A 223,806-nucleotide genomic window follows, 5' to 3' on the forward strand; every position below is an offset into this window, starting at 1 on the left:
CGCCAGTCTGTGTTAGCGATGTCGCCACACACAACAAACAGTACGGCAGTCGCCAAATTTTTTTAAGTACATTATGGTGTTTTTTCCCGCGCGATACTAGTTTTGCAAAGTAGGACATCTGGCATGCGCGGATCCAGGCGGGGGTCATGACCCCCCCCCCCCCCCCCCTGGAGCCTAAGTTGGCCATACAAATAGACCACGTGACCCCCCCCTGGGCACCCGGGCCTTTACCACGTGACCCCCCCCTGGGCACGAAGCTGGATCCGCGCATGATATCTGGGGAGTTACCATGACGTGCTAAAGCCTTTCAGTTTAGGTTGAGAGAGAGGGACGGAGCTATGTCACTGCTATAGCTGTGTCCCTTTCTCTCAACCTAAACTGAACGTCTTTAGTACGTCATGGTAACCCCCCTGATCTCTTGTCAGATTTCAGACGTAATTTGTGACGATACATGTGCACTTCCTTCAGTCGTGTTTTAATTTATCGCCACTTTTCAAATTTCCTATTTTAAGCACTTGTATAGTAATGTAATTACAGTGAGCAAGAGTGCCTGGCGATTTATTATCAATGAATTCATTCATAATTTCTCCATTCCATGCAATTTTGCAGCTCACTAAGTTGTACTATTCATTTCTAAAAATTTTTTGCCAGGCTGTAGGTACATACCTGGGTGAGGCCCGTGAGCCAAATAACCTGATGAAAATTTGAGTTTTTTCTTTTAAGACGCTACAGGAGCGAAAATGCTAAAACGGAAAGGAGCCCCCCTTTCCATTTGGGAATTTTAGTTAAATATACTAGTGTTATTAACTAGATTTATCAAAAAAAAATTGGCCTTTAAGAACAACTCGGTTAAAAGATATTGCGAAAAAAATCTTTAAAATCGAGGTTCCGCTCTCACTGTTTCTTCTTCAATTTAATCTGTGTCGGACCGTTTAGTTTTTAAGTTTTTTTGGCTAATTGTTACCGATCTTGAGTGTCACACCTTTTTTGGGCCATAAAAGGCCGTTTTTGGAAATTTTTGATTGGCTCTAGCGTCTTTAAAAATATCAAAAAAATTAAAACGGTCCGACACAGATAAAAATAATAATAATCTGTGTTTAAAAAATCATTGCTCTATCTTCAAAAACCAGGGAGGAAATAGTCGAGAGCGTTTGTATGGAGAATTGACCCCTCCTGTATCGTCTTAATCTTCTGTCTGGTAGAATTGAGTGCGTGTGCGTCTGCGTAGTGACGTTTTTGGTCTTAGCCGTCTTAGGGGTAACGTCCTCGTAACGTCGGAGGTAAAGTTCAAATATAATTTACGCATTTAAAATCCCTTGTTAACTACATGTTGTTTTTTTTTTGCATATTTTTTTTCATACTATACCACAGATATGATTAATTTTACTTACCTATTCAATAATCGGTTGAAGGTTGAAGGACATGGTGACTCACAGTTGTCTCAAAAGAAGTATAGGTACCTACTTAGAAAAAATAATTCAGCATAATCCTTTACAATGATACTACCTAAATTATACAACGTGTCTCTAGCCTCTGGATATAGATGAGTAGGATAGATAGATGGGGCGTGTCGATTATGGTATCTCTAGCTTAAGTTAAGTATCCTTCAAATCGGAGAAATTACTTCGGAACATCCTGTATGTAGGCGCACGATAATTAAACATATAAATGTCATTGTCTCTTGTGTCACTCTAATCTTTGTATCATTACTCATTGTGAACGACTGATAGCGTATTATCGTTATGCTCCTATTTTATTGATGATTTATTTGATTTTTTTTTCATTTATAAAATCACTGTACTCAGGATAGTCGGGATCTCGGTCAACGACGTCAAGGCCAGTATTTTTTTTTGGGCACAGCACGGCAACCCATAGTCCATTGACCATAAACAACATGTTTATTAGAGATGTGAGCTGTTCGTATTTTCCCTCCACTTTTTGGGGACGGCCAAAAGGAGTCTCTAAGATCGGTGATTGAATTCGAGATCAAAAACATAGACAGACACACACACGTCAGTGTAATACCTACTTAAAAACTTTAGATCTGATATTCGGCGGTTGCAACGGCCGAACCTCCGGTATCCGGCTAAAGCACTATCCGTTGCATCTCTACTCATAATATAGGTACACATTGTCACAAGTACAAGGTACAATTACACATTTTTCCACGTTCCAGTACAGACAACGGAATACAAAATTATTCAATCGTTTAAGGATAATTTTGTTCTCAAGTCCCCCCTCGCGAGACTAGGGTCAAATGATTCAGACACAGAGATAGATAAAAATGTGTATTAAAACAGTTCGTATTTACAAAGTACCTACGTTTCTGGACGTAGGCTTTCTTAGATGATTATTTACAATGTATTCGTATCTTAATCTAATCAAATCTTGAGTTGTATTCTGTATGGGACTGGCACTGTACAAAATATTGTTTGAAAAGTGTGAAATAATACTTTTTCTTTGTTACACGCTTCTTAGGGCCAGTTGCATCAACAACAGTTATAAATGTCACACAACAGAGGTGTATGGAACTTCCCATAACTACGAGTATACACATAACTACGAGTATACATATAAGACTCAGAATATCTAGAAAATAAACAAAATGACACCTTAGGTACACGAGGCATTAATACGCAATTAAAGTAGTTCCACGGGAGTTAGGTGCTTAATAGGTGAACGATTAGTTGATTAGGATTACGACCGACATAGCTACATCAAGTAGTGACTGAAAAAATAAATTAATGAATCGAGTGTAAATAAAAAAAGCTTGAGTACTTATACACCCTGTTTCTATTGAATTCCGTTAACTTTAAGGGAAGGTTCTTTAGATCAAATACAATTCATTTCTCTTAGAAACTAGCGTCTTAACTCTTACGGTTATCCAGTTATTTAAAAAATAAAGATAATTTCTGAACACGTGTGTGACAGCCTTTACCAATTCCTAATGTTATTTGTTTTGACATGTGCCGTCAATCACTTGACACTAACTTGACTGTTATTCTTAAAGGTCTCGCACACTAATAAATTCATTTATTATGTATGAAAATGATGGATTTTTTTAATGCGAATATAACTAAAAGTGATATACAGGGTGGTTCCTGATAATGAACCTAGCTACGTGCACAGAATATATAATAGTACAAGTACAGAAGGCCCACTGCTTTGATGTTCACGACATGCCGCCTTTTTAAATGCCTACAAAATTCTTACAAAGAAACGAGCCGCACGTGCGCGGCGTCCGGCGATAGGGTTCATTCTCATTGCCTATGGATTAAAATGAATTAATACTCAGATAAAATGTTTTACTATTATATTCAGGTCTTGGGTACTTTCTAGGTATATATATAGAATTTATATATTTTTGTTTAAGTTCTAACATCACAAGCCTTATTGAACCCTTCCGGGGGAATTAATCAATAGTAGATCTGTGTAAAAAGTCCTATGGTATTTATTTTATTCATGATATTTATTTAACTAAGTTTTATTGGCCATTCCACATGCGGACAGCGTATAATGAACCTTAAAAAAAACTCGCGACGCAAAGTAACAATAGAAAGTGCGAACGTGCGTTCCGTGAGAACGCGCGCCACCCCTGATTAGGCCGCGAACTCGCGGCCGCCAGCATGTACTTGTAGCGCGGCAATAGAATCGCAGAGTGAGCCGCCCCTGCTACGTGTCGAATTTAACGGAAAACAAAAAAAAACACGGTGTATTTTTTTCAGTATTGTTGTGTGCTTGGCCGACCCTCGTAGAACAACATCATATATAATTATATTATTATGTATGTTTTAGGAACTAAATAAGACAATTACGTTAGGGCTATTGCTTCTCTTAAGAGTAGTATTTCACTTCAGGAAATTCTAATGTAGTAGTGGTAAGAGTGTCAGATTCTGGCATAAGTATTTTATTATTTAACTATAGTTACTTATTCATAGAAAGATAAAGAACAACTTTTACACTTTGCCCTACATCATAGCATACAAATACCTACATTAATGTCACTGATAACTTACATTCTACTATGTATATATGTATTAATTACGACGTGCGAAGAGGAAATTCGCCTTCGTTTGTGTTTTAATTTATCGTCACATGTTTCCAACTTTTTCCGCACTTGTATCGTAATATACTATTATGAAACCAGCAACAATATAGCTTCAAGTCAGCAATAGAGTCGACATTCGAAAATTTCGTCACAAAGAAATAGCGAGTACATTAATTAATACGTCCACATTCATGTTTGCAGCTGGCTGTACAGACAATTTCAATTAATTGCTTACAGAGATAAACATTCTCATAAATAATAATCTTTGACATGGACAAGGACATAACAAACAAAGAATAAATTATAAGCGAAACACAGAACGTGGCCAAACAAATTGGCCACATTCGATTATTAACCTAAAGGTGATTTAGAATAATCGGTCTCTAAATCTTACAAATCGGTCCTATTTTAATAATAACCTGACTAGTGAATACATAGGCATAACATGAGTTGTTATTACATTGTTGGATCACGTATTAATTAATTAATCATAATCTATTTAATCGGTCGTTATCGTCGTATACGTATAATTATCACACATTTTGAGCACGTGGTGTCCATGTTCCAGTGTTTGATGCCAAGAGAGCCTTAAGACAATTCAAGGAAGCTAAAACAAGATTTGTACTAATTACGATTTATACGATATTTAATTCTTCATTATGTTTCTAGATCGTGTTGTTTTCCGTTCATTTCTACCTCTTCAGGCTCCTTTATATTTGATTTATGACCTGCCGGTCCTATCAACGACAGGACCACTGGCAAAAACACCAACCCATTGAACAACCCGAAAATTATTACGAGAAGGAAAATCTTGGCAAATGTCTGGAAAGTGTAAGCTTGAGACATGCTTAGAAGAGACAAGGACAGCAAGGTTGCTCCTCCGCCTAACATCACAGCACCGCCTATTGTCGCGATTGTTTTGAAAGCCCTTTCGGAGCGGGAGCCGTCGGGGATCGTGAGGAACGTGTGCCCGACGTGCGCCGCGTAATCCACGCACAAGCCTATCGCGAGCTCGAGCCCGATACAGCACACTATATCCACAGTCATCCCCCATCTTTGCATAAAACCTAAAACATTCACTATCGTCAAGAGAACACACATGAATATCCAAAAACACATCTGCAAGTTTGTTATCAAGACTGCAGTGCAAACCATGACGCACAGAAGAGCCAACTCTACGTTTCTCTCGAGCTCCACCGCTATGATTTCATCTGTGACCCAGTTGGCGAAGACTTTTGACCATACGCTGCGATATCCGTCACCGGATGATATGGAAGCGTTTTGAACTATATCAGCAACTTGATTCATTGCCGGTATGTATTCATCTGGTCCGTTGAATTTTGTAAATTTAAATGATAGATGAGATGCCTTTATCTTGGTTGCTGATTGACCACACTTAAATGGTTCGGAAAACCGCAAATCCATTTGATATTTTCCACCTATTGGACTAAATAAAAATTTAGATAAATACGAGTTGAATTGTTCCCCTGAAACGGCGGTTGAGTTGTATAGGTCTAAATGGAAGTTACTTTGCACATATCCGTGAAAAGTATGGAGCCAAGAATTTATATCCTTAATGTACGACTGCTTTTCTAAAGATTTCGTCAAGTTATGCAAATGTGATAGTTCTTGGCGATAATCCATTTCTCCGAGGAAAACCATTGCCATATGGCCTTCATCCGGGTAGTAGTAATCGTGAGCGTTTAGATATTGCTTGTAGTCCGAATACTCGGGAATAAACCATTTAGGATCAAACCTCTGTTCTAATTTAAGTATTGCTTCTATGCTAAACCCTGTTACAGCCAATGTAAATAATATAACTATTATTTTGCCCGGTGAAGTTAGAATTACGTTTTTATAAAACTTTTCAAACATTTTTTGAATAGTGGTTTTATCCTTAGACAGTGAGACTGGAGATTTGTGGCGATAACAAAATAGAATACCATTTCTATTCGCTTCTATTCTCTTTATATCCAGGGTAAACACTGCTACGTAGAAAGTGACAGAGTAACAAAAAATGAAAAAAACCCCAAATGCCGCGTACACGCAAAAAGATTTCAGTGATGGCAAAATTGTAATGGCGCCAATAAGTAGGGCGACAATATCGGTGAAGGAAGTGATGACGATGGACACACCTGCGTGTTTTAGCATCAGCCCCACTTTATAAGAGAGGCTCTTTCGGGAATCAGCTTCAGATAAATTTTCCCAACAAGCTTGCATCACAAACATGTCATCTACACCTAAACCCATTAAGAGAAATGGCAGAGAGGAATGGACGGGACCAAATGAGACACCAATGACGGAACACCAACTAACTGCTGAGATGTATGCCATTCCTACACACAGCAAACCCACGCTGCCTAAAGTCAATCTTACCTCCAACCAGTTAAATCTAGAAAGACCTATCTGTATGTACATGAACATTAAAAGAATGCCAAGAAATAGTTTACCAAGTTCTTGGATTATCGCATCTCCACTTACATCTGCGAAACTACGACCTGCTTCATAATACAGTGTAATTTTGTTCAGATCATTAGTTAATTTGACCATTAAATCAATATATTTTTGTTCCCATAAACCAAGAGGCACAGATACCCAGTCTTCAGTCCCTACTAAATTACCCACTTCATTCAAGTCAACGGCAGACATATTGACTTCTGTGAACCAAGTAAGTATAACAGACTTGGCTGCAACAATATCTCCGCTTTCGTCTCGGCTCACACCGCCCAGCAACTCTGTATAATCAAAATCATGACCTGACACAGGATTAGACTTAACACTATTTACTTTACTAACAATGTCATTTTTACTTGCACCTTTAATTAAATCTAAGTCATTTTTAAATAAGTCTACAATATTGTGCTGCAAACATGTCATCGGAAGATTTTCAATAAATCCACAGTAAAAATCTTCACCAATCCAAGACGTTGGGTCAGTAAATTCACTATCACTGTTTTTACTGTCCTTTGGAGAGCTAGTATTATCACTCACTTTTTTCACAGATTTGGTGTTGAAATTAAAAAAGTTTGTAATAGCAGGCACTTTGTAGCACAGATCATTAATAGAGTAATCAGTATGATTGTATTTAACTTGAAGTGTATTTACTTGGTCTGTGATGTTGTAGATGGCTTGAAGTACATCAGGCTGCAGTACATCCTCCGCTTCTACCAGCACTCTCTGCAGACGGAAGGCAGTTCCAAACTGGTTGATATACCAATATGTGTCACGGTAAAAATTAGACTCAGGTGGAACCCACAATTTCATAGGGTTCTTTTCTATATGGAATTTTAATAAACCAACTCCACTAAGTAGCACAAAGCTCCAACTTAATACGATAGTCCGCACTGGGTGTCTTCCAACGTGCACTCCGAGGATGAAAAATATTTGCTCCACAAAGTGGACAAATCTGGATGAAATATTTTCCCATAGTTGTTGTGGGGTTTTAATTTTCTCTTTTGATGGCATGCCTTAAATATGATGGGAGAATTTTCAGTTTTCCCTCCGTTTCAATAGATAAACAAAGTGGCGGCAATATCCAACTTCAAATATTTGTATAGTTAAAAAGTTACAATGTGTTTACTTTGGTCTATATTGAAAACAATGCACAGTCCGACATTGCTTTTTCTCGCTCAATTTACAGATAAGGGACATCGCCAATACAAAGTTGTCACTAACAGCCGCAACTACAATGACATAAAATTATCACTGTAACTTAAAAATCAAGGGAGACTATTCGTCCACCATTGAGCTCTCATGTTTATAAAGTTTACTCTGTAAGTACTAGACAACGAAGTTATCAGTTGAGAACTAACAGCGCCCGCACTTTTCGTTGATCGCACAACAATGCAATGAACGTATAAAACGTATTTCACGAGTTCGTAACGAATCAACACTAAATTTGTGTACTGTTTAAACTGACTGACACTAGTGACAGTACTGACAGTAGTGACACAACTGACAGAACAAAATTGACAGCAGAGATTGCTTTCGATAACGTTTCGTTTATCACGGATCGGAAAAGAATTAAATGATGATAAATGTCTATTCAAGATCCGTACCGAGAATTTGATACTGGCCGAATCAAAATCTCGACAAAAACTATCCAAAAAGATAAAATCCGTTTCCATCCTCAATAGTCTATGTTAAGTAGGTAACAAACGACCGTTCCGACCGCGACCTTAATTTTTTTCATGTGAGACCGAGAAAGAATATCCCTTTGTCGCTTTCACTCACGTGGAAAAAATCTAAGGTCCGGTACGGTGCGGTCGTATAATTCTGTCTTACACTTCTATAGAAAGAGAGCAAATTCCTTTTTCTACCATGGCATCACTAGACCATGGACTTTCAATAGGGACTGAGCTCACACTTTTTTTGCCATACTAAATTGAACTTTATCACCAGTGCAGAAAGGCTTTTTTCTTGTCAGACTAACAAGTGTGCTAATGTGGTAATAGCTCATGTGGACATGAGAGGGTCAAAGTTGGGGCTGGTGTCCCTCTCGCACGTGTGACCAGTGTTAAAGAGTAATTACTATAGTAGTAGTATTTTTACCTGTATGATAAGTGATAACTAAGTTTATAAACTTCTTAAATTATTTTTGTATTATATCGAAGCAAGGGTATTAATACCTTGTAACGAATTGGTAAGTCATTATTATGTAGCCATAAAACCAAAGATTTGCGCAATTACAAAAAACCTTTAATTGGGTATTAGTAGATTTGGTAGTAACTTTGAATATTGACCGGATGACAGTGATGACGTCATTCAAATGATTTTGATAGTGGCAATAAGTGCGAGAGGGACACCAGCCCCAACTTTACCCTCTCATGTCGGCACACTTTTTGGCCTAACTACTCAATCTAGCTTAATATATCCAAAGACCTTTACAGGGGACAGCGGAATCACATTTTTTGCCATACTAAATTGAACCTTATCACTGATACAGAAAGGTGATCGTATCGGACTAGCGAAAACGGTCCACATGAAAGGGCAATGTTTGGGCTGGTATGGTGTCCCTCTCGCACGTGTGGCCAGTGTTAATGAGGGTAACATAGTAGTATTATTTTTATCTGTATATTATCTGACTTTATAACTTCTTATATTATTTTAGTGTATATTCAAACTAGGGTTTGGATATATTTTAAAGAATTGGCAAATAATTATAATGTAATTATTTTGATGCCAATAAATCAAAGATTTGTATAATAAAAAAATACCTTCAATTGGGTATTAGTACTATTAGTAGATTTAGTAGTAACTTTGAAAATTGACTGGTATCCCCAATTTATGACAGTGATGACGTCACTGAATAATGTTGACATTATCAGTAAGTGCGAGAGGGACACCAGCCCAAACAATGCCCTCTCATGTGGACACACTTTTTGACCTAACTACTCATTCTGGTTTAACTATAATTCTGTTAATATATCTAAATCTATGCACTAGACTAGCATAAACGTCAGTATACATGATCATGAAAAAAATAAAAAAATAAATAGACGTCAGTGTCAGTAATGAGGCGGTATGGCCTATGGTCCTAGCCTGTCCAGAAGGACGAAGAAAAAAAAAAAAAAAAAAAAAGTGTCAGTAATGTCAGTGTCATTGTAATGTCATACCACACCATATTGTCATCATCGCAGACATCGCATTTTGTGTGTTTTGTGTGAAATGAAATACATAGTAGTGAAATTGCTTGAATATAACTGTTGTTTTATATGAATAATCTTATTTAAGGATCTGTACTCTTCACTTTGGATCAACATGTGGACCACAAAAACATTTTTAACTAAAACAAAACGCGGCAACATTCTGAAGGTAAGGTTATGTTTTTATTTAGCAAACTGATCTCTGGTCTCTATTTCTTTTACCAGGATTACGGTGAAGTTTGTTTGTAGATTGTGAGGGAGCATTATTTGCGAGACGATTTACTCTGCGGGTCTGAGGCATGCGTGATTTGTCCGCACAAGGACGATGAAATAGTGTTGGAGTCGACACCGAAATCAATTTGTGCGCTTTTCGAAGAGCCACATTACTTGGTCCTGGATACCAACGTGGTCCTGCACCAGATCGACGTACTGGAGGAAGACGCGCTAACGAACGTGATCGTATTGCAAACAGTACTGGATGAAGTGAAACATCAGAACACGGCCATATTTCAAAGATTGCTTGAGATTATAGGCAACAAGAAAAGGAAGTTTTACTCATTTGTAAATGAGCATCATAAGTAAGTGACATCTTTTCCTTAAAAATTACTTAATATCAGTTAGAGTCAATATTTATATCAATTCAATGTCTTTATTTGCTAGAATATGAGTAAATAAAAAAAATGTTCTTAATGTGGAATCTAGGTTTACTTATATGTATATATATTTTTACCTCAGAATTGATTTAAATCCTGTAAGTTGGATTGCCCTGTACCTTTTATTTGAAGATTCAAAGTTTGAACTTATTCTTTTAAACATTTTTCTATCATGCTTTGAAAGCTGACAAGGCACAGTCACATAACTTAACATTTAAATGGTTTCTCGTAACCTATTTTATTCAAAAGTTAAAATTGATATTTACTTTTTTTACAGAGACACATATGTAGAACGAAATCCAGGCGAGAAGCAAAATGACAGGAATGACAGAGCTATCCGTAAAGCAGTCTCGTGGTACGCCTCTCACCTGTCAACTAACAACACTGCTGGCTCATTCCCGGAGGTGGTTCTCCTTACTGACGATGAGAACAACAGGAAGTTGGCCCAGGAGGAAGGGATTAAATGCTGTTCTGGTAAGGAGGAAAAAAAAAATTCTATCAGTTCATGAAGGCAGTAAATTAAAAATATTTAAGCACAGACTCTTTGATTGAACTTAAAATGTGAAGTTGCCAGAGTAATTCGAGGCCACTTTTCTTCTATTAATATTCTATTAATAGTCAAATCAAGAACTTTTTAAGAACTGTCAAAAATAATTGGAATGATTTCCTAATATGGTATTTATGTAAAAATATGTTGAGTGACGTCTTGATCAACTCATTTACTTTACATTTCTATCCAACTTATTAAATACAAATCGAGACTAAAAATCATTACTGTCCCTTTTGTTCCTTATAATCTGATGATATGTATATTATGCATGTTATAAAATATTTTATTTTAAGTAAGGTACGGCAGGGCAAATCTCGACTGGGGTTCAAATGTAACTGGTCCATGTTTTACAATGTTTGCTACATTAAATAGAGCATCCAGCAGTTATATATGGTAGGCGCCTTCAGTGGATGCATGTAGAACTCAACATCATAGTGTAATAATGGAAAAAAATGGATCAGTTACAATTGCCCCCCAGTCGAGATTTGTCCTGCTGTAGCTTACATTACAGGCAAGTTGCCTATTGGTTTGTTCATTAAGAAATTCAAACAAATAAGAGCCACAACCTGTCATTCACAATCACAACTAAACATAATGTTATTTGTTATTTTTTTTTAATTTTAATGTTATTTTCAGTCAAAGACTACATTGAAAATGTCAATGGTTTCCCCGGATTGGTGGACAAATTGTCCAAGAATGTGATACCAGAAAGCTGCGCTAAGGATGCCTTGTATCCTGCTCACTTGACGTTGGGCCAGATCCGCACTGACGTCAAACACGGGAAACTGTACCAGGGTACTTTTCATGCTTCAAGAGATAATTTCTTAGAGGGTACTGCATCTGTCAGTGGATTTGATAAACCGGTAATTAAAAATGATATTTATTCTATGAAAGCTAAGTTTTGTCGTGGAGATTAAATTTTGTGCAATAAATAAGTGTATTAAAATTTGTAACGATATTTTAATGAATTTACTTGGAGAAACACTACCAAAGACGGAAATGTTATAATGTAGTGGTTAAAAATTGCTTTTCTTTAATTTAAATCTCCGAAAGCTCTATCAACATAACAAAATAGATATGACCCTTTAGCACAACTTAGGCTTGTGTCGTTTCGTTCGTTGATCGGAGTGCTCCGATCTCGTTCAATCGCTCCCACGAACTAGTTCGCTCTTTTAGGTCTTTTGCTCATTTAGTTCAGTCAGACCAGCGACCACTGCGGTTGGAAAGATCAGAACGAATGGGACCGAATAGTGTCAAAATGATACGAATAGTCCACAGATAGTAACATTCCGGGTCGAAAGCTTGTAAGTAAACGAAGTTCAATATGAAAACTTGACTTTTTTTGTTGCTCTGCTAAGTAGCTCTCGCTCTCGGTCGGCGCAGTCACACACTCGTTCTCGATCCAAACCGCTCGCGCTCGCCGATCCTATACTGAACTAAATGAGCAAAGACTGATTCTCAGAGCATGGAAAGATTCAGTTCATTTCGGTCATTGATGGGATTTTATTCCTAACAGTTCATAGTTCGTGAACGACACAAGCCTAGCACAACTTGCCTTGTCGCGCGCGAGTCCATACATCAAGCGCCACTTCAAGTATGGACTCGCGCGCGACAAGGCAAGTTATGCTAGGGGGGATGAGCTGCATATGAAAATTTTCTGGGTCAAGTCAAACCATTTAAACTTGATTATTTTTTTAAGTAAATGATTATTTTAGATTCTTCTCCAAGGCCACATAGGCATCAACAGGGCAGTAGACGGTGACTTGGTCGCCGTAGAAGTGTTCCCTAAAGAGGAATGGCGGAAACCAAGCGACATCGTTCTTGAGGACAAGGTAAGTAAACTTTTGGGCACTTATTACGTTGATATCCATATTAATATTATAAATGGGAAAGTTTGTTTGTCCGTCTTTCACGGCAAAACGGAGCGACGAATAGACGTGATTTTTTAAGTAGACATAGTTAAAGGAATGTAGAGTGACATAGGCTACTTTTTGTATTTTTGTGACCCCCCACTTCTCTAAAATGGGGGGTGGAAGTTTGTATGGAGCATTCCGCAATTTTTTAAATTTAACGCAAGCGAAGCTGCGGGAAAAAGCTAGTATTTTAAATAAGTTGCACCAACCTCTCATAACATAACGTGGAATAGGGGTAGAAGGAAAACCGTTTTATATGGCTTAGATTAATAACTTATAAAAGCTACCCCTCGAGCGTTGGAGGTGGCAAGATATTGGCAAAATATTATTTAGTTAAGAACTTATGATCCCTTCACACGATAAGAAGATTTTTTTTTTTTTTTTACGGAGTTGCACATGTATTTGGTGTTAAAATATTATAATAAAACATTAAGGACATAAAATTATCTTACAATAAAACTAAACTATTAAATCTAAAATTAAACTTAAAATAAAATAAAATAAAAATTAAATTAAACTAAATAAATCTAAAATTAAACTACAGTAAATCTAAAAACGGCCCCTGTGGCATAGTACCGAAAAATAATACCTAAGTCATATATGATATGTTTTATCTACTAGCGTTGTTTGCTTTAAGTATATGAGTGATGTCCAAATTGCATCCAATGCGACAAGCACACTAGGTCTTTAATTGCTGTTTCTTTATTTTATAGGCAGATGACCCAGGAGACCTGTTAGAAGAAGAGGCTGTGCTATTGAAGAACGCCAAGCCGACGAGCGATGATGAGATCACACCCACGGGCAAAGTTGTGGGCATCATCCGGAGAAAGTGGAGACAGTACTGTGGAATACTGATGCCTAGTAAATTCCCAGGTTTGTAGACTTTTATACGAGTAAAGAAATAGAATAGACCTGTGCAATTGTGCATAATAACCAGAGATCGGAAAAATTTGCGTCATTGCTCGGAATAATGTGGACATGTCTCCAAAATTAATCAAATAATTAATCATTTAATTAATTTCTTACTTGACATATAATTTGATTCCTAGTCAATAAATACAAAAGTTTGTTAAAGTGTAGATTTATTTAACTAGTTCGTCTAGTTCTCTAGATATAAAACCTCCGTGGATTCACTTTTTCTTAATATATATATTTTGACATTGATAGTATTCAAATTACAGTCGTATTTGCCGTACCTAAATTACGTACGTACCATACCTAATCGGCAGCAAATTAAAAAAATGGCTTTTTCTTTACTGAGTACCTAATATCGCCAGTTTAAAAACGAATTAGTGGTGAAAATTGAATTTAATAAATATAATACGACGTGAAAATGGTACGTATGCGTATTTACCTATACTTCATATATGGATGTAAATTCAAACAACTATGCAGATACTAAATCCCGATTTTGATTATCGCCCACAACTTATAACAGAAAATAACTCTGAATTATACTGGAATAATAATATTCCTATAAAAGTACTTAAGTTTGCCCCATTAACATCAGTGGATTGCGAGCGGAGTTTTTCAGCACTTAAGTACTGCTGACTGCTGAAATTTGGAAAAAATACTGATTATTTTCTTTAATAAATCTATACTTTTACAACAAACTTTTGTATTTATTGACTAGGAATCAAATTATATGTCAAGTAAGAAATTAATTAAATGATTAATTATTTGATTAATTTTGGAGACATGTCCACATTATTGCGAGCAATGACGCAAATTTTTCCGATCTCTGATAATAACTCCTGCTCTTTGTTAGTGTATATAATAGTACATTACGATACAAGTGCGGAAAAGAAAAAAGTTCGGCACATAATCACCCACTTCTCGCACTAGTGCGATAAAATAGAGATTTTTCGGTAAACCGTGTTTACCGAAAAATCTGTTATACATATAGGTATCAATGGCGTAGCGTCGATACAACTCTATTCCCAACGGGTTCCCTAAAATTCTGCAGTATCTGTAGGAGTCCATACAAAACAGATCCCAAAAAACCCCTCCGGCTTTACCAATGAAAATCTTCACGCCTCGCCACTGATTAGGCTTGTAGTCTTTGAATTCCTATGAAGTTTTTAATCTTAGTTTACTTGTATAAATATATATAATTAATAAAAAAAATAAAAAAATAATTGGGAAATATAATCCCTCTGCCTTATAAAGGCCTTTCCATGTACGTAATATAAATAACATGATAATAAATTGTCCACAGGTGCTACACGTCATCTTTTCACGCCGGCGGAGCGTCGCATCCCGCGCGTACGGATCGAGACGCGGCAGAGCGACGTACTAGCCTCGCAGCGAATTCTGGTTGCGCTGGACTCCTGGCCAAGGAACAGCCGCTACCCGCTAGGACACTTCGTGCGAGCACTTGGGCCTATAGGTAGGTCTATGGATTTTAATCGTGAGATTAGGATATGGTGTGACAGAGCGAAGTAGCGTCACAGCGAATTCTGGTTGCGCTCGACTCCTGGCCAAGGAATACCCGCTACCCGCTAGGACACTTCGTGCGAACACTTGGGCCTATAGGTAGATCTATGGATTTGAATTGTGAGGTTAGGATAAGGTGTGACAGAGCGAAGTAGCGTCACAGCGAATTCTGGTTGCGCTCGACTTCTGGCCAAGGAATACCCGCTAGGACACTTCGTGCGAACACTTGGGCCTATAGGTAGATCTATGGATTTGAATTGTGAGGCTAGGATAAGGTGTGACAGAGCGAAGTAGCGTCACAGCGAATTCTGGTTGCGCTCGACTTCTGGCCAAGGAATACCCGCTAGGACACTTCGTGCGAACACTTGGGCCTATAGGTAGGTCTATGGATTTTAATCGTGAGGTTAGGATAAGGTGTGACAGAGCGAAGTAGCGTCACAGCGAATTCTGGTTGCGCTGGACTCCTGGCCAAGGAACAGCCGCTACCCGCTAGGACACTTCGTACGAGCACTTGGGCCTATAGGTAGGTCTATGGATTTTAATTGTGAGGTTTGGATAAGGTGTGAGGGTGTGACAGAGCGAAGTATCGTCACAGCGAATTCTGGTTGCGCTCGACTCCTGGCCAAGGAATAGCCAGTCGGTGTTGTTAGTTCTCGGTATATTTAAAGAGGGCGCGACGAGTACTACAAGTACCTATTAAATTTTTAGTTTATTCACTGCTGGATATATCCATAGACTCCTCCATAGACCGCCGCAAGAAGCGGTTACTAACACACTGTTTACCGACTAACCCTGGCTTCTTGACTCTCAGGCAATGTGGCCTGCCCTTCAACCCAAAACTTGTTACTTCAGATAAATTAAATTCCGAAATTTTGTAAGGACTAAGAAGACGTGATTCTGGGCAGCTATCAAATGCACCCAGAGGATGTGAGGTATCTCGACTTCAAAAAGATACTACAAATCTTCGAATTTGTAGGACTTGATCGAGAGTTGTAGTAGGTGGCGATCACAATAGATCAGTAATGGTCGCAGTGACACATAAGGCGCTATGAAGCCTTACATAGCCCCTAACTAAGAAGAAGAAGAAGGAGACATGGAAAAGTCACAAATACACTTGTAACAATGAGAATTTGTTGTTTAATTTACCAGGGGACAAGGACGCTGAGAACGAAGTACTTCTCCTAGAGCATGACGTACCTCACGCGCGATTCAGTGAAGCTGTCCTTGCGTGTCTACCGCCTACTGACTGGACCATCACGGACGAGGTACGACTATTATAAATGTGTACTTCCAACTCTTACTTGTGGGGTCAAACATAAATCGCAAAAAGTCTGCAAAAAAAAGTTCAAATTTAAAAGTGGAAAATGTCTGCCTTGGGTGAGACTTGAACTCACGGCCTCTGGATCAAGAGTTCAAGTCTCACCCAAGGCAAGGCGAGCTAAATCTTAAACTGTCTTCAGTTTCCATCAGGTGTAACTAGGGTCTAATAAATTATCATCATCATCCTCCTTGCGTTCTCCCGGCATTTGCCACGGCTCATGGGAGCCTGGGGTCCGCTTTGACAACTAATCCCAGGATTTGGCATAGGCACTAGTTTTTACGAAAGCGACTGCCATCTGACCTTCCAACCCGAAGGGTAAACTAGACCTTATTGGAATTAGTCCGGTTTCCTCACGATGTTTTCCTTCACCGAAAAGCGACTGGCAAATATCAAATGACATTTCGCACATAAATTCCGAAAAACTCATTGGTGCGAGCCGGGGTTCGAACCCGCGACCTCCGGAAAGAAAGTCGCACGTACTTACCGCTAGGCTACCAGCTACTAGGGTCTAATAAATATAAATAAGTAAATATTATATAGGACATTCTTACAAATATTGACAGTCCCATGGTGAGCTCAAGTAGGCTTGTGTTGCAGGTACTCATACAACGATATATATAATATACAAATATTACAAACAAAATATTATACAGTATTATTATGCACAAATATTATACAGGAACAAAATATTTGTGATGACTTGATGAGCACAGATACCTGCACATATCTGTAGTCTGCAGATATCTGTGCTCATCACACAAATAAATGCCCTTACCGGGATTCGAACCCGGGACCCGCGGCTTAGCAGGCAGAGTCACTATCCGCTAGGCCAGACCGGTCGTCAAAATACCGATCAGTCTATAAAAAAATTGTTTAAACAGCAGTTTATTGACTTATACACTGTCAAAACTTCGAATATATACTTGTCATTTTATATGTTCGCAGGAAGTGAAGAAGCGTGTAGACCTCCGCGGCATCACGATCTGCTCCGTAGACCCGCCCGGCTGTACGGATATCGACGACGCTTTACACGCGCGATCCATTCCCGGTCTGACTGCCAATGGCCTTCAAAATACGAGGTGAGCATGCATGGTGAGGTGAGCAGGTGAGCGATTTGAACAGGTGTTAGAAGAGCGTTTTCAAATTATCGGATCCGATATCGGATTTAGGAAAGATGATGCCTTTAATGCCTATATTATACAATAGGGAACTTGACTATTCTTAGAATAAAGTATTTTATACCATGCACAAAATAAAGCATCAGATAATTATAAGAAAAACATGGACAGAAGTTATTTTTAAATCCAATTTCCATTTAATAAGTCAGGTAGAAATATATAAAGTAACTGAATTGACCGTGACGTCACTCAATTCGATTTCATATTAATTCCATATTAGCAAGTCGTTCAATTTCCTTTTGACAGTTCTTAAAAAGAAGCTGATTTGACTAGGAGGCAAGTAGCCTATTATAGAATGTCGATTATGTAATGTGAAAAATTCTCTTACACAACTTGACTCTTCCTGTTGAGACTTGCTTCTATAACGATAACATAGCTTATGCACCTATTTACCTTATTCAGAAATAAATAAACTTGCAAAACACTATCACTCAGTTGAGGACTGAAAAAAAATGAATTACTAAACTTCTATTGACCGGGATATAGACCGTGATTACCGTTTTACTTTTTGTGGAGCTCCCGATATTGACATTCAGCGTTACCCTTAGTTACCCATGATAATGGTGCATGTGTATATGTCGAAAAATCGTAAGTTCGACAAAAAACAATTAGGTAATCACGGTCTATGTCTCAGTCAATGTAAGTTTAGTGAAATTAACACTTTCGAAACCGGGCTCTACGCGGCGCTACGACATTTTCGCTACATACGGGGAAACCCATGTAATCGGCTACGCTTCTACGAGCGGTGTAACAGTCATGTTAACCATGAATCATCCAAACTTCTTATGAATAGACTATTTTATTGCTAACTAGCTTTTGCCCGCGGCTTCGCTCGCGTTAGAAAGAGACAAAAAGTATCCTATAACACTCTCCATCCCTTCAACTATCTCCACTTCAAAAATCACGTCAATTCGTCGCTCTGTTTTGCCGTGAAAGACGGACAAACAAACAGACACTTTCCCATAATTTATAATATTAGCATGAATTATTTGAACGGCAGGTTGGTGTCCACATTGCTGACGTGACTCACTTCGTGAGACCGAACACGGCGCTGGACAAGGAGGCAGCACTCAGATCTACCACGGTGTACTTGGTCGATAAGAGAATCGACATGGTCCCAGGTTCGTTAGTCCAATCAATCTTTCTTCTATTCGACTGCTTGTTTGGGTAGCCCTGTATTTTGTCTTGGTCAAAATTTTAAAACTTGGCGATATCTGTAATTTTGTTCCCTTCTGTATGTGATAGTTACTTACCGCCTCGTCTGTTTTTTTTTTTGTAATTATCCGCAAAATTATTTACCTAAATAAAAAAAACCGGCCAAGAGTGTGTCGGGCCACGCTCAGTGTAGGGTTCCGTATTTTTCTCAAAAACTACTGAACCTATCAAGTTGAAAATAATTTTCCTAGAAAGTCTTTATAAAGTTCTACTTTTGTGATTTTTTTCATATTTTTTAAACATATGGTTCAAAAGTTGGACGCACTTTTTTTTCCTTTAGGAGCGATTATTTCCGAAAATATTAATATTATTAAAAAACAATCTTAGTAAACCCTTATTCATTTTTAAATACCTATCCAACAATATATCACACATTGGGGTTGGAATGAAAAAAATATCAGCCCCCACTTTACATGTAGGGGGGGTACCCTAATAAAACATTTTTTTCCATTTTTTATTTTTGCACTTTGTTGGCGTGGTTGATATACATATTGGTACCAAATTTCAGCTTTCTAGTGCTAACGGTTAAGCCGGGTACTCACTAGCGAGCTGTAACTGTAACCGTTGCATGACCTGTTACCAAAAAACATAGTGTGTACGTGGTTCGCAAACCTCCTGCGAGCGGTACGCGTTGCTGCTCGCAGCGAGCCGATGTTTACAACGTACTCATTTCCGAACCTGTAACGTTACAGGTAACCGTAACCGTTATTGTAACCAAAACCATAGTGTGTACATGGTTCGCGAACCTCCTGCGAGCGGTGCGCGTTGCTGCTCGCAGCGAACCAATGTTTACAACGTACTCATTTCAGAACCTGTAACATTGCATGTAACCGTAACCGTTACTGTAACCAAAAACATAGTGTGTACGTGGTTCACGAGCCTGCAACGAACGCAACACGAGCGGCTCACAGCGAGCCGATAATTGTCGGTTTTTGCCGCGAATCAAAGGGCGCTCGCAGTGCGCTCGTGGACGTCGAGAAGAGAGGTTGTAACAATCCGCTGCGAACGTCAAACTTTTCATCATGAGTGAATGGTCAGAGGAGAAATTTAATAGCTTCTATTGATAGACTCCTACAGGGAGAAATGGAGAATAGTGTCCTGTAGACTCCTAAATTTATTAAATATTCGAAATCGGTTGCACTCATTCGATGATTTTTTATAATGGTTACAATTTTTTTTTTTTCATTATTTACAGTAGATCACTTCTTTTCCGGTACATTCTCTGAATCCACCTTCTTCGTGGCCGATAGGTATCATTAAATAATGCATCTATAAATATAAATATACATATATGCTGCACAAGCGAGAGACACCTTCGTCCGACATTGTGGAGTTACAATCCAAAAATGCAGATACATCCGGCTCGTCATTAATTTTAGTGATGTGGCCTTCTCGTACACACTAGAACCTGGTTACTGTATCTTTTTGATTACAGTTACTGCTCACAAATGAGTACGCTCCAGGAAATGGATCCGGCGACGTCACGAGCCTGAACTGTAACACGCGTACACACTAGACCTCATTACTGTATCTGTTCGGTTACAGTTACGGCTCGCTAAATGAGTACGCTCGGGGTACTGGATCCGGCGACGTCGCGAGCCCGAACTGTAACATGCGTACACACTAGAACCTCGTTACAGTATCTGTTCGGTAACAGTTACAGCTCGCTAGTGAGTACCCGGCTTTACTGAGATTATCCGCGGACGGACGGACGGACGGACGGACGGACGGACAGGCAGACATGGCGAAACTATAAGGGTTCCTAGTTGACTACGGAACCCTAAAAATGGAAAAAAATGTTTTATTAGGGTACCCCCCCTACAAGTAAAGTGGGAGCTGATATTTTTTTTCATTCCAACCCCAACGTGTGATATATTGTTGGATAAGTAACAAATTATGCGCCGCGCGGTTTGTCCTTGAGTAGCGCTCGCACGCAGCGAGGTGCAGCGAGTACATCGGAACCAGAGGATGCCGGTCGCGTCAGTACGGGCCGCGCTGCCGTGTCGCGCGCGGCGCGTGCGAGAGAGCCAAATACTGATCGAGTCGCCGCTGCTGGAGATTAACTACTGAGTAATCCTTGTACTGTGTTAACACACCTCGGACACTGGCGATTGAATATATGAAAAAGGCGCGTTCTTAGCACACAGTCTTAAGCTCGTGTAGGTGAACGCGTAGTATGCTTGTGAGTGAAATATGACAGATCGACTGTTCGCGTTTTTGACAGGCGGTAACTGTGAGGTAACCGAGAGCGGCACTTTCTGCGAGGAGCGGGAGTGGCCATACTGTACGATAGTACTCTTTGTATTATACTGTGGTGTTAATGTGGACGAAGTTTGTTTAGGACGCTGTTTTGGTACCTACACGTTTGTCGATGCCTGCGCTGTGTACGTAAATGATTCTTTGTATTTTTACCATGTCATTTATAAATGTTTGTATTGTATTGTATTCTGTTGCAGATCTGCTAAGTTCTAACTTGTGCTCTCTACGCGGCGGCGAAGAGCGATTGGCTTTCTCCTGCGTCTGGGAGATCGACGAGAATGCCAACATCCTCTCTACCAAGTTCCACAAGAGTGTCATCAAGGTACGCAATGGAAAGGACGTAACGTTATAATGACTTATTAAGCCCAAATCCAGTTCGACTCTTGACTTAGTAAATTTGAGCTGTAATTAAGTGGCTTTCTTTTCTGCATTTTGGATTAGAAAAGCTAAGTTAGAAATTACTAATAAATCTGTAAATTAATCTTTCTTAATCGCTATTTATGATCGACATTGTAATCGTTGTTTTTTAATTGGCTTGATGTAGACACAGGGTATCGTGTTAAATATTCATTTACATCCAGTGCCTTGAATTGTTTTGGGTTGTTTTACAAACATTAGATATACCAAAGAGGATTAAGTATTATAGAGTGTTACTGTCAAAGTAAAATATGTAATCACAGTGCATAGACTGCCATCTCTCGACACAAGCTTTAAACTTTTCAAGCTCAGTTTGGACAATTTGGCCCATATTCTTAGCTTGATATGTGTTAAAATGTCAAATATTAATATTAGCGCCATCTAACCGAGCGTCCCCAAAGGTGTAACGTCATCTAGGTCACCGTACCTTTTTCTGAGGTACGTTTTTTTCCTTAGACTGTAGCTATCTAATCTATCTATACGGAGTTACATGTGTCTTTGGATATACTTTGTTTTTATGTTGATTAAGACAAGAATTTGTTCCTTTCAGTCGGCAGCCGCGATGACGTACGAGGAGGCACAGCTGACGATCGACGACGCGAACCGACACGACGCCGTGGCGACGTCGTTACGGATACTGAACGCGCTCGCCAAGAAACTCAAGAAGAAGAGGATGGACAACGGCGCGCTCTTGCTCGCCTCGCCTGAGATACGCTTCCAGGTCAGTACTATCAGTGTAGTTCATTGCTTTCTGTAGCTATGACCTTTAGACTGATGCAAACCTACTATAACAAAATAAGTGACTAATTTGTTCCGTCTATTGTCATTTGAGTCGACGGCACCCCGAACCCTCCTTAGAAATAAACACATAGCAAAATGGAGTGTACAAGTTTCTAATGGGTCGGCAACGCGCATGTGACATCCGTTGAGTTGCAGGCGTCCATAGGTTACTGTGACCGCTTCCCACCAGGCGGGCCGTGTGCTTGTTTGCCACCGACGTAGTATTAACCACAAAATTAAAATTTTATAAAACCCCCGACTGCGACATAGTAAACCGATTTTCATGAATTATGATGGCTAAGAACACTCCCGACTAACTCAGTTTTTAGACAAAAAAAAAATAAATCTAAATTGGTTCATCCTTTCGGGAGCTACGATGCCGCAGACAGACAGACACGTCAAACTTATAACACCCAGTTGTTCTTGCGTCGGGAGTTAAAAAGTGATATGTCATAATCATGTCAATCATATAAATGCAGTCTAGTTTATGATGATTGTCCTTCAAAGACTTCTCCATTGATTGAAAAGCTGAGACTGTATCGATTGCAGATACACATTTCTTTAATGTCATTACAGGTGGACTCAGAAACGCACGACCCAATAGAAGTGCAAGCGAAGAAGATAGTGGACACAAACTCCATGGTGGAAGAGTTCATGTTGCTAGCCAACGTGAGCGTTGCAGAGAAGTTGGCCGCTGAGTTCCCACAGTGTGCACTGTTGCGGCGGCATCCTTCGCCGCCACCGGGCAATTTCACATCGTTCCTGAAGGCTGCGAGGCAACAGGTACTAATAGTTTCTTGTCGGTCCCATAGTGGATACCCCCCTCCCAACTGAGGGGGGACTGAAATCTTCTCGAGGCTGCATGAGGCGTAGGGTTAGAGCCGGCGTAGCTTTATTTGACGTTCATATGCGCATTGTAATATGCCTACTTGAAAAATAAATATTTCATTTTCTTTTCATTTTCATTTTCAATAGCTACATAATTGTACTATAGTGGTCCTAATACAAACCTAAAATAAACTGTTGCAAGCTGCAACTTTTGCTAATATTTTTAAATCAAATCAACTGACTTCACTTTCTTTCGTTGTTGAGAGTGTAAGAATTGTATTGTTGAACTTATTTTGTAAAATTATCACACAAGGCCGTGCACTGACTCCCCCAATTCCTCAGGGCTTCGAAATCGACGTAGCAACGAACAAATCCTTCTCAGCTTCACTCGACGCAGCGCGCATCCCGGACCGTCCGTTCTTCAATACTTTACTCCGAATCATGGCGACCCGGTGCATGCAGCAAGCAGTCTACTTCTCTAGTGGGTCTCTGGCGCAAGAGGAGTTCTACCACTACGGTCTGGCGTGTCCGATTTATACGCACTTCACGTCGCCTATACGAAGGTAAGTTTGTATAAATGACTGGCCGTTACTTTACATTGCTTCTAATCATGGCGACCCGGTGCATGCAGCAGCGGTGCCGGTGTTATCGCTACGGTTTGGCGTGTCGGATTTTATAAATGACCAGCCGTTATTTGAGATTGCTTTGAATCATGGCGAGGCAGTATACTCCTTCAGCGGGTCTCTGCTACAAGAGAAGTTCTACCACTACGGTCTGGCGTGTCTGATTTATACGTACTTCACGTCGTCCATCCGGAGGTGAGTTTGTATAAATGACTGGCCGTTACTTTTCATTGCCTCTAATCATGGCGACCCGGGGTATGCAGCAGGCGGTCTATTTCTCTAGCGGGTCTCTGGCGCAAGAGGAGTTCTACCACTATGGTCTGGCGTGTCCGATTTACACGCACTTTTCGTCGCCTATCCGAAGGTGAATTTCAAAACTATCAGTAAAGTAAGTTCACACTCGCGTTCCTTACAAAATATAATATTTAATTAGATAAATAACGTATCGATTAATTATAAATGGGAAAGGGTGTGGGTCTGTTTGTTTGTCCGTCTTTCACGGCAAAATGGAGCGACGCGTTGATGTGATTTTTTAAGTGGAGACAGTGGAAGGGATAGGTTACTTTTGTCTCTTTCTAACCCCCCCCCACTTCAAATGGGAGGTGGACGTTTGTATGGAGCATTCCGGATTCCTTTTCGAATTTAACGCGAGCGAAGCCGCGGGCAAATGCTAGTTTCAAATAATTCATGCATGTTTCTAATTCCAGATACGCCGACGTCATAGTCCACCGTCTACTAGCCGCGTGTATAGGCGCCGATGTCACCCACGCCACTCTCCTCGATACGAAAGAAGCGGGCGCCATTTGTGACAACCTCAACTACAGGCACAGACAAGCCCAGTACGCAGGTCGAGCGTCCGTAGCGCTTAATACACATGTAAGTGAAAGTTTTGGATCTTCTATTAGAGTTCATTATTGATTGACATGATATGATCTCTGTTATTGCCTTGACAAACTTCTGATGCCAGTAAAGCTAGAAACAAATTATGGGCGCGTCACACGGACGCGGCTGGCGGCCGCGACCGATAAGTGTGCACAGTCTTAAAACATTCAGCTAACCAGATGACGTCCGGACGTCCGTGCGCTCAAGGCCACGTCCACGGCTTACGTCCGATAGTTTGCACAGGTGTATAATTCATTATCTAGATCGCGGCAATGGACGCGCGTCCACGTCCGCGTCCCATAATTTGTTTCTAGCTTCAATCGATTGATAGCGCACATGGACACTATACAATACACTAGACTTTAAATAAGTGCGTAATACCATCATTAAGGTGTCAGCGAATCCAAATGAGTAATCATTAGCGGCACGCAATAAATAACGCTTCTATACTTACAAGCGGTCATTATACTACGGATTCATTGACTCGTCATTCGCTTGCCTTTATCCCATTTAGTTGGGGTGGCGCACCATGTCTTTTTCCTCTTTGATCTAAATATATAAAAGAAAAACTGACTGACTGACATATCAACGTGCAGCCGAAACCGCTGGTGCTAGAGATTCCAAATTTGCCACGTAGGTTCCTGATAAGGTGTAAAGGAGTACTAAGAAAGGATTTTTCAAAATTCACCCCCTAAGGGGGTGAAATGGAGATCAAAAGTTTGAACTATTTTAGTACGCTAGCGAAGCCGCGGGAAAAGGCTAGTTTTAGACATAATTCATTTGTTTTGTACTTTCATTTCATATTATCTCACAGACAGTCCGTCCAACTTTCCTTCGGTTTTCCTTCCCGCTGTCATTATCTATCTGTATTCTGTTCAAATAAATTCTTATAAATTTTTCCGCAGATCCTGTTCAAGAACCGCGTGGAGACAGAATCGGCGGTGGTCCTCGCTGTGAAGAGGAACGCGATACAAGTGCTCATCCCCAAATACGGGCTAGAGGGGCCCATCTACCTTCCTGAGGACAAGTTCACCTACAATGAGGAGGTAAATATGGGCCATTTTTTTTCAAAGTTGTCCACCCCACTTTTTTTGTAACATGGGTATTATTTACGCGATTCATACTCAGAATCGAGATCTCTTTCGATCCTGATAGGAGAAAAAAATGTCCCAAGGTTTCCATAAATTTTTACCACCATACAAAATGTATTAAAAAATGGTAACGAAATGCGAAAAAAACCTTGGGACACCTTTTTTCTCCTATTAGGATTGAAAGAGCTCGAGATTCTGAGTGGAAAACACATAAAAATATCCAAATACAAAAAAAAGTGGGGTGGTCAACTTTGAAAAAAAAAAATGGCCCAAATACTCCAACACTTATTTAAAACACGTAACATGCTATTTGTTAATTTCATGTTTTATCCATATCTTACTAAAATACTAATGAATTTACTTTAGTTATACACATTTGGTAACAAATTACGCAAATTAGATTCGTTTGTAGGGCTATTGTCTACATAAACATTGATTTAAATGTTACCTTGTTTCGATCTTTCAAGTTTCCTATGTTGCACGGTTGTTAATATTCTAAACTTCTTCCGCCGAGGTCCGCTTTGGCTACTATTTAATCCCAAAATTTCGCGTATACACTAGTTTTACGAAAGCGACTGCCACACTTAGCAAATATCAAATGACATATCGTACGTAATTTCCAAAAAACTCATTGGTACCTAGGGTTTGAACCTGGATTAAATTCGCACGCTTATACCGTTAGGATACCAGCGCTTTTCTACTATTAATAACTAAATCGATTTACAGGAGAACATCCAAATCTGTGGAGGAACAACCCTGAAGACATTCGACGAGCTAACAGTCCGCCTGAGCCTGGACAGCACCAACCCTCAGCACAGGAAGCTAGCCTTCCAGCTGGTACAGCCCCACATCCCAGGTATATACAATATATTTATTTGTCATTTTTTTTAATAATCTGTTTCTGTATTGCTAATGAGCTGTGCTCAAAATAATTGTTTGACACGAGGCATGGATTATTTATATGTATAGAATTGACAATCTTCATATTAAGAATCGTACCTCGATTTTTTAGCGCCACCTATTAAATACTATCATAACTACATTGATGATGCCTATAAATTTATTTTTTTCAAAATGTGTAATGACACGATATCATGATGTTAAAATAAAGAAATATGTCATTTGTTCTTTTAAAAAATAAAAACACGCAAAAATATTTTTGGAAAATATGATTTTGCCCACTTCCAGGCTGCGAAACAGCGCCATCTAGTTTTAAGCCTAAAAAGCCCATACATTTCAGAGGTACGCTTTTTTGTATGGGGTTTGTCAGTCCCGTATTATATCTTTCTTGACACGAGGCCATCGTCCACTTTCTGTCTCTGTTTTGACCACACCGCCTGCCGTTGGCCTAAATTTCGCTCTAAGCCTAAATGGTCGTGTACTTTGCTGTTCAACAATAACCTGCTTCATCGGTTAAGGTGGCTCGCCTAGGTTACCCGAAGCTCAGGCTGCGTTAGATGGCGTTAATCTGCAAATTACCAGTCTTATTTTTTTTGTGGAGTCGTACAGGCATTTATATACTTTCAATTATGCTTCGCGAACATTTAATATTAAAATTGACGTATTACAACAAACATTCAACTTCTCATTGTAACGTTAATCCCCTTAATGTAAATAAATTTACTATTTTACACTATTTTTAAGTACCACTCACACATACAAACAGTGTTTTTGTATTCCTTCTAGTCGATAATTTCACGCGGCGACAGCTTGTTTAAATAGCCTTGCGGTAAATACGTGCCATCGCATGATTTGCATGGAAGTACTGGGTTCGAATCCAGGACTTTTTCTCTTTTTTTTTTTTTTTTAATACTACGTCGGTGGCAAACAAGCATACGGTCCGCCTGATGGAAAGCGGTCACCGTAACCTATGGACGCCTGCAACTCAAAGAGTGTCGTATGCGCGTTGCCGCCCCATTAGAAACTTGTACACTCCCTTTGCTGCGTATGCACAGCAAAAAGGAGTGTACAAGTTCAAAGGAGGGTTTGGGTTGCCGACGACTCAAAGGACAATAGACGGAACAAATTAGTTCCGTAAGTCCTCCCGTCGTCAGCACCCCGCACCCTCGTTGAGCTCTGGCAGCCTTACTCACCGGCAGGAACACAACACTATGTGACACTATTTTTTGTTTTATTATTATACATAAATGTATATGTACTCGTACAGTAGTTACTGAGCGTTTTCCACAAAAAAGATTAAAAACCTATTATCTTACATGGTAATAATTTTTGGGTTCGTCGAACTCAGAATTTCTAACATAATTATCCTAATCTGATATTTTAAAAAATTCCAAAAAGTATAGATAAATTTTAGTTTCTAAACTACGATCCGAATGATTTTTTTTCTAATTGTTTATTTTGGATGGAGCAAGGGTATTCAAATCGCTTTTGAAATCTTAAATTAGTAAATGAAAATGCAATAGTTAACTGAGTAACGTAATGCTTTAAAAACTCAAGTGGACTTTTTTTATCTAAGGAGTGATTTCGATAAAATATTATATTTAGCGAGGGTATTAAAAGTTGTGTTTTATATCTCAACTTAATAAATAGAAAATCAAAATGACAATAAAAAAATCAATATGTTCTCTAAGATAAAATTGATACCTTCGGCTCTCCATTCTTGCTCGGTCAATAAAAAAAACGAAATTTATATCCAAAAAAATACAAAAAGTTTATAGAATCCTGGGAATCGAACGCACCTTCACGGCGTGACAGACGATTGTTCCCCAACGACGCCATTACATAACACGCTGTTACCGACGAAATTGGGCTATACATATATAATTATTTAAATATAAATAATAATGTCAAATCCATACTAATATTACAAATGGGAAAGGGTGTGTGTCTGTTTGTTTGTCCGTCTTTCACGGCAAAACCGGAGCGACGAATTGACGTGATTATTTAAGGGGATTTAGTTGAAGGGATGGAGAGTGACATAGGCTACTTTTTGTCTCTTTCTTACGCGAGCGAAGCCGCGGTCAAAAGCTAGTTTATTATAAATGGGAAAAGCTGGTTACTCTATAATCTGAAGTGGAAGAATTCGTTGTTTCACCAAAGATAATGTGTGTTTGTTTGTTTGTCCGTCTTTCACGGCCAAACGGAGCGACGGATTGACATGTTTTTTAAGTGGAGATAGTTGAAGGGATGGAGAGTGACATATGCTACTTTTGTCTCTTTCTAACGCAAGCGAAGCCGCGGGCTAAAGCTAGTACAGCACGGGTAGCATGGTCGCGCGATAGACGATAAAATATCAGGCCGTCCCTGTCGCACTATTAGTAAGTGCGATTATAGGGACGGCCAGATGTTTTATCATTTATCGCGTGACCATAATTGCCTGCCTGGACCAGATTATATTGATGATAATTTGATGATAATTATTATTTGTAACCATTTAGTTAATATTGTCTTCAGTTACCGCGATAGTTACTCATGAAATAAAAACTATGAAAACGGATTAAATCGCGTATAATGAGTTTAAAATTCATCCCGATGTTTCGAACACTTTTACAGCGTTCGTGGTCAACGGGTGACTGAGGAAAAATTACAATGTGCAAAAGCTACCCATATTCTTGTATATAACCATTTAGTTGTTGAAGAAAAACATTCACACAACAATAACATAGGTCAACCAGCTCAGTAAATGCAATACATTACTAATACTATGCCCACACTTTGACCTATGTATAATGTATTATACCAGACGTGTAATATTTTATTTTATCAACAAAGGCATAATAAAGGATTGTATTGTATTTTTGTATGAAAATAAAAAATAGGAAAGCAATATAGTAATAGTCAAATATTCCATTTAAAAAATATATAAAAAAAATCCAAAAAAAGTTCAAATGATTAAAAAAAACTGCGGGATGGAACTCAGAATCACCTGCTTCATAATCGGTGCATTTGACCAAGACGCCATTTCGATTTACATTAGCAGTGCCGAAATATACGATATGTATCTTTATTGACAAAATGCGTCATTATTTCTGAGTCTGCTTGAGTTAACTAAACCAATATCTTTAATAATTACTTGTCAAGAGCCAAGTGTCACTGATGACAATGTCAATTAAAAATGCGCGAAATATGACGGCTCTGTGTCTGTACACAAAATTTGGCACGCACATTTACGTAAAATTAATAAAAAATTCACATGGATTTGTCCATGATTTCTGTATGAAACAATGTATTTCATTCACTACCGCGACGACGGATAATGTATAGTAGATGTATGCGCATATTTTTATTTAGTTGTAGTGTGCGGTGACTAAATAAATGGTAGATGTTTTTTGTATGGAAAGCGAGCCACCTTAACTAAAACTGATTCAGTACTTTCCTTTTCTGTTCTTTGTCACAATTCTTAGTATGTCCTACGACTAGTCGTATATAAAATCTAATGGTGCGTCGTACGCCTGCGAATAGGTGGCGGACTAGCTACTTCCGTAGCCGGAGGTCTTAAAGAGCTAGTACTGGAAGAAGCTTCTAGAACGGAATCAGTGCTTTCCTCGACTTCTTCTGTTTCTTGCGGCGTCACTATTCGAGGTATGTCCTGCGATTGGGCGGAGATGCGCGCGATTTCGGCGTCGATCTTCGCGACCAGGTGCTCGACGACGGCCGGCCAGCGACTGGCGGGGATGGTGTGCGAGGGAGACAGCCGCGCGTCCGCCATTACTGAGAGCCGGACGGTGTCCGCGTATTGGATCACGGTGAGGGACATGCCTGGAAAAATATCAAGTATGAGTACTGATTCAACTGCAAACTTTTATGATGTTAAAAAATATGAAAAATGGATCGCCAGACGTGTAGACGGCTTGTGCCAGAGTTGTGACATATTATTGTCGCTAAATTTAAGGTTACATGTGATAAACTTACTAATGTTAGCTTGCGGCGGTCTCCAATACACCACGGCATCCACAGTATGCCCCCACAGAGTTGTCCTCGATCTCGCATCCACCGGCGCACTAATCTCCGCATAAGACACGGCATATTTCCTCGACAGCAGGTTCAAGGTCAGCCGTGCTAGCGGGGAAGGCACGGCGCGGGTCAGAGCGCCGTAGCGTGCTTGGGCGGCCCATGCGCCCGCCAACGCGCCTTGACGCTGGCATGCTTGCTCCACCACGGCTGCTATGCGGCGAGGAGTGGCGCCCACGGGCAGGGATAGGCAGATCATTCCTGAAAAATACAGTTGCGTAAGAAGTTGCAGTTTAAAGACAAGGCGCCGAATCTGAGTATTTCATTTTAAATATGCGCTAGACCTCTTTGCAAAGCTGGGGTGCTTCGGTTCGGTTTGTGTTCTTCCTTTGAACGTCAAAGCAGCTATGATGAATGCCAAACTGCTATAGCAGATGGCACCCGAAAAGTTTTTCCTAGAGGTAAGTATGAAAAACTTATAAGTTATGCAACCATTGCAGGTTCAGAGATAAACTGATACAGTATCAGCAATTGTTATGTCTAAACTGTAACGTCCTATAGATATCCGAAACGAAGTTCCTCACCTCTTCTGCGACTTCTTGTATCAGCAATTGTTAGGTCTAAACTGTAGTATCCTATAGGTAGATATCAGAGACAAAGTTGTTCCTCACCTCCTGTTTGTGACTTCTTATACTTCTTCCCATCTCCTTCAGCGAAGGTGAATAAGAAATCCTCCGATGCAGCCCTTGCTGTGGTAAGCACCGTATCGGGCGCCCGATTCTGGGAGAGGTCAAAGAAGGATCTCAGGGCTTCAGTAGCCGCGAAGAGAGCTACATCGGTTGAGGATACACCGAGGGCGCGAGCGGCGCGTTCCACGGCAGTTCGCGAGACTGGGCGTGACCAGGCTGCTACCTGAAACCAAAGACTGATCATTATGGGAATCTATGCCACTGACGCTTTGATACAGACACATATGTCATATTCCGTTGAAGATGATTAAGAGAGTTGGTTGGGTTTTTCTGCTATTTGATGTCGCTGTGATCATGATCATTGTCAATTGTGATGATCAATCCAAGATATCTCTTAATGATATTTTAAATATTCCTCCGTCACTATCAATGGCTTTGGGTTAGTCTTGCTTTTAGAGAACTTAGTTTAATTTTCACTTTTTCAGGCTACTTTAACCCTTCGAGTCCCAAGCATCTATATGTATTTACTTATATTTACTGACATCATATGATGTCGCTGGGACTCGAAGGGTTAAAAGCCTTGGACCAAGGGTAATGGATTCTCGCTTACCTTTCTCCCACACAAATTGACAGTCTGCAGCTGATGGCGTTGCCCATCATCAGCCCCAATAGTATCGGTCCATAGCGTAGCCGGGGCTTTATAGATCTCTGCCATAGCCTGCCACGCCTCTCCCAATGCCCGCACGGACAACTGCGCAAGCCCAGCGTACTTCCACGTCAACGTATTGGGGTAGACCACTTGACCAGTCTTCTTCAATTCGTTCAGAGCTAGGATTTCGTCCCGGATGCGGAAAGGAAGTCTTACGAACGTACGAGTTACGGATAAGAAAGTTCCGAAAGCACGCCGCGGCCATTTACGCGGATCTGCGGTTACGAGTGGAGATAGTATGACCTGAAATGAAATATTGAAGTTTTAAAATTAGCTTCCAGTAAACTTTAAAAAAATTCGAGACACATTTCACAGGCACATTTTACGAAAAACGTTTATTAAAGAAATTTTATGCCATACGAGTAAATAATAAATAATTCAAGAAATGTAAAAGGACATTGCTTGATCAAATTGCTGGAGTTATAACCCACCTTTGGTATTGTCAAATTTCGTCGTTTACACTCGCGTTGTACCGCAGCTATTAGCGTTGTAGCAGTGAGAGGAGCAACATTTCTGAATTCGTCAGTCGACCTCCTCTTAGTGAGTTCTCTCAACGCACTGGCGCCAGATATTAGTACTAAGCCGGCCACATGGAACGCACCAGGCAAGGTTTTATGAGCGCGTGGGCTTTCTACAGGATCGTATTCAGAGATGAATTCGTTCCAAGCGTTGGATAGGTTATCGCACAGCTTCTCAATCAGTTCTGGGATGGCTGAAGGGGCTGGCATCAGTTTATTTAAAGGGCTCTGTTGCGTGTACTCGGTGTGTGGCATTCTGCCGGTGACGTTCAACGGTTCCACCATGAGCATGTCACCGATGTTGAGGGATTTCTTGCCGGAGAGAAGTAAATGGTGCACGCGGACCAAGATGTGGTACTTCGGTTCCGGTGATGCGGTGGGGATGATGATGTACTGCCACGGCGACTGTTCATTTGGGAAGTATTTTGAGACTATTTCGCTGACGTATTCCTAAAGCAAAAAATACAATAAGTAGTAGATATAATGATGATTCAGTTTGGATTTAAAATTTTTGAAGAGTTATCAAGTGGAAGAGCCAAACGTTTGCTTTATATATGCATTCTATTTACACTGATGTACATCGGTTGCCTTCCGCCACCCGTCAGTATGAATATTGCGCAAAAATTGTGATGGTTTTCCTGTCAAAAAGGGATGTTGTTTCTAGCGTAGGTACTCCAGCAGTTCTAAACTAATGAGACCAACCTGAATATTACTGTCAGTAACCGGTCTCCCCCGATGCACGCCGCTGGCCACAATGATATGGTTCTCCAGCCTGAAGGCGACGTCCTTATTCCACGCGTAGTTCCCCCAACAGGACACCAGCTGGTGTCTCAGCCGCGGGAACGTGAGTTCGCCGTTCTTGTCCCGCCGCTCGATCACGTGGTGGCTGAGCTGTTGCTTGACTTTCTCGGCATCTAATGTACCTGTAAAGCCGAAGAACGTTCAAACTTGCGGGTCTAAACAGGTAATAAACTTTACGCCATTAATTAAAGACACGTCCAAATTTTTCAAGTCTGCGGTTACTTTGATGTCAGTAGATTGAAGGGACGGAAGAGATCCCTATCAGGGATAAGTTCGTTTTGTACTTCCTCCTTTATTTTTATATTTGATGTCTTTTATATTTTATGTTGGTGGTAGGTACAATAAAGAGTTTACTTACTTACTAGATTTGCATATTTTGTGCAATGTCATCATCTTCTTTGCATTATCCCAGCATTTGCTACGGCTCATGGGAGCTTGGGGTCCGCTTTGATAACTAATCCCAAGAGTTGGCGTAGGCACTAGTTTTTACGAAAGCGACTGCCATCTGACCTTCCAACCCGAAGGGTAAACTAGACCTTATTGGAATTAGTCCGGTTTCCTCACGATGTTTTCCTTCATATTTTGTGCAATGTATTTTTAGTATATTCAATTATTCAGGAATAGAGTTACTAGGCGTGCACACAGCAAAAATATGTGAGCAATTCGTTAGGTCTGGATGAATCTCTAGAAATGACAGACGATTGTACGTACGTTGACTCCCGCATTAACTAGGAATCTGACAGCTCTAGTAATAAGTTAAAAAAGTACATTAAGATTAATAGGTATATTAGGAGAACCCAAAAGCTGATCAAAGGCCAGGCATGTATTAAAAAATATAGTAAATTAAAACATACATTAACAGTTATGAAAAATAGGGTTCAAGACTGTCATTCAGAGCTGGAAGTCAAGGAATCAAATTTTCTGAAATTAAATGCCGACATTAACAGGCTGAAAGATGAGCTTTTGGCAGTATCCACCATGTATGAGACTACTAAAAAACAAGTTGAGGAGCACATACAGGCTTTTAATAAATTGCTGCTAGAAAATAGAGATTTGGAGGAGCGGTGTAAGGCATTATTAAATGGAAAACATTGTAATTGTGGCCAAATGCCACCAGCAAAGATTATTCAAGCCGATGTGGCCCACGACACAACTAGGCATGCGGCAGTAGTTAAACAGCCCCCTAGAGCAGTCAGTAAGACTGTTGTTTTTTCAGATCAGATTGGGTTAGGAATGGGCCCATTATTAAGCTACCAGTTAGAGCAACAAGTGACAAATTACTGTTATCAAAACATTACTTTGTCTCATTTATGTGACCTTATTTCAAAGGGATGTTATGATAGCAGTACTACATTAGTAATTTTATTAGGAAATAGTCTTAATGTAGATAAGCTTAGCATAGATAAATTGATGTCCACACTAAATGTTATTGAAAAATCTGGTGTGGGGAAAATTATATTATGTGCACTACCTTATGCAGAAAATGTATCATATGACTATAATTGTAAGATAGCTTACTATAATTCTTTAATGTACCATGCCATAGCTGTTAATAAAAAGTACCATTTCTTTGACTTAAATAAATTCATTGAGCGCTTCATGCTAGCTCCACGGAAGGTATTTTTGCCAAAGAAATTATTTGTATATTTAGTGGAGTTATTGGCCTTCAATATTGAGCCAAATAGATGTAATAGTGTTATATATAAGTCTCAGTCAGCTGACAAAGCCAAGGACCCCATGCCTCATTTAAACTAGATTGTAAGACAGCGGAAAAACACCTGAATATGAACGTTGTTCACCAGAATATTCAGGGTTTTTCCAGCAAAGAATTAGAAGTAGGATTATTTTTAGATAGTAATAATGTTGAAGTTATGTGTATTACTGAACATTGGTTGAAACAAGAACAGTTGATATTTGATTATGTTAATTTTAAATTAGCTAGTTTTTTTGCCAGAAAATCTGCTGCTCATGGTGGCTCCCTTTATTATTGTTAAAAATTGTATGAAGTGTAAAGAGCGCAAAGATGTTGTAAAATATTCCATAGAAAGAACTATAGAAATTTCATGTGTTGAATTAGACAGATATATTATTGTATGTGTTTATAGACCACCATCAGCTGACTTCAGCATATTTGAATCTACAATGGAAAATGTTCTGAATTTAGTATGCAAGGGCCAAAAACATGTTATTGTATGTGGAGATTTTAATGTTAACTTGCTCGAGTCATCTAGTAATACTGTTAAAATGTTCTGTTTGTTTAAATCATTTAATTTATTTAATTTATTTCTTGAACCTACCCGGGTAGGTGTGACTAGTGCAACATGCCTAGATAATATTTTTTGTAACTGTGAATGTATAGATAAGAAATTATTTAACTGTTTTCATTCCGATCACAGCGGCCAAAGGGCAGCTTTCTTAAACGTTATTCATGATACTCCACAAACAATAACATATAGACCCATTACTGGATCTCGCTTGGAATCATTCAAAAATGAAATTCTACATAGTTTGTCTATAATACCATTTTCGCATTATGACTGTAATCATTTGTATCAAGATGTTTTCAATGTAATTCTTAATCAATTTAATAACAATTTCAAAGTGAAATCTATTAGTGGGTCAAAAGTTAAAACAAAGTTTAGTGAATGGGCTACTGTAGGTATTCACAAAAGTAGAAAAAGACTTTATGAACTTTATGGTGAGAGAGAGCTGAACAAGAATTCAGAATTCCTGGACTATGTAAGAAACTACTCAAGAATCTTCAAGAAAGTGTGTTTAACTGCCAAGAAAAACTTTATTAGTTCTAAATTGAAAGTGTCGGACAACAAAGTGAAAACAACTTGGAGTATTATAAATAAAGAAGCTGGTAAATGTAAATCACGCGATTGTCAAGTCAACATTGTATCAGATAATCAACAAATAGTGTCGAACAGCGATGTTGCCTCGGCATTCGAAGATTATTTCTCAAATATAGCCGTTAACACCACAAAATGTTTACATTCTTCTGCGGCTCAAGCCCATTCATTACTTTGTGCTAATGTTAAGAAATGTAATAATTCATTTGAATTTAGTCAAGTAGACTCTGTAAATATTGTTAAAACATTCAAGTCACTCAATTTAAAGAAAACGGAAGACTTATGGGGAACATCAGTTAAAGTAATTAGTCATGTCATAGATATAATAGCACCTTACTTGGCCGTAATATATAATATTTCAATTTCACAAGGCACCTTTCCAGATCTTATGAAATGTAGCAAAGTCATACCGCTTTTTAAATCGGGTGATTCGAGTGATATAACCAATTTCCGTCCCATATCAATACTTCCTGTACTAAGTAAAGTCTTTGAGAAGCTAATGTTAAATGATCTACTGGGACACTTCAACAGACATAGATTACTTACAAGCAAACAGTTCGGTTTCACAAGGGGCCGTTCCACGACCGATGCTGCTTCGGTACTCATTAAACATATATATAATTTTTGGGAAAATTCTTGTGATGCAATTGGCATATTTTGTGATCTTTCAAAAGCCTTTGATTGTGTGGATCATGGAACGCTCATTTTGAAATTAGAACACTATGGTTTGTCTATAAATGCCCTAAACTTTATGTCTTCTTACCTTAGCAATAGAACACAAACAGTAGTTGTTAACAAAACTCGCTCTAGCGGGACTGTAGTCCAATTAGGAGTGCCACAAGGCTCAATTTTAGGTCCATTCCTGTTTTTGGTTTATATAAATGATTTGCCATGTATAGTGAAAAACTTTTGTGAAATAGTACTTTTTGCTGATGATACATCACTGCTTTTTAATGTTGACCGAAAATCTACGGATTACAATGTAATTAATAGCACGTTAGCTGATGTACTGCAGTGGTTTACTGTCAACAATTTACTTCTTAATTCTAAGAAAACCAAATGTATTCGATTTTCTCTGCCGAATGTTAAACCAATCGATACAAAAATACTTTTGAATGATGAATGCTTAGAGATGGTAGATACAACACTGTTTCTTGGTTTAACATTGGACAAAAATCTACAATGGAGTCCTCATATAAAGAAACTAGCAAGCAAATTAAGTTCAGCCGCATACGCCGTTAGGAGAATCAGGCAACTGACTAATGTTGAGACAGCTCGCCTAGTGTATCATAGTTATTTTCACAGTGTAATGTCATACGGTATTCTGGTTTGGGGCAAAGCAGCTGACATACAGACTATCTTTGTATTACAAAAGAGAGCCATTCGTTCTATTTACAACTTAGGAACACGTGAATCAGTAAGAGAACTCTTCAAAGAAATTAATATCTTAACTGTAGCTTCCCAATACATTTATGATAGTATAATTTATGTTGTTAAGAATTTAGACTGTTTCGCTAAGAATTCTGATATCCATAATTATAACACTAGAAACAAAAATAAGCTTGCCATAAAGAAGTTTCGTGTCCGTAAAGTACAGAAGTCATTTGTTGGGCAATGCATTCATTTTTATAATAAGTTACCTGACACTGCTTTGAGATTACCCCTCCCAGCTCTTAAGAACTACTTAAAAAAATCATTGATGTTTAAGGCTTATTACAGAGTCGAGGACTATTTGACAGACAAACATGCATGGCCCGAACCAGAAACTACAAAAAACGAATAGCAATTAAAATAATTGTATTATGTATAGAGGACACAGTTCAGATAAGAAAGCACATCAAATATTTTATATTTTATGTTGTGTAGGTAAATTACATATTTAATGATATTGAGATTCATATTATCTTTTTCTTCTATGACAATTTGATATGTTTTCTCTGAAGAAGAACGACGTATTATTAAGCAATAATATAATTTATTGAAATTGATTTCCATAGAGTACCTAGTCTGTTCATATTCTTTGATGAATACTTTTGCATGTTAAATTGTATGTTGTTATTTAATGCATGTTAAATTATAAGATGTAATGTTTTGAAAAGAAGTTGCCCGCCGAGTTTCTTGCCGGTCCCATAGTGGATACCCCCCTCCCAACTGAGGGGGGACTGAAATCTTCTCGAGGCTGAGGCGTAGGGTTAGAGCCGGCGTAGCTTTATTTGACGTTCATATGCGCATTGTAATATGCCTACTTGAAAAATAAATATTTCATTTTCATTTTCATTTTCATTTTCATTTTCTAGAAATTGGATATTCAAGGATAAAGACCGTAGTTCTTCAAGATGTATAGTTACCGTTGACAGTGAGCAGTACGTTGATGATGCCCTGGTTGCGATGCGTGTCAAGCAGAGACCGCACTGTATCGATGCGAATGAACTCCAGCCCTGGATACCGGCTGGACAGCAATTTCAGCCACAGGTGCTGGCTGATGCTCACCACTGTAATTATTATACAATAATAACATGATTAGTGCGAGTATAGTGATATTGCTTCGTGTATGGTATATCACTGCATTGTATTGATTACAATTTTTCCCAGTGCGGCTAAAGCCGACACGGTTAGCCAGCTACTGATGAGGCATTTGTGTAAGCCGAGTTGTGTAGTTTTATACGGGTGGTTGGGGATTCAAAACGGTTTTGCTGCTTTGGTACTTGTAGTAGTGTTTTCATTGCCCAGTGCTAGATAAGTCCACGGTGCATTAGTCATACATAAGACAACAGATAAACTCACCTATGTAAGAAATCGCCAGCGCCGGTAGAGCCGACACGGCCAGCCAGAACGCGCAGCATGTGTATGCCTCCTGCATGAGGCGCGCTCGCAGAGACAGCTCCGAGCCCCGCGGCGCCATCGCGTTTCTCTGTCAGAATGATTACATTCTTTAAAAAGAAAATATACACGTTCAGGTGAAATTTAGGAGGTCGGTTTGAGGATCTAAATTGTAATTAATTAAGATCCAACGGGCACTGAACGGGACAACCGCCCGAGGCCTCGCGCTTGCGAGAGCCTCACAGGGGGCCGTGAACAAAAAGCCCTAGCACGGGGGGCCTCTCAAAGATTTGTCGGCCGGGGACTCACATAAGCTGAGGCCACTCTAGTGTAAGCTGGACCTATTACTGACCACGATCGTTAGACATGAAGCACCGACCATGTAAAGTTGTCTCCTTGAAAATAAAGAACCTAAGGCGGGCGCGTCTTTCGCGAACTGTTCATGCTGTCAGTGAAATTGACGCGTTATTTAAATTATCTTTTGTATTATATGTATAAGTGTCGTAAGCATTGAAATAATAGTTACTAAGTCGAAATACAATGTAGACAATCTAAGAGTATAACGAAAATACGGATTTGATAACCATATAAAGTGCATCGAGTTTATTTTAAGATAGCGCTGGAAATTATCTGTTTGGTTGACATGAATACCGTTGGCTACCTTTGAACCGGTAAATTTTGATAAGTATCAGACGCCGCGTCTTGACACATATCTGAAGGAGGCACTAAATATAATATTTAAGTAGGTATAGTGGGTAGGTTAAGGTGCTATACAGGGCGTCGTATAAAGTAACTTAAATAGGTATCGTTCATGGTACTGCTGAAAGAAGACTGTATGCTATTTTTAGAAGTTAGTAATTCTGCATCCAAACACTACTTTGGAATCTGACATTGCTGACTGTCACTTTGACACAAAAGTGGTCATGGGTGTGGTCAAATAGGTTCTCTGGGGTGCTGATTTCAAAATTAATGACCTATTTGGAATCTGATATGGCTGACTGTCACTTTGACACAAAAGTCGTCATGGGTGTCGTCGAATAGGTTTTCTGAGGTGCTGATTCCAAAATTAATGACCAATCTGGAATCTGACATTGCTGACTGTCACTTTGACACAAAAGTCTTCATGGGTGTCGTCAAATAGGTCCTCGGGGGTGCTGATTCCAAAATTAATGACCAATCTGGAATCTGACACTGCTGACTGTCACTTTAAAGCAAAAGTCGTAATTGGTGTCTTCAAATAGGTTTTCTGAGGTGCTGATTCAAAAATTAATGACCTATCAGTAATTTGACGTTCCTGACTGTCACTTTGACACAAAGTTGTCATGGGTGTCATCAAGTAGGTTCTCGGGAGTGCTGATACCAAAATTAATGACCAATCTGGAATCTGACATTGCTGACTGTCACTTTGACACAAAAGTCGTCATGGTGTCTTCAAATAGGTTTTCTGAGGTGCCGATTCCAAAATTAATGACCAATCTGGAATCTGACATTGCTGACTGTCACTTTGACACAAAAGTCGTCATGGGTGTCGTCAAATAGGTCCTCGGGGGTGCTGATTCCAAAATTAATGACCAATCTGGAATCTGACACTGCTGACTGTCACTTTAAAGCAAAAGTCGTAATTGGTGTCTTCAAATAGGTATTCTGAGGTGCTGATTCAAAAATTAATGACCTATCAGTAATTTGACATTCCTGACTGTCACTTTGACACAAAGTTGTCATGGGTGTCATCAAGTAGGTTCTCGGGAGTGCTGATACCAAAATTAATGACCAATCTGGAATCTGACATTGCTGACTGTCACTTTGACACAAAAGTCGTCATGGTGTCTTCAAATAGGTTTTCTGAGGTGCCGATTCCAAAATTAATGACGATAATTATTTGACGTTCATATGCGCATTGTAATATGCCTACTTGAAAAATAAATATTTCATTTCATTTTCATTTTCAATGACCTATCAGGAATTTGACATTCCTGACTGTCACTCTGACACAAAGTTGTCATAGGTGTCATCAAGTAGGTTCTCGGGAGTGCTGATACCAAAATTAATGACCAATCTGGAATCTGTCGTTGCTGACTGTCACATTGACATAAAAACCGTCATGGGTGTCGTCAAATAGGTTCTCGGGGGTGCTGAATCCAAAATTAGTGACCAATATGGAATCTGCCATTGCCGACTGTCACTTTGATAGAAAAGTCGTCATGGGTATCATCAAATAGGATTTAGGAGTGCTTTTTTCAAAATTAATGACCAATCTGGAATCTGACATTTGACATGGGTGTTGTCAGATGTCAGATTCCGGATTGGTCATTAATTTTGAAAAAAGCACTCCTAAATCCTATTTGACGATACCCATGACGACTTTTCTATCAAAGTGACAGTCAGGAATGTCAAATTACTGATAGGTCATTAATTTTTGAATCAGCACCTCAGAAAACCTATTTGAAAACACCAATTACGACTTTTGCTTTAAAGTGACAGTCAGCAGTGTCAGATTCCAGATTGGTCATTAATTTTGGAATCAGCACCCCCGAGAACCTATTTAACGACACCCATGACGACTTTTGTGTCAAAGTGATATTCAGCAATGTCAGATCCTAAATCGGTCATTCATTTTGAAATCAGCACCCCCGAAAACCTATTTAACGACACCGATGACGATTTTTGTGTCAAAGTGACAGTCAGCAATGTCGCATTCCAGATTGGTCATTAATTTTATAACCAACATTCCCAGTCCCCCAAAAACCTGTTTGACGACACCCATGACGACTTTTGTGTCAAAGTGACAGTCAGCGATGTCAAATCTCTGATTGGTCATTAATTTTGGAATCAGCAACCCCGAGAACCTATTTGAGCACACCCATGATCATTTTACGTCAAAGTGACAGTCAGCGATGTCAGATTCCAAAGTAGCCATTAATTTTGAAATCAGCACCCCCAAAACCTATTTGATGACACCCATGACGACTTTTCTGTCAAAAGTGACAGTCAGTAATTTCAGATTCTAAATTGGTCATTAATTTTATAACCAACACCCCGAGTCCCCCAAAAACCTGTTTGACGACACCCATGACGACTTTTGTGTCAAAATGACAGTCAGCAATATCAGATTCCAGATTGGTCGTTAATATTGGAATCAGCACCCCCAATAACCTATTTGACCACACCCATGACCACGTTTGTGTCAAAGTGACAGTCAGCAATGTCAGATTCCAAATAGTATCAGCACCCCCGAGAACCTATTTGACGACACCCATGACGACTTTTCTGTCAAAATGACAGTCAGCAACGTCAATTAACGGTCGGGTAAAATAGGGTAAAACCGTTTTCAAGGGTACTTTTACAGGCCCTGTTAGGTAATGCTGATTATAAAAATAATGACCAACTTGAAACCCTTAGTTCAGAGTTAGTTTAGCCTGACTTTTCGTAGAAATTTACTTCCTGTCATATTTCAATCGAGAATTAATCGTGAAATCAATCGATTAAGATACGGATTAGATCAATTTCAATCGTATCTTAGGTAGATTAATTTAATCGCGAATAAATTAATCGTCGAATAATTTGGCGATTAATTTTTTTAATCGATTAATTAGCCCATCTCTGCATGGAATGCTTTTCATTTATAAATCTATTTCAGTACACCCGCCATTCGGACTCTCACCACTATGTCAAAGGCTTTTTTAAAATGTAAATTTTGTATCATGCTATTTAATTTTGTTTTTAAAAACTAGAATATGAGAATAAAAAAGAAAATACAACAGACAATCGGTTTATCCTCAAATTTGTTATGTAATATTCACGAGAAAAACCAAATGAAAGTCGTGTATATATACAAATATGTGTTAGTGTTGTGAAGAAGAATCTAAAATATTACCTAGTCGAAAATACAAATGACACGTCAATAACGTCACTATTAAAATGAAAAGGACAAACTCATCATATGATAGAACGGTACTCTTTTCGGTGATTCATAATTTAAAATAAGAAAATGTGCTTATTTGGACACTGACAGTCAAGTGACAGGTGTATTACCGGTAATGGTTTTATTGGTATTTTATCAAATAGAGGTAATGTTGTCAATAGTCGAAACCGCTATTACATTTGAATACCGGTTTTGATTATACCGCTAATTAGATATTTAGTGATATAAATACCGAAATGCAATGATAACCGGTTATACCTTATTTAAAACCGGTGGTAAGAATACCGGTAACGATCCCTGAATTTCAAAGTAGATTATCTAAGAATTAGTTGCTTCGTCGGGGAATAGCACCAACTTAAATGTTTAAAAAAATCTCCCCTACTTTTATGATGTCAATCTAAAGAATACAAAAAAATAAATAAGTAAGTACCTATTTTAAAAGAAAGGAACAACGTGAAATTAATCATTTATAAAATTAGAAACATCTATGAAACGGTCGAAGCCAGTTATGTTTTTTTATAAATTATTTTTTAATTAAAATAATGCATTTTACCCTCCCACATCTTAGTCGGTACCTATTGAAATGTTTGTTTATCACAATCAAACAGGTACGTACCACTAACTTGAATGGAATTCCTACTATCTGCCCGTTGACATCAAACACATGATTGTGTCAATGTAAATTTATTGCTGCACCGGCAGCACTGTGATGTGATCCTACGCGCCGAGAGAATCGCTTTCACTGCTGAGAGTGAAAGGCCCCCACTACCCATATGCTTCTCCGCATATTTATTTTTAAAATAAGTAGGTACAATTCTATTATGTATTTTAACTAGCGACCCGCTTTGGCTTCGCACGGCTACTATACCTACACGTAAACCTTCCTCTAAAATCACTCTATCTATTAAAAAAAATGCATCAAAATCTGTTGCGTAGTTTTAAAGATTTAAGCATACATAGGGACATAGGGACAGAGAAAGCGACTTTGTTTTATACTATGTAGTGATAGTGATGATACTCTGCAGAGGCCCAATTTGACATGTTCATGACTTGGCTACATATTGGTCAGATAATTCAGATAAGACTTGGCTCAACATTCGAAGGAAGCCACATAAGTCATATAAGAGTAGATATGCAGTAATAGCAAGTAAGGTACGTGGTGTTAACAAACCACAAGGTTTAAGAGATAGGTATGTCCCATCGTCCAGAATACCAGTAACTTATCAATTAACAACCTAATGAAACAGCAGCCAGGATGAGTTCGTAACCTTTTATTTAGATGAAGCAGACTGTCTCGACAGTCGCTAAATATTCTGTAGATACGAGTACCATTCATTCATTTGTGGTGATATTGAAATCACTTACTCGTTTAAAATATGAACATTATGAAGTCTATTGACGACACAAACAGTTTATCATGGCTATAATTAGGTTAAGTTATCAATAAAAGTAGCTAAGATAGGGATATTACGTTATAAATGAGACACACACATTTATCCACACGTGAAGACAGTTTCGTCCTACGTCATCGCTTACGAAGAAAGTGCGTCATGTCTGACTGCCTGAACTGTGAACTTTTGGGTTCGAAACCCTGCTGTTTCCTTGGCGTAAATAATATATGCTAATAGGTAGGAGTATAGGCTGCAGTTTGTTGTGTACCAACAGTACATCCAAGTATGTATGAAGGGAAATGTGTATGAAGGGAGTTGTGCGAACTATACGCATCGACATCGCGAAGGCATTTTTTTGATATGTCAATTTTAAATTTATTTACAACATATATGTTTCTGCCTACATTTGTATGTAATACAGTAAGGGATAATATAATTTTTCCCAAGCTTCACCATCAATGATAAACACATTCATGAAAACGTGACAGTACAAGTAATTAAAATTTAATTAAGTAGGTATGTGTAAAAATCGTGAAAGTTTAAAAGAGCACGTGTAATCTATTACAATTTATCGAACAGTCATCGGCAAAATTATGTAACACAACGAAGGCATCAAAAAATATTTGACACAATTTTATTTGTTGATACCTAGCCTTAAGCGCGTGCCATATTTTGCTGTCTTTGAAGAAAACCATAAGTATACTGTTTGACTTGTTCGAATGACGGCACACCAAAGCGGACGTCCAGTGGTACATCTTGACTCCGCCTATCGACTATGACCCGCTGATAGCCCTTATCACTCTCTCATGCCCGTAACAGTTGACAATCGTATGTGAAACAAATAAATAAACAAAATTAAGCATGGCGTGCTAACATTGACCATGTTAGCACAACTTAACTAATTCAAATGTAGCCGACAGTTGTAGATTGCTTTTTATTATTTATATTTGTAGTTGAATACCTCTGAGTTGAGTTGTATACCTCTTCTTTAAGAGTCAAAACCTCATTAGGCTCATATAATGATATAATGCATGTTATTTTGTTCGGTCTTTTTTAAGTGTTTTATTCTTATCTTATTTCTTTTAACTAGTAAATAGAGTAACAACATGGTTTAAGATCTATGAGTACATACGCATAGTACATGCAAGTATCGCCTTAAAAGGTATGCTGGTAATGAGCTATTAATACTAGATTATAATGTAAACTGATGAAATAATTGAACTTTGATCCAGTGATAATTTGTGTGCCTATATACTCGTAAGTACATTCATGAATACTCGATCTTAGGTGCATGATGCATTTTGGGATCAGGCGGTGAGTCAAGGATTTTACCTTCAGACAGTCTGCTTCTGATAATTCGACTCATAATATTAACGAATAGTTCGGTCCTAACTTTGCTTCAAATAATAGTACATTACGATACAAGTGCGTAAAAAAAGAAGTTCGAAACGAGTGGCGATAAATTAAAACACGACCGAATTTAAATCGACACGAGTTACGAATTTCCTTTTCGCACGTGTACGACTTTTTCAGTACAGATGGCTCTCCAAAGTTTCGACCTGGCATATAATGAACCACTTCTCGCACTAGTGCGCATCTGTACTGACTTTCTGACTGTCTGTCTTTTTTTCCAGTACAGATGGTGTTTTTTTTACGCACTAGTGCGAGAAGTGGCATATATGCCATGTCGAAACTTCGGAGGGCCATCTGTACCTACTGAAAACCGTCGTACGATATTTATCGCCACTCGTTTCGACCTTCCTTTCTTACGCACTTGTATCGTAATGTACTATTTTGAAGGGTTCAGTATTAGATATATGAATAAATTGATGTAAAGAAAACTTCATTTTATCAAGGGCGGCTCACTCCGCGATTCTATCGCCGCGCTACAAGTACATGCCGGCGGCCGCGAGTTCGCGGCCTAATCAGGGGTGGCGCGCGTTCTCACGGAACGCACGTTCGCACTTTCTAATGTTACTTTACGTCGCGAGTTTTTTTTAAGGTTCATATGCGATGTCCGCGTGTGGAATGGCTAATAATGCTTAGTTAAATAGATATCATGAATAAAATAAATACAATGGGACATGTTTACACAGATCTACTATTGATTAAGGCCCCGAAAAGATTCAATAAGGCTTGTGATATTGGAACTTAAACAAAAATTTATAAATACTATATATTTATACCTAGAAAGTACCCACGACTTGAATATAATAGTATAACATTTTATCTGAGTATTAAATCGTTTTAATCCGTAGGGAACCCTATCGCCGGGCGTCGCGCACGTGCGGCTCGTTTCTTTGTTAGAATTTTGTAGGCATTTAAAAAGGCGGCATGTCGTGAACATCAAAGCAGTGGGCCTTCTGTACTTGTACTATTATATATTCTGTGATTTTATGGAGTAAATCGACGTTATGCAATAATCGACGTTAGAAATTGGAGCGTATCCTAGATGGAGATCGTTCTTCCAAAACGGAGTGTACTAAGGGTTGGCAGCACGCAAGTAACACCTGGAGTTGCGCGCGTCCCGGTGACTGCTTGCTGCCAAGGCCAGCAGGCGAGCCGCATGCTTGTTTGCCACCATGTCGTATAAATAATAAATGATTGCAAAAACCACTAATGAGCACTGTTTCTAGAGTTCGTTATACCGGTAGGTATATCCATACTAATATTATAAATGGGAAAGTGTGTGTGTCTGTTTGTTTGTCCGTCCTTCACGGCAAAACGGAGCGACGAATTATCGTGATTTTTTAATTGGAGATAGTTGAAGGGATGGAGAGTGACATAGGCTACTTTTTGTCTCTTTCTAACGCGAGCGAAGCCGCGGGCAAAAGCTAGTTACTAATAAAACGCTGTTTCTAGCCGAGAGCTCGCTAAAAGTTTCAACTTACTTATTGTTAAAATACTTATTAATATAGATACCTACTCTATTCACTACTTTTAAGTCTAAGGTACAGCGGGGCAAAATTGGACTGGGGGGCAAATGTAACTGGTCCATTTTTTTCATGTTTTATAATGTTTGCATTATTAAATTGAGTGTCCACCGGTTATACGTATGGTAGGCGTGTTCAGTGGATACATGCAGAACCAAGGGCGGCTCACTCCGCGATTCTATCGCCGCGCTACAAGTACATGCCGGCGGCCGCGAGTTCGCGGCCTAATCAGGGGTGGCGCGCGTTCTCACGGAACGCACGTTCGCACTTTCTAATGTTACTTTACGTCGCGAGTTTTTTTTAAGGTTCATATGCGATGTCCGCGTGTGGAATGGCTAATAATGCTTAGTTAAATAGATATCATGAATAAAATAAATACAATGGGACATGTTTACACAGATCTACTATTGATTAAGGCCCCGAAAAGATTCAATAAGGCTTGTGATATTGGAACTTAAACAAAAATTTATAAATACTATATATTTATACCTAGAAAGTACCCACGACTTGAATATAATAGTATAACATTTTATCTGAGTATTAAATCGTTTTAATCCGTAGGGAACCCTATCGCCGGGCGTCGCGCACGTGCGGCTCGTTTCTTTGTTAGAATTTTGTAGGCATTTAAAAAGGCGGCATGTCGTGAACATCAAAGCAGTGGGCCTTCTGTACTTGTACTATTATATATTCTGTGGCAGAACTCAACATTATCCATACTAATATTATAAATGGGAAAGTGTGTGTGTCTGTTTGTTTGTTCGTCTTTCGCGGCAAAACGGAGCGACGAATTATCGTGATTTTTTAAGTGGAGATAGTTGAAGGGATGGAGAGTGACATAGGCTACTTTTTGTCTCTTTCTAACCCCCCACTTCCCTAAAATGGGGGTGGAAGTTAGCATTCCGCAATTTTCGAATTTAACGCGAGGGAAGCTGCGGGCAAAAGCAAGTAGTGTAATAATGGAAAAAGTGAATTAGTTATAATTATAACAATTGCCCCCTACTTGTCGAGATTTGCCGCGCTGTACCTTATGTTCTAACGAGATCGATATCTTTTCTTCTATCTATATTTTATAGGCATCAAAACAATAGTTTATTATCTATTTAGGTAGTTACTAATTTACACAAATTATCGACCTATCTACGAATACCTAATCAATACACCAGTTAACGTTAACTTTTTATCTTTGGCTAGCCGGATTTCAATTAAAAACAAGTGTGATCTCTAATAATTTTGCTGAGTACTTCATACATTTTTAATATTTCATTTATAAAAAGAAGTAACAAAACCTATTTAAAATTTAAGAACATACTTAATTATTTACGAAACTGTAGTAAACTTGTCAAATGCGGGGAAAGATCAGAAACTACCCACACAAATCTTAATAAACAAACCTACCTTTTTAAATCCTTTATATATTTTTTCCAATGGCGCGCAACGTTTTTCAAATTTTGTATTTCGAATTCCGTTATTCCGTGGTCCGATTTGTGCGACGCGATTGGCGCTGGCTGACCGCTAGTCGGCTCGATACTGCCGGCCGACGGGTTCTTGATGCCTCGGCTGTTATCTAACCTCGACCAACATTGGCTGCAATGTTGGCTCAAACTCCGAAACCCACAATTCACACAAACAATTAATATCCAAACTAATGGCGTTCCTAATGTAAACAGATGCAACTTCAATGTCCATGATCTGCTGTAAGGTAACTGAAAGTAGGTTGGCAGCCTAGCTACGATTACCTAGAAAACTTGTATTTTCACCACACCAACTGGTAAAGATCAATTTTGCTATTCGAAAACGGATAGCAAAATTGCATTTTATCCACAAGAGTGCAAAGTAATTTCATACAAATTTTAACTTGATGCCTTGAGTTGGCTGGTAAAATTAACCTACAAATAATTATTTTGAATCATAAATATTTAATAGATTGCTGTGTAGATTGATGTTTTATAGTCAGTATTCTGTTAGTGTTGGTATGGTGAAAAAAATGTTGTGTTTCACTCGGTGGCAAAGTTTGTTTAACCTACGTGCCTTGAAACCCTCGCAACGCTCAAGATTCCACTTTTTGAACCACTCGCTACGCTCGCAGTTCAATATTGGAATCTTTCGCTTGCTCGGGTATCAACAACAACACGTGCGGTTAAACAACAACTTTGCCCCCTTGTAAAACAAATAACTATTTTCAAGTTACTGACGCACACTACCTAAGATTGTGTCTTTTCAGTTCCTTAAAATGAATATAATATATTATGTTAGGTGACAACTAAAATTACCTACCATACAGAGCCTTACCTAGTGAACTTTACTAGTTACGGAACAAGGTTTATTTTTGTTTAATTACTTTTGAGTTTTGGGTAATTTTTGGTTTAGTGGTTACTCTGAAGATTTATTTTTAGATTTGGTTGGACCACCTTAAATTAAAATTACCGTTAGACATAATGCTTTTGTATGTCAGTCACTCTGTTACATGTGAGTCAGTCGTAGCCTAGGATTAAATTAATTAATTTTATTGCTTGTAAATGCACCGTCCCGAGTTAACCAGCTCATGATACCGACTCAACCAACTTAGAACTGGAACTAAGTACTTAGGTAGGTACAAATGGTTTTGACACCGGCGAACTATTTACGACTATTAGGTACGCAAGAGTGAACCAACCGTCACGCACGATATAATCAACTACTGACTGCGTAGCCAAGTGGCCAATTGGCAATCATACACGCTAGTGTATCGTAGTTATTTCTCTCCGTCGCTCTACAACTACGATATGCGACGGAGTCTGCACTATCGGCCACTTGTCTATGCGTTCAGCTTTGTCTTGCGCTGAAACGCATGAACACACCGTGCTTAGACCTCAGGGCAAAGTACTACCGCTTTAAGTACTTATGTTTACCATATATTATTATAACACGAGTGATTATATTCAGCCGCCGGTGGATGAAACGAATATGTGGCTTGGCTGTGGAAATGTTTCTGATACAATCTCAGAATAAATGGATCTTATTGGACTTAAAGCATGACGACCTTTCTCGGATGGAAATCCACATATTAAGGTGATCATGTTTGTATTCTGAGTGAAAGCGGAATGAGCGCTTTAGTTCGTTTTCACATCATCCGATCCGATATCGGATGTCGGAAGGATTTCAATGGAAAAAAATCAAGATGGCGCTTGTTATGTACGGGATATCGGTCCGACATCCGATATCAGATCGAATAATGTGAAAACGCTTTTATATTGAACGAGATCAAACGTAGCAATAGATCCATTTTTGCGCTTCTTCAGCGGAGTGCTACTGGTCTTGCTGGGTGTTCGACATACTATTTTTAATCACCGACGCAAAAACGACGTGTCTGGGTGTCTGTTTGTCTGTCTGTCTGTGGCATCGTAGGTCCCGAACAGATGAACCGATTTAGATTGAGTTTTTTTTGTTTGAAAGCTAAATTAGTCGGGAATGTTTTTTGTTTGATGGAAATCGGTCCACTATGTCGGGTTTTTTTTTCAAAATTTACTTAAACCCAACGGGCATAAGGCTTAAGCCGCATAACATATGACTACCTTAGTTTTACTATATAATCTTTGTTCACAGACAAACTATTACAATCTAGCGCCAACGGCGAACATGGAAATCTGAAAATTATGAGAATTTTCCGACGCCGCGTCAGTTAGATATCTAATTGTTTATCAAGATATTGTGTAGGTATTGAATGAATGTCAGTGATTCAAAGTAATTAGGTACCAAGTACATGACCGAACAACGGATTGTCTGCAGGGCAAAGTACCTAGCGATAGCGTGGAAAACTTCAATATAAAGATATCGTAGTGTATAGTGGTAAATATCTAAATAATAAGCATGTGTATTATATTATGTAATCGTGCCGTTCTTGAGAATGAGTCATTTACTTAATATAGGTAAACAAGATTAATCATAAATAAAACTGGAAACGGGATACAATCGCGCATACGTTTTAAAATTAACCTCCGACTTTCGATGCGCGATTAAGTCCTGTTATCAGTTTTAATTATGTGTTAGAAACGTGAATCGACACGAGTTACGAATTTCCTTTTCGCACTTGTATCGTACGACGTTTTTCAGTACAGATTGTCGCGGAGATCGCGAAGTCTGTTATTGTGGTATGTATCCAAACCGTCACTCTTAGCGTATTCTTCACTGGTAACACTGGCGATGGAGGTGAGCAAGTGTCAGAGGTGACCGCGAGGAGAAAAGAGCGGAAACGAGTTGAGACACGTGGAGAGATGTGCTCTGAGTACTGGTACGTAATTCGCCGTGTGGCACGTGTACGACGCTCTTGGTAAGTGAGACATTGCTATATTTGATATACTCATGGATATTGCAGTGACCATGAGTTAACGGCTACCTTGAGATAGAGCTGAGTTGTTGAGTTGAGTGATATTCGGTGTGTAGCTCGAGTTTGAATGCAACATGTGAGGTGGCTGGTATGCTATCGGTTTGAGTTACTGGAGGTTACTTTATGGAGGCTGATGGATGAGCTGTAGGGGTTGTTGTGGAGGCTCGTCGGGGACCACATGGTTCCCACCTCAGTACTCATCGCAAGTTCTTGAGCATGAGATAAGAGTGCTGAGTTGCGGGATGCACGATGAGTTCTCCTTTGGAGATTCAGTTGTGCCGTGCATCCACCGATAAGAGCCACGGGACTTGGGGCCCTTCTAATTTTCCCTGAGAGAGTTTAGAGGTTGCATTCATAACAAGAGATGAGATCGAGTTAGATTTGAGATGGAATTGTACGCCCATCGAGTGTTGATTCATGGTCGGTGCAATGGCTATGTTGTACTGTGTTATATGTATAGACCCATGTAGCCAGATTGCTGTTACATCCCTTCTAGAGTAAAATCTTCGCTACATTTTTGGTGGAGATGCTTAAAACCGAACTTAAAGCAGTCTGTCGGTTGCGGTTGACGTCTTTGGAGAGATAAAAGAATTAAGTATGAACTTAATATTGAGAATTTTCTGTTCAACTCAATTTTTTTTTGGTTTGGGTATGCCCATAGTGGTGTATACACATGGGGTAGTTATGACCATTGTGGTGGGTATAGACAGGTAGTAATATTACCTACCCAACCATGAAGAGAATGTACACGTCTCGAGCTCCGTACTTAATATTGCACGGAGGACCGGCCGACAGATGAGTTTTATTTGTTCTATAAGTCTAAATTTTATTTACGCAGAAATTGTAATGAGCGGTATTTACGTGTTTTTTTTAAACATTGGCAACACTGCTCTGTCCACGTTCGGAAATACACAACTCATCACGTTCGGAATTTATTATATAAATCTGTCATTCTGTGCACCTTACTTCGTTTGTTTTATTACAAATTAATTTAGGTGTAAGGATAATAATAAATATTAAAACATTTACTTGTTTTATTTCCCTCACGGCTATATTTACGATGCGGTATATTTGTTGTGTCTGGAACGAATCGGTAGCGGACACGACAGATTGATAGGTCAGGTCGTGTAAAGGAGGCTTAAGAAATAGAGTGAAGTTTAGTCTATGGCTTAAGTTTTGTAAACTTACCCGGTTTTCTGTTCGTTTTCGCGTGCTGTGATAAAAGTTTGTTTCTAGAAGTAAAAATTAAATAAAACTGTGCAATTACTTAATTTAGGAGTGCTAAAGTGTGTGAGCAGATTGCTAAATAACTCGCTGTAAGTAATAAATTTAAGACGCCTTCACTATTAAGTAAATATAGTAATTAACATCTTCTTGTAAAACTAGCAAACTTCTATGGTTTAAAGTGGACTCAAAATCAATGCATTTCATTGCAGATTAGCATCAAATAGGACACACATAAGATTAATAAGTAAATGAAGAGTATCAGTAGCTTGCATTGCGTACAAAATGGACCTTTTAGTTTCAACATTAGAATTGCGCTTAGAGAGGCTAACAGAAGCTTTAACGGGAGCCGCCGAGGCTCTTCATAGTATGGAGACCGGCGTAGAAAGGGACAGGATAGTTGCCGTCAAAATTAATGTTAATAATAGATTATCGTCGTTCACAACAGACCTCAACAGATATTTGTCTGGTGATAGCGCCAATGTAAGAGAAGATCTTTGGAAACAGTGTCGCGACGTGCAGATTAAAGCGGAGGACGTGCTAACGGAATTGGAAATTGCCATGAAACTCTACTGCCACGAAGGAGATAACAATAATAGGACACGTCTACCTAAATTAGAACTCGGCAAATATAATGGTGATGTCCTAAAGTGGAATACATTCTGGGACAAGTTTGCAGCCAATGTCGACAATAAGGATATTGCCAATGTGGAGAAGCTCTCATACCTGCTAGCATCTTTGGAGGGACCAGCCCTTCAAGCAGTTGAGGGTTTGGAGACTACAAACTTAAATTATCCAATTGCGGTCGATATCCTCAGTAGCCGTTTCGGTAAGCCTTCAAAGGTCATTGACGCTCACAACGAGGCTTTGCAAAAACTTACGGTAGCAAAGGATTTACCTGAAGATTGTAGATGCACTCTGAACGCCATAGAGAAGCACCTGAGGGTATTGGAGGCTCTAGGGGAGAAAGTTGATGCTAGTCACCTTAGAGTTATTATACTTAATAAATTTCCATCTAAAGTAGTATATCAAGTGCGACTGATGGCGATTGATGATTCATTTTCTGCAATCCGAAAAGCTTTAGATGCTGTAATAACAGCAATGGAAAGTTCGAAGAGTTTGGTCGTTTTAAATCCAGAGAGTTCTGTTATTCCTGTGAAGTCCAGCATGATGGAGCTTCAACATGATGCTTCAACAGCGACGTTGCAAATTGCTACGAGAAAACGAAGATGGCAACAAAAGAGGGAAGCTGTCTCAAATCAAAATAGGAAACGCATGAAGAAAACATGTATATTTTGTAACGGGGAGCACTATAGTGAAGATTGCACCAAATTCAACACCTATAAGGAAAGGATCGGGAAACTGCAAGACAGGTGCTACGTTTGCTTTCAAATAGGGCACCGTGCCTCCAGATGTACCAGGAGGAGGAAGTGTGTGCATTGCTCAAAGATGCACAATAGAGCATTGTGTCGACAAAAGGTGCAGCGGGACAGCTGTAACCCAAGTAAGGACAGCGGAGGGGAGAAGTCTACACATTAGACTTTTACTTGATTCGGGAAGCCAACGTACCTACATCACAAACAAAATAGCTAAATTACTACATATCAAACCTGACGGAGAAGATTGTCTAATGATTTATACATTTGGATCAGAGAAGCCTAGAGAAATGCTTTGCCCATATGCAACCATTACTATAGTAAGTAAACGTAATGTTGAAAGAATGATTAGAGTGAATATAGTCCCATACATCACTACAAAGGTACCAATGGCTATGATAGAGTCACCGATGATAGACATCTTGGCTGACGATACTTCTACTGGTGAAGGCATTGATTTATTGATTGGAAATGACTTATACTTTTCATTCATCAGAAAGAGTGTTGACTTGGGGAATAACACCTTTCTAGTAGATTCTGATTTTGGCTGGTTTCTCGCAGGAAGTGCTACCAACAACACGGAAGGGGACATTCTATCTGTGGCTACGTATTGCCAGTGCCATGATATTAATCAAGACCATTTTACAGAACCAGATCTTCCCCTGCGTACCATAGACGTCAAATTCTTATGGTCACTTGAGAGCATCGGGATATGTGATTCTCCAAAAACTACATGTGAGGAAGAAGCTGTTCAGCACTTCAACAAGACTGTCAAATACAGTGAAGGAAGGTACCAGGTCAAGTGGCCATGGATAGAGTATCCACCAAAATTGCCTACCAATTTCGGACTTGCCTTTGGTAGATTAAAGGGTGTATTGCGAAGATCAAATAAAGAAGATAAAACAGAATATGAGAAAATCTTAAAGGAACAGTTGGAAGCTAACATAATAGAAATTGTGGATCCTTCCACTCAAGTCGACCATCCTGTTCACTATCTACCTTTTCATATGGTTCAACAGAAAGGAAAAAGGGGCAGACTGGTCTATGATGCTTCAGCTAAGTTAAAAAACGAGAAAAGCTTGAATGAGTGCCTGTACAGGGGCCCAAACATGCTGGAAGATTTGACAGGATTGCTGCTGAAATTTAGGATTGGGAAGATTGCTGTCACTGCAGAGGTTGAAAAAGCATTTCTTCAAGTTGGTCTACAGAAAGAGGACAGAGACGTGACCAGGTTTCTCTGGGTCAAAGATTTGGACAAAGAACTGGCTGAAGACAACATCGTTCAATACAGATTCTGCAGAGTCCCTTTCGGGGTAATATCAAGCCCTTTCCTCTTAGCAGCAACAATTCGATACCACATTTCAAGGACTAACAAGAGTCTGCTTCCAGTGATAGCGGATAAATGTTATGTAGACAATTTGGTGACTTCGGTTCAGTCAAGAGAAGAGGCTCTCAAATTGTATGCTCAAACTAGGAACTCATTCAATGAATTAGGAATGAACATACGAGATTGGATGTCGAACGACAAAGAGTTCATGGACAAGATTCCCAAGCAAGAGAGAGCTAAACCAGAGAGTGAAATGAAGATCCTCGGTTTGGTATGGAATTTGAAAAATGACACTTTACGTCTCAATCTGAATAACGATACCTTTGAAAGTGAGACTGTAGACAAGGGCATTACAAAGAAAGGAGTCTTGAGAATGCTAGCGCGTCTGTATGACCCATGTGGATTCGTATCCCCACTCGTGCTACCGGGAAAACTCTTGTTCCAGGAGATCTGTACTAGGAAGTTCAAATGGGATGAGATTCTGCCTGAAGACTTGTTGACATCATGGAGGAACATAATTAAAGATTTAAAAGCTGTTAACGAAGTAGAACTGCCCCGACATGTTACAAGTGGAGTAAAGCCGGGTTGTACTAAGTACGAACTACATTGCTTCACTGACGCGTCAATGAATGCATATGCAGCAGTCGTCTACTTGCGTGTCATAACTGAAGAGCATGTATCAACTTCGTTTCTTATGTCTAAGTGCAGAATAACCCCGGCAGAAGACAAGAGCGATCTCAAAATTCCTAGACTTGAATTGCTAGGGTGTCTGATAGGAAGTAGACTTCTGAAGTATGTCAAAAGCCACCTAGACCTAAATATATGCAAGATATATTTGTGGACGGATAGTCAAGTTGTCCTAGCTTGGATCGAATCAAGTAGGCTGCTTCCACCATTTGTATTGAGACGAGTCAATGAGATCAAGCAAATTAAGGATATGTTAGGAGTAGAGCAGCGCTATGTTAACTCAAAACAAAACCCTGCAGATATAGCTACTAGGCCAGAACTGTGGCATCAAAAACGGGATCTATGGCTCCATGGTCCAGATTTTCTTCTACAAGACCAAAACAATTGGCCAAAGCAGCAGAAGAACGAAGAATTGTGCTTGGTTGGGAGGGCTCTGGACATGGTGGACGGTCCAGAGATGACAATGAGAGGATATGAAGACCAAGATGATGAACTTGACTTTCCTGAATTGGAAGAAAATTCTGCACCCACTACACTTCATGAAAGTTTGGATTCTTTGCAAGATCTCTCAGAAAAAGAGTCAGTGTCCGAAATAAAGAAGTTGCAAGGAAAATACTTTTCAGAAGAAGTTTCAGGAAAGGTCACTAGTTTGTCACGAAACTTAGGTCTCTTTAGAGATGAAGATGGGATCTTGAGATGCAAAGGAAGGTTCGCAAATGCAAATTTATCATATGATAAGAGATATCCCATTTTGATTCCGAAGAAATCACCCTTCACAACCGAGATAATACTGAAGACGCATAGAGATAACTACCATGTTGGTGTACCGCACACGCTAAGCATATTACGCGAGAAGTATTGGATCCCTCATGGGCGAGCCCAAGTACAGAAAACCCTAAAGATGTGTTCACAGTGTGAGAAATATGCCGGAGGTCCTTACAAACTGCCACCACCACCTGCACTACCCAGTGAAAGGGTTAACTATAGTTCTCCATTTACCTTCACTGGATTAGACTACCTCGGACCGGTTTTAGTGGAGACAAATACTGGCAGAGAAAAACGATGGATTTGTCTTATGACATGCCTAGCAGTTCGTGCTGTACATTTGGAGTTGGTCAAGGCTTTGACAGCTGAGGAGTGTTTGCTAGCGATACGGCGTTTCGTAGCTGCCAGAGGACCACCTAAAGTATTGATATCTGACAATGCACTACAGTTCAAGCTGACGAGTGAAGTACTGATCAAGTCATACTGCCAGGAGAAACATATCAAGTGGAAATTCATTACGCAGCTTGCACCCTGGCAAGGCGGTTTCTATGAACGTTTAGTTGGACTGGTAAAACACTGCTTGAAGCGCACACTTGATAAGCATTTATTAACTGATGGTCAAATGCAGACAGTAGTGAAGGAGATTGAGGCTGTTTTGAACACTAGACCTTTGACTGCAGTGGGTTCTGACCCAGAGGCAGTACTGCGGCCAGCAGATTTTCTATCCCTAGGTGAGTGCCTAGAGATAAACTCAGAACTTTGCGAAGGAACCTCACAAGGCACCAATACAAAAGTCGACTTGGTCGAAGGCTGGAAGAGAGGTCAGAGGATACTTAACGAATATAAAGAGATGTTCACCAACCAATACCTACCAAGTCTGCGGGATAGATTCAGCCACTCTCATAAACAACCGCGAGTGATATCAAAGAAGTCTCCAGAAGTTGGTGACATCGTCCAGATCAAGAATGACTCCAAAAATAGGATCAATTGGAAGGTTGGCAGAATTTCAAACTTGATCCGAAGCCGTGACGGTGAATGCCGAGCAGCCAAAGTTGTAGTTGGGAATACAGAATTCACGAGATCCATAGCACACCTGTATCCGTTAGAGTCTGACACGTACGGCCCAACAGATTATGCACGTTTACCAACACAAGACACTGAGATGGCAGAGATACCAGCTGAGCCCATGGAGATAGTTGAAATTAGAGAACCCCCGAAAGTACCTGATACGATGGTATCTCCTGAGCCCGAGATGGAGATTGATGAGTTAACAATCCCTACTGAATCGACAATCGAGAGAGAAGTTGTGTTAGATTCTGAAACTAGTCCTAAGCAAACTGAGCAAGCTTCTGATAATGATATACCCGACGAGACAGAACTGAAAGAGACAAGTGTTATGGAAGACCAGCCACAGGAAGTGACTAGAGCAAGGCGGAACGCTGCCATTTGGGCTAGAGAACGAATAGCCGAATGGACGCGCCAGTTGATGACGCTACTTATGTGATCTTCTCGCCTTCGGGAGTGTCGCGGAGATCGCGAAGTCTGTTATTGTGGTATGTATCCAAACCGTCACTCTTAGCGTATTCTTCACTGGTAACACTGGCGATGGAGGTGAGCAAGTGTCAGAGGTGACCGCGAGGAGAAAAGAGCGGAAACGAGTTGAGACACGTGGAGAGATGTGCTCTGAGTACTGGTACGTAATTCGCCGTGTGGCACGTGTACGACGCTCTTGGTAAGTGAGACATTGCTATATTTGATATACTCATGGATATTGCAGTGACCATGAGTTAACGGCTACCTTGAGATAGAGCTGAGTTGTTGAGTTGAGTGATATTCGGTGTGTAGCTCGAGTTTGAATGCAACATGTGAGGTGGCTGGTATGCTATCGGTTTGAGTTACTGGAGGTTACTTTATGGAGGCTGATGGATGAGCTGTAGGGGTTGTTGTGGAGGCTCGTCGGGGACCACATGGTTCCCACCTCAGTACTCATCGCAAGTTCTTGAGCATGAGATAAGAGTGCTGAGTTGCGGGATGCACGATGAGTTCTCCTTTGGAGATTCAGTTGTGCCGTGCATCCACCGATAAGAGCCACGGGACTTGGGGCCCTTCTAATTTTCCCTGAGAGAGTTTAGAGGTTGCATTCATAACAAGAGATGAGATCGAGTTAGATTTGAGATGGAATTGTACGCCCATCGAGTGTTGATTCATGGTCGGTGCAATGGCTATGTTGTACTGTGTTATATGTATAGACCCATGTAGCCAGATTGCTGTTACATCCCTTCTAGAGTAAAATCTTCGCTACACAGATGGCCATCTGAAGTTTTGACCTGACATATAATGAACCACTTCTCGCACTAGTGCGTAAAAAAAGACACCATCTGTACTGAAAAAAATATTTTTATTTCAACCCCTTATTTGCCAAGAGTGGCACTGAAGCTTTAGTAGTTTCATGTGTTCTGCCTACCCCTTTATGGGATACAGGCGTGATTGTATGTATGTATGTATGTATTTTTATTATTTGGAAAAAAAGTGGCACCATTGTAGTATGGTTTCTTACATAAATTGATATTGAATGCCACCACAGAACTTAATTTAGATAGAAGAAACAAATTCATATATTTGTATAGGGGCCGAGCGTGTCAAATTTTGTACTGAAGTTGATTCTTGCCTGTAATTTTAAATATGTCTCAGGCTCATGATTGTTCATAATTTTTGTGTTGTTGCAATTTAATATCACGTAACGAGGCATTTTTTATGTTTTGGTTGACTTCAACTTACAAAAATTGACGCCCGAAAGCTGCAAGCTGCGAGTAAAGACGGACAACTCAGTGGATTTCACTGAGTTCATTTGACACGGTAAGTAGATACGTTTGCTTGATCTATGGTATATATGACATCTGTGAATGCCACTTTTTGATTTCTAGTTAACCTTTTTTGGCAGGCTGCACCATTTTTTACGTATAAGTAATTGTCACATTTTTGACGTAATATGGCAACAATTGTGTATGGAAATAATTTAGTTCCATTTTATCCCCTTAATAAATGTCGCACTGTATACCGGGTGTCCTAGCTGATTATAGCTAATGAAATGACCTACGAGTATCACCCCTTTTCGTTTTGGCGTTGGTTTTAGGAACATCCTGTATGCACTTTAAGCTGAGGTATAGAAATAAAAACCAATACAAAATTAAAACTATTTATTGAAACAATTTCAAAATAATATTTTGTTTTACTAAAGCTAGTGGGCTTAAGACTCACGTAACTAACGTAGGAAAGCACTGAGAACGAATAAGATAAGTAGCCATAAGTACGTTGAGTAACGTGAAGATGTTTTACACTTTAATTATACTAGGTATCAATATAGGATATTTATAATTAGGCTTCGTGGAAGATTAATATAACTTTACTATGTATGGCTAATTACATTAAATTACGTTAACACTGATCATACAAAATGCTTTAAAATGACTTCCGGATTACAAAAATGCCTGGACTCATTATTATAAAGATACAAATTTATACTGCACGGATAAAAACTGGCAACTTCGGTTTAGGCAAATTAATGAGATCTGTCGCCCGAGATACCAGAGATTACGTTCTATCTAAATAGGTAATTATTTGTAGCTTCATAATATTGAGACATAGAGAAGACACGTTTGTACCTATATGATACCTACTGACGCTACTAAATAACTCTAAGGAGCAAATAAATTATGAAACTTTCAATAATAGTTACAATGGTTAACAGGAAGATATAACGTGGAAACGAATCAAGTTCTTACAGCCACTCTTATCACATATTACAGCTTTATATCTACTAGTTTGTCTACCATAGAAAATCTAAGATAACCATTTTATCGCCTGTATACAAATTTGTAAATTAACCCTACAAAGTTAGTTCCTGTTGCTCTTGCTAACTGTATGATACAGAGGTCAAATTTTAGCCTTAAAATTAGGATAATAAACAAAATGTGCTCTATGCAATTGAAAATTACGAAACGAAACATGGACTGTTTACATCTCACGTCAATACAGTTAGTTATACTTCGAATACATCGAGATACATAATTAAATCGAAATGATTACACCGTTATAATTTGGCATCCAACAAGTACGCGTTCATATAGTAGCTTATGATAGTTATGATTAGCCTCGCGAGTGGAATCAATAAATGCGAACAAGCGTTGTCCCAACACTCGTGACACGGACTGATGGCACAATTCCTCCACACACTCATAGCCAGCCACGAATTTGTACCTAAATATTTTAAGTATACGATTCAGGATGTATTTTAGTATCATGTAATATGAGGAACTTATGTAAAATGGTACCTATAATTACGTGCATAAAGCACTTTTGGCAAGTTAATGGGCCTATAATGTACATTTTGGTGCTGTCAAAATAAATCTACAATTTTTTAACGATATGCACCAGTGTATTGCACAAATATAGGCACACAAAAGGCCCGTTAATTACAGATGATTCAATACTAGTGGATGTGACATCACAATGAGAAATGTAGAATAAAATTAAAATACACTTTCATGTACAAACATTAAATTTGACGAGACTTGAATCCGAAACTGGCTCTTGAGGCGAACGGACGCGGTTCAAACGGCGCTCGCTTTGACAGTCTTAGCGGAAAGAAACCTGTGCTCGATAGACCTCCGGGGGATGCCACTGATCTTCTTCGGCGAATAACTACTGCAGTTGATGGACGACGGCAGGGACTTGTACCCGCCGTCGGAGCTGTAGTCCGTGTCGGTGGACTGTCCGTTTAAACTAGGACTGTGTCTGTTGCCGTTCACGCTCTCCTTGCTGCTGATCCGACCATTATACAGGTCTCCGTACGAGGTGTGGTGTTTGATCATGTTCTCTTCGATCACTGCGTTTTTAGCGAGCAATGGTTCCGCACTGGAGTACGCTTGGTTGTGGAAGTTCTCAATGGAACGAGATCTGGTGGAATACAGGCTCTTGCGGACCGTCTTCTCGCCCACGGAGGAGTCCCGCTTGACATACCGATTGGAGTCGCTGTTGGCCAAGGCCTGCAGGTACTTGGAGCCGACCCGACTGTTGGTCTTGAGCTGGACCGCGTCCGTCCGCCGCTCCTCGTCCTTGCGCGCACCACACTGGCACTTCACGGTCCCGTTGACTACAGGCCTCTTAGTCTTTTGTGCTTCACTGTACACCGGCAGCTTCCTCCCGCTAGCTTGCTCATTCCAACTGAAAAAAATAAATTTATATTAGTAGGTGTAACAGTTTGTTCACTTCACAGATGGTACATAGATAAATGAGAAAATATTTTTAGTGAAAGATAAAATAGGATTTTTACGCTTGCAATAGAACAGATCCTACAGATCTTTTATTTACTTTTACTAGTCGTAAGTACCCAACAGGTACTCCTTTTTGAAAAGGGAATTAAATCTGCATTTAGGTTCTACCAACTTCTATATATCAGATTGTGCCTTTGAATCTCACCTTTACGTTCTGCTGGGCAGCGTGTAACAGAGAGCGATTTCATAATCAAAGTAAATTACAAATTAGTTCAAAACAAGAAAAAAAACAGAACGACAAAACACACGACTACCTACAATACAAAAATAATGCATCGTTCCTACAACCACGCTTGTGAAAAATCAAGTGCCAAATCGTGCTGTTAAATCAACCGTTATGTAGCGTTCATACCCTTCGACTTCAACCCATCCAGCACAGGCTTGAAGACAATACTCTCATTACATACTGCATTAAAATAACTAGTAGTTACAGGCGATATATACATAGGCACAATATTACTTTGTTATGCGATCATCGAGTCTAACTCCCATGCATCACTTGATGTATCTATAGCAACAATCTTCAATATCCCTATCGGACATCCTGAAGATCTCGCCCGGCTGGTAGGCGAGATACAGCAAGCACAACACATTGACCGAACACAAGAGGCAAACAGCGAGAAAGCAGTCGAGCCACGCTACCTGCGTCGACGGACGAACGCCCCCCAAGTGGAAACTGCACCGGGGTCCAAAGACAACATTTGCCCAAAATCCAATTTGAATTAAAAGCAGCATGTGAGGAAATTAGAACATGATATTAAAGTCGATGTCCATACAGTAGTACCACTACCTAATGACCATGACATGGTATTTAACATTGAATTAGATAAGACGAATAAAGCTAAACTTGTAGTCTCTCTATAATTTGGTAGAATTGAAGAAGCCAATTACATATGTCCAAATAGTGGTAACACTATAATGATTAAGATAGTAAGATCTAGATGAATTATATGAGGTAGTATTTACAAAAATGAAATAGAGATCAGATGAAAATGCCTGCGAAATATGGAGTAACTGTGAGAGTGACCCTGCACATTGAAGTGGGTGCGAAGGTCATCTTCATGTTCATGTAGTCTCTCAATGCTAGAATCCATCTAGAGTTTCTGATGTCACAAGCAAAGTTATGAGTTCTTGTAACGGCGTTGTGTAATATAATGCTGCCATGTTCTTTACATAGTGAGAAATAATATGAAGGGATTATAGGCGGCGTATAAAGGACAGTGACAAATGAGTGCAGTGTGCGTAATATAGACTGCAACGAATGTATTGAAGTGACGATAAACCTAAAACAATAAATAAGAAAATATTTAAATATATACAACAATATGTTTATGTGAAAACAAAAACTGCTGCTTTTAAAACACATACTAGATAGAATGTTTAAATAGATAGTAATTAGTGGAGTGCCACAAGGTAGCATCATAGGCCCGTACTAGCTCTTTGTGTAAAAAGTGTGTTACAGATGTAGTACGAAAAGAGTTGCCTTCGTATTGTTACGGAAACGTACGAACGTGTCATGCTATTTCAGTCAGTCTCAGTACAAGATGTACTGACATTGACTGAACTAGAATGACAAATACGAACGTTTCCGAAGGAAACCCTTTTTGCACATCTGTAATAATAGAAATGAAGTTTAATTACCTCACTAAACCGGAATTTTCAGAACTCGTTAGCGCCGAGCTCATTGGCGGCCGCAACTGAAACGAAAACACGCGAATGTTAAACTTATAATTAATATGATGTGTGATGCTAGAAGATGTTGACGACCGGTCTGGCGCAGTCGGTAGTGACCCTGCCTGCTACGCCGCGGTCCCGGGTTCGAATCCCGGTAAGGGCATTTATTTGTGTGATGAGCACAGATATTTGTTCCTGAGTCATGGATGTTTTCTATGTATATAAGTATTTATATATTATATATATATCGTTGTCTGAGTACCTACAACACAAGCCTTATTGAGCTTACCGTGGGCCTCAGTCAATCTGTGTAAGAATGTCCTATAATATTTACTATTTACTTACTTACTTATATTTCAACGCTTTTTTTTCGAGTACCTGACACTTTATATGAATGACTTCATCGCGCTGAATAGTTTACGACTTAAGAAAAATAACAATTTATCATACATGCTTATATAAAATGTAGCGAAGTAGGTTTACCAGGAGAGTTATTAGTATACCAGGCTTATATTTTTATGCAGCTTGTACATTCGTTTGATTTTTGCCATTTTTAAAAAGAATAAGAGACGAGCTCTTAAAAATTTGTACGGAACTTATTTTCTGCTCGGGCTCCTTTTTGCTGTGTACTTAACACAGCAAAAGGGAGTGTACAAGTTTCTAATGGGTTGGCAACGCGCATGTGACACTTCTTGAGTTGCAGGCGTCCATAGGTTACGGTGACCGCTTTCCACCAGGCGGACCGTATGTTTGTTTGCCACCGACGTAGTATTAAAAAAAAAACAATATTTAATTCCCATAATATAAATATATATCAAGAGACGAACATTCCGTTTGAAAGCATACACACGCAAATAAGCAGATATAATCGGCTACACAAGTTTGTCATTCGCGCTATTTACTGTAACATTTTTTAAATTAGCCGTCGACGCAAAAACGCCGGGGTGCCCGGGGTATTGTAAGTTTGGCGTGTCTGTCTGTCTATCTGTTTGTCTATGTCGGATTTTTTGCAAAATTAAAATTTTGTGGTTAGGTTATTCTGGTGATGTAAATGGCTTGACAGACTACTCACCCGATCAGTCTGCGTGGCCACGTTGCAGGTGTCATCTGCGCGAGGCTCGTGCCCTTCTGACATTCGCAGCATCTGCGCTTGCAGCACGCGTACCAGTCGGTCGCGCTCTTCCAGTTGACTCTGGAAATGATAAGAGTTGAACAGCCGTTTATTTTAAAATAATTATTTGAATATGAGAAGACAATAAATGTAAGAATATAACGATGAATCATCATACAGAGAAGCAAGAATCGAAGTCTGCTATAGCATCTACGCGGCCAGTAGTAAGTTCAAGGTGATTGAATTGAGGGTGAGGTGAATTGTTTTGATTACAGTATTTCCCATGAGCTATAATGAACTGGATATCAGTCGATAATTCGATATCTTGAAGGTGTCACGGCTCGGTCTCCATCCATGTGGAGGTTCGTCGTCTTTTTGGGGACGACTTTGCAGCTGTAGTTTTCCAGCTCCTCGCTATCAATTGTAACCCAGGAACAAGGCACCCGTTTGAGAGGTGCCATGATTTCCTAAGAGATATAAGAATACAGACCGCAAGAGTTACAGAGTACCGATCTGCAGGTATGGGATCTGCCGTCGCATCTCGGCGCATGTGTCCGGGTGCAGCGGCGAGGAGGGGGGCCGGCGCCAGGGCTCCCCACACCCACGGCCAGCAATGGGTCGAGCGAGAGTTACAGAGTACAGACCTGCAGGTACAGGATCTGCCGTCGCATCTCAGCACAGGTAACGGGTTAATAGCTAAAGAGTACGGACCTGCAGGTACAGGATCTGCCGTCGCATCTCGGCGCAGGCGTCCGGGTGCAGCGGCGAGGCGGGGGGCCGGCGCCCGTTGACGCGCGCGGGGCTCTCCGCGCACGCGGCCAGCAACGGGTCGAGAGTTTCGCTCTGCAACGACATAGTACGAACATTAGTTGAGGAGTCGTCTTTTTAAGGCCGATAGTACACTATCATATATCTTATCATAGGTCTGTATGGCTGTCTTCTTCTCCAACGTGAAGAAAAAGGACGGCATGTTGTCTATGATGTTATGAACATATTTCTATAATAGTGTAATATCAGCCCCATTTTCCCCGTCACCAGTAGATAAGTGTAAGACGCTCGAGATTGTCGCGCGCTTGATGTGTTAGAAGAAGCGGAAAGATCGGGACAGAAGACGGGTATGGATGGAAAGTAATGAGACCCTAAACGTCTTGTAATAATGTAGGGAAATTAGCCTGCCTTTGAATACGTATTTCCTCATCTTTAACCCGCTTTAAGCGGCAACCCACACTTAGGCGACGCATGACTTAAGACGCGGAACGGACGTCAGCGCCACGCCGCCCGAGTGTAGTTTAAAAAACGTCTCCTCAGTACATTTTGTATAGGAAGGACGCGCAAGGGACGTGGCTTGGGGCGCGTTGCTTGAGGCGCGCGCCGCGTAGCCTGGAGGCGCGTCTTACGTCCTTCCTATACAAAATGTACTGAGGAGACGTTTTTTAAATTACATTCGGGTGGCGCGGCGCTGACGTCCGTTCCGCGTCTCAGGACATGCGGCGCCTGTGTGTGGATGGTGCCTTAGAAATACCTGTAAAGTGACACTAAAGGTCCGAGTGCTAAAGTTAGTATAGTAAGTAACATGAGCTATAAGATTGGAAAGAAGGAAATTATAAGCAAGGCATCTAAGTTACAGTATAGGTAGGTGAAAGTGCCGTAAAAGAAAGGAAGAAGCATTAACAGCGGTATTAAAGTCTGACAGAGAGATCATTAAAAACAAATATTATTGTAGGTTGGTTTTCAAACAAGAATCATTTTGAACATCTATAGACAGCCAGTGAATCTACACCGTATTTTTATTGAATTCCGTTAACTTCGGCATATAGTTAGGTCCATTATAGGAAACACAATGGCATTGTTAGTTTTCTTAAATTCGTATTTTTTTTTCTAAAAAAAAAAACATACATCTGCGATAGATGTCACTTTAATTGCTGTTGAGAAACGGGCTTTACAATTAACTCACACTAAATAAGTCACAAAACAGTGGCATGTCGTCAATGGCATATCGAACACACAAAGCCCGTTTCTTAACAGCAATTGATGAATATCTATCGCAGGTGTATGGTGTTTTTCAGAAAATAAGCTAAATGCTATTCTGCTTCCTACAATGGACCTAACTATATCGAGGGTTTACTGGTGAAACCAGTTGAGCAAGCTGGTTTTCGAAATTCGAACTATGTGTAACTTCCACAATGTTGTTATTTCAAAGAATTCAATAAATACACGGTGTATAGATCTGTAATGTGTAAGCATCTCATGACCTCGTTTATGACTAAATAATACAAGATAAAATACCCACTCATCTCTTTTTCATTCTTAAAGAACAGTTTCAATATCCATGAGTTATCTCATATAGCCAATATGATATAGGCATATTAATTTCATTTCTAGGTAAGTATGGTATTATTTATTAATGATCTCTTTGCTTAAACTTCGACTTTTAACAAATTCGACTTTTTAAATGACATATCATATCATGACAAGCAAATTGCCAAAATACTGAAAAATTTGCTTGTAAATTCTTATAGCTCGCTCGGCCACGGCATTGTCATGTTACGAGCTATCATGAAACAAAGTGGAATTGCGCTCCGTTAGGTTGAAGTCACTTCTAGCATCGAGCCAAAATCGCTCGTTCGTATGAATATGAAGACGCTCACGCATCGGAAAGCTGGAAGCTAAAGAGCGATTTCTCATACACAAACTTCGGTGCGATGCTCATAGATGTGACTTCACCCTTAAATATTATTGCAAATGGCGGAGGCGTTACTTACACTCATCGAATGATGCTCGTCCCCCGGCTGCGTGCGGCAAACAAGGCGATGCGAACAGACAAACATTACAACAAACACGCAAACAAAAATGTGCCAACTAGCTTTATAAGTACATTAGGACAATAGCAAAACATTGATGCCACCGGTGCGCCATAAAAATGTACAAAAAAAGCGCCACTCTCTACGTAACCGTTGCATTTTTGACGCAACTTTGTATGGAAACTGTTTAATTGCATTGTACCGTCACTGGCAATAACATCGCAACAAAATAGGCTGCATAAATATCTGACACGCTCTTATGGTTATAGAAATAACTTTGTGTCAGATAATTATGCGACGTTCTTTTTGTGCGATGTTATTACCGGTGACAGTATTTAATTTTAACATTTTATGTCGCACTGTTTAGCGATAAGTAAATGACAACGCGAAGCAACATCGCAACTGAGTGCGTTTTCACATTATCCGATCCGATATCGGATGTCGGACCGATATCCCATACATTACAGGCGCCATCTTGGATTTTTTTATTGAAATTCTTCCGACATCCGATATCGGATCGGATAATGTGAAAACGGCCTGATAAAGACATTTGTCACATAGGGATCGATTTTTGAACTTTGAACGCACGAATTCGCCGTTCGTAAGTCTGTGGAAAAAGGACGGCTAGTAATTTTAAAACTAGTGGCAATGACCACTCGTTTCCGATTCTGTTAGTAGAATTTAAATCGCTAGTAGTGGAGATATTATTGAACGAATTTCACGAAATAAAATGGCCGAGATTCAAAAATCGGCCCCATGGCTATAAAACGTTTCGAGTTGTCGTTTAATCGGTCAAATTGATACTGAGAATCATAGACGGACTGCAGGTTAGCTGAAAAAGCCATTTATTTGCGTACATATAAATATGCTGTGAAATATGCGCAGAACAGAGAATATACCATCAAATTTCCGCCGAAATATGCATACAGTTGTGTATTAGGTAGAGGTACTGACACTACAGGTTAAGGTTGATATCTTATACCTTTAGCAGGTCGCCTATGATCCTTCTATAGTCAATCAGTGCTTAGGTGTAAGGTATATCATCACTACTTTGGAAAAATCTCGTAACTATCTCACATAGATCTGTATAATATGCAGCTTATACATTATACTAATTCTATTTCTCTTTTTATTGGCAGAACACGATACTTGCAGTATTTTTTCAAAGTAGCATGCTTGATATAGAATTTGCTTGCAGTTTTTTTTAACACAGCAATGAGCAAAAAATATAAATGTATCAGCAATGTGTAAATCATTTATCAATAAGCCTTGCGATACAACGAGGAAATGCTGCCAGTGTCTACGGCATCACCATGCCTATTTAAGGAGGTTACTTAGTTTTTAATATTTTTAGTTTACTTAGGTATTTATTTTTAGATTAAGGTTTAGTTTATGATTAGTATTATTGTTTTAATTTTATCAATTACGTTCAATAGTACAGATATTACGTCGTATTTTTATATGTAGTTAGAGGTACATACAACATATGACTCTTAAAGCGTGCAAATTAAATAGACACCTTTTCTTAACACACGCGCCTGCCCTAATACGAACCCAACGTTCCATTACTTAAGGCAAATGAACTTGCCAACCTGTAAACCGATACCACTACATACAGTATCTATTGCAAAACACTGGTTTACTCCGAACATAGCAACTGCCTTTTATTTCTAACCTTCCCTGTAACTTTATACGTTTGTTTTCGACCAATTCATGCCCTTACAAATGGGAGTGACAACAGAGAACAAAAAAGTAGAAATTTGATAGCAAACCTCGTGGGGACCGTGATCTATCTGACACTATGCATTGTTTCATTTTAATTGCACATTAGCTGCAAGAACATCTAAGTAATAAAGATCTAAGAAACGCAGTTTCAATTAGGCATTGTGCTAAAAAGGCGGATTAGAGTCATTAGCTATCTGAAATTTCCCAAACACTACCTCCACGATGGAACAATGAGTTTAGATTCTGATCTATGGGACTTATAGAATAAATTGTTGAACCGCGCATGGGAAACGTTAGTTCAAAGGAGTCACCACACTTATCAACACAAATACAGTTAGACGCATTAGAGCTGATTACTCACCTTACTCACACTTTATATTATGGTATCATAGACATAGTTCACATTTGGCTGTATCATTCTTCGGTACACGATTACGTGACTTTCGAAAGATTTCAGTATGTTATTAGAGTTGTATAGGTGGATCAAGTAACACTAAGCCATTAGCATTTCAGAACGTAGTAGGTAAGTACAGTGAGCTGCAAAATTGCATGGAGAAATTACGAATGAATTCATTGACAAATTCGTCATGCACTTTGCAGCTCACTGTACGTCTTATACATATTATATATGTTTTGTATATGTAGATGACTGTGTTGTGTCGTGGATTCCAAAATGTAATTAAAGTATCTATCTGATCCATCTTTAATCATCAGCAATTTTTGACTGGCTATATGTAAGTAGGGACGCTGCAAAGTGTTCGAAACGTCGGGATGTATTGTAAATTCATTATACACGATATAATTCGCTTTTATAGTTTTGTTTCATGAGTAACTATCGTTTCAATATGAAAAGCGCGTCGTTGAATGTGGTAACGCCATAATGTTAACTCGCGGTCACACATGATTGGTCAGGAGGTACCGCAACGCGTGTTATTATAGAGTAACTAGGGGGAAATTACAAATGAACGCTACTTCCTACGTTTACGCCCTTACTTGCACACGTCAACATAATAATCATGCTTTCTCGTTATGCATACCAAACACGTAAATGTTACCTATATGTATTTACATCACTATCAGAATAGTACATCGCGTTTCTACATTCAGACATGTTTCTAATGGACATTTCTATCATATGTAGATAGATACTGTTACTGCGCTGGTGGCATAGCGGTAAGAGCGTGCGACTTTCGATCTGGAGGTCGCAGGTTCGAACCCCGGCTCGCACCAATGAGTTTTTCGGAACTTATGTGCGAAATGTCATTTTATATTTGCCAGTCGCTTTTCGTTGAAGGAAAACATCGTGAGAGAACCGGACTAATTCCAATACGGCCTAGTTATTACCCTTCGGGTATGAAGGTCAGATGGCAGTCGCTTTCGTAAAACTGGTGTCTACGTCAAATCTTGGGATCAGTTGTCAAAGCGGACCGTAGGTTTCCATGAGCCGTGGCAAATGCCGGGATAACGCATCAAGGAGGATGTAGATACTATAACTGCATTTTAATAGCTAGGTCCACACAGAGCGAGATAATTTCCGCGCGAGGCAAATAATGTGCTAATGTAGGTACCTACTCGTACCTATACCTACTCCCTCCTACCTATTCGGCCGAGCAATCTGCCTCGGCCTTGGCCCATCTACGATATCTACTTGCCTCGCTTCACTCTGTGTGGACCCGGTTAATAACCTACGTTGCAATGAAAATTGACGGATAACTTTAACGAGCTAGGAAATTGAGGAAACGGAAGCAATGATTTCAACTTTCCGACATCAAAAAAAGGTGGAGGTTGTCAATTTGTCTGTATATTTGGTAAACTTACAAGGTGAATAGTGTGCAGAAAGTCTACTTTTGTCATAGAGTTTATTTACATACATACATACAACATACAACGATACGACAGGTTGCCAGCCTCTCGCCTACGCCACAATATAACCCATATCCCACAGTCGCCTTCTACGACACCCACGGGAAGAAAGGGGGTGGTGAAATTCTTAACCCGTCACCACACGGGAGCAAGAGACGGGGGAAGAGTTTATTTGGAACGAAAAAAGTTATGGAAGGCATGGGTTCCTATACATTAAACATTGTACGATTCATATTTTTCTGCGCAGACTATGTTAATTAGAAGGTCCGCTTATGTTTGGATTGGGAGAAAGTACTTAAGGTTTCTCAAACAACTTATCACACATTATTATGTGGGTTGATCTTTACCTTGGACAAATAATAGTTGATTACAATTTTATTTGGAATTTTGTAGAGGTAAATATTAGACTCTCCTTTTTTTGCAATTCAGTAATTTTCCATAGGACCCGATCATTTTATGCCTAAAACATTTTTACTACAGTATGTAAAACGTTTAAAAGAACAAACTAGAACAAAATAGAAGTCACAGCTTTTTGTACCTACTGCAACCTAATGAAATGATAAATTATTGGTATCCGCTATCAAAAAGTATTAAAAAAGCATAATTATTGTAGGTTAACATGCAGCTACCTGTTAAACTGCACTAAATTTAACGTGGGCACTGATGAAATCTAAGGGTCGCTTGCACCAAACCGTCTGTCACCGTTAAAAAGCGTTCGTTAAATTTTATTGTATGGGAAGTTCCATAGACGTCTGCTGCGTGACGATGATGTGTCTGTCAAATGTGGTTGATACAACTGGCCCTTAGACTAATATTTACGTCTAATTACATTTAAGACAAGCAGTAAATGTGTTTCAAGTTCGAAAAATAAACCTTGCGAAAGCAAAAAATTTAAATCTTGCATTCACTAAGTACAATGCATTGTTACAATACCGACTAATAGTCATAATATTTTAAAATGAATATTAAAAAGAGTATATTTATTTGATTGATGAAATCTAGTCAAATAATCGGTCGGTGGCGTAATCTAACATTATGCTCGTAATATAAGATGTGATTAAGGGACTTTAAGGACTAATAACTAGTAAAAGGCACACATTAGAAAATGACAAATGCAGAAATCGGAAGAAGTTAAATCCTTACTAAGCGGTAAAGGATCGGCATAGTTGGCAAAACTGTGATTTCATAACATATTTCCTCGTGTTTACGCACATCACGATCAAAATCGCAACTTGTGGGCTAATCGGTGAATGACTCAAACTCATAAGTGAGTAATTACCTAAGTGTGTAAGCGTGCGTACTCGTTTTATTCGGCTCATCAGCTTATCACGAAGCAAGCCAGAGTTTTGTCTTAAGAACCAGAACTTTTCTGTGTTTTCTGGTTTAGGTGTACTTCAATTTACACTAATTTCTTACAATTAAGTGCAGAGTTAACTATAGAACCAACTCAATCCACCCACTCGTCTTCTGAGCGTTTTGAGCGTCAACTGTTTATTTGCTCGAAGCAACGCTAACGTATCGCCATTTTGCACAGCGCACAGGCTAAACGCACACGCTCAAAACACGTTAGTGTTGGTCTTCTAAAGGCATTACAAGACAAGGCACGGAATGAGCACTGACATAAAGGCGTTACACAAGGACTAATCATGCTATACAAGATACATGCCTCCTGCAAAACGCGCTTCAGCTGCAGAAGCAGCGTCTTGATGTCCACGACGTCCTGCAGCAGGGTGGCCGGCGCGGGCGCGGGCGAGGCGGTGCCCTCGCTGGCGGCGTCCGACGGCGTCTGCGCGCGGGAGCGCTGCAGCAGCCGCGCCGTGCGCACTGGCAGGCTGGCCCTGGGAACAACAATCACAACTTTAGTATACATAAGGGGAGTAATGGGCCTCAATGGTCAAGAAAGCTCTTGAGTAGGTGAAAGATCATGGGGGTAATTGCATAAAAGATCCTCATGGGTCGAAATGTGAAAAATCCCACACACATTTCAGATAAGATACATATATAGAGGCTTCGAAAACCTGTCGACTATCCAACATGCTTTTGTACTTATATACGACAATGTCTCTTAGGCCCACTTGCACCAACGAAGACCCACCATTTTATATGGAATTTGACAGTTGACAGCCCACTAACCTTGTGCAAGTGGGCCTTATTTGCATAGACTAACTAGCCTCCTAAAACGATAGTCGTGCGGTGACAGCAGTTAGCCAAAAGAGGCGATAAAATAATGGAGATTTTTAAAATTCTTCATGCTCTTTATGAATCGTCAAAAATTGCAAACTTTCTCTATCGTAAACACCGGTTAGTAGGCCCTTAACGGAGCGTGGTTTATAGCTTGAAAATTGTAATTGGGTTGGTTACTTCTATACCATATCGCATAACAGCCATACCTAACTACTTGAAATATGGAAGAATATAGGCTAGTTTCCTATAACTTAAAATAAAATATTTTATGCAGTGCACGAAATAAAGCAACACATAATTAGAAGAGAAATATGGACAGTGGTTATGTTTAAGCATAATTTCTATTTAATAAGTCAAAGAGAAAGATATAAAGTAAATGAATTGGCCGTGACGTCACTCCTCAGTATTTCATAGTAATTCCATATAAGCAAATCGTTTTGACAGTTCTTATAAAGAAGCTGATTTGACTCGTAGGAAACTATAGTATTCATTCAAATGTTTACTATGTTCTCACGTAACAAATATCCAAAATGTATATGAGATTTTAACAAAAGAAAAAGTTTTTCAATAGCTGCTCTCGGGTCTAATTTATTATCAACTTGATTGCAATTGCAGTCTCTACTAGTCAACCATAGTTCAACGCAGATATCGTCACTACTTTGAAAAAATCTCGTATCTCACACTGAGCACCTCAAAGTTAAAACGCAGTAACGCCGCGTCTTGCGTGAGCGACGAACCCGCAACGGCGACGCGATGCGATGCGATGCGACGAAATCAAGCCTTCTATCTCTATGGACTTGTCTTAGGTGGGCGACGGAACGCGACGGCGATGCGACGCGACGAACTAGCGATGAACATGCGAATGTTAAGCGACGCGATGCGACGCGATGCGATCAAACCGCTGTGTTCATATGGGAGTGTCTTGCGTAAGCGACGGCCCGCGACGGCCCGCGACGGCGATGCGACGCGATGCGATGGCGATGGGCGCGCGATCAAGCTATTTGATTTTTAGAAGCAAACTCAATACGTAGAGAGGTCGGACTAGAGAAATAACGATTGATTACTAGTCTCATATTTCATTTTTTATATTTTCTTATAATAAAAATTCAAAATATTCAAATTAACATAAGTTGACCAAAGGAGTAATGTGCCTAAAAAGTAAGGAAATTACAATTTTTGTAACTTACATGTATTGACAGCCTTTGATTATGTGCACGGTGATACGAGATTGTCTGCGTAAAATATTAAAATTTAAGTGTAAACTAAAAATATGAAATACTAGTGCGATGACCTTACGATATATGTACTAGCACTTGACTTTGGTGAATAGGATCACAAAATTAACTAGTTATTACAACGGGCTCGTAGCCTAGCGGTTTCGACGTCTGGACGCCGCGCCAGCGGTGTGAGTTCGAACCTCGGCTGAGGCGTGCTTTTGCAGTTTTATTTTTGTTTCTTTTATTTTCTATTATTTGATTGTTTACTTTTTTCTTTCTGTAAGAATCTTCATTCTTATTTTTATTTTATTTTTAATAACTCCGGCTATATACTAACAAGGAAAGGTACCCATACAAAAAAAATATAATTAGACTACTCTTTAAGGGGCGTTCATTGTAATTCCTGCGATTCCTGCATTTATTGTAACTCTTAAATAATAATATTATCCTAAACCAGAACTTCTTGTTGCCATATAAAAAAAAAATACATATAAGACATACCTTTGTGTCGATAGATATTTTTCAGTACAGATGGTGTTTTTTTTATGCACTAGTGCGAGAAGTGGTTCATTATATGCCAGGTCGAAACTTCGGAGGCTCATCTGTACTGAAAAACGTCGTACGATACACGTGCGAAAAGGAAATTCGTAACTCGTGTCGATTTAAAACGCTCCCTTCGGTCGTGTTTTAATTTATCGCCACTCGTTTCGAACTTCCTTTTTTACGCACTTGTATCGTAATGTACTATTTTAAAGCACATAAAATTCGAATAAAATACACTGCTGACACGGGCCCGCTCACTGCTCAGTTCAGTTCAGTCTGCGCCCAGCGCTCATAGAAAGTGGACCTACGTTCGATAGTCCGGCGCACCGTGCTCTCGTCGTAAGCGTAAGCAGCTAGATAGTTCTGAGAAGTGCTGTATAGGTAGGTACTGCGACTAAACAAATCTTGATCCTGTTGGTGGTAAACAGGCATACGGTCCGCCTGATTTTTACACATGCAATTTTATCCAAGAAACTTTACTTGAAGTCTGATGAGAGTTTGAATTATTATTATATTTCGGGACCAGGGGACCGATTTTTGAGTCTCACGCGTTCGAATTCAGAAAATTGTCACTGAAAATACTAAGCAATTCACTGTTTTCAACCGGTATTTTAGTGACAAATCCCATATGTGAGATTCAAAAACCGGCCCCCAGGATGAGGTTCTGGTTTTCATGGTGGAGTCAGGATATGGTCAACAAAACTGCTATTTTACTCATAATAACTCCACTATGTTTGGGCTTATTACATTTGGGCTGATGAGCAGCGTCGATCTCGATGATGTCCAAGGTCACATGATCGAGTCAGGAAATGAATAACAGAACTGCTATTATACTTATCGTAACTCGACCATGTTTGATCTCATTAGCCGGGCCAATAACACATGTAATTTTTTGCACACAGCTCAGCTCTTTGAAACTGTTTAGTTTATTTACTTACAATTAGTAGGTACCATATAATAATAATATATTCTTATCTTTTGTAAACTTTACAAAAAAGTTAACACATGAAACCAAAAGAATTGTTACTAGCAATTAAATTCAAAACTATCAAGATCATTCTTGCATGTGTGTTGCGTTACCGGTGGCTCGCGTACCGAGCGCCAACGCCATCTATCAATGGCTATTTCACGAAATTGATGAACGCTCTAAGGAATAAGGGCTCTTAGTGTAGTGGTTATGCCAGTCGACACTAGATGGCAGCATTAAAAAACACTGGGTTACACTGTATGACATTTTTTCATTTCAACATAAGGTAAATAGCATTCGTTATAAGTAAATAGTGTACATCTGGAGCATAGCACTATACGGTAGCGAAACGTGGACAATGACACAGCGTGATAGGAAGAGGCTGGAGGCTTTTGAAATGTGGTGCTGGCGTCGAATGGCAAGGATCAGTTGGACTCAAATGAAAACTAACGAAGAGGTTTTAAATATAATAGGAGAAAAAAGAAGTTTGCTGAGAACTATAGATAACAGAAGAGGGAAAATGCTTGGACACCTGATACGACACGACGAATTCATTAAAAACATAATAGAAGGAGGAATTGAGGCAAGAAGGCAAAGGGGGAGACCAAGGAGAGCGTATATGACCCAAATAAAGGAAAAAATCAACGTTGTGTCGTATCAGGAAGTCAAAAGGAAGGCAGAAGACCGGCACGCATGGAAGTTGCTCCACCGACAAGAGTCCAACTCTTAAATGATTGATGATGATGATAAGTAAATAGTATACGTTAATTCGTCGCTCAGTTTTGCCGTGAAGGACGGACAAATAAATTGACACACACACACTTTCCCGTTTATAATATTAGTATGGATTAAAATAAACATTAAGTTAATAAAAACAAAATGCAGTATTATTGTGTGCTACTTAAAACTTTCCTTGTTAGTATAAAACCCGGAGTTCTTAAAAAAAATAAGAAAGTAGAATCTTAGAGAAAGAAATAAGCAGGTAAACAAAATCAAATAATCCATACTGATTAAACTGGAAAGTGTGTGTGTCTGTTTGTTTGTCCGTCTTTCAAGAGAAGCCGCGGGCAAAAGCTAGTAGAACATAAAAGAAAAAAGTAAATAAAAATGCAAAAAGATTGCGTGAGCCGAGATTCGAACTCACGACACTTATGGCGCAAACGATTCCACCTAGAAGTCAAACCCGCTAGACCATTTGCACATTGTGAAAGACGGCGAATCTTGTGATTCTAATCACCAAAATGCTAGTGCCGAAGTTTTGCGCGATGGATACGCGATGACCTTGAGCCATCGCCGTCGCATCGCGTCGCGTCGCGTCGCGTCGCCCGTCGCTCACGCAAGACGGAGCGTAGTCTATATGCATTGCAATTTACCTTTTTCTTTTTATTTACAGAAGAAGATACAAGGTTTTTTCAAAGTAGCGACGATATACCTAACTGCTAACTAAATAATAACATAACAAACTAATGCCTCTATTTCCAAGGGTCACTTCACTTGCACCGCCGAAAATGGAGGGTTAACCCGATGTTAACCCACTTTTTATATATTATGTAATTTGACAGTTGACAGCCCACTAACCTTGAGTTAAGCGGGTGGTGCAAGTGGTCCTAAAAGGAGTATAAAGAGCACACGAGGTTTCAGTGCCGCTCTTAGCAATTAAGGGGTTGAAAGATAACGAAAGTTTAATGTTGCAGTGACAGGTTGCTAGCCCATTTGCACACATACCTACTCGTATCCTACAGTCGATTTCTTACGACCGAAAGCCCCCTGTTGAAAGTAATCCGTCACCAGTCGAGGAAAAAATCATAATTAATAGCCGCCAAATTAGCTCGTATAACAGATTACCAACTCAATTCCATAAGGCGGGCGCGACGCACCCTGTCCAGTTAATTAGCGAAAATAGGGCGACACCCTGTAGCTGTACCTATGTCACCTGTATTAGCCTAACACGCCTTGGTCTATATTTAGATTATTTAGCAACTGATTAAGTGTTTTGGGATTTATTTTATTTTTACATAATAATAAATAGATACGAGTACGTAATTAGTAGATACGAGCAGGTATATATGTATTAACAGATGTGGTCACGGGTTAAAAGTTTCACCACCCCCTTGCCTTCCTTAATTGGCTTTCGTTCGTAGAAGTCGAAGTTCGTGTATTGGTTGAACTGGAGTAGGGATGGGATTAGGGCTGCCACTTCGAATTTAGCCAAACCCGGACAAAGATACAAAAAACCCGGACATTTGGCGTAAATCGCATTTTTTCCCCGGACGAGTCAGAATTTATTTTTAAAAAACATGATGAGATGAGATTTTTTTAACCATTGAAAGTTTGTACGAATACGGAACCCTCGGTGGGCGAGTCCGAGTCGCACTTGGCCGGTTGTTTATTATGTAAACAGATATTAGTTAATCAGTCAACTCAAATTCGCTCATACTACTTAAATTCAATGTGGTGCTTCCTTTCGTGAAAAGTGTTCGGGTTTTCCCCGGACACTTCTTGACTCCCCGCCCGGACGGCCCCCGGACGGCCTCCAAACTAGGACAAATCCGGGGAAACCCGGACGGATGGCAGCCCTAGATGGGATAGGTACGTCAATTATTCTATTAAGATACGATCCGATATGAATTGGATATGGCATTGTCATAACATAAATGAAGCGTTTGTGTGAAAAAAGTCACCTTTGACACTGGATGATCGGTATCATGTCATAACGCAGCGTCATCTTACTCGAAAGATTGTTCGAATACGTGGAACTCGTACTTATATCATGTCATCGTGCGGTATTGTATAGTGTTGGGAAACTCGGGGGTAGAAACTAGGCTGAACATGACAAATCCATTTCATATCAAAAACTATTAGAAGATAGGTTTAACTAACCGAGTGGCAACTTTTTAGAAGCGACTCAACTGTGAAAAATTAGTATTATTGTATTGAATGAGTATTACTTATACGTAAACAATAGTGACTTTTATCATAGATAGTGCAATACGTGCACGATTAAAAGCAACAAGGCAGCAATTCAGTAAATGATTGTTTGATTTAATTCGGCAAATTATTGAGGGACTCTGTTATTCTTAAAGAAGTACGTACGTACTTCTTTAAGATTAGAACGCGTGTCCGCAAGTGTACGCACTTTTTGCGATTTAGTGAAATAAATACATTTTGAGTATTTCATATTTACTTAGATATTATGCCATCATTAATGTTAGCTACCTACATGTTTATTTCTCGCAGTTATTTCTCGTGCTAACAAAAACAAAGTTTTAGATATATCGTGAGTAAGACTCTAGAGTGGATGACAATGCTCTGTGTCAGTTTGCAACGGAACGCGTCAGACACCTATCGGAGTTAGTAGGTCGTATTCGCACCTATACAGGAGAATGCTAAGAATTGACACTATTATCTTTTCAGCGCGGTTGTCGAGGCAATGTTGGCAAAACAAATACATGTCGATTCTGTTAGAAAGCCAAAACATCCGCTTACGAAAGCATCGGCCAACTAATAACGCGTTAAGGGTAACTAAACACTCAGACAATGAAACAATAAGTCTCATTGAAACATGCAAATAGCATTGGCAAATAAATAATACCCACCTAACTGGAAATTCACCTATTTTGCGGTTAGCTGACACAGTTTGCTGATACGTACATAAAACATTTACCTCGTTGGCGACTTCGCCGTGTAATCCAATTGAGACGTTATAATAAGAACTAACTATATTACATTACGTAGGATTAGGCAGCAGGAAAAGCCTTGATCAATATTTTGGTAAACTTAATTCTGAATGACGAAAACGGATAGAGTAAATCTAAATTGCACACGTTTGCCTCTCGTTTGGCCTTGCATTAGTTAGTCGAGTATGTTTTTGGCCTTTCTGTGCACACGAAATGAAACAATAGTTCCATTTATTTGATTAAGATACGATGCTATTGTTTTTGATTCTTTGTTCCGTGATCCGTGGATCAGCGATCCAATAAACAATACAAATCAATAATGCTTCATAACTAGCATTGAACTGGCACGAACAGTTGTGAAAACACTTGTACCTAAGCGAAATACATATTGATATCTGATAATACACGCGAGCCTAAGATATCGTTATCGTCTTTAAAGATTTTAAGTTTGTTATTCAAATAAAACTAGCAATATGGTCGAAAAATAACAGTTAACAGCAGATGAAGTGAACCGTGTCGAATAGTTGATATGGACCTGTACTGCTTGGCGCGCTGGCTGCGGAGGCTGGGAGCCGGGCTGCAGGAGCGCGCGGCGCTGGGCTCGGCCACGTGCAGGTCGGTCTTCTGGCGCCGCGCGCTCGGCGCGGGCGCGGGCGCTGGCGCCGCGGGCGCGGCCGACGCGGCCGGGCGCATGTCGAGGAGACTTTCACGCCGCGCACGCACGCGGCCGACTGAAGACCGCGCGCGAGCGCTATCGCGCCTGCCACCGCCGACGCAGCTCGCCCGGAAAAATCAGATCTCGTGGCGACGACCCTATCCATTCAGGCCGAACGGATCACAATCGGCGAGCAGTTTTCTTTTTACACTCTGTTTGCAATCAACCCGATTACGCTCCATGATTCTTCGTTATCGGAACCGAGTCATCACGAATCAAAAACGTCCGCTGTCAGTTTAATTTGGCAACTGTGGCATGTCGAATGCCGGGCAGGTGTCCGAAAGGTAGAACAGAGAGAACGACAATAATAATGCCGCGTAGCAGGCGTCACGCTTACTGCCCGCACTGGCTCCACAACACTTTCTTTTGCACGTGATTTTTGTTTGTTTTACGCGGTAGCCATCTAATAAATTCTCTTTCACTGCTCTTGGATTCTCTCTTATAATAGCACTCGAAGCCGCCACATTTTGTTTTCACTCCAAATTATTGGTAATAATAAAAGTGGAGCGATGCGAGCGGTGTGGGTCAGTGTCACTGTCTGGCCCGTTTGTTTGTTTGGAGCGAAACGCCGGGCCATATGTCCTTCGTCTGGTGCAGGGCGCATGCGCTGCACCGCTCGATACCATCCCCCTCGCTCAGCTGATTTATTTTGCGGAGGTGATTCAAGCTTCATGCAGGCGTCATAGTTAATTTTATAAGTAAGAAACGCCCTTCTCTAAATTTTCATTGAGTCGATTAAACAGAGGTTCAAAAGAAAGCAGTTTTTGACATATTCTGATATGAAAATGGTCAGTTTGTCATGGTCGTCGGATAACTCCATGTTAATATTGCGAATAATAGTAAAATTTACAGCATAAGCCAAGTTATACCCAATAATAAACTTTACTAGCCACATCGGTAAGTACAAGTACGTTACAAACTCACCGAAGTGTCATTTCACTCTCGTAAGATGTTAAGGTAGGTAGGTAGTCGTTCATTAGTAGACATGACATGCATCTGCAGAATGTCATTTGCATGCAATACCATCATCTAATTGGACCACTCGACTCAATTAGCTGATGTGCGTGAATAATGTGACTGAACTCGAGACTAAATGCCAGTATAACGATCGTGGATGCTGATGAACCCGCCATGTCACGTCAATGTACAGTCTCTACACCCAAATCGGAGTTCGTCCTATCGTTTACCGAGTATTCGCCTCAATGAAATCGTCACAAGCGTGTCACAAGCAGTAACAATGACTGATAGTCGTACACACTAAAGCCTCCGCCACACATAAAGCGTTTTGATAGCGTAGCGCAATGATAGCGGTGCGCCGGCGGAACGCAATCCGCGCTCGTTAGTTCCCGCCGGCGTCCGCTGGGCGCAACGCCCGCGTTCGTCCGGCGCATCGCTGTCGTTGCGCTCCGCTGACGCTCCGCTACCGCTCCGCCTATGCTACCAAAACGCGCATGTGTGGCCGAGCTTTAAGTATACTGGTTTTCCAGCGGCGATAGCTCTCAAGCTATGAGTGGAAGGCCAGTGAAGTGCATCCGACCGCGACGTTTGTTCAAAAAACGAAACACTACGGGACAGTACCAGTGAATAGATAACAGTATTGTACTACGTAATAGAAGGTATTTCAGTGACAAACCCAACAAGGCATGATACTTGCATAAATACTGTAGGTATCTATAGTTAATTACCTTGCGTAAGTCATCATGCATATTAGCTTTATAGGCCTGTATACTTTGATAAGTCTATAAGCCAAAAAGCAACATCCTTGGAAGTTGGAAAACTTGGCAGTCCTCACACTGAATACACTTATTTCTGCAACTAAGTAGGTACCCTGACTTTAACACGGATTTAATAATTACAAAGGCTTTGGAGAACTAGCAAATGAGGGTAGCTTTTAGTAAGTTTTCTAAATGGATATTAAAAGTGACTCGTTTCTCCCTTCGGTCGTTTGAAATCCCTACCGCTATTAAAATGCTCATAATATGTGAGAAGCAAATGCGCAAGTTGCGCAACGACGCAGCGCCTGACTGTATTATTTTGCTAAATGTTGCGATACAACGCACGAAGTAAAATAAATGGTAAGGAACTTTGCCAAGAATTTTAACTGCCATAAAACAACTACGGGGTCTACAGGTAGTAAAAAGTATAAGAAAATAATTTAGTAGGCACACCATTTGGACTTTGTAAGTTCTACCAGGGGCGGCTCACTCCGTGATTCTATCGCCGCGCTACAAGTACATCCTGGCGGCCGCGAGTTCGCGGCCTACTCAGGGGTGGCGCGCGTTCTCACGGAATGCACGTTCGCACTTTCTATTGTTACTTTACGTCGTCAGGTTTTTTAAGCGATGTCCGCGTGTGGAATGGCTAATAATACTTAGTTAAATAGACATATTAAATAAAATAGACCGTACCAAACCATAAGACATTCTTACACAGATCTACTTCCCACGGAAAAGTTCAATAAGGCTTATGATGTTGGAACTTGAACAAAAATATATAAATACAGTATAATTATATAACTAGAAAATACCCAAGACTTGAATATAATAGTATAACATTTTATGTGAGTAATTAATTCGTTTGGATCCATTGGTAACCCTATCACCGGACGCCGCGCACGTGCGGCTCGTTTCTTTGTAAGAATTTTGTAGGTATTTAAAAAGGCGGCATTTCGTGAATATCAAAGCAGTGGGCCTTCTGTACTTGTACTAATATATATTCTGTGGTTCTACGCATACTGTGAGCTCCTAAATCCATAGGGCTATCAAACCATTATGTTCTGAGTTCTAACACAGATAGTGTTAACGACCGAGTGATAGGGCCCTAATTACTTTCTAGGTTTATTACTTGGTTGCCCGTTAATGTTCTAATGTACTTTAAACGGTAAATATACACATATCTAAGTTTATATTCTTGTTAAAAGCCAGTGTGGAAGTCATGCTTCATGGGTCTCACATAATTGGACATACATGGAGTATGCTATGGTGGATGTGTCTCTAATCCTTACCCTCTTCATTTTATTCTATAGGTGCCTAGACAGAGCACATAACCAAACTGTAGGTCAGTCTTCAAGGCAAATGAAACAAAAGCGATTCTGGCCCCACTATTCAGAAAGCCCGACCGGGATGCTTAATAAGATCACGGCCCCTTTATCGTTTCCCGTTGATTGCACTGTTTGAACAGGAATACCTAAATCTACATAATGTAAGTCCGAAAGTGACACATGTCGTACCTCTCCTTCTTTCGTCACCTAGCCTCGCGCTCAACTGATTCATAAGAAGACTTGGCGGACAGCTAAATCATTCGCTACGGATAACTGGCACAAGTAGCCTCTGACCTTCGAAGGGCCTTCATGAAGCGCACTTGAGTATTGTCTCGGCACGAGGGACGGACGGAGGCTGTGCAAGGAAATTGTGAAACAATGACGAAATACTCGAGTTATCGGGTCACTATCTGTTTTGTTATTCACAACATCGACACTATAGGTACATTAGGTACCATAAGAGAACCAGCCTTATTTTGTGTCAAAAGCGTTGCTATTATATTGCAGTTGTTAGGGTCATGTTACGCTGGTGATCCGAACGTACTAGAAAAACATCTTTTGGGAATAGCTTGTTGTTTTGATGAAAATGATTGAGATACAATGGGAAGGGAAATTGGTTACATTAGCGCACGGGATATTTCTGCAAGGTATAGAAAACTAGCAACCTGTAGCTTTATCACAAGTAATCGACAAATATACTTAATTATTGAATGATATATATTAGTAAGGACTCATTGCCACTTATTTGTTTCATCTCACCAAGTAGTTAGGTATAGTAGTATTTTCCAAATAAGTAATTAGGCAATTTCTCACTCCCATTTGCCTATATTTAGGTTACTTGAAAGTAGCCCGATAGCTACATACTTGAAAAACTCGAATCTATTACATAATAGGTATAATTAGGGTCATAGCTTTTTTTGAACACTTCAATAATTATATCTGGGCATACCTCGGTTGTTATTCTTGACCGTCCATCTAGCTTTGCCTCAAGACACAATACAGACTTGATCTCAGTCTGCTTTGATTAAGAAACTTGACATTTTCGTATTTTGTGGTGGTTGAAACTGGTGAGTTCGATCTTGACCATATTATAAGTTCCAGGATAGGAAAAATGGATCGATTTTTGAATTTCGGACGCACGAATTCGCCGTTCGAAAGTCTGTTGAAAACGACGTAAATCTATTTTTGAAAAAGGACGGCTCGTAATTTTAAAACTAGTGGTAATGATAATGACCACTCGTTTTCGATTCTGTTAGTAGAATTTAATTCGCTAGTAGTGGAGATATTATTGACGTATTTCACGAGATCGAATGGCCGAGATTCAAAAATCGGCCCCCTGAAGTAAAATTTTCACACCGATAATTTAGCCTGAAAATAATTTGGTCCCTATCAAACACAGATGAAAAGTAAAAGATACGAGTAAACCATCAATGGACGTACAAAGTGTAAAAACATTTTTGCACTTGACTGACCCTTAAGCAAAGAATATAACTGTGAGTCTAGTGAAAAAGGGTATACTTAACTCAAATTGACTCGGTGAAAAAGGTCACAAGTCCGAGGTGGGACTTGTACCCTTTTTCACCGAGGCAATTTGAGTCATATCCTTTTTCACTAGACCCACAGTTATTTATTTAATATCCCTTAAGGGGCTAAATGTGTCGCTTAACTTCAAACTAGTTTCAAAGCTTCGTTTCGTAACTTTGGATCACAAGTCTATCCAATTACTTTAGGTACCGGTACCTACTTGTTAAGCTCGCCCGAAAATACACCTCGCCCAGTCTCGCAAGCCAACGGTAACACATTCTCATGAATGCTGCACTGTACTCTCCGATAACGCTTAAGTGGCCTCTTAATACCAGTCTGCCGGTATGATTTACCGCCGACTAAGTGCCGGTATCGGTTTAAGTTAAAAATAATCAATGAGCCGTAGTGGTTTTTTAAAAGAAAATATTTACCGCTAGCTTTATCTTTCAATTTTTATGGGCGAGTATCCTGGCGGGCAAACGAATGGTCTGACGGTAACCAGCTATTTTCTGTTATGGACACAGCACAGCTCGCATCAAAGGGGTTCCATGTAGGTACGTTCTCGGCTTTTAATCATGAGGAAGTCGTAATAATGTCGCTCAGAACTACCACGGGTGACAATTCAGTAGACAGTTTACCTGTCCAAGGTAGGGACGTTTCCTAGGTTACATCACTTTCATCACATGTAGCATATCAAAGTAGTAACAACAATCACGAGTGTCGCGACTTGACCACACTTGGCTCATGATTTTGACCACCTATACGAGTCTAACCAGTCTCCAAGGAACTCAAAAATTGTTAGAATAGAAGAGTGTTACGACACTTTCGACAACAGCTTAAACGTTTGGCCCTCCTGTCGTCTGATTGTCATCTTAGTCCGTATGCAAAAGAAGTCAATACTTTGGTAAAGGTACTCGTATAGTAGGTACATAACGTAATTACAATAAATCCTTTAATGTAACTCTTGTTAATCGGATATTATGTAATGATTAAGTATTTCAATTACATAATTAGCACATTAATCTGTCATTACACCATATATATGGTATAATGATGACGCAGTGTGGCCAAATACCAAATACGAGATTTATATAACGATTCCAGTTTTATACAAATTCAAAGCAAGACAGCGTCCGGCCCATAACGGTCTCTTTGAGCATTCACATTTTGCTTCAGATATAAAGAATGGTTGCTGTATTTAATAAATTGAATTGCAATTGGTTACTGAGCAGTTGCAGTCGCAAACTTAAACCAGTTTAGCTGAGATATCGAAAGGCCTTACGACGAAGCCGAACTGTAGGTCAGATTATATTGATAGTTTTTTTAGTGGGTCAGGGATATAGGTACGCGAAGACAGTAATATTATTATGCTTTGATATTATTATTCAAAGGTATCCCTCGTAAAACTTCTTTTGAAAGAATCCTTTTTGCTACGTACAAGGGCAATGGCGTATTAGTTTTTGATGTCGGGAGTCTAGGAGAGAGAAGGATTATAATATTTATAATATATGAAGCTTTGTTGATTAGAAACACAAAAGTTTATTAAGTACATGTAATAAAACTCAAATCATTCTCTTTCGGAAAATTGCAAATATATTTCAAATGAATTGTGTGATCAAGGTTTGCAAATCATACTTTTTTATCGATAGTTGGTATTTCATCGACCATGCCCACATCTCTACGACGAAGTCTCGGGCGGGTGATCTTTCTAATTTTCAATTATCCTTGTCAATATTATTATATGCTCTATTATAATTGCAATTAGGTTAATTCTTACAAAATATAAAAATGAAGTCTCCTGGGGAGTGCGCCTTTTCTGATTTTTTAATGAATTAATTGATATATAAATGTCGACCCTATTTTAAACCACATTAGGTAACTTCTTAAACAGCAAAAAATCGAAGTCTCGTGGGGAGTGTTCGTGACGTAATTTCTACCCACCGACAAATTTCAAATCGATTGCATTCGATCACATGAATCGATATTCGATGACGTATGACAAAAATATTATCATTTAGATACAACAATATTACGTGTTCACAGCACACGCGGGCATTTTTAATTATGTTTTAATACTTTTCATTACTTCTCTACTGCCTGGCAAAAAGAGTAGGTACTCAATGATTAAAAAGTGGTGGCAATGGCAACATCGTAGGGCGGCGGTCCCTTTCAAATGAATGTATTGAGTTGCAGGCGTCCATAGGTTACGGTGACCGCTTTCCATCAGGTGGACCACATAACTGTTTGCCACCGACGTGGTATACAAAAAAATATATTCGGGACTACCTAGTATTATGTAGTGCAACTTTATACTTTCTACTTGCCAAACTGATGAAACTGAACAAAAAAAACTCCTTTTCTCAAACATGCAATGAAATATTGTCTTTACGTTCCTTAAAATGGGCTGAGAAGTATCGCTTTTTGGGCGCAACAACTCGAGAGGACTGTAAAGGGATTTCATATTATTTTTTAGGCCTAGGCCTGCAAAGTAACTTTTTTTTATAAAATATTGTCCTTTAGAGCATTTTTTTTTATTTCATTGTATGTTTGAGAAAAGCACTATACATGCCTCGGCGTGAAAACGGATTCCCGGCCTCGTATCCCTATCCGTATATACCTACCCACTTGGCCGGAAATCCTCATTTTCCCGGCCTCTGATGTAATGTACTATTATTTTACTGAGTACATAATTAATATTCTGGTTTACCTAAAGTCCTATAATAACATTCAAATTTCTTTCCAATCGAGTTTTATGGACAACTTTCGGCTGTAAAAAGTTTAACGTTTTTGACAGTGAAAGCTCATCCCGGTTTCGAAATCGTTACGATGTCGTAAAGCGATATTTAATTCTGTGGTTTACTCGTTTTTGTATGTATGTAATAACCACCGAAATACTTAAAAATAAATTAGTTTTCAATTTTGAACGGACCCAAAATGGACTTCATATTTTTAAGAAACTCTTGTGCACATATATTTTTACACCCGACTGACCCGACTAAGCTCTATTAAAGCAGTAGGTACCCACTTAAGTACTTGAAAACCTGAAGCCACTTAAGGGTACTATTAGTGCGTTTTCACATTATCCGATCCGATATCGAATGTCGGAAGGATTTCAAAGGCAAAAATCAAAGATGGCGGCTTAAATTTATGGGATATCGGTCCTATATCCGATATCGGATTGGATAATGTGGAAACGCACTTAGGTAACGCTAACATAAGGTCTAGACTAGATAAATATAAAGATTAATCTGCCAGGCAAGGAAGACCGGAGCCGGAGGAATTTTGGAAATAAAAGTTAAAAATCTCCATGTGAAATTGTATTACATGTTTGCCTATTTCTTATAATCTTAAGCAACACTTGAGTAGTTAGTTCCACATGGTCTGCCTACGACATTTGGGAATACAGGCGTGAGTTCATGTATCAAAACCATCAAAATACGTACCTCTGCGCTTGACCATTGAATATGGTGACCACCTGCGCCACGATGCCCTTCACGGGAGCCTCCTTCTCCAGCATCACGGCCTTTTCCATCCTCATCACAACAACACACTTCTCACTGCACTTTTATAACATTTTCAGTTCACGCTACACCACTATTCTAACACATTACGTTTATGAGTGCAACCAGTAAGACCCAATATTCTACTAGCAAGAGAAACAACGTTTTAGCGCAAATACCCGGAAAAATTAAACATGCCGAGCATAAAAATCATACTTCCTAACCTCCCAGGGGCGTATAGGAACAGCTCAACGCTTTAATTAAAATTAAGCTAGGTATACACGCGAACAAATACCCTTCATTGAGCAGGTTCGTAAAAAATCTTAAGACTGTTAGAGTGCCATAAAAGAATTCAGCATCATAATAACATGTCAATCACTGCTTTCATTGCCGTTATGAAAGAGCGCATAGCAATCATCTCGGAAATGACAGTAGCTATATTCAATTATTGAAATCGGACAAGTCCGGTTTGTGGTGTATCTATACCTACCTATGTTCGATTTGGCCTGAATTACTGAACAAGTCGTACGCTGATGATATTCCCGCGTGTCTTATTTGCATCCGCTTAGTAGAATTATCAATGGATAAATGAATTGTATAACCCCTGAGTTTCATGTAAAGCTATGGACTATCTTCTGAATTTCAGATTTATCTATTCGCGAATGAATGTGAAAGAATAAACACAGAAAGGAACACTGAAGTAAAGGTGGACGGACTGTGTTAGAGATGATACGAAACGAAAGAAGCAAATGTTGAGATGAGATGTCTTTGTTTAACAGATTGCCAACAGAGTTGAAGTCGGTCACAATTTGTTTAAAAAAATGTCTAAAATCATATCTGGTGGAGAAGTGTTTTTATTCTGTGGATGAGTTTTATAGGCTCAAAATAGTTTTTTAGTATTTTTTTTTCTTTCTTACATACCTAATATAATGAATGAATAATATTAATGAATAATTTCGATGTTGACATGTATATTAGGTATTTATTAAGTTTTATTACATTTATTTTTTAATTTGTAAATATTTAGTTATATTGTAATTGTGATTTTATTAATTGTGAGATTTAATTGTAGGTATCTATGACTATTTATGACTATGACTATGACCGGGCGATAGATGTATGGAAGAGGAAGACATGCTGTACCAACAACTAAGTATGTGAATGGAATGGGATGAGGTCAAGCGAATGATGATTTGTCCTCGGATGTCGATGTCTGCTGATCACAATGACCACGATCATTAGGCACTGCAGCGTGAAAGAAACCGCTTGCAAAATAAAGTGCTTATTAGGTACTTTAAACCGCTAAACGTTATGTCTGCTAGACGTTTTAGGGTCCCGTGTTTCAAGACTAAATGATAAGTTAAAAAAGACCTATAATTTCAAACTCAGTTTGACTGACAATCGACTGGCTTTGTTCTTAAATTTTGGTAATTTAAAGAATTTAATTATTGAAAAGGAATTATGTCACTTCGATTTTTATTGAAGGTTTTTTGAAAGAGCTGTATGCAGTTTGAAAGAGCTGTGTCACCATGAAATACGTGTTTGATTTTTACTAAAACAGATCTCCCTTGACCATTTTTTATCGTCTCGAAACGAAAATCTCGCAAAAGTGGAGTTCATTTTACAGAACATTCGTTACGTAAAGCCGGGTCAAGACACTGCCGATTTGATGTCTTCTTATTTTTGCGAAGCGTTTTATTACGATGTTACCTAATTCTCATTGCAGTGACTTCTCCATTATGCAGCAATCAATGGTCAGTGGTTGGACACTCGCGATTCCAGCAAGGTTCGGTTCGCATTGCTAAGTAGCAATTATTAGGGTTGGAATAACTGACGTCCGCATCTACTACTACAGATAAGATATTTACTTACTGTTTGACAACCCTTACGTTAAAGGGATAGTGTCATGCATTAGAAAAGGGCAACACTGTTCGACCCGTGAAACTTCGGTTTTCTAGGAAGTGTCGTTTCTGTACCCTATATTATTTACTCTGTGCTACTCTCTGGTCACGGTTTCAAATATAAGACATTTAAGGCGCGCAATATATTTTATTTCTATCAAAGCAGTGTGGAAAGCATGCGATCCCGGAATGTATGAACAATGTCATTGCTTTTACCACTGCGTTCACCGCGTAAAACAATATAGGTACGGTCTTCAGATTATTTAATTTAAAATTACATTTTCCCTACTATAATTATGCACGCGAGGCAGATAAATAATAGTTATTTGTTATACAAGGGGGCAAAGTTGTATTTTAACGCCGAGTGTGGAATTGAAAAACGAGCAAGTGAAAGGATTCTATAGTTGAACCACGAGCGAAGCGAGTGGTTCGAGAATAGAATCCTGAACTTGTGAGTTTTTTAACACACGAGAAGTAAAATACATTTGCACCCGAGTGTAACACAAAACTTTTCCCCTCACTACAGCGAGGAAACTACACCGCAAAAAATGCGTTTATCACTGCTTCCAGTAGTTCCACAGGTGGTAAATCATCTTTGTTACTAACCTACTTTTATCAATTTTAAAGCAGTTAATTTGTCGTTATTCAAGGTCAAATTACTTTATCCACTAGTGGATAAAATGCGTTTTTACCTACTTGGTAATAAAGGACAAAACATGTGTTTCCGAGCTAGTGAGGGGAAAATAAATAAGCCACGCTCAGTGTAGGGTTCCGTAGTTTCCCGTATTTTTTTTAAAACTGTTCAACCTATCAAGTTGAAAATAATTTTCCTAAAAAGTGTTATTAAGATCTACTTTTGTGATTTTTTTCATATTTTTTAAACTTATGGTTCAAAAGTTAGAGGGGGGGGGGGCACATATTTTTTTACTTTAGGAGCGAATTTTCCGAAAATATGGGCATTATCAAAAAATGGTTTTAGTAAACCTCTATTCATTTTAAATACCTTTCCTTTATATCACACGTTGGGGTTGGAATGAAAAAAAAAATCACTACCCGCTTTACGTGTAGGGGGGGTACCCTAATAAAACATTTTTTCCACTTTATTTTTGCACTTTGTCGGCGTGATTGATATTCATATTGGTACCAAATTTCAGCTTTCTAGTGCTAAAGGATACAGTAGATTATCCGCGGACGGACGGACGGACGGACGGACGGACAGACAGACATGGCGAAATTATAAGGGTTCCTAGTTGACTACGGAACCCTAAAAATTGGCATGTCATAATACTTTACCATTCCAGTTATTGACTGATTTAACACGCAAGTAAATTCAGTTAAATCAGTTACGTTACTTAATTATTGTTACGCCTTTCGAATTAAATCCATATTTCTATCTCTTACGAATCTATATCTGTAATATTTGCAGAGGTTTCATGAAACATATTAAAAATATTAAAACGTGTATCTATCTACAGTTACTTGCTAATTACCAAGTAAGCTCAAAAGAACGGTAATATGCAATAAGGTGACTAGCTGGAACCAGTTTTTTGCTACAAGTGAGTCTTAAAATATTCTCTCGGGCTTATGAAAGCGCAACATAAAAGGATCTAATTCACTAATTACGGAATAACTCACGAGTCTCCGATACTGTTAGGGTCATCAAATTCACAAACAGACATTTAAAATAGGTATCCGATATAAACACACACAGATATATAAAAAAAAATAAGCACTTTTTATTTGATATTCCAATATTCCAAACTTTTTTTAATTCTTTAAGAAACTAACCCTCGAGCCGTTTAGTTAGATACCGCACTGCACAGTAAATGCCGAAAGTTACGCCGATAAAAGCAATTCAATGTTGCCATAGCAACGAGATTTTGACAAACAGTACTAGTACGCACGCTTCTACGATTCCGCCCTATTCCATTTTCACAACCCCTAAAGTCGTTACCTAATTTTAAACCACTGCTAAGGGTCATTGTTACCCTGACGAATACCAGACCAGGCTCAATGACCAACCCCCATCTTTGGGATTGAGTTTCTATGAGTTCCTATGAATCTCTTAAAAAGAAAAAGGGTACACCTTCGGTACACCAAATTTGTATGGCCAATTGAAGACTGGAGAGAAATAAAGGCAAAATGAAAATAGCTAATGAATACTAGAGCAAGCGAAAAATTCTAATATTCCCAAATTTTGAACCACGAGCGTAGGGAGTTCTATTTCATTGGATAATTTTCGTTAGTACAGTACAATAATTTTATTATATACGTCAGCTCCTCTGCAGCCCTAACCACCAGCAGCTTGGGCCATGCCCCGCTGCTATTTTATATTGTGTTTACTACATATGTTTTTGTATTGTTTTTAAGTATATTGTAAAATTCCAAACCAGGAGAAAGAAAATAAATAAAGAGAATAATAGATCACTCGTATTCAATAAATCTAAACCAAACAAATAACTTTTCATTGATTAATCGAGCCAATTCCATTGTGCGCATTCATTCGGATCATGTCAATAGTTTTCGATGCCGGTCGATGATTGACAACGATTAACTACGGATGTCATGCGCCACAACACATGATATTTATTGGTGTCGGACACGAATGATGAACATGAGAATTGCGACGTGTTATGTCATGGTGAACTTTGCTGAGTTCATGTGCCCAGCTTCAATGGCTAACGGTGTTGATATGTGCAGTTACTTTATAATCATGCAGATCTCAATTAGTAAAAATGTTGACGTTGCGATCACGCATCAAGATGTTAAAAAATAACCTGTGAAATGTGTATTAGACCACTTACAGGACAGCATTTGTGTCTCTTTGATAGGTCCTAAAAATATAGGTAAGGTAAAGCGGGCCAAATCTCGACTGGGGGACAGTTGTAACTGATCCATTTTTTCCATTATTACACTATGATGTTGACTTCTACATGTATCTTAATGAACACGCGTACCATATACAAGGTGCTCGCGAGGAACCCATATAACTTTAACGGCATATTCTTGGTCACATTTTAAGACTACAATGTCATATAAACTTTTCTAGATTTCGTCTAGTTTCAGAGTTATTGCCAATTTAAAAAACATTACCGTATTGTTACTCAGTAGAAAAGGTTTCTTAACGGCGCTGATGCGCAATTGTGGAGCATAGTCTCACAGTAGTCATTGATAGATGTCAAAATGTGACAAGAAAAACTTCCAAATAATTTGGTTTTTAGAAAAATAAATGAAGGAACTCATTTTAATTGCCAACTTTATGGATAAAAAATTTTTTTATGTGAAAATACGTCCAAAAAAGTAAAAAAAAAACAAAAAAAAATTTTTTTTTTGGCGAAAAATTTTAAAATTCATATAACATTTTTTCTTTCTTTTTGCCTCAGAAACGCGTGGTTCAAGTTATGCGGGTTCCTCGCGAGCATGTATAACCGGAGGACACTCTATTTAATAATAAGTAATGCAAACATTGTAAAAAATGGACCAGTTAAATTTTCCCCCCAGTCGAGATTTGTCCCGCTGTTGTACCATACCTATTAATATTTGTTACAGCGGTAAACGACTTTGCATTAATCTTGAATTATTATTTTAAGTCAGTATGTAGGTGCACATATTCAAGACAGAGTTTGGATGTGGATTGTGAGTATGTGTCAATCGATACGAGATAATTCTGTAGCTGATAGAAGCTGTAGTGGAGAGGTAAATATTTGTCCTGCGATAGCCATTAGGCGTCATATCTATATATAAGATAACAAGGGTATTGGATTGCTAACGTATGACAGCTAACATTCCAATAAATATGACTTACAATATATTGAGTAGGTAAGGTAGGTACTATTTAAAAAAAATCAGTAGGTAAGGTAGGTAACTACTATTTAAAATTTTATTTTATAAATTTTACATTAGTCACGGATAATCCGTTGGTTGGTCCAAACTGATACCTGAAATTATTTTTGTTTGAAATAAAAATCTTCTATTTTTTTATATTATCATTAAAATAAATACTCTACATAAACTTTACTTACTTGTGGACATTATTTTGGACATATTTACTTGTGGACATTATTTTGGTTTATTTCTGACCTTTATTGTAATTCTGTAAGTTTGTCTATCTTGCCCACTTTAATGTTCCTCTCATCTAATCTAAGGTTAGCTGGAAGAGATCCCTTATAGGGATAAGTTCGCCTTTGTACAGTCAACCAATTTGAATCCTAGGCCACTCTAGAACCCTGCCTCATTTAAAGTGTGTTCCATTTGCCATAAGAAGTCACATTGACGTTTACTGTGCAAAGGTTCTACAGTGGCCTATGATTCAAATTGGTTGACTGTACCTCTGTTCCTGTAAACTGTATATGAATCTGTTGTACACACTACTACATAAACCCTACGTTGGGATATTGAAGTTGCCCGATACTTTTACCCGAACGATTAATACATCCGATTATTTTCAGGTATTTTACTTATTTGACAAACACTTTGTTCAACCCGCTTTTTAGGTCAGAGAGTTCGACGGTAGTAGTTGCGGTCCTAATTAGTACATGTAAACGAGGTTCTATCTTACATTTGTCAATTTTGCCATTTTCACGTGTTGAAACCTAAAGCTTCATGGTCAATACCAGGGTGGGTTAGCTCTTGCATAACTGCGGTTTGAAACAAGCCTCTCCAGTTACGGATGGATAGGTGTTCAATAACAATACCTACTCCTACTCAATATAGGACCTAATTGCCTACCTACCTAGAGTCCTACCTAGAGTGTTTCCGATATGTAGTCCCTTTTTTAGGATTCCGTAGTCAACTAGGAACCCGTATAGTTTCGCCATGTCTGTCTGTCCGTCCGTCCGTCCGTCCGTCCGTCCGTCCGTCCGCGGATAATCTCAGTAACTGTAAGCACTAGAAAGCTGAAATTTGGTACCAATATGTATATCAATCACGCCAACAAAGTGCAAAAATAAAAAATGGAAAAAAATGTTTTATTAGGGTACCCCCCCTACATGTAAAGTGGGGGCGGATATTTTTTTTCATTCCAACCCCAACGTGTGATATATTTTTGGGTAGGTATTTAAAATGAAGAAGGGTTTACTAAAATCGTTTTTTAATAATATCAATATTTTCGGAAATAATCGCTTCTAAAGGAAAAAAAAATGCGTCCCCCCCCTCTAACTTTTGAACCCTATGTTAAAAAAATATGAAAAAAATCACAATAGTAGATCTTTATAAAAACTTTCTAGGAAAATTATTTTGAACTTGATAGGTTCAGTAGTTTTTGAGAAAAATACGGAAAACTACGGAACCCTACACTGAGCGTGGCCCAACACGCTCTTGGCCGGTTTTTTTAACAATTACATTTATGATATGATGAAGATTTATCTTTGTTTAGATTTTTGACCATCGAAGACGGCAATTTTTTAAGTCGTTAGAATATTTTTAATGTTGACGGATGACGGCGGTAGGTCAATATTTTATGTTTGGCAAGCATGTTTGTGTGAAGAAAGGTGTTAAAATGCTATGTAAATAGAAAATGAACGTTTAGGAATACGTTAAATGGTGGATATGCGTAACTAACTCATAATAAATAAATAAATTACAACTTCAATGCTGTTTAATCAAAGGAAACATGGAAATTGTTATCTTTGCTGGATGCGCACTTAAATAGAAAGTCAATGACCAGACGATGCAGTCAATTTGAGTTATCATTGTCGTCAAATGATAACAACGTTTGTTTGTAACTTTGTACCCTACCCTACCACAATAAATCGTTAGTTCACAAGTGGTGCAAAAACGGAAGGACCATATTTGCTGCACGTGCAAAGCTAAAAATAAATGCAGTTTTTACATTTCATTGAACACGACCGTCAGGGGACCGTTGCCATTTGAAGACCAAGGAACGTAGAAGGGTGATTCTGATTCTTACAGAATGTCTTGTTAGACGAATGTAAATATGACGTCGTTTTACCGCTATAGCTAATATACGCCCATGAAGTATAATTATTTTGTTTATAGGTCTTTAGATGATACGATCACCGTTACCTAAAGTTAAACTAGTTATGCTCCTAATGAAGTAAAATTATTACTGGTAGGCACGTAAATAAATTAGTTATGATACCTCCTAAGTAGATTTTTTTCAGTCTAAACTACTTACGTAGGTAGACCGGGTATCCTATGTTTATTGTTTACTTATGTAAACTCTATTTGAATTGGTTTATAAATGCGTTAAAATACTAACGCTGGAACGGCCGTTCAGAATGACCCAGGGTTTGTTTACGCACCGGCTAATTGAATTAGCGACTTGCAGTAATCTCTGCCGAGTTTATTTGTGTCAACAGGATTTCTTCCACTTGTACGAACACAATTACCCTGATATTTTCAAAATAATGGATATCTTACAATGGTGCACTCATAAACATAATTTTGATCACTCCAACTTATATTAGCACATTTCAATAACGTTCGATTAGATCAATGACCCGAGATTGAGATTTGATAAATATTTCGATCGATTCGCACGTGTGTCGTGCCGGCGCGCGCAGTGTGTGCTCGTGCTACTGCGTTCGTTCTCGCGCGCGACCATCGGCAGACTAGCTGCAACCACCGCACTCGAGATGGACCGCGAAGCCCCATGCCAGGGAAGTGAACGCAATCGCCTACCAAGCGCAAGAAAGCTGAACGTGCTCATCAACTTGTGTAAGATCTACTCTGATCACGCGTTGTTGTTACCGATGCAGAGGTCACAGATAGACTGGTTGCATTTGTTTTTGAGTTACCTACATTTGTCAAGGAATTGGAATGTAGGACCAGCTGCGCCACGCTTTATCTGATTACCTCATGGAGCAAGGACCTTTCGTCACAAAGCTCGCCGTAAAATCCACCTTGAAAATTCGTGCCCGCGCGGCGAAATTCTCTTGCGCAATGCTTTTTTATGCTGATTGTTTGAAACCCGGTATTTTGCAATTATTGATTGGTTTTCTGAAATCCAATTAGGACTCTGCAAGAGTTTCAGAAAATAAGGGTTTTGGATACTGAGAAACACGTTTTAGTGCTTTAAGTTAATCGTGCCGTACTTATGGTTTTAAAAAGCTGTACTTAAGGTACCTACTTATTATTTTTACTTTTGGTGTGCTTACGTAGTGACTTTTTTTATGATTATTAATTTTGAATACCTAATTAAAGGCCAGCTTTGAAGTGCCACTGCTCCCGATCTTCAGCTAATCTCATCCAGCCCGCACCAGCCAACTTGCGGATGTCGTCACTCCATTTTGTCACAGCCTCACAGGTCACAGGGCGTCCTACGCGACTGAATTGGGAGAGGCCTATGTCCAGCAGTAGACGAAGATAGGCTGATAATGTGTAAGTGGGTAAAAACAGACAATTATGAAACTATGACTATGTACAGACACTAACAAATTAAAATTGTATCTAAAATTGAGGATGATAAGCTATAATTATATCGAATGGTAATAATAAAATATAAGGTTTACGGTATTAAAAAAGTCACGACTTGGAAGGTAGCTCTACCTACTGCTTCTCTATTGTTGTAGAGCCGCTATTGTCGCACCGCGCGCACATGGAGGTCAAACAAACACCCACAATTAATACCTTCGGGACCGAAACGGCCGCCTTTGTTCTAAATACGACACCTATTATAATCCAATTGTGCTAACATTGGATATAGTATACTTAGAAATTCAGGTAAATTATACGTAACTTTATACAGTACTAGGTACATACCTACCTTACCTACATACCTAACAATAGAATATTATCTCCAGTAAAATGGCAACCTTTTAGCAACCGGCTTCAAGAAGCCTGAAGCTGATCTAGCAAAAGGATAGGTGTAGAACCATAAAGTCATTTATAGCATGTCACAAACCTTATATAAAGGTGTTACATATAATTTGTGGTTACTGATTAGTTTAGGGTGACGTTCTGTAAGGACACAGCAAATCTAAATACTTAAATCTAACTTAAATATAAGCATTTAACAATATATTTATATATCTTAACAATAGTAGGAATCATATATATCGTGTTTGAGATAAGAAAACTTTTCTTTTGTTACATTTAATTAATACTCGAATAAAACTTTAAAAGGCACATCCAAAAAGTTGGAATAGTTTGAATTCTAGTGTGATTTAAAAATGGTTATTATAATGCAAAAAGTAAAATCACGCACCACGCAACACGATCAGCACCGTAGAAAAGTCGAAGCTTTACATTCTTCGATTTGGTATGCATTCAGAAATACTATTGGTAGGTACCCAGCACATTCATTCATTCACGCCGGATATTTTTCAATTGAGCATGGCAATAAAAATGCACTTTAAATAAAATAACATTCTTGGCCTTAAACTTTACGTTAACATTAACCTTTCCAATTTAAAATAACTGTGTCGGTATAACATCGGAAATTGGCCCTTGGACGTACCTACTCGTAATTACAGTAAAATTGTACCGTTTAAAATAATTACAACTTTTATTTCCGCACGGCATTTCTTCATCTTACTATATGACTCTCAGACCATTACGTCAAATATCTAATAAGTCTTGTCCTATTGACAATGTTAAATTATCTTTTAAATACTTTAGCCTGAGTTATTGGACTCGACCAGTCGGTGGCTGTAATTAGCTCTTAGAAAGCTTTTAAGTGGTTTAATATTGGTTCTCCTAAGTTAAGTTTAAATGCGTAAAAGGCAGGTAGATTTTTAAAGTAGAAAATTACTGCCTTAAATGAGAATTAAACTCAAGGCAAGTGAATCGATACTCCAGCGCTCTGCCATCCGTCCATCCACCCCCCATCCGCCGCCATCAGAGCCGCCATCAGACCTCAACCACAGTTAGCGAAATTATCCCCCATATAGGTCAAAAGGGTGCGACAGCTACCTAATTATAATTTATTCTAAGCCTAGTGGCAATTACAGACGTTTCTGCTAGTCAAAAAGTTAAAAAAGTTGACTTTATATAAACAATCTTCACATGCCCACGTACGAATGTATTTATTTCTTGTATCTTATCCTGCAATCTGGGTACGCAATTTAAAAAATCAGACAAGAAAAAAGGACGAGGCCTTTTTAAAACCGTAAGCTCATTCGCGATGTCACGAAGCGATTGTTTATCGCGAAGCGTGACGGCGTAGGAAGTCGTTAACGGGTTCAGACCGAGAAGCATAATTGATATTGAGGCCCAGACGGTTAAATTGTGCATGCAGCTGCAGACCACGAGCGAGGAACGGGTCCATCAGCAATCGAAAACTTGCAGATGTAAGTGATGTCAAAATAATATTCAGTCATTGGCCCGTTCAATACTTTGTCACATAACTAATATTTACTGTGACGCTATAATGAACAAATGAAATGTCACCCGGTTATATCGCAATGGTTGTATTTTGATGGCTGTTATTCCTCAACCAACCATCACCAGGTGACTGCTTCAGTGGTTCACCATACAAAGACGTTAACCACTATACGATATAATATCGCCTTGGAGACGATGACTGACGAATTTTTCGCCTGGCTCTTGGTTTATTGGTGCATTGTTTACAGTTACAGAAGTTGACGGCACGTGATTGCCGGAAATAAGGATATGTCTTGTGCAATATGGTGGGGTCAAGCCGATCGCGACTGCAAGAGACCGTACTGTAGCAAAATAACCTTAATAATGACCTACACAGTACGCTACTTAATATCGAGAGAAATTGTTACTATGTCGTCCATAAGTACCTACCGATACCGTACACATTTTTTTCAAGATAGCTCTTTAGAGAAATTAAAAACTAAATCCCCGTACTGTTTCACCCAAGAATAAACCACTGCTTATGTTTATAGAAAAACTATCCTTTACCGAACCTAAAATCCTAAACTCAGTGCTTCATTGCTGGTTTATAAAATTTTGTCAATGTTAATGAAGTATGCAATAACTAACAATGTATGATTACTTTTACAAGCGAAAGTCCTTTTAGTACCTGCACTTTCTCAATTACCTTTGGCCCGAGTGCAACATTGCGTAAGAAATTAAATTACTGTTACCGTTTACTTGTAATGCCCAAAATGTTTGCTATTACATCAAAAGCTACTTTCATACTTTTGTTAATTTATTCATTGTTTTTAACGGAATTACTTCAGACTGCAATGTCTGTATACTCAGGAATCTCAGGATATCATAACATGACGACAACGTCACAATTATTTATTGTTCATTTGTTTTGTTTAAAACTATTATTCAATTGTATTCTACTGTACCTAATTAAAATAGTAATAGAGTTACGAAATTGTTTATATTGATTGATTTTGTATGACAGTGAACAGTCGTCATCTCAGAATCATTTAACAAAAGACGGATCACTATAGTATCATTTACGGCTGTCAATGGGTCATAAGTATAACAATAGGAGTACAAGCTCACTCGATGTCTTGTGGACTCAAACAAAACTGTTCTGTTCCAGCAGTTGACTCCGCTGGTGTTTTTTACAGAGCTAGTCGAGCTAGTAGTTTTTAGCCATGAGAGACTCTTTAGTTCTTTTTCCCTGAAAAATGACAGCCAGGTGTCGGCCCATTGTCCTGCAAAACAACTGACTCCACTGGTGTTCTTCGAAGCTATAGTGGATCTACACTCACCCGATGTTAGACAGGCTGGTGTTGCTGGCCGTGAGCGACTCGATGGCGCTCTTCGCCTGCGCTATAGCGGCCAGCTGCCAGTCCAGGTAGTTGTTCTACTCCTGCAGTATCCACTGGCGTTCTTGAAGAGCTAGTAGCCCAAGGTATATAATACACTCACCCGATGTTCGACAGGCTGGTATTGCTGGCTGTTAGCGACTCGGTGGTACTCTTCCCCTGCGCCATGGCGGCCAGCTGCCGGTCCAGGAAGTTGTTCTGCTCCAGGAGTTGACTCCACTGGCGCACTGCGGTCTTGGACGAGGAGAGCTCTTGGCGGAGCTGCCGCTCGTCTAGCGAGTTGAGGCCGCTGCGAAGAGAGCTGTCTAGCCTGGTGGGTAGAAAGAAATTGATACTTAGGTGCAGTCATTTACGTATGTACACTGAAAGCGGGTATTCCATTTGTCGACTTACGTGATCGTCAACAAACATGCCATGAGGCAATAGGTTTTTTAATGAAAACAACTGTAACCGCCTTTTTGGGGGCAAATAATACCTTCACCGTTGGAATGTAGGACCGATAAAACACTAACGCAAAAGTGTAATTACCAGGGAGCGTACTTTTCGTGCCGATGACATCAATTTGACGTCACGCTCCATATAGGGTGATCACAAATTGTTTTATTGTAAATTATTAATCATTAGTCATTAAACATTTTAAGTTATGAATTTCTTTGCATGCTAATGAATGCAAGAATGATGGTGTGCTTTACGTTAGAGAGGAATTCTCTTTTCTACGTATTTATTGTAATGTGTTGTTAACAATACTATTTCATTAAATTTATTTATAAAAACAAATAATTTTATTCACGTTTCACATTTCATGTAGGTATTATTTATGCCACATGTAAATGGACTACTGTATTTGAAGTAATTTGTATTTACACGATTAAAATGACGAAATGACGACTAATGATTAATAATTTACAATAAAACTATTTGGGATCATCCTATACGGAGCGTGACGTCAGATTAATGTCATCGGCATGAAAAGTACGCTCCCTGGTAATTACCTAATTAATATCTTGTCTGCTAAAATTGGCATGCGTTTTGTTTGACAAAATTGATGTTCTAAGATAAATTCAGAAGTCCAAACTGAATGGTTGCCAAGCAGCATTTTAATTAGGTGTTAAAAGGACCGATTGCGTCCGTAATAACACCACGCTGCGCTCTAAGACTCGCATTGCTGACGTTGGCATAAAAACCGCCAAGCTTAAATGGGAATGGGCCGGCCACGTCTATCGCATGCATCCGGATAGGTGGGCTATAACATAGCTACCAAGTGGATGCCGACGAAGAAACGGAGCGGGGCAGGCCCAGGCAAAGATGGCGGGACGACCTTGACGACTTCCTAAACAACTGACCGGAAGTAACGGAGAATCGGGAATTATGGAGAGCCAGGGGAGAGGCCTTTGCCCAGCAGTGGGATACTCCAAAGGCTAAGAAAAAAAAGATAAATTCGATCTTCGTAGGATCCGACGTACCTAAAACTTATAATTTTCTTAAAACAGTAAGACAGATACCGGATCTAACGCCAAAGGCTAATTAAAGGATGATATAAATTAACCTTTGAGGAGGTGCTGATAAATATAAAGAAGTAGCTGTGTTAATTGGCGGAAACGAGCGTCCTTGTTTCCGCCATTAAGATACGGCATCTGTCGTGGAGTAGAATAGAGGCACGTCACTTCAAAAGACAACACGCGAGGAAAAATGACAGCCGTTGAATGAAAATGAAGTCACTTATTTTTGTATAGCGGACTTAGATCTCTAGGTGGCTATGGACCCTAAATTATAGTTTGCACTAGGTATATGGAATTTTTCTATTATAAAATATATGAATAGTAGGATACTTATTTACATATTCGTTTTCTGATTACAATCAGAGATAACATACAATATCACATAGTTCAATGTCTTAATAGGCCAACTAGTGTTATATGGTCACTGCAAGTCCATAACGATATTATATTGACATTTTATAATGTCAACGTCTCCCACTTGCATCCATTTCTAGACAATCGTCCCACGGATTTATACTTAATGGATCTATTTTAAACAAGGTCGCAGTTGCGATATTTGGTTGGAACAACAACAACAATCTTAATTTAAATAAATTAATTTGATGTCCCTCCGTCTGACTACTTACAAAGTTTCATTCATACGTAATCAATAGGCAAGTATTAGGTACCTACCTACTAGGAAATTTTACTACCTACTTAAGCTACTCAGGCCCTTTTGATGTTCCCTAAATACTTCTTCTCTGACGGTTTGCATACGTAGTTCGTTATACAGTTAGTTTGACAGCAGCATTGTGGCAGATTTACAAATGAACTAGTGGGTAGTGCATTAATAAACGATACCTCTCTATGTAATCGTCGACGCTCTGCAGACTGGTGACGGAGCGCGCCAGTTGGTTGTCCATCATCAGGGCATCAGACGCCGGGCTAGACAGCGTGTCCAGTGAGGGTGTCCATTCTCCGCTACCATTCCTATTCACTAATAAACAATACCTCTCGATGTAATTGTCGACGCTCTGCAGGCTGGTGACGGAGCGCGCCAAGTCATTGTCCAGTCAAGTGCAAAAATACGTATCGATTTTATCCGCTCAAAAATATGTACCGAGACCTTATTCCGCCGACATAAAGTGCTATGGGACATATTTTTGATAAGTTGTACGCACCCATATTTTTACACTTGACTGTCCATCATCAGGTCATCAGATGCCAGGCTGGACAGCGTGTCCAGTGAGGGTGTCCATTCTCCGCCACCATTCCCATTCACTAATTAACAATACCTCTCTATGTAATCGTCGACGCACTGCAGGCTGGTGACGGAGCGCGCCAGGTCGTTGTCCATCATCAGGGCATCAGACGCCGGGCTAGACAGCGCGTCCAGTGAGGGTGTCCATTCTCCGCCACCATTCTCATTCACTCTACCTCTCGATGTAATCGTCGACGCTCTGCAGGCTGGTGACGGAGCGCGCCAAGTTATTGTCCATCATCAGGTCATCAGATGCCAGGCTGGACAGCGTGTCCAGTGAAGGTGTCCGTTCTCCGCCACCATTCCCATTCACTAATAAACAATACCTCTCGATGTAATCGTCGACGCTCTGCAGGCTGGTGACGGAGCGCGCCAGGTCGTTGTCCATCATCAGGGCATCAGACGCCGGGCTAGACAGCGCGTCCAGTGAGGGTGTCCATTCTCCGCCACCATTCCCATTCACTAATAAACAATACCTCTCGATGTAATCGTCGACGCTCTGCAGACTGGGTGACGGAGCGCGCCAGGTGGTTCTCCATCATCAGGGCATCAGACGCCGGGCTGGACAGCGCGTCCAGTGAGGGTGTCCATTCTCTAATAAACAATACCTCTCGATGTAATCGTCGACGCTCTGCAGGCTGGTGACGGAGCGCGCCAGGTCGTTGTCCATCATCAGGTCATCAGACGCTAGGCTGGACAGCGTGTCCAGTGAAGGTGTTCTTTCTGCGCCGCCGTTCCGCAGTCCGTTCACTGGTAAAAACAGATTAGATTTAGATTTAGATTTAGATTATTCCGCCCCATCGTATTTGTTTAAACAGGATAACGTCCCCCACTATTATGTCTTGTATTTGTGGGACAATTCTGTCTTTTCAAAAGACTCATTAAATAGACAAAATTACTTGCTTACCTTTACGATTTCTTTGGACTAAAGGACTCGCAGGGATGCGTTCCCTGGACCTCCTCAGTTGCTTGCTGTTCTCCGAATCCTGTTTGCTATGTGGACTTCCTTCGTTGTTTTCTGTGTATATATTTTTTGGTTAAAATGTTGTCCTTAATTTAACTATAACAAATATAAACAGATGACCAAGAAATTATGATTGTAGGAAATTCCATTGGAACAATGTAATCAAGAGACAAGCACTATTGTACTTCTTTGGGCGTTGTAGTAGATATGTGTTCAGTTTAGTTGAGTCTACTTACACTTCACTTACACTTAACATGCTTACAACATGTTACAAGAACTCGAACTCAAACGAATGAAATAAGAAAGGAATAAAAAGCCGTCCACTGCCTTCCGCGTTCTATTGCCAATGGGAGTTCCATATAAGCACCACAAATGTTGGATTTAAACTTAGAATGTTTACTTACTCCTGAACAGCAGTGCTGGCTGGTCGGCGATCTCATCGTCGAAGAAATCTCGGCCGTCCGATAGTGACAGGGACCCCGAAGCGTGTGTAGGCGTGCCTGGTGACTCTGGCGTCACGTTCTTGCTGTAATCGCCGTTCCGTGTTTCTTCACTGTAAAATGCATATCAATTTAAAATATATTCAGAAAGAAAAATACTCTGAATATACCAGTAGATTGTCCTGGCGGCGTATCATACTTTCAATTTTGTCACTTATCCACGTGGATAAGAAATCTGTCACTCTCACACTGACATACTTACGGATTACTGAGGGATGCTTTATCCACGTGGATAAGTGATAAAATTGGAAGCATGATACACCGGCTGACCTTGGTTGGGCTAAGCGATGTACTTACGAGTAAGTGCGTACTTGCGTAGTAACTTCTTCTGCCAAAAGAGATTTAATGTAATAACTTACAAAGATCCTCATTCCTAAAACCCAAGTTTTCAAGTTGGTTTCCGTTGTAGGTATTGGTATTAGGCCTTTGTTTTCACAAAAAGAGCCAACATGCGGATATCCATCAGTTATGCATTATCGCATCGGGTATGCGGGTATCAGTTGGATGATTGAATGCAACACAAAAAGAGTTATCATGCAAGAGAAGATGAGACTGTCCTCTGGAGACGTTTCGTCGTCCAGCAGGCTTTGGGTGGAAATCTCCAGCGTTGATATGTCGAACTTGAACTCTTCTAAAGTTTATTCTAATGAACACAAGTCAAATTATAATCTATTGAAAATATTTCAACTTGTGCTGTCTTAAAGTAGTCACACTACTATGTATATAAATTAAAACCGAAATAAATTACACATATGAAAGAAAAAGTGACCAAGTCCTCTGGTGCCTGAGGCTGGTCTTCTAAAGTTAGTGTTAGGTGGTAATCTACGCCAGTAGTCTACGTCAATAAACCAGTTCCAAAGAAAAGATAACAAGCAAATACTTACACAACATCATTAGCAGTCTGCAACAGCTCCCCATCCACTCCATCCTCATCAACCGGCTCAGGTGACTTGGTCTTGGTGTTGGCCGTCTGATACGCCGACGAGATCGACGGCGGGTCCCGTTCCACCACCAGCTCGTTAACCGAGTCGCTGGTACTTGTGGAAGATATCAGGCTGTCCGCTGGAGAAGTCTCGTCGTCTAACAAGCTTTGGGTGGAAATCTCCAGCGCTGATATGTCGAACTTGGACTCCTCTAAAGTCAGCGTTAGGTGGTGGTCTACACTTTGGTTTGTGCAAGTACTTGTTGTGCTGTAGTTGGAGCTTGTCATTGAACCTGCAAATAGACAATTGAGGAAACGCGTGAGATATCGAGTCTGTGGCGTTTCGGGGTAGTCGGATTATTCTGACCAAAATTCCAGCGACTTTTAAAAATAAATCAAGGGTGAACAGGCATCTTCTGGGCGAGCTCACTCCATCGTAGGCCACGTCTTTGCCTTTGGCTAGCTCGTGGCCAAGAGTAAGTCCATTAATAATGAAATAAAAAACTTATATTTTGTTATTAGTTCACTTCAATGTTTATTCTAATACTCAATGTAGGTAATTTAAGTACCTATCTTGTATAATTAAGGTAGGGTAGGTAGTAACTATGTATTTTATTATTATGTTTAAAGCGTCAAAAGCAAGGACAATTACAACAAATCAAATTATTTTCCCGGCTTCGCCACCATCAGTGGGCTTGACTTGATCGCTTTTTCTTTAGTGTATGGTATCTGTTTCAGTTTATGACAAGTACACGTATTATAGCGGGCACTCAAGGTAAAATTAGAGCATTAATATTTTATTTGTACGAAAAATACTAAACTCTCATAAATCATTTCAAGAGTATTGGGCATATCATGCGTTCTTTGGAGGAGTACTTACAATATGTACCTAATGTACCGATTGTACCTACTAATATCGAATATCCGATCTCTGTGGTGATATCCGATCTCTGTGGAGGTACAAAAATAAGTCATCAAGCCACCATCAAGCAGATGGATTTTTAAACGACTAGGTTTAGTTAGTAACATGGAGTTTAGTAGGAAATCCACTAATTTATGTCATCAGTCGTCCTAGCTAAGGTGACGATCGCTTGCGTTAAGTAATGCGAGACAAGCATGTATGTGTAATCAATCACGCGCGTGGATTGAACTCATAAACCAATCGCGTTACAATACAATGCTATAGCGTTCCAATTCCAACCAGGAGCTTCATACGAGAATAGTGAGAGTACCTAGCCAACGTTAATCGCTTACTACGCTTCGTAGCTGTCTCTCTCTATTGATCTTCTGTAGTGGAACGACAGAGCCAAACCTGACCCCGTAGTCGAATGCCATTTCTGCGACGCGAAACGCCACCAAAACACCGCAGAAATGTAGTCTGGCTCTGTCACGCCAATACGCCGCAGTAGAGATGGATAGCTACGAAAGAGATAATTATCGCGAGTGTTTGAGCATTCGGCTACACACACAGACTGCGCTTCAGCTAGGTCTTCGGCTAGGTCGGCGGGTCAGTCAAAATTATATGAATTGTTTATCCTTGTACTGTACACAGTGGCACTGTACACAGTGACAGCTGCGTTTCGTTCGCTAGTGCGCATTGACACTTTGTCAATGCAGTCAGGTCGTCTACCATAACGAGGTATTTATACTCATAACATAACTAGTTTTATACGAATTCTATCAACGATGGCAAGTGGTCCAAAATTCTTAATATTTTCGATGTTAAGCACTATTTTCTGGTCCAGTAAGATCATCATTGCGCAACGATATTTAAACATTTTGAGCGATCAAAATTGTACCAACCCGGACCTACCGGAGACTGCAGAGGAGGAAACTTCCCCTAATTCACCTCCCTCTGGCATGGTCACCAGGACACTCGCAGCGTTTCCTCTCTGCACCGCCAGACTCAGCCTTTGGGCAAAGAAAGCGCCCGCTCGTTGGTCCCCTGAGACGCCTACAAGCCTGACCGACACCTCCTTAACGAACTTCTTGGTGTCGGTAGACCACGGACCGAAAGTCTCCATTGCAAGCGCCGCAAACTCATACTCATCAGACAGAAACGCGTATTTGCGGCGCTTGAAAATTTGAGCCTGATCCGCGGCAGTCCCAGGCTTAGATTAATAAAACCCTAAAAAACCGGCCAAGAGCGTGTCGGGTCACACTCAGTGTAGGGTTCCGTAGTTTTCTGTATTTTTCTCAAAAACTACTGAACTAGTTCAAAACAATTTTCCTAGAAAGTTTTGTATAAAGTTCTACTTTTGTGATTTTTTTCATATTTTTTATACATATGGTTCAAAAGTTAGAGGGGGGGGGGCACACTTTTTTCCCATTAGGAGCGATTATTTCCGAAAATATTAATATTATCAAAAAACGATTGCAGTAAACCCCTATTCATTTTTAAATACCTATCCAGCGATATATGACACGTTGGGGTTGGAATGAAAAAAATCAAGATATCAAGTCTGATCTGGCGGAGATAAAAAGAACTTGCGATTTCACAAGTAATAAATTGGACGAGTGTATTTCACGTTTAACAGAAGTTGAGTTATAGACCTATATCCAAACTGTGTATCTTATCAAAAGTTTTGGAAAAAATAGTATACGCACAAGTTTATGATGCTATCAAACACTCTCTGAACCGGCGACCTGTTGAGGTGGTTTTCTTCGTATATTGACAACCGATCCCAAGTAGTCGTTGTGAGTAACTACGTTTCTGGTTGGGTAAATGTTCCAAGTGGTGTTCCACAAGGATCTTTGCTCGGTCCCTTGCTCTTCAACATTTTTATCGATGACATCTCTGTATGCTTTAGGTTTTCTAAGTTGCTTTGTTTCGCTGACGATATGAAAATTATTGCTGAGATTAAATCAGTTCGGGAAGTGGCTCTTGTTCAAACCGATCTTGACCGTCTTGGTATATATTGTAAAGATAACAAATTAGATCTTAACCCTTCCAAATGTCATGTAGTTACTTTCTCTCGTCAGCGATCATTGATTATGTCTGTTTATTCCTTAAATAATCAAAATTTATTGAGAGTATCTTTCCTAAAGGATCTAGGCGTAGTTCATGATTCAAAGTTACTATTTGATTCTCACGTGGACAGCATCGTGAAGAGCGCTACCAAGTCCCTTGGGTTCATAATGCGCAGCTCTTCTGAATTTAAACAAGCTAAGACGTTGAAAATCTTATATTGTTCATTCGTACGAAGCAAACTTGAGTACGCATCCCAGGTCTGGAACCCCTGTTACAATATTTATATAGACAGGATCGAGCGGATACAGAGAAAATTTATTAAGTTTTTATGTTTTAAATTAAGTACTCCTTATAACTCATCTCAGTATGTTAGTGTATGCAAAAAACACCATATGTTGCCTTTGTATCACCGTCGGGAAATCGCTGACACTACTTATTTCCTAAAAATCACTAGCGGCAGCGTTGATTGCCCTGATCTGCTTGGTAGTATTATGTTCAACACTCCCAATAGGGTTAAAAGGTACAATCCACCTATTTCGATTCCCTTTGCATCCTCGAACTACAGACGTAACAGTTTCCTCGTTCGCGCAGCTAGAACACTTAACAGGCTATCTAGAGAGCACGATATTGACGTATTTAATGCAAATACCCAGGCTATACGGCGTAATTTAACTCTTAAATTCTTTATGTGAGCTTGCCTTTTAATTTTTATTTTTTGTTTTCTTTTCTATTTCGTATGCTTGATGATTTTTCTTCTTTTTAATCTTCCCGGTTTTTTCTTTTGTTTCGCATCTGTATTAACATTAGATTTATGTACTTGTCTAGTCTAAGCATATTTGTATACCTACTTGTAATACCCAATACCTAGTGAAGTTAATTTCTATAAGATTTCTATCGGTGAGAACCTGTAATTGACCTCTTGTTTCTATTGTTTCTGTTAACATGTTTCATGTGCTGTTGGTTTTCCAATAAATAAATAATAAATAAAGTCCCCACTTTACATGTAGGGGGGGGGGGGGTACCCTAACAAAACATTTTTTTCCACTTTTTATTTTACCACTTTGTCGGCGTGATTACATATTGGTACCAAATTTCAGCTTTCTAGTGCTAACGGTTACTGAGATTATCCGCGGACGGACGGACGGACGGACAGACAGACATGGCGAAACTATAAGGGTTCCTAGTTGACTACGGAACCCTAAAAAAGTGTTTGTGGTCCAGGAGTTGATTAATAAAAAAGAGAAATTAAAAAAAAACAACATCGTCTTGTGTCATCCATTTCTTATTAAAATATGTGAGATAAACTTTAAAAAAAACCGCCTTCAAAAATAAGCGCGTTACAAAACACGAAGAAACTAAAAAGCAAAAAATAATAAACCTTTGAATTCAGATTTCTTATCGGATTGCAATAATCTAAACATCCAAATTATAAACAAATCAATTATTTTTGTGACCTGTTCGTCGCCTTGCTATTGCCTGTTTGCCCCACCCAACCATACTTACGGCTGGCCCCGACTCAAAAAATAATTGATTTGTTTATAATTTGGATGTTTAGATTATTGCAATCCGATAAGAAATCTGAATTCAAAGGTTTATTATTTTTTGCTTTTTAGTTTCTTCGTGTTTTGTAACGCGCTTATTTTTGAAGGCGGTTTTTTTTAAGTTTATTTATTTTAATTTTAAGTTTATTTATTAAGTAGCCCTAGGAAAACCAATTAGATATCCAACACTAAGCCTTTATAATGACGCGCAAGTACTTAGTGTTCGAAAGCTGTATCTAATAAGGGTTGCACTACATGTGCATAAAACAGTATTAAACCTATCTGAATATAACACTTTACTTGCAAACAGAGTTTTCAAAATACCTGTCACTTCCGTCAAAACTTCATTTTCACACCGCTTTCCATTTTTTTTGTATCCCCGTATTTACAATAGATTAATCAGCCTATATAAATTTCAGGAACACTCGATGAAAGAAGCAAAAAAATTACTGGTAGGTACAGTGTATGATTCACCTATCCTATTCTGATACAGAAAACGTTATAAGGATACCATATTGATACACGCTTGCATACTCTTTTTAACACACACACACGCACACGCACACACACGTTCGCACACACACCACACACAATAGACACACACATACACACACACACACACACACACACACACACGTCCAACCAACATATTCTCTTAATGTCAATTTAAAATTTTGTACAAGAACAACTTACTTTATATCTACTCACTACTACTTTTTTTTACTACTTTTTATATCTTTGTTTAAAAATTTTATTTCATTGTTTCACACTATTTTCAATACTTACCGATTAGAAACACACAGTAATGATGTACCATTGTTGTATTGTTTTGTTTTATTTTGTCTTAAAACTTTAACTGCTTGTTAACACTTAGTAATTTTTACCTTTACTGTTTTTTCTGTTTTTCTTTTATATGTAAGAAGTTATGATATTATTTTAATTGATACCTAAGACTGAACCATCTCCTCCACGGGACAGGCATCTGCCTAGTGTGGAGGTCAGTTTAATTGTATACATGACTGTATTTTCTTGGAAATAAACAAATTTTATTTTTTTATTTTATTACTTTTTCTTGATTTTTAGTGATTCCTATTGATATTATGTATCAGTCCGAATATACGTACAGTAGTGAAAGAATTATCCTTTAACTCCTAACCATTGAGGAGTTGACCTTCCATCATCAGCTCAGCCACATAAAATTATTACCATCAAGCGTAAATACTGGTGTACCTTTGAAAAGTACACTAAAAACATTACATGTGCCTATAACATTTGAAGAGTTCCCTCGATTTCTCCAAGATCTCATCATCAGACCCCGACTTGGTATCAATGGGACCATCTCGGTGTTATATCCGTGTGATTAAAAAAAATTTTTGAAAATCGGTCCACGATTCTCGGAGATATCGAGTAACATACATACAAAAAAAAAACCACCTCCTTTTTTTTTGAAGTCGGTTAAAAAAACATTCAGTCGAATTGACAACCTCCTCCTTTTTTTGAAGTCGGTTAAAAACAAGACCACACGACATGTTGCCACTTTTAATCTCTAGTCTCCTTTTCTAGGTTGTACCTACTATACAGGGTGTATTTTGATAGCGGGTCAGGATCTGGTAGCTGCCGTTACTGACCCGCTATCAAAATACACCAAACATTTAGGGCCAGTTGCATCAACCACATTTGACCGACACAGCATCGTAACGCAGCACACGTCTATGGAACTTCCGATACAATAAAATTTAACGAACGCTTTAACGGTGACAGATGGTTTGTTGCAACATTGTATTATTTAGTATTTAATTACTTAAGTTCCTGCTATATATTGTATTCTCTAGTACCTACCTATTTAATTCTGTTCATAAACACTGTATTATTTTATGATTGTGTGTATGATTCGAACTAAAATGAACACTCTTGGCTGCTGGATTATCCGTTACTCACTCGGTGACTGTACGATGAAAACAAAATAACATTTTTTGTTGCTGAACTAAATAAAGTAAATTTGATTCCATGCGTTTTAGTTGAAGTACACTATTTATTTATTTTTTCTACTCCCGTAGTGTTATTCGTCATTTACAGTGTCGTGCATAGATCTTTAAAACCTTACATAAAAGATGCCAGGCTGCCAGCCCCCGCCCGGCGCCCCGCGCACCCACGCATACGATATAGCTCTTAAAGCATTGTTAGGAAGCCTTTAAGGGATATAACGGGGGATCGGGGCGCCGCCGGGGGCTGGCGGCGGCGCGGGGGAGTGCGGGGACAGGGTGAGTGCAGAAACAGACGCGTCAAAATACAGGAAACAGTGCGAATTTCACGAAAGTTATTCTAGAAAACTATTAAAAATTAGTGCATGGTCGTAGAAAAAGTATTGTATGCAACGGTGTTTAACTGAGTCAAAAAATACTCGTGGCGTCTTTATTAACAATTTTCGGCTTCGCCTCAAATTGTTACTCACGCCACTCGGCATAAAATACTATTTCCATACTCTGACTCTATAAAGGTGCCAAAAACAAAATTTAAAAATTACTTTCCTAATTTCATTTTAAGTTCTTGATTGGTATTTGGTTGAGCAAAGTATTTGCTGCCAGTGGTGTTTACTTTATCCCGGAGTAATCATTTTCACAATCGTTTAATAATTACAATCGCTTCCAGCATTAGGTATATCATAAAATTACCATTATTTATTACATCTGATGGATTTTTAATGTCATTGAACTATTAATATCATTAAATTCATAATAGGCTTATACTTCTATTGGCATTTGAATCGTAGCCATATCACCATGTTTAAAAATCTGGAAATGTGTATGATTATAACGTTTTACTACTATATTACTTTGACAACAGAACAAAATTTTGACATCCTAAGTTATACAAATTGCACCTATCCCGACTTGCCTTACGCAGAATATTTGCCCTTCATTGTATCAGTCGAACTTTATAACAACACCGATGGATACACCGTGGGGAGAGGAAACATAAGCGTTAAAGAAGATTTGACAGCAGAAGGCAAGAGCGGAACTGTGCGATTTGGCATCGAAATAGGCAACCATATCATTTGGAAATACAGAATGCGAAATTTGAAGTGTGATAATTTCATCGGAAAGGAGTTTTTTAAACTCTATCGCATTAAATACGAGAATAACTGCGCCATTAAGAAAGGTTTTTACCGCTTTAACAATGTCCGTTACTCGCATCATTTATTCAGTCAAGTTAAAGGAATAGAGCTATTGACTTGTGGTAAAGCGGCGATCTGGATTGATATTCGAACTGAAACTAACACTCTTGGCTGCTGGATTATCCGTTACTCACTCGGTGAATGTACGAAGAAAACTAAATAATATTTTTTGTTGCTAAACTGAAATAAATTTGATTCCATTATTTTTGAGTTATATTTAAAAACGAGATCATTAATGGTTTTTCATCAGACACACTACTTGTGCCCCAAGACCATTATTTGATGGAAAACCTATCGGGTTTTTTAGTCAACTAGGCAACCCTAATGGTTCAACTACGTGCGTCTTTCCTCTCTGTTGTTCGTCCGCAGCAGTTTTGAATGGAGCTCTAAAATGAGTCCAAAAATTGTGATCGCAAATACTTCGTGAAAAACTTTTGCAAACGTGATCGGCTGAATTATTTTTAAGTTTACAATAAGTGTATAATACTATTAATTTCACAGACGGGTAAGTAATTCTAATTACAGAATCCAACACTGAGCGTGGCAGCCTATACATTCCAGGCACCTTTAAGTCTATATGTGACTGATGAATCGCAAAATTGTAAACTTTATTACAAACAATCAAATAGTACATTACGATACAAGTGCGTAAAAAAGGAAGTTCGAAACGAGTGGCGATAAATTAAAACACGACCGAAGGGAGTGTTTTAAATCGACACGAGTTACAAATTTCCTTTTCGCACGTGTATCGTACGACGTTTTTCAGTAGAGATGAGCCTCCGAAGTTTCGACCAGGCATATAATGAACCACTTCTCGCACTAGTGCGTAAAAAAAACGCCATCTGTACTGCAAAATCAGTTAAGTGTCTATTAAAACTTGAACTAACCCATCAAGGTTCCGCGCAGCGAGTCGTGCTGGCTCAATGTAAGCGACTTCATGAGGAGCGGGTGCGGCACGGGCGGGTCGTCGATCACGATGGTCTTCTGTGGCGGGTCCTCTACCCTCGGCAGCTCCCCGACCTTGGACTTGTCGTCTTCGCAGCTCGAGACACTTAGCGCGATGGACACGTCGTCTTGAGATCTGGAAGAATAGTCAATCTCCATTGGAACTGTTTTCGAGCCACATTTTATAATAGACGACTAGCCAATCTAATATTAAGCGCTTATAAACACTACCTATAAGTACCCTAGCTCCTTTCCTACGCTAAATGAAACTTATAAACCGAAGTATGACGTATATTTACGTGACGGACACTTCCAATGGTGGAGACCGGATACCAACCAGTAAGGCCTTGAACCCCTGGGCCACTCCGCTACCTAACTCACAACGTTTTTGCTCAACTAACCTTGTGGCCATAGCCTCGCCAGCCGCATGGCTCTGCCAAGCGCTGCTGTTGCCGAAATGACTTTCTTCACTCTTGCAAGACGGACTGGACTCCTTACTTGACACGGTGGTTGGGGACACCACACCGCTCGACGATTTGATGAACGAGTTCTGGAATATAACGAGCCCTAATTAGCAATGTGATAAATAATCTTCATCACTCACATCCTGAGAATGAACAAACATCTGCACACATTGACGACAATGGTATGCATGTCAAGTGAGAGGTTATTGAAGTCCTTGGAGTACCAAAAAGGAGGAAGACGTTTAACACACAGTTGACACAGTAGTTACTTATTGGTACCTAATAAAACCAACATAGGTCCGTCTTTAGCACGTCTTCTTCTCCTATCCATATCCAAAATACTAATGTAGGTCGGTAACAACTTGTCTTTCTCTTTCATTCTCTTCTAAATTTCGTCATCTCAGCTCTAACCAGACTCTTTAGCACAATTTGCCTTGTCGCGCGCGAGTCTATACATCAAGCGCGACTTCAAGTATGGACACGCACGCGACAAGGCAAGTTGTGCTAGAGGGGCTGGTATCTAATCTTAAAATATAATCAACATTAAGTCTATCGTACCTGCTTATTCAATTTCTCAGGCTGAGCTTTATCCAACACAAACTTTTCTTCATTCTTATAATCCACTGTTTGTATCCGGCTAGGCCTGGTCCTGGTGCGATATCGCTCCAGAGTGGACATTGGGGATTGGCGCGAGCTGTCCGCCACGGGCGACGGCTTGGGGACCACGGGGGAGGGCACGGTGTACGGGGGAGGGGACGGCGCTTGGTAGATGGGGGAGAGGTCCTCGTCGAAGGTGCTGGGCAGTTTGGGGAGGGGTATTACGGTGTGGCCGGTTATTACTGCGTCATCTGGAATAAAAATAAATGTGAATATGACTATGTATTTCATTTGGAATATCCACTAAAAAGCTGGTTACATGTGGGTACGATACCCTACGACGATACCCTGATATCAATCCGATAAACTGGTAGGTATAACCTAACATGTCTGGAGTTTCACTGGCTCATCAAGTCTGAAGCTCTGATATGTGTGCTCCTTTTAGCATCAACAGGTTGCACGAAATCTACTAGCCGTGTACCAAGATCCACTCTTTTCCAGCCCTCCTGTTTGTATGACGAGTCCGACACAGATCACCTGACCTGACTACTGACACTATACTGACCCACGATATCGAGGTCGTCTTGCAGCTCGCGCAGGTGGAAGCCACGCGCGCTTCGTATCACCAGCATCTCCAGGGTTCACCAGCCCCCTGGCAGTTTGTCGAGTTCGAAACAGATCACCTGACTCTACTCATCTACTAACACATTTCGAAGTCGTTCTGCAGCTCGCGCAGGTGGAAGCTGCGCGCACCTCGCACCACCATCTCCAGGTTGCGCGCTGCGCGAGCCCTCCTCTTCATATATTTACCAAGTCCTAGACCCCCAGACTACTGACCCATGATATCTAGGTCGTCCTGAAGCTCGCGCAGGTGGAAGCTATGCGCGCCTCGCATCACCATCTCCAGGTTGCGCGGGCGGCGCCGTGTGCGCGGCGATCCCTCCGCCTCGCCGCCGGTATACACGCCCGAGTCCGAGGACACGGCCGAGCTAGCACCTGACGAATGACATTATGATCCATTAGTTTGAAATTTGGATGTAATTTCAGAAATTTTGGAGTTGGGAGTGAGAAGTCAAGCTAAAATAGATATCATGGTAGTTGTATGCGGCGTTCCACGAATAAAGGGCCCTAATCTAATGAAATAAGGAGAAATTATTTAAGTACCGTTGGCCTGTTCATCAATGACTTCCAGGTCAAGAAATATTTTTTTCGAGAAAACACCGCAGAGTAAAAAGAACTGAACTTACAGAAGTTTTCGACATATTATGTTACGACGATTTGCTTCCACTCAAAATAGGTATTTACTTAAATCAATCATAATTTCCAGTTACATAAAAGTTAAGTATAACAACTATGAAACAAAATAGGTATCGCAAAAGTTTTACCTTCTCTCCATCCTTCCACGGAAGCGCCGGCTTTTCTATTATTATTCACGACCTGAAAAAGAAAACTCATTTCATATCCACTTCACTAAACGTCCACTGCACTTAACTCAACTTTGTTATTATGTACAAATAACATTTACACTAGACACATTGTAAATGGCAAAATTATGTAAATGAGCCAAAATACATTTAGGTAATAAAAGTAAATAAATATTGACCATTGCGACGTGTCACCCGAAGAGCATAGTTCTGAATGAACCCTCGCGTTTCGTTACTATGCCCTGTGTCGAAATGACCGCGTGTTTAGACATATTGGTTAACAGGTTCAAAAATAGCTGTAAAACTTTTGCTACAACGCACTTACTACTAGCGACGAGTCCGGCGATAAATCTACTCACGAATATCTGACGTTATTTTCAATTTGTGTAAATATTTTTTCCAGAAAGAGACGTGCATATAGAAAGCCACCGTGTTACGGTCTAAAACAATTGAGAAATGGTTGCTTAACCATCATGAATTTAAGTTTTAATTGGATTCGTTACAAAATGTGTAATGTGCAAGGCAACAGTAACCACAGCTCATTTAGATTGCATCTATTTAAAGTAGTTACCTACTGGTTAAAATTCGAAAATCTGAAGATGCCTGAAAAAGTTACAATATTAAATCTCTTTTACATATTGTATAGATTAGGAATTTTATAAGAACTATATAGATAACTACAAAAAATATCATTATTTATATTCAAAATAGAAACCGCAACATTATTCAGTCAATATAAGAAACGCTTTTGGCGTACGATAAGAGCGACTCTCAATTCGGAATTCAAGGGTTCAAACCCCCCGACTCGTACCAATGACTTTAGAAAGTATGTACGAAATATCAAATACTTATTTGATATTAGCCCAAGCTGGCCAGTCGCTTTTTTGGTGAAACAAAACATTGTGAAGAAGCTGGATAATTCAATAGGGGCCTAATAAATAGCCCTCTGGGTTAAAAGGTCAGTTGGCAGTCGCTATCGTAAAAAAAAACTAGTGTACCTATATTCCAAATCTTGGGATTCATTACAGTCTGACCAAAAAGAGTAGAAATTAAAAAGTGTCAACATCGTAGTGTCGTCCCGTTTTCTCACACATTGATTTGAAAGGGATGACAGTTACAGCTACAATGTTGCCAGTTATTAATTTCTACTATTTTTTGTCAGACTATATTAAAGGGGACCCTGGCCCTCGGGTCTCACAACTTCAGCGAAATGCCATGATAACGCTTGGAGGAAGAAGTTATGAAACAAAAATGAAATCGATTAAAATTCTCTCAGTCCCTGTACAGTCGACTATAAAGACATCGCTTTAAATTAGCCTCCTTAGATTCCATTACATAGTTAGTTAAAAATGCGTTTATCACTGCTTCCAGTAGTTCCACAGGTGGTAAATCGTCTTTATTACTAGATTAACTCATTTTTAAAGCAGTTGATTAGACTGGTCAACTTCCACTAGCTTAACAAAACTATGCTTAATTATTAGATATCAGTAATAAAAAAACAGATTTTGATGGTATTTATTTCGCACAGGTAATTAGCGGTTTAGGGGTAGCAAAAGAAAACAATGCTATTCATCGCAGATTAGTTCTCAAGTGGAAATCTTGATTTAAATAAAAAATCTACTATACCCCAAAGGTGTAATGCCATCTAGGCCACCGTACCTATATCCCTGGGTCCTAAATCTCATGTGTATCCCGCCGATGCACTCTGCAACGCGCTATTTTCAGCCGTCGCCGACTCACTACACAAATAGATGACTGATGACCCACTTCCTCGTCCAAGCTAAATAGTACCGTGCCAAATTAAAATACGGTTCGTTTTGGTATGTGACTTTAAGTGTCGCGCAACACTAAGAAATTCTTTTGTGTGAAGTAAACATGTAGGGACTATTAAAAGGGGGAAGTGTGTTAAAGATTTATAATTATAACATTTATAACGAACCAGTGGCTGAAGTAATGGTCGTGATATGGACCTACCACGACGATGCAGTCGTAAACTTTTGGAATATGTTTTGTAATCAAAATAGTTTATCAGCAGGTTAAATAAGTAATAAATAAATAAGTAATAACAAATAAATCACTTTCTTACACAGCAGCGGCAGCTGGTCGATCTAATATATATTATATTATACAAATACTTATAATATTATATTATACATAGCAAGGTGCATTTGCCCGGTGCCCTGTCGCTGGAGGTAAGGTATCACCATTGCCAGAATTTAAACGAAAGGTTCGAGTAGGCAAGGTACCTGTTTAGCATTCTTGGTGTTGTCGATGTGTTTGACAGCAGGGTACTGAGGTCTCGGTAGCTGGTTAGTCTGCAGGGTGTATTTGCCTGGTGCCCTGTCGCAGGGGGTTTGGGAGCGCGTGGCGGACGGCGCGCGAGGACATTCGAACCGCGTCTGTTTTGGACGACCTTCCTGTAAATAGAGATATACAAACATGAAATATCATTATATTCAAAAACGTATTTTCTGGCCTACATATAAAGGTGCAGCCTGTGCTATCAGCTGCAAAAGTGCATGGCGAATTTATCAATAAATTCATTCATAATTTTACCTGATAGTACATACACCTGGTCTTTTACCAAAACTTCCCATGATATTATGACATTAAGTCTAGGGTGTCTAGGGTGAGGGAAAAATAGAATTACAGAGCCAATTACAGGTCCTCAATAATAAATAATAGACCATGAATGAAACTGTGAACTGCGAAACTATAGTGGTTACCTCGCTCGTAGGTAGACACGACAGCACAGATGTCATATATACCATAGATCAAGCAAACGTATCTACTTAGCGTGTCAAATGAACTCAGTGAAATCCACTGAGTTGTCCGTCTTTAATCGCAGCTTACAGCTTTCGGGCGTCAATTTTTGTAAGTTGAAGTCAATCAAAACATAAAAAATGCCTCGTTACGTGATATTCAATTGCAACAACACAAAAATTATGAACAATCAAGAGCCTGAGACATATTTAAAATTACAGGCAAGAAACAACTTCAGTACAAAATTTGACACGCTCGGCCCCTATACAAATAGATGAACTTGTTTCTTCTATATAAATAAAGTTCTGTGCACGACAGAGATGAATGTAATTAACGTTTAAGCTTTGTGACCATACCTGCACTGGATACTGCGTCGGGTGACGGTTTGCTTGGTGACGGTCTTGGGTTGCCCTACTCCACTCCCTTCAGCTTCCACTTTAGTGATTGCTTGCAACAGAGATGGCGAATATGTGAACATGACTATACCTGAACTGGATACTGCGTCGTCTGATAGGTGAGGATGACGGTTTGCTTAGTGACGGTCTTGGGCTGCCCACCGGCGCCCACTATAGTGGTCACCCCACTCGTGGTCACTTGAGACGGGGGTGGGTAATTTGTACTTTTCTTATCTGCGGTGGGATAAATTCGAGTTTTAGTAATATTCTGAGACATACTTCTAGCTACATTTTTAACTGGTTCCTATATGACTGTTTAAGTCGAGAACAGGCAAATGAAAACAAATGCATAATTATTATGTTAAGTGCAATGCGGTAGGGACCATAGGTAACTTTAGCAGCATTTAAATCTTGGATAGGTACCAGTGGCGGCTGGTAAAAATGTCTGCTAGGCAACACTGAGCAAAATGAAATCTACCTTAACATTAGGTAAGTACATACTTTACTAGTAAGTAGGTAATCAATTTTAGGCAAGCAGCCGGTGGGAATCGGCTTGTATGGACCAGCCGCTGCTGCCTACATGCCTATTCTAACTATAAATATCGTCAAATTTTCAATTTCAATAAACGGTCGGTACGTATTTATAGATAGATCAAATTTTATTTTATAAATATGAGTGATTTTTGTCCAAATAAGTACCCACGTAGTAGCTACTTTATAAAAGTGTGTAAATATTCTTCAACAAAACCGTAGAAATGTGGATGACTAAAGTAACTTCAAACGATTTTCAATAACATTTCAAAGTAAGTAGTGACCTTTGCCAATACCAGGGAAAATGTCAGCCGCAAACTCTCTATCTAGATTGATATATTAATAGCTTGAGATACCGCTGCATTTTTCTATAACCATCTCTCCTTTTCAGATTTGATCATATACTCGTATGTTTCTTACAAATCTTACTTCTCTTTTAATGTTTATCTTTGTTCTTTCCTAAATTTCAATGAATTTACCACAGAATATATAATAGTACAAGATATTAACATCCTTTTGGAAACTAAGTGCCAGGTTCATCAATCACATTTGACAGACACATCATCGCAGCAGTCACAGCACTCGTCACGCACGAACGCTTTTACGGTGACAGACGGTTTGATGCAACCGGCCTTATATCAACTAAATTAAACGTAATAATTAAGAGTCGGTATGGTTTTATGAATTTTACAAGAGCAAGAGACCAAGTAAGAAGTACGTACATATTTGTATTTTATAATAAATATAATGTAATTAATAGATATTTCACATAACTCTTCGAGGCCTAATCGAACAAACGTGAACAAACCTGAAATGATTCGTTTATCATGGGTTTGGAGTTAATCCCATAGGAAAAACCTCACGTGACAATTAAGAGAGATTAAAGAATGTATCGGTCTCTCAGCCTACTATAAGTTTAAAGGCCGAAAGTTACACTGGCAAGCTGCCGCGCCTCATATCGCTCCAAACCTTTGCGATGCGGCTTATAGCTCATGGCTGAGAGCAATTCTAGCTGAAAGCCTTTTCCTATCGAGGTCGACCTATTTTCTAGCACGTATAGGGTTGTATACTAACTACTAAGTATATAGTTATATACAGTAAAAGCCCACAATATATCACATTTTGTGATTTTAGCTTTATACTTAGATATATGTAAGATAATAGTTATTTGTTATACAAGGGGGCAAAGTTGTATTTTAACGCCGAGTGTGGAATTGGAAAACGAGCAAGTGAAAGGATTCTATAGTTGAACCACGAGCGAAGCGAGTGGTTAGAGAATAGAATCCTGAACTTGCGAGTTTTTTAACACACGAGAAGTAAAATACATTTGCACCCGAGTGTAACACAAAACTTTTCCCCTCACTGTAGCGAGGAAACTACGACGCAAAAAATCACTGCTTCCAGGAGTTCCACAGGTGGGTAAATCATATCTATTTCTAGATTCACCTACTTTTATCAATTTTAAAGCAGTTAATTTCAGTTTATTCAAGGTCAAATTACTTTACCCACTAGTGGATAAAATACGTTTTTACCCGCTGGTATTAAAGGACAAAACACGTGTTTCTTAGCTAGTGAGGGGAAAAAACACTTATACCAGAATAAGCGTGACAAGTTGAAAATTGACTGATGAGAAATGTTTGTTTTTAAATCTGTTAAGCCAAATTACCAAAGAAGATTTTACCAAGCCAACGTGTAAAGGCTCTTTTGATAGGTACTTCAAAAATAGATGAGAAAGTTGCATTTTATCAACAATAGTGAAAAGTATTTTTTATACAAATTTTAACTTGATGCCCAAAGATGACTGGTAAAATTGGCCTTAAATGTCAAAAAATTTATGTAGGTTGTAGGTTATTTGATGTTGGTGTTGTGTTTTTTTTTAATTTTCCCCTCACTAGCTGGGAAACACGTGTTTTGTCCTTTAATACCAGCGGGTAAAAACGCATTTTATCCACTAGTGGGTAAAGTAATTTGACCTTGAATAAAGTCAAATTAACTGCTTTAAAATTGATAAAAGTAGGTGAATCTAGTAATTAAGATGATTTACCACCTGTGGAACTACTGGAAGCAGTGATAAGCGCATTTTTTGCGTTGTAGTTTCCTCGCTAGTTGCATTTGCAAAATTTGATTAACCTACGTGCCTTGAAACCCAACACTCAAGATTCAACATCTTGGATATTGTAATAATTCGCTTGCTCGTGTATCAATATTGTCACGTGCGATTAAATAACAACTTTAAAACAAATAATTATTATTTAATTTGCTTACCAAGTGCATTGTTGTTGACGGACTCCTTGGTCACGAAGGCCGGCTCGGCCGCGGGGCCCACGTCGCCGACTCGCGCCGTCCGGCACGGCGGCTGCCTGAAACCGAACCTACCAATCAGACAGTCCGTGTCAGTTATAACATGTATCATCAATGTAAAGCCATGCCCCGTAGCCGAATGGCATTTCTGCGACGCCAAACGCCGGAGAAATGGAGTCTGTCGCGCCAATACGCAAGAGCGATAAAGATAGATTGCATTTCTGCGACGTTTGGCGTCGCAGAAGGGCCATATCTACTCCACTTTTTTTGTAACATGGGTATTTTTTACGCGATTAATAGAATATAATAAGAATCGCGAGGTCTTTCGATCTTGATAGGAGAAAAATAATGTCCCAAGATTTCCATACATTTTTTCGAACCTTCATTTCCGTTACCGCCATACAAAATGTATGAAAAAATGGTAACGGAATGGAAAAAACCTTGGGACACTTTTTTTCTCCTATTAGAATTGAAATAGCTTGCGATTCTGAGTGGAAACCACATAAAAAATTCCAAATCCAAAAAAATTGGGGTGGACAACTTTGAAAAGAAAAATGGCCCAGAATGCCATTCGACTACGGGACCTGACCAGAAATATACATATGACTAATGACTACGTGCCATGTTGTGGAATTTCATATGCACTATTAAATAGGTACCTATTTTCTTCATGCTGTAACTTGACTGCCACCGCATACATCAGACTAACAGCGCCCTCTTGTCATAATATATTTCTGGTCAGGCTTTACTATCGGAGTCGGAGTTATTCCAAGACAAATCTACTTTTATAATAACGATATTCCCTTAAGTCGGTATAGCGTTAGCTTAATAGGCCTTTCCACCCTGGGTTCCAAAAAAGAAGCATGACATGACTTTGGTCTTATGCCATTAAATATTAATTGCATATTAAAACTACAATTTTTCGTCGACAAATATTTATTTATTTATATTTATGTTTCCGTTTGAACTTAGACTTAAGCACAAAAAGAAATCTAACAAATTCTCATTACCTGTGATTTATTTTATTTTTATTATCAGACGTAACTTCTAGTACACCTTATTATGTACACTATCTACTTATTGCTAATTAAAAATCGTTAAGCTTAAATTAGTGTTAACTTATGGTAACAGTATTTTTTATTTAGGTATTTGGATTACCCACTGTAAAATCAGATTCTAATTCTGTATGCAAATGTGTACAGAAAACTACGAAAAACCTTCCAAAAGTTACGGCTCATTAACTAAGTGGATCAAACCAAGCCGTACTTAACACTAAACTGTTTGGGCGGTGTGAATAATCGCTACTTCAGTATAATCAGATAGTGTTTGTTTAAGCTTCACCCGTCACACCTGCTTTGCAAACAAAAGTTAAGTAAATTATAAAGTGGGGTGGTGATATAGCAAGCTAAATTGAGCACTGTTCAATAATCATGTTTTAGGTCGTTTTCCCTCTCAATTCGCTTTCAAGGCTGACTGGAAGCTGGAAGAGATCCTTTATAGGGCTAAGTTCCTTTGTACATTGTATCTATACTGTATTATTATGTCTGAACTTGTTGTAAAGGTACAACAAAGTGTTTACATGTTATACATAGATATTTCATATTGCGTTTTGACAACTAGCTTAGCCTAGAGGTTCTTTTTTTATCTTATTCGTTAATGATCACGTCAAATTGAATAACACAGTATTCAGCTTCAAAAAGTAGTCTTGCTTCAATTTATCATATGATGGACTATTTATTACAATCTTTCAGAATGAGATACAATAGTTAGTTTTATACTATACTTTACCTTAAATTGTAATACAGATAACGCACGATTGAATATTAGACGAAGTATATTTTATTCACGTATCTCCCGGCCTATACCAAACTCGACTCCTGCACGGGAAGCATGGTCGCGCGATAGACGATAAAATATCAGGCCGTCCGACCATGCTTCCCGTGCAGTAATAAATCCCGAAAATATTACAAAATACGCAGGGTACCTAAATACGCAAGTCTTAAGGCAGATTTCTTTTCTACCACGACGGCGGCAAACAAGCATTTTATATCGTTTAAGAGAAAGCAGTCAACTACGTATTATATATTGTTATTTTATTACAAGTAAGATCGCCCACAAGTAGGTAACATAGGTACCGGTAGTATAATATCCCAGACCGTCTCTAGGATAATAGGTACCTAAAGTTATAGGTACTATTACTAATTCTCTATTCTCCATTTAATTGTACAAGAAAGATAGTATTCTCATGGTAATGTTGCTACACCGCTGGTAAATGGTAATGCACTGCAATGAATCAATGATATATGTGCCGTTAATAACGCCTGTTAGAGAACGGCAGGCAAAATCACCGTAGAGGCATCATTTATGCGTTTGCCTCAGGCATTATTAATAATGTTACAGCTCAAGTATTTAATTTTACATTTCCATGAAGGGATTTGAGAATGATTTAATATTATTTATTTAATTGAAAAATTATAATTTAGGTTTATTAAGACACACCAAAATGTCCAAAATTTGTAAAATGAAGAACGCTTAATTTATCCTGCAAGACCATTTTTAACCCCCGACGCAAAAACGACGGAAGTTTGACGTGTCTGTCTGTTTGTCTGTCTGTCTGTGTGTCTGTATGTGGCATCGTAGCTCCCGAACGGATGAACCGATTTAGATTTAGTTTTTTTTGTTTGAAACCTGAGTTAGTCGGGAGTGTTCTTAGCCATGTTTCATGAAAATAGGTCTACTATGTCCCGGTCGGGGTTTTTTTTTTTTCAAAATTTTAATTTTAAACCATAAAGTCAATAGCGCGAGGTCTCAGGGAAACTAATTTCGTAGTACTCTGTCAATCAATCTGATTGAGATCTCAGAATTAGGGCTCATTTACACGGCGTGTGAGCTCGTATGCGATTTTAATTACCTTGTCGACTTTTAGGGTTAGGTACATAATACAAACAATTCAGCACAATAATGAAATATATACACATGCTAGTTCACGCACCGTACAAATTGATCCTAAGTCCGTTTTCACATTATCCGATTCGATATCGGGTGTCGGAAGGATTTCAATGGAAATGGACATCCGATATCGGATCGGATAATGTGAAAACGGACTAAACTAACAGCGACGAGCCCGCACTGAGAGAAAATACAACCAGTTTTCATGTTCGTTCAACAAGTTTTTTGGTTAAAATAGCGCTTACGTGCTCTTTGGTTCAAACAACAAGCTACTTGTCATTTGAATCGGCAATATATTTGAATCAACAAGTCGATTTTATAAAAACAACCTGACACATATTGTTTTCAACATACGTTTGGCTGATTCAAACGGATAAACCGCAACAAGTCGAACTTGTTAAATTCACAATGCAAATTTCTCTCAGTGCGAAGGCTATTTGTATTTTGTAGTCGCCTGCCGATTGTTACTTATACTACGAACATTTGTATTTACACAGCAGTGTGTGTTTACTGTTTGTTTCCATCGATCGATAGCTAATGGTAATGAATGTACCTGTTGCTCCGCGGTGGCTGCCCGACGGCGTCCTTGCGGGGTCGCGCGAGCGGCGTCGAGCGCCCGGACAACACCTCCTCGGCCCGCAGGTCCTCCGTCGAACCTGCTGCAATAATAGAATTAGAATAGAATAGAATATAATTAATTTTATTCGCACACACACAAAAGAGAAAAATATTACAAAAAGGAACACACAAAAACGAGAAGGTTCCACGAAATGCTTTGATCTCAGCATAATGCTGGCGGCTTCCAGCGCTGATCTTCCGGTCAAACCATCCGGTGAAAAACATTCACGACAGGTAATCATTACTTCAACAAACTTGCAACAACATTTTATATGTATAAGTAGGTGTATTGAAGCTCTGTTAGCCTAGCGGTAAGTACGTGCGACTTTCGTTCCGGAGGTGGCGGGTTCGAACCCCAGCTCGCACCAATGAATTTTTCGGAACTTATGTGCGAAATGTCATTTGATATTTGCCAGTCGCTTTTCGGTGAAGGAAAACATCGTGAGAAAACCGGATTAATTCCAATAAGGTCTAGTTTACCCTTCGGGTTGGAAGGTCAGATGGCAGTCGTATTCGTAAAAACTAATGCCTACGCCAAATCTTGGGATTAGTTGTCAAAGCGGACCCCAGGCTCCCATGAGCTGTGGCAAATGCCGATGCCGGGATAATGCAAGGAGGATGATATACCCTACATTGTTTCCTGGGAAGTCATAGCTTAAACGCGAAGTGCGCTGTGACATTCAGAAGAATGAAGCCTGATCTTCTGGACACTCCAGGTCTGCGGTTCTACGCTGCTGGGACTTAGGCCAACGCCGTTAGAGTCTGTATCGTTTAAAACAATATTTCACTAACAGTGCCACATAAAATAGTAGAAAATAAATGAAGGAAATTTCTACTGCTGTTATACATTATGCAGACTACACATAGGTACGGATCGGTAAACAATCAGACACTCGGTTATAACTATTTTATTGCCTTTTTTGAAACGCATGAAAGACTCAAAGGAAATCTAGTACCTACCTATTAGTTATTGTTTTCTGGATAAGAAACAATGCATAATGTAACTAGGTACGTAAAATTACCCTGACTAAACCTTCAATCAAACATTCCAATCTAGAAAAAATCCACTTCAGTCAATTACGAGACACTGAAAGTAACTGTTTCATCGACTGTGCAACAGTAAGTTATCAAACATTTCCGGAACTTGCCTCTGTTCTGGTTTTATTTTTAGACACCCTCTATAGGTACCATTGTCTCTATGTCATTGACTTATTAAGGACGTGGCATACGGGCACCAAAAATGGTGATGACTGACACCTCTGTGCATGAATGCAAAATATGAACCAAGCATGCAGTCAATGCTACCAACCGCACGCGTGATGCGACCTCATCAACTAATCGTGTTGAAGCGTTTCACGGAGGCGCATCAAAATCTCGAGAATATCCAGCTTATTTGTTTTTTTGTGCACCCTACGATCCCATAGAACTAAAGTCCATCCATACCTCCATTTCCATTCTTGTCCTGCGCTTTCTTGCGCCTAGCGTTGTCGTCGGCGCGCGAGGTGCTGGCCGGCCGTCTCCGGAACCCGAAGGACGTGGCCACCCCACGGCTCGGCTTCCCGTTGCCGTTGCCTACGCTCTTGTCGCGCTTCTTCGCACCCTTGGACTCTGAGTGACCCTGGGGAAGAAATAAAATGGTTAGTTTCTACAAGCTTTTATTCAACTTGCCTTGTTAGTATGTTAGTGTGCGTCAAAACGTAGAAGCTAAATTTGACCCACTTCCCGGTTTTAGATTGAGCTGAAATTTTGCACACATATGTAAATCACGTGACAATGCAATATTATGGTATCATAGAGGTGATCTGATGATGGAGTAGAAAGGTGGTCATAGGAACTCTGTTATGAAACGTTGTATCCCCATAGAGGGGTTTCTAGAAACGTCTCGGAGTCGGCGATAAAAGCTTTTGCCAAAAAATAAATTTTTGCAAAAAACTTATTATTCAGTGTCTTTACGGCGATTGGAAATTTCATTTCGTCTCTCGGTGTGTATGTTTAAGGAAGCTTATCGAAAGGAACTTCCTTCAGTGATAGAATACGTTCTTTGGGCGTTAATTTGCAAGGAACGACAAAAAATGCTGATAACCCTAAATGCTTAGACATTTGGTGTAAAACATAAAACCGGGGTACCTAGCTATCAACGTAACAATCGCTCACATTTCTTGAGCGATTCGTAGCTAGCTCTCCCTAGTCCCTATAGCTCTTATATAGTGGCGTGACAAGTGGGTTCTCCACGTAGCGCCAACGATTGTCACTTCGACTAGCTAATAATCTTACCAACCTTCACACTCAATTTTCAGTTGTGCGGTTTCAGTAATAAAATTCACGTGCTGAAATAGGATTAAGTAAATCTAAATATTACACATAATCGCCCGCCAATATCAGTTTATGACTTAAGAAACGAATACTTTTAGAAACGTTAAAAAAATCACTAGAGCCATCTTCGCTTTAAGTACAGTCAACCTATCTGAATCCTAGGCCACTGTAGAACCGTTTCACAGTAAAAGTGACTGCTATAGTAAATAAAGCATGGTGTCAATACGACAGGGTTCTAGGGTGGCCTAGGATTTTAATTGGTTGACTGTACCTAAACCATAACCAACACAATTGAAGCAGGTAATTTTACTTTTCATTTTCCATAGCGTTCTCAAGTGTGCCGTGAGATCTGATAATGAACCCTTGCGTGTCTGTAGCCATTTGGACTTTCTTTCGGTTTCGGTTTTCCGGCGTTCAAGGTTAGGTTAGGTAGGACTAAGCATGTTACAATCACTTTACAAGCACTAGCAATAGCTGAAATACTTGACATAGAACCTTTTGGTCTATTCCACCTATGCAGTATGTTAATTTAAGTCAGCTGCAACATTTTAGGAGTTGAATAGGTATACACAGATTATACAGACTATATTGAACCAATTGTACATGGCGCCAAGCCTCAAATCACGAAAGTAAATTATTCTCCAATAGAAAAAGTCTAGTCAGTCCGACATCCAATTTGTTTGGCGTTTTCGTAATTGATTCCTTAATCAAAGTTTGAGCTATATATTCAACCTATGAATTGCAGATGGTTAAAAAAAACATTCTGTATGTTAGAAACATCGCTCTTGTTATAAAGTTTTGATTGAGACGACTACTTTGCAAGCCATGTGAACCGTCCTACGTATTTGGCTCGTCTACATTACTCTACATTGAAATAAAACTGAAAATACTAACATAATATTTTTTAGGTGACATTGAACTGGCCTTTACATTAAGTAACAACGTAAATAAATTCACGTAAAAAGTAGGGTCATTATGTAATTATGCTGTTCGTGTTCATTTGTTTTGGTGGGCTCTAATTAAACGACTATTAGAACAAGTATGGCGATTTCTAAGTCATAAAGAATAATATTATAGATTGTGTAATTTTTATCTTAATGTCTGAGTTGCTCCCTACAGTCACTAACAAGAAAAAGGAATTACAATAACTTATTATTATTATTATAAATGGGCTTATTCTTGACCACAGACTAGCCAAAGGCAAAGACGTGGCCTACGATGGAGTGAGCTCGCCCAGAAGATGCCTGTTCACTCTTGATTTGAAGGTTACCGGGTTATAACAGATTCTCACAGAATTATTAAGTTTGGGATCCAATAATTAAAAAAAAATCTCACAGCCATGGACTTTGGCATTTTTTTACATCTTCAATAAGAGAGGTACTTTCCTCTTGAGTTGCGAGGGTCATATGGCACTGGTAGTCACCTGTGTAAAACCAAAGACCTATATAGCTTCTAGACGTACAAGGTCTAAGAAAAAAACGTACCCCGGTTAAAAGCTACGCTCAACCAGAGGGCGCCACACCCTTTGGGGTGCGCTCACCTAGATGGCGACTCTGATTGAGACTTAAAACATGTCAGTTTAAGGCCATGGGTTTGACCTAAATTTTTAGGTTACATACCGTGCTAAAAGTTATAACCCCGTGTCAATAGATGGCAGTAAATTGTATAAATGCACAACTCTGTCGTGGTAATTATTAAAATGTCGATAGATGGCAATTAAATCAATCAGTATATTATAGGTATATAACCTGTTTCTTATCGTGGTCTTTAAAAAGTATGAAAACAGAAAAAGGTTAGCGATATAATTAGAATTGTTTGAGTGGTGAGAGTAAGTGCGTTTTTACATTATCCGATCCGATATCGGATGTAGGAAGGTTTTCGAAGAAAAAAATCAAAGATGGCGGTCCAAATATATGGGATATTGGTCCGACATCCAATATTGAAACGGATAATGTGAAAACGCACTAAGACAAGGGACAAACTATCAGAGCTCTACTTAAATGAGCTGTTTTTTTAACGTTTATAAATTTAACTACCGATAATTTTTTTGAAGATTGGCAATTCTGATAGCACGTTATAACGATCACGAAAAGGTGGCTCTTTTATTATTATTTCGTATCATTTATTTATTATCTTATTACATGACCGAAATGACCTTTGCGAAATTTAATAGCAGATGAGGTGACCAATGCCTTTGCGTGTGCTCAATATATGAAATTAGAAAAAAAAGCGATGTCAATTGTCAGTGTCACTTAGAGCTAAGTATCACCACATCACTGACAGCTTTGTCACTAGTGTTTTTTTTTCTAATTTCTTACAATTCAACACGAGCAAAGGCATTCACGTATTTTCACCTCAACTGCTATTACATTTTATTTCAGTTACTTAAAAAAGATAATAAATAAATAATACGAAATATAAGAGCCACCTTTGCGTAATCGTTATAACGTATTATATCAGAAATAAATATTATTTGCCTATCTTCAAAAATCTTTAGGTTTAGCCAATGAGGAGGCACACTCAAAGGTTATGACAGATAGCGCCACCCTATTAGTCCGAAAATAATAGAATAATCCTTAGTCTATGTCTGTCTCTGTCTACCATACCACCATAGTACCATACGAGAGAGCGATAAGACGATATATTATGTTTTTTCTCTCTTACACATATGAATGACAGTGACATGCCTAGACACTTGCACAGGCGCCGCCTGGCGGGATAAAATGTCAGTGTGCCTCCTCATTATGTTCCATAACACCTATTTCGTTTTGATACCTGCATTTTTTTGAATACTTACAAAAAATCTTGCACTATTCAATTAATTTACTTTACCTTATAATTTTATTACCGTCGTCCTCACTCTCCACGCTTAGAGAACGTGCAAGTTTCATTCATGAAAAAAAACCGACAAACAACAACAAACACATTCCACACGTTCGTGTTTGTTGCTTGTGTTCGCTGTTTGTTGAAAATGAGGGCCTTTATTTTATTGTATTTATTACCTACCCACTCGTAGACTTCTCTCTTCAAAAATTAACGTCACGTTTGAGGAAGGAAAGAATCACATCCAAACATGCATGGATATTAAACGTTGGCAAAAAAGTTATATTAAAATGTGGCGACATCATAGTGTCGTCCATTTCAAATCAGTAGTAAGAAAACGGGACGACACCGATGTTGCCATTTTTCAATTTCTACTCTTGCTGGCTGTTGACTTAACTGCGTTGGTAGAGTCAGTCCAAGGTAAGTTAGCAACGATTTTGATAGCCTCGCCGATGAAAATGATATTTAAACATCAAAATGCGATTCAATTCCTTAAATTGCAGAGGCAGGGCGAACAAAATAATTATATAGGTACTCATTTGGCCCACACTATCAAAGTCGCCAATTGCCACTACCGATATTGTATTTAGGAGTATTTGGGAGAGTAAACTTGTTTGCTGCCAACAAACTGTACCTAATGCAATTTGACAAATTAAGAACCTAAATGAAACTTATTGTTATCTTTACTTTTTTTAATCAATAGATAAGATAATTGACCATTATAGCAACACGAATTAGTTTATTTCTGCCACACCGGACTGTAGCTCCGGTTAGGAAACTAGACTATAATAACTTTGAAGTCGACACTGCTCCTGCATTTTGACACAAAGTTTGACGGCTTGAAAAAACACGTCTATGGTTCACATGTTTGTTCCTGGGTTGTTAAGTAAATAAGTATGGAATTAAACACTTTATTGTACCACCAAAATGAAACAGACAACAACAGAACAATTATATAAAGCGTAGCTAACATAGTACATTCCTACTATCTAAATAAGTTGATCACAATTTACAATGTAATGTCCTTCATAGGTACGTTAAAATCCAAAAACACAATACGTATTGGGAAATTAACTATAGACTTATCGTGGCATATTTAATGTAGGGTTTTGAAGAACTTTGCACGACCTTGTAAATGACAAATAACAGGTGCCGTAGCCGAATGGCATTTCTGTAACGCGAAATGAAAACGAAACGCCGCGAAAGGTTGTCTGGCTCTGTCGCGCCAATACGTAAGAACGATAGAGATAGCTACCATAGAAACTAAGACTAAAAATTAACCTGCACTTTTTTGACAAGATAATCCATGATGTCCCAGTTGGTCCACGTTCCACGTCTGTGCCACAAGAGCATACTTATACATATGTATGGCACACACTCAGAGCAAAAAATTATTTTTCTTGAATCTGTGGGCATACCCATCCAAACTCCGAGTCGCAAGCCAGTCGCCAGTATAAGGGAGGTCGAATCCAAGAAAATAGCAGTATTGGGTGCGAGATGGGCATGTAGCCAGTAACCGTCTTCCCGGGCTCCAACCTCCAAAAACCTCGCGAGTCGCGTGTTCTGGAGCTGTAAAGTTGTTCAGAAGAGTATTGTAAGATAAATCACAGTAAACATTATCCCAACAACTTTTTGACTTTGGATTGTCTGGAATTGTCCAGGGTAAATCACAATAAACATTATCCCAACAACTTTTTGATTTTAGATTGTCTGGAATTGTCCAGGGTAAATCACAATAAACATTATCCCAACAACTTTTTGACTTTAGATTGTCTGGAATTGTCCAGGGTAAATCACAATAAACATTATCCCAACCACTTTTTGATTTTAGATTGTCAGGAATTGTCCAGGGTAAATCACAATAAACATTATCCCAACCACTTTTTGACTTTAGATTGTCTGGAATTGTCCAGGGTAAATCACAATAAACATTATCCCAACCACTTTTTGACTTTAGATTGTCTGGAATTATCCAGGGTAAATCACAATAAACATTATCCCAACCACTTTTTGATTTTAGATTGTCAGGAAGTGTCCAGGGTAAATCACAATAAACATTATCCCAACAACTTTTTGATTTTAGATTGTCAGGAATTGTCCAGGGTAAATCACAATAAACATTATCCCAACAACTTTTTGATTTTAGATTGTCAGGAATTGTCCAGGGTAAATCACAATAAACATTATCCCAACAACTTTTTGATTTTAGATTGTCAGGAATTGTCCAGGGTAAATCACAATAAACATTATCCCAACAACTTTTTGACTTTAGATTGTGGACCAAGAAGGCGGCACATCTCGTTTCCTTTGGCTATTTGGAGAGGATGGAAATGAGCAGCACATACAAATCTATGGCTCAATTCCTTTTTTGTTAGGGAGTGCAGGGCGGAATTTCCTAAAAACAAAAATATGATCAATAAATAAGAATAAATAATGAATGGTTGGAACTTATGGAGAGACTTTCTTATCTCTAATTACCAACAATACTTTTTCAAGATTCGGCAGTTTTGCCGTCTCCGTTTGCAGCATTTTCACGCGATTAATAAAAAATAAAAATAAAATGATATAACATCAGGCCGCCCCGTCGCACTATTTGTAAGTGTGATAGGGACGGCCTAATGTTTTACCGTTAATCGCGCGACCATGCTATCGGTGCGAGTAACACTTTTAACATGGTCACATCAAGGCACTTCATCCACACACACACACACACGCACACGCACACGCACACGCACACGCACGCGCACGCGCACGCGCACGCGCACGCGCACGCGCACGCACACACACGCACACACACACACACACACACACACACACACACACGCGCGCATTTATGTTTTTGATGGGATGTATACTCACATAAACACACATACAAATAGATTCAAATTAGACTACAACTAAACCATCTGCATTATAATGTTAACCTACATAAGCTCTCATACAATAGTATAGTCAAGTATGTCACTCTCCTGCATCTTTTCAGCTATATCTACCTACTTAAAAAATCACGTCAATTCGTCGTTTCGTCAGTCCTTCACCTTGAAAGACTGACAAACAATCAGACACAACACTTTCACATTTATAATATTAGTATGGATTTAACAGACACTTTTTAAGGTTCCGTAGTCAACTAGGAACGCTTATAGTTTCGCCATGTCTGTCTGTACGTCCGTCCGTCCTGTGATGTGGGGACTTAAGGACAACTCACTTGTATGAGATATAGGTTTATTGTGTATAAGATTACAGTGTGCGACAACTTATATAGCATGGTTAGGAGTAGTAGTGTGAGTGTGGCCTATCACACTACATCTCCCTCCTCATGGAAAAAAAGATTAATTATCGGTTGAAATTAATCTTTTTTTTTAACTGTAATTCTAGTATCGATCTTATTAATGAAAAGACAGAAAAATGCCATTTAAAACATTTAACATAAAACGCAATAAAAAATCATAAGTATCTATAAATGTAGTTCATGGCCCATTCTCAAAAGGCATAAGCATCACTAGTGATTCCCACAGATGAACTAACCTAGAATACAAAGGCAACTCGCACGTACAGTTGTACATATTACTTATCAGGAAATTAACAGAAAAAATAACATTACAAGGATGGTAATTACACTAATTACGCATAAACTAAAAAATAAATTCTGCGCGTTGCGAAAACGAAATGGAACTTAAATTTAAAACACGTTGATAATGTAAAAAAAACCTAAAAAATTTTTATTTTCATAATTTATATTTTATGACGTCCTTTCATAATAACTTGTATACTTCACTATTTAACGTGCGTGCTATTTATCCTGGCAGGATCGCCATGTGATGTGGGGACTTAAGGACAACTCACTTGTATGAGATATAGGTTTATTGTGTATAAGATTACAGTGTGCGACAACTTATATAGCATGGTTAGGAGTAGTAGTGTGAGTGTGGCCTATCACACTACAGTCCGTCCGCGGATAATCTTAGTGAGTTAGTGACCGTTAACACTAGAAAGCTGAAATTTGGTACCAATATGTAAATCAATCACGCTGACAAAGGGCATAATATGCTTGTATAATATATAATCAAATAATTATATATAAGACAAGCTTATGCCCGCGGCTTCGTTCGCGTTATAGAGATAAAATAATTTTTAAGAAAAAAAAACCGTCGCCTTTCGGGTTCTGGTGAAAGCTACTTGCGAATGTTGGATTATGTAGAAATGTGTAGGTATTTTTTTAAACTGCTTTGAATGCTTTAATTATTAGATGGCAACACAAATGAATATACGTATAACGTTAAGGTTTGAGGAGTTTCCTCAATTCCTCATGAATCCGATTATAAGAAATTGAAGCTTGACAAACTTTGACTTGAAAACTCAATATGCTTAACAAACATAACTAAATAAATGTCACTGTTCTGAACTTAAAGGCATGCTTTTCTTACAAAAATACCAAAGTCACTATGAGTGTGCCGTGCAGATTTTAGGAGTTCGGTTCTGACCATCATCAGCAGTTCTACTGCACCAAATATCGCTGTTCTGGACGTAAGTGCATGCTGTTCTTATAAGAATACCAAAGTCACTGTAAGTGTGCCATTCAGATTTGAGGAGTTTGGTTCTGACCATGATCAGAAAATCCACTGCACCAAATATCACTGTTCTAGACGCAAGTGCATGCTGTTCTTATAAAAATACCAAAGTAACTACAACCGTGCCGTTCAGATTTGAGGAGTTCGGTTGTGACCATCATCAGCAGTTCCACTGCACCAAATGTCACTGTTCTGGACGTAAGTGCATGCTGTTCCTATAAAAATACCAAAGTCACTATAAGCGTGCCGTTCAGATTTCAGGAGTTCGATTCTGACCATCATCAGCAGTCCTGACCATCATTGCACCAAATGTCACTGTTCTGGACGAAAGTGCATGCTATTCTTATAAAAATACCAAAGTCACTATAAGTGTGCCGATCAGATTTGAGTTCGGTTCAAACCATCATCAGCAGTTCCACTGCACCAAATGTCACTGTTCTGGACGAAAGTGCATGCTGTTCTTATAAAAATACCAAAGTAACTACAAGCGTGCCATTTAGATTTGAGGAGTTCGGTTCTAACCATCATCAGCAGTTCCACTGCACCAAATGTCACTATTCTGGACGTAAGTGCATGCTGTTCTTATAAAAATACCAAAGTAACTACAAGCGTGCCGTTTAAATTTGAGGAGTTCGGTTCTGACCATCATCAGCAGTTCCACTGCACCAAATGTCACTATTCTGGACGTAAGTGCATGCTGTTCTTATAAAAATACCAAAGTAACTACAAGCGTGCCGTTTAGATTTGAGGAGTTCGGTTCTGACCATCATCAGCAGTTCCACTGCACCAAATGTCACTATTCTGGACGTAAGTGCATGCTGTTCCTATAAAAATACCAAAAGTCACTATAAGCGTGCCGTTCAGATTTGAGGAGTTCGGTTGTGACCATCATCAGCAGTTCCACTGCACCAAATGTCACTGTTCTGGACGTAATTGCATGCTTTTCTTACAAAAATACCAAAGTCACTATAAGCGTGCCGTTCAGATTTGAGGAGTTCGACTCTGACGAAAGTGCATGCTATTTTTATAAAAATACCAAAGTCACTATAAGTGTGCCGTTCAGATTTGAGTTCGGTTCAAACCATCATCAGCAGTTCCACTGCACCAAATGTCACTGTTCTGGACGAAAGTGCATGCTGTTCTTATAAAAATACCAAAGTAGCTACAAGCGTGCCGTTTAGATTTGAGGAGTTCGGTTCTAACCATCATCAGCAGTTCCACTGCACCAAATGTCACTGTTCTGGACGTAAGTGCATGCTGTTCTTATAAAAATACCAAAGTCACTATGAGTGTGCCGTTCAGATTTGAGGAGTTCTGTTCTGACCATCATCAGCAGTTCCACTGCACCAAATGTCACTGTTCTGGACGTAAGTGCATGCTGTTCTTATAAGAATACCAAAGTCACTGTAAGTGTGCCATTCAGATTTGAGGAGTTTGGTTCTGACCATGATCAGAAAATCCACTGCACCAAATATCACTGTTCTAGACGCAAGTGCATGCTGTTCTTATAAAAATACCAAAGTAACTACAACCGTGCCGTTCAGATTTGAGGAGTTCGGTTGTGACCATCATCAGCAGTTCCACTGCACCAAATGTCACTGTTCTGGACGTAAGTGCATGCTGTTCCTATAAAAATACCAAAGTCACTATAAGCGTGCCGTTCAGATTTCAGGAGTTCGATTCTGACCATCATCAGCAGTCCCATTGCACCAAATGTCACTGTTCTGGACGAAAGTGCATGCTATTCTTATAAAAATACCAAAGTCACTATAAGTGTGCCGATCAGATTTGAGTTCGGTTCAAACCATCATCAGCAGTTCCACTGCACCAAATGTCACTGTTCTGGACGAAAGTGCATGCTGTTCTTATAAAAATACCAAAGTAACTACAAGCGTGCCATTTAGATTTGAGGAGTTCGGTTCTAACCATCATCAGCAGTTCCACTGCACCAAATGTCACTATATTCTGGACGTAAGTGCATGCTGTTCTTATAAAAATACCAAAGTAACTACAAGCGTGCCGTTTAAATTTGAGGAGTTCGGTTCTGACCATCATCAGCAGTTCCACTGCACCAAATGTCACTATTCTGGACGTAAGTGCATGCTGTTCTTATAAAAATACCAAAGTAACTACAAGCGTGCCGTTTAGATTTGAGGAGTTCGGTTCTGACCATCATCAGCAGTTCCACTGCACCAAATGTCACTATTCTGGACGTAAGTGCATGCTGTTCCTATAAAAATACCAAAAGTCACTATAAGCGTGCCGTTCAGATTTGAGGAGTTCGGTTGTGACCATCATCAGCAGTTCCACTGCACCAAATGTCACTGTTCTGGACGTAATTGCATGCTTTTCTTACAAAAATACCAAAGTCACTATAAGCGTGCCGTTCAGATTTGAGGAGTTCGACTCTGACGAAAGTGCATGCTATTTTTATAAAAATACCAAAGTCACTATAAGTGTGCCGTTCAGATTTGAGTTCGGTTCAAACCATCATCAGCAGTTCCACTGCACCAAATGTCACTGTTCTGGACGAAAGTGCATGCTGTTCTTATAAAAATACCAAAGTAGCTACAAGCGTGCCGTTTAGATTTGAGGAGTTCGGTTCTAACCATCATCAGCAGTTCCACTGCACCAAATGTCACTGTTCTGGACGTAAGTGCATGCTGTTCTTATAAAAATACCAAAGTCACTATGAGTGTGCCGTTCAGATTTGAGGAGTTCTGTTCTGACCATCATCAGCAGTTCCACTGCACCAAATGTCACTGTTCTGGACGTAAGTGCATGATGTTCTTACAAAAATACCAAAGTCACTATAAGCGTGCCGTTCAGATTTGAGGAGTTCGGTTCTGACCATCATCAGCAGTCCCATTGCACCAAATGTCACTGTTCTGGACGAAAGTGCATGCTGTTCTTATAAAAATACCAAAGTCACTTTAAGTGTGCAGTTCAGATTTGAGTTCGGTTCAAACCATCATCAGCAGTTCCACTGCACCAAATGTCACTGTTCTGGACGTAAGTGCATGCTGTTCTTATAAAAATACCAAAGTCACTTTAAGTGTGCAGTTCAGATTTGAGTTCGGTTCAAACCATCATCAGCAGTTCCACTGCACCAAATGTCACTGTTCTGGACGAAAGTGCATGCTGTTCTTATAAAAATACCAAAGTCACTATAAGTGCACTGCTTTACCTGTATTAGTGAGACAAATAAGACCTCTATAACTGAGATAAGCTTTTTCGACTGCACAGTCACATTTACCTCTACTAGTGAGACAGAGTGTATTTTTATATAGTCTCAGTAATAGAGGTATCTATTAATCATAGCTGGGCACCGTTAATCAAATAGTTAACTTCGATAATCGTTAATCCGTTACTTAAAAAGTTAACTTCGTTAATCGTTAAAGCGATACATTTCGGTAGATTTAACGGAAGTTAAAGTTAATCGATAATCCGTTAACACGTCATAAAAATAGGACTTCACTGTAGGTATTATGTATTTGTATTTACTAAGTAAGTATCCACCAAAAACCATTAAAACCTGTGACGCCAATCGGTAAAAAACCGAAATGTAATAATTACGGTCTCTTCGAGCTTTTACCGCCCTTGGTTAGCTAAATCCTAGGTTTTACTTTGGATTGGTAATTATTGGGTCATTCATGCGGTCGCGATCGTGGTGCGTCGGTTCTTCAGATTGAGATTTGAGACGACAACTCGATGCTGTGGGTCACGATAACTTGGTTGCGCGATTTGTCTGTCATGTCATGCCTGATGATTGCACTCTATTCCCAGATTAGTGATCGATCTAGCACGTCTAATAAGATTTAGAAGATCTCGAATAAGTGATCCAAAGTCGCCAATTGGTCTTTATTAGACTGTTTATAACCGACGGATCTGCTTTTACCGATAAATCCTAGGTTTTGCCGTACTACGGGCTTTTACAGTAGCAGTCAGGACGTGGTTTTCGCGGCGCAGCGAGCCGCTTGGGGTGCTGGATTAACGATTAACGGACTCGATGAAATTTAACGGAAGTTTACGAATCCGTTAACATTTTTTAAAGTTAACTTAAAAGTTAATCCGTTAACCGAAATGTTAACTTCGTTAATTAACGATTAACGGATTAACGAGTTAATGCCCAGCTATGCTATTAATGAGACTATATTTGAAAAATTACATTCACTTCATTGTTTGTTTAGAATGGTATAGGAATTTACCTCTGTATTTGAGACACAGTCAATCCATGACCTTTGTAACTTTTTACTTTTTAAATTAATTGTTTGTCATTAATTGTACATATAGACCGTCAACCAAATCTTGTCACTAGAAAAAGGCGGCAAATTTGAAAAATCGCGGGCTAGCAACACTAATAGTTTTGAAAATCGGTGGAAGTTAGCGTGTCATTTGTATCGTATCTGTGGAAATCTTCAACCTACCAAAAAGAGAAATGACTAGCACATATCCGTCCCTTTTTAATACATTATCTAATTCGTAAGGAAGGAGGGAGCCCCTTGAAAAAAAAATATCTGTGGCTGTTCGACGTACATTGCTGGTTTTTGTTCGTTTCATAGGGATACCATACTTTAGTTTGATGTACATTGCTACTGCCAAAATTTGGTTGACAGGCTATATATGTAGGTATAAAGAGGTAAGGTAACTTATGATCGAAAGTTTATTTTATATGCCGGTGTATGAAGCATTTTGTCCAGCACTGTAGTCATTGTGAATTGATGTGTAAGGGTCTCCCCAAACCTATCGACGCGAAATATTCTCTAGCCGACCAAAAATCGCTCGTTAGTTCATCTTCATAGATGCTTTCGCGACATCGATTTTTAGTCGGTGAAAGCCATGAAATCGGCTTTGCCAATAGGTTTGAGGAAACCCTATCCAATAAATAAACCCTTTGTAATTTGACGATCCATTCCAGGAGATTTATTAGAAATGGTATGGAATTGTAATTATTTACCTACTTTTAAGAACTATGCACAGTGAGCTGCAGAAGTGGATGGCGAATTTATAATATTTCCATGCAATTTTGCAGGTCACTGTACGATTTAACACATACAACATAGCGTAGGTACTATACTTGACGATCATAATATGAATTCCTTTTTAAACGATCGTAGATTGTCATGCAAATTTTATTTTAGTTTCCGTATAAAACATAATGTAGTATTGCTTATGAATAAATAATTTACAGTCTAATTATCATAGGAGGTAGGGCTGGTAGGGCATAGCGAGTGATATTCCGCTTTGTGTGTTAGGGCACAGCACAGCGGATATCGTCTCGCTCGAATCTAGAGCAGAGCCCAACTTACAGAAGTCCGCAGCCAAATAGCACTAGACCCTACTCATAGTGCCTGCCGGTGAGTAAGGCTGCCAGAGCTCAACGAGGGTGCGGTGTGCTGGATGACGGGAGGACTTACGGAACTAACTTGTTCCGTCTATTGTCCTTTGAGTCGTCGGCAACCCGAACCCTCCTTGGAACTGATACACTCCTTTTTGCTGTGTACCTACTTAACACAGCAAAAGGGAATGTACAAGTTTCTAATGGGGTGGCAACGCGCATGTGACAAGAATGTACTTGAGTTGCAGGCGTCCATAGGTTATGATGACCGCTTTCCATCAGGCGGACCGTACGCTTGTTTGCCACCGACGTAGTATAAAAAAAATTGTATTATGAAATAAATGAATCTTTTTAACTATAAAACTCCCGTGAGACTCATACATATTTAAAAAAAACCCCGCTGAGTAACCCGCTTAAAATATTTTTTTTTTTTAATATATAAATGAATCTTGTCTAAATGTGCCTAAGATGTTAAAAAAAACCGGCCAAGAGCGTGTCGGGCCACGCTCAGTGTAGGGTTCCGTAGTTTTCCGTATTTTTCTCAAAAACTAATGAACCTATCAAGTTCAAAACAATTTTCCTAGAAAGTCTTTATAATGTTCTACTTTAGTGATTTTATTCATATTTTTCTTATGGTTCAAAAGTTAGAGGGGGGGACGCACTTTTTTTCCTTTAGGAGCGATTATTTCCGAAAATAGTAATATTTTTAAAAAACGATCTTAGTAAACTCTTATTCATTTTTAAATACCTATCCAACGATATATCACACGTTGGGGTTGGAATAAAAAAAAAATAATGGTTACTGAGATTATCCGCGGACGGACGGATGGACGGACGGACGGACGGACGGACGGACGGACAGACGGACGGACAGACGGACATGGCGAAACTATAAGGGTTCCTAGTTGACTACGGAACCCTAAAAACGGCCAAGTGCGAGTTGTACTCGCGTTGCAAGGGTTCCGTACACTACAAGAAGGGCTTCCCCCTTCGAGTCCCAAGCATCTATATGTACCTATTTACTTATATTTTACTGACATCATATGATGTCGCTGGGACTCGAATGGTTAAAAAATTATTTAAAAACATATTTTTGAAACTTAGTATCTCGCTCACGCTCTTTCATTTGATATGTAACACAATAGGTACGTATACTTCAAAAAACTTCAGTTTTTAATTTTCACTTTTAAATTACATGTCCATCTTTGGCTCACAGGTTAACATAGTGCCGGCACTCGGCTCCATAAAATTAAAAAATCATTCATGGGTAATTGTGTAAGATTTTATAACAAACTTCCTAATGCCATCACTGAACTGTCTTTTAATCGATTTAAACATTATGTAAAGCGTATACTGATCTCTAAAGCCTACTACAGCACACAAGACTACATGAATGATGAAACACCGTGGGATACAAGTATTGTTGAAAACCATTAATTATATAGCTTATTAATGATGATAATTATTGATAATTCAATGTATTTTTATACAATTTTTTTGACATTTAGAATTTATTCTAGAAGTTTTTATACTAGTATTTTTTTATACAATTTAGATTGATATCATTTTATTAAATCAATGTAGTTTTAAAACAATATTGTTTATTGCACCAATAAATTGCTCTGATATTTAGAATAAGATGAATATTGTACACTGTTGACAATTTAAAAGTGCTTATTGTAAGCCTATTTGAATAAAGAATATTTTGATTGATTGATTGACATACCTGTGCCAAAATTTCAAGTTGATCGGTTGAGTAGTTTTGGAGAAAATTAGCTGTTACAGACGGACAGACAGACGCACGAGTGATCCTATAAGGGTTCCGTTTTTCATAATTCATAATTCATAATTCTTTATTGCAAACCATGGTTACAGTACAGGTATTGAATGTAGTATGATGTCTCACATGGACCCTGCAAGGGCACAGCATATAATAACTTATCATTAAATTTAATTATTATTATTTAAAAAAAAGAATAAATTAAACATTGAAAACATATATATATAGGTAAAAATATATTAATCCATAAAATTTGAGGTCCTTTCCTTTATGAGGTACGGAACCCTAAAAACTGAGTTATTGAATTATGGAATAGTTTCTTATAAGATATTCACGTAATCATTTGTGTACCTACACAAACACTGAAACTAAACATTGTATCCGTTTGAAATTATGAAATTTCCAGAATTAAGTGTACTATAATTATTTGAATTAGAAGAAACGTAACTTATTGCTGGATATAACTTTCCTCAGATGTTAATTTAATATTATAGTTCAACTTAAAACATCGAAGTGCTGGGCGTCCTAGCCATGTGATTCAAATTTAAAAACATGGTTCTTCAGCACTCGCTCGCTTGATAAAATGTTAAAAATAACACCGGTACCTGCCCCTAATGTATCACGTCTAATGACTCGAGACAGGAAGTGCTTCGGGTTTCATGCTCAACCATTTAAGTATTTGCTTACCAACTTAATCTTTTTTTTATGAAGCTGTAGGTACCTGAATTTTCCACCCATAACGCCGTAAAACTAGCAAGGTGCGCTTGCTCCACGAAGACTATGCCAAGTCCTCACTTAAGTCATGAACTTATATGGCATAGGCGAATAGCCAAGCGAAACAATAGCTTCGTCGATGACGCCATTCTTAAACTCATACAGTAAGCATTCGTATTCATCCTTCTGCAATGTGACAACAGTAATTATCATAAAGCTATGACTACACATATATTTAGAGATATACGATTTGATCTAGACCTTGGGTGTCAATCGCGGACATGCTTGGTGAACTCAACGGTGCAGATAATATTACATCTGTAGGACCACATAAGTATCTATAATCAATAGCAATTGGTATTATATTTCTGTATATATAGTAATTGTGAAGTAGATATAGGGTAAACTCGCCTAGTTCGGTGACACGCCTAATTCGGTGATACAGTATTTTGAAGCACTATTCCGAAAGACGATTTTTGGTTGTTTCACCGAATTAGGCGTGTCACCGAATGAGGCGAGTTTACCCTATGGTAAATTGTACCATACAACATCTTTTTAGGGTTTTCTTTTCATTGTCCCGACTTATCCTGCACTTTATAATATACGCGGTCCCTGAGTATCTGTGTGTGATTTATGTTTTTTTTTACTTAATCACTTTAATTAGTGGTAGCATGTTAATGTGGTTATACTTCAGTTCGTTAAAAAATCTAAATAAATATAGCCTCAATTATATGGCGTTGTTTAAAAATAATAGAAGTAATTACGTCTATAACACAGCCTTCTGCGTCTTACTGAGGCTAGGTAACCTATACAAGAATAATCAATTCTACGATATCTTAACGTGCAATCTAGCCAACAACTAAAATTCTATTCTTCTATTTTCAATGCAAGCTTTAATTATAGTAGGTACCTAATTGGTAATTTGCCTTCGTTACAAGTATTAAGTTTCTTAGAGAAGTATTGTACAACTTGTTAGTAGTGCCTAGTTAACTATCCTGGGGGAAATACGGTCGTTTTTAAAATGCAACCCCATTCCCTTCACGGAAACCCCTCGGATGTTAAATATTAACACGCAATTTTACCCAGATATCATGTCGCGAGGTGTGAAATACAGTCACCGGCTTATGCCACTTACACTTATTTATATAAGTGATGATTTATGTACCATGTCGCTTTTAATCGTTCGACAATTTCGTATGACATTTCAAACAAGACGTTAATGTGACAAGGTCAGCAATTCTCGAAAAGTTTGTACAAAAATTAAGGGAAAAGTTAAATTTGTTTTTATTAATTCCTATTTTGTTACCAAGATTTTGTTGATGAATTGAGATTTTATTAAGTTTTATTTCGTCATTAAGGTTCTCTAGTATCTATATTTTCTTAATTATAACAATTATCCTGTATATATCTTACGAAAGTCGAATTATATTACTAAATGTTGGTAACAAAATAGGATCAATTAAAATTTGCTGACGTGGCATTGTACAAAGTTGACGGGAATTGCTGAGGTACAGAAATAATCACACATTTATTTATGCCTTGACTGTACCTACTACTCGTATGATAGGAATCACGGACTTAAATATTATGGCGGTAGAAATTATGATTCGATTAGAATTTTATTGATAGTGGGCTATTTTACATTTTGAAGACGTTGCTCGTATATTATTATATATATGTATCGTGAAATGTATTCGGCAATTGTAAGTTTGTATTTGTAATTATGTCTAATTTGTTTTGTAGTACGGTAGAGTCCGGCACCATGTCTAGAAAAAAAAATACATATTATCAATTATATAAGGAAACATTTTTTTTTATCTTTATTAGGTAGGTACTCACTCTTTACTTACATAATGTGAGTGTGCACGGGAAAACGTCCACTTTGTCGATTACTATAAAGCCGCTTTGTCATTTTATTCATATAAAGATACAAGTAAAACTCGCCTTAATCAGAGTCACATACAATTTATGTCGTATCCAATTGATTTGTTCAAACATAAATTAGAAATTTAATCACGATCATAGGTAGGTATAAGTTTTATTACTTAGGTACATCAATGAAGTGTTAACTTCAAGATATTTAAAGATAAAACCTTTTTCACCTTAAATTTGAATGAAGATTTATCAAAATGAAATCATTCAGTGAGATCTATGTCATCCCATGAATGTATGTATGAGTATAAGTATAATCACGCAACGGGCAGGTTGTGAGCGATTCTATGTTAATGACGTTGCAAGTCTCACCATACACACATAATGGTGAGTATGATCCGATAAGAAACTCTCAAGAGCATTCTCAATGATTGTTTAAAAACATTGTAACAAATTGTTGAACTGTTGTTTCATAAAAACGTTATTTGCAATTTAAAAAAATTAAAATAGATTACTGGCTTACTTAGTTAATTGTAACCATAGGGTGTCTAAGAATAAAAATTTCAAATCGATACCTAGCTTAGGTATCTGTCGCGATATTTAGCAATGTGACAGAGAGACAGACGGACCTCTGTCCGTCCGTCTGTCTGTCTGTCACATTGCACGATAAGGGTTTCTTTTTGGTGAGGAAGGGAAGCCTAAAAGTGACATTGGTGGGTCGAATGTTAACCTTGCTTAACGTTATCTTATTAAATTAATATCAAAGACATATATAACTCCATCTAGACAGATAAAGTCTAAGAAAAAACGTACCTCAGTATCAGTACCATACAGAAAAAGGTACGGTGACCTAGATGGCGTTACACCTTTGGGGGACGCTTGGCTAGATGGCGCTAATATTAATATTTGACATTTTAACACATATCAAGCTAAGAATATGGGCCAAATTGTCAAAACTGAGGTTCAAAAGTCATGTCTGGCAGTCAAGTCAAGAGATGGCAGTCTATACACTGTAATTAATTACACACTTTTATTCGACAGTAACTCTCTATAATACTCGATCTTCTTCGATAATATTTACCGTGGTTGAATAAAATGGATATTCACATATAAAACTCTGCATAAGTACCTACCTATTTACTTGGTTAGGTACGTTTTAATTATCCATTTCATAATTGCGTTTTTTGTTGACTCTGGACCCACACTGTGCACAGCGTTGTGCGTTCTTCCGTGTTTTATATGATGATTAAGCATAATTCCAGTATTTAAAATTAATGGGCTAGTTTGTCCTCTATTAAAAGAGCATTAATATTCTTTACACGTCTTTAACGAAGAAACTCTTTAATTCTTGAAAAATCTATACCAATATTATAAATGGGAAAGTGTGTGTGTCTGTTGGTTTGTCCGTCTTTCACGGCGAAATTGAGCGACGAATAGACGTGGTTTTTAGGTAGATGTAGCTGAAGGGATGGAAAGTGATATAGCTAGGCTACTTTTTGTCTCTTTCAAACCAAGCTGAGCATTTCGCAATTCTCAAATTTAACGCGTGCGAAGCAGCTAGTACTTTATGAATCCATAAAAATGAGAGTGTGTCAATGCAGAGAGCAGATGTGTCGAGATCTAGTAAAAATCCCCACTTTGTCGCATACCATAAGGCCAAAATTTGCTTACATTTGTACGAATCACATGTCAAAGAGTTCTTATGGTCTATCAATTCTATCATAATCTACCGAATGACTAGAATGGTTGTATAAAATTATGACGCATCATTAAATTACCATATCAGTTATCACAGACACTTGAATGGTAAACTTTCCACTCTTTAAAGTAACATCTTAATTGATTTTCTCACGATAGGCTCAACGTTTTGACACAACACAATGGGTCGGCCGAGCGTCAAAGTGCCCAACTGCTTTTAAGTTACAAATAAAGTATCATAAATATTTCAGTACAATAACAATCAAATTTTCACTAAATACTGTTCTTTATCTACAAACTACTACTATCACACAAAATATATATCTGCGGTCTAATTGTCGCGACTAATATTTTCATACAAATTGTATGGAAATGGTTATGGCAATTAGACGCAACCACAGACATATTTTAAGCGAATGACCCGGAACAATACCGTAGAACAATGCGGCTACAACATTGTTAAAATGTCTTAGAAAGTGTACAAATATTTCAGTTAAGTACTGTATTATATTTTCATTATAGTATATTTAATGTTATAAAATGCCGCCATTGTTGGTCGAACCTAGCACAAACGCTTTGAACGAAATTAGATTTGTACGAAGTTGTAGAACACTCAGTACGCTCACCATTGACTTATATATTACATACAGCCACCAAAAATGGTTTCAGTAACACCGCTGTGCACGAATGTGAGTTATAAGCGTGAAGTCTATGCGACGAAACGCTAGCGTGATGCAAACTCATCAACCAATCGCACTGTTGCATTTAACCAAGGAGGCGCAACAAGCGAGAAAATTTTCAATTAAAATTATAAGAAACTAGCTTTTGCCCACAGCTTCGCTCGCGTTAAAGCCAAAAATTGCGGAATTCTCCAGAAAGAGACAAAATGTAGCCTATGTCACTCTCCATCCCTTCAACTATCTTCAATTAAAAAATCACGACAATTCGTCGCTCCGTTTTGCCGTGAAAGATGGACAAACAAACAGACACACACACTTTCCCATTTATAATATTACAAGCTTAGTACTTAGTATGGATTCTCTGTCCTTACTTTGGAAATCTTTGTTACTCACTCAATAATTTGTCAGCCCTTTTATAAAACGTGACTGTTCAACCAAAAAGAGCACGATGCGAAGCACGTTTACTAACAACACCAATATTTTATTGTGAACCAATGAAGCCGATTTGCTAGTGAAATAAGTTTCAATAAAGGTATTTCGGTCACGAAAAGCGTCCACGGTTTTATTTCTTAGTTTTCGGTTGAGCAAATACGGGTTGAGCTTTTAGATTTGATACAAAATTGAATCAATGCCAATCCCACCAGTAAGTGTTATCAAAGAGGATCGAGTATTATAGAGAGTTACTGTCAAAGTAAAATGTGTAATCACAGTGCATAGACTGCCATCTCTCGACACAGGCTTAAAACTTTTGAACCTCAGTTCTGACAATTTGGACAATATTCTTAGCTTGATATGTGTTAAAATGTCAAATATTAATATTAGCGCCATCTAGCCGAGCGTCCCTCAAAGGTGTATCGCCATTTGAGGTACGTTTATTTCTTAGACTTTATCTCTATACGGAGTTATGTCTTTGGTATTATTGATGCGATATAGTATCTCCATTAGATTATTTAAATACATAGGTCTTTTTTTTAAATTATAAATGGGCTTACTCTTGACCACAGACTAGCCAAAGGCAAAGACGTGGCCTACGATGGAGTGAGCTCGCCCAGAAGATGCCTGTTCACTCTTGATTTGAAGGTTGCCGGGTTACCGGGTTGCCGGGTCTTCAATCTTTTTCACGGAATTAAACAGTCACCGACAATAATATCGTACATATTTATGCTATCAATTTTATTAAGTAAGCTAGTACACTACTAGTCGTGTCCAAGGTCAATTAGGTACCTAAAACCAATAATTTTTGTTTTCCTCAGGGTTATTGCACTCTGGGTGCCGCTGCCGCTGCCATCAGCAGAAAGTTATAGCTTTATTATGCAGCATTTTTAAAGCAATTGCCAATCCGGATCCAGAAACACGATAGACAGTACCTGTTACCTACTCGAAGAAATGTTTGTTAGGCCCATTTGCACCAACCACTTAACTTAGGGTTGGCTGTCATCTGATATCAAATTCCATATAAAATGGAGGGTTGACCCTCCATTTTGTATGGAATTAGATATCAGATGTCGTTGGTGCAAGTGGCCCTTATAGTAGTAAAAAAACCTCTATGAAACTAAAGAAACCACGGACGTAATGTCATGTCCGAAACGTCGGGTTAAATATAAAACGTAAGTTTTACGCGATTAAGTCCCGTTTTAATTTAATAATATGAAACTAAAGAAAGTTCCAAATTCAAAATCGGAAAAATGGCCAGAGACTTACGAGGATATCTTTGACTTAGAAGCAGATATAATAAGGTGTCGTTCATATGTATACAAAATTATTGGTTCTCCTGAAAAATTATAAGCTGTCGACGGAGTTTTTAATTACAAGGCTTTTCCAGCAGCGCACCTGTAGCGGTATAAGGTATAAGTGAAGGCAGTATTTATGTGATTACGATCGGATAGCTGCACGCTGTGCATGCAACGCAGACCACAAACCACAGCGCGGCGGCATCGGCATCCGGGGGTACCGGGTACGCCTGGTAAAGACTGGTTATACTTTTAAAGCCGATGATACACTGTTTTTCCTAGTTTGAAAATCATTATTAGGTAATTTTTTAGGGTTCCGTAGCAAAAGGGTACAAAAGGAACCCTTATAGTGCGCCTCTGACACATGTTTTTTTTCCTAATCGGATTTGGACAGTCTATTTTCTTGAGCACTCTATTTTCAGTTTCACATAGGTCGCTTTCTCTGACCTAGCGAATTCCGTAGCTCCGTCATAAGTATTTTTAATATCGAACTTGCTGTTCTAAAATTCGCGGTCTGTAAAGAAGAATATCTGGGCACACGAAAGCATGCACGTATAAACTCTTTAAGTAGATCGCCATTGATCTGACGGCATTAGGTGAAAGAAGAGCAAACTGCCGCGAAACAGGACCGTCAACTCAGGGAACGAAAAAAACATTTCAAGATTCACAATATGCCTGGGAATTTCATGATCTGCCTAAACGTATGACCTGCATGTCGTCGACATATGCAGTAACGTAGCCCGTCACGGTCGAGCCTGCAGGCGCCGAGCACCGTCTCGGCCAGTTGCGTGTGTAGGTGTTACTTAACTGAGATTTGATGATAACAAATAATGGATGACTTGCATGTGCCGCTTCCAGCAAGTTTTCTTTCAATATTTTGATTTAACACGAAACAAGTTGCACAATAAAATAAAAATATTACAGTTGTAGTACTGTTCAAGATAAATATAATAAGATTAATAAGTATTTTAAACAAAAATTTTTGGCTTTTTAGTTTCTCCGTGTTTTGTAACACGCTTTTTTTTTGAAGGCGGTTTTATTTTTTGTTAAAAAGTTAATTTATTTGTTGATTTTTAGTGGTTCCTAGTGATATTATATGTATCAGTCCGAATATATGTACAGTAGTGAAAGAATTGTCCTTTAACTCCTAACCATTGAGGAGTTGACCTTCCATCATCAGCTCAGCCACATAAAATTATTACCATCAGGCGCAAATACTGGTGCACCTTTGAAAAATATACAAAAAACATTACATGTGCCTATAACATTTGAAGAGTTCCCTCGATTTCTCCAAGATCCCATCATCAGACCACGACTTGGTGCCAATGGGACCATCTCGGGGTTATACCCGTTCGATCAAAAAAAAATTTTGAAAATCGGTCTACGATTCTCGGAGATATCGAGTAACATACATACAAAAAAAAATTCAGTCGAATTGAGAACCTCCTCCTTTTTTGAAGTCGGTTAAAAAGATAAAATTACACAATGTTCAGATTCCATCTGAAGAATTCTGAGTTGCTCGGATGTTATCAATGTTGTGGTGTTTTTTTGTTGTAGTTTACATTTAATGAAGCAAGGTAAGTTCTGTATTGTGACGTTGTTGTTTTAGTAAGATTTATATTGGAACATTGCACTGCAGTAAAACCAATTAAAACTGCTGTCGTACGATAGAATTGGATGAAATAACAGTTTAAATTGGACGCAACCATCAAGCCTTTATTTATGTGCGAGAGCTGCCAAAATACACCAGTTTTTGAATTGCTGGCATACAAACAACCTTTACAGAATATTTATACTGATGTGATTTTTTGTTAGAATTGGTTGAATGATTCCAAATCTGATTCCCGTCAATCTTCTTCATTACCTTCGAACCTGTGACCAAGCGGTACAAGCACCTTTTACAACCATATAAATTGCCTTAAGTCATTCTAGATCATAGCAACGTGGTAAATGGGTGCTGTTTGCGAATCGCAAGCGATGTTAAAATAAATTGTTCCCGATGTACCGTTTAAACGGCGGGGCGCAGCTCTGGAATGGACTGTACCGTAACGTCGATCCGACAATAACGACTAGACCGTCGGTCATCTGTTGCAATTAGTTGAGGCCATCAGATATGACGTGCAGAGCTTGGTTCTATAGAGATGCTCTGAAAGTTAATCGATTTATTGGCACTGAAAAGAGATGGTGTCGAGAAATACAGTACTTAAAAACTTCGGAGGATTTTGAGTTCTGAATCAATCAAAAGAACACTAGTCCTGTATAGATTATTTTATGGGTTGGAACTACTTTGTATTATTTTTATGAGTTAATGCAACATACGTAGCACTCGCAATAATAGGTGATCTCTCGAAGGCTTTAACAATATCTTACACTCTTTTTTATGACTCTAGAAATAATATCGTGTCAGATATTTGTACGGCCTAGGTTTTGTAACATTTGATTATTATTCATTTTAAAATTGCTCAATAAAGGGATAAGTTCGCCTTTGTACTGAAACTTTTTATTTTAAATATTATGTGCTGTATTCTTTTCCTGTACAATAAAGTGTTTACTTACTTACTTACTTTAATGTATTATTCTTACAGATTTTTGTACCCAGTTAAGCGACATATTATGGCCCAATAGTGAAGACTAGTTTCGAACTGGCGCCTTTAGCTCACCATAATTCCTAAACTGCAATCACACACCAACAATGAAGAGACATGAACTGAATAGATGAGTAGATTAATAGGACCAATAAATTACCTTTGTACAAAGATCGTTGAGCGATTAATTACCCGCTAATTCAAAGCCAATAGAAAGTTAATTTCTCTTCTATTATATTGCGTAGGAAGTACGATAAGATACATTGTAGTACTAAGGAGCATATCGTACCTGGACCATTCATTACGCCGATATGGGATCGACACGTCTGAAGTGTAGCGATTGGTTTATCATCCTCTTCGGTATGAGCAGCGTTTTCGAATTAAGTTTTTTGGCAGTGATTTTTACCGACTTGATCGCGACTTGGCTTGATTGCGTGCTTTTTTAACAACATTCGCCATCACTCTTAGGTATACACCTACTCGTTCGGTAGTAGTTCTAGCGATAAAAGTTATAATGATTACTTCAGTCCAGGAAATATAGTATTTCCCTCATTTTATTACCACCAAGTGCATACAACTGAACAAGAAGCATTCATACAATACCTCAACCATGCGGAAAACCTGCATAGTTTCACCCGAGTACAGGTTGTGCCTTTATTGCACCGCACCGCGTTATGATATTCATTACATTTTTAATTACTTACACTTCCGTCATTCACTCATCCCGCAGGTTCATTATGAGCTTTTGTTTTGTGACGGTTGCATTCATAATTAGTTGAGTATTACTCTCATACGTAGGTACCTACATACAACCAGTGCCGGCCCGAGCACGCAATCAGGGTAGAGTGAAATGGAGTTATAGCGTTCTTGGTTACCTTTTTTACCGAACTCGCGACCGAGGCTGTGTTTTTAGTTTTTTTATAAATTTCCATTTTGGCGCCGTACCTTATGGTTTGGCGCCTAGAGCGGCCACCCCATTCGCTCTAACCCTACATTACCCCTAGCACCGGCCCTACGTACAAAGTGCAATAATAAGCTACGAGTATAATCACTCTACTATGCTTGTCCGCTTGGAGGAGATTCTCTAAGATTCGTTAAAGTTCAATCGCATAATTTTTCATCGATAATCGGTGTTCCTGTTGTTATCCAAATGCGTGAGTAAGCAGTTACACAGTACCTACTCGTAATGCCAGTAGACATTTAAGTGACCCTAAAGTAACCTTTAAAAGGCCTATTTATAAATCGTTGCACTCTGAATAATGGTGCTTAAGGCTTTGTTCTTACTATCAGTAAATTGATCGTGTTTAGGTGTGGAAGACCTATTTGCACCTCACGTGTTTCGAAGCTGTAGACCGGTACCTTGGTTTATTGACTTGGTTGCGTAAATTTATATCCCAAGTATATAGTGTTGGTGTACATTTTGATATTCGGGATTAAGTTCCTTCTATATTGTTTTATAGGCAGTGCACAAAAAAACGTTCATCAACTTGATAATGTCTCATAAAGTGAAATTTTTAGCATTTAGTCCATCACTTGTATCTATTTCTTTTGTTTCTTTATTTATTTCTTAGAGTTCCGACAAACTGTGACTCAGAAATCTAAAAAAATACCACCTTAATAAATCAAAGCTGAAATGGGGGTATAATGAAAAACTTTTTTTCATACCACGTCGGCTGCAAACAGGTACACGGTCCGCCTGATGGAAAGCGGTCACCGTAACTCCCCATTCCCTAACAATTAAAACACTGCCAAACAGTTTAAAATGCGTACCTTGGACAGAACCGAAACATACATACGTATTTAAGTATAAAAAAAGTCAAATCTGCGTGGAGCTTCTGATTATTCACCACAAGCGATACCTGTGTTTACTGGTTCATCTGATCTTGCCTCCTCTCGGCAATAGATTAGAATAATTACAGGGCACTTGTTTCTCACAATTCGAAAGGTCTCGTTCTGCAACTAGTAATAGTGCCGTAGACCTTGACTAGTAAGAGTAAGTTCACGACATTTCTGTCGACGTCTTTAATAACGGTGATATTTACTAACGCAATGTTTATTTGTTCAAGAGGTTGTTGATTCTGCAAAGTTATTCCCCGGAGGCATTTTTTCCACATTTTTGCTAACAAAAAATATTTTATTTCTAGAAATAACAAAATCCAGAATGTTGTACAGTAAATTAAATACCAAGTTACAATATATATAGCATATACATATTTATGCTCTGCGATAGGTATGTAATGATTTTGACGGCGACTTTTTACCTATTTAATGTTAGTAGAATCAGGCGTGACAGTATAATGGCTAGTACTGGCATGTACCTACATATATGCGTATTATTCTTAAATAAATTAATTTTACATTGATGGTTAAATTGCTCCACTTCACTGCAAAAATAAAATAAAATATGACGACTTAGCTTCCTTCAACTCTATCATGTCTACGATGTGATTTTTACCACATAATAAGTAACAAATTATTATAATTGGCTACCACTATTGTTAGAAGCTAAAGCTATTATTTTTTTCTGCCATTGCAAGCCTCTTCATTACATTCCGTAATTCTTTACGTGTGTTCTATGAACTTGAGACGTCGAAGCTGAATTCGGGTGCGATAGCATCACTAGAGACGAGTTAATAATAGGGGCAGAACTAGCCTTATTAAAACTCAAGTCATTTTGAAAGGAACATTATTAACTAAGGTATGTATTTATGTTTAGTGTAGGTACGTTGGTACGTGGAAAACACACAAAAAATGGTTGATGATTTCGGAGACCCTTGCTATGATTTCACTGATACAATTTTTAAGAGATTATCCTGATTACACAATTTCAATTTGAATACGTACGGTGTATAATTTTAATAAAAAAAAAAAAAAAAAAAAAAAAAAACAAAAAAAAAAAAAAAAAAAAAAAATTTGAATACGTACCTACAATTTCATACCATTTTGTGATACGACTGACTTGACTTAGTTGACTGGATTATACCCAACTAAATATAGGTATTTTGCTGTGCTGTGTGCACCCATTGCACTCTAGCAAGGTCGAGCTCAAGCTAGCTGGTATAATTTGTAACTTTCGCGAATTTAAAACTTAATAAATAAGTAGGTACTCGTAGTTTAATTTTTGAACTAAGAATCAATTATTAATAAAGTCAATGTGCTTTTTATTTTTTGGTATTTAATTATTAAACAGTACAATGGCGTTAAAAAAATGCAGTCAGTTTTTATTAGTATCTCGTCTATGGCATTACTAATGATTCCCATTCACCTCGGCAATCGGTTCTCATGCTCAATTAGTCATGAACGGCACGACGGTTTTGTTCTATCGTATCGTTCCAGTTGTACCGTCGATTGCACAAGTGACGATGTGTTGACATGTAGGTTTGTGGTACCTACTTATAACGTGTCGGCAGATTTATCAGAATAAAATTTATTTACATCTCAGTTCTGACCGTCGGATGCGAAACAAAAGTTGAAAAATTGGTGGGAACGCAACTTCGCGCAGCGTAAACCCTTTATTAGCTCTGGGTGCGTAGCCGAATGCACAAACGCTCAATTAACGCTCACGAAACGAAACGCTCGTAGCTATCTATCTCTATCGCTCTTGCGTATTGGCGCGACAGAGCCAGACTACCTTTTGCGGCGTTTCGTTTTCGGGCCAGGTTCTATTAGAAGGTAGCTCAGAGTTCAGCCAGGTTACCTACTCTTCCCAATATCGTTTATATACTCTATTGCTAACGAACTGCCAATATCTTTTCGGGCTGGTATGGAAGAGTGATAAGTACCTTACGCAACTCAGGAGAGTAAACAAATGGCATGGCTGGGCAGGCATACAGGCAGGAAATTACGCGGCGAGGGTCCTCTACTCAAAAAACTATGGGTTGAATACCTATTTGTGTTCCCCGTGGACGCATTTCCTGAAGAAATTAAAAATGATAAAAGTCATTTGATTCAACTCATCCGTTCCGTTTGTTCTAAACCTGCTCATCAATCCATCAAGAGCAGCTAACTGTACGAACAATCAGAGGTCGGCAAAAACGCCGGTATTGTTCGCATCGGCCTCGTGGGTGCGGTGACATGATGGAGATTAATATTCCACCTTGCGATCGTAGCTTTCACTTGTGGATCACCTCAATTACACGATGGAGCATATCAAAGACACGGCGCGGTCACATAGGCGTTCCACGACCGCTTTTTCCAGTTGGATGAGTGTCCAAAATCCAAATGTATTTCATTCCATATCTAGTCACAGAATACATTATTAGTACAAGTAACCTAGTCCTTCTACTTCATTTATTTACCACGCATTTCTTGGTTTCCCCCATCTTCCCGAAGGTTTTGCCAACATGACGTTAAGAATGTAATTTCATTTATTCGCCTGGTATTTGTCGATGTACGCTTGCATTTTCTTCTTGGTACTTGTGGCTTGTGTTGGCTAGATTCCAAGTCATTTAAAAGTTAAAACCTCCCCCCGTTTATAACAGCAAAAAAAAGATAATTAAGTAAAACGATTCCAATTCATGTTGCCGACCCACAATGCCAAAAAGATGCCAACGCACATGAACGAGAACACGATCATGGTACGCAGTCACCGTAGTCATGGATGCTTGTAAATTCAGAGATGTGACATGCGCGTGGGCGCTGGGCGACCCTTATAATGACAACCATTAAAATGTAGCAGTAAACAAAGAACTAAAAACCAATCTCACCGATGCTGTAATCATTTTAAGCAACTGTTTCACATACGCACACTTTACGTAACCCCTAATTAATGTAGCTTCTGGATTATGTATTATGTAGCACGGGGAGTAATTAATTCTTTCTCAGTTTAATTTAACAGTATTGCAAATAAACTACTTAGGTAACTATGTAAGCAGTTTGCGGCCACGCAGTTACTTTATCGTGCTATTAAAATTATTAACTAGAGTGTTTGAAAGTGGTTGGCTGATTGCTCAGTAAAGCCACTTTCAATTAAAAGTATCAATTAATTATTTACCAATAATTTACGTGGAAAGTTATACTCTCGTAATTGTTTAACTACTTTAGTTGCACTAAATTAATAACCTATTGTTAATGCTGATGCGTATGTGCACATAATGTACCATAATTTGCTCATGAAATACAACATTATAGTTTATATATATATCATGGTTGTATAATTACGATATATCCAGCCAATTATTACCTGACTTCTTCCGTATGTCACGACCAATGTTACGTATACACTCCATGTTAAAGAGTAGGTATCTTGTGTTCTGTTCTTGTCAGTCAGTTTTTAGTCCTGAATAAAATTGTGTAGGTCGTGTATCGATTCAAACATATTCGCAATAAGGAAGAACCGAATACCTTGAATCTTGTTTGATGACATTGACTTGTGCAATGCAGGCGTCCATTTTATAAACACCTACACTTTTTACAAGTTTGGTCATTTCATGAAAGCGATACAATCGCTTCTCAATGCTGTTCCATTGTTTGGTACATGGGTACTGACCATGTGACCTGTAGTCGAGGAGATTAATGAAGATTAATCAAGTTTAACGAGGCCGGATGCTGGTTGACGACTAGAAATATGACAGTTGCTCGTAGAGACTATTATTATCCACTTGAATAACTGAATCAATTACACTTACAGAACACAGCCAAAATTTTAGATACTAGGTAGTAAGTATACATTCATTTCATTAGACGGGTTACGCAAAAGGGGTTTCTCTTGTAGAGAGAGTCCTTCCAGTGCAATTTACAACAATAAGACCAAAAAATGAAGACGAATCGGCAGCCTTTCCACGTACCATATCGCACTGCGCGTCAGTATCGTCGTCATAGAAGATGTCTGTACAGTCGTCCATCCTGCGGCTTGACCTCACTGCTCCGCCAGGCGCCGCGGCCCCTCACCAGCCCGCCGGGCCTCCTGCATCCGAGCTGTCCAAGCACGCACTGATACCACCAGCACAACCACAAAAAGCGATAACAACGGATTCGCGAATTTCGGGAGAATCCGATGAGTCACGCGATCAGACTGACGAGATGCAACACTCAGACCCCGCGGCGTAGCGTGTGGGTGTCCTTAACGAGACGCGACGAGCCGCGTAGTTAGATTGAATAACTAGACTTTGATAATAGATTTTTTGCCGATCGCGGATGAATGCGCCCAGGTTTTCCAGACGGTGTTTTTGTGATGTACTGCGTAGAATGCCGAGGCCGGGGGCGCGCGCACTCCGGGGGTGCATTGATCGCACTTCCACTGCGCATGTGCCCGTCAATTTCTCGGCGTTTTTGACATTTGCTACGCCGACGCAATCGAACCTTTTATTTGGTCTATTAGTATAGCAGCGGCGCTACCGTGTAGGTGATTGTTTGCATTACAATTCTTTATTCGAAAGTAATCATACTTGTTTGCTACAACAATGCGTCTCGAAAACGAGTAGTTTCTATTACCTTCGCATTTGTAACCGCGTTATACAAGAGTATTTTTATCTTGCAGAGAATTCTATTATATTCCACATCTCACGATCTTTCTGATTAAAAGTAAAACGCCTTTGTGTAGGTTCTCGTTATGCATCTGATAAGTTTTTATAAATAAATTAATTAAGATCCGCCGGGCACATAAAAAGTATGTGAATGCTGCTGTGCCCTGTATGGGAAGTTTCTCTGCCCATGAATAGAACCTTGTTTAACTGGGTTCACTTTTATTCTCAAGCCAGCTTATAATCTGTTGCTAGTCTGAGGAACATGGTCATTATGGATAATTTTATCAGTAGCTTTAAACTTATTTCTGTTACATAATAAAATAGAAACATGTACGTTATTCAATCATAACAATATATTTTCAATTGAGTGACAAGCAAAATATGTCAACAATGTCAACAACAGTAACTAGGCAATAAGTATGAGAAGGTTTGATAGTTAGTTTATGACACGCCTCCCCCGTGATTTCCGGGAATCCCGGAGGCCGGGAGCAGTTGGTCCAAGTGACGTATCCAGACACGTCCATCGTCAATCGCAATCTCATAGTGTAGGTTACCAAGTCGGCGTTTCACTGTACCGAACTTCCACTTCTGTCCAGATCCGGAGTAGTTCCGTGCTTGGACTCGACTGTTTAAGGCGAACTGCCGATTTGTATTCGGTGCAGATTGAGCATGGCACTTTGGAGGCGCACGAATCTTCGCCGTCAGCCGTGTTCTTACTTCTCTGCCAAACATTAGTAAATAGGGTGAATATCCCGAACTGGCCGGCGTACTGCGAAGGGTACTTTTAACTCTCCGAATTTTGTCTGTAATCGCTCCACTCTCCCCTCCAATTTATGCAGTGCTCTTTTGATAATTTGGACGTAGCGTTCCGCTTGGCCGTTCGTTGCTGGATGATACGGGGCAATAGTTTTATGTACAATACCATTATCTCTCATGAAGTTTTGAAATTCTTGCGATATAAATTGCCTGCCATTGTCGGAGACCAAAGTGTAGGGTACCCCAAAAGTATCAAATATTTGGTCTAGTTCCTTAATACAGTAAGAACTCGTGGTTGTTTTTGTGGGAATAACCTCAATCCATTTTGAAAATGCGTCTACCACGATGAACAGTTGATAACCACATATGGGACCGGCGAAATCTATGTGTATTCTTTGCCATGGGCCTGCAGGCTCTTCCCAGTGGTGAATCGGTGCTTTAGAAGGTGCGTTTTGTTCTAAACGGCACGTTCGACACGATTTGACTTTTTGTTCGATATCTTTATCAATGTTTTTCCAATATACAAAACTTCGTGCAAGGAGTTTCATTTTTAGCATTCCAATATGTCCAGTATGTAGTTCCTCTAATATCTGTTGACGTAATCTCTGTGGAATCATCACTCGTGTACCTTTTAGAATACAATCATTTTGTAATGTCAGTTCGTTATCATTATATCCTGATTCTCTGAGCGATGCGCCTGACTGAAGTGTTTGTAATAAGTTTCGTAATTCGGGGTCTTCTTTTGTTTCTTTAGCAATTATTTCCGGTGAGATATTTATTGAATTTATTTGCTTCATCTGGAATACGTAGTGTTGGTCAATTTTGTTATCTTTCGTTTTTTCAACTGGAAAGCGTGACAGGTAGTCTGCGTTTGCATTTTTGGTAGTATTTCTATATTCAATGTTGTAGTCAAATCCGGAAAGGAAATGTGCATAATGAAACAGTCTCATAGTGCTTAGGGTCGGTAATGTCTGGTGCGGGTGAAAGATAGATGTAAGCGGTTTGTGGTCTGTAATAAGGGTGAATTTTCTGCCATAACAGTAGTGAAAGAACTTTTTTAATCCCCAGAAAATAGCCGTCGCTTCTTTATCAATCTGACTGTATTTCTTTTCACTGGATGTCAAGGTTCGGGAGGCAAATGCTATGGGACGTTCTGAGCCATCTGGTAATCTATGACTCAAAACCGCACCAAGACCCGTGGGTGAGGCATCTGTAGCCAGAATCAGAGTTTTATTTTGATCAAAGTGCATTAATATACGTTCGCTTAGTATTTCTTTCTTGATAGATTTGAAACTTTCTTCGCATTTCGTAGTCCAAATATATTTCGTACCTTTCTTCAATAATTCGTTCAAGGGATTAGTGATGGACGAGAGATTAGGGATAAATTTATTGTAGTAGTTTGCCATCCCTAAGAATGTTCTCAATTCGTTTATGTTAGTTGGTCGTTGTGCATTGGCAATGGCCTTGACCTTGTCCTGGTTTTTGTGTAGACCGTCTTTATCTATGGTATGACCTAAGTAATTGATGCTACGTTTGAAGAAGTTACATTTTTCTTTATTGACTCGTAGGTTACTGTCTTTCAGTTTCTGTAGAACTAGTTTAAGTCTAGTAAGTAGTTGTTCTTCGGACGAACCTTGAATTATTATGTCATCGAAAAAGCACTTGACGCCTTCGATGCCCATCAACAGCTGGTCCATAAACTTCTGCCAAAGGCTAGGAGCTACCTTTACGCCAAACATGAGTCGGTTTACCTTAAAGGTGCCTTTGTGTGTACTTAGAGTCTGTAGTAGAGCACTCTCTTCATCCATGACCATGTTTAAGTATGCTTGTGTGATGTCCAAGGTACAGAATATTTGTCCTCCATTCATTTCGGCAAAGATATCTTCAATTATAGGAATCGGGTATTGTTCATCTTTTATTGCTTTGTTTAAAGTGACTTTGTAGTCTGCACAAAGTCGTATGCTTCCATTGGGTTTCACTATAGGTACGACTGGTGTACCCCAATCGGAGTGATCTATTTTTGTAATGATTCCTTGTTTTTCTAGTCTTTCGATTTCATCATCTACTTTGGCTCGTAATGCGTATGGAATTCTGCGTGGTTTGATGAAAATTGGTCGCGCGTCATCTTTCAGCGTTAGGTGGCCTCGAACGTTTGGAATCTCGCCCAAGTTTGAATTGAAGACGGTAGAATCGTATTCTTCCAATAACTTTTCAAGTTTTGTTGTCTTCATGCAGGTTTCTACGCTATTCATATCAGCCAAATCTACTTTGAATTCTTTCATCCAGCTTCTACCCAAAACAGGTTCGACGTCCATGTCAAATATGTATAATTTTCCATAAAATGTTTGCTTTTTGTAATTGCATTTAACGTATGCTACGCCGACGGGTTCGAAAGGTTCTTTAGTATAGGTTGTGAATGTCATAGAAGTATGTAAAATCTTGTTACTTATTTTTAGGTTTTTGTAGTCCTTCAGTGACATTGCAGAAAGTGCTGCTCCAGTATCGTATTCCATGTTAACCTTCTTGCCTTCAATGTCAACGGTGATGATGAATTTGTCCGACAGTTCGCTTTTGATGAGGTGAATGTCTGCCATGCCGTCGGTGCTGACGCTACTTGTTGAGTGATTCAGGAGATTCGTTTGATTGCGTTCAGTTCGTTGCATGCAAACACGGGCTAAGTGCCCTTCCTTTTGACACTTGATGCATGTACTTTTTATAGCGCCGCATTCGTTTGCTTTGTGATCGTTACCTCCGCAACGGTAGCATTTACCCTTAAGGTCTCTGATGGTAATTTGTGTCCTTTTTGTATTGTATCTCGGTGGGTGTACTGTTTCTTTTTGCGCTTGCGAAATTTTGTTAATATTCTCAGTAGTTAATTTCTGAATGGATGTAGACATAGTTGAATTTTCGTTTTTTCCAGTCTCCATTGATGTCGCAGTATGTACCAATTTCGAAAATGTCATGGTTTCGTCTTCTTGTAAGATTTTGGTTCTAATGTCACCATCCTTCAGTCCACGTATCAACTGTAGTGATAGAAATGAATCAATTGTAGGTTTTTTGCAGTGCGTGCATTTAAATTCACAGTTGAGCGACAGCCTTTTTAGTTCTGACGCGTAGATGGGAACTGATTCATCAGCTTGTTGCATGCGCGTAATGAATGTATGTTGAGACGCCCAGATGCTTGGTTTCGGGTCTATGTACTGGTCTAACAAGTCTGAGAGTTCTTCGAATGTTTTGTTAATTGGATCATCTGGAGAGGATAGATCGTGGACTCTTTCATGTAGATCTGGAGGTAGTGTTGATAGTAACATGTATACTTTAGTTTTCGGGTCAGTTATATTGTTCAGCAGCAGGTATACAGACAGTCTTTTAATAAAGTTCTTGAACGATTCTTTTTCTTGAAAAGGCGTAAAATTGAGCCTGGGTGTTTGTTGTGGTCGTAGATCTGTACTCGTACCTTCTAAGCTCCTTGTGGGTTGTGAAATGGAAACGTACGTTGAAGGTGCCTCGGTGATAGGTGTAGGGCGTAAGCCGTGCAGTTTTAATTTCAGTTGTAAAATATTTTCTTCAGTTGTATGTCGCTGTTCTATCTCCGATTCTAAATTTTCTGATTGAGCTTCTATTTCACTTTGAATTGTATCGAATTTCTTCTCATAATTTTCTAAACTTGACAGTCTCTGACTTACTTCGAAATCGGACGTAGGTTGAATCTGTTGTAATTGTGTTTGTAGCTTAGTTAATTGTCCGCGTATAGACGCCCGTAGACGAATAAGGCGTTCTGTTTCGTCCGCCATCGTCGCCAATTTGTTACATAATAAAATAGAAACATGTACGTTATTCAATCATAACAATATATTTTCAATTGAGTGACAAGCAAAATATGTCAACAATGTCAACAACAGTAACTAGGCAATAAGTATGAGAAGGTTTGATAGTTAGTTTATGACAGTATGATACCACAGACTGCGCAAGGGTTATTTTATTTTTCTGGCAGCGAATTTGACAGGGCATTTCATAGAAGTTGGCTGTTATAGTCTCGCTCTACCATTCTTGTATTCATCATATCATGTTATACACCGTGTTTTTTTTTCCGTTAAATTCGACACGTCGTTAGGTTCATTATCAGGAACCACCCTGTATATCACTTTTAGTTAAATTCGCAAAAAACAATTTACGACGCTAGTTTCTTAGAGAAATAAATTGCATTTGATGTGATGCCTTAAAGTTAACGGAATTCAATAAGAACAGGGTGTATGTTGCATTACACTTGCTTTGATGTTAAATCTACTTAAGTCTTCGACATATCGATGGCATTATCAGGTAACGTGACAGAGCTTCTATCACTTAAGCAACTTCCTTAGCCGTCATATTTCTTAACCCCGCCGCTTAATCTGTTTACCCGTCAAGTCCGTGCTTTCAGACAAGTTGTCAAAACGACAAGTCTGTGAACGTTGAACTATGTCAAGGCACTCGGGAGTCGGGCGTTCACTCGCCCGGTCAGGTTGTTTCCCTCTAACCTCCTAATCTCGGTGCATACGCTAACGTTAAAGTGAAACCTGGATAAATGAAGTGGGGACTACCGTACATTCCAGCAGTAACATTATTTATCGGGCTATTTTTTAGTCCAATGCACCGCCACGCGCTTGGTGCCTATCCATAATTTTAGCAATTCCCGAAAAGTTTGTACGTTTGGATCACGTCTCCGATGTTGATAAAAATTGGTAGGCTGATAGAGTCCATGACGCTGACTCGCTGAGCAAGATCCACTAGGTTTCTCAAAATGTCCCAGGTAGTTTCTACGAAACCTTCCTTTTTTGTTACCAGATTTCTATACATTTTCGCTAACAAAAAAATGGGCCAAGTGAGAGACGACATTTAGGAAAACTTTGGGTAACTTTTTTTGTTTTTTGTAGATTATGTATAATGCCCAGGCTTCATTCAATTCAGCTATTCGCTGTGTTATGATTACTTTGCCCAACAGAGGATGCTGGGCATCATGTATAATGCCTGGGCAATTTGATTATTTTATCAAACTGCCCACTCACAATGGGCATTATTCATAATGCCCGGGCATTATGTATAGTTCCCGATTTATCACTTGGTCCATAACATGTACATAACATGAGAATTTAAAATGATATAATTATTTCTAGTATTTGGTAAAGTCCGACCAAATTAAGTTGGCAACAATATTGATAGCCTCGCCTGTGCTGATAAACTAAATTAATTTTGTAACAAGCGGAAACGTCCGCTAACGATACTTTAAGTTTTGGAAAAAATGGAAAAAGTTAGTGCGTTTTCACATTATACGATCCGATATCGGATGTTGGAAGGATTTCTAAGGCAAAAATCAAAGATGGCGGCTTCAATCAATGTATGGGATATCGGTCCTACATCCGATATCGGATCGGATAATGTGAAAACGCACTTATGCTTCCGGCGGGACTCGAACCGGCATCAGCCGCATTTAAAAACGTCACAATTTCAAAATCGCTGCCAGTTTACCTTAAATTGACGCTATAAAAATAACATTACGTTACGATCCAAAGGAAGTCTCAATTTTCCCCCAAGTTCATAGACTTTGCCATTACATTGATAACAGGTTGGGGTGGGAAAACCGCATTTCCTGCTCTTGTGCACCGTGTGAGAACTTACATGATTATAAACATGTGTGCAAGAAGTGATTTAAACCGTGATTTAAACTTAATGACATGCTGGATACAAGAGATATATAAGACTGATGAGATAATATTAATAAACCAAGATATACACTTGGACACGTTTCGTAAGAGACTATTTTAGAAGTAGGTAATAGCGTTCTAGTGAAGGGAGCTATTGAAAGAAAAAAAACGATCTTTTATATTCTGCAATAAAAAATATTGTTTACTTTTTTCTTTTCATTTAAAAATTAAATTCCTCCCATCGCGGAGCAGGCTTTTGCTCAGCAATGGGGCACATTGGACCAAAATTGAAACCAATATCATTAGTGAACTTACAGAACCAACACAGGTAAAATTCGAAAAAAATTAATACATTTATATCAATAACATAAATTAATAAAGTATCAAAAGCTATAATCACTATCATATATGAATAGTATTTAATCAAATCGGACAGTTATGCTCACTATTTTGTGAAAAATATTTGTCTAAATACGGTGAAGGAGTATTTCAATTTTATTTTGTGTCAAATGTCTATTTTAAGCGGCTTACTTACTCTAAACTTAAATTTTTTAAGCCCATTAATGAGCGAGGAAACTTACAAAAACATAAAATTGCACGCTTCTGATTTCGCTCACGCTTTTAGCACATAAGTAGTAGCACGATCTCTATTATTGATACGTTGCCAAATAAGTTTTTTGCTACGTAGACCCGGGCTAGCACCTATATTGTTCTACATATTATAGACTGGCCTTGGTTTAGCACTGATTCACGAGGTTCAGATACCTAATTAATTATATATTAAAAGATGTATATTCTTATATGATTGACATGCAAGAATAAAGTAAGAAAACGTAATGTTTGTGTGACTCATGTAGGTATTTTAAATTCTTATTTAAACCAGTGGCTTTTTGGAATTAACGTATAAAAGTGCTGCAAAAGGATATCTTTAATTTTTAAGTTTCAAATATAGACAATGTAAACCTAATCTGCAATATCTGCATAAGTTAGCCTATGCTTTAAATGCGTAACTTTACTCGTTAGTATGTTTGTTTTCCTTTACAAATGTAACCTGGGGGCCGATTTTTGAGTCTCACTGTCACTAATACCGGTTGAAAACGGTGACTTGCCTATTATTTTCAGTGACAATTTTCTGAATTCGAACGCGTGAGACTCAAAAATCGGCCCGCTGTACATGACAAGAGTACAAAGGAAAAACAAATAATGACACGTTGTCGTAGGTTTGCGAAAGATAAAGTTGCATCAGTGCAATGACATGCAGCCGGCTGCGGTTCTAATCGCTGCAATTTCCGACCGGGACATTGTCCGCAAACAATACGAGGAGGCCGATTCTGCTGACCTCTTTTAAGTCCTCACTAAAGCAATAGGTAAATATAATAGTACCTAACGTATAGAAAGGAATCCTACACAACCTACGAGTAACTGATAGTGACTTGCGTTGTGCGACATTTTCGAAGGAGTAAGGGTCCCCCCACATCTGGCGTCTCGCGAGCGTAGCGTCGGACCAACTGTATGGAAAAAGACGCAGCATCGACATTGCGTCGACGTCGCGCCGACGCGGCGTCAGGCTTTGCCATACAGTTGGCCCGACGCTACGCTCGCGAGACGCTAGATGTGAGGGGACCGACTCCTGGATATGGCAGGCAATCAGAACCTAGAATGTGAAGTGCATGCTAGCGTAGCATGTACTTCAAATTCTAAGATACTTGATTACTCTGGGTCATATCAAAACCAAATAAAGCCCTAATCAATTTGTACTAATCAGAATCGGTAACCCGGTACCTTTGAATAGAGACAACCTGAATCCTCCCAACCGTATAATATACGACTGCTAAATCAACACACAATTCCATAAAACGTCTATAATTTATATTCTTGTCTATTGTTAACAGCTAGTGTCAGCAATTGAAGAAAAATATACCTTAAGACGCTACGATACCCCTCATTTCTCCATACAAACGCTCTCGCCTGTTTCCTCTCTGGTTTTTGAAGCTAGATCAATGGTTTTTTCAACACAGACTTTTATTATCAATATCTGTGTCGGACCGTTTTGCTTTTTTTGATATTTTTGTTTTAAAAGGAATTAGAGCCTCTCAAAGTTGGCCAAAACCGCTTAATTGAATTTGCCAGAAAGAAAGGCGTGGTATTCAAAACTGAGATCAATTATCCAAAAAAACGAAACGGTCCGACACAGATAATTTCCTTGTCTTTCTGATTTCCAATTTTCGTAACGATTGGTTAAGTTTTGGAGGAGGAAACAGTCGAGAGCGGAACCTCGATTTTTGCAGTTTTTACGCGGGATTTCGCGCCTGAGCTGCAGTTGTCCCTATCGCACCAAATTTAGGGGCGGGGCTAAGTTTTTATATACGGACACTGAAATAAAGTGATGGGAAATACTCGACATCTAATGTCGATAATCTAGTGATGTGAAAAGTTATCGATATACTACGTCGAAATATCGACATACCGTGTTTGACGAACTTTTTAGTTAGAAATACGTACTATAATATGTTCATATTTAAAATTGGTGGTCCAAAAAAGACCAGTCTGCTCCGAGACCACGGGGACAATGCCGTCCTTGAAACGTCGGAGGTTAGTGTTTAAAACATAGTAAATACGCGATTAAGTCCCGTTTGCAATTTTAAATATATGTAAAAATCGTGAAAGTTTGAATCTGTATTATATATTCTGTGGAAATACTAAGTCCATATTTTTATAAGTATAGGTATGTAACAATTGCATACAGGTATAGGTTTATTTTATACATGCATAACTTTTCTCGTCATTGGTTTACTAGTAACAATTATAAAGTTATGCTGTATTTTACGATAGATTCCACGAATATTAGGCAACTATTTGGTATTCGGTCTTTTCAGCCATTTTGCCGAAAATTTGGTATTCGGTCATCATTGTTTATTTTACTATTCTGCCGAACACCAATTAGGTAAGTAGTTATATTAGTCATATTATATGTACTTATTTACACACAATAAAAACAGACATAATATTAATAATTTAAGTCATGTTTTAAAATATTTAAAAAAACGATGGGCCTTATTTAGTAATACATAGTTTGTTCAGGTTGGTACCAGTACCTGCCCTTAATAAGGCCCAGTGCTTATATTTCTTCTAAGTTTTATCAATCATGCCGTTTTGTATATTTTCTTCGCAGACATAGAATCAAAAAATGCCCTAAATAGTTACTTCTCTAAATAAGGCCCATCGCTCGCTTCTTAAGTTTTATAACTTTGTGTAAACATTGTGTTCATGAATTCAATCATCAATTTGTGTGATAAGTATTTACACTACGGTCTGTCGTCTAAAACACATTTATTCAGGACTATGCATTTAGGATATGGTACTCTAAATTATAGGGGTTCAAGTCTTAACAAGCAGTGCGTCAAGGTCAATGTGGTCAAGATAGGCTGACTTTATTTCATATTAAGTTTAAAGGGACAAAATTAGGTACTTAATTAAAGTAGTGTGGGGTAGCCTGCTGTCCTACGGGGCAATAAATATTATAATGTATTCTGTTTATGTGTATTGTGTATCATAATACAGTACAGTACAGTACTAGGCTTTGCGGGGTCGCCTTCCACTCTGAGGCCACCACTCAAATAGTGGCGCTGTTGATAGCTCATCTTTGAAGATTATATCCGATCCATCTCTATTTCCACAGCGCTACTTCTTGGGTATCGAAGGTTGTGAACATGTGGACACATGGGTGGCATGGGCCTTATTTCATACCTGCATCAAATAAGACCCATAGTTTTTCTGTTTAATAATACTTACTTTTTTACTTACTGCACGAAATTTTTGAACCATTTACACTTATCAAGTTATAAAACGTACATAACATTTCGAAACTTAATAGCCGGGCCTTGTTTGCATTGACATTACATATGCCCTTAGTAGGTAGATGAAATGAGTATTACCAACATTTTAATTCTGCGGTAACAAAAATGCTTTGCCGAAAAGTATAAATAAGATCTAAATAATAAAAGTATATAAAGTATCTATACATTTAAATAGCCTAGGTTTAAATTTATCTGGCAAATTAGTTAAGCATTTTTATGGTTGGTATGCATGTTGGTAACCACGAAAAAATGCACATTTTATTACATTATGATTATGGTAAGTAATTAAATAATTAAATAAATGTTGGGGACACCTTACACAGATCAACTTAGCCCCAAACTAAGCAAAGCTTGTACTATGGGTGCTAGGCGACGATATAGCGCAGGACACCAATGCGAGCGCAGACTTCTAGCCGAAAGGTGTGGTTTTTCGGCGATTCCGGGGCAACTTGCCGAATCCTACACCGGGGCAAACGACGCAACGGAGCCACGCTGTTACGTCATCGCCCAAATAAATTGTTTAGTTTTAAACTTTATTTTTTTTTATTGTTTTTTTTTTTCTTTTTTGTTATCTAAGTTTCGTGACGCATTGGTTTTACTGTAATGTCATGTAAACATGTTTTTACTAATAAATAAATAAATAATTATGTATGTTATCTATTTAACATACTTAAATAGATAACATACATACATACATACAATCACGCCTGTATCCCATAAAGGGGTAGGCAGAACACATGAAACTACTAAAGCTTCAGTGCCACTCTTGGCAAATAAGGGGTTGAAAGAAAATATACATAGAAAAAATCCATGACTCAGGAACAAATATCTGTGCTCATCACAGAAATAAATACCCTTACCGGGATTCGACAAACGACGAACGACGACGGGAACCGAAGACAACATTAAAATTAGGTAGTTAATTAAAGTACTTTGAAGTAACCTGCTGTCCTACGGGATAAATATTAGAATATATATAGGTATCCATATATTTTTATTCTTTTCCTTCCGGCGACCGTACTTTGTCACCCATGTTTCACAACTAAAGAGTAAGACGAAATTGACGAGTGAAGATGCTCATGACTGAAACAATTACTTTTCATATCATATTATTAATGTTTACCATTACACACAGAGCACAATTTCATCGGTAAATATTGTCAATTTTACTTTATTTCGACGTGCGTTTATCATAGCGCTCTTGAATAAGTAATACGATTTTGTAAAGAAAATATCTCCTAGATACATACTATCAATTGTGTCGCTTAGTTTCAAACCTGGGTACTTAAATCCATTCTGCTTTAAGATTGAATATATAAAAAATATATATTAACCTTGTAGCAGAATGGATTTATCCAGGTTTGAAGTTAAGCGACACAATTACGCTTCATTCGGTATGTAAGAAATACCTTATTTTTTGTTAGAATAGAATAGAATAGCTTTATTTGCATAGAATAAGTATTACATGATTTATGTCTACAGATGTTATTTTGACAATTTGTTGCTTATTCTGCTATATGTATTTAAAAATACTAGCATGCAAAATTTTACAAAATACTTAATAACTATTTTTAATTAATTAACAATTTTGCTCCTGCATGTTTTCTTTGAGAAAGTCATCGTGGCAATAATAATTTTTATCTAATAAATAACCAACAAGAACTTTTTTAAACTTATTTACATGTAACTCTTTCATGCTTTTCGGTAACTTGTTATACAATTTAATGCACATTGCAAAACACTGTCTGTGATATAATGAAGTTCTTGGAATACTGTCATGCACGAGGCGGCCTTCATTTCTCGTACCCCTCGGAAACACGGATTGAGCCGTCGTGAAAAGGTCCATATGATTTTTGACGAACATGCATGACTCTAAAATATATAAAGACGGAAGTGTAAGGATCTTTAGAGATTTGAACATTTCTCTACACGATTTAAATGGGCGTGAATTACAGATTGCTCGAATACATTTTTTTTGTGCAATAAATGCTCTATCCAAACTTGAACAGGCCCCCCAAAGTATAAGGCCGTACCTTAAATTGGAAGAGACATACCCGTGATAAGCAGCTAATGAGGCTTGTAAGCCAGATGTGCGTCTCAGTCTCCTCAAAACATAGACAAATCTGTTTGCTTTTGAGCACACATGTTCAATTTGTTCACTCCAGTCCAAATATTTATCTAGTTTTAAACCTAAGAACGATACACTGTCCATTTCAGCTAAGTTAAGTTACTGATGGGCCTTATTTCATACATGCAGCAATTTGGGAAAAGTGCACCTACTTAATGCACAATTGCACATGGACCCAATTTTTTGGCCCATTTACACTTATCTAATTATAAAATGTACATAACATTTCGAGACTTAACCGGGCCTTATTTGTATGTAGATTACAGATGCCCTTAGTTGGTAGATGAAATGAGTGTTATATACGTTTTAATTCTATGGTAACAGAAATGCTGATATGTAAGTATAAATAAGTTTTAAATAATAAAAATATCAAAAGTATCTATACGTTTAAGTACCGATACCTAGGTTTAAATTTAGCTGGCAAATTAGTTAAGCATTTTTATGGTTGGGTTTGTTCTGAGCTAAGCCTTGTATTTCTACTGCTAGATAGGTAATATGTATACATACAACCCTAGACAATTAGAAATATAAGTGCATGTGTATAAAGGCTTTCCATCTGAAAAAGGTCCTTATGATTCATATGCAATAAGATTTTTTTTGGCAGATTTTTTGTTAGAATTCTGCTAAAAAGTTCTAATTACCTACGCTCTTGGAACATAGTCTGGTGTCTGGTAAAGTATAATAGATACCAAATTGCCCTAGGTAAAAATAATGAATAAGATTCACATAAACTTTTGGTAGGTACTGTCAACCAATTATGTAGAATCCTAGGCCACTCAGAACCCTGTCGTATTGACACCGTGCTTTATTTGCTATAAAAGTCAGTTTGATTTTTACTGTGAAAGGGGTCTACAGTGGCCTAGGACCTAGGATTCAGATTGGTTGATTGTACGTACATAATCCCATACGTACATAATCCAAATCTCTTTGACATCGAAAAGGTTGTGGCTTTTTACATACCGAATAACTTTATTTCTTTTAAGATAAGTTGTACTCTGGTAATTCTGAACGTAATTTATTACTATGGAATCACGGGTGATTATCATTTGAATTTTGGAATTATCCGATTAACGGCATTACCCGAATAACACCTACACTAACACTACACTAACACACTAACACCTTAACGACATTATGTATAAGATAAGGAATTGTATTTACAATACTTAAAACATTACAAATTTGCATTTTTGTCAAATCCACTTAGTATACTTCCCGGAGTCCAAAACAATACGCATCAAAACTCCGAAACTAGAGAAATATATCAAATATAAAACTTGCATTGGTGCGCGAGTTGGTACTTGCGCCGCCGCGCTTATGCGTCTGTGTGCGTGCGCCGCGCGCACGCACACAGGGCCTCTCTGTGGGTGCCGCCCCCGTCAGCGCGACGGCGATAAAGACCTAAAAATCTCAAATTTGAATTCGTGCTTCGGTATCGTATCCTCTTTGTTAACGGGACATGAATAAAGATTGATGTTCATGTAATAATTTTGCGATTACTAATTAATTGTAAGGGTTTTTTTACTTGCATGTTGTGAAATTAGTTCATGACTAATAAACGCAGTTAACGAATGAAATGTTGAAAACTAAACTTTTCAAATTACTTAATACCATTATATGATCACAATTAACGTGTTCATGTTTTTACAAAACAAGAGTTTAATTGCTAATTAAATCATTAAAAAATTAAATCATTCGCTGGAATTTCACACGTAAATTTTTACCATTCTGTATGTTGAAATATATAGTTTAAATTGAATAATTTGAGAGTAGATATTTCGAATATAGGTAGATCAAATTGTAACATTTTATACCTACTATTTATAAGCGTCACATGACTAAGTTACATTACCTATTAATGACTCAACATGATAATAATTGTTATGCAAATCGACGGAAATATATTTTCCAGTTCAATTTGCCTTTCGGGAAGCATAATCTTAAACTGTAAAATATTTTGATAATTCCATAACCAAGCTAGCATTGTTACGTGTTCATTCTCACAAGGGTATTAGACGTGGTTGTCGACCACAGATGGCGCCGGCGGTCATTCCACGCTTCCTGCCCGACCGCATTCCTGCGTACGTACAAAACTCCCGAGGGATTCCGATGCCATTATACTGCAGTGTGCTGTTACTTCACTCCGGATTTAATTAATGTAAGAAGGCTTGCTGTTTGTTGATAAAGGGGTACAAATACAAAGACTATGAGTTCACCGGAACTGTCAAAAAAAATTTACAGCGCCGAACCACAGTATAATAAAGAGTACTGTCGTACAGTATGGCCACTACTGCTCCCCGCTGAAAGTGCCGCCGACCCCCTCTCGGTTACCTCACAGTTACCGCCTGTCAAAAACGCGAACAGTCGACCTGTCATATTTTACTCATACAAGGATAGTACGCGTTCACCTACACGAGCTTAGACCGTGTGCTAGAACGCGCCGAACTGACAGTCTGTTGCCCTCTGGTGTATTGACAATCAAAAGGCCCCATTATCGAGACATTTTAGACGCATTTCGTAAGTGCATCCGACTTTTTCGGGTCATTGTTTTGTATGTGCAAGTTGCTTTGTTACAACTGCAATAAATACAAATATTACAACTCCTTCCTTAGTAAATTACTATTCCGTTCAGGAGTGTAATTCATATGTTAGAATTTGAAAATAAATAAATAAATAAATATAAATATTGGGGACACCTTACACAGATCAACTTAGCCCCAAACTAAGCAAAGCTTGTACTATGAGTGCTAAGCGACGATATACATACTTAAAGAGATAAATACATACTTATATACATAGAAAACATCCTTGACTCAGGAACAAATATCTGTGCTCATCACACAAATAAATGCCCTTACCGGGATTCGAACCCAGGACCGCGGCTTAGCAGGCAGGGTCACTACCGACTGAGCCAGACCAGTCGTCAGAAAATGGATTATTATTCTTTAGCTTCAGTTAATTTAGTTTAAAGCAACTGCTCTCTCACTCTCTATCATTATCATTTCATCGAACTCTATAATTTTCACTTGATTACTATTCAAATGCTGTAATCTGAATAACACTATCTAACACTTATATTATAGTATTCATAGTCGTTGTGAACTTATGTCATTGCCGGTTACTTTTTTATACAAGACCACAAACGTCAAATCAACAATCAATTGAATAGCGTTAGTGAAATCATTCAACAGATTTTCTTCCATTGATGTAAGTAAGTATCCGCTTGTTATAGCGTAGTATAATTGAGGTCCTACCGCGAACCACGTTCGACGTTTTGCCTTTCTGTCATACTTCGCAATCACAAGTGCGACAGAGAAGCAAGAAGTCGAAACGTTCGTGGTAAGCCCTCAGCATTGTGGTCACGATAATTCTATGATTCAATATTTATTTTATTCAAGCTATCAATACTCAATCTTTTACGTGTACGTAACGAATGTTTCGAAATATACCTCTATTTTGATGGTATCTTAAACATTTCCCAGCGTTGATCCGGCGCCGTGGGTAATGGACTGAAATTTTCTATTTATTGGATCGGTTCCTCGGCGTTCTAAATCTAATTTATCTACGTTGATATTGCTACCGATACAGTCGACGTCATAAGCCTTTATACTTTAGTGTATCTTATTCCTATATGATAGAAGTTTCGAAATAAATAAAATAAGCAGCGGTAACACTCCACGACAGCGATGTTAGTATGCATACGCAATTTACATGTAGAATGCCCTGCCCTGGTGAAGGGTTGTTCCAAGATCTGATGCTGTATGTATCGGGAAAATGTTCCAAATAAAGTCAAGTATTAAGTTATCTGCTTACTTTTTTTTTAATTAAATAGGCAGCAAACGAACAGGCGCGCCACCTGATGGGAAGCAGTCATCGCCGCCCATGGACATAAGCAACATCAGAGGAGCCACTTATGCGTTGCCGACCTTTGAGAACCCTAAATACTTGCTTCTTGAAGAACCCCATATCATAGCGCAAGGGAAACACCTCAGAAGGTAGCTCATTCCACAACTTGCCCGTTAGTCTTAGTTTCTGAGTTTGGCACTGGCGGAATCAGTGAAATTAATATGTTAGGTATTTCGTATTCGTATAGGTATACTTAGTTTCAGGATTACAGCTCTGTTTATAGATCTATATGTCTCGGTTACGGACAATTCAAGGTATCGGTGAAGTAAATAAGACCGAGCTGAACGAAGCGAAGTTTTTATTCATATTAGATTGTTTTTCTTTCAGCGCATCAGCATCCAATATGGATCATGTGGGTGGACCGATAAGTACCTACCCTTAATCGTCCATAATTACATAATATACGTAATAATATTATAGTATAAAACCCTCACAAACCCGTCTGAAAACAATGTAGCGTAGAATAGAGACACGTCCGAATGACGCATCCCTAATTGGGAATGCAGTTATGCCGGCCGGCGCCGGCGCAGCCTCCTCTGCATACCGGTTGTACGCTTCACGCAAATTACACTGAACCTGTAACTCTACCGCGAGATTTTGATAATTTTGATACGACACTCGACAGTAATACGTCGCGAATGTTGATATTATTTAATGAAGAAATGAACAGCCCCCAAACGGTTACAAATTAAAACCAATAATTACATACATTTTCCGTAACTCGATAAGTAATGAATTCTAAAGTGTGTGTAGGTACGTGTAATGTATGTTATAAACATACGAAATAATTTTTAATTATAGTTTCTTTTGATAAGTTATTTGTTATATATATTTTGTAGTAATTTAATTGTTACACAAATAAACGTGATTTTGTGTCAAACTTACCGTAACGTATTGCTTAATTAGGTACCTTACTATCATGGATCATAAGTAGTAGGTATAGTCTTTAAAAAAATTTCGCTATTCTAATACAGAAATAAATAAGCAATTTTCAGTATTATACGCAATTTAACACTATGTAAATTTTATATCAGTGACAATATGATTTGATGTCTTTAGGTAAAGAACTTAGAAGGGAAATTATGTTAAGTATCTACATAGACTTTCTGGGAATTTTCTGGGAGTCTATATTAACTACTACCTACATATAACTTCGTAGCATCGTAAATTATGGCCTAAAAGTTAAGCTCATACATATGAATGGGTCCGGAGTCAGAGTTTATACCTGACAGATAATTTTCTACAGTTTGCGTGTAAAGTCAAATTTTATAGTTTGGACCTTTGGACACCTTATTTGGCCCGCTACTTTTAATGCAGATTGTACCGCAGTAACTTGTTACCTACGAGCCCCAATGCAAATGATATCGTCTAGTATGAAAAAAATATTATGTCCTAACTTCGACCTCAAAATTCAGGATGAATTAGATGATTAGTAGAACATGTAACATAAAAACAAGAGAGCTTATAATGCATATTTTATTTATTCAAAACATAAATTAACAATTTTCCTCACTAGTAAACAAAAAAACATAATTTCACCAAATGTAACACTCGCAAAAAAGTTCGTCTTCAGCGTAGCCGATGCAGAAAAGAACAACTACCACTTGGTGGCGTCACCTTTTGCATCTAAAACGGCCTTAATTCTGAGCGGCATTGTATCTACCAACTGTCTATACTCCTCAGGGGTTATTCCATTCCAGACACCCACAAGTTTCTCCTTAAAATCAGCTTTGGATTTAGAAGGATCTTTTCGCAACTTTTTCTTCATTTACCACTACAAAGTTTTTATGGGAGACAAGTCTGGACTGCTGGATGGCCATGATATGGTAGGAATTTGTTTTTGTTTCAGCCACTCCATCGTTGTCTTGCCAGTATGACATAAGGCACCATCTCGTTGAAAAGTAAATCCATTTATATACTTGAACTTTCTTATAGACGGTAGTGAACTCTATTCCAAGATGCTTTTGTATTTCTCTGCATTGACGGTTCCATCTATAAATTGCAGACATCCCACACCCTGTGCCGACATACAGCCCCAAATCATTTAAAGATGCTGGAAACTACACCTTGCGTTCAAGACAGTCTTTGTGAAATGCATCTCCTTTATCTTGAATGACTTTACTTCGTTCATCGCCAACTATGACTTCAAATTTGGATTTGTCGCTCCATATTATTTTTCGCCACTGATCGGCAGTCCAGTTTCTGTACTTTTGTTTTGTGCAAATTTCAACCTGTTAGTTTTCTGCTTTTGAGTAAGTAATGGTTTCTGTTTAGCGGTGTGAAAACCGAAGCCCATTATTTTCATTACTGTCTTTCAGGTATCGACTGAAATGTTTATTTTGATCGCGTCATGCCATAGTTAGGTAAGTTCTCCTGCTCTTGCATGACGATTTTTCCTGATGATGCTCCTCAAAATCCTGTTTTCTCTTTGGCAGTTATTCTTCGACGGCCAGATTTTTTAAACAGGAGACGGTTCCGTGTTTTAGTTGATGCTGGATGATTGTATGCGCCGTAGATCTTGGCAAAAAAAGGTCTTTGGATATTTTGGAACGTAGATTTGCCGCTATTGTTACTGGAAATTATAATTTTCCTCACTGATTCAGGCACCGACTTACCTCTTGCTATTTTGGTATAAAAATGTTGTAGAATAATTATATTTTTTACAGAATTTACCTTTTTATGTAGCCGTATATCATATCAGACGACTTATAATATTATTAATTCAATTTAAAATATTATTGTATAATATTAATCTTACTAAACTATTTTTATTTAAAATAGACGACCTATTATGCCTCAAATATGAACTAGGCGTATTTTTTTGCTTTAGATATGTTATTTTTATGATATGATTATATTAAAACATATAACATTAGGGCATTTTGTACGGCGCAAGATTAAACTAGTTTTAATGGCTTAGTGTGTCGTGTATTCCATTTATCATCAAAGTCAATCTGGGTTTAAATACCAGTTTCGGAAATAAATATCGCACGTTGAAGTGTGACTAGACGATATCATTTGCATTGGGGCTCGTACCTACTCGTACATACTAAGTTAAGTACATTCCAGAGAACATAATTAGGCACCCATACGCATATGAAAGACAATAGAATTAGGTAATATAATGTGAACCCGAAGCTTCACAAGTTATCGCATTGTTTTTTACTTTTTTCGTAATTAAACGCTGTATGGGCAATTAAGTGCGTTGGTGGATTGTCAAGACATGTGTTGCGCAATGAGAAGAATACATCGTCGTTTAGAGACATTATTATTAATATTGTATGATTATGGTTAATAGTGTTACAAAAACAAACACAAGGAAATTCCAAGATTTTTTTTGAATCCTTATTTCATTAAAGGGGTTTTATCACGCAGTTTAAACCCCCGTTTAAATCTATCTTATGCTAAATAATAACTATATTTTTAAACAAAGTTTGCACAGTGCCCTGTTTTAAACTCAGATTAAAAGTACCTACGTAAAAGGTTCCAAATGTTAGTATTTAAATAAATAAATAAATATTATAGGTCATTCTTACACAGATTGACTGAGGCCCACGGTAAGCTCAAGAAGGCTTGTGTTGTGGGTACTCAGACAACGATATATATAATATATAAATACTTATATACATAGAAAACGTCCATGACTCAGGAACAAATATCTGTGCTCATCACACAAATAAATGCCCTTACCGGGATTCGAACCCGGGACCGCGGCGTAGCAGGCAGGGTCACTACCGACTGCGCCAGACCGGTCGTCAATAGGTACACATATTTACATTACCTTTGGAACCTTTTTCGTCGTCGGTCGTCAATACACATATTTACATTACATTTGGAACCTTTTATTTTTAGGTACATTATTCAATTTCTATAATTTGAAAACATATAAATTAATTAGGTATGCAATACTAATTACGATAAGAGTTAGTTGCACCTAACCATCTTTCGGCATCGTTCGCATAATTGTATTGTATTGAAATGTATAATACCTACATCACTAATACTACTGACTGATGTTGCTAAACTTGCTAAATGCAGTAGGTGTTACTCGATCTAACAAAGTAGATTGAGCGAGATCTAAATATATAAAAGAAGAAGCTGACTGACTGACTGACTGACTGACTGACTGACTGACTGACATATCAACGCACAGCCGAAACCGCTGGTCCTAGAGATTTCAAATTTGGCACGTAGGTTTCTTATATAGTGTAGAGGAGCACTAAGAAAGGATTTCCCAAAATTCACCTCCTAAGGGGGTCAAATGGGGGTTCAAAGTTTGTATGGGGAAACAAGATTAGTTTGACTATTTTATTCGAAACTTCACAGGAAGATTCCTTACGACATATGACTGAATACGTGTTTCAGGTTTTTTGAAAATTTAACCCCTAAAAGGGTGAAAAGGGGGTGATAAAGTAAAAAAATCAATATGGGTATCGTTTTTATAGTTTATCGGGTCGCTGATCACGATAAATACAACGTTTTTAAAATCTAACGAGGCGGAAGTGAAATACCTTCTCCCCTGTTGTGGTGCAATGGGGTTTAAATATCAAAAAAATATATAAATAAAAGAAGATATTGACTGACTGACTGACATATCAACGCACAGCCGAAACCGCTGGTCCTAGAGATGTCGAATTTGGCACGTAGGTTCCTTATTTTCCTATTATTAAAGGATTTTTCAAAATTCGTCTCCTAAGGGGGTTAAATGGGGGTTCAAAGTTTGTATGGGGAAACAATGTTAGTTTCACTGTTTTATTCGAAACTTCACAAGAGGGATCCTAAAAACATATGACTAAAGACGTGTTTCAGGTTTTTTGAAATCTAACCCCTGAAAGGGTGAAAAGGGGTGATAAAGTCCAAAAACTAATATGGGTATCGTTTTTACGGTTTATTGGGTCGCTGATCACGATAAATACAACGTTTTTAAAATCTAACGAAGCGGAAGTGAAATACCTTCTCCCCTGTTGTAGTGCAATGGGGTTTAAATATCAAAAAATATATAAAAGAAGAAACTGACTGCCTGACTAACTGACATAATATATCAACACACAGCCGAAACATAGGTTCCTTATATGGCGTAGAGAAGCACTAAGAAAGGATTTTTCAAAATTCTCCTCTTAAAAGGGTGAAATGGGGGTTCAAAGTTTGTATGGGGAAACAAGATTAGTTTGACTATTTTATTCGAAACTTCATAGGAGGATTCCTAAAGACATATGACTAAATACATTTTTCAGGTTTTTTGAAAATTTTACCCCTAAAGGGGTGAAAAGGGGGTAAAGTCAAAAACACAATATGGGTATCGTTTTTATGGTTTATCGGGTCGCTGAACACGATAAATAGGTACAACGATTTTAAAATCTAATGAGGTGGAAAAGAAATTTTCTCCCCTGTTGTTGTGCAATGGGGTTAAAATATCCAAAATAGCCATTAGTTGCATATATGTATATTATGTATATATCTTTATAATTATTAAGTTGACTTAGTTTAATTTAGATTAGTTTTTAATTTAATTGTATTTTATTTGTCTTAAGTTAACTACTAATATGTACTTTTTATGTTAATTTTGTTAATAAGTTATAGAATAAAATAAAATATGGTACTTAAATAAAAATATAACATAATCCAAAATAGCCATAAGTATAGGTTTAGTTTTTATCTTTACTTCTGGTTCAAGAGATTTCAAATTGACACGGAAGTTCCTTAGAGGACCACTAAGAAAGGATTTTTCAAAGTTCACCTCCTAGCATGATAATTTGACAGGGACAGGGACAGGGACAGGTACAGGGACAGGAACGGGATAGGGTTAGGGTTAGGGTTAGGGTTAGGGTTAGGGTTAGGGTTAGGGTTAGGGTTAGGGTTAGGGTTAGGGTTAGGGATAGGGATAGGGATAGGGATAGGGATAGGGATAGGGATAGGGATAGGGATAGGGATAGGGATAGGGATAGGGATAGGGATAGGGATAGGGATAGGGATAGGGATAGGGATAGGGATAGGGATAGGGATAGGGATAGGGATAGGGATAGGGATAGGGATAGGGATAGGGATAGGGATAGGGATAGGGATAGGGATAGGGATAGGGATAGGGATAGGGATAGGGATAGGGATAGGGATAGGGATAGGGATAGGGATAGGGATAGGGATAGGGATAGGGATAGGGATAGGGATAGGGATAGGGATAGGATAGGGATAGGGATAGGGATAGGGATAGGGATAGGGATAGGGATAGGGATAGGGATAGGGATAGGGATAGGGATAGGGATAGGGATAGGGATAGGGATAGGGATAGGGATAGGGATAGGGATAGGGATAGGGATAGGGATAGGGATAGGGATAGGGATAGGGATAGGGATAGGGATAGGGATAGGGATAGGGATAGGGATAGGGATAGGGATAGGGATAGGAATTGGGATTGGGATCCCTATGGATTGGGATTGGGATTGGGATTGGGATTGGGATTGGGATTGGGATTGGGATTGGGATTGGGATTGGGATTGGGATTGGGATTGGGATTGGGATTGGGATTGGGATAGGGATAGGGATAGGGATAGGGATAGGGATAGGGATAGGGATAGGGATAGGGATAGGGATAGGGATAGGGATAGGGATAGGGATAGGGATAGGGATAGGGATAGGGATAGGGATAGGGATAGGGATAGGGATAGGGATAGGGATAGGGATAGGGATAGGGATAGGGATAGGGATAGGGATAGGGATAGGGATAGGGATAGGGATAGGGATTGGGATAGGGATAGGGATAGGGATAGGGATAGGGATAGGGATAGGGATAGGGATAGGGATTGGGATTGGGATTGGGATTGGGATTGGGATTGGGATTGGGATTGGGATTGGGATTGGGTTTGGGATTGGGATTGGGATTGGGATTGGGATTGGGATTGGGATTGGGATTGGGATTGGGATTGGGATTGGGATTGGGATTGGGATTGGGATTGGGATTGGGATTGGGATTGGGATTGGGATTGGGATTGGGATTGGGATTGGGATTGGGATTGGGATTGGGATTGGGATTGGGATTGGGATTGGGATTGGGATTGGGATTGGGATTGGGATTGGGATTGGGATTGGGATTGGGATAGGGATAGGGATTGGGATAGGGATAGGGATAGGGATAGGGGACGGGGACGGGGATGGGGATGGGGATGGGGAGCCTGCGTATGGCAAACAGGAAATAGCAAGGCGACGAACAGGTCTGGTACCGACTACAAAAATAATTGATTTTTTTATAATTTGGATGTTTAGATTATTGCAATCCGATAAGAAATCTGAATTCGAAGGTTTATTATTTTTGGCTTTTTAGTTTCTCCGTGTTTTGTAACACGCTTTTTTTGAAGGCGGTTTTATTTTTTATATGTTTACGTTTGCAATAAGTACCTATAAGCAAAATGGAAAAAATTGTAAGCGATAATGCAAGGAAGTACTTTTTACCCTACCGACCATAGCGTCGAGATACTGGTTATGTGGGTTGTATGAAGTTTCCCCAGTATAAATATTTATATAGGTAAAATACAAACATATTCGTACCTACTACCTACGCTGTGGTCGCTGTGTAACAATTCTACAATAATTGCAAGAATTTCTTTTAAAACAATAGTAATATGTGTAAGGTACAGTCAGCCAAAACAAAAAAGTGGTTTACCACTTTTCGATCAATAGAGTCGAAAAGTGGTAAACCACTTTCTTGGCTGACCGTACAGCAAATAGATCAGTTACAATGGCCCCCCAGTCGAGAATTGCCCCGCTTACCTACAAAGAAACCTACGGATCCAAATGAAAATCTTATTTTTTGTAAACGTTTCAATAAGAATATTTTTATTACGCGGGCGAAGCCGCGGGTAAAAGCTAGTAACTTATAATTACCTAATTATTGTCATAATTGCCAGGAAAATTCATAATGTCATGCCGTTAGTCGAGTAAAACAGGCTTAAGTTACTTCAGCGACCTTTAATAAAATACGTAGCAAATTCAAATGCCGAAACGCGCAACGTAAACACTGACAGTTTATTCGCAATCACGATTCTCGCTTTAGCGAGTTTAATCTAACTCGCCGAGATCACGGCTATCGTCATTAGAGGCAGATTTACCGACATTCGGAGCTAATCTTGAGGGATAGTGGTGAAAGGGCCCTCGAAAGCTACACTGGCGTAACCCCTGCGCCCTGGGCGAGTTTGAGTCTAATCGCCGTTCGTAATAGACATGTGAGGCTCAGATCACTCGGTATCTCCGTAATGAGTGTTGCGAATTGGCCAGCTTATTTCTGAACACGATGAAAAACATATCAGTGGAGTTGCAATAAAGCTTCTATCATTTTCAACATGTGACCGATATGCATATCACCGCAAATGGCAAATACCACATGAATTATCGATCAGAATTATAATCGAGTTGTATATTTTTAGGACGTGTAAAGTGGGCATTTGAAAAGTCCTTCCTAATGATGTTACCTAACCGGATAATACATGTACCTACAGCTGTCCCTATGTCACACCATGTTATATAACATTTATAACAGCCCAGTGTGGGAGCACCATTAACCCCATGAAATGTGCATTATTGAAATAATTCTAAAGTTATTCACTTTATAGATACAAGCAGCGATACGATCACTTAACGGTTCTCCGAAAACCTCACACGGCATAATCAAATTGCAGTGCAGCTAATTCTATGGAAACGGGAAATTCTTTAAAGGCAAGTCAATACCTTCCCACCATCCCACCCCCCACTATTCTCACGCGACCCTTGCATTGGTTCTGAATATTATGAATGAATAACTATTATCGCCATTAAAATTATAATACGTAAGTATAGTAATTACATGAGAACTGAAAACAAGAGCGTGTCGGGCCACGCTCAGTGTAGGGTTCCGTAGTTTTCCGTATTTTTCTCAAAAACTACTGAACCTATCAAGTTCAAAACAATTTTCCTAGAAAGTCTTTATAAAGTTCTACTTTTGTGATTTTTTTCATATTTTTTAAACATATGGTTCAAAAGTTAGAGGGGGGGGACGCACTTTTTTTTCCTTTAGGAGCGATTATTTCCGAAAATATTAATATTATCAAAAAGCGATCTTAGTAAACCTTTATTCATTTTTTAATACCAATCCAACAATGTATCACATGTTGGGGTTGGAATGAAAAAAATATCAGCCCCCACTTTAGGTACATGTAGTCGGGGTACCCTAATAAAACATTTTTTTCCATTTTTAGGGTTCCGTACCTCAAAGAGGAAAAACGGAACCCTTATAGGATCACTCGCGTGTCTGTCTGTCCCTCTGTCACAGCCAATTTCTCCGAAACTACTGGACCGATTTACTTGAAATTTGGCACACGTATGTAAACCTGTGGCCCAAAGACGGACATGTAATTTAATTAAATGAAATTTAATCACAGGGGTCACTTTTGGGGGGTAAAATTGAAAATTAAAAATCAAAGTTATTAAAACTATATTGTGTTACATATCAAATGAAAGAGCATTTTATTAGCATCTGAAATATATTTTTTTTATATTTTTTGTTTTGGTAATTTAGAAGTAATTTAAGAAAATAAGCAAAAAATGACCATTCCCCCCCCCTTATCTCCGAAACTACTTAGCGTAAAATTTTCAAAAAAATACACGAGATAGCCCTCTCCATGTAGATTACAGGAAAACCTATTAGAAATCTACAGTCAAGCGTAAGTCGGACTTAAGAGAAAAAACTCAGATTACGAATTTCACTCACTGCCGCTGCAAGTAGTTACTAAACGTCTTAAAATTGTGTAATCGAGTTGGACAGGTATAAAGAAATTCATTTCTGTCTTTTTCTTTTTAGAACTTGTTCAATTTTTTTTTCATTTGTACAAAATGACTTAAGTTCCTACTAAAAAGGAGGCGCTTAAGACCGTTTATAAATTGACTGAGCAAAATTTTATTCAAATCGGTCCAAAAAAAGGTGTCTGTTGACGAAAACATAGAATTTGTGCCACCGAAAGCCCAAATCTGAAGTCCATTTTGCTCTATCTCTTATCGTTTCCGAGATATATACGTAAAGTCTTGAAAGTTCGAAACGTTAACTTTGCCATCATAGTCGTTCAGGCGCTCATGAGTTCTTTGTATGGAAAAGTCGAAAACCGACTCGCACTTGACCAATGTTCATAGAACGTTGTGGTTTTTTTTTATTAGCAAAAATGACTTAAGCGCCTTCAGAAGTGTAGGTGCTTAAGACCGTTTGTAATTTAAAGTTAGCTGTGATGGCTCAACGAAGAAAGAAGATTTCAGTATCCTACTTATCAGGGCGAGCGGTAGCGAAGCCCTCCTACAGTCGACAAAGTTCCGAACCTTGTGGTACATTTTTTGAAAAAACTATCACGCCTATGAAGTTGTGCTTAAACATAGTAATTTATATTCATATCTAGATTTCATATCTGTAAAAAAATATTATTTTATTGTCATTTAAAAAAAAATCAAATCTCAGTTTTGTGTTCAATATTGTACTACTAACGCCATCTGTTAGGACTCTAAGGAGTAAGAAAACATCGTTTACTATTTTGTATAACTAACGCCATCTGTTAGAAAACTAAAGAGGTAACGTTGTATTTTTGACGTCTGTCAACTATGACGATCAATCGAAACTTGGCACTGGAAATGGCGCGTAATTCAATTTTCTATGGGAATCAAAACTTAGCCCCTACATTTTTAATATTATGTTATGGCTCGTCAAAGTTTAGGAAGCCAGCCAGAAGCCAAGGGAAGAAAGGGAGGGAGAGAGAGGTTATCAACACGGTGTTTTCAGTCAAAAGAAAAAGTAAATTTTATTTATTGTTGAGAAACCCAATGTACTTAGGATATGTTTAGGAAACTCAACGATAGAGTTGTTCGCTGTCGTTCGCTAGATGTCACTGTTACCCCCGCAAACTGGGCAATGACTTGTTTTCGTAAAATGTATAAGTATTTTTTGATGTCCACATTTTTCGTTAGATGTCGCTGTACCACCTGCAAACTAGCGAACGGCATTCTATGGTTCAATAACATATATTTAAATTGTATTAATTTCATCTTTTTTAGGGTTCTGTAGTCAACTAGGAACCCTTATAGTTTCGCCATGTCTGTCTGTCTGTCTGTCCGTCCGTCCGTCCGTCCGTCCGTCCGTCCGTCCGTCCGTCCGCGGATAATCTCAGTAACCGTTAGCACTAGAATGCTGAAATTTGGTACCAATATGTATATCAATCACGCCACCAAAGTGCAAAAATAAAAAATGAAAAAAATGTTTTATTAGGGTACCCCCCCTACATGTAAAGTGGGGGCTGATATTTTTTTTTTCATTCCAACCCCAACATGTGATATATTGTTGGATAGGTATTTAAAAATGAATAAGGGTTTACTAAGATCGTTTTTTGATAATATTAATATTTTCGGAAATAATCGCTCCTAAAGGTAAAAAAAAGTGCGTCCCCCCCCCTCTAACTTTTGAACCATATGTTTAAAAAATATGAAAAAAATCACAAAAGTAGAACTTTATAAAGACTTTCTAGGAAAATTGTTTTGAACTTGATAGGTTCAGTAGTTTTTGAGAAATATACGAAAAACTACGGAACCCTACACTGAGCGTGGCCCGACACGCTCTTGGCCGGTTTTTTATTTTTGCACTTTGGTGGCGTGATTGATATACATATGTTTGACAATCTCTTAGCCTTATCGGTAGTGACCCCGCCTACGGAGCAAGAGGTCCCGGGTTCAAATCCTGATGAGATCTTTTTTATTTTTTTCTACTAATATTTTTCTTCACTTTTTTTTATTTTTTTAATGTCCAAAAATATTTTGTTTTGTTACTACTTTTCGAAATTTCATTCTCAAGACTTACAACATTACCTAATAATCCTAACATGGGGCAAACAATGTTAAAGGGCTTAAATTAACATTTGTCTGAATAAAACAATAAATAAACACAAATAAAAATACAACAAAAAGAAAATTAATGTAGTTAAATGTCAAATATCCCGTAATTATCGCATGAGTATGAGTATTTTAATTCGATATAAAATATTAGAAACCCGCCTGTTGCAGATGCAGATTGAAGAGAAGCCATTTTCAAAGTTCTCAAAACAAACCTATACGTTTAATGTATGCAGGAGTGCTTATACCGTACTGTAGGGTCTGTAGAACGTTTAGTATTCACCCAAGCTTTCACCTTAATCAAGGAAGATGATCTTGCAGAGGCTTTACGACTACGAGCTAGTTGTACAAGTAAGTACCTATTACTGTATTACCATAGATTGTGGAAACCCCTATCTATATGTGACTGATAGTCAGCTGGTAAACTTTTATTGTCAAAGCGGACCCCAGGCTCCCATGAGCCGTGGCAAATGCCGGGATAACGCAAGGAGAATGATGAGTCAGCTGATACACAAAGGCACAAACATATAGGCACCTAACTTTTGTAAAAAATACTATTACTGGAGAGAAAAGCGGTACAGTCACCGGCATAAATAAGTGATGATTTATGTACCTGGGGCCCGTTTCTCGAAAGGTACAAGCCTTGTATTACAAGTGCGCGAACTGTCAAATCGTATGGGTTTCCATGGAAACATACTTGTAATACAAGACTTGTACCTTTCGAGAAATGGGCCCCAGGGCCCGTTTCTCGAAAGGTACAAGCCTTGTGCGTGAACTGTCAAATTGTATGGGTTGTCATGGAAACACACTTGTAATACAAGGCTTGTACCTTTTGAGAAACGGGCTTTTAATCGTTTGACAATTTCGTATGACATTTCAAACAAGACGTTATTAAACAAGGTACAGAAATCATCTCATATTTAATTATGCCGGTGACTGTACCACGGTACCTACTGATTGAAGAAGAGTACACTATCCGTAGGTACCTATAGTAATATGCTTCAAGAGCTTACATGATGACAAAAGGTTATTTAGATCCTATATCTTTTCCTATTTAAGTATAATTATATCTGTTACGTGTTTAGATTAGATTTCGTACCTTTTTCGTTTCTCTCAAATAAGGACTGTGTTAAAAACCTTTTACTTTTCAACAACCAGTTGCAACACAACTATGGCCCGATTGTATAAAACTAAAGGATTTAATTTGACGACTGACAGAACAGTTTTTTAGTCGAATAGCCACAGTTTTTAATTTATTGATGATGATGACGCTATAAGACTTTGCTAATGAAATTGACGGATACATAGGTTTGCAACGACGTCTCCGCAATATAGGTATATATAACAGTAACAATATTATATAACAGTAGTATATAAGAGTAGGTGTGCGGTTGACATCCAAACCTCACCTTTGGGAAAACTCTGTACGTATCTCGATTCTCAATAGAACAATCGACATATAACTTAATGTCAAGTCGGAAGGAGGAAACAAAGTTGCAATGTAGTCGAGTTTTGTTTTGCTCCAAACAATGCGAGACACGGAGATGCAAGTGTCTCACCGAGGCATTTAGATTCGAGTGAAAGTCTTCCAAATGTTTCCTGTTGTAAACTAATTCAAATATTCATGTCAGATCTATTTTTAATGTCAGGAATATGGAAACCGATTCTAGTTCCTCAGAAGTCATTGGCTATTATTGGCATTTGGCACAAAAAAGAAACACCTACGTACGTACTAGCACTGCCTACCTACAAAACGTATATTATCATGACAATCATGATGAGTTGATGACTATATGATAATATGAGAGATCTAGCAGGGCTGCAGAAGCAGTAGTTTTTATTGTATAGGTACGATATTGACTTTTACCGCCTTTTACCAACGTGTATGCGAAAAGTAGTCTTGTTGTCTATTCTAGAGTTCGTTAAGAACTCGTTCTAAAATAGGTACCTACCTATATAAACTACAATTATTTATGATGTTTAATAGCGAGACTAAATATGACTGCACCAAGTAGCTCATTTTAGTAAGACGATTTTCCTGTCCAAGCCAACTGACCAGCGGAGACGTGGGACAAATGGTAGTAAATGACATCACGACCGCACGATTGCCCCAGCTCGTGAGCCTGGACGTCATTCGGAGAAAATCGTATCTATAAATTCTCCTCAACAGCTATCCCTTTTAATACGTAAGATGAACGAAAGAGACCGTTAGCGAAGAACATCGTGAGCACTGGAAGCTCTACAATTGACACAAACGAGTAAATAGCACGTAGTCTCGATAAAATTATTGTTTGTCTTCGAGTTAACGGTGTTAAAGCGCTGGTGCAATTGCTATGATGGTTTATTGCAAGAGAAGAAACACTAAGTACCTACACTGCTGTGAGTGTGCCAGTTTAATCAGTTCTGAGTATACTTTGGTAACCGCTATAGACCAGGTACCCTGCTTATAAGTGTAATAGTATACCAGCATATGACCTAATAATGACGTTATTTCAATCGAAGTACCTTATAAGAGTGGCTCTCAATAGCTTCCTTATTCATGTCATATATTTAAGTCTATTAAGATCGATGGTAAGTGATATAAAAGCAGGTTTTGCATTCCTTTTATTTCGAAACAACTTCCAGTATCGCTTATTCGGAGATTACATAAAATACTGATTCCATTTTGGGACTTCACCGAATGGTTTGGCCCGCAGTTGATTACGAAAAAGAACGTAATCGATAAACAGGAAAGTAGTCCTACAGTAGGCCTAGCACATGATGGCCGCGGGAGTATGTCGCCGCGAGATAGACTACCTGTCCTTATGTCATTAATACAATTAGACAAAGACGTGTCATCTATCTCGCGGCGACATACTCCCGCGGCCATCATGTGCTAGGCCTACTGAAGGGTTAACTTACCTTACATCTACTCACTGAACTAAAAAATATATGATAAATTACCGACGTTAGAAATGATAAGAAAACATTCACGATCACTAAGCTAGCTAAGAGTTTCATCTTACCTTTCATACTCGAACTTCTTCCAAGCCTTTCAGTACACAATGAACGATGTTACCGATGCGAAACTTTCCCTCCCGTAATGGATCAATTTACCTTTGTGTCCATGTAGGCAATGTTGGTTTAAAATAAGATCTGTACGTGTTTTACTTTCACGCGGAATGTAACAGGAGACTTCGGGCAATCCGCGAATCATTTGTTTGCGGTCGACATGCATCGGTGCATTGGGTTCAAGTTACATATTTTAAAACAAAGAGAAATTAACAAACAAACAGTACATTTCACTTGTTTAATGAATGGGTATTTATTTACACAATAATTTACAAACATCGAACACCTTTAAATTACAAATATTGACTAAATAATAAATTAATAAAAAAGTCAAACAACCTACTCCGCATCGTTCCTGATGCAAAAGTGTCCATCACACTTGCCGCGTTTCCACGCTGAATCGCGAATATCGCGATGGACAACCTCTGCGCCAAGAACGACCCGGAGCGGGGGTTGAGAAACTTGAGACCCCTCTCCTGCAAGCGATGCCCCAGCTCCCTGAGAGGAAAGTTTTTGCCTTCTTTTTTAATTGCATTCCGCTTGTCAGTGTCTAGCTGCAGAAACGAATTAAATGAAAAGATCAAAGGAAATACATATTTAATATGTTAAGAAAATGATGCAAAACCTATAATAAGGTAGTCATCACCCATAGATACTACGTCCTAGGTTTTTCTAATTTGCCACCTAAATCTAGCCAGAAAATTCTTACTTAAATTTGCTACTGAACGTTTTGGAGTGAGGATACTAACATCAGTTTGTATTGTAATTACATTTAATAATATTTTATTATGTATATATTTAGGTGTCCGTGCCTTCGCTTGAACCACTAATGAGATTAACACCTTCATAACTCGGCCCTAATCGAGTGAATTCCTCGACTAGTAGCGCCATCTGGCGCGCCAGTCAAGTACTAGTGTCGCCCGGTTACCAGCGCTCGGCTGCTTTTTCCTCAGTACGCTTTTGTAACTCGGCCGAGCAACACGTTTACAAAAGCAAGTCTTAAAAAGTTCGAGAAATTTAAAACATCGAAAAGATTATGATTACTTCTAACTTTGTGATATTCCGCTCGGTGCCTTTGGCCCAGCGACGAGACGCAGTGACCTCCTGTAGGCACCGTCATAAGTACGCGGATACATATGCCTCACTCACGTGAGACAGACATGGCGTCGTCCCGTGAGACGACAGACATCGCCCGTCCTGTGAGACGACAGACGTCGTCCTGTGAGACGACAGACGTCGTCCCATGAGACAACAGACGTCGTCCTGTGAGACGACACACGTCGTCCCGTGAGACGAAAGATGTCGTCCCGTAAGACGATAGACGTTGTCCTGTGAGACGACATACGTCGTCCTGTGAGACGACAGATGTCGTCCCGTGAGACAACAGACGTCGTCCCGTGAGACGAAAGACGTCGTCCCGTGAGACGACAGGCGTCGTCCTGTGAGACGACAGGCGTCGTCCCGTGAGACGACATGACGTCGTCCAGTGAGATGACATGGCGTAGTCCCGTGAGACGACAAGCGTCGTCCCGTGAGACGACTGGTATCGTCCCGTTAGACGACATGGCGTCGTGCCGTGACACGACAGGCGTCGTCCAATGAGACGACATTGCATTGTCCCGCGAGACGACAGGGTTGTTCCTGTGTGGTTGCATGGAGACGATGAAGAAAATTGACAGCGATGGGACGCAGTGTAATCCTATGCACCGTCATAAAGAATATAAGGGACAAATGCTACGCTCACGTAAGACGAGACAGAGCGACGTCCCGTGAGACGACATAGGTTCGTCCCTTGAAAAGTCATAGCTTCGTCTCGTGAGGTGACAGGACACGAGAGATGTCTTGAAACGACAGATGAGGTCCCATTAGATAACCTGGCCTATGAAAAGATAGGGCCCACGATCCGATAGGGCATCGCCTCGTGATATGACAAAGGAGATCATTCATTGTGCAGACATGATTCGTCATTAGAGACAACATGAGTAAAGTTGTGCTGTGCGAAAAAGTACACTGTCATATAAATTGAGAAGCGTCGCCCCGTAAAAGATTAAACTTTGCAGCGACTTGGAATTTGGATTTCGTTGCCCTATGCGATGATTTACGACATCCTGTGAGAACCCATTGGGCTATTTCATGCTATGCACTAATTCACCTTTCGTGTCATGAGACGAGCGTTATGATCACGAGGCAAAATGTTGTATTTGTACTCGAATCTCAATGAGATTATGTCGCTTTAACATCTACTTTACGGTAATTAGCACAACTCTTAACTAAACATACTTTGTATAAGGTATTTCTAAACATATGTACTTCGTAGAAGGTCTTTCGAATCAGAACCACAGCGTACGTGTTAACCTGAGACATACACAATTACACAGTTTAGTCATTGTCTTATTAGACAAAAATCATCACGTGATGGGTTCCCATAAGTGGGGTCGTTTTAGACAGGTAAAGTGAACGACATCGGCGTCGTCTCAATTGAATGATTGTGAGGAATGTCCAAATTTCTCTCACTCGTAAATATCTGAATGGCCATAATGATGACGAATGTGTGATCCAATTACTGTAAAGCAACGCCGTTATTGCCAACCTAATTTGTCATGTCAACTTTTAGAATGCTCGTCATGATAGAGGTTTATTAGCAGGTTTGACGTTGTGAAAATCCACTTCCACATCTAAAAACGTGTGGGTGGAGCTTCGGTAGCAATTAACTAGCACTTTGTTGCCAGATACTAAGCGAATTAAGAAATATACATAATAGTGATGCTAAACAGAATGAAAAACCACTTTATATTACAAAGCCCTTCTTGACCAATCAGAAAGGGAGAGGGGGCGGCGAAATTACCAATGGGAAAAAGAAAATCCATTAATTTATGCCACTGTTTTATGCTATTCCTCGAGTGCAGATTCTTTTAAATGAATGATTAGAGCTCTAGTCTCATCAGCTCACGGGCGTCAATAATTGACGCATGGTCTTGGGTCTTGATACGGACTTTAGAAATGCAGAAAAACCACTCAGGTACTTAGCAAATGTTGACTATTAGCTACAAAATAACTTACCGCAAAGGAAAATTCTTGTACTAGGCTCATTACTCTGTGAAACCTGGATATTCGTCTGTATTTCAGCAAACTTATAGCTGTCCGGCTGAAACTTCCAGTCGGACTAATGGCGGATAATGTTCCAGTATATGTTGTTCAGTATACCGAACTGACAAAAGTATTACTTCTGTAACAATCGACCCAGTAGAGACTTCTGAACCAATTCATTTAGAAATAAAAAGCTACAGCTCGGAAAGTTTTCTAAGTACGATATATACATATATGTACTACAAATTGACCTCAAACTGCCGTTAATCGACCAACGGTTAGAATACTCAATCATGCATTATTACTAACGTTAGCTAGACCAAGGTTACAGACAATCCTTGAAGAGGTTAATACAAAGACAACAAACTCGTACCGGAAATCTGACTCCCAAATATATACGACATTTTGTGGATAGTTTGGCAAAATGACTTAAAGGATATGTTATTTAGTACAATAGCATTTTAGTATGCCTTGTTGCATTGTTACTCAGGACGGACTCTCGTCGTAAAAGGATTTGTCGGTTGCCCAGTTCGATGGCGTAATGTTACGGATCCTATGTTTCTATAAATAACTAACGAATTAGATTAAAGAGACGACCGAACAATATTCTCAAACTATTTACAGCGAAGAACTATGGCTTACATCTCTTGACCGAAGTAAATGGAGTTGGTCCTAAACTTTAAACAACTACACAAAACAAAGCAAGAAACCGTGTAGGTAAATTGTATTCAAAGTGCTTATTTGTTGTATGAGTATGATATATCGAAAACACTTTAAGCTCATTAAAACCAATAGGGCAATACATTTTCCGAGAGAAGCCGATTTTCACAATTTGCTAAGGCACTCTTATGGATAAAATGTTGAAAAGTAGTCACTGAATGTGGAGGCCTGTTTCTGAAATAATAAATTAAACGGAAATTGAAGGATGAATCTCTTTCGATTTTTGACCACAGTTTCCTCTTACAAATAAAGAGGCGCTCGCATCCTAAAATTATCGCCCGCTACTGCGGTATTACTAACAGAAAGTTCCCGTTTATTACATTTGACAAATGTTTTCTGAATAGGTTTCTGGGGCCTAGAGAGAGATTAACAGAAGTTGTATATTTACAATTAACTTTTGGAACTCCATTAGCGCGTTGTAGGATCGATACACATTTCCGCAGTTGCTTAATAAGCGCCATTTATTAAAATTTTGCGGCGCGACTATTTGTCAGTAACAGAGGAGACGCCACAACTTATTCAAAAACGGTTCGTAAGGTCAGAGGACGAGTCCCAGTCCCAATTGAATTTAGTGTAAGGAACTAGAAATATGATGTTTATAACATTACTGTGCTTATGACTTAATTTAGAAGACTTCGGACTCCTAATATACCTGACATACAAGAATTTGTTAGGACACTCATAAAAGGGAGCGCAGATTCTAGGCAAAATGGGTTTCTAGTGGTAACAGAAAACTTAAAATTATTGCCGTTTAAATAGATATTGATGAACTATATTTATCAGAAGTAAGGTCTTGAAACCTAAATGAAAAATAAAAGCTCAGCGCTTAAGGTACGATATTTTGACCTATTGGTCTCGAATGACAGGCAAGTGTAAATACCATTGTCATCGTCCGTGGCGATACATGCTACAGCCGTGCGTACGTACGACTTTTAAGAAAATTCTAATTATATGCCATACGATAAATAAATAATTGTCATCTCGATATAATTGTAGAATCAGGTATTACCCTACATAACAGTTGCATCTTGTTTATGGGAAGTCCCGCTGCATATGGATTTTGGGAAATAAGCAAGAATACAGTAAATATTAACCCGTATGTTTATGTGTATACATCAGTTTATAAAGAACGTGAGACATTTATATTATTCGCACAAAAGAGCAATATAGAATATATTGCTTTGCAATTTGGTGATAAATTACGAAAGTTCTGAAAAGAAAACTATTTACTATTTTAAGCTGATGACTGAATTTTAATTATAAATGGGTAATCGTACATCATTAACCCTTATTTGAAGAGTTATCTGTCGTCTTACGTTCTTATTAGAATATCGAAATGGACTAAAGAGCCATAAGTCGTAATGTTTTAGAATTACTAGCTCACGAATCGTACAATTTTCCCTTTATAAATTCGGCTAGTCAGCACATAAGTCATAAAAATGATAAGCCTAAAAATTCAAACACAAATTAAATATTTCAAATATCGAAAAAAGCATACTAGCTAGACATAGTAAAAGACTAAATAAAGTTGACGAGTACAGTGTAGAGAGGATTCCCGCATTAACATTCATGTATATTCATGGAAGTATCAAAGTCAATTTAATTAGAAATAATTGCCTTCATTTGACCTTCGCCTAAGTATGTGTGACTCATTAGATCATTGATTCGTTTCAATCGCTTGTATCCCAAAGCTTTTTGCTCAGTTGACCCATTTTAATTTAATAGGAAAAATTTGCATAGTTTCCGTTCTCGTAAAGACTTTGAGTAGGAGCTTACCTTTTATTATATGGATCCTTAGCTAATCATGGCCATGGTATTGTCAATTCAGTCAGAAGCCGAAAATGTATTATCATCTTATTTGCCGTTTTGCTACCAGTCCAGCAGTAACGCATACATTATCGTGATGTGGGTATACATTACAAATTAACATATGATAGCGTGCAATTTCTCCCAACTCAAGCGTCCATTTCAATTGTTTTGACAAATGTATATTTCATATACAGAATTCATATCACATTATGCAATGGGAAACGTTGACATTTGGCAGTGGGCTATGTAAGACAATGTTTAAGCTATGTCAATATTGCTTATTACTCTGTATACTAACAATAATATGTGCATATTCGGAGATACATAACTTATGGTACAGTAATCAATTTACATGAAAAATAAAAATTTCAACATAATGTCATAATGCTCATGGCAGTGCTATGATATAATTTTTTTTTTATATTTTATTAAATAAATTGAAATTGAAATTGAAATAATTGTGTATTATAGTTACATGATATAATTATAGTTATCTTAAGCAGAAGAAGACTAGTATCTTGGTGAATTTATAAGACAAAAAACATGTATATGATCTTCTTCTGACTAGGGACTGTTGTAAGGGAAACGTGAGACAAATTTTGCCGACGTTGATGTAACACCCATTGATGAAGGGAAGCTCTTCAGAGTTTGGGTTGCTACAAATATTTTCTCACAAAAATTTTATTGAAATAACAGGTTTTATTTCCGTAAATATTATAATACCGATCTATTAATTACTGGCTTCCTGTCGGTTTTATGTTATACATAAATTAAGTGATTCACCACCATCATAGAGTCATAATGGATAACTGTGATGTGCTGTCAGTTTCAACTCATGAAACCTTAGTGGCTAAATTTTGAAACTTCCCTTTGTATACCTTCCTATTTCTTATTATGAAATTTCTGTATAAATAAAGTATATCAGTCACAGTACGCCCTAACCAGCGCCGGCAGAGGTTTAAACACGTCTCATTAGTGGTTCAAGCGAAGGCACGGACACCTAAATAGAACCGTTTTTCCCCCGAAGGGTAAAAACGGATATTTAGGTTCCTGCCGAAGCTTGAACCACCCTTAAGGGCCTTGCCGGCTAAAGGTACTGAGGAAAAAGCAGCCGAGCGCTGGTAACCGGGCGACACTAGTACTTGACTGGCGCGCCAGATGGCGCTACTAGTCGAGGAATTCACTCGATTAGGGCCGAGTTATGAAGGTGTTAATCTCATTAGTGGTTCAAGCTTCGGCAGGAACCTAAATATCCGTTTTTTACCCTTCGGGGGAAAAACGGTTCTATTTTTACCCATAGGGATATTATACAATATCTACACAGTGACTCCACGCGCATACATGTACATACATATTTATGTAGGTACCTTACCGATTGCAAAGTATTTAGGTGTATTCAGTCGCCGCAAGCTATGCAAGCGTCAATCGCGATTATGATGCACAGACACGAACCACACATAAACGAAGGACCTAGTGGAAATAATGTCTCATTCGAAAGGTGATACGCGCGAAGAACCACATAAACTCGCGATTTCATTTCATTTGCATTAATGTGTGTTACATATGTAGTCATTATTAACTAAGATTTAGAATAGAAATCACTTAGCAGTTCATGAATCTATTTTTAGCTTTGTATATTGTAGGTACGTAGGTTAGGTAATAGGTAGGTTTTATCGTAAAGTTATCTCACGTAAAACGTAGAGCGTTGTATATAATCCTACTTAATTGTAAGACGCATCTAGACGAATTTCACTTGTTTAATTAATGATTGATTGTTGTTTTTATTACCATTCTTATTTCTTACCAAATTCTTGCTCAATAGAAAAGTTAAATGAGTTATTTTCACAAATTAGCCACTACGTTTAGACGGAGCATCGGATCGGAAAGTCTGAGTCCATAACACGATGGTGAAAACGTAATTACTATGTAATACCATCACTTGTCATGGATAATTATTCGTAATGGTATACCACACGACCCTGAACGGGGATAAACCTTACGATTCTTTGAAAGTTCTGTTAGAATACTGACGTTTGCTTTTTATTTGAGTCAGGGAGTCAGCGCCCTTTTATCTCTTGTATCGTTTATGGTTAGGGTCATTGTTCATGACACATCGTAGTCACGAAGTGAATATTTTCGTCAAGGGTTTATCCCCCGCATTGTATAACAGCCTGCCCAGTGAAATGCGAGTATGACAGCCAGATCAAACGACCAATACCTGGATAGATTTCATAAACATTTCTGGACTTAATTGATTTCTTTTTTATGGCACACCATAAAAACTTACTGACTGACTGACGGCACAGTGTAAAGTTCTCCTCGTACCTATGCAACTGATAATTATAACATGATTGTATATACAAATAGAAGGGAGAAAACTATCCTTATTCACACCTCTTATACCGCCTCTAAGGAAGTGAAGTTGGACCACCATAGTCAGGCCTTCGATCACGCACTGTTATTCCTAACAACAGCTTTTATACATGCTGGGGACGACTTAACTCCAGACCACAACGTTTTAAGGATAGATAACGTGGTCAGTGCCCTCTATTGTTCGACCGCAGTGTTATAAAGCAGTTAATTGAAGCCCAGGCACAAGAGATATCGCATTGAGCCATCTGATGCAGCCAGTACTCACTTCTATAATTTCCGCAAAGGTATTGGGCGCCAGTGTAACGTGACGCCCAGATCCATTAACAACTCTAGGTACGCAGAGAGCGTACGTATACTGGCTGATATGAATTTTGATTCGTTGGTTCTCGGCAAGTCGCAGGAATGATACTACAGAGCCTCCATTCATCCCGAGTCACGCCTCGCGGCTTTGGAAATAGATGAATGCCTGTTTTTTGTAATTACCTCCGAGCACGGAGATATGATCGGATTTGAAATGCTTCGATGAAGCGTCATGTTTATGGTAAAATGGAAGTGCTGTTCTGTTGTTATTACTTTAAGATCTTTGTCTACATGTAATCTTTGCTTTGTCTTTCATTAAATCAGGCTTATATCGAGTTTCTTTAGCAATTTTGCGTTGTTACTAGGTACATTATTAACATGATGGCTATTTATGGTAAAATCTAGAGCGGATGAGCTTATTAATTACGTCTTTTAATGTATTAATTAAAAGACTATAAATTATGAGTAAATAGGTAACTTAACTGTTAATTTAAGCATAGGCCATTACAAGGAGCTTTGACAAGGACTTTAGGATCTTGATTAAACCAGTTCACATAACTTTCTTTAATTTAGAAAACGTATAGTTTTCGAAACAGTTAGGCATGATATCGAGATAGAACTCACGTAATATCTGGCGAAACGTTCCGCCGATTGTCCGGTGAGGTTATCGAACTGGAATATATTAATGTTAATGCCCAACACCCGGAATACGGATGCGGCTTCTGTCTGGACTTTTAAACAAAAGCTTCAAAGTTGAAAAAAAGTACTTAGTTTCTAATGAAGAAAGGTCGTGGCATTTAGACGATAAAGACATAATTGAGGTACGCATAATTAGAAGGTTTAATTGGGATCTAAAATTACGTGCTTTTTAATTGTGGCTCGAGTCGTCTGTCGGCGATTAAAAAGTCTAACGATTAGAAAACCCAAGGGAACGGTTACCTTCTGATTAAATAGAGTTACACCACTTGCAGCAAAGATCGAATAGCAATCAATCTTACTCGTCGACAGGTTAATAATGTACACTCGTATGTAGGTACCTAATGTTGTCGGCTGATTGAAAATTTTCTGTTGTTTTGACAGTTGTCACATCAAAACAATACATAAGTAGGTAGACCTATCCTACTGTTATACCTTGTACTTTTGGCACTTGAAAAAAGTGTAAACAAACCTGAGCTGTCAAATTTGAGGGTTGTTTATTAGGTAACGTTTGGTTCCTGAATTTTTTTCTCTATTTAAAAATAATTGAGCTCACTACTATTTTCCATTTCATTCCACTAACATGTAATTTCGTTTAATTTGACGAAACGTATACACCTTCACGAATACAAACATATCGTCATTACATTTAATGAATATTATTATTTTCTTCAGGGAATCATCAACCAAAAAGTACCTAATTTTGCAGAGGTTTAAAACTCATGGTTGCATTTTAATCTGGGTGTAACTCCGGTTTCACATTATCCGATCCGATATCGGATGTCGGAAGGATTTCGATGGAAAAATCCAAGATGGCGCCTGTAATGTATGGGATATCGGTCCTACATCCGATATCGGATCGGATAATGTGAAAACGCACTAACTCTACTAAAATATAAAGGTAGTACTGCCGTCCTATCACTAGAACCCCTCTAAGCTGCATATTACCAGTTTTCATTTGGATAAATATTCTTAAATAGGAAAGAATTCCCCATCGACTGGTCTTGGAATCATATTTTTATCATTTTTAGTTACCGAGATACAGAGTCGACATACCTCGCTAAGTGCACTATTTTATAACCCTTTTCAATAGTATAAAACCGCAAACCCACATTTGTCTTCTATAACTTATATTAAAGCGCTTAGCAGTTGTTTATCTTCATAGTTTTATCACACGATACATAACTATAACAACGTTACTTGACATAAGCTTCATAAATTCCCATTAAAGCCGTTTAATTGCGTTATTACATTTTATAACATTCACTTTTTTAAATAAAATACTACGCTTAAATACGGCTAAAGTCCTTTAACCGTGTATTTAAAGACTTTCACTGTAATTTCAGTTACAAATACATCACTAAAACCAAGTTACTACGCTTTACGGTGAATTTATTACTAAAAAATATTCATAATGCCACACTGAAACAGGACAAACCAGCAAAGCTACGCTAAAACCCCGCTAGTTGTAAAAGTATACCTTCCAATCCAAAGTTATTGCGCCAGTCCGACAGTCGGCCGAGCGGCTCGCGCGCAGAAGGTTGTGCGAAGGCTGTAGTGACCGGTGAATGAACATTTTCTCCTTAAAATGTTAAGAAACCGAAGACCAGGTAAGTGTTAAATATCTTTTTTTTAAGGTTTTTTTCAAGCACAACTTGCGTTTTGCTAACGTATTATCACACGTTTGCCGCGACAAGTAAATACCTAACTCATAAGTTATTCGATCAAGTTATCCAGTTAAAACTATTGTGTACAAATAAAGCGTAAACAAAAAAGTCAAGAAATTACATTGTACCATCCTATTGCTATGTAGGCATTGCCATAGCCACATACATTTTGTAAGCATTTATTTACCTTACAATGTTTTAGTACCTATGTAGGTATGGATTACTTGCGCAACATTATATTACCGTCAAGCTGATTTAATAATGCAGTCAAAAATCAAATTAATTAATGTTATTTCTTTTAGGCTTGTTACGAACTTCAGGATACAAACGATAACAGAGATCTGCGAATAAAATGAATACCGAAAAACCGACCACAAGTCATCACACCAGCAGTAAGTTTAATAAATGTAGAACAGAAGGGGATTGCTCAACTCGATCTTTACCAAGGAACATTCTATCGTTGTGTATTGTTTCAAGAATTTTTGAGATTGATACCTCAGAATTCTTTGCCTAACTTAGCCACGTCGAACGTTTCTGCTTTAATTTTCAATGCTGAGGAAAATACATCAATTTTAAAACTCCCTTTTACTGGTCCAAGCTAAAACCGTTGCTGAAGATCATCGAATTTGGGTTTATCCTTCGTTGTAACAAAATCGAACAACGTTTACTTCTTTAATCATTCGTAAAATGCTTCTCATCTTGATATAAGGAAAGAAGGTTTTTGACTATTCCGTCGCAGACGCATTGAAACTACAAGTGATGACTCGAAAGAAGAAGAACTCTATACCTAGCATGTAAAAATTGTAAAATGACAACATATGTATCATCCAAAATGAAGCTTTATCTTGATTTATCCGCTCCAATTCATACAAACAACAGACTTAAATTTAACCTAGTTAATACAATTTTAAGCAATGATGCACCTGATTTTACCAGAAATTGATCTCTATATTGATTCTAGTTTAAAGAAAAAAAAAACATGTATGATATATAAGTATTCTGCTGTACCAATTCATTCAGACCCTTCAAATCCAGAAGTTTTACATACAGAAAAGGAGGACTGACCTACACATAAGTACATATAACCATTTATCGATGTAGAACCACCGTCGATATAGAGCACTACACTCGTAATATTAATATTAATAATACAACTGTCGAAAACCAAACGCACAAAAAAAGAAAAATACATTTTAAGAAGAACGGAATCAAGCGGAAAGAGAGAAAATTATTATGTCAAACAATCCTAAATGTATTTTGAATTTTTGAAGTATAAAATAAATAAAGATTGCTATTTTCACTTGCTTGGCGAATAATAAATGAAATCCGTGTTTCTTTTTGTAAGAACTGCCAATGTCAACCGTTTTTAACCTTATATAACATTATTTTAATAGTGTATTATAGTAATAATACGAATAACTTTGGATATCCAAGAGCGACACCTTTCGCCGTGTCGGTATAGCAAATTGATTTGTTGCAATGTAAAAAGCGAATTTTATTGTTTCATATTAATGTTATGTTAGTTTTCACTAATGTTAGAATATTATATTAAGTTTAAATATGTTGATTTGTAATATAACTTATAACGTGGTTTTTTATGCATGCAAATAAATGGTTACAATATCATACAGTTGTATGTCATTCATTTAACAAATTGAATTGCTCTTGAAACTTAGTGCAGGTACTGCAGGTAAACGGGACATTGCTAAAATGATAAACTCCTTTTAAAAAGAATGACAATGCTAAAACCTAGTAATCGTCGCTGGTTTGTCATATAGAGGGCTTTTAGATTAGAAATGCATACAAATTATTTCGATGTAAGTAGTCATTGCATAGCTTAAAAACGGTTACAGCATTTTTTTAGAGCATATACGATAGTATAAAATTGTTTAGTGTCTTTGCGGTTATTAAGCTATGTTTTTAGATTATTATGCAATGCTCAGTTACGATTACTATAAACACGTAAAGTTACTTTGCCGTTATTAAGCCATGTTTTATGTATTATTCAATCCTAAAACACGGCTAAAGTATACTTAACCGTGTTTTAACAGTAAAATCATACATATTTTAGGAATTATTTGCATAACTTAAACACAAAATGGCGAATTTCTAATAAATTAAGCAATATTTAATTAAATTGATTTTAAATAATGTTAGCGTGAATTTAGTTTTAATTTAAGAATAAAAGAAATCTGGACTAAATCGACACATTTCCTAGAGATATGGGTTTTTATGTTTTTTGCCCATATCTCAAAACTATCATTTGTGGGTTAGATGGGTTTTAGTGATAGGACGGCAGTATTCGAAAACAGATAGCAAAATCGCATTTTATCCACAAGGGGGCAAAAGTAATTTCATACACATTTTAACTCCTTGTCTTAATCTGGCTGCTAGATTTTACCTATAAATGATGATTTTGAATCATAAATATTGAATAAATTGTTGGATTTGATTTATTTTGATGTTTTATAGTCGTATTTTGTTCGTGTTGGTGTGGTGAAAAATGTTGTTTTTCACTCGTGCCTTGATACCCTCGCAACGCTCAAGATTCCACTTTTTGAGCCACTCGCTACGCTCGCGGTTCAATATTGGAATCTTTCGCTTGCTCAGGTATCAATATTGGCACGTGCGGTTAAACAACTACTTTGCCCCCTTGTAAAACAAATAACTATTCACGTTTCCTATTAATAGGAATAAGAATTTTATAATTATAAAATTCACAAACTAACGAATGCTACGATCAGCCGTTGACAGTCATATATGTACCTAGTGCGATACTTTTTAACCCCCGACGCTAGCATAGTCTTCTCTGCTACGGATAGATGCGATATAAAGTCTCCTTAAATAGGGCTGGTGCATGCCCCACCCGGGGCCAGCTAAGATCTTGAAGACATTTAAAAAGCGGAAAGCGTTTTCTACGAAAAACGACGGGGTGTTATAATTTTGACGTGTCTGTCTGTCTGTCTGTCTGTCTGTCTGTGTGTGTGTGTCTGTCTGTGGCATCGTAGCTCCCGAACGGATGAACCGATTTAGATTTAGTTTTTTTGTCTGAAAGCTGAGTTAGTCGGGAGTGTTCTTAGCCACGTTTCATGAAAATTGGTCCACTATGTCGCGGTCGGGGGTTTTTTCAAAATTTTTAAGAAAACAATTTAATTTACCACAGTGGTCCTTTTACTTGACTAGGGAACTAGAGGGGGAGGGGAGGGGGAGTGTGTAGGGGACTCATTAAGAGCTAGGTTGACTATGATAACCGCGAACGCTCCGGCTGTGGAATGAGTTTCCTGCCGAGGTATTCCTGATGAACTACATTATTGGGTTCTTCAAAAAAGGAGCGTACAAGTTTCTAATGGGTCGGCAACGCGCATGTGACATCCCTTGAGTGCATTTACATTTATTTCATAAATGAGATAATATTTATTTACAAAAAGATAGTTACAAATATTACAAATCTTATACTTTTAAACGAGCAATTCTTGTATATTTATTTATTTATTTATTTATTTATATATTTATTTACACTGACGATCTCGGAAACCGCTCTAACGATTTCGCAGAAATTTGTTATGTGGGGGTTTTTGGGGGTGAAAAATCGGTCTAACTTATCCTTAGGTCCCGGAAAACGCGAATTTTCGAGTTTTCATGCGTTTTTCTTCGCGCGCCATCTCGTGTGCAGTAGTTGTACTGTTAAGACAGAATTCTTTCGGTCGATGTAAGTACTATTTATTGCAAACACTAGATGGCGACACAGGTCAAGGCTAAAACGAATAGAAAATACACTATTTGAGTTTTTGTGGCGAAATGCCCGCCATCTCGTGTGGAGTAGTTGTGTTGTTAAGGCTGAGAATTCTTTCGCTCGATGTAGGTACTTTTGCAGTATGACTATCGGACTTAATGATATGAGCGACAGGGCTAGGGCGTACCCCGCAGGCGACGCGCAGGGGCAGCACCCGGCTCCTGTGGGAAGTGGACTAGGGTTGTCGCATTTAACGGTGCGGATGCGACGTAAGAAGCTAGCCCGGAGAGAGAGGCATGTCAGAGTGAGGTTTGCTAGTTGGAACTTAGGTACGATGACTGGAAGAGCGAGAGAGTTAGTGGACGTTTTGAAAAGGCGAGGAGTGAATGTAGCGTGTCTGCAAGAAACGAAATGGAAGGGAAATAGAGCAAGAGAGATTGGTGAGGGATATAAGTTTTACTATTGTGGCAGTGACGGAAAGCGGAATGGGGTGGGAATTGTGCTGGATTGTGAAATGAAAGAGCGAGTGACGGAAGTGAATAGAATACATGATAGAATGATTGTTGTAAAATTGATGATTGAGAATAAGCCTGTGAATATTGTGAGTGTGTATGCTCCGCAGGCAGGTTGTGATGAGAGTGTGAAAGTGAGGTTTTGGGAGGAATTTGATAGTATGATAATGGGAATACCAGATAGTGAAGAGATTTATATTGGTGGTGATTTTAATGGACATGTAGGAAGAGTGAATGATGGGTACGAAAGAGTACACGGTGGGTGGGGGTATGGAATGCGGAACAGCGAGGGGGAAACCCTTCTACAAGCGGCAGTTGCATTTGATCTGGCTGTACTAAACACGTGGTTCCAAAAACGTGACCAACATCTTATCACTTATAAAAGTGGTAACCACGCTACACAGATTGATTATTTCCTGATAAGACGGAACAGAATCAACTGTGTTAAAAACTGCAAAGTGCTGCCAGGCGAAGATTTGGTGTCCCAGCACCGAATTCTGCTAGCTGACGTTAGTATTGCTGTTCGCCCCAACAAGAACAAGGTTTGTCCCCCGCCCAAAATAAAGTGGCATCTATTGCAAAAGAATGAGTATGCTAGTGAATTTAGGGAGCAAGTAGTGACCAAAATGTTAGAGATGGGTGAAATGGAAGGAATGAGTGCGAATGAATGTTGGTTAGTAATGGCTGGCTATATTAGAAGTGTGGCAAAGAATGTATTTGGGGAAACAAAAGGGAAGCGTATGATAGATAAAGAAGTATGGTGGTGGAATGAAAGTGTTCAAGAAGTGTTAAGAGAAAAGAAAAAGGCGTTTAAAGAATGGCAGATGGTTGAGGATGAGAATGAAACATTAAAAGAAAGTAAGAAAGAGGTGTATAAAGAATGTAAGAAAAGAGCCAAGAGGACAGTTGCAATTTGTAGGGCGGAGGCGCAGGACAATCTGTACCGGTCTTTGGAAAGACCTGAAGGTCAGAAACGGCTTTACCAAATTGCAAGGGCTCGAGAAAGGAATGGAAGAGATATTTCGCATGTTAAATGTATAAAAGATGATTCTGGGAAGATTCTGACTGATGATGAAAGCATAAAAGAACGATGGAAGAAATATTTTGAAAAGTTGATGAATGAAGAAAATGAATGGAATGGTGTGCTTGAAAATCCGCCATTGAATCTGGGCCTTGTTAGGGAGATTAGTGTGGAAGAAGTGAAAATGGCTGTAAGAAATATGAAGAATGGAAAAGCCGTGGGCCCGGATGGAATACCAGTTGAAGTATGGAAGTTGTTGAGTGCGGATGGATGGAAATGGCTGAGTGTATTCTTCGGTAAGTTGTTGCATGAGGAACGCATACCTGACGAGTGGTGCAGTAGTACGCTGGTACCAATATTTAAAAACAAAGGAGACGTCCAAAATTGCAATAATTATCGAGGAATAAAGCTCATGTCACATACCATGAAGGTCTGGGAGAGGATAATAGAGAGAAGAATGAGAGAAGAGTGTGAAATAACGCAAAATCAATTCGGATTTATGCCCGGTCGAGGTACGACAGATGCCATTTTCGCCTTACGCCAACTGTGCGAAAAGTACAGGCGCGCACATAAAAATCTGCACATGGTTTTTGTCGACCTGGAAAAGGCTTACGATCGGGTTCCCCGTGAGGTTTTGTGGTGGGCCTTGAAAGAGAAAGGTATGCCTGGGAAGTATGTAGAGCTAATCCGTGCTATGTACAGATCGTCTTGTACGCGTGTTCGATCCGCTGCTGGAACTACTGACAGCATCGGTGTGGCTGTGGGTTTGCACCAGGGCTCGGCATTGAGCCCATACCTCTTCGTGCTTATAATGGATGCTCTGACGTCGGACATGCAGGAAGAGGCACCCTGGTGCATGCTCTTTGCCGACGACATCGTGCTTGTCGGAGAAGAGGGACTCGAGGTACAAGGCAGGTTAGCGAAGTGGCAACAGAGGCTGGAAAATGTTGGCTTGAAGATCAGTAGTTCCAAAACAGAGTATCTTTACTGTGACTTCGGCGGTCTTTCCGCCCCTGTTGCCATGACAACTAGACGGCGAAATATTGCCTACCTGCTCGGATTTCAAGTACCTGGGTTCCCTCATTCAGGGAGATGGCGAGATCGACAGAGCAGTTCAGCACAGGATTAATGCAGGATGGATGAAATGGCGACAGGTTACAGGCACAACCTGTGATCCCCGAATGCCTCTCAGGCTGAAGGGGAAAATTTATAAATCAGTTATCCGACCTGTCGTCCTGTATGGAAGTGAGTGCTGGGCCACCAAGACGAATGATGAGAGAAGACTGCATGTGAATGAAATGAGAATGTTGCGATGGATGTGTGGTGTGACAAGACTGGATAGGATTCGGAATGAGTATATAAGAGGAAGCCTGAAAGTAGCGCCAGTGACAGAGAAATTGAGAGGAAGTAGATTAGCATGGTATGGGCATGTAATGCGGAGGGATGAAAGCAATGTTATAAAACGAGTGGTTAATATGAAAGTGGATGGATACAATGGTAGTGGAAGGCCTAAGAAAAGATGGATGGAATGTGCAACGATATGAGAGTGAAAGGTATTATTAGTATGGAAATGACGGCTGATAGAGAGAAATGGAGGAAGATGATCTGCTGCGCCGACCCCAAATAATGGGAAAAGGGCAAGGGAATGATGATGATGATGATGTAGGTACTATTCATTTTTGAACTAGATGGCGACATACGTATCAGAAGAGCGATCAACAAAACGTATCAGGGAAATTTATGAAGTGGAAATTTATGGAAGGATTGGGTAGGGCTGCGCCATCATTTAAGCCAAAGAAGTTTTTGAACGTGTTAAATTTGTATCGCGTACCCCGGATACACATGCTTGTAGCACGGATTATTGAAATTGTTGAGTTGCAGACGTCCATAGGTTACGGTGACCGCTTTCCATCAGGCGGGCCGTATACCTGATTGCCACCGACGTGGTATAAAAAAAAATAACGACCTCCTAGTTTGAAATACCTAACCTAATCACAAAATTAAAATATTGAAAAAACCCCCGACCGCGACATAGTGGACCGATTTTCATGAAACATGGCTAAAACACTCCCGACTAACTCCGCTTTCAGACAAAAAAACTAAATCTAAATCGGTTCATCCGTTCGGGAACTACGATGCCACAGACAGACACACACAGACAGACAAACAGACATACAGACAGACACGTCAAACTTATAACACCCCGTCGTTTTTGCGTCGGGCGTTAAAAAAGTAAATTATATTTTAATTAGTGTTTATAATCAAAAGGATTCATGCTTAGTGCACAGACAGGAGATGGCTTCAAGCATAATCGTAGGCGGCTAATGAGCTAGCCAGAGCAGGTTTTGTAAAGCTATCCTGTTTTTTTAAACGATACCCATAAAATGAATCATTCAAACACTGTAAAAAACAACGCAACGGAAATCAGGTTTCATTAGTCATTGATGAAACTTTATGTCAAGCTGCATAATGAGATACTATTAGATACTTACTACCTACTATCACTTTTTGGTAGTATAACGAATTGTAACGAAATTATTCTTGTCTAAGAGGGACAAAAATAATAATGTAATTATAATATAACTAACAAAGGATAAATTGAAATAGATATCATACACGAAAGAAAAAACGGCAAGGCCCACTGGTGGCCGAGCCGGGAATCGAACCCGGGTCTTCAGCTTACGCGGCTAACGTCTTTACCACTAGACCACACGCCCGCCAACGTTTTTTCTTTCGTGTATGATATCTATTTCAATTTATAATTTATATATAGTAGTGTGACTACTTGAAAAAAGAACAAATCAAAAACTATTCAATAAAATAATTTGATTTGTTTCCTAGTTGTAACAAAGGATAATTTTGTTTTCATTTCTAGATATGACGTTGTACATCCCATTTTCACCATACAGATGTAGTGCGAACAGGTGCTCAGTCTCAGTACAAGACGTACTGTCACTGTCTGAACTAGCATGACAAATGCGAACGTTTCCGTAAGAATACGAAGGAAAAGCTTTTCGTACTACATCAGCAGGCCTAGCACATGATGGCCGCGAGAGTATGTCGCCGCGAGATAGACTACCTGTCCTTATGTCATTAATACAATTAGACAAAGACGTGTCATCTATCTCGCGGCGACATACTCCCGCGGCCATCATGTGCTAGGCCTACTGTACCTGTGTGGTGTTGTAAACTAATTACCTCGGGCACTATGAAATCTTTTTTTTTGACAGAGCCGACAGAGGATGCAATAAGCTTCAAATTTTAAGAAACTAACGGCTCCTCTTTTTCACCCTTTATCACGGACTTCTGCGCAACCCGCTAGTCGCTACAATATGAGTTTGAGTAGGTACCCTTTTTGGCGTACCCCTGCCCTGCCACGCTAACAACCATAGTTGCGAGAGCTTTCAAAATGGCCTTCGGATATAAGAGCGACAGTACGGGATAAGACAAGTTAGTGTCCGTATTACCCGAAATCCTTTTTGAAATCCCAGAGGATGTACCAGAATAAACTGCTTACCTTCCAACCCTGTCGGTACCCGCTGATGCTGCTGGCCAGGCTCTCGGCATCATAGTGACGCGAGAACGAGTAAGGGCCCGGATTGCTCCGGGACACGCATTGCCCCATATGCCCACTTGCCCATGCAACGACACCGAACTAGTCACATCACTTCACTGTACACTGGCTTAAAATTAAACTGTCATGAATAAAAACAACTATATCAAGTTTTGACTTTATGATATCTTTAAGTAAGGTAAAAAATATACCAGTGCTTGACAGTGTCCCAGTAGATATCAATTTCAATCATAATTGTGTCGCTTCAAACTCTGGTAAATCCATTCTGTTATAAGGTTCATTATTCTCCAGATTAAGTAGGTAGCAGTGGCGGGGCGTCGATACAACTCGATTCCCTATGGGTTCCCTAAAATTCTCCAGTATCTGTAGAAGTTCATACAAAACAGATCCCGAAAACCCCTCCGGCTTTATCAACGAAAATTTTCACGCCACGCCACTGGTAGGTAGGTATAATTTTTTTTTAAACCAACTTCAGTGCAGAATGGATTTACCCGAGTTGGAAGTTAAGCAATACAATTAAATGACAATAAATGTGACAGAAAGGAGTTTTCTATTAATACTGGTACTTTTATTACCTTATCTGAAAGCATTACATTACCTAACTTTTAAACATTTTAAAAGTAGGATTAGGTATGTTCTTTTCAAAATGCAACAAAGCCAACTGCATAAATAATTGACTTAGGTACATAAATATGTAAATGTTAACAGTCATTCAAAACTGATGAGGTCATTCTGTGACAATGAAACAGTTGGTATTTAGATCATATTGATACGAACCTATATTTAATTTAAGTTAGAAGGCCATTAAAAAGTTTTGGCGCGCTTTTGTCTAGCGCAGTCTGTGGCATAACTCTTTATGATTAATGATGACATAATATACGGGTATTAAAATCTTCAAGTGCACAGGTTTTGTTTAACAACAAAAGCGTTCTCATGGAGAATATCTATAAAAAAAACTGAAACCTATTTTTTATGCAAAAAAAAATCTAAAAACTTAAGTAAAAAGTGATGGAAAGGACAAAAGCTTCTTATGAGAAAAAACAGTAATAACAGTCCTGTAAGTGTGTAAACAAATACCTATTAATGTCATTCAATAAAACAAATCCACATGTAATGAACGCACTCGCTCTTCAGTCTTCACAGATCACATGGAATGGAACAGAGTTCGGACCGTGTCTCGCAGAGGCGCGTTGAGCGCGCTGCGCCCGGCGTGCGACTGGCTGCGCCGGCGCATGGCCTGCCTCACAAGCCTCCAAACAACATATAATTCAACACCTCTCACTATCTCTTACTAACATAAGCAAATAAAGAAAGACATCATTATGTATCCGGCTCGAAGGACCATAAACTGTTGGTTGACACATTCACCTTGCGCATCCTAATAAGATACGTAATGCGCCCGAAAGTATAGAATCTCGTGCTTTTGATTATAACAATTAAATAGTTACTATTCCTGAATAGGAAGTCAATCATAACCCTTAAGTGTGATGGCTTCAGAGTTATTGCCTTTATTCCGGCTTTCTAATTTTTCAGAATTAAGAACACTATATTTTTGACACCACACCGCCTGACATAGCATCATTAGCATCTAACCAACAGACTGAATTACACCTGCCACCATCTCTTACGAACATAAACAAATAAACAAGGATAGCATAGAACTACACTACACGTATCCGGCTCGAAGGACCATAACTATTTGTATGTTGACATTCACCAAGCGCATCCTAATAAGATACGCAATGCGCCCGAAAGTGAATCGTTATAAAAACGATTAAGTCATAAGTCATAAAGTCAGGTGCTTTTGAATGTTATAATCGTATTCATATACAACTGGTACATAAACTTTTCCGGAAAACGTCTTAAATAAAATGATGATATAATATCTACCACAAAAGACTATCATGACATTCGGTCTGTTGCATGTATATTTCTGTTCATAATAATGACTTGGTATTTATTCTATCTCGTGTCCGATTTCATCATTCTCATCTAGTTATGAATTCAGTTCAGATATTTTACCTACTTGTCAGCATTCTTTTATTTTGTTGCATGCTTACGTAAAATCTATACGCATTAGTCAATAAAAAAATCTTATTCTGTTTAGAATCAAGCGGAAATAATATTCTTATATTAATTTATAATTGTAAATTTTTGTTTATTTTCCTAAAACTCGTTTTAGCATCACTTAAATGTACGTTACATATACCTAATGTCATTGCTAATGTCACAGCCAAAAATCGCTTGCCCTCAACCATTACGTGTCTTTCTCACATTACACCTTTATTAAACATTTAATTATTTTCTGTTTAACCAATTATATTATGTTGAGTAGAATGATTCTAATCCAATCATTTATACTCAACATTCCCGGAACGATAGTTCTAAAACCTATGACGTTAGACTACGTATGATTCCCTTTCAAGCTTCAACCTAAGTACTGTTTAAATTTTTCACATCTACAATAATTTTCTGTGTATCCATATCGTAAGGTAATTTTTGATATTATACTTATGGTTTATATCATAAAGAAAAAAAAATGAAACACTTTTTTTTTTTTTTACTTCAAGGTACATTTGGCTACTTGAGCTTGTACTCATCTGTTCGTACTACAATATCTCAAGACATTTTTTTTTTAGAAAGTGAGAAAATTATAAATAATAAATCAATATTAGACCATTTATTACGAAAATTTCGATCTTGAATAACAGTGATTTCACTGATTTTCACTCAATATTAATACATTTACCAAATATGCATAGCTATATTAACATAATCCACATTAAGAATAATCGAAAAGTCGCTTGTTAAAGACTTTTAATTAAACATGATGATACTGAAGTCAGGACGTCTACTACTGGGACTTAACTATTAGGAAATTGATTTTAACTTTTATTAATCAATTTTGTTGCAACTTTTTCAAAATGCCAAATATATTATACTAGATATTTTCATTAAAAAATTCTCGTTTAGGTTGTTAATGAAACATTCCCTTTAAGATTTAGGATGTTTTACGCGCATTCTCAACGGTTGATGATCGCTTTTTTTTTTTTATGTCAGAGTTACACCTCAGTTCTTATTATTAACTCATCAAATTTCATAGAAATTGATCCCATAACTTGGCAAAACATGTACTAAGGACAACATTCACTATTTTGGAATTTTTTTTTTTTTTGGTGTATGTTTAACAATTTGTTCATCATTACGGTTTGTTTTCTTCATATTTTGCATTGATCCATTTTACTAATTACAAAACAACTACTATTATTCGATTCGACCAATATTCATGAATATTTACAGAAAAAAAAAATGAGACTCGTCTCTGGCTTCACACCATGTTCTGTCAAATCTATATCTAATAGGTTTGCAAATGCAACTTAAGTCGATCCTCATGTAAGTTGTAAATTAATTAACTTTCTTGTCTCAACCAGCTGTTAATTATACTCTTACTATCTATATAGTATAACTATCAAATAAAAATAAAGTATTCTGGAAGCTTGTTGCTATAGACAAGATTATGCATTTAATGCCATGTCTTGACACAGGGTTCAAACTTTTAGGACCGCGATTGACAAATTGACCGTTACCTCTTATTTAACTGTTAGGTGCATATGCAATGTGTTCATCGCCATTAACTCATTAGTCAAGACTCAATCGCCGTCTACACGAGCTATGTATTAGGTAATTTGATTTTCAGAGGTAAGCTGTTTTTATTTCTTTTTGACACTATTCATCATCAATTATCAAAAGATTCGCACCATTAGAAGTTACGTTTTGCAATGTATTTTTATTTTTCTGCATTTCAATTAGTTTAGAAATAACGCATTGATATTTCAAAACTATACAAACTTGAACAATTTTACAATACGAGTAATTATTTACATCCAACAGTTATTTTACGCTTAAATGAATTATCGTATTGTTTTTATTTTCAACAGCGCAACTCAGCCAATAAAATAATTTCTGATTTCTCTAAAATTGAACATCACGTTGAATATATATCAGTTAATTACGGACATACCTACATAACTTCTAACTTATTCTAAATAAATGTCATACGATTTTTAATAAAGTTCTATTAACAATCATTATTAATCAGTTTCCTTTTTTATACGCTAATATAGATTACTACTATATATTATTGCGAGCAGTGTCATAATTATCGTCTAAACTTAGGAGATCACTTCTTGTGTTATATTTTTATACGTTCATTTTCCATCATTAATTAAGCAAACACCAAATACTTCAATATATCTTTTACCATTTTATGACTAGTTACTTGTTTTATTCGCAGGTATAGGAAATAATATTTCTAGAAATGTCATCTGAAACGTTCACTAACGACTCTTCAAGTTTTTATTTTGAAGGGAGAAAAAAAAAAAAAAACGGAAAAATTACGCTTCCGGCGGGACTCGTTATCAACTAGTTATGCTTCATACAATCGATCATTATGCTTCATGGTTTCTACACAAACGAATATAATTATGTACCAATTTACCTATGTACTGAATGTACTTATCGTTTCGCACTCCGTGTCTTCTTTTTTTTGGCTCAACAATATACCTTTTCAAATTCATTATGAAAACTATGTCTGTAATTTTATTTATATTTAACACGAATCATGACATTATATGGAAATCGTTTTCACAGAATATATGCCTAATTATCTTGCTTTCTCAATAATGCCAAACTAATTTGTTTATACATGAAAAAAAAACCATAGCTAACAATTGGATGGGTAATTTTTTTTTTTACCGAGGGCTTCATCACACAAAAGATCTGAATTAAATATCTAGTTAAAATATGACGTCATATCAACTGTTATCATTTTCATTAGTCTATTTAAATTACTTCAGGATTTACACTTTGTGTACCAGAGCCACATATTAATGTGATGCTACGCTTCTTGATCATGTATCTTCAAGACTTACTCAGTCTTAAATTTACTATAGTACGAAGACAAATATTATAGTTATTCAACTTTCAGTAACTAAGATTTGTGTAGAATATGTATCCAAAATAGCAATTACTCTTTTTTTTATCTAGATTCTGATATATAAGGGCTTTACGTTCAGTCTCAATTCAATCACATTTTTGATGCATATTGAACTATACTATTATGTTTCAAAAAAAAGTATTCAGTCAAAATAATTTTAATTTTATTTTGACTCCCAGGAAATTACGTAATTTCTTTGAAATCTAACCGGAAAACATACATAATTAATTGGTCCTAACCAATTACATCAAAACGTTAAAAAGTACTTCGTACCGTTAACAATTATTATTCTTTCCATATCTCGGGTCCATGGAATATAATTTTGACTTGCATGACAATAATAATACTTTGTATTTAATTGCATATCCATACTGCCCATACTGGGTAACTTCTGATACCTTACTACGTAATATTGTCACTTGTCATATTAAATCAATATTTCTATCATATGTTTCCATTTTAATTAAAACTTGTTCTGTCAATTTTAAACTGCTCTGATGTAGGTACTAATTATCCTTTTTAATTTTTTCAATTAATAACAATAAATCATTAAAATTCTGTTATAATTGACGATCTCATATTAAAAGACTTAACAATCTTTCTCTCTTAACATTTGACTTCATTCAGAAACTAATACCCAATTTAACTTATCTCCGTAAACATAGCTAACTAACTCAAAAAAAAAATATAGAAGTAGAATCATACCATGCAGCTTTAAAATTTGGTCACATTGCGTACCTACTACTATTGATACAATTTATCATGTGCTTGTCGCTAATGTATTTGCTTTTGGACAAGTGCAAGTATCATTAGGTAACGTTTCAGGATGATTATATCAAACTTAATCCATGTTTCACAGTGAATCATATTTATATTAGTTACAATATCGCTATCCGGTCCAATAAAAAAATCTAAGTAGTGATGCTTTTCCGAAGTAGTTCAAAATTTAGGTTTCGAATTGTAACAAGGCATTGCTTAAAAAAAAACATCATTTTAACTCCTCTGTCACACTGAGAGAAAATACAACCAGTTTTCATGTTCGTTCAACAAGTTTTTTGGTTAAAATAGCGCCTACGTGCTCTTTGGTTCAAACAACAAGCTACTTGTCATTTGAATCGGCAATATATTTGAATCAACAAGTCGATTTTATAAAAACAACCTGACACATACTGTTTTAAACATACGTTTGGCTGATTCAAACGGATAAACCGCAACAAGTCGAACTTGTTAAATTCACAATGCAAATTTCTCTCAGTGCAATGGCAAATTCCTACGGATTAGGAAATATTGGATGTAGGCGTACTCTGCCCCATTCGAATAATATTCTATATCCCTTTGTACGAATTGTCACACATCCTACATCTACAAAGGTAAAATACAATACAATACACTTTATTGCACGCCTCACATAGTTAATCACTTCACTATACTTTCAGTGAATCACTTGATTTGACCATTCATTAGAATTTTACATTCATTAAGGACAACAAGGCACCTACGAGTCCTACGACCCAGAATCGTTGTCCAACTTTGCTTTCATAGAATTCGGAAATGATCAAGATTCATTTCGATTTAACTTGTAACTTGAATGTATTCTTACGTGTTGCGTACTACTACATTTTTTTTTTAACAACACAGCTATAGGATACATAAATACCAACGAAGTATTATAAAAGAATCGTGTATCTAACAGTGATACACAACAAATAACCATCATATTTACTACGATCGTGAACTCCGGCGTCATCAAAAATCTGAGTAACTAAACATACTTCTCGTTAACTCATAACTGCATCGAAAAAATCGAAAGCTAGGTGGACTAAGTAGTTTCATTGTCTACGTATACGATACATGACAGTATCATCGCTATACTGGTAAACCCGTATGCTTCTCAACCTTAGTTTGGTACATACGTTCAACTTCAACTTTTGACCGTAAAATTATTTGTCGTTTTCAAATAATTTTGAGCAAAACACCTTTTCAAGAGAACAAATCGTCCCATTAATGCAAATACCGACTAAGTGACTTTTTGACGAAATCGAGTTTTTAGCACCTATAGAATAAGGTTTTCAAGGGCTACAATATGTTAAAACCCATGTATTGATACGACGCTGCATTCAAAAGATAGCTTCCGCATAAAGTTACTTAATGGTCAATTTGTTGCATTATAAACTGCCAGAATGTAATATGAATATTTAATATAAACTTTTATGCTTTATCCGCCAAGTAGAACCTTTTAATGGTGTATAGTGTTTTTTTGCATTTAAACATTTTGTTAAAGTAGCCATCTTATGTTCTACAAAAAGTTTAATGTGTACATATTTGATTTTTGCAAATAAAACTATCAACAAAATTCTTTATTTTAAGCCAGGCTAAATACACCAAATGTCTTTAAGATGTTTTTCCAGAAGATGTTTGTTTACAAACATCAGCAATTTCATTCTACCAAAAAGTTGTATAGGGACTATAATTGGTTTTGCATGTGATGTGACGAAGGAAAGGATAACGGTCTATTACTGCAAATACCGACTATGTGTAAATAGGCGATTTTGAGATAATGCGGTTTGAAAGTTTGAAGGCACGTTTTATATGAAAACATGAAGAAATTTACGTTATGTGTATGGCATTTTAAACCCTATATTTTTTTGTTTACTACTTTGTCGTATATATATTCAGAATGTATTTAGTTGACGATCAAATACGATTTAATGAAACAGTCGAATACCTACTTAGTTGGTTTTTCCTGTAGAAATAAATGTTTGCATATTTCTCTTCTTTATACATAATTATAACCCATTGTTTGTCTTAAATAAAGCTTCGTTTTTCATACGATGTTCTACAACCTAAATGAGTTTTTTCTGAAATATACCGGGTAATAATTATAAGTTAGCCAGTAAGCTAATATAGTCAGTAGTTTTTAAGAATATTGTACGCTCGAAATGGGCACTGTTGATACTGTATTTCCTGTATATCATACCATCTTATGTACACAGTTAACAATGAATAAACTTTACTTTACTTTACTTACTAGCATACCTACGGTACGAGTAGACTTCAGATGTCACAACTGTGTACCACTTCACCAACTGCAGTATTAAGTGGTTGAAACCACTCATGGTACCCTTTAGGTATTAAATCTCTGTCACAAAGGCTGAATAAAGTCTTGAGGACACTTAGGTGGAGTCGAGGCACGTCGAATCGAGCCCTGCATACATTTACAATGAACGATGAATCCGATTCGACGCGTCGCTAATGGACGTAGTTTCATAAGAAATGCAGAAGGCGAATTAATGAGATTCGACTCGGCGAGCTTAGTGGTCACTAGGCTTAAGTTCATATCGAGATCTGGACGTAGCACAAGGCAAGAAAATCAACGCCACAAATTAAACTCCAGTTCAGTAGAACCACCTCAAACCTCTTAATGTATCATATCATATTTCTATCTCGGTCTAAAGCTCGATAAACAACTAGCTATCTCTGCGTTCAAGAAAATGGACTTACGCAGACTTTTTGACAAAGGTATCGTAACTAAATAGTACCATGAGTGCTTCCAATCACTTAATACCTAGTTAGTCTAGCATTGTCAGCCGTGTTACGGACGTGTTTGTATCGAATTCCACCAGCGATGAAGATATACTAAATGTAACAGTGTAGATAGTGAAATTTCGAACATAAATTATGGCGGACTTCGGATTGCTGAGACAGTGAACTAGTATGTAGTAAGTAGCTATGCATATTATGCTATTACCCAAAAACGCATTAACCGATTTGTAAAATTCTTTTTGTGATTTCAAGGGAATGCTATTGCGTTACTTCTTGTTAAATTTTACTGAAATCGGTTAAAGTATTTTGTGAAAAATCTCCTAAAACCGGTTGAAGAGGATTTTTTTCAAAATTTTTTTTTTGAGAATAACTCTTCAAAACCATAAATAAAGTATTATTAATGGTTAGTAATGTTAAAAAACTTTTTATTACAAATGTACCAGTTAAATTAACAATGATAAGTGAAGTTTTGTAACATAAAATTAGAGCAGCTATATTTCCTGCAACTAAAACCGCCTATGTCATTGAGAATATTTAATATATTTTGAAATAAGTTCAAAACTTTTGTATATTTTTTCTTTTTTTGCAAATCATAAGTAAAGTGTATTAAAAGCAAAGCTTAATCAAAGGGAAACACTGCTTTATATGTATTAATAAGAGAAATATACAAATTTTTATTTCTACAGGAAAAACCAACTAAGTTTGCTACTATTTTTTTTAAATCGTAGTTTTATCGTCAATCAAATCAAGCCTGGATATTGTTTACGATTAAGTATTAAACAACACAATACGGGCTGTAGAATGCTGTATACAAATAGTAATTTTTTTCATGTTTTCATATGAAATCGTACCTTCAAACATTAAAATCGCATTATCTCAAAATCACTTTTTTGCACATAGTCGGTATTTGCAGTAAGGGGACGAAATGTTCGCTACAAGATTACTTTATTCTCATTATTTACATACGAAGCTCATACTTTGTGATTTCGGTTAATCCTCATTTGTTGGAATCTAAAATAAATCCAGTTTTGATAGCAAAACTAATTGTTGTGAACTATTACTTTCAATATCAACTAACTCGACTCGTGTATATATAAATACTCCCGGTGTCTGTTATCACCTGACAGTTCTAGCAACTACTAAATTCTTCACTTTATTTATCACTCACATATTCGTACCGAATATCTCTTTTAATCAATGGCGTATAACTTCACTTTGAAAAACGTCCTTATGCATGTGCAAGTCAATAAAATATCACTAGAGACGTTTTACTCGCTCGCAATTTCGATATTTAATTATATATACTTTTACGTTCGATTAAATCATCAAATAAAAAATGTAAGCACTCGTCACTTAATTTTCGTAACATTCTAAACGTTCTCACAACAAAATCAGACGTACGCTCACGTCAACAAAATCAGAAAATCAGACGTACACTCGCATCATTTAGTTTTCAATTTCCTTGACGTTCGCTTACGTCACTTAATTCTTAACGTCCATGACGTACACTCACGTCACTTGCTTTTCAACATCCATGACCTACGCTCACGTCAACAACAAGTTTAGGACGTACGCTCACGTCACTTGATTCTCAAAATCCATGACGTACGTACATTTCAACAATAATCAAGTTCAAGACGTCCGCTCACGTCACTTGATTCTCAACATCCAAGACGTACGCTCACGTCAACAAAAATCAAGTTTAAGACGTACACTCACGTCACTTGATATTCAACATCCACGACGTACGCTCACGTCACTTGATATTCAAAATCCACGACGTACGCTCACGTCAACAATAATCAAGTTTAAGACGTACGCTCACGTCACTTGATATTCAACATTCACGACGTACGCTCACGTCATCAAAAGTCAAGTTTAAGACGTACACTCACGTCACTTGATATTCAACATTCACGACGTACGCTCACGTCAACAAAAATCAAGTTTAAGACGTACGCTCACGTCACTTGATATTCAAAATCCATGACGTACGCTCACGTCAACAATAATCAAGTTAATACGTACGCTCACGTCACTTGATATTCAAAATCCACGACGTACGCTCACGTCAACAATAATCAAGTTAAGACATACGTTGATGTAAATTAACCATAATGTACGCTAACATTATGAAACTACATCAAATTTACATACGCTCATGTAAATTAACGATAATATATGCTCACATTATGAAACTGCAATCAACAAATTTACATACGTTGATGTAAATTAACCATAATGTACGCTAACATTATGAAACTACATCAAATTTACATACGCTCATGTAAATTAACCATAATGTATGCTAACATTATGAAACTGCAAAATCAAATTTACATACGCTCATGTAAATTAACCATAATGTACGCTCACATTATGAAACTGCAATCATCGAGTTTACATACGCTCATGTAAATTGACCATAATGTATGCTTACATTATGGAATTGCAATCATCAGATTTACATACGCTCATGTAAATTAACCATAATGTATGCTAACATTATGAAATTGCAATCATCAGATTTACATACGCTCATGTAAATTAACCATAATGTACGCTAACATTATGAAACTGCAATCATCAAATTTACATACGCTCATGTAAATTAACCATAATGTACGCTAACATTATGAAACTGCAATCATCAGATTTACATACGCTCATGTAAATTAACCATAATGTATGCTAACATTATGAAATTGCAATCATCTAATTTACATGCGCTCATATAAATTAACCATAATGTACGCTAACATTATGAAACTGCAATCTTCAAATTTACATACGCTCATGTAAATTAACCATAATGTACGCTAACATTATGAAACTGCAATGATCAAATTTACATACGCTCATGTAAATTAGCCATAATGTACGCTAACATTATGAAACTGCAATCATCAAATTTACATACGCTCATGTAAATTAACCATAATGTACGCTAACATTATGAAACTGCAATCATCAAATTTACATACGCTCATGCAAATTAGCCATAATGTACGCTAACATTATGAAACTGCAATCATTTGTCCCAATAAACAACTACTAAACATGATCGACGTAGTATGTTTGTTCACGTTATGTACTAAATTACTTAAAATATTATCTATCTTTACTTGTATTTTTACTCGTTTAGAGTCTTTTACGGTTTAATTACTTAGCATGAACTATGGGCCTACTGACACTTAGATTTCCATTGTAATTCTTTTCTGTTTTATCAATTGTAGGTTAAAATAAGTAAAATAATTTAACAAACTAATCTTGACACAATTCATACTTAAAAAAAATATCATAATTTTATAATAAAACCTGTAGGTTTAAGGATACTTCAATATTTTGATTCATACAACTTTAAACATAAGCACATCGAACTTTCTCAACTTAAAATACCTATGTGTATTTTGAGAGGTAAATCTACTAGTAGTTGTATACGTCAATGGATAGTTACTGTTTTTCTTTTTTATATTACAATCAGTTGAACTTTATAATTCAATAACACAATGGCGGTTGGCATATTTTATAATCTTAAGTATTTACTCAATTGAAGGAAATAAAATAAAGTATTTAACGTACATTTTCGTTGCAATTTTTATTAAATTCCTTCATTTAAAATCAAATACTTTCACTTGTTTCAATGATTTTTTTCTTTTAAACGAAATTTGTACCAATCTACTTATAGCACAGGTATAAATTTAAAATTAAGATAACTTTGTATGTTTGGTCTTTAGATACGAATTTACACAGTATACATTACGTGTACAAGAATTGAACTATTTGCATAAGTACTTTTAAAAATGACAATCCAGAAGAACAAACACACCAAGCCGATGTTTAAAACTGATTTATTGTAGTCATGTCATGATGCATCAGTTGCTAACGTGTTAAATACCTTTAATCGTCTTCTTAATCATTTTATTTACTTCGTTGGACTTTCAATGTTTTACAACAATCATATAATTTACGTAAATTAACATAAAGACAAAACTACCCTCAGAATTCTTTGTTTCACTTTAGATTCATTTTTACGAAGCAAATATTTTAATATGTTTAAGACAATGCTTTATTTTAATCAGTATCATTTGAAAACCACTGCTACTTGTTAAGGAGTTGGACTAATTTCACACAATCGTAGAATTAAAATACGTTTAAAGTGATGTTATTCAACATATTCTCATGTAATTCTTTTGAGAATAAAGATTTCTTTAACTGAACTTCGTAGGTGAAACCTACAGGCACAGCTGTTGCAACGTGACATGTTTTTTTTTTTTTTAATTTCTGTTGTGCAATAACTCAATATGCTAATTCAATACATTTTATTTGAACGATCACCGTTATCGCTTACCAGGCTAGTTGTAAGGATTGTAAGGGTTTTATTCCACGCTAATAAGATATTTCAAAAACAATACGATTTGTATTTGCCAATCTAAGTCATTGCAAAAATATAATGATGTTTAAACTTACGTTTTTTTTTGCACGACTCTCAAAATCTGCTTTGTGGGTTAGTGCTCCGTGACCACTTCTGATTTGTGAAGGTTCACCATTATCCTACTCTAAATATTATCTACACCACA

At 38.3% G+C, this 223,806-nt stretch overlaps 5 protein-coding genes across 17 annotated transcripts; 3 read left to right on the top strand and 2 right to left on the bottom strand.

The window, feature by feature from the left end:
* The first annotated feature begins 9,655 nt into the window (after positions 1 to 9,655).
* LOC125224654 (exosome complex exonuclease RRP44) lies at positions 9,656 to 26,808 on the top strand. The gene is made up of 18 exons (XM_048128082.1): positions 9,656 to 9,862; positions 9,943 to 10,271; positions 10,624 to 10,820; positions 11,533 to 11,759; positions 12,612 to 12,728; positions 13,523 to 13,682; positions 15,028 to 15,198; positions 16,395 to 16,510; positions 17,512 to 17,622; positions 18,724 to 18,865; positions 21,416 to 21,540; positions 22,186 to 22,356; positions 22,992 to 23,198; positions 23,586 to 23,806; positions 24,574 to 24,742; positions 25,654 to 25,794; positions 26,566 to 26,695; positions 26,786 to 26,808. The coding sequence occupies exons 1-18, from the start codon at positions 9,809 to 9,811 to the stop codon at positions 26,806 to 26,808; spliced, it is 2,811 nt and encodes a 936-aa protein (XP_047984039.1). The 5' UTR covers positions 9,656 to 9,808.
* A 3,346-nt stretch (positions 26,809 to 30,154) lies between these two features.
* Positions 30,155 to 48,937, bottom strand: LOC125224785. 2 transcript variants are annotated; one of them, XM_048128236.1, is made up of 9 exons: positions 48,784 to 48,937; positions 39,107 to 39,233; positions 38,671 to 38,814; positions 33,369 to 33,589; positions 32,580 to 33,116; positions 32,050 to 32,391; positions 31,422 to 31,662; positions 30,712 to 31,011; positions 30,155 to 30,558 (listed from the first exon to the last, which is right to left on the bottom strand). In XM_048128236.1, exons 2-9 carry the CDS (start codon positions 39,222 to 39,224, stop codon positions 30,233 to 30,235), a joined length of 2,229 nt encoding a protein of 742 aa, XP_047984193.1. In that variant the 5' UTR covers positions 39,225 to 39,233; positions 48,784 to 48,937; the 3' UTR covers positions 30,155 to 30,232. The 2 variants fall into 2 exon arrangements, with proteins under 2 accessions (XP_047984193.1, XP_047984194.1); XM_048128237.1 differs by having other exon boundaries at positions 39,107 to 39,252; positions 48,784 to 48,931.
* Positions 48,938 to 52,838: 3,901 nt separating this feature from the next.
* Positions 52,839 to 55,434, top strand: LOC125224986. The gene is made up of 2 exons (XM_048128503.1): positions 52,839 to 53,067; positions 53,188 to 55,434. Exon 2 carries the CDS (start codon positions 53,261 to 53,263, stop codon positions 54,512 to 54,514), a length of 1,254 nt encoding a protein of 417 aa, XP_047984460.1. The 5' UTR covers positions 52,839 to 53,067; positions 53,188 to 53,260; the 3' UTR covers positions 54,515 to 55,434.
* A 1,508-nt stretch (positions 55,435 to 56,942) lies between these two features.
* On the top strand, positions 56,943 to 59,416 carry LOC125224745. Its single transcript, XM_048128187.1, has 2 exons — positions 56,943 to 57,073; positions 57,129 to 59,416. The coding sequence occupies exons 1-2, from the start codon at positions 57,062 to 57,064 to the stop codon at positions 58,632 to 58,634; spliced, it is 1,518 nt and encodes a 505-aa protein (XP_047984144.1). The 5' UTR covers positions 56,943 to 57,061; the 3' UTR covers positions 58,635 to 59,416.
* Positions 59,417 to 60,312: 896 nt separating this feature from the next.
* On the bottom strand, positions 60,313 to 211,781 carry LOC125224908. 12 transcript variants are annotated; one of them, XM_048128424.1, is made up of 24 exons: positions 210,631 to 210,941; positions 128,809 to 128,983; positions 127,301 to 127,406; positions 123,763 to 123,869; positions 121,058 to 121,200; positions 120,055 to 120,225; positions 117,770 to 117,821; positions 117,222 to 117,380; positions 116,346 to 116,635; positions 115,725 to 115,873; positions 115,266 to 115,459; positions 106,654 to 106,984; positions 105,674 to 105,822; positions 105,213 to 105,323; positions 104,914 to 105,055; positions 101,670 to 101,876; positions 73,304 to 73,475; positions 68,011 to 68,037; positions 65,960 to 66,091; positions 65,210 to 65,329; positions 64,105 to 64,160; positions 63,106 to 63,139; positions 62,609 to 62,617; positions 62,211 to 62,353 (listed from the first exon to the last, which is right to left on the bottom strand). In XM_048128424.1, the coding sequence occupies exons 1-24, from the start codon at positions 210,736 to 210,738 to the stop codon at positions 62,345 to 62,347; spliced, it is 3,153 nt and encodes a 1,050-aa protein (XP_047984381.1). In that variant the 5' UTR covers positions 210,739 to 210,941; the 3' UTR covers positions 62,211 to 62,344. The 12 variants fall into 12 exon arrangements, with proteins under 12 accessions (XP_047984373.1, XP_047984376.1, XP_047984375.1 ...); XM_048128423.1 differs by having other exon boundaries at positions 62,609 to 62,620; XM_048128416.1 differs by lacking the exons at positions 62,609 to 62,617; positions 63,106 to 63,139 and adding an exon at positions 211,765 to 211,781 and having other exon boundaries at positions 60,313 to 62,353; positions 210,631 to 210,808.
* Positions 211,782 to 223,806: the final 12,025 nt, after the last annotated feature.

This window comes from Leguminivora glycinivorella, chromosome 3 (assembly GCF_023078275.1).
Source record: "Leguminivora glycinivorella isolate SPB_JAAS2020 chromosome 3, LegGlyc_1.1, whole genome shotgun sequence".
Taxonomy (NCBI): domain Eukaryota; kingdom Metazoa; phylum Arthropoda; class Insecta; order Lepidoptera; family Tortricidae; genus Leguminivora; species Leguminivora glycinivorella.

Excerpts from the sequence above, each read along its gene's own strand:
- LOC125224986 (XM_048128503.1), top strand. The coding sequence starts at position 53,261 with ATGGACCTTTTAGTTTCAACATTAGAATTGCGCTTAGAGAGGCTAACA.
- LOC125224785 (XM_048128236.1), bottom strand. The coding sequence starts at position 39,224 with ATGGCGCCGCGGGGCTCGGAGCTGTCTCTGCGAGCGCGCCTCATGCAG. Across the intron at positions 38,815-39,106 it reads GCTGGCGATTTCTTACATAG|TGGTGAGCATCAGCCAGCAC; the intron begins GTGAGTTTATCT and ends TAATAATTACAG. Across the intron at positions 32,392-32,579 it reads GAAATTTGACAATACCAAAG|GTCATACTATCTCCACTCGT; the intron begins GTGGGTTATAAC and ends ATTTCATTTCAG.
- LOC125224908 (XM_048128416.1), bottom strand. The coding sequence starts at position 210,738 with ATGGGGCAATGCGTGTCCCGGAGCAATCCGGGCCCTTACTCGTTCTCG. Across the intron at positions 106,985-115,265 it reads GCTGCGCGGAACCTTGATGG|GTTCAATGACAAGCTCCAAC; the intron begins GTTAGTTCAAGT and ends GTCTATTTGCAG. Across the intron at positions 68,038-73,303 it reads TGAAGCGCGTTTTGCAGGAG|CCGGGGGACGAGCATCATTC; the intron begins GCATGTATCTTG and ends TGCCGCACGCAG.
- LOC125224654 (XM_048128082.1), top strand. The coding sequence starts at position 9,809 with ATGTGGACCACAAAAACATTTTTAACTAAAACAAAACGCGGCAACATT. Across the intron at positions 23,199-23,585 it reads TGAAGGCTGCGAGGCAACAG|GGCTTCGAAATCGACGTAGC; the intron begins GTACTAATAGTT and ends CCAATTCCTCAG. Across the intron at positions 25,795-26,565 it reads AGTTCACCTACAATGAGGAG|GAGAACATCCAAATCTGTGG; the intron begins GTAAATATGGGC and ends ATCGATTTACAG.